Source organism: Ruditapes philippinarum, unplaced genomic scaffold (assembly GCF_026571515.1).
Source record: "Ruditapes philippinarum isolate M1 unplaced genomic scaffold, ASM2657151v2 ctg289_1_1_1_1, whole genome shotgun sequence".
Lineage (NCBI taxonomy): Eukaryota > Metazoa > Mollusca > Bivalvia > Venerida > Veneridae > Ruditapes > Ruditapes philippinarum.
In genome coordinates this window covers 11,679-300,036 of record NW_026864381.1, presented here as the reverse complement: position 1 = coordinate 300,036, position 288,358 = coordinate 11,679, and the positions used below count along the sequence as shown (strand labels likewise).

General features: G+C 32.8%; 10 protein-coding genes across 24 annotated transcripts in view; 6 read left to right on the top strand and 4 right to left on the bottom strand.

The window, feature by feature from the left end:
• Positions 1 to 3,004, bottom strand: part of LOC132725408 (hyaluronan and proteoglycan link protein 1-like) — a 6,938-nt gene extending 3,934 nt beyond the window's left edge. Inside the window, exon 1 of the mRNA XM_060710528.1 lies at positions 2,501 to 3,004. Within this exon, the coding sequence (XP_060566511.1) occupies positions 2,501 to 2,840 (340 nt within the window). The 5' untranslated portion in view covers positions 2,841 to 3,004. The remainder of the gene's footprint in view (positions 1 to 2,500) is intronic.
• Positions 3,005 to 59,560: 56,556 nt separating this feature from the next.
• LOC132725406 (rho GTPase-activating protein 21-like) lies at positions 59,561 to 128,094 on the top strand. 11 transcript variants are annotated; one of them, XM_060710518.1, is made up of 22 exons: positions 59,561 to 59,679; positions 63,315 to 63,371; positions 82,946 to 83,089; positions 102,566 to 102,602; positions 104,447 to 104,688; positions 105,841 to 107,551; positions 109,368 to 109,532; positions 110,628 to 110,741; positions 112,930 to 113,053; positions 113,738 to 113,801; positions 114,426 to 114,539; positions 116,146 to 116,235; positions 116,966 to 117,010; positions 118,860 to 119,063; positions 119,528 to 119,729; positions 120,665 to 120,831; positions 121,207 to 121,332; positions 123,071 to 123,179; positions 123,610 to 123,773; positions 124,361 to 124,486; positions 125,334 to 125,448; positions 125,898 to 128,094. In XM_060710518.1, exons 2-22 carry the CDS (start codon positions 63,360 to 63,362, stop codon positions 128,081 to 128,083), a joined length of 6,261 nt encoding a protein of 2,086 aa, XP_060566501.1. In that variant the 5' UTR covers positions 59,561 to 59,679; positions 63,315 to 63,359; the 3' UTR covers positions 128,084 to 128,094. The 11 variants fall into 11 exon arrangements, with proteins under 11 accessions (XP_060566501.1, XP_060566502.1, XP_060566499.1 ...); XM_060710519.1 differs by lacking the exons at positions 59,561 to 59,679; positions 63,315 to 63,371 and adding an exon at positions 66,200 to 66,341 and having other exon boundaries at positions 120,668 to 120,831; XM_060710516.1 differs by lacking the exons at positions 59,561 to 59,679; positions 63,315 to 63,371 and adding an exon at positions 66,200 to 66,341.
• Positions 128,095 to 137,853: 9,759 nt separating this feature from the next.
• LOC132725405 (uncharacterized) lies at positions 137,854 to 170,848 on the bottom strand. Its single transcript, XM_060710515.1, has 18 exons — positions 170,100 to 170,848; positions 168,683 to 169,305; positions 167,943 to 168,054; positions 166,091 to 166,281; positions 163,681 to 163,749; positions 159,165 to 159,189; positions 152,170 to 152,277; positions 151,482 to 151,621; positions 149,794 to 149,970; positions 149,172 to 149,253; positions 148,321 to 148,396; positions 147,007 to 147,348; positions 145,924 to 146,142; positions 144,928 to 145,161; positions 143,502 to 143,574; positions 141,245 to 141,295; positions 139,832 to 139,939; positions 137,854 to 139,111 (listed from the first exon to the last, which is right to left on the bottom strand). The coding sequence occupies exons 1-18, from the start codon at positions 170,752 to 170,754 to the stop codon at positions 138,149 to 138,151; spliced, it is 4,248 nt and encodes a 1,415-aa protein (XP_060566498.1). The 5' UTR covers positions 170,755 to 170,848; the 3' UTR covers positions 137,854 to 138,148.
• A 1,574-nt stretch (positions 170,849 to 172,422) lies between these two features.
• LOC132725404 (ribosome biogenesis protein wdr12-like) lies at positions 172,423 to 186,567 on the top strand. The gene is made up of 11 exons (XM_060710514.1): positions 172,423 to 172,544; positions 178,184 to 178,269; positions 179,041 to 179,144; positions 179,598 to 179,704; positions 180,208 to 180,323; positions 180,945 to 181,102; positions 181,407 to 181,452; positions 181,778 to 182,004; positions 184,376 to 184,481; positions 185,071 to 185,203; positions 186,360 to 186,567. Exons 1-11 carry the CDS (start codon positions 172,492 to 172,494, stop codon positions 186,508 to 186,510), a joined length of 1,287 nt encoding a protein of 428 aa, XP_060566497.1. The 5' UTR covers positions 172,423 to 172,491; the 3' UTR covers positions 186,511 to 186,567.
• A 782-nt stretch (positions 186,568 to 187,349) lies between these two features.
• LOC132725402 (inositol polyphosphate 1-phosphatase-like) lies at positions 187,350 to 206,047 on the bottom strand. Of its 4 annotated transcripts, none has more exons than XM_060710511.1 (6): positions 205,912 to 206,047; positions 201,974 to 202,184; positions 200,726 to 200,843; positions 195,971 to 196,111; positions 193,722 to 193,887; positions 187,350 to 192,813 (listed from the first exon to the last, which is right to left on the bottom strand). In XM_060710511.1, exons 2-6 carry the CDS (start codon positions 202,181 to 202,183, stop codon positions 192,318 to 192,320), a joined length of 1,131 nt encoding a protein of 376 aa, XP_060566494.1. In that variant the 5' UTR covers position 202,184; positions 205,912 to 206,047; the 3' UTR covers positions 187,350 to 192,317. The 4 variants fall into 4 exon arrangements, with proteins under 4 accessions (XP_060566494.1, XP_060566493.1, XP_060566495.1 ...); XM_060710510.1 differs by having other exon boundaries at positions 205,919 to 206,042; XM_060710512.1 differs by having other exon boundaries at positions 205,792 to 205,928.
• Positions 206,048 to 206,383: 336 nt separating this feature from the next.
• Positions 206,384 to 228,157, top strand: LOC132725401 (cyclin-dependent kinase 12-like). Its single transcript, XM_060710509.1, has 12 exons — positions 206,384 to 207,170; positions 211,895 to 212,539; positions 213,244 to 213,348; positions 213,784 to 213,945; positions 219,890 to 220,026; positions 220,867 to 221,037; positions 221,843 to 222,032; positions 222,487 to 222,648; positions 223,644 to 223,838; positions 224,171 to 224,302; positions 224,975 to 225,081; positions 226,151 to 228,157. The coding sequence occupies exons 1-12, from the start codon at positions 206,485 to 206,487 to the stop codon at positions 227,644 to 227,646; spliced, it is 4,188 nt and encodes a 1,395-aa protein (XP_060566492.1). The 5' UTR covers positions 206,384 to 206,484; the 3' UTR covers positions 227,647 to 228,157.
• A 7,765-nt stretch (positions 228,158 to 235,922) lies between these two features.
• Positions 235,923 to 238,463, top strand: LOC132725400 (beta-1,3-galactosyltransferase 1-like). The gene is made up of 2 exons (XM_060710508.1): positions 235,923 to 236,163; positions 236,726 to 238,463. The coding sequence occupies exon 2, from the start codon at positions 237,209 to 237,211 to the stop codon at positions 238,235 to 238,237; it is 1,029 nt and encodes a 342-aa protein (XP_060566491.1). The 5' UTR covers positions 235,923 to 236,163; positions 236,726 to 237,208; the 3' UTR covers positions 238,238 to 238,463.
• A 1,545-nt stretch (positions 238,464 to 240,008) lies between these two features.
• On the bottom strand, positions 240,009 to 244,335 carry LOC132725399 (slit homolog 3 protein-like). Its single transcript, XM_060710507.1, has 2 exons — positions 244,198 to 244,335; positions 240,009 to 241,661 (listed from the first exon to the last, which is right to left on the bottom strand). The coding sequence occupies exon 2, from the start codon at positions 241,654 to 241,656 to the stop codon at positions 240,706 to 240,708; it is 951 nt and encodes a 316-aa protein (XP_060566490.1). The 5' UTR covers positions 241,657 to 241,661; positions 244,198 to 244,335; the 3' UTR covers positions 240,009 to 240,705.
• A 12,256-nt stretch (positions 244,336 to 256,591) lies between these two features.
• Positions 256,592 to 263,171, top strand: LOC132725398 (uncharacterized). The gene is made up of 2 exons (XM_060710506.1): positions 256,592 to 256,731; positions 262,477 to 263,171. Exons 1-2 carry the CDS (start codon positions 256,592 to 256,594, stop codon positions 263,018 to 263,020), a joined length of 684 nt encoding a protein of 227 aa, XP_060566489.1. The 3' UTR covers positions 263,021 to 263,171.
• Positions 263,172 to 267,820: 4,649 nt separating this feature from the next.
• On the top strand, positions 267,821 to 278,065 carry LOC132725397 (uncharacterized). Of its 2 annotated transcripts, none has more exons than XM_060710504.1 (9): positions 267,821 to 268,184; positions 268,512 to 268,658; positions 270,707 to 270,875; positions 271,293 to 271,450; positions 272,142 to 272,333; positions 272,742 to 272,954; positions 275,598 to 276,101; positions 276,730 to 276,845; positions 277,310 to 278,065. In XM_060710504.1, the coding sequence occupies exons 2-9, from the start codon at positions 268,529 to 268,531 to the stop codon at positions 277,676 to 277,678; spliced, it is 1,851 nt and encodes a 616-aa protein (XP_060566487.1). In that variant the 5' UTR covers positions 267,821 to 268,184; positions 268,512 to 268,528; the 3' UTR covers positions 277,679 to 278,065. The 2 variants fall into 2 exon arrangements, with proteins under 2 accessions (XP_060566487.1, XP_060566486.1); XM_060710503.1 differs by having other exon boundaries at positions 267,822 to 268,188.
• The last annotated feature ends 10,293 nt before the right edge of the window (positions 278,066 to 288,358 follow it).

Genomic DNA, 288,358 nt, shown 5'->3' with positions numbered 1-288,358 from the left:
AACTGCAGCAATATAAATATTCAGCACTAGTAACGATATTGCACGACAGGTGCTGTTATCATATCATCGAATCGCACTCATTATCAAATTATTCAAGCGTTTTCCCCGTTTATGATATTGTAATACTGTGCTGTTACCAAGGCGGCACAATACCACGATGACCCACATGAAGCATCGTAGTTAAAGGAAATATTTCATACTTTTCAGATATACGTGAGCGTATGATGTACGTTATAGAACGATGACTTTGGTGTCCCTTACAGGTTACTCATTGGCCTATTACCTAATCAATATTTGGATTCAGTCTTTTGCTTTTGTCAGTCAGTACAGTTATAGTAATTTAGTTTTTTCTATGAGTTGAAAAATGAGAGGGTACTGTGACATAAAAATTCAAAGGAAGAGAGGTAGCGTGTGCTGCTGCAAAACTGAAAGTAGGATGTTCATTTATTTTTGATGTTATATTGCCATTTGTCCAAAGATGATATGTCAATAAATATATCAAAAATGTATGCTGTATATAATCAAGGCAAATGTTCATTTCAGCCCGAAAATATGTCGAGGTGATGGCCGAGACAAGACATCTCGATTTTTTGTAGCTTATTGTGAAGTTGCAATCCATTAAAAACGGGCACATGACAAATCAGCACATAAATGAAACATTCTAGTGTTCCGTGGTATACATCTTTCCACGTGTCATACCTCATTTCCTTATTACAAAGAACTGGATTGTTTTCCAACGCTGGTTTGTTTTTAGCAGAGAATGACATGTGCATGTGCAAGAGGGTACCGATATGGATATGCACTGTGCGAATGGACATCATCAGAGTGACAATGGAAAGACAGAAAATTTAGTTGTTTGCACCTAGAGTGCTTTTCGCGTCTTAAATAGCTTTGGTTAAATAGTAAACAATAAGTATCTTTAAAAAAAAAGATACTGGGTCGAACTAAAATTGGTTAACATGCATAACCATGTTATTTCTAAATGTTTAATACAAAAAGATACCTGCACAACAATGACATAATAATTATTTCTTGTAGGTTAGAAAATGCCCATTTTGTAAACATTGAAATTGAATAATAGCAATTGATATTGATGATTTTTTTGTTGTGTATTTCTCGAGATATATGCCTTTCGCGTTTTAATATATCTAAATGTCATATTATATAATGTTTTTTTAATTTGATCGTTCGATTAAAACAAAATGTGTAAAAAAATATCCGGAATTTAATAATCAAAATGATTTATGTAAAAGTAAGTTGTGAAGTCGCAACAATGTTTGAGGTCGCTAGTTCGTTGTTGTGTTTTCAGTTGTAAGTTTTCTCTTATTCATTAGTTAATTCCGGAAAAAATCAGTACCATAAGTGTGGTCGGTGGGTCAGTTATCAGTTAATTCGTGTTTTTTTTTGTCTTTGCTGTAACGTCTTGTTTTGTTGGTTGCTGTGTGGCAGCTGTAAAATGTTGCTACGTACTTCACTTCAGTGTTGTTATATTTTCTGGTCCTTTCGGGATTATTGATGCTAGCACTATTAATTGTTAAGAATTAAGTACCGCTTAAGCTGGTACTAGGGGTGTGAGGGATGTTGCACTTATTCATTATTCCTCATGTACAGACTCAATCAAACCGAGTCTGAAATTTTCATGTAATTTTGTTGTGATAAATGCTTCCGAAGGATCGCATTTTGTCCAGACTTTTACTTAAATATAACAAAATGGTGGCCAACATAGGTTTTCGTTTGAGGCTTAAAAACGTTATAAAAATGCCATTGAAATAGAATATGAGTAGAAATGAATACAGCAAGGAGAAATATACGTTTTGAGGAATTTTGGTGATGAAGTCACAATTTAAACTGTTTTTACATTTTTATTGTTTTATATATTTTAAGTTCCATTATGCCTCAGAAACGTTTTCATTATTATTTCTCAAAAGCTTATCATTGTTGGTGTCCTGTTATGATTTTCAACATCTTACTCACTTCTTACTCACTGGTCAATGATCTGAACCATGTTTTTTTCTGTTGCTTTTGGGCGGCTATTAGTACATAAACGTTTGAAATGTATTGTGTATTGAAGTCAAAACTACTAACATTTTGTTACTGTTATGACAAATAACGTCATATTCCGCACTTCTTACTTCAGATAATAGGTTTCTAAAATGACGTAATACAAGTTTCTTAAAAACGTCACTAAAAAGATAAAATGTCTTTGTTTCTGAAGGGATAATGTTCCTTTAGTTTAATCATATTGGTTTAAATATATTTATTTAAGCTCGATTGCGAAACAAGTTCTTGTAACTTATATAAATCACTTTCGAGTTGCTTCCTGGAACCAACCAGTGCGGATGTCATATGTAGAAACATGGTCGTGGCCCGAAAAGGGCTCGAGCCCATGATCTCTGGGCTGACAGGCAGACACCTTAACCACTAGGCCACCGCTCCCCTTTACGCACCTCCTAATGTTCCTTTAAAATGACCAATCTTTGAAAATGGTTTGGAATCTTACCTGGGTATCTAATCCGTGTCATTGTAGTCCATCCTTCTGCATACACTAATCCCCCAGGAATGCCAGGTCCACTTCCGCTGTCATCAATTGTATCGTACGACGACAACAGACAATTTCCTGCCGGTGATTTAAATGACGCCGTAATACAATCTTGCTGCATGCGACAATATATCAAACAATTAGCAAGGCTGTTTGATCTGATTTCTTCTAATATCTGCTCAGCTTTGAGTTTATAATTAATACGAGCTTTATGTTTGAAATTTTGTTCTGCTGAACATATTTGAATGATTGTTAACATCTTAAAACAAAACGTAACAATTTTATATCCGAACAGAGGCATAATTTCGAAAAGACGCTTTTCCGCGAAAACACACACGCTTTTACCAGTTAGACACTTTTTCCAGAAATGACTCTTTTCCTTTAACAAGTAACTGCGGTTAACTGCTTTTATAGACAAAGGTTATTTTATAAACACACAAATATAGGTTTTACGCAAATGAATGGAATAAAAAGGCATTCATTTATTTTTTATCAAATCATTATTAGAACCGTTGAAGTTACCAAACATGTTTATTACGTTCTCTTTACTTGAAAGTGAATAATTTTGTTCTGGACTGCTGGTCTCGTTTTGTTTTGCACAAAGAAGCTATTGTAGCAAGGAATAACTGAAATTTTACTGATCTTTAAAATGACTTATAATTAGCTAAATAATATTTACTGTGCACTAAATCAAGATTTTCCTTGCAAAACTGTTAGTTTAGGTAAAGCCGTAGGGAATTTGATTTGACTGATTAAGGCCATGACAATTTTATCGTGTGTTACTTGGATCATTTATACCATATATGATGTAGTAATGCAAAGTAATGCATAAAAATGTACCTTCTTTATTACCTGAATTTTGCATTCAAGTACCAGTACAAGTAATGCAAATTGGCATGCAGTATCATTACATTGCATTACTCTCAAGAAAAGTAATGCATTCCAACTGCATTACCATAACCAGTACCATTACCCCAAAATAGATATATACAGAATCCCCAAAGAAAGCCCAACACGGCAAAATTGAAAATGTTGCAGGCTCGGTTTGATTGAGCCTGTTCATGGACGGTACTGGAAAGTGCAAGTTACCGCCCACGCCCCCTAGCACCGGCTTAAGCATAATTCAACATTTAAACATGAAATAGTAAAATTTTGAATTTAGAAACATCCGCAGATGTGTTCATACGGCGGTTATCATGGAACCTTCAATGTAACACTTCCGTGCCATTCCATGAAAAGCGGTGTATGGTCCCCAAGTAATAAAAAGCGTGTGCCCCAGTCTGATTAAACCTTATACACATGTGAACATATCCTGGCCTTAATTTTTATCATTTTAACTGTTAAAATTAAACACTTATCGGTAAAGTATTGCATTTCACATTACACTCATTATCAGGTACAACTTTGGTAATCTGTCACCTGTCATTGTTGGAGGCCAGTACAACAAGAAATGCGAAAGTAGTATAACGTTTAACGAATTTACTTCTAAACCATTTCGTCTGATGAGACCTTTACAAAATTTACTATGAAAATATGATAGTGTGAAACATGTAAACTTGCTTGTACATAAACTATTGTATGTAAGTTCATAATATTTGGACATGTTTATCACTTGTAACCATACCATCATAATTTTTCCAGTTATTATTTAGTGATAATTAAAATCATATGGATCCAATCCCTGATGTGGAGCTCAATAACTTTGAAATATAATTAATTTAGCATTTTACAATAACGCACACTGAATAGGCATTTTCTATTCACGTCAGGTGCATGTACGGGGTAATAGCAAAAGTGGTTTGGCACTATTGTGGTGTTGTGATAGAAGAACATATTAAAAATTATACCTCTGTTCAGGTCTATTCTGTAACAGGAAATACATGTATAAGCTTGGCATTTGTCACAATAAATCATTAACTTGAAAATCAACGCAGTAAATTATCTAATTTTAAAATAAGCAGGTTCTCTATGCGCATAGAAAATTAAACAACTAAACAACTTAAATAATAAATGATGAACATTGCAAAAATGCAATGTCATACCACGGCAGGATGGTGATGGCTTAACAAGGGAAATAAGTTCAACATTAAAGAAAAATGTAACTTCATACTTTCATATTTTAAAAGTATAGAGATATAATTAGTGTTTGACTTACATTGTGGTTCTCGAAAATTTCATTTCATTTGAACATACCTTAAACTTTGGTGTTGGATTGAGGAAAAGAGAAAAGAAAATGAGGAGCAAATGAATCAGTTTTAGAATTACAACCAATCTTACTAATTCCTTTTAAGATCACCTGAGCTAGCTCAGGGTGAGCTTTTAGAATCGTTGAATGTCCGTCGTCCGTCGTCCATCGTCCGCCCACACTTGTTCGCTAACACTCTAGCGGTCACATTTTTGCCTCATTCATCATTAAACTTTGTCAGGATGCTTGTCTAGGTAATAGCTCAAATCAGATCGAACATGGGTCATTTCGAATGAAAATTAGGTCACAGAAGCTAAAAATAGAAACACATTGATAACACTCGAGTGGTCACATATTTTACTCAATCATCATCAAACTTGGTCAGGATGCTTGTCTATGTAATATCTCGAATGAGTTCGAACATGGGTCATCTCGGATAAAAATTAGGTCACAGGAGCTAAAATAGAAAAATCTTGTAAACACTCTAGTAGATACTGTCTTGATCCAAATATCCTAGAAATTGTTCTTAAATTTTGTTTTTATGATTTCTATGTCAATTTCGAATATGGGTCATCTGGTGTCAAAATCTAGGTCACACCGCGCAAATATGGAAAAAAACTAGTTAACACTCTAGTGGTCACGTGTTCGACTCAATTACCATCAAACTTGGTCAGGATGCTTGTCTAGGTAATTGCTTGGATGAGTTTGAACATGGGTCATTCGGATGAAAAACTAGGTCACAGGATCTAAAAATAAAAAAAAATCTTGTTAACACTAGAAAGTGGCTACTGTGTTGCTCCAAATATCCTTGAAATTTATCTGAAAGTATGTTTTGATGATTTCTATGTCAAGTTCGAATATGGATCACCTACGGTCAAAATATAGGTCACACTGCTCAAATACGGATAATTCCTGTTAACACTCCAGTGGTCACATTTTTGACTCGCCTGTCATGAAACTTGATCAGAATTCTTGTCTAGGTAATTGTTCGGATGAGTTTAATGGGTCAGGTAAGCGATCTAGGGCCACCTTGGCCCTCTTGTTAGTTATCATACTATTCCACAAAGGTACTCTCCGTTTAACTCATGTGATTGTTCAGTTTCAAATACAGATCAGTTTTTAGTTATCAGTCCTGAAATATTTAACTACTTAGCTGTTCTTCAAACCATTTCTTTCTCTTTTAAACAGATATTCTATTTTTAAATACTGCGGTCGACTTTACGTAGTTAAACCTATTAGAGAATCTAATCAAATTACCATGCAAAACAATGATGGTTCTTAACTTTCGCCTTTCATTACCAATTTGAAACGTCTGATTAAACGGGACATAGAATCAAGAACCAGTATTTCTTATATTTTAATTTTACACATATATGGTCAACAGAGTGTAATCTGGACGGGTGTTGCGTAATAATCACACGGCGTAACCAGGTCCATCCGTATATGAAACAACTTTTTCTGAGTAAATGTAAGACCTGCCCTCGGCGCGTGAGCGTCCAGAGACCGCACAGGATATTGGCAGCAGATTTAAAGAACTTGGGATGGCGAAAAATAAATAAAGACCAGAACTTAAACTGCGGACCAGCTGCAGGTGTTCTGACTAATGCCAAGGGGGGAGTGGTCCTACAAAGAAGGGAAGGACGACGCTGAAAGTGTGATAGGGTGCGTGAGCTCCTTGTACAAAGAGAAACGGCTTGACGACAGACCCTTTACTTGGCGCCAGTCGACCTGCTTTTCTTATCTTCTCAGGTTACTTTTCATTTAGGTCCTCATTGACCGCCATACAGTGACCTACTTTTGACCAAAGAAAATCATATCTTATTGCATGGAGGTGAATTATCACCAAATTAACCATTTAATGGCATGGTTGGTAACATGCCCGGGGTCCGTACTCGACTACATGTTGTGCTAGACACGCATGGACCCTCATTAAACATAAGTTTCAGCTGGATCAGATCCTGCGACTACCAAAAGAATATTATAAAAATCAAACTTCTTTGTATGATATAAAAAGTAATAAATATAAATAAAATCGTCGTTATCAAAGCAGATTGATGCGAGGGATAAACACCTTGAGCAACTGTGTATTTGTTTTTTTAACGTATAACGAATTCTCGACAGGCGTCTGCAAAGACTATAAACTTTTCAGTTCGCTACCTGAATCGGTAATTACTTTATTGATGTCGGTTAAAAATTTACGTACAATCGGTAGATTGCACACACTAAACGTGTGTCCGTAATATTAATATCTCTTATCGATATAATTTTACTGTAAATTTTTTTTGTGACTGGCGTTTAAGGACCAATAAGACAATGCGCTCAACAATGGTTGAACCCAGATTCCTAATAGAAATACTGATGGGCAGTCCTTTATTCAGTACACCCGTTTACATGATCCCTTACGTAACTCGATTGTTGCAATCTGCTCCATCCATATAAAGCGATGCCCTATCCCCTAACAGGATGATGTCAGTAACATAGCTGTTTGAATGACCCCGATTCATCAGACTGACTCACTGACACGCCCTTATGATCTAATGACCGAAATTATGCCATACCGACGCGATTAACATCGTTACGCAAGTGTCATGTGTTGGTACCAAGGTACCAGACACCCTCCGAAAATGATTGTTATATACTACTGGCACCCATCTTTACATCACAATTGTATGCTACAACTATATCATGCACTGTTTAATATTCAATCCCTGGCTTTCAAAAGAAATACGAACACTTAAGAGCTTTAATTAAATTATCTGATGCTTTGACGCATTTGAAAGAGTTTGTCCTAAATCAATTGAGCGCTACTAATACACGAATGTATTATTAAATTTCCATCGGGAAATGAATTTGAAACAAAAATACATGTCACAGTACGTCACAGTTCTATTACTGTTGATATTTTAGGAATGGATCAAATCAAATTAAGAAAACAAAATTTCAGACATTTGAATCTTATATTCTCTCAATAGATGGGTTTTCTACAGAAAAAGTGTAATTTGAAAAGCAACAAAGTGGTATTTTGAATTATCAATTATGTAAGATAGATGACACCTTTACAGCTAAGTTAATGGTATACTCTTCGTTCGATGAATTAAGTAGTTAACGGATGTTACTACGATGTTTTAAAAAGGGTTTGGTTTTGTTTTCATAAATGCAGAAAATTTAAAAGTAGCTCTCTATTCCACCATGTGTATTGTCATAAATGAAAGAGACGGTCGATGGGACTCCGTTACTGCCGACACAATGGTGGCTGATTTGTGTCATTCGTGTTTTCGCCCCGTGTGACCCCGCCAAGCGAAAAAGTGAGAATTAACAGGTTAAAACGGCGCGGGGTGCGGAGCGAAAACACGTTAATTAGCGCCCCCTCTAAAAAGCGTGTTTTCACTCCGCGCTCCCGCCATTTAAACTTTTTTTCATTATTGACTTTTCGCTCACGAAAACACGCTTATTTGAAAGGCGCGCGGCGAAGTTTTATTTATTTAACTTCGCTCCGCGCCCCCACTTATTATCGTATTTTCTTTCCGCGAGTCAGTCGTTTTATTTCTTAAATCTTGCTCAGCGCTCCCGCGGGGCGAAGTTTTATTTATTAAACTTCGCCCCGCGCCCTCGCTTATTAGCTTTTTCACTGCGCGCTCACTCCATTTTAACTTGTTAATTTTCGACTTTTCGCTTGGAGGGGTCGCGGGTCTAAAACACGAATGACACAAATCAACCATTATACGACACAGTTTAATTTCAAAGTAGTGACTGATACGGGAGTGACCAATCATTTTTACAGGCTTTTCGGTATCTTTATCAACTTTGTTTGAACTTAAACTACAATTCGGAATCAATACAGAAGTACATATGTGAAAAGTATTGAACACATAATTTAGGCAGTTTAATAGCCCGGCACATATTTTTACTTTTTCTGTAGGAATACACAGTAAAGTGTAAGGTCATGATAACATTTCTAAAAACAATGCAAAATAAATAAATATTGTTTCATATTATCTTATTCGTACACCATTCTTCAAGAAATGTCATTTGAGAATAATATTGTTCGCTGTTCCGTTAACATAGATATATTATTTGTTTCGCTCCATTTCAACCTGTAAAATAATGCAGAAAAAAAGGTTTTGACTACTCCATTTTTGTCACTATACACAAAGTAAAAGGAAAATCCTTCTTGGAGTCATCAAATCAGGAGATCATATGGTGCAATGTCCATTTGATTTTGTTTTTCACTTGTACAATCACATTTTTACTTACGACGAAGTGCATGTCTCACGATATCTGTGTATTTATGTTTTTTGCCGTTCTAAGGCATTCAAATATAGCCCGACTTCTGTGAAATTTAAAAATCTAATTTAATACTTTCACTGTAAAAGTGTGAAAATATTATTCCAATATCTGCTAGACAGAATGTAATAAATAATGGTAACAAGTCATAACAAGACTTAAATATTTCATTAATTGAATTTACAGTAAACATTAGCGTGAGCGTTATTGTAATATATAATGGATTCACTGAATCAGCATCCTGCTGCAAGGTACTGCACAACATAGCCATTGCTTCCATCAGACAGCCAACCTACGACACATTCGTGGTACCCCAAAGGATCGTGCTTGCAGAAGGTCAGATTGGGACGCTATTGTTGTTCCGTAGTCAACACATTGTTGTTGAGCTTGTTCAAATGTCATACTGTACACTGAGTACTGTCCAACGGCGTGAAAAACTTAATATAAAATATGTAGATAAAATCGGTATTGTAAATCATATACTGTATCATCCCTGAAAACAATAACGCTCAGCTGAACAATTAATAATTAAGTCAACTAAGCTAAGAACTGTTAACAGTTAAAAAAAAAGAATCATCTTTCATTCTTCAAAGCGTTTATATTTTTACTTAAATATTCATACTTTACATCCACTCTCTTTTGTAATTTTAATTTCCCATAGGCCACTAGAAATTTTATTTATTACTTATACAGTCTTGGCACGTGGTTTATTTTAAAATTGCCTTTTTTTGTCTCGATTCAGCCCCTTATTTCCCGGTGTTCTTCATGAATGGACATCATCAGATTGACAATGGAAAGACAGAAAATTTAGCTGTTTGCACCTGGTGTGCTTTTCGCGTCTTTAATATCTTTGGCAAAATAGTAAACAATAAGTATCTTAAAAAAAGATGCTCGGCCGAAGTAAAATTGGTTCACATGCAAAATCGTGTTATTTCTAAGTTTTAAATACAAAAAAGATACTTGCATAACAATGACATAATAATTATTTCTTGTACCCATTTTGTTAACATTGAAATTAAATAATAGCAATTGATATTGATGAATTTTTCAAAGTAGTACACGTTTCATTTTTGTGTCCCTTTTACTTGTTTACGTTTGACTTTATAAATTTTGTAATCATTTACAAATTAACTTGAAGGTTAAAGAACTATCACCATCCCTGTACATGTTATTTTAGGACTATCCTTTACATTTTATTTAATAGTGGCAAAAACTATCCCTTACATTTCATTTTAGAATGGTTAGAAATATCCTTTACATTTTTTTATAACGACCAATGGAAATTCTTTTTTATGTTCAGTCATTTCCTGTGTTAATTTTAAAGGTAGTCAAACTGATAACAGACGGACTTCGTCCGAAAAAGTAAACATAATTATTGCTCAACCCTGCTACATGTGAACTTGTTTTTGATTCATTTTCGAAAGCAAATATTCTGAATGAATTCTTTTCTACACAAGCTTCAATTAACAACCAAAACACTGACTTTCCTAGACACTAGAAATGTGTTACATATCCCCGGAAGATGTAGAAATGCTCTAAGATCTTTAAAAAAGAAACAAAGCTTCAAGACTGCGGTCACGGACTTTAATTGACAATTGTAATATAAATCCATAAAATAAGGAAACGCTTATTAATATTTAACTGCAGTCTTCATTGTTCGAAAGTATTGGTTTGAATACCACAATGTATTGACGTCAAATATTTTTTTTTGATTTATTAATCACATGCACTCTGAATGTTTAAGGATAGTTCAACCTTGACCCATTGAGTAATAACTTTATTGTCGCGTCCATCGATCAGAAAATCGTATATTTTTACATTGCTTGACAACGATGATTTTTATAGCGTGGTATAGTTATTTATTTTCTTCATATGAGAACAGGGGTTGTGGGTTAACCTTTATCCTTCAATCGTTGTGGCATAGATATATTTAAGTTTTGAATTTAGAAGAGTAGGTTTAGAGCCTGGTCAGAATGCATGGATATTGCAGGTTCTCTAGCTAATTATTTTAAACCGCTTAAGCTGTTTAACGCACAGGGAAATCTTTCATTATTTTATTAAATATATGTAAATAATATAAACAAGGGATACAAGTCGTGGCCTCGCATTACCAGCACGGGTTCGTAAAATGCATTCACACGTGTAAACTGTATAAAATATCCTCTATTCAACCAAAGTTATTGTAGAAGTTAATATATGAACGAGTTATTACCCAAGTTCTACTACAAACTCTTCATTAAAACCTGTAACATTGCAGGAAATAACTAACATTTCAATATTTACACTGGCTGTCAAGTTGTCGTCCATTTTGCAGGTGTATTTATGTTCCGAGTATTTTCATTGTCTGATGAAAAAAACGCTATTCGTCGCGGCTATACGCTGTCATTATCCGGATTATTATTATTTAATAGCCAATGAAATTGACAGTCACTAAGAGAATTAGGGTTTATGCATGGAACATACGGGCACATTCAAAATGGAAGCCGCCGATTGAAATTATCAAAACAAACAAAAATTGTTACAATAATTTGTACCAGAAGATAATGATTGCATCATTGATGGTGGTAGATGATTGATTTTTAACTGATTACATGATTCAACTTTTTCATATGAGCATAATTTGCATTAGTTTGTCGTTTTACACGTGAAATTTTTAAAAACCCCAAAATTTTACAAAAGTGTGTAAAAATAAAACCACGAGATTTTTAATTTTTTAAATAAAAATCTTGCCCTTTGGTATAAAAAGTAAACCCAATTTTTTTAAAAGAAAAATCTATTTTTGGGTATGAATTTTTTAACCCAAATAAAAGAATAAATTTGCCCGTATACTGCGTTATTTATTTTTTTCATAAAATTGAGAAATTTTTAAATTTTGAAACCCCCTTGGTATATTATATATATAGTGGAAAAAAAGACAGAATCCCCTGTGGTTTAACGATTATCTTTAGTCACCGATAAAACTTGTTACTCTTGGATTAGTATAATGTGAAATCTACACACAATAATTAAGTCAGATTAATAGAGATAATTTATAGCTAAAATAACACAGCAGATTAGAAGTGTAAATACTAAGTGTGTATCAGAGAATTTGCATTTCAGAATCTTGAAGAATTGTCCAACAAGACATTAATGTTGTGTTTGTGGTACTGTTAGTTCGTTCTATTTATTTCTTTCTACTAGGGTTGTTCCATTATTCCTTACTTGAAAACTGTATAATCAACATCATTCTGCGGCACAAAAGTGACATGTATGTGTTTTTATTCATCTATAGTATCTCGTGGCCACGACTTAACTATCTCGTAACCACGACTTAGAACCTCGTGGCCACGACATAGTACTACCCAACATTGTATCTCGTGGCCACGACTTAACTATTTCGTGCCCACGACTTAATTATCTCGTGACCATGACTAAGTAACTCGTGGCCACGACTTAACTATTTCGTAACCACGACTTAGTAACTCGTGGCCACAACATTGTATCTCGTGGCCACGACTTAACTATTTCGTGCCCACAACTTAATTATCTCGTGACAATGACTAAGTAACACGTGACCACGACTTAACTATCTCGCGACCACGACTTAGTAACTCGTGGCCACGACATAGTATCTCGTTCCCAAGGCTTAATCATATTGTGCCCATGTCTTAGTTACTCGTGGCCATAACTATTTCGTGGTCACGACAAAGTAACTCGTGGCCACGACATACTATCTCGTGCGCACAAGATAAATCAAAACACACACATGTCACATTTGTGCCACCGTAACATCATGATGTGTGGTTTGCTTTTTAGATATGTCTTTTGGCAGCTTGTATGTGACATGCAAACTTCATAACATCCGATCCCCTATAAAAAAAAATCTATTTTATTCAGTTCCCGTTTAGGACACACGCATTCTTTTACTAGGGGACCATACGCCGCTTTTCATGGAATGGCACTCACGTGTCTCATTGAAGGTATTATGATAACCGCCGTATGAACATATCTGCGGATGTTTCTAAATTCAAATATCATCATAACCTTGTTTATTTGTTGAATACTGCTTAGGCCGGTACTAAGGGCGTGAACGGTAACTTTCACTTTCCAGTATCGCCCATGAGCAGGCTCCATCAAACCGAACCTGCAGTATTTTCAATGCTGTCTTAAGGGATTCTGTTTCACTCTATTTTTTGATGAACCTGCTCAGAATTAGTTTATCTCAACTTATTGTTTAAATTATTTATTGGCAAAAATGATAAAACAATAATGGTTGTGAGAATGGACTTTAAATTGTTTATTATTTTGGAGATAGAGCAACTGTATCGATTGTGGAAAAGCGTACGCCTTTGTCTTCACTAAATATAACGTCAGATGGAAGAACAGCCTTTTCTCAGCATTTCAGTACGTTCAAAAAGCAATCACATGGAATAGTTTAAAACTTAATTATTCCATCATTTTTATCATAACAACCTTTTTTCTTAATCATTTTACAAATCCGATAGTGACGGGATTTGGAAAGACAACAAGGAAAATACAAGTTAGAAATGCAATTGTTTAACATATACAACAGACCAGTGCTCTAATAAAACAGGACACACATACAGTAAATGTTTTATTATTACCACCATAGATATATAACAACATAGAATAATAAACAATTTCAAAGTGTAATAAATTTATACTATATGACATTGTTGGCCATTTTATTGGAAATTGACAATTCTCCACTTTATTATATACCTATAAACTTTCTCCATAAAATGCACGCAAATCTTGAAGCGCAAATACGCTTCAACGGATAGAAATTTTCGTATTATGTGACAAATACGGTACCATATATGGAAGTGTCGGACTTTTTTGACGTTGGTTCCGAATTTTAGTTTTTTTATAACGTTGCATTTGGAAACGGGGACCAAAATTATTAAAGGCGAAGCCGGTTTTGCAAGGATTAATTATTCATCTGTCAGTTATGAATTTATTTCTTGACAACTTCATTTCATTTTCTTAATAAAACGTGAAAATTGTGGTTTTAGTATTTAGCTTTTGTGATAACATGTACTGCTATTGTTGCCTTATAGGTTTATTCTTTTCAACTTCTCCACTTTTTTAACTTACTTTCCTTGTTATCATTGTGATTATAAATTACTTTTTTTTTCTTTGGAAGGCCGTAGGAAAACATGTGTACACTTATATGTTACCATCTTGAAATAAAGATATTATTATTATTATTATTATTATTATTATTATTATTATTATTATTATTATTATTATTATTAACAAAGCCTTCAAAAAATTATATACCTTCAATTCAAGTCTAAAAACTTAAGTATACATGTAGTTCAATATAACCCAAATGGAAAGTTCAATATAACCCAAATGGTAATACATATTTGATCTTAATTCAACAATAGTTAAATACTCGTGAGTTATTCCAAAAAGTACAAATCAAACAAAATCTACACAAAGATTTAGATAAAGTGTAAATATCCAGTGATACAAATTAAGTCCAAATAATGTTCATATATACACCGAATTCAATTTAATCAAATAATAACATATGAATACATATATTTATAAGGAAAATTGAACGACGCTCCCGGCAACATTCAGTCTCACAGTGCCACTTGTACACTATGCCCCGAATACATACACATGTACTCAAATTAGTTAAACAAAATAATGTCAGGAGATGTTGCACTTCCGCAATCTTTCATAGAAATTTTCATTGAAATTGCTAGTAAAAAATCATCTCAGTTCCGTTCTGTGTTTCTGGTTACTAGGAATTATTGATTCCATTACTGAAAGTGCCGAATATGAAACGCCATTTATATCAATAAATAATCATCATCCTTATGCGAGTTCTGCTGATGCCGGTGTTCGGGTGTGGGAACGTGGATGTGTTCGGGTGTGGGAACGTGGACGGTAGCTTGTATACATGTACCAATAACATTTACAAACAGGCTAAATGAAATTACGTCTCCAAAATTTTGCCGTTTTAAGCGTTCTGTCGGGTTTTCATGTTACCTCTAAAATTGATTTGTCCAAACTCTTTGATGAAATAATAAAAACACAGTTACACTAATTTGCAAAATACATTAGCTCTACTGGAACCACAGTTTACAATAGTTTCGCTAATTCCACATGTTGTGTCATAGGGCTGCACAACCAAGCCGTTGGAACCATCTGACATCCAGCTACAAGCACAAAATGCATACCCCATGGATCGTGCTTGTATAACATCTATTGGGGAGACAATAGTTATTCCATAGTCAATGCATTGTTGCTTAGTTTGTTAAAAAGTCATACTGTATACATCATACTGTCCGACGGCATGAAAAACTGAAAAACATGTTTGAAATTTTGTTCTGCTTTTATAAACAAAGGCTCTTTTATAAACAAACAAATATAGGTTTTACGCAAATGAATGAAATAAAAAGGCATTTATTAATATTCAATCAAATCATTATTAGAACCGTTGAAGTTACCAAACATGCTTATTACGATCTCTTTACTTGAAAGTGAATACTTTTGTTCTGGACTGCTTGTCTCGTTTTGTTTCGCACAAAAAAGCACAGTCGTGATATAGTACTTACTTATAAAAAAAATGACATGAATATTCTCATATATAGATATAATAGATGGATTGACATTATTTTACGAATGCTCAATTTTGATTTCAGACATATTTTATATGATATGTTTTGAGCATATGAAAATAAGTTGGAGATGGGCTCATAAAAATATTACATTTTTTTTTGTTTGTCTTAAATAGCAATTATTAAATATACAAAGCTCTTCAACTTTTCATAATCAGAATAACTGCATCCAACGGACAAAACATGAAATAAATAAAAAAACAAGTGTAGTATCGGTGTAACAGTTCTGATGTGTTTCCTAGACTCTCGAGATATTTGATTTTATTATTTCTATTGTTTAAAAACATCTTTCGACATCAGACAGATCGTCTTGAAATTTGGTTTTCATTGCTTTTCCATAATTTTGAAAACAAGGGTGATTAAATCTTAAGTAATGTCGGCCATCATCATTTAATATATCTTTACCAATATGGATCAATTTAATAAAAATAAATAAAATAAGCTCGTATGAGTTGTCTCCCTTGTAATCGTATCTCTGGATCACTCGTCTCTTTGTATGGCTACGATGCCGCAGAAAAGCTATTTTTATTTGTTTGGGTCGTCAGACCAAACAAATAATGGTAGCGAAAGTTCAGATCCTGATGCTCTTATTTGCAAATTCCGAAAGAAGTCGATACTCCTCGAAGCGGTTACTTCCTTTTATATGTACACTAACGCCGAAAAATTAAGGGGAGATCACTGCTTAAAGATTGTCAAATGACAGGCGCATTAATTTTCGTAAAGAAAAAATAGTTCCCGATTGGTCGAAGATTTCTAATATTGTGTTATCCTTATCCTTATACATGCTAATATTAAACTCCATGATTATTTACAACAGGTTTACTGTGAGCAAAATATATCGAAATTATTAAGGGTTACAAACTCTAATTTAGAATAATATGGTTTTGTTCAGACGGCTATCTTAGAATTTCACCGTGGTCAAGGGGTTTACACGCTCGCTTTGGAAGCAAAAGATCTGGATTTTAAATCCCAATTAAGGCACCTAATCTCATGTTCTTTTTTCGTTTTTTAAAATTGTTTAAGCCAAATAAACATTGAATTGAATATCCGTGTCGCAATTAGTCTTTTAGTTTATTAGTCCCCTACCGGTTTACCGGAGGGGACTTTAGGTTTACCCTCCGTCCGTCTGTCCGTCCGTCAGTCCGTCCGCACTCACTGGACAGTAATTATGTGGCTAGAGGGACAATAGGTAACTGTTCTTTCTCTTTGATGTCATTCATTCCGTAATGCTTTTATGTGGCTATTTTCTTTTGTGTGGCTAAAAAGAACAATAGAGGGAACAATAGAGTAGCCACATTATTACTCTCCTGTTAGAACGTCCGTCTGTCCGTCCGTCAGTCCACAAAACTGGATCCCGTGATAACGCAAACAGTACTGAAAGTATTTTTATGAAACTTGATATATGGATAGATGGCAGTATGGAGATTATGCACGTCTTTTTCTTTTCTTCCTATGTTGAAAATTCTGGTTGCTATGGCAACAAATAGACTGAAAATATGGCAAATTTTACACATAACCTGGATCCCGCGATAACGCAAAAAGTACTGAAAATATTTTTATGAAACTTGATATATGGATAGATGTCAGTATGGAGATTATGCACGTCTTTTCTTTTTTTCCTATGCTGCAAATTATGGCTGCTTTGGCAACAAATAGACTGAATTTCAAGATTTCTGATTCTAGTTTTTAAGTTTTTTCACTATAAGTTCTTTATTTCTTAAGGTATTTTCTTCAAACTTTAAATATAAGTTGCTAGTCATCAACCACATCATATGTGACAAAGTTTACAACTCTAGCACAAAATTTATCAGAATTTCCTCCCTTGAAATTAAAATTTTCATGAAAAAAATAAAAAAATTTATAACTTCTTTTTTTCTGAATGTATCTACTTCAAACTTCATATATATGTTTCTTATTATCACTCAACATTTGTGAGAAAGTTCAATACTCTAGCAAGACTATTTCCAGAATTATGTCCCTTTTGAACTTAGACTTTTTTTCGAGAAATTGGTAATTTTTATTCCAACTTCTTCAATCATGATAGGATTTTCTTCAAACTCCCACATCATAATAATATGACAAGGTTTATAAATCTAGCATCCATATTTCCAGAATTATCTCCTCCTTAAACTTTTAATTTTTCTTATTCGTTCTTTTAACTTTCATTTACTTCAAATTCAAAATAAACATTCATTATTCATACCTTCATTACTAATTGTTCTTTGTTACACTCAAATCATGTATGACATCTTGCATCTTTATTTCAAGAGTTATCTCCTTTTTAAAAACTTTGCTTTTAAAATTGTTATATTTTGATAACAGGGATGTTTAAAAAATAACTGTAGAGTGTCCTTCAGTCCGTCTTCTGTACATAAAAACTGTTTCCTGTGATCACTTTTAAAGAACTTTTTCAACAAATTTACTTAAAATAGAAACATAAGTGAATTGCCAATGGCCCTTCAGAATGTTGCTGGGGCTCTAACCGGTAGGGGACTTATGGATTGTTTGCAATACTGTGCTAATTGCTTGTTTACTATAGTTATAACACTGGAAACATCATTGGTGACACTATACAAAAACAAATTGGTTGAGACCCAAACAAATTCAGCGCCTTCTGTGCTTTGATTACATTGCGCCATGAGTAACGTACGCAATGACAGCACGTGCTCACGTGATTCCATCTGTTAATGCGTAAATGTATATCTGCTTGCGCAATTTTTATGCAAGAATGCATGTCTGAAATCAAGAAAGAAATTATTTGTATGGTAATTATAGAGTATCCTAGAAGAATATGCATGTATGATGTTAAAGCAAGGTATGTAAGAATGCCGCCATTAAACATAGAATTTTTTCATTGAAAGGTTTAATTACCAATTCAATTTAGACACCTTTTACAAAGGTATAGAAACATAGCATAATTTATAAGCATGATTGCACAACTTAAGCCCATGGTTTTTATTCTCAGTGAAACATTGGAAAAAGGAAATTCCTTTAAGCTTTAAAGTTTACATTAATTTGTCACAGCGCACGTGCTAAAATGAGCTGCAATATAAAAAAATAACTCACTATTCAGGTTCCTCATATGTATAATATATTCGCTCTGTTTTATTGAACCTTTCGAATAATGATAGTTTTAAGTCAATAAAGTCAAATAAAATAAAATGAAATGATGGAGCTAAGGTGGCTCCATTATTTGGATGCATCCTTTTATTTATGTTAGAATTCTTATTGATTGTTTTAGAATATTTTAAAGTTATCTTGAACAGACAGAAATAATAATATACACATATTTATGCTTCACCTATAATGAAAATCATGCATTGTTATAATTAAAAGATTAGTTTAATATGACAATCAATTGGACCTCTAGAGAACATTTAAGATATTTAACTCTTATATTGCGTACGTACATACGATATAAACGTGTCTTGCATAATGAATCTTATTCTAAAGAGTTGGTGTAAGGGACAAAACTCTTGTTTACTGTTGAATTTCATAATTTTGCACAGGGAGACAAATCCGCCGGTCTTGTCTGATACTTTTCATGGGAGATTACTCTGTTGGTTGAGACTGATTTTATAATTGGATATGTGGTCAGTATTCCATGATATCAAATGATTGGTTCACATATTGTTGACTTTCAGCGATATTAATGTGTGATTTCTTGGTTGTGTCTAAGAGATGTTTTGTGGTCAAGTTCTTTATTTCTAAAGTTGGTATGTATTTATCTTGACTGCGGTCACGGACTCTAAGTAATAGAAACGAGATAGTAACGAGGATATAACACTGGCTGGGGCGACATCAAGGGATGTTTCAGCTAAAAAAAAGGTCGAGACAATTTTTTGCAGAAACATCCCAAAATGTGCGGTCATGTTGGCATATACTATGAACATATTATTCACGGTGGTGACAATATCTTATGGGCTTTATCAAGGCTATTTACAGCGATGTTAAAAACCGGTCATATACCAGCTAACATGAATAAGTGTGTTATCATTACATTGCACAAAGGTGCAAAAAAAACTGACCCAAATAATTATAGAGCAATAACTCCTACATCTACAATACAAAACTGTTTGAAAACATACTACTTTTTCGTTCAAGACCTAAAATACTTTCTAAACTCAGCAAACAACAAGGTGGATTTCAACAAAATTTTGGGTGCATAATGACGTCATTTTGCCTTAGAGAAACAGTTTTGTATGCAAAAGAAAATAATAGCAAAGTATATGTATGCTTCCTTGACTGTCGACAGGCATTTGATATAGTGTGGCATGATAGCTGGCTATATAAAGTAAACGAGTGTGATATTGACCCCATCGCTTTGCGATGCTTTATTAATGTTTACTCAAACATGAAAAGCTGTGTGCGTAACAAATCATACATGTCAGACTGGTTTGAGGTGGACCAGGGAACCAGACAGGTCGGGAAAAGTTCGCCGTTGCTGTATCTTCTTTACATCAACGACCTTATTTTAAGACTTGAACAATCAAACCTAGTATGTATAACATGAACATAAGTAGCCCTACAGTTGCAGTCCTAGTTTCTCTTTCAAAACATGGTTTAGATCAAATGATCAGTATTTGCTATCACTACTCAACATTATGGCGTTTTAAGTGCAATCCTTCTAAATGTTCTGGTTGTCTACAATGAGCCAAAAATTGAATACGAGAAAGCTATTTGTCACAGGAAGTGGACAATTGGTACAAAAACAATATGCGAGGGTATCGAATATGTACATCTTGGAATAACTTTAAACAAGTACTCATTGATCAACGATAATATTTACAATGCAAGCTGTAAATTGCGATGAATACTTTTGAGTACAGCAACTAGTGGTGTAGACTCTGGCAATGATCTCAATCCCTCAACTTATTTAAAGATATATTACTCAGTCGTACTACCTAAGGCTTTGTATGGATGTGAATTGTGGAATTATATGACACACTCAAATATACTGATTCTAGAGAGAGCCCACCGTTTTTGCGTCAAATTTATACAAAAGTTACCATTGCTTGTAAATAATGATATTGCTTTGTTTGCATTAGGAGTAAACTCTATTATTACAACAAGTTGCGATTATTTGGATTCTGTCGGCTTCCAAATCATTATTTAGCAAAACAAATTTTTGTCCATCGGTTAGTTTGGTATGTAAATTGTATAGAAAGGCAGTGTCTAGGGTTTTTACCAGATATATATAAACTTTTAGCTAAACATAATTTAACTAGTTATATGAATACCTTCTTAGAAACATCACGATTTCCAAGCAAAGGAGCATGGAAGAGTATCTTGCAGTGTAATTTATTTCAACGGGAAACTAATCTGCGGTATGAAAACTTGTGTCAAAAAATATCATTCGAACACATCTCAAATATTTTTTAACATTGGTGGTCAGTGTAAATTTTGATAAAACTTCCTGGCGGCAAGATTATACTTCTCTGTTATGACAATTTAAGCCAAGTTGTTCTCATTCAATAAGATTGTGGCATGCAAAAAGTGTAATCGTGTTGTTGAAAATTCGATACTACATTTATTAATATCCTATTCTTGTAACGAACAAATCCGTGGAAGGCAATTATATCAAATTGTGGTATAACTGTATATGAGAGACTTTATTTCAACCTCTCCATTAAATCTGGTATAAGACTTACTGGCCGGTGTGTATTTTGATGATAAAAATATCTTATTTCTTATAAAAACATTTCATAAAATGATAACGTGAAAATATGTCAAAGGGTCTTACACGTGATTTCTTCAAGATATGTCTCTCCCCTGTTTGTGTACAACACAACTAGTTTGGTTTTTTTTCTAGTATATTTGTCATACAAAATTTTGTATAATGTTGTATTTAGGAAATAGATATCAATTCTGAGTGTATTGTTGTAGAATAATGCACGGTTTGAGTTCAAATGCGTAGCAATATAATAACGAAGGCCGATAGGCCTGAGTGATTAATTACAAAGCATTTGAACGAAAAACATGCATTATTATACAATAATGCACGAAGAATTAATATCTTTTTCCATTCTAACACGTAGACAAAAAATATAATTATTAATATAAAGTTGGACTTTATGTTTGGTGGTTAAATTTGTTTTCGCCTCAGAGTTTCCTATAGAAACGTTCTTTAAAGGCTGTTCCAGTGGGTTGAAAAAAACTGTCGTTCAATTGACCGTGTGTAGAAACATTTTGATAATAAAGAATTTTGAAAACGTTGATTTTATTTATTTTATTTCACTCTATAATTTTTCAAGCGAAATACAAATTATTAAAAGTGAAATAAATGTAAAAGTTACCTCGTTTGCGACATTAAAATAGCACACTTGACTTGATTTTTTTGCACGTGCTGTTTGGCGCTACATTGTGACGTCACGTTAACAACACTTTAAACGTCTGTACAGTGTTAACGACTGAATTAAAAATATTGGTGTTCGGATTCATTTTCTTAGTTAGACCATTTTCTTTCATTCTAGATAGTTTTCACAACAAAATTCGACAAAAAAATTGATTATATTTATCAGATTTTTAAACAAAATGGCGCCCTCAATGTGAAACTACACTGGGAGATAATAAGAACGGCGAGTGCATTGTTGTAGAATAATGCACGCTTCGAGCCTTCTTTGTTTATATAAGTGTTTTTTATCATGTCATTGTGTTTATTCATTTCATAACATTGTTTGTTTTGTTTATGTGTATTTGTACTTAATGTTCTTCTGTAAATGTTGTGTATTATGCATGCTGCTTTCCTATGATGGAGGTAATAAAGAATCTATCTATATATCAATACAGTTTTCAAATGTTCATTGAAGTGTACTGAGTATAATGGGTAAGTAAGAACAAAGGAAAAGTTCCAAACCATGCGATAATTGACAATTGTAATATAAATCCGTGAAATAGGGTACAAATAAGGAAACGCTTATTAATATTTAACTGCAGTCTTCTTGTTCGAAAGTATTGACTTGAATATCACAATGTATTGACGTCAAATAATTCAAATTTGAAGGATTTATTAATCACATGCACTCTTAAAAAATGTAATGTTTAAAGATAGTTCAACTTTTACCCATTGAGTAATAACTTTATTGACGCGTCCATCGATCAGAAAATCGAATAATTTTACATTGCTTGACAACGATGATTTTTTATACCGTGGTATAGTTTTTGTATTTTCTTCACATGCGAACAGAGGTTGTGGGTTAACGTTTAACCTGCAATCGTTCAAGTTTTGAATTTGGAAGAGAACGTCTAGAGCCTTATCAGAATGCAAGGATATTGCAGGTTCTCTACAAGTTTCTAAAGCTAATTATTTTAGTCACCGATAAAACTTGTTACTCTGGTATTAGTATAATGTGAAATAAACGACACAGGTTAACAGAGATAATTCATAGCTATAATAACAAAGCCGATTTAAAATATAAATACTAAGTGTATATCAGAGTATATGCATTTTAGAACGTTGAAAAAATTATCCAACGCGACATTAATGTTGTGTATGTGGTGCTTTTAATTCGTTCTGTTTATCTCTTTCTACTTGGGTTGTTCCATTATTTCTTATTTGAAAACTGTATAATCAACATTATGATGTATGGTTCGCTTTTTAAATAGGTCTTGTGGCAGCTTATCTGTGACATGCAAGCTTTATAATACTCGATCCCCTATAAAAATATCCATTTTATTCAGTTCTCGTTTAGGACACACGCATTCTTTTACGACCATGCGCCTCTTTTCGTGAAATGGCACTCACGTGTCTCTTTATAGGTTTCATGATAATCGCCTTTTCTTAAAACAATGTACTATCAGTATTTCAGTACGTACAAGTAGTAACCATGTGGTATATTTTAGAACTTGATTGTTCATTTTCATCAAAACAGCCTTTTTTCTCATAAATAAAAGTTGAAAGTTGACGGGTTTAGAAAAGACAACACAGAAAATACAAGTTAGAAATGCAATTGTTTTACATATCAACAGACCAGTGCTCTAATAAAACAAGACACAAATGCAGTAAATGTTTTATTACAACCACCATAGATATATAACAACATAGACTAATAAACAATTTCAAAATGTAATGTATTTTTGCTATATGACATTGTTGGTCATTTAATTGGAAATGGGCAATATTTTCACTGTATTGTAAACATGTTACAAATAATGGTTCAGTAAACATATTTAAAACCATTAACTACGCGGCGCTTTTATTCAAAGCACTGAATGTTTGGGTCACAATTTTTTATATTTTTGTAAACTGACATAGCAGTATACCAGTATCTTAACCTGAGCCATTAACTCTTTTGAATTATTTTAAACATTTTTTTTTGATTTGTTAAATAACATCGTAACAAAGACACTGAGAAGGTTAAATATAAAATTGAATAAAAATAATTTGTATATTTTGTTCAATATTCTGTATACGACAAAATTGAGTAAAGAAGAATATAAACAACTCGAAATGTTCGTAACAGACAGCGTATCAGCTACTTTAAATAAACAGTCTCGTACTACAATACGGAAATATGGCATAATATTCCGTATAGAATACAATCCATTCAGTCAATACAGTCCTTCAAATATAAATATGAAAGTTTTCTGATGGATATTTTCTTATATCATTTATATTAATCATTATATTAAGTTTGTCGGACTGTCGGCCGTAGAATGTGTCGTAAGATAACTGTCAATGTATTTATTAAACCAATAGATTGACGAATAGTGGTTTTAGTATTTAGCTTTTGTAATAACATGTACTGCTGTTGAGGCTGTTTAGGTTTATTTTTACCTATCCACTTTTTTAATTTACTTTCCTTGTTATCATTATGATTATTGATTACTTTTTTTTCTTCTTTGGAATGCCCAAAGGAAAATATGTACCAGATATATTTATTTTAGTTATTTTGTTACCATCTTGAAATAAAGATATTATTATTATTATTATTATTATTATTATTATTATTATTATTATTATTAAAAAGCCTTCAAAAAATTATATACCTTCAATTCAAGTCTAAAAACTAAAGTATACATGTAGTTCAATATAACCCAAATGGTAATACATATTTGATCTTAATTCAACAATAGTTAAATACTCGTGAGTTATTCTAAAAGTACAAATCAAACAAAATCTACACAAAGATTTAGATAAAGTGTAAAGATCCAGTGATACAAATTAAGTCCAAATAATGTTCATATATACACCGAATTCAATTTAATCAAATAATAACATATGAATACATATATTTATAAGGAAAATTGAACGACGCTCCCGGCAACATTCAGTCTCACAGTGCCACTTGTACACTATGCCCCGAATACATACACATGTAATCAAATTAGTTTAAACAAAATAATGTCAGGAGATGTAGCACTTCCGCAATCTTTCATAGAAATTTTCATTGAAATTGCTAGTAAACAATCATCTCAGTTCCGTTCTGTGTTTCTGGTTACTAGGAATTATTGATTCCATTACTGAAAGCGCCGAATATGAAAACGCCATTTATATCAATAAATAATTATCATCCTTATGCGAGTTCTGCTTGATGTCGGTGTTCGGGTGTGGGAACGTGGACGGTGTTCGGGTGTGGGAACGTGGACGGTAGCTTGTATGTACCAATAACAAACAAACAGGCTAAATGAAATTACGTCTCCAACATTTTCAAATTTTGCCGTATTAAGCGTTCTGTCGGGTTTTCATGTTACCTCTAACATTGAATTGTCCGAACACTTTGATGAAATAATGAAAACACAGTTACACTAATTTGCAAAATACATTAGCTGTACTGTAACCACAGTATACAATAGTTTCGCTAATTCCACATGTTGTGTCATAGGACTGCACAACCAAGCCGTTGGTACCATCTGACATCCAGCTACAAGCACAAAATGCATACCCCATGGATCGTGCTTGTATAACTTCTGTCGGGGAGGCAATAGTTGTTCCATAATCAATGCATTGTTGCTTAGCTTGTTCAAAAGTCATACTGTATACATCATACTGACCGACGGCATGAAAAACTGAAAAACAACCAGAAAAGAATAGAGAAAAGGGATATAAGATTATAGGTGTTTAACACAATACAGTCTATATTATAACAATTAAAAATTATGCTTATTATATACACATTGACTGTAATTACATGTGATGACCATAGATCTATCTATTCCCAGCCACCTGCATGAACTGAAAAAAAATAAATAAAAATTGAAGTTGGCTGTAAATGGACAGATAAAATCTCTAAAAAAAAGCCTAAAACGGCAAAATTGAAAATGTTCCAGCCGGTATGGTTGAGTCAGTTCATGGACAGTACAGAAAAGTTCAATCAACCGTTTACACACCCTGACATCGGCTTAAGAAGTATTAAACATTTAACATGAAATGTTAAGCTGGCATGTTGTGTCTTTCTCGAGATATATGCCTGTCGCGTTTCAAAAAATCTAAATGTCATATTATAAAATGTGTTTTAATTTGATCGTTTGATAAAATACAAATATGTAAAAAAACAAAATATATCGGGAATTTCAAAATTAAAATGATCTATGTAAAAGTACTTTGTGAAGTCGCAACAATGTCTGAGGTCGCCAGTTAGTTGTTTTGTTTTGAGTTGTAAGTTTTCTTATTCATTAGTTTATTCCGCGATACAATCCGTACCAAAAGTGTTCTGTCGGTGTGTCATTTATCAGTTAATTTCGTTGCTTTTGCTGTAACGTCTTGTTTTGTTGATTGCTGTGTGGCAGCTTTGTAAAGTTGAAACGTACTTCTATTTAGTGTTGCTATATTTTTCTGGTCCTTCGGGATCATTGATGCTAGCACTATTAATTGTTGAGAATTAGGTACCGCTAAAGCCGATGCTAGGGTTGTGAGGGATGTTGCACTTATTCATTATCCCTCATGTACAGACTCAATCAAACCGAGTCTGCAATTTTCATGTAATTCTGTTGTGATTAATGCCTCCGAGGGATCGCATTGTGTCCAGACTTTTATTTTAATATAACGAAATGGTGGCCAATATAGGTTTTCGTTGAGGCTTAAAACGTTATAAAAATGCCAATGATATAGAATATGAGTGGAAATGAAAAAAGCAATGAGAAATACTAGTATTCGTTTTTAAGAATTATGGTGATGAAGTCACAATTTAAACTGTTTTTACATTTTTATTGTTTTATTTATTTTAAGTTCCATTATGCCTCAGAAAGTTTTCATTATTATTTCTCAAAAGCTTATCATTGTTTGTGTCCTGTTATGATTTTCAACATCTTACTCACTTCTTACTCACTGGCCAATGATCTGAACCATGTTTGTTTCTACTGTTGCTTTTGGGCTATTAGTACATATAAGGTTATAAAGTATTTTGTATTGAAGTCAAAACTAATGTGTTAATATTTTGCTACTTTTATGACAAATAACGTAACATTCCACACTACTTACTTCAGATAATAGGCATCTAAAATGACCTAATACAAGTATCTTTAAAACGTCACTAAAAAGATAAAATGTCTTTGTTTCTGAAGGGATAATGTTTCTTTGGTTAAAACATATTGGTTTCAATCTATTTATTTATTCTCAATTACGAAACAATTTCTTGTAACTTATATAAATCAATTTCGAGTTGCTGCCTGGAACTTACCAGTGCTGGTGTCATATGAAGAAACATGGTCGTGACCCGAATAGGGTTCGAACCAATGATCTCTGGGTTGATAGACAGACACCTTAATTACAAGGCCACCGCTCCCGTTAACGCACCTCCTAATGTTCCTTTAAAATGACCAAACTTTAAAAATGGTTTGGAATCTTTCCTGGGTATCTAATCCGTGTCATTGTAGTCCATCCATCTGCATACACTAATCCCCCAGGAATGCCAGGTCCGTTTACACTGTCATCAATTGTATCGTACGACGACAACAGACAGTTTTCTGCCGGTGATTTAAATGACGCCGTAATACAATCTTGCTGCATGTGACAGACAATATATCAAACAATTAGCAAGGCTGTTTGATCTGATTTCTTCTAATACCGGTATCTGCTCAGCTTTGAGTTTATAATTAATACGAGCTTTATGTTTGAAATTTTGTTCTGCTGAACATATTTGCATGATTGTTAACATCTTAAAACAAAACGTAACAATTTTATATCCGAACAGAGGCATAATTTCGAAAAGACGATTTTCCCCGAAAACACGCTTTTACCAGTTAGACGCTTTTTCCAGAAATGACTCTTTTCCTTTACCAAGTAACTGCGGTCAACTGCTTTTATAAACAAAGGTTCTTTTATTAACAAACAAATATAGGTTTTACGCAAAAAGGCATTCATTTATATTTAATCAAATCATTATTAGACACACATGCATATTACGTTCTCTTTACTTGAAAGTGAATAATTTTGTTCTGGGCTGCTTGTCTCGTTTTGTTTTGCACAAAGAAGCTATTGTAGAAAGGAAAAACTGATCTTTAAAAAGACTTTTAAGTAGCTAAATAATATTTACTGTGCACTAAATCAAGATTTTTCTTGCAAAACAGCTAGTTTAGGTAAAGCTGGAGGGAATTTTATTTGACTGATTAAGGCCATCACAATTTTATCGTGTGTTGTTTGGATCATTCATACCATATATGATGTTGTAGTTGTGCTGAAGTAATGCAAAGTAATGCACAGTAATGTACCTTCATTACCTAAATTTTGCATTCCAGTACCATTTCAAGTAATGCAAATTGGCATGCAGTATCATTACATTGCATTACTCTCAAGAAAAGTAATGCATTCCAACTGCATTACCATTACCAGTATCATTACCCCAAGTCTGATTAACTTATTCTGGCTTTAATTTTTATCATTTTAACTGTTAAAATTTAATACTTATCGGTAAAGTATTGCATTACACATAACACTTATTATCAGGTACAATTTGGTAATTTGTCACCTGTCATTATGGGAGGCCAGTACAACAAGAAATACGAAAGTAGTATTACGTTTTCTGAATTTACTTGTTACTTGTCTGATGAGACCTTTACAAAATTTGATAGCGTCAAACATGTAAACTTGTTTGTATATATATGCTTTTATGTTGGTTCATAATATTTGGACATGTATATCACTTGTTACCATACCATCTCCTCAACTTTTCCAATTATTATTTAGTGATGATTCTAATCACATTGATCCAATCCCTGATGTGGCGCTCAAAAAAACTTTGAAATATAATATTTTACCATAACGCACACTGAGTAAGCATTCTTTTCTATTCACGTCAGGTGCATGTACGGAGAAATAACAAAAGTGGTTTGGCACTTTTGTGGTGTTGTGATAGAAGAACATTATTATAAAAATTTAAAAAATATACCTCTGATCAGGTCTATTCTGAAACAGGAAATATAAGCTTGGCATTTGTCACAATAAATCGTTAGCTTGAACATCAACGCAGTAAATTATCTTATTTAAAATCAAACTGGCTCTCTCTGTTAAACCTATTAACGAATCTTATTAAATTATCAGGCAAAACTATGATGGTTCTTAAATTTTGGCTTTACCAATCTGGAACATCTGTTTTTAATATGATATTAAACGGGACCTAGAATCAAGTACTAGTATTTCTTATATTTTAATTTCACACATTTAAGGTCAGCAGCGTGTAATCTTGACGGGTGATGCGTAATAATCACACGGCGTAGCCAGGTCTATGGTATATAAAACAACATTTTTGGAGTAAATTTCAGACCTGCCCTCGGGGCATGCACGTCGCAGAGAAGGCACAGGACATTGGAAGCAGATTCGAAGAAATCGGGATGGCGAAAAATAAAGACCATAACTTGAACTGCGAACCAGCTGTAGGTGTCCTGACAAATGCCGAGGGCAGAGGTCCTACGAAGTAGCTTTTCTTATCTTCTTAGTTTTCTATACATTAAAGTCCTCATTGGCCGCCGTACAGCGACCAACTTTTGGCCAAAGAAAATCATATCTTATTGCATGGAGGTGAACAATCACCACTTTCTTCTTCAAAAGTAACCATTTAATGGCATGATTGGTGACATGTCCGTGGTCCGTACCCGACTTTATGCCAGACACGTATGGACCCTCATGTATAGTTTCAGCTAGAAATGACCCTGCGACTACCGAAAGGATAATAAACTACTGTCATGGCGTGAATACTCCCGCCTACCACTTTGTCAGAATCAACTGTGGCCATTTAGAGCTCAAGGACAACATCCCTGCCAAAGCTGAGGTTACTAAGCCAGTGCATTGCTAATTTATGTATTCTACATGGTTCAAATGTCAAAATCAATATACACTGAACAGGCATTCTTAAGCATTTGAACAGACAAACTTATTATAGTAAAATCCCTGTGACCTTGACATTTGACACAGTCACCTAAAAATCAATAGGGGACATCTACTAGTCATAAACAACCTCAATACCAAATATGAAGACTGTTGACCAAAGCATTCTTAAGCAATTGAGCAGAAAAGTATTTTAGTGACATTGACCCATTGAGCTCAAAATCAATAGGGGTCACCTAATGGTCATGATCAACCTCCATGCCAAATATGAAGACTATGGGTCAAAGGGTTCTTAAGTTATTGGGAGGACAAACTTTTTAAGTCAAGGCTCCTGTGACCTTGACCTTTAACATGGTGACCTTTAAATCATTAGGGGTCAGCAAACCTCCATGCCAAATATTTAGACTGTGGGTCAAAAGAATCTTAACTTAATTCGGACAAACTTTTTTTAAGTCAAGGCCTCTGTGACCTGGACCTTTGACCTGGTGACCTCAAATTCACTAGGGGTCATCTATTAATCATGACTAACATCCATGCAAAATATGAAGCCTATGGTTAAAAGGAATCTTAAGTTATTGGGCTGACAAGCTTTTTAGTCAAAGCCCCTGTGACATTGACCTTTGACCCAGTGTCCTCAAAATCAATAGGGGTCATCTACTAATAATGACTCACCTCCATGCCAAATATGAAGACTGCGGGTCAAAAGAATGTTAACTTATTGGGCGGAAATGCTTTTTTGTCAAAGCCCCATGTTACATTGACCTTTGACCTGGTGACCTTAAAGTCAATAGGGGTCATCTTCTAATCATGACTAACCTCCATGCCAACCATTTAGACTGTGGGTCAAAGGAATCTTAAGTTATTGGACGGACAAGGAAAAACTGACGAACGTCCAGACTGACGGACGTCTGGACGTTCGGACGGACAAGCTGAATCCAGTATACCCCCTTACAGCTTTGTTGTGCGGGGGTATAAAATGAAACTTCTTTATTTAATATAAACAAGAGCACCTCTAAGCGGAGCATTATATGCCCGGAAGTTTTTTTTTAGGATGAAGCATCTGTAAGACATGGAAATTAGCTGTTCATCCTATAATTTTTTACACCTGTAGGTTGATTAATACTTAAGTTATTGAGCGGAAACGGTCTCCAGTTTTTAGGTAATAGTGACCTTTACCTTTGACCTTGTGACTCCAAAATCAATAGGGGTCTTCTATCCAATATGGACAATCAGCCTAAGAAGTTTGAATATTGTGGGCCAAATGGAACTTTAGTTATGCTCCGGAAACTGTTTTCAATTTTAAGGTAATAATGACCTTCACCTTTGACCTTGTCACCCAAAACTCAATAGGAGTCTTCTATCCAATAAGTTTGAATATTGTGGGCGAAATGGAACTTGAGTTATGCTCTAGAATCTTTTTTTGTATTAAGGTAAGTAACTTTGACCTTGTGACCCCAAAATCAATAGGGGTCTTCTTCCAATATGGACACTCATCCTATGAAGTTTGAATATTGTGGGTCAAATGGAACTTAAGTTATGCTCCGGAAACTGTTTTCAGTTTTTAAAATAATAATGATCTTGACCTATGACCTTTTGACCCCAAATCAATAGGGTTCTTGACCCAATATGGACAATAACCCTATGAAGCTTGAATATTGCTTAAGGTTATGCTCCGGAAACTTTTTTCAGTATTAAGATAATAGTAACCTTGACCTTTGACCTTGTGACCCCAAATCAATAGTGGTCTCCTACCCAATATGGACAATATTATCCTATGAAGTTTGAATATTATGGGTCAAATGGAACTTAAGTTATGCTCCGGAAACTGTTTACAGTTTTAAAGTAATAGTGATATTGACCTCTGACCTTTTGACCCCAAAATCTATAGGGGTCTTGACCCAATATGGACAATAATCCTATGAAGTTTGAATATTGCTTTAGGTTATGCTCCGGAAACTTTTTTCAGTATTAAGGTAATAGTGACCTCTGACCTTGTGACCCCAAAATCAACAGGTTTTTTTAACCCTGTACGGACAATCATCCTATGAAGTTTGAACATTGTGGGTCAAATGGAACTTAAGTTATGCTCCGGAAACTGTTTACAGCTTTAAGGTAGTAGTTACCTTGGCCTTTGACCTTTTGAACCCAAAATAAATTTGGGGTTCTTCAACCTTAAATTGGGAAACAACCCATTCTATAAAATTTGAAATATTTGGGCCAATTTAAAATTTCATTTTTGGCAAAGGGAAAAAAAAAATTTGGGAACGGAGGGAGGACGTTTTTCACAAAATGGAAATTTGTACTTTTCTTTTAAACCCTTTTTGGCCCTTTTTTTAGTCACACAAGGTTTAAAAAAAGACACAAAGAAAAAAAAGGGAATAAAAAGATCAAAAAATTTTACTGTTACCCCATTTTTCTCCAAGTCAACCAAGTCCCTTCTGGGTTCTTTACGGACAGCGAGGGACAAAAAGGGGTAAAACCATAAATATTAGGACAAAATCAAGGAAATTTAAATATAAATGAAATACCCTTTAAATAAAAGAAAAAAGTAATTCATTTTTAAAGTTAAAAGTTTATGTTCGAACGTTAAAATTTTTCAGTTTTCCCCCCGGGGGTCGGAAAATTTTACTTATTGGGGTTTTTTTAAAAATTTAAACCGAAAATTGGGAAAGGAATTTAACCACTACACGTGTGTCCGTAATACTACTTATCGATATAATTTTACCGTAAAATATTATTTGTGACCAGAGCTGCATCAGTACAGAGGGTGTAGTACTTACATTTTGTAAGTACCAGTACTTGGCAAATTATGCAGTACCATTACCAGTACCAGTACTAGATTTTAGCTCGGTACTGCAGTATCAGTACTTTTTTTTGGTGAAGTAATTAAGTATCAGTACCATTACTTTTATATATTCATAAGTTTGAATAAATACAGTGTCAAACAAATATTATTCAGCAAAGAAATAAAATCATAATTAACTTTAAAGTTAACATAACATATTTACAACTTTATAGTTTTAACATACTTTTTACAAAAAATATTTACAACATATATTCATGTCATATCTAATTGTTTAGTAACCAGTCAAATGTATAAATACAATGCAAACATCTTTCATTTAAAACATACCTTTCACACCTTCACACATCTGTTCAATTCATACCAAAGTAAATAACAACTTTTTATGGTGCTAACAATATCCTTTTTTCACTTGAAAAAGGGATATTTTTAATAAAAAAAAAATTAATTAGTGTTTTATTAGTTTTTTCTAGTAAATACAAAATAAAACAAAATTTAAAAAAGGAAAATTTTTGGGGAAAGGTTATTTAATCCCGTTTTATTTGTAATTTTTAATTTTTTACTTAAAGGGCCCTTTTTGGGGCTTTTTTAAAATTTAATACTATGTTTTAAAATTTGAAGGAAAAATTGCAAGGGAAAAATTTTTTTAGATTTTTATAATATAGTTAAAGTAATTATAGCTTCAAATTTTTAAAGAAAAATTGATGTTTTTTTTAAATTTTTTATTTTAAAAAAACCCAAAAGTACTTGGGGAATTTCAAGTAGGGAAATACCGATTTTTAAAAAACAGTAATTTTCAAATAACCAGTAAGTTAGCCAAAAATTTTTTAAGAGTAAAACAGTAAACAATTTTCCATAACTTGAAAAAATCGCTGCAGTACGTACTGCAGTACCCTTACCAGTACCAGTAATTCATTTCTGTTTGTGACTGACGTTAAAAGACCCATAAGACAATGCGATCAATTATGGTTGAACCCATATTCCTAATAGAAATACTGATGGGCAGTCCTTAATGCGTTTACATGATCCCTTACCTAACTCGATTGTTGCAAACTGCTCCATCCATATAAAGCGATGCCCTATCCCCTAACAGGATGATGTCAGTAACCGTCAATGGCTGTTTGGATGGCCCCGATTCATCAGGCTGACTCATTGAAACTCCCTCCCTTATGACCTAATGACCGAAATTATACCATTAACATCATACCAGGGTACCAGACACTCTCCTAAAATGATTTTTATATTCTACTACTGGTACCCATCTTTACATTACATTAGTATGCTACAACTATATCATGCACTGTTTAATATTCAATCCCTTGCTTTCAAAAGAAATACGAACACTAAAGAGCTTTAATTAAATTATCTGATGCCTTGACGCATTTGAAAGAGTTTGTCCTAAATCATTATAGCGATATACTAATACACAAATGCATTATTAAATTTCCACCGGGAAATGAATTTGAAATAAAAATACATGTCATAGTACGTCACAGTTCTATTATTGTTGATATTTTAGGAATGGGCAAGGGAATTTTATCAAATCAACTTAAAAAAAAACAACAAAATTTCAAATATTTGAACCTTACATTCTCTAAATACGAGTAGATGGGTTTTTCATCAGAAAACGTTAAATTTGAAAAGCAACAAAGTGATATTTTGATCCATCTATTATGTAAGATAAATGACACCTTTACAGCAAAGTTAATGGGTACTCTTCGTTAGATGAATGAAGTAGTTATCGGAGGTTCCTACAATGTTTAAAAAAGGATTTGGTATTGATTTCGTAAATGCAGAAAGTTTAATATTATCTCTCTATTCCATCATGTGTATTGTCATAATTGAAACAGACGGTCGATGGGTCACTAATGTAACAACTATGTAACTTCCGACACTATGGTTGCTGATTTGTGACGTTCGTGTTTACGCCCGGCGACCCCGCCAAGCGTAAAGTCGAGAATCAACAAGTTAAAATGACGGGGGCGTGGAGCGAAAATACGCTAATTAGCGAGGGCGCGGGCGGTAGTGCGTGTTTTCGCTCCGCACTATTGTCATTTTACCTTGTTAGTTTTCGACTTTTCGTTTGACGGGGTCGCGGGACGAAAACACGCTTATCAGCAAGGGCGTGCGGCGAAGTTTTATTTATTAAAATTCGCCCTGCAACTCCGCTATTTAGCTTGTTTGTCCCGCGACCCCGCCGTTTATTTCTTAAAGCTCGCTCCGCGCCCCCGCAGGGCAAAGGTTTTTTGGTTCGCCCAGCGCCCTCGCTAATTAGCATGTTAACTGCCATCTGTATTGTTTAATATCTATATTAATGACTTAGCTTTGTTATTAAAAAATAGTAACAAAGGCATTGCCATTAATGAAGATAATGTTGCAATTCTTCTTCTTTATGCCGATGACATTGTATTGATAGCTGAAAACGAAGAAAACCTTCAATTTATGCTTGATTTATTTCTAATTGGTGTACTGTAAATGGTGTGGCTATAAATGTTGGAAAAAGTAATGTTATTCATTTTAGAAACCCTTCTACACCAATTTCAAATTTACATGTGGTGATTCTGCGTTAGAAACTGTTAACCAATTTATGTATCTAGGTCTATTGTTGAACGAATATTTGGATTACAATATCACGGCTAAACATGTAGCCCAAAGTGCAAGTCGCGCTCTTGGTCTCCTTATAGCACAATTTAAAAATTCAGGGGTTTTGCATTTTAATGTTTATACGAAACTGTATTACCAGTTATAACACATGGAGCTTCTATATGGGGTACCAAATCTTATAGTTGTATTAATAATATTCATAACAGAGCTATGAGGTATTTGCTAGGCACGGGTAAAGACACACCAAATGCTGCAGTATTGGAATCCAATTATTGTTGAACAATGGAAAGCAGTAGGTAACCACTGGCACAGAACACTTTGTCTTAGAGAAAGTAGAATTAATACGAAAATTTTCAACTGGGCTTTTAACAAAAAGGGAAAAAAGTGTAAAAACTGGTGCTACATCGTTGAAAAAACTTTATTGTCATTAGGACTTGATGTTTATTTCCCGTTTAGTCGTAAACATATGGTTGATGATTTAACTAAAGCATTGGTTGATGTTCATATCGCTCAGTGGAAAGCGGATATATCCAGGGAAAACAGTAGCAATGTTTCCGGGAGAAATAAACTTTGTACATACAGGCATTTCAAAAAAAGTATGTTACAGAGAAATATTGTTGTTTATTGTGTCAAACAGGTCAACTTCGGCTAAATTTCGTTGCGGAGTTGCACCTGTCCGTCTTGAAACTGGTCGATATGAACATTTCCCAGAACATGAAAGGATATGTCCACTTTGTCTAAACGGTATTGAAAATGAAATGCATGTAATAATGGAATGTTTAATGTATGACAACATAAGGAAACCATTATTAGATTATTCCAACTATACATGTGACTTATTTACTACAATGACAATACATGAAAAGTTTGTGTGCCCGCCAGGCATTCATATGATAAGAATGCTCGCAGAAACCTGCTGTGATATTCTTAAATATAGAAACAACATGTTGTGTAGTAAGAATACTAATTAAATTGTAACACACTACTATTGTCTGACTATACAAAAGCACATCTTTTAACAAGTTTTTTATGGTTTTAATTGTATATACAAGTACAATTTAAAGATGTTTATAAGCGAACTGTAAATTATTATTCTTAAAGAAGTATGGTTTTGTTATTAGGACTAAATTAATATTTTGGACTAATTGTACAATAATAACATTTTTACTTTATCACATGGCTTTAAGTAATTAGTATTTAACAAGCTTCATTTAGCAATATATATCATTTTTTAACTGAATTGCAACTGTATTCACATACCCATCCTCCTCCTCCATGTGATAAATATTATTTTTTACTGTTGCGTGCGTGTGTGTGTGTGTGTGTGTGTGTGCGTGCGTGCGTGCGTGCGTGCGTGCGTGTGTGTGTGTGTGTGTGTGTGTTTACTTTCTCCCACTATGTTATGCACTAATTTCAATGTTCCTATGTATGCCATTGTCATGTGATTGTAAATTTGTATCATATATTATTTGTTATAACGAAAAACTTGTAAAAGTTTAAGTTAATAAAGTATCTATCTATCTATCTTTAATTTTTTACAGGTACTTTGGAAAAACTTTTTTAACCTTTTTAGCCACTTTGTACTTGATTTTAGTAATAAGCAGATTTCTTTTTATGTGTGAACGATTTTCTTGTCTTTATTAATTCTTATATAGAATGGTTGTGTACATGTCTTATGATATTGTTTGTATGTAATTTACAATATGTACATAGATGAGACACAAATAAACAAATTTATATATGTTTTCGCTGCGCGCCCCCGCCATTTTAACTTGTTAATGTTCGACTTTTCGCTTGGAGTGGTCGCGGGGCGAAAACACGAATGACACAAATCAGCCACCATACGACAGTTTAATCTTAAAGTAGTACCTGATGCGGGAGTGATAAATCATTTTTTACAGGCTTCTCGGTATATTTTGGCTCAACTGTGTTTGAACTTAAACTACAATTCGGAATAAATACATACGTAAATGTGTAAAAAGTATTGAACACAAACTTTAGGATTGTGTTTTTATTGCAGTTTAATAGCTCCGCACATATTTTTTACACTTTCTGTACTAAGACACAGTAAAGTGTAAGGCCATGATAAAATTTCTAAAAACAATGCAAAATAAATAAATATTGTTTCATACTCTATTCGTACACCATTCTTCAAGAAATATATACTTAAGGACAATGAAAACGCACGCCCGCACTATATGCATTTTATTACATGAAAACAAAACACTAACGACTCCATTAGATATATATCATTACTTTAATACAAAACGCAAACTTAACAACTGAAAATAATTCAAAAGGTTATAAATTAAATGTACACCAGTAAATTGAAGAACCTAAGGTGAAAATCCCAAAATCACACTTTTTCATGACAGTAATGCAAACCTCACAAAGGCAAAAACCGAAATGAAAATCAAAAACAAAGTCACTCATAAATGTTTATTCGTAATGTCACCGTCGGGATCTTTAGAAACGACAATATCCTCCATCAGCGTCTCTTACAGATGTACATCGTCGCCTCATAGACCTTACGGTGCGGATAGCCGCCTGTGGAATCTGACGCCATTCGGCGAAAACGCTGGTGAAACAGAGAAATTGTAGACCGATGGACACCAAAACGGTTTGCGCTTTGTTTGTAAGATAGACAAGACTGAATATGTGCTAAATCTACCCAGCGGTTATTTCTTTGAAGATCCATTGCCAAGTCTTCAGTAGTGTTTGAAATTTAGCACCTTATACAGAGGAAAAGTGTGTATATGCAATTTCTATGTGAGCTTTTACAATTTCTAAAACTGACCATTGGCATAGTTTAATATTCATTTTCATAAAGATTTTAATTGCTCATTTGTTTCTAACATTTCTAGAAAGTTATGAAAAAAAAGTTAATAATTAACAGTTTAAAAAAATAATAATTATTTAATTTCATAAAGTAACCATAAATTGGTCCAATTTGTTTTATCACAATTAGCCAAAAGTGTTACTTTTGATTTTTCGGGTACTGTCTTTATTATGCAATAACTTCATTAAAATGCAATCATTTTTTATAACTTTGGTATCGAAATAACCGGAATGCATTCGGTTTTATGAAACTGTGAACAAATATTTAAAAGAAATTTATTTTCCTTGTTAAAATGCAATTATCCCGACCGTGCGTTTTCATTGTCCTTAAGTATATTTTAGGAATAAAATAGTTCGCTGTTATGGTAAAAATAGATATATTATTTGTTTTGCTTCACTCCAACCTGTAAAATAATGCAGAAAGAGAGGTTTTGACCACTCCTTTTTTAAACTTGATAAGTGTATATAATTATGTTTTTCACTTATACAATCACATTTTTACTTACGAAGAAGTGCATGCCTCACGATATTTCCGTGTATTTATGTTTTTGCCGTTCTAAGGCTTTGAAATATAGTCCGACTTCTGTGAAAATTAAAAATCTAATTTAAAACTTTCACTGTTAAAGTGTGAAAGTATAATTCCAATGTTTGCTAGACACAATGTTATAAATAAAGGTTAGACTTAAAGAATTCATTAGTTCAATTTACAGTAGACATTAGCGTGATCTTGACTGGAATATATAATGGATTCCCTGAATTCGCATCCTTCTGCAAGGTACTGCACAACATAGCCATTGCTTCCATCAGACAGCCAACCTACGACACATTGGTGGTACCCTAAGGCTCGTGCTTGCATAAGGTCAGATGGGGTCGCTATTGTTGTTCCATAGTCAACACATTGTTGTTGAGCTTGTTCAAACGTCATGCTGTACACTGAGTACTGTCCAACGGCGTGAAAAACTGAATATAAAATATGTAATTGTAAATCATATACTGTATCATCCTTGAAAACAATAACATTTGGCTGAACAATTAATAATTAAGTCAATTAAAGACTGTTAACAGTAAAAAAAGAATCATTTTTCATTGTTCTAAGCTTTTATAATTTTACTTAAACATTAATGCTTTATAACCACTCTCTTTTTTGTAATTTAATTTCCCATAGGCCACTTGGAGTTATTCATGCTATTAATGCAAGTGTTCCACGTCATTAAGAAATTTGTACTGTTACATAGGAAACAGTACTTATACAGTCTGGACACGTGATTTATTTTAATATGGCCGCTTTTTTTGTCTCGAATCAGCCCCTTATTTCTCGATGTTCTCCATGAATGGACAACATCAGAGTGACAATAGAAATACAGAAATTTAGTTGTTTGCACTTAGAGTGCTGTTAGCGTCTTAAATATCTTTGGCAAAATACTTAAAATAGTAAACAATAAGTATCTTTAAAAAAAGATACTCGGTCGAACTAAAATTGGTAAACATGCAAAAAAATGTTATTTCAAAGTGTTAAATACAAAAAGATACCTGCACAACAATGATATCCTAATTATTTCTTGTAGCTAAGAAAAATGCCCATTTTGTAAACATTGAAATTAAATAATAGCAATTGATATTGATGATTTTTTCCTAAAGGTTAAAGAACTATCATCATTCCTGTACATTTTATTTTAGGACTAACCTTTACATTTTATTTAATAGTGGCAAAAACTATCCCTTACATTTTATTTTAGAATAGTAAGAAATATCCTTTACATTTTCTTTAAAAATGGTTAGAACTAGCCTTTACATTTCATTTTAGAACGGAACAGTATTTCAGTCATATAGGCGGGTAGTTTCCTAACCATCGTTCCTGGAGAGTTACACCAGTACTAGACTACCTTCCTCCGTGCTATACTACCAAAGCATCTCCCGGGGATCGAACCCACGCCAGAGAGGTAACTGGATTATAAGTAATCGACTCTAATCCCTCGAACACAGAGGCGGTCTATGTTATGTAATCCATATTTATTTATGTATTAGCACTGTTCGTTGGCTTGTATAATGCCATCAAGTGTATCATGTCATCATGGGCTTATAAGCTTATATGATTGAAATAAAACTATCCATCTTTTACTAACAGTTTCGTAAGTGGTGACAATCCTATATTGGTCCGATGAATTGATTTGGAATGAATATTTCATACTATGCAATCTCTTATTTGCTTCAAGTATTTAATATACCGGTATATAAAATAACTATATTCCCATAGAAATAAGTGTAGGTTTTACCTGGGTATCTAATCCTTGTCATTGTAGTCCATCCATCTGCATACACTAATCCCCCAGGAATGCCAGGTCCGCTTACACTGTCATCAATTGTATCGTACGATGACAACAGACAGTTTTCTGCCGGTGATTTAAATGACGCCGTAATACAATCTTGCGGCATTTGACAATATATCAAACAATTAGCAAGACTGCTGGAACTGATTTCTTCTAATATCTCGTCAGCTTTGAGTTTATAATTAATACGAGCTTTATGTTTGAAATTTTGTTCTGCTGAACATATTTGTAAAATTGTAAACACCTTAAAAAGAAAACAGATACATTTTAATCCAATAAAAGACATATTTATGAAATAATGTTTGTCCTCAATGAGGTTCCGAAGTAAATGTATTCTGCTATAACTGTCTTTTATATGGTTCACAAAAGTATAAATCAATATACATGTATATAAATAGAGAAAAACAGTACTCCGTAACTTTAATTTAGACGCAATAATGAATAAAAAAAGATATACGATATATAATTTATATCTAATTAGAACCTTTTCAGAATGATTGACATTAAACTGCACATGGTTGAATAGGTTATCTCTTCAATTATATCTTTAATTATTTTCTTTTTGCATGTTATGTATATGCTTCTCGTGAGACTGCTTCGTTTTTGTTTAGCAATTATTTCGTTTGACTATGTTAGACTTAACAATTTGACTGACCGAAGTAAAAGAAAAATACATGTACATTTGTATCCCAATGCGCTCCTAATTCGTAATTCTTCTGAGGTATAAATTTAGAGACCTTCACCAAATATTATCAAAAACTTGAAAGTAACTTTCAAATAAGCTTTATTGACGAAATGAAAAAACGTACTTTAAATCGGTGTATCAAGTGACTTACGTCAATCAATTACCCTGGAACAAAAGTTTTTGATAATCCACGCATACTCACACTTCATTTACTTTATTCATTTATTCTGCGAAATCAGTACCCGTGGGTTCCGCAGTTCCGCCAGGGTAACCAAGATGATCGTTCATTTGTGTCTGGGGACATTTTTATCACGAAAAAAAATCCTAATTGTTAAAACATGGAAAGTGGAAAATGAACATTCATATTTTAAAAACAAGATAAAGTTTATTCTGAAGCTAAAGAACGTACACAACCTTAAAACATTAGAAAGTATTTCAGTGATCATTGACGTTTCTGCCATGTATTCAAACATCCCGCATGAGACGGATTTAATCGTGTTTGAAATTTTGTTTGTTTGTTTGTTTTGGGTTTTACGTCACATCGACACAGTATAGGTCATATCGCGACGTTCCCTTCCGTGCATTATTTCAGGCACGAACGGGTACCTGAGTAGAACCACCGACGTTCCGTAAGCTAGCTGCATAGTTGAAATTTTGTTCTGCTGAATATATTTGTAAAATTGTAAACATCTTGATAAGAATAGAGATACTTATAAATCTAAAATAAAAAACATATTTCTGACACTTGACAGTATCCGGCATGAACAGGCTCAATCAAACCGAGCCTGCAACATTTTCAATTTTGCCGTTTTTGACTTTGAAACGGAATTATGTCTTTTGAGCATCAAATTCATTTAACTTCAATTGCCAATAACCGCTAGCTAGGTCTAATAAATGATAATAATGGCTCTTTGCTGGGCGATCTAATTGCTGGCCAATTCTAGGAAGAGGGTATGCATAAAAAAATGTTACGGAATTTAAAGCTCGAAAATCAAAACAAAACCTTATTGTTAATTCCAGAAACCCAGTGTCGCAGTCCAAAAGATATGGAGGTTTCTGATGGACGCTATGGGTAAAAAGTACTTGGGACCTGGACAGAGGGTCAGTAAATACGCGAATTATGTGCTTTCAAATAATTTTATTATCATTCAAAAATCGCGGGTCTCACCATCAAAATCTTTCAAAATAGTGCGCATGCGTAGTGTAGTTAATCAATGAAGTGGAAAGTTAGATAATGGTGGTTAGTAGGCCTATATGATCAATATGGGGATGAATGAAAAATATAATGAAAATTAAAGCTAAAGGACAATTAATAGCACAAGCAATAACACATATTATTACATTTGTTATTATATATAGTATCAAAATTGCCTATGATTTCAACTGATTATGAGTGTCACGTGACCTATTATGAGTTTGCGGCCCGGGGCCGAAAACTAGTTATCAGCCCGCAGAACATGTGCACGTACACAAACTGAAACAATGACGTCATATTTTACGTCACCAAACAGTTAACTGTAAAAGTGAAAGTTAGGTGTCAGCACGAATCGCTTTATTTTTATTATGAGAGCTTAAGCGTACAAACACATTTTTGTTACTATTGAAATTTGAAGAAATAATACGACAAATTCTTTCCGAAAAAAAAAAAGAAATTAAAACTTGCTTTTATATTCTACTGCTTTGAACAAAAACAGTAAACATCTATGTAGCAAAAATGTAGACAAGAATTTCATCGAAAGAACTTCAAAGTATTTGGGTTTTTTTTGGGATTTTTTTTAATGCTACTAGATTTCTATTAGATCAAGTGTATTAAAGACATTAATACACGTCAGAGTAGGGCCGAAAGGTGATAATCGGCCCTGAAATGAATAATGCCCTCGGGCTGAAGCCTTCGGGGCCATTATTCATTTTGCGGGCCGATGATCACCTCCCGGCCCTACTCTGCCGTGTATTACGGTAATCTCTTATAAACATGTACGTATATGAACCTGTATTTTACAAGGACGCTCTACATCTTATATCTATCAGTTACAGTTAAGCAACATATCAATTTTCTTCCTGCAAACTCAAAACTCATATTATAAGTATGTCAACAACAAATCTATGTTTAAGTACTCCAGTTTACGAACTTCTACAATCTGGGTAATGTAAACATAGTGTTATTGTCATCCACTCAGGGGAAGATAACCACCTTTGCTTTCTTTTGTTTCGAACTGGGCGACTGGGACAAAATGGTTTGGCAAATGGATTTAGTACTGATTTCCTCCTTGCTGTTATTATGTACTTCTCTGGGGAAATATGTGAAGTAGGGATAGAAGCAGATGGAGATATTCACTCAAGGGATTACTTGACGAATCCAATGCATTCTGTTGACTGAATTTCACTTGAATCAACAGTCTGAGACTCAGAAGTATGGAGAGAAAGACCCATAAAAGGTAATAAGAGGTTTCTATGGACAGTCTTTGATTTTCGGCCATGCTCTCGTTTAACAACAAATACGGGTATGTCTGGGTTGGGTTTGAACAATATAAACATCTTTGTCCCATTTATCGGCAAGTTTGTTCTTACCCTTTAGGCCAACGTTTCTGACCAGAACTCTGTCACCTGGCTCAATTTTGGCATGTCTCACCCTAAGATCATACCGTCGCTTATGGCGGCGGGACTGCCGCTTAGACTCAGGGCTGGCTACTTTATAGGCGTAGCTCAGGCGTTTCTGCAGAACCCTGACATGATTGGAATGACTCGGGCGTTTTCAGAATCTTCAGGTTCAATTCCAATGAAGGCATAAATTGCTAGGTGTGGACGTCTACCAAACATTCGAATGTGAGGTGTTAACACGGTACTTTCATGCCTAGTCGAATTGTAAGCATGTACCAAAAGTGGTACATGAGCCTTCCAATTGGACTTCTGAGAATCCTCAAGAGTTCCCAACATTTTCAACAGGGTTTGATTGAACCGCTCCGCCATACCGTTACCTTTTGGGTGATATGGGGTGGTTCTACTCTTCTCAATGTTAACCAACTTACACAGCTCAAGTATAACAGCACTTTCAAAATTGTGACCTTGGTCAATGTGTAAGCGGCTGGGAAACCCGTAGTGACAGATGAACTGTTCAAAAAGGATATTAGCTGTTGTATAAGCTGTCTGATTCCGAGTGGCTACAGCCTGAGCATAAGGAGTGAAAAATGATCGGTAATGACCAGTATATGCTCATACCCACCGGAAGACATTTCAAGGGATAAGTAGTCCATAAAGACTAATTCTAGCGGTAAAAGTCGATTCAACAGAGACAGATGCCTTGTTGATCTTTATTCTTGTCTTTTAGAGTTCCAAGTATTAGTGAGATGTTTAGCTATATTTGTCTGACCTAATTTCCCATCAGCCCCCATGAAAACCTCAGACAGCTTAACTTGTGTATTCTGGTCCTTGCTTAATTCTTTTGAAACAGACTATATTATGTTAGTGATCTGGTGAAACATACTCTGAGCATAAGAGTTGTGAAGTGTTATTTTCATTACTTTTATAAATTTCACCCACTTGTGAGATAAAACCTAAAATTGAATCTTTTTTGTAATTTAAGAGGACATGTGTTTACATTCTTGGCTGAATGTACTGAATGTACCGTCCATGAACAGGCTCAATCAAACCGAGCCTGCAACATTTTCAATTTCGCCTTGTTGCGCTTTCTTTAGGGATTCTGTATTTATCTATTTTATGATCACATCCGTGTTATTTGTGGCGTGTGGCGGCTGTAAAAAGTCTCCCCGTACATTTAATCAATGCTGTTATATTTTCGATCCTTGAAGATCGCTCAGCACGACATTATTGTTGTGCTTGTGGTATTTTTAGTTTCAACTTTTCGGCATTTTCTAGTTGGGTGGTTCCAATATTCCTACTTGAATAATGTTGAATCACCCTTAGGATATGTTGCCTGCTTTTTAAATTTGTCTTTTGACGTCTTATCTGTGATACGCAGGCTTCATAACCTCTGATCCCCTTTCAAAATTCTATTTTATTTAGTTCCGCCCATTGTTTTCTCGTTTAGGGCACACGCTTTTTATTACTTGGGGACCATACGCCGCTTTTCATGGAATGGCACGGAAGTGTCACATTGAAGATTCCATGATAACCGCCGTATGAACACATCTGCGGATGTTTCTAATTTCAAAATTTTATTATTTCACGTTTAAATGTTGAATTCTGCTTAAGCCGGTGCTAGAGGGCGTGGACGGTAACTTGCAGTTTCCAGTACCGTCCATAAACAGGCTCAATCAAAATTCTGGAAACAAAGTGATCCCTCAGAAGCATTAATCACAACAAAATAACATAAGAATTGCAGACTCGGTTTGATTGAGTCTGTACATGAGGGATAATGAATAAGTGCAACATCCCTCACGCCCCCTAGCACCGGCTTGAGCGGTACTCAATTCTCAACACTTTATAGTGTTGGCATCAATGATCCTGAAGGACCAGAAAATATAACAACACTGAAGTGAAGTACGGGGCAACTTTACACGGCTGCCACACAGCACTTGACACCTGCTGTTGTGAAGTACAAACTTCTGGAAACAAAGTGATCCCTCAGAAGCATTAATCACAACAAAATAACATAAGAATTGCAGACTCGGTTTGATTGAGTCTGTACATGAGGGATAATGAATAAGTGCAACATCCCTCATGCCCCCTAGCACCGGCTTGAGCGGTACTCAATTCTCAACACTTTATAGTGTTGGCATCAATGATCCTGAAGGACCAGAAAATATAACAACACTGAAGTGAAGTACGGGGCAACTTTTCACGGCTGCCACACAGCACTTGACACCTGCTGTTGTGAAGTACAAAATTCTGGAAACAAAGTGATCCCTCAGAAGCATTAATCACAACAAAATAACATAAGAATTGCAGACTCGGTTTGATTGAGTCTGTACATGAGGGATAATGAATAAGTGCAACATCCCTCACGCCCCCTAGCACCGGCTTGAGCGGTACTCAATTCTCAACACTTTATAGTGTTGGCATCAATGATCCTGAAGGACCAGAAAATATAACAACACTGAAGTGAAGTACGGGGCAACTTTTCACGGCTGCCACACAGCACTCAATATGATATATAATATATGATAAACAAGATCGACAAGGAAAGGCGGCATTCAATGAACGCAGCCGAGCCTGCAACATTTTCAATTTCGCCGTGTTGGGCTTTCTTTAGGGATTCTGTATTTATCTATTTTGTGATTGTGGATATCAATCAAAGATCGAGCAGCAAAATTTCCTTGACCTAAGTGTTGATGAGTAGGAATTACGGATTGATATTTAATTATTTATGAATTTTTACTCCCCAAACATTAGTTTGTTTAGAGAAGACGTTTAGGAACTTTAAGACTAGCATTATATTCATCAATGAAGTTCATACCTAGAATACCTATAGTTTCCTCAATAACAGCAACTATAAACTCAAAACAAAATGCAGGATGTTCATTTTCCTGACCTGACCCCATTCGTTGTGGAAAGTAGGCTTATTTTCGAGTCTTTAATAACACTTGTTGGAAATGATAGCAACTAGACTTCCAGAATCAATGAGAATTCCTCTTTCCAGGCTTAAAGCAGTTTTTTTATAATAGCATGATGTTTTATTTGTTTCGCCTATATCAGAAACAATGTTTTCCTTTCCTTGGCCTTTACTTTGATTTGCTCGTCTGTGGATGTTTCTAAATTCAAAATTTTACTATTTCATGTTTAAATGTTGAATTCTGCTTAAGCCGGTGCTAGAGGGCGTGAACGGTAGTTTGCACTTGACAGTACCGTCCATGAACAGGCTCAATCAAACCGAGCCTGCGACATTTTCAATTTTGTCGTGTTGGGCTTTCTTTAGGGATTCTGTATTTATCTATTTTTTGCCCTGTCCTGTTTTTATTTGGATCCTTCTGGACTCCATTCCGTTGGTCCTGATGCTGGGTCGTGTGAGGGTTGCGTTCATTGAACGCCGCCTTTCATTGTTTCACTCTTGTCATATTTTATATCAACATAATTCTGTTGTATGGCTAAAATTCGTGTTGACTAACATTCGGGTGGAGTAATTTCCGGGATTTTCGTATTCAAAGTGTTTTGTTCATTTGTATTTGAATGTTCAGACGTTAAAGTACTTTTAGGGAACAATATTTATATTTTCGATCCTTAAAGATCGTTCAGCACGACATTATTGTTGTGCTTGTGGTATTTATAGTTTCAACTTTTCGGCATTTTCTAGTTGGGTGGTTCCAGTATTCCTCACTTGAATACTGTTGAATCACCCTTAGGATATGTGGCCTGCTTTTTAGTCCCCTACCGGTTTACCGGAGGGGACTTTAGGTTTACCCTCCGTCCGTCTGTCCGTCCGTCTGTCCGTCCGTCAGTCCGTCCGTCCACAAAACTGGATCCCGCGATAACGCAAAAAGTACTGAAAATATTTTAATGAAACTTGATATATGGATAGATGGCAGTATGGAGATTATGCACGTCTTTTTCTTTTCTTCCTATGTTAAAAATTCTGGTTGCTATGGCAACAAATAGACTGAAAATATGGCAAATTTTACACATAACCTGGATCCCGCGATAACGCAAATTACACATAACCTGGATCCCGCGATAACGCAAAAAGTACTGAAAATATTTTTATGAAACTTGATATATGGATAGATGGCAGTATGGAGATTATGCACGTCTTTTTCTTTCCTTCCTATGTTGAAAATTCTGGTTGCTATGGCAACAAATAGACTGAAAATATGGCAAATTTTACACATAACCTGGATCCAGTGATAACACAAAAAGTACTGAAAATATGTTTATGAAACTTGACATATGGGTAGATGGCGGTATAGAAATTATGCACATTCTTTTCTTATCTTCCTATGTTGAAAATTCTTGTTGCTATGGCAACAAATAGACTGAATTTCAAGATTTCTGATTCTAGTTTTTAAGTTTTTTCACTATAAGTTCTTTATTTCTTAAGGTATTTTCTTCAAACTTTAAATATAAATTGCGTGTCATCAACCACATCATATGTGACGAGGTTTACAACTCTAGCACAAAATTTTTCAGAATTACCTCCCTTGAACTTAAAATTTTCATGAAAAAAAACATTGTTTTTTTAATAACTTCTTTTTCTGAATGTATCTACTTCAAACTTCATATAAATGTTTCTTATTATCACTCAACATTTGTGAGTGTTCAATACTCTAGCAAGACTATTTCCAGAATTATGCCCCTTTTGAACTTAGACTTTTTTTGAGAAATTGGTAATTTTTACTCCAACTTCTTCAATCATGATAGGATTTTAAAAATGTTATATTTTGATAACAGGGATGTTTTAAAAATAACTTTAGAGTGTCCTTCAGTCCGTCTGTCTGTACATAAAAACTGTTTCCTGTGATCACTTTTAAAGAACTTTTTCGACAAATTTACTTAAAATAGGAACCTATGTGAATGGCCAATGGCCCTTCAGAATGTTGCTTGGGCTCTTACCGGTAGGGGACTTATGGATTGCTTGCAATACTATGATAATTGCTTGTTAAATTTGTCCTTTTGACGTCGTATCTGTGATACGCAGGCTTCATAACCTCAGATCCCCTTTCAAAATTCTATTTTATTTAGTTCCGCCCATTGTTTTCTCGTTTAGGGCACACGCATTTTTTTACATGGGGACCATATGCCGCTTTTCATGGAATGGCACTATCGTGTCACATTGAAGGTTCCATGATAACCGCCATATGAACACATCTGCGGATGTTTCAATATTCTAAATTTTACCAGCTCATGTTAAATGTTGAATTCTGCTTAAGCCGGTGCTAGGGGGCGTGGACGGTAACTTGCACTTTCCAGTACCGTCCATGAACAGACTCAATCAAACCGAGCCTGCAACATTTTCAATTTTGCCGTGTTGGGCTTTCTTTAGGGATTCTGTATTTATCTATTTTATGATCACATCCGTGTTATTTGTGCCGTGTGGCGGCTGTAAAAAGTCTCCCCGTACATTTAATCAATGATGTTATATTTTCGATCCTTAAAGATCGTTCAGCACGACATTATTGTTGTGCTTGTGGTATTTTAAGTTTCAACTTTTCGGCATTTTCTAGTTGGGTGGTTCCAGTATTCCTCACTTGAATACTGTTGAATCACCCTTAGGATGTGTGGCCTGCTTTTTAAATTTGTCCTTTTGACGTCGTATCTGTGATACGCAGGCTTCATAACCTCAGATTCCCTTTCAAAATTCCATTTTATTTAGTTCCGCCCATTGTTTTCTCGTTTAGGGCACACGCATTTTTTACATGGGGACCATATGCCGCTTTTCATGGAATGGCACTATCGTGTCACATTGAAGGTTCCATGATAACCGCCATATGAACACATCTGCGGATGTTTCAAAATTCTAAATTTTACCAGTTCATGTTAAATGTTGAATTCTGCTTAAGCCGGTGCTAGGGGGCGTGGACGGTAACTTGCACTTTCCAGTACCGTCCATGAACACACTCAATCAAACCGAGCCTGCAACATTTTCAATTTTGCCGTGTTGGGCTTTCTTTAGGGATTCTGTATTTATCTATTTTATTGTCAAATTCTGATAAACAAACATTTTTCAAAATTGTGTTTTCATCGTGTTTCACTAATTTATGAACACTGTGTGTCACATTTTGTCATAGAAATGTCACAATTCGGCCTTACATTTTTCCAAACGACTGAAGTTTTGGTCACGACCCCAGTCCGTTCCTGTTTGGGAACATTTTGTTTTAGAAAGCAACTGCTCCCAATACGGTCTTTCTTTTTGCAAAAAAAGAAAAGAAAATGTCTCTGCGCTATTTGAAAAAGCATTGACTCTCTGTATGTTCCAATTTATTACAATACGAACAGAAATATTCCTGGAATTATTTCCTACATTCCTATTTGGGGGATGATTTCGGGATCTATTCTGAATTCCTACTTATCTGCTATTGTGTGGAGATGAATCTGCACGTCAATGACTCTTAGGGCTATTTTGTCTTGATATGTTTTATTTGCTTTATAATATTATCATTAGAGTATTTGTCTCCAAGCATGGAGATTTTGTTCACCAGATAAGGTAACATTTGCTGTAAATCTTCAAGATTACAATCAGTTTTCATATTTGATGGCCTAAGGGAAAAAAACTATATCTTTCTATCAATGGAAGAGTAGTCCCCGTTACAATTTTTCATCTACGATGTTTAGTTCTTTATCAAGTGATTACCGTTACGCAGCATATTCTACGGCGGCACTTATAGCTTGCTATTACTGCCCGTTTGAATTTACTGAAGTTGGGCAGTAGGGAGTTTTATAGTACAATGCTATGGAGGGATGAAGAGTACTTATTGTAGTCGGGGGAATTATTGTAGTCGGGGGAAATCTCTAGCTCACGTGGGGATAATGGGTGCATATGTCTAGTTGACTTATGTGGGGATTACACATATGGTGAGAGATAAATTACAACTTGATTATGGTATATCTTATAAAACATGAGCAGTCTACAGTCCAGTCTATGAAAAAACAGCCCAGTTCTTTCTGCATTACTATGACACTCGTAAGAGGGAAATAATCATTTTTACGCATCGTATTGCACGTCTCCGGACCATCTCTTCTTTATAAATATTTTTCACATTCTCATTTTTGTGCCCCCACTTTTGTGTCGTACGTAGCTCAAAACTTTTTTTGACCTAGAGTCATGAAACTTTACAGGAATGTTGCTCAGCACGTGTAGTTGTGCACCTCCGTATCTGTGTGCGGATTTATATAGTATTTGTAGAGCTAATTCCTTGACTTAGTAAAACGAATTTCAACTTGTGCTTCACGTAGCTCAAAAAGTATTTGACATAGAGTCATGAAACTTTTTATGAATGTTGCTCTGCGTGTGAAATTGTGCGTCTGGTGTTTCGCTTCTGGGTGTATTCTATTTTGTCAGACTTATTGCCTTTGACTAAATAAAAATTTGCAATTTGTGGATTTATTTAGTAATAAATAAATAATAATTGCCTAGGTCATGTTGTAGTGTTGTTTGGTCTGAGAAGGAATAGATGGCTAGATTATACAGCAGAGTCATCTGCAAATAATCGTACTTGACATTTTAGTACAGAAGAAGGTAGTTTGGTGATGTAGAAAAAAAAGCAAAAGTGTTCTAGCACTAATCCTTGGCGGACCACATATGTTACTATACATATCTACTATATAGATTTGTATTTCTTAATATGTGACCTTCATGAAATAAAGCGTTTATTATATAGAGGATATTTGTTTGTTTTGCATGTAAGATTGAAATATAATTTCACTGAGTGAACACCAGATTCAATATTTTCACGAGTGGCGTAGCCACGAGTAAAAATATAATAGCTGGTGTTCACGAATGAAATATATTTCAATCTTATATGTAAAACAAATAAATTTTCTTTTTATTTCATGCTTTTTAAGTGATTTTAAGTATTTTTTACTGATTTTGCCGCGTAACGTCGCGCATTCTCCTTTGTGACGTCATCACATCATGACGTCACATCATCAATTTTGAAATATAGTTCTGTTAAATTTCTCTAATTTTGTTACATTTTTAACATGATGTATGCACACCGTATTACCGGCGGCAGTGATGGCAGATCACTGCAGTGATGGCAGATATCTGAAAATTACCGATCGATACAGGTAGGTTATAAATTTGGTTGGTTTAATTATATTACACAAATACGGCCCATGTCATTGCTATAAAACTATTGTCCATTGAATGGAGATACTGTAAGGTAATTTTGGACTCGTTTTTTCCTGTTTTCAGACTATTTTGAGCAGGTTAAACGTGAAAGCCTTAGAAAAATCCGTGACATGTCTGTTTTCTGTTCAAAATATCTCAAGTTTTAAGTAAATGGCAGGATTTGCTGTTATCAATATAGACTTTCATCCATTGGGGTCACGCAAGCCAAATATCTACCCCGTGAGTCTTTTCTTGAAAGTTTTACAGACGCTCAATCTTGTCCGGTCGAAGAAAAAATGCTGCCGTTGTAGGCAGATACATATTATAAATGCTGCCGTCGATGGCAGAATTACCATGAAAGTGGCTAACATTCTGACAGAAAATCAAGTTCAATCTTTTATCAATTCCTCTTTTCTTTGCGTCCTTTTAGTCAGAATTGAGACGTTAAACTATCATTTCTAATATTTTTCTCAAGATAGAAAAGTTATTAACCATTACCCCATGAGCATCTTGTGAAAAATGGCTGTTTTCATTGAAAGGTCTCCCGTTACAAGTTTCAAGTTGCTATAAAACTATACAAACTGCTTCAATACTAATCAAACTTGGCACAAATGTTGACTTTGCCTTTGTAACAACATGTTCAGTCTGAAATTTCCTGTTACCATAGCAACTAGGGGACAACTCAAAATTGCCAAAAATCACTATTTTGCGTTGAATTTTTCCATCAAAATTGATTTCAAAGTGCTGCCACTTCTCAATGAATTAAGAAAGAGTCAAATGCTTTTCAGCATTGGTTACACGTTACCTTATGATCGACCTGGGGCTATTTTTAGCCTCCCACAAGTCCAAAGTTTTCTTGGCGATGAGGGGGACTCAGCCCCCCCCCTTCAAACCCCCCAAACAGAAGGGGGCACATCCCCCTTCTGGCAACCCCCTGATGTATCTTTTGGATAGGGGTGGGGGCCGCGCCGAAAAAGTGGTCAATTTTTTAAACAACATTTATCAAACAAAAACAAGTGTTTGGGGGCCTAAATAAGGCATTTTTTTCACCATTTGAGAAAGCAAAAAAGGAGGGGGTGAAAAAGGCGTAGAAAGGCGTATATGTCTGGTAATGGGTTAACAGAAAATGATGGAAAAAAACGAAATTACCCAAAAACGCGTTTTTCCGTGTTAAAACATGGCCTCACATATAATTTTGAAGAAAAATTGCTGTTTTGTAGATTTTTTGATTTTTTTTCATTAATGCGGTATGTGCATCGAAAAAAAGCTTATTAGCAACATGCAGTTACAATACAAAAAGTTATGATTTAGTACCACAAAATTTCACTATAAATAGAGAAATGAACATGAAAAACTTCATTTTTCTATATTCATGCATGTGTGCTTGATCTGTTATGTCTGTCAGTTACATGCATACAATACTATATGTATCTTAAGTTTAGCAGCGCACTCCCTTTTTAAGACATAACGCCAATTGCATATTACAGGAAGTAACTTCTGTAAGTGGATATTCATTTGCTAGCATATGACATTATTTTCTCGAGGTAATAATGTTCATCGCTTTATGACAAATAAAGGCTGAAATTTACTTAATCGGCGCAGATTATAAATTATTAAATTGATGTAATAAAGGGGAGACTATTAACCTCGCAACTGGCATCAGTGTATCATAAAACAATGTATGTTAATGTAAAATGGAAATATAATATTATTGACAGTTCAAATATTTTCCTATATTATCAAGTTCTTGAAAAACACGACAACATAGATTCATTTCTTTAAATTTTCATGTTTGTAATAGCGTTGTAGTTTGCCTTTGAATTACATTTACTACGCTAAACTATTAACAACAGTTCCAACACCACGTGCTCCCATTTAACTATATATTTTTTCATTCATTTTAGTTGTAACCATGACAACTTATAAAGATGAACCTTTCGATGATTCATATCACAAGATGAAAATAAATCCTGTATTTATAGGAAAAAACTAGAATTTTTTTATTTGTTATATTCTTTTTCTCTTTTTTGACCTTTCAATTCATATGAACAGATCAAGCACACATGCATGAATATAGAAAAATGAAGTTTTTCATGTTCATTTCTCTATTTATAGTGAAATTTTGTCGTACTAAATCATCACTTTTTGTATTGTAACTGCATGTTGCTAAAAAGCTTTTTTCGATGCACACACCGCATTAATAACTTTTCTATCTTGAGAAAATATTAGAAATGATAGTTTAACGTCTCAATTCTGACTAAAAGGACGCAAAGAAAAGAGGAATTGATAAAAGATTGAACTTGATTTTCTGTCAGAATGTTAGCCACTTTCGTGGTATTTCTGCCATCGACGGCAGCATTTATAATATGTATCTGCCTACAACGGCAGCATTTTTTCTTCGACCGGACAAGATTGAGCGTCTGTAAAACTTTCAAGAAAAGACTCACGGGGTAGATATTTGGCTTGCGTGACCCAAATGGATGAACGTCTATATTGATAACAGCAAATCCTGCCATTTACTTAAAACTTGAGATATTTTGAACAGAAAACAGACATTTTCACGGATTTTTTCCAAGGCTTTCACTTTTAACCTGCTCAAAATAGTCTTAAAACAGGAAAAAAACGAGTCCAAAATTACCTTACAGTATCTCCATTCAATGGACAATAGTTTTATAGCAATGATATGGGCCGTATTTGTGTAATATAATTTAACCAACCAAATTTATAACCTACCTGTACCGATCGGTAATTTTCAGATATCTGCCATCACTGCAGTGATCTGCCATCACTGCCGCCGGTAATACGGTGTGGTATGGGGACATCGACTTTCTTTTCCTAAAGAAGCAAAATTTACGTATGACGGCATTTATTTCTGCCTGTTATTCCATTAAGTTATGATTTTCTTTTCATCCGCATTCAGATATAGTACGGCTACAGTGAAAATTATATTTTATAAATTTCACTAGTGGTTTATCAGAATACAATCATCTGATATATTACAATAAAACACTGGAAAGCATGAAATAATAATAATATTATTATTATTATTATTATTATTATTATTACTGGCACTTCAGATAAGCAGATAGTATCCACCACTTTTGTTCTTATCATCAACGAAATGAAATATCTTTATCCGACAAAAATTATTAGAAAGTTATGTACATACTCACTGTTATAGCATATGCTTTATGACATCTTATTCATTATGGTTTTTATAAACAGGTATTTGTAATCAGGTCTGAACAGTACTAGTAAAAAATAAGTAAATACATGTAAACAAGCTGTGACATACAAAAAAACAACAACATAAAAATAATAATAATCGGTGAACGAGAAGAAGAAGAAAAAGATAATAATAATAATAATGATGATAATAATAATAATAATAAAAGTTAAAGTTTATAGTGCTTTAAATAAGCTTTAAGTTTTTATTAAATAATTCTTTAGTTTACTTTTAATGTTGACAATTTACTCTGCAGTTATTTGTCAGCTGGAAATATATTCCATAAATGTGTCGCTTTGTAGGTACATTTGTAAATGTACTGCACAAGCCTGACGCAAACTTCTGTCGTAAAAGAAACTACACAAAGTAAAAAAAATATTTGGAAAAATGTGATTTTGTTAAAAAAAAACACTTTCAATATTTCAAGATTTATTTCAAGATTTATCCAATACTGTCATGGTTCATAAGAACATATAATGACATAAAATACAAATTAGTTCGTCAATCTACTTACTGTAGGTCAAATGTTTTTGGGCTACATGTGACACTAGTTGAAAACTGAAAATCTTTTACTAAGTCAAAGACAAAAACTCTACTAATACTGAATAAATCAACAAGCAAACTCCAAGGTGCATAACTGCACATGCTGACCAACATTCTTGTATACTTTCTGGACTATATTTCAAATACTTTTTTAGATATGCATGAGCAAGTCTATAATTTATACTAAGTCAAGGGCAATAACTCTAACAAAACTAAAAGAAATCAACATGCAAAACTCCAGGTGCACAGCTTCACAGTGATGTTGATCATCATTCCTGTAAAGTTAATTGATTTAAACTAAAACACTCAAGGTACACATAATACAACATTTTGAATGATTTTAAGTCAAGGGCAACAACTCTACAAATACTGAATAAAACTGCAATCAAACCCAGGTGCACAACTATATATGCCAACCAACATTTATGTTAAGTTTCATGACTCTAGGTCAAACACTTTTTGAGATGTAAACGAAACAAGTTAAAGAATACAAATTTTTGTAAAGTCAAGGGCAATAACTCAACAAATACTGAATAAATCTACAACTGAAATCCCAGGTGCACCAATACACATGCTGACCAAAATCCTGAAAAGTTTCATGATCCTAGGTCAAATACTTTTTTAAAGAACGTGCGACACAAGTTGAAAATTGCATTTTTTTACTAAATCAAGTGCAATAACTTTACAAATGTTGAATAAATTCACACACAAACACCAAAGTGCACAACTACACATGCTGACCAATATTCCTATAAAGTTTCATGACTCTATGTCAAATACTTTTTGCGACACAAAGAAGTAACGGACGAACCGATAGATAGACGGACAAAGGTAATTCTAATTGCTCCCCCCTATAGCGGGTGCACAAAAACCGGAGAATGAGTGACAATTATATTATACCCGTAAAATAAAATAAACTAAAGATATGACTAGATTCTTAATGATAACCGAAAATTATGCTTCATTAACAAAATTTTCTAGGAGACTAATAATACAATATTATTCTTATTATTTGCATGTTTTAATTATTTCTTTACAAAACAAAACAATGTTTTTTAAAATGTAATTTATTTTTACTATTCATAAGATCTTCAAATTTCAAAGTTTTAGGATACCTATTATAATACGGTTTAATAAATTTACGTCTACTTTTAACAAAAAGTGAACAATAAAAGAGATAGTGAAATTCGTCACCCAATTGGTGTGACTGACATAAAGTACTTATACGTAAGTTTCTCTCTATATTTAGGAATCTACGAATCGTAACTTTCTCAATTAGCATTTTATAATTCAAACATCTTATCCAATGAATTATGTTAAAATATTCTTCGAATACAAACTCGGATTTGTATAAACGGCAGTTGATTTATATAACGGTAGGTTAAACATTTGCATAGAGATTGGACATCACTGTTCCAACTTTGGATGAACTGTTGTGAACTGATCTCGAAGTTTGGACTAAACAAGACTTTTGAAATTAAGCAGACTAAGTACAGATTGACTTAACCAATAATTTGATAAACAAAGTTCTTAGTATCTTTAACAAAATACAGCAACGGTAATTCAGTTCTATATCTAACGTATACAATGTATAGAGAATGCAGTTCTATAAAACATATTACAAACCATATAATCTCTGCCATTCAAAAACTAACACCAGTAGTAAATAATTCTACTTTTTATTTGCAAAGATATCGGAGTAACTCCAGGATCACAATATAACATACAATTGGGAATACTTTGCTTGAGGTTAAATATAATTTTGTAAAATTTAAGCTGAAACTGATCAACACACTTTGAATTTTCTATTCCCCAAACTTCAGAGTCATAACAAGGAATAGGAATCATCATTGTATAAAACAAGGGGATCTGAAGATCTACATATAGTAACCTTTTTCTAGCTTTTTTGATCAGAGAAAGCATAGCTTTCTTCGCTTGATCAATTGAACGTTTTCTAGTTTTAGCAACTTTACCATTTACCTTATATTGATTATCTAGATAAGAAAAATCATGTACTAATTCTAAGTTTATCAAAAGAAAATTAATGCAGACACGAAGCTCACTTACATTTACTGCTAAAATGATAGTATCATCAGCATAACGGAGCAGAAAGAGTCTAAAAATACCTTTAAATACATATTACTTAATACGTTTAACACATTGATCAACTTTTTTTATCTTCATCAATAACATTTGACAAACATGAAATAGAATTAGATGAGTCAATACAAAATTCAATAGGGCGATATACATCTTAATACAGAGGATCATAATCCAGAATATCAGTGCTTTACTCTTGGAAAATTTTCACCCGATAATAAAACATAATCAATTACATTGCCAGATATGCATATGTTTGTACCAATGTAAGCATCTTCTCCACACCGACCATTAACAATAAATAAGCATGTACTCCTACAAACATCAACTTTTACCATAATTATTGGTTTGCTTATCAGTGCATCAGTAATATCATTACGTCAAAATCAGTAAAATCAAACAAAACACCACTTCTGGCATAAAAATAATCAGCAATACAAATAGATACGTTATAATATCAGATGAAATTTCTACAATAGAATTTTCTAAAGTATAAAAAATTTTCAAGCATACTATAACGTGACCGATCAGGGGGAATTCACAGAATTAAAAAAACATTATCATTTTGAACTTAAACCAAAGAAAGTTTTTACAACCCAAATCAAGAAAGCAATTAGAGTCCATTAAGATTTTTTACAACACGCCAACACTCCCAGATTTGCGCTTAGCACCAGATCTGTTTACACCCTTTAAAGAGTATATATAGTCATTAACATCGATTTCATCAAATTGATCAGAGACATAGATAACAATAAGATGTTATCTATGTCTTTGAATTGATCAAGTTTTGTTTCTGCGACACATAAAATGTCATACTTTTTCAATAAAACTGATGAAGTCAGGGTTTCTCAATTTTGTGCGTAATCCACAAACATTTATTAAATCAACTTTTTAATTTTATTATCATCAAAAAGAAAACAATAAACATGGTCATATCTGGGATGTACTATATGTTCCAGGTCATATATAAAACACTTTGATACATTCATTGGTTGAAAAACTAAGCTCAGTAGTCAAACAAGAATTAGAACTTGAGCATTACATAACTTGGCATTATTCAGTGATTAAGAAGAATAACTATCTTTAAAGCAATGAAAACAAGAAGAACAATGTTGGAACAAGAACAATCAGTGCTAGTGTCATTGCAACAATGTAACCTCTCCACCGGCAGAGTCTATAGACTCATTCTCCTCGTCCCCCCATTCCAGAGACTTTAACCTTGAAGCTATCAGGTTGTTCTCAACATTGATGTTAAGGAGGACGTCTGGGTATGAAAATTACTCTCTTCTCCTTGACATTCCTGGGTGGACTGTCATAAGTGCAGAGAATGATTCCTTTTCTTGGAAACACATTGGAGACGTTTGAAGCATTCTGCACAACAGCTTTAGGTTTCATGCCATGGAGAGTGAGGTCCTACGAAATAAACACATTCTTAAACCTGCCAGTATTCTTCATGAAATTTTTAAGCATGCACTTTAGAGCGCGACATGAAACGCACAATGACTTCGCTTTACCATTACTAGTTTTGATTGGATGGCAAGTACTAAACGCAAAACATTTTATCGGAGCAAACACAAGCAACAGATCTGGACACTATCCCATTCGCTTGAAAAGAACAAAACTGAGACATCATAAGTGGATTTGACCTACAACAAGTAGGACTCCGTAGAAAAAATCTTCGTTGGAATTAATGTCGTGTTTGGCTTTATTTAAAAATAGTCATTTTATTTTATATCTTTAGGTTCATAACAAACTGTGTATTCCATAACGTCGAATTTGATTGGTTTATCCATTTCATAACAACCAATCGAAAACTGTTATACATTTCATTATTAAACTTAATTTGCAATATCGGGGTGTAAACAAAAAATTTGAAAAAAAAAAGAACTTTACCCTTGGATGAATGATTGTGTCTTGTATGAAGAAAAAGGTGATTACACAATGAATATCTCTTTATCATTGTTAATTGCGTACAGATACATATGAAATCTTTATTATGTCCCCAACAGTTGTTGATAAATCCTTAAGTTTGGTCTCAAAAATTGAAATTTGTTAATAACTTTAAGTATAGTGGAACCTCATTGTATCGTGCTATTCATTGTATCGATCTATTTACAAATCTTAAGATTTTTTGCAAAATACGTCACCTACTGATTGTTAACATTTACAACAGTGTCACGAAAATCTTTCGCATTTATTTTTGTGCAGTAAAATGATCAAAAACATGTTTCCAGTACCGTAAGACGTTGTAGATAATAAATAGACTTATAAATAATGTGTTCTTAAGTCCCAAAATTGATGCTGAAATTTTAAAACAGACATGTATGTTTCTAATTGACTGAAAAATGTAACATAAAGATGGCTCAGGCTTCCCCAACTTTGGCTAACTGAGCGATTCTCACAATGCATCGATATAATGGCGTGACCTAATTCTTCAACCTGTTTGACATGTCTGTAAATAACCGTATATTCCAAAGCTAAAAACTATATATTAGTGATGTTTGCCATGTAAATATTATGGCAAAAGGATCAAAATAAAAGATACAAACTTAATATTCACGGAGATTTGAATTTTTTAAATGCAGTGGTGATTTATGGGTAAATAGATCGATACAACGGGGTTCCAGGCTATTATCACGATTTTAACTGCATTGAACAACTAACTGACTTTCCTAGAATATTTTGTAAATGCTATTGAAAATTTCCTGCATGTAAATATGAAAAAGGCAAAGCCTCAAAGCGAGCTCGATGTACTTTTTACGTGAAATAGTATGAAATAATCGTTCATTTTTATTTCAAATGCAGTATCTAGTGCGTGTGACGTCACACGTACTGTGTTAATTATGGCCCCGCCCATGTCGTGAAATGAATAACGAGTTTTGAAAACGTTGATAAAAATTTGTTTATTTTATTTCACTCTGTAATTTTTCAAGCGAAATAATGATTATTCAAAGTGAAATAAATATAAACTTAAAACGTTTGCGACATTAAAATAGCGTACTTGATTTGTTTGTTTTGCACGTGCTGTTTGGCGCTACATTGTGACGTCACGTAAACAATAGTTTAAACGTCTGTACAGCGTTAACGACTGAATAAAAGATATTGGTGTTCGGATTCATTTTCTTTGTTAGACCATTTTCTTTCATTCTAGATAGTTTTCACAACAAAATTCGACAAAAAATTGTTTTTATTTATCAGATTTCAAACAAAATGGCGCCTTCGAATTCATTTTTTATACACAGCTTCCGTTATTCTGGTTCCCTGTCCAATTATGGTCACATAGACGTGCGCGGGTGACCAGTCTACACATCCGTTTTCGGTCAGAATTCCTCAGTTTTTATCGTTATCTTTAAATTCGAAAGATTGCGATGTGTCCAATTCGGTACTTTGGACGAAAGTTTTCAAAACCATCACTTAGCAGGTACTCGCGTTACCGTAAAGCTCGCTTTGCGAGCAGGCCCTTTGGGCCAGCTCGTCGAGCTTGCTATTAAGTACTGTATCTTTATATATATATATCTGTTTATAAGTCAGTGAATTGACAATTGTAACCCCACCTTGAAGAGATTTCCTGTTAACCTGTGACTTGAAAAAAATAAATCTTTGCCACTTGTTATGTTCTGGGTGAGGCCTTCAATTAAGAGTTTATGTCTCAATAAATCATACATAATATACCGATATGGATAGGCACCGTGATATTGTCTGATTTACCTAGACAGAATGCGGGAATAAGCTATGCAAAACACGTGACCCGAAAATGTGTACCGCTACCTTTTCCGAATATGGTTATACACATTAAGTGTGACGTCACGCAGTGAGTTGGGCGGAAAAAAATGGGTGGAGCACTAAGCCGGTTAGAGTGCATATTTGATGTTCTTCGTAAATAAAAAAGCTACAGTCGCTTCGCAAGCTCCGCTCCTTTTTAGCTTTCTTATTTACGAAGAACACCCAATATGCACTCTAACCTATTCATAAAATATTACAATATGGACATTGCATACCCCTACTAAAATACTTACCTGTCTAGGGAAACCTGAACATTGATAATCTCCTGATATTGGTTGCAACTAGTGATGGAAATCGGATGAAATTTGTCCCAATCGATCATCGGTTCAATCGGATGGGACATAATCGATAACTTTCCGATTAAAGTCGCGTTAAAAATAAATAGGGAAGAAGCATTTTTTCCCAAGACACTTGATTATATTCAGTAACATGAACTTCATTTAGCACTTTTCAACACAGTTTTAACCCTAATTAGTTATTATTTTACGAAATAGATTTAATTTTCCAATGGATGTCAAATAATAACATTCACATCACATTATATTTCTATTGTTTACATCACGTATTGATCCTATTCAACTCCAAATTGTCTCTGAGATAATTTTTTTGTGATCGGCGAGGTGTTCCTAAAAGAAAATTACCGTCAGAATTCATTCGTTTTGATACTTTAAACATTTTTGACGACGTTGCAGAACAATTTTTTGCCAATCGATTATTGTCGCTTTACAAAACAGTAACTGATTATCAGCGACTTGCGACAATCGGAACATCACTAGTTGCAACCAATTTTTCTGTTTTATAACATTTTTCTTGCATCATATGTAAAAAATAAAAACTGAACAGAATAGAATATAATTATGTTTCATACAGAAAGAAGTATCTTTACATGAATCAAACTATACTTTCATTTAAACTTTAATTTGTAGGGGGTAAATAATTAATCCTTTATTTGATCAAAATTATTGCCGATAATTGTTAGTTGGAAGGGGCACATAGATTTACCAAAAAAGGGATTAGTGTCACCATTTGCTGTATATTGCAATGTGCTGTATGGGGATAATTGTTCATTATTAGCGTTCCAAAATAGTTAATAATAACTTGACAATAAGGTTATATAAAATTGTAAACTTTTTGGCTGCAAAGTAGATTATTTTAGACTTCTATTTTACTGGGACATATAGCATCTCCGGGACAGACACCTTATATTCGGGAGTTTCCCGGATGTCCGGGACGCTATGGCATGTAAGTTATATATAATGGGTTGAACTTACCAGAGGTTAATTGTTATAAATTGTTATAAGTTCAATGTTAGGCCAGATTTCAAAATCCTGTTAAAACTAAATTTTCAAAACTTCAAAATGTGGTTGTCTGGACCAAAACAATTGCATTCTAACAGCTACTTATTTTGCAAACCACTTATTTTGCAGAGAGATGTTTTAACACTTTGTTAGCTCTATCTATTACTATACAAAAGGAAAATGATATTTCAACAGGGTAAAACAATGCAAAAACACAAAGTGATGTCAAAGTCTGATACTGACATAAAAATCTTTGACATTGTGTTTTTGCATTTTCACCATGAAAACAGCGAAGACAACAGAATGATGTTATGCAAAGACACAGCACTAGTTTTGCTACATTGAAATTTTGACCTGAAAATCAATGATATAATGTTAAATATAGCTAAGTATCATAGATAAATGCTTAAATTGTTCATGATGTTTAGTTCAATGTTTGTGATTGATTGAATAAATCATTGATAATTTTTTCCCTCAATTTCAGATTATGCAATGTATTAACAATGGGCTGACATTACCGACATAACTGATGGAAAATAAGGTACTTAACTTACCATTATCTTTAATTCTTAATCAGCCTTGTTTGATGAATATTTGTTGTAACTCTCCATGAATATTTCCATTTATTTATCCACAATTATCATAGAATAGACATTCTTTGTTACTCTGTAATATTTTAATTGTTATGGATTTTTAAATAGGATTTAGGGGCCTCCTACAGCCAGTAGTTTATGCCACTGACTTTTAATGACTTGCCTTTACTGCTGTGAATTTGGGTCCTACCAAGGACTCTGGATTCTTTCATGTGATATTCTATTTGTGTATCAGCTTTTTCTTGACATAAAGCCTAGAGGGGTACCTGAGGTCAATGTAGGGTCTTTTGGCTCTTTTGTGTATTCTGAAGCTTTAAGCTCAGAATTGCAGTGTTTCCTCTTGTCAAGTTTTAGTTTGACTATCAAAATTGCTAGTCACAAAGATTTGTTCTAATGGCTTCTAAGTTGGAGTCAGTATTTATGTATGGAAACATGGATGCCTATCTCTGTTTTAATATGAAAGCAGTAACTGTTAATATCATTTGTGATAACAAATACATATTTACATACTGTTAAATAATAAGATTAATAACAAAAGGTTAGCACACATGAAAATGATAATATAAGCACATTAATTTTGCCAATCATTTTTAAAAGATCCATTAAGATTACGATTTTTATGCATTTATTAAGTTTGATAGCCTTAATAATATAGATGACATAATTATTTCATTTTGGTCTGTAACTTGGTTTAAGAATTCCACATTTTATCAATAAGGTTCTTTATATAGAAGCCTGTTGGATGAAACTGTTATTCTTTCCTAATTAATTTCACTTTATGGTTAGATGCCTGTTTCTATTGTGCATTGATTGTTAAAGCAGCGTGCTTCCAGATTCATATTTATTTTCATGAACATTTTGAAGATTTATTAGAAGATGAAAATTCTTGTATTGTCAAATGAATGAAGAAAGAAATTTATGCATTGCGAAAAGCGCTTTCAGTCCTTGTAAATTACAGAAATATAGTTTTTAGGTTTAAACAAATGCTACATGAAAATAAAGTTATTTCTAAAAGTTCATTAATTGCATTACCAGTGTGCTATGAATGATATTGTTTTATATATTTTAAGCATTGATTTGTAAAGGGATAAAACCATGGAGATATTGTGAATAACACTTTATATTCTAAGTTACCTCCCCTAATGTATTTCATAAGTTTGATTTGCATGAAGCATGTATTAGGTATGGAAAAATCATTACAGAATGGCATAATTTTTTCATTAAACTGTAAAATGATACACAGTATTTTTAGACTCCAACTTTTCCTGGTCCGAGTATTATACATGAAGAGATTTGTCTGAAGTCATATAAATTAGATGGGTGTGTGTGTCAGGCATTAGCAAAAAATAAATCCCCAAAACAAACAAAAAACAACACAATCCTCCAGAAAAGAATTATTTGTAGAGCATTTTATTGTTTTATTTATTATTCTTTTCATCTTTCCTAAAGGACAATTAATATATATTTATAAGTCTTTCAAACTGCTCATGTCTTTGAATAGTTAAAAACAAGTCTCAGTTAACACCATTAACTTGCTATCTGCAACTCTTTACCAGTGCCACCAGTGCAGGCCAAGATCACATCCATGCCGTAGATCTTGGTCTGCACTAGTAGGTATTCAGTGAATGTTTACCTAAAATATGATAATGGTATTGTCCACATTGAAATATAGACTAATAATATCTACTTCAATATGATATATGTTCATGGACATTAATGTCATTTCATCCATAACTATTTTCTTACAATAGCGTATGAACTTACAGCTTAATTAACAACGGCGAAATGACATCATCTTAGCACATAAATGAAGTCATTTTAACATGGTTTATTCATAGAGTGCGCTAAAATGACGTTGTTGTTTGGCACCCAACTCATCTGGTACCCCACATACGCACCATGCAGATGAAATTTCCGGCATTATAGTAAAACTCATGGAGATATTTAGGTGATAACTATGTTACTTTAACTTACTTAAACCTTTTCGTGCTACATTGTAGACAATATTTATAACCTAGACAAGCTAGTTCACACCTTGCAATTTGATGTCTGCAATAAATTTTTAACATATTTATTTTGAAAACTCTATAAGCTCACCAATAGACTCTTCCAAAATTAAAGAAAGGTCAGTCCATTACACAGAAATAGGGAATACAAAGTCAGACAATGTAGAAATTGATCGCCAGATTGTTATAGACCGTTAAATTAGTCATAGAATTACTGTCTTCATATGTGTTTATTTTGTTTAATGATCCATACGGCATGGTCAAAGGAAATAATGTCACTTATTTTTCAAATGCTTTCATAAAGTTTTAAGACCGAGTATTTACCCACTTATTGTTTGACACATTCTTTTTTTAGACTTCATATATTTGTTTGCATTATATTTTCTTTATGTTCCTTGTAAAAAAACTTTGTTTTACTGTTATATTTCTTTAATTTCCCTGAATATCAAAGAATAAAGTGAAAAATGATAAAATCTTCCTTTGTTAATGTAACTAATTTGTACATAAAAATCTTGTTTTTAAGAAAAGAAATGATGCAATTCCCTATAAATAAACAAGTTACTGTTATTTATAAATAAATTAATGTCTTTGTCATTATAGTATTGACAAAGAAGTTTATATCATTATGAAACTATTTCTCTTTTTTTTTCATTTTATTTTTTCATAACATTTGTTAAGATGAGCACTGTGTCTTTACTGGTTTAAAAAGTGGCTATTAAGTGGGGCATTGTGTGTGTGCTATACTTAGTGTGCAATATTTATAGTAAAAATAAAAAAGCTTGACATTTTAGACATTCTTTGTACATTGTTGTGTATCTAATTTCTTAGTGGATTAGATCTAGGGGGGTTGTATGTATGTTTTAACATGTGTTTGAAAGTGGTGGATAGTTTATAAACATGGATAGTGACCAGGTTTGTAACGTTGCACATACATTTAATTGCTGCTTTTGTAACTTTTAATATTGTTTCTGTAAATATTAATGCTTTTTTGTACATTTTATTGTTGTTTTTTTGTAAATTTTATTGCTGTTGTTTCTTTTTTGTGTAAAATTTTGTTACTGTTTTTGTAAGTTTTATTGTTGTTTTGGTAAATTCATTGTTGTTTTTTGAATATTTTTAATATGAATATTTAAATATTGTTGTTTCTTGTCTGGTTTAGTGTGTGCTTAACATTGTTTGAACTGGTCTCTTTTGATTTTTTAATTGAACAATGTTTATTAAAACAAACTTACTACATCAATAAACCAAAATTGAATTAACATGAAATTTCAAAAAACAGATAATGCCCTGGTTGCAGCTAAATGATGTGTGACATTTTAATTGGTAACTGAATTAATCATGGCTATAATAATAGAAGATTTTGTTCATCAGTTGATATGACTGATAGTTATATAAGACATAAAAGCACAGTTTGTCACCTTTGTGCTATAACTGGTTAAATCCTAATAAATTTAAAAGGACTTAATCCATTACTGCACTAAGGTGACAAGTCTGTTTTAAGACAAGGGACATTACTTTGAAAGCAATATTTTTTGGAGTTATGCCCCTTTATTATTTTTTTGTTATTTGATACCAACTGCGCAATATATTTACATGGGCCTGTTACAGAGTCTAAAGAAAGTTTAATATAAATATTGCATGTAGAGAGTGAGAGAGCAAATAATCATAATAGATTAGACATGCTGCCAGTGATAAGTGTGAAGATAGAAAAGATACCAACCATTGCATACTCAGTGGAGCCCTGTAGAAATGATACCAGTTCTTTATCATTCAAGATTTCAGTGAGCTGGCAGACAGCTTTTCACCTGTAGAATGTAGACACTTAAAGACATATCATTGATTTTCAACTAAAAAGCCTTTATAATCAAGCACATAAATTGATCTTTTGTAAAGATACTGGTGCTTTATACCTGCCAAGAATTTTGATCTGTTCATGTAAGAGTTGTTTTATTACCTATTTCATGAAACAGATGGTTTGTTTAAATTCTTGCTGGTTGATTTATGCAGATTACCCCTTTCTTATCCATTAGTTTTAGTGTTGTAACATGCCATCAGACATTTCACATTCTTTATTGTCATGATAATATATTGATATAGTATGCAACTTTCTTATTAAGTTATAAATATCCAGATTAACATTCTGAACTTATTTCAACCATGACTTTAATTTATATGCATGTAAGTTTAAATTTCCCTTGTTATTAAAGTGTGTTGAGGGTAAACTGTTCTTGTCAATTATTCTGTCATTCCTGGTACATTAAGAAGACTTAAATGTCTCACAAACATACCTGGTTGACATGCAGCTTGAATTGTGAACATGTAGGTTATACTTGGATATCAATATGTATTTTGATCAGTTGGTTGTGTCTGGTCATATCTATGTCAGTCATTCATGAATTCTTTTTTGATATTATTTATCAGGCACACTGAGAATATAAGAAAATGTTTGTTAATGTTTCTTAAATACCTCTTGTATCATTCTTTATGGTAACCATTCATTTATTGTAAGTCAAAGGTCATACATTGTTCCTTTATTTAACTAAGCTTCATGGGCCATTTGTCCATTTCCAATGAGCCAGATTTAAATAATTGTAACTTGAAATTATTATGCACATAATATAATTATCCATAACAATGTGAAGTTTCATAAAACTAAAAAAATGCAATATCATCAAAATGATTTTTATGTCCTTGTGTGAAGACACAACTTTAATTTTGTTCTCAACTGATTTGTCAAAAGTTCATTGTTAATTAACCTTTAAGATTGTTACATTTTAATCAATTTATTGTTTTTTGAACATCAGCAAAAGCCCTTTTAGATTATTGCATGTGTTTTCATTGAAAAATATGTTTTCATTGAAAAATATTTTACAATTGTAAAGACTTTAATTTTTAAATGTAGTTTGAAATCCATTATCTGTAAAATTCCCTTCTTTAAAGAAGTTTTTCCTCACATTTTACCCATCTCCACTGGTATTATTTATCTGGTCTTGTGAAAATTCTGTTTAAATTTATCAAGATATCTTTGAATGAGAATGTTCACAAAAAAGTGAATGTTGTTTTACCCACACATCAAGTGTTAATCATTATTCTTTCATATACTTTTTCAAAAGATCATTTATTGAATTGTGTGATTGTTAATGAAATCTTTGATGCAATTAATTTTTTAAAAGATGGGGAAAAATTCATTATGTTAGTGAATATATCTATTTGTGTATAATCTAGTCTCTTTAAAGTCTGAGTTCAGTGGAATTATCAAAGAGTTGTAGCGTTTTATCAGATATTTTACAACTGTGAACAGTTGGGTTCACTGCTCATATAGTTTCCTGTCCTGATAACAATCTTATTACTGTAGATACAGGTGCTTCTTGCGGAATATCTTCAGTTTTCCTTGCAATCCTGTTGTCAAGTAATGGGTGGGGTATGATTTAAAGCATTTTTTGCCAACTGGGCAAAGATTACTTAAGTTTAAAAGTGCTATAGTAGCATTGATTACTTGTCTGCTATCATTATAGCCAATCTATAAGTCTTTGTCCAGTCGAACCTTGCTCTTTAATTAGTATTAACTTCATCAAATACATGTATTGTTATATTTGATCCACCTGCTTATATAGCTCAATAAGGGGAGCATCGGATATGTAATGCAGGAGTTACTGGTTCAATCCTCGTGTGATGTGGTGTACTTTCTCTATGACATTTGATCTGACACATTGAGTTGTATGGTCTCTCACTGCTGATTTAGAAAATCATGTGGACTTGGTAGTTGGTCCAAAGTGAGAAATTTGTAAAAAAACTGGTAAGGAAAGCTAGTTAGGTAGATTGACTGCCAAGATATGATGCAAAATGTATATCCAATTAGCGTAAAAACCAGAAATTCATTCTGAAATCCCTTAGAATGACAGAAGACAAATTTAACAATTAAATTTAATAAAGTGAGCAGGTTATTTAAGGGTATACAGAGCAAGCAATATTTACACTAAATTGCTAATGAATTGCCAATTATCATTAAAGAAAGCAAGCGAGCAAGCACAAAAAAAATTTGATGGTGTTTTTACATGTCAATACATCATCAGTATATAATGTATCAGATTTTGTGGTTTTAAATTTTTCCTTCTACATTATGACATTCTGTTTTGAATACTGCTTCAATTATTACAATGTCAGCCTCCTTTGCTTTACATTCTTATTGTAAAATAATTACAGGGACAAACTGGTAATGAAATCTAAAACCTAATGTGATTGTCAGCAATATAAAAGGAAAACATTGACAAATTACCTGAATTTACATTATTCATTTGATACTAAAGATATCCATCATTTTCATCAAAAATATATATAGATATATAGCTTAAGTTTAAAATATCTAGGTAATACAGCGTTTCATGTTGTAAGTTGTGAACGGACTAGAGTGAGAAATACTAGTTGAGAAAAATTATATCTGGAATATTTTTCAAAGAAATTTTGATTGAATGTCATAATGCAAAGAAAGATAAAGTTTTTGTTGGCAGGTATGGAAAAATAAATTTTGATGGATTTGATGAAAAAATAATTTATCATTATTTTTTAGGGACAGGTAGATTTATTTCTTATTATGTAGATAGGAAAGCAGTTCTTGGAGATACGGAGTTAATTTTTTTATCAAAATTTATTTTTATTTATTGAGAGGGATAAATTTTATCTTATTGTGGAAAAGGCTTAATTAAGATTTTAATTAAAATTGTGTAGTAAAGCGGTTTAATTTTACATTGAAATTTCAAATATTGAGTTTATCTTTTGTAGATTATACAACTTAAAAAATCAAACTATAAATGTAAGTAGATTTATTTAAGTTAGAAGTTGCTAGTTTCTTGTCATTTTTTTTTTCTGATTTTTAAGTTATTTTTTTGTTGCTAAAGTTGATAATAAATATATAATCAGATAGTTGTTATATTTGTTTGACTTTTTTTGCTAGTTTTGAATTTTACTCTATAAAAAGTGCTTTCATTACAGTTGGAACTCCTGTATAAAAGGGAATATAAGGATTTCCAACTGATCTGCATCAGAGCCATACATTACTTTATTTGTTTCCTGTTTTACAAAGAGAAAGATCTTATTTTCTGCTTTGATGACATCTGTCTACTATCTGATCTATTTTTGTTTACTTTTCTAAGTATTTGTTTTTACAAGATTTTCCTTTTTTGAGGACTTCTAGAATCATCCAAAATGCACACAATTTAAAAGCTGCTACAGATTTTAAAGTGATAATGTCAACCAGTACAGAGCCCAGGTCAGACTTTTCGTTTTTGTTTTTTGAAATGAATATGTGCAGTATGGCCAGACACTATATACTTCTGTCTGCTAAATTGTAGTAGCTTAATCTATAAAAACTGTTAAATTGTTAACATATGTGCAGACTGATGGAAATCTTTACTGTAAGCTGGCTCACTCCATTACTTTGATAAAAAAAACAAAAACATTAAAGGCCAATTAAGCCTAAAAATGCTAGTGTTCTTATTTTTAAAAACTTTCTATTTTTGGTGTTGTGTTGGATTTTCCAGGAAGAGTTAGTCATTTAGGCAATTTAGCTGAGCTATCCTTTGCATCTTTGACATTTTGGTAATTTAGTAAGAGTACGTCACTAGGTTTACTAAGTTTAATTATTCACCAATTAATATAACAAATATAATATCATTAGATTCTCAAACTTGAAAAAAAAATGTCATAGTATCCGTAACATCTCTTTATGTATTGGTATAATGTTTATGACAAAGTCCTGTGATTGTCACGATGATGGCCTGACATTGTCCACATTTTAGTGTCACCATACTGCCTATATTGGTGAGAGAAATTATTTCTTCATTTCTTGCTGTGATAAATGGCTGACACTTATCTTATTGCGGGTCTATCACCCAGACACTTTGGGCGGTCCAATTTTCACATTGCCTTGTATTGAATGTTTATAGAGCTATTACTCATGACCTTAGTTACCTTAATACCTTCAATATTTTCAAATATTTTAAATTCTTCTAATTAGTCAGATCATCTTTACTTGTACCCAGATTTTATTCATTAAAAAATGCCCTTGTAGTTTATATGATACAATAGCTAATTGTTTATGTTATTTTATTCAGATGATTTTATTTTGTCAGGTTTTTAAGGCAATATACCAACATATTTCTTATATAAAAGCATTTTGGAAGAACACTTTTTTAAAAAAAAAATCAAATGATATATTTGCAGTAGAAATAGAGAGCAGATATTTAGCTATTTACACTTTGGTTTATACAGAATTTATTTATTTTGATTGTGCAGGAAGCTATTAGCTTATAAACGCACTTTTGAATCCGTTCCTGGAACCAACCAGTACTGAGCAATGAGTGTAAAGTTTCTTGCTCAAGGAAACAACAACTTGCCCCTGTCAGGGTTTGAACCCATGCGGCTAGCGATCATTAGATTACTTGTCCAGAGCATTAACCACTCGGCCATGCCACCACTTATTTACACTTTAATCGGTCATTAGTAGTCTGGACATGTTGGTGGTCCTTCTTGCCTGAAATAATGCACAGAAAGGCACCTGATGTCTTCCTCCATTAGTAAAGCTGCGAAGTCACTATTTGAGTGTATATGAGTTGACTGTGCTTAATCTGGTAAACTTTCTTTCTGTATCATTGTGTTATTTATCAGAAAAGTTGGAACAGTTCTTATGTTCTTATTTTAAAGACACAAAAATTTTCAGGATGCACCATGTTTATGATGCATTTCCTGTAATTAATTGTCACTTCAGTATTAATTAATGAAAGTTAAGTTTATTAATACATTGATCAATCTATATATACAATGTATATAAAAAAGAGGAAATAACTATCTGAAAATAAAGTAATAAAATATTTGAAGTTTGTATATATTTAAATTGATGGGCTATCAAATTTGACCTGATGTATATCGGTCATAATTATTTGATATTTGACGGTTTATTAGCCGTGGGTTCTTGTCAATGTAATATCCGTGGTCAGTTTGTTGATTTACCCTGTAATAGCCGCAGTAGATTATTATAATCATGTACTTGAAATTTGTAGGGAGTGTCATCTGTAGATAGTTTTATGGATTCCATTGTTTGCATTGAACTCATGGCTCAACCTTATACCCTTCCTCCCTGAAACTATATAATGGACTTAACCTGCTATGGATTTGGAACCGTCCATTTTTAGATTCAGGGTAAACAAGATCTGATTGAACTGTCAACAATACAACTTCTTGTCAGACTGCATTGACAATAAGATCTGACAACAACATAGGCCTGACAATGACTGCTGGCACTAGGAGGGTCAACAATCCCTGGAATTTAAAGTTCAACATTATTTGTGTTGTTTTCAAGGTTAAAGGAAGGCCACTGAGGTCCAAAAGCTTAAAAACATAAATTTTGAATTTCTTACGCAGATCAGCTGTGGAACTTAAAACCGTAAGATATGCAAAAGAACGAAAGAAAATATACAAATAAAATGATAATCATTCATAGCCTGATTTGAGTGAAAAGCATTGCAGTCCTTTTCAATTTTTTTGACATTTTTCACACTGGAGTGAGCTAATGATCTGAAATATTCCATACAAGTTTTTGGTCTAGACCTACATCAAAATTAACATTTATCTCAAAAACTTATTTCCGTCATGTGAAAAACCTCAGTGGAATCCCTTTAATTTAAACCTGAATTCTGTACAATGAACAGTACAGGTCATTGAGCTTTTGATGTATTACTCATGATTTACTTTGTTATGTATAAAATAGTTAAAACTAAATATGCGTGTTTAACAGGTCATAATGACTTTGAAATATAAGAGTCTGCCAGAATCATTTTTTGTATAAAATTGTAAACCATTATACAGCTATTTATCTCATACATTATTTATTTGATGTGGTATTAGATTTTTGTTGACTTGTTGAATATTTGACTAATACAAAAAGAAGAAGATATCAAGTTAAATGTTTTGGTAACTTCTGTAGTTATAATACTGTCTCCATATGTTTATATATACAGCATATGATACAGTAATTTTCCTGCTGTATAAATTACTTCTATATCAATATAAGTATTGGATTTTATTGTTATAACTTTATTCTTGTTTATGTTTATAAACTTCATTGCTATATTTTTATGGTCCTTTGTAGCATTGACTGTGATGATGAAGATGGAATACTGCTCAAACCTGTGCAAGTGGTTTGAGGGATGTTGCACGTTTTTCATTATCCCTCATGTACAGACTCTATCAAACCGAGTCTGCAATTTTCATGTAACTTTGTTGCAATAAATGCTTCCAAGAAATCATTCTTATTTCAAGAAGTTAACCACTGGCCCATGCCATGCGTCCATTGTTTCCGTTAAAAAAAAAGAGTACTTTAACATTATCAATTTCATTGTTTCATTTCCTTAACAAAAACATTAAGATTAGACACAATAAAGTTTAATGTAAACATTTTACCTGTTTATTAAGGTTAAAAAAACAATAATCTTGACATTGTGACAGTCAAGAGACTTAAGATAAAAGTTTCCAGTACGGCCAAAATAAGATGCATTTGTTTCCAGCTGACGACCTCAATTCTTTCGCTGACATATATTTTTTGTTTAGAAAAAAATATATGATATATTGTACTGAAATTAACCCTTTCGCTGCCAGAGGGTTATTGTTTTATTGTTCACCTATTTGCTAGAGGATTTTCTAAGAAATTACTATATTATTAATTAATATAATTAGTATTTTTTGTTATTAGTATTACAATAATTATATATGTTTCCAAATCTGTTAGTATAATAATAATAATTGTTGATGGTATAATTTTCTTTATATTTATTATTATTTTTATTATTATTATTATTTATTTATTATTAGCTCGACTATTCGAAGAATATGAGAGCTATTGTAGTCGCCCCGGCGTCGGCGTCAGCGTCCGCGTCGGCGTCTGCGTTGGTTAAAGTTTTTTGTAAAGTCAAATATCTCAATTATTACTTGAGATATTCAATTGAAACTTACAATACTTATTTATAGTAACAAGGCCCATCAGATTGACAAGTTGGATAACTCTGCCTACAATATTGACAGAATTATGCCCCTTTTTAACTTAGAAATTTTGGTTAAAGTTTTTTGTAAAGTCAAATATCTCAATCAATGCTTGAGATATTCAATTGAAACTTACAATACTTATTTATAGTAACAAGGTGCATCAGATTGACAAGTTGGATAACTCTGCCTACAATATTGACAGAATTATGCCCCTTTTTAACTTAGAAATTTTGGTTAAAGTTTTTTGTAAAGTCAAATATCTCAATTATTGCTTGAGATATTCAATTGAAATTTAAAATACTTTTTTATAGTAACAATGTACATCAGTTTGCAAAATTGCATAACTCTGCCTGCAATATTTGCAGAATTATTCGCCCCTTTGAAACTTAGAAATTTTGGTTAAAGATTAAAGGTCTTCAAAGATATTTACTTAAAACTTTACACATGCACTTAGGGTCATAATTGGAGGGTCATAATTGTATGTCACTGACCAAGTTCCATAACTCTATCTTGCATTAAGGCTGATTCATATCCCCTTTTCTACTTAGTCTCTTGGTTAATGTTTACTTGCAAGTTTTACATATCTCAATAACTATTAAAGATATTCATTAAAAACTTCACATATGCATTTAGGGTCATAATTGTAGGTCACTGACAAAGATCCATAATTCTATCTTGCATTTAGGCTGATTTTTCTCCCCTTTTTCAACTTAGAAATTCATGGTTAAGTTTTTCTTGTAAGTTGTTATCTCAATAAGTACTGAAGGGTTTATGCCTTTTTCTGGACAATTTTATGCATTCATAATAATAAAGCAGTGATTTACTTGATAAAACATCTTAATAACAAGCCTTTGTACCTTTTCTGTCAAATTTATTTATTCATAGGTAATTAGTATTATTATACTCAATAAAACACCCTTGTGACATTACCTTCCAAATAGTCAAGCCAATACTGTATAATTAGACTCTCTCTTAGGCCTATAACATGAATTTATAAAAAAAGATTAGCCCTTTTGTGAACTTAAAAAATTAAACAATATTAAGGCTCTTTTACTATCAAGCACTTAGAATAGTCGAGCGTGCTGTCCTACAGACAGCTCTTGTTATTACTATTATTATTATAGAAACGGCTAAAGCCGTCCTTATGGCAAATACGCCGAAAATATCAGGGACAGCTTAAGCCGTCCCTATGGCAGTGAAAGGGTTAATTTCATGAATAGAAGGCAAAGACGTTCAGACCAAAACACTAAATCTAGGGCCTGATGAGACCTACATGTTTACCACCAATTTTGAGCCAGACCAGCCTGCACATCCTTACAGTAATTGACCAGATTTTTTTAAAACAGCCGGTTGATGAAATTTTCGTATTTCCATATTGAAATACTGTACAATGTTAAGTGGACAGTTTCCAAATAAAAACAGGACAATTCAATTGAAAAAGATCATCAGAATTTAGGATGTAATTTGTAAATGGAATCCAGAAACAAGGTTTTTTGTTTATTTGACCCTGATAGCCAACTCCTCTTGGTAATCTGTTCTGGACATGAATTAACTATTAGTGTATGTATATACTACATGAAATAAATATTAATATAAAAGGGTGATTTGTGCATTCCAACATGGCAGCGGATTACATTCCATCAGTCATTTAATTGTTTGGCGTGTTTATTTAACAGAGAGAGTATAAAATAAGCCATCTCATACCGGAGCTATACTCCCTATTTGTTATCAGATCTTTAGCTCTATCATGCCTGTGTACCGTACCCTATCTTTGATCTCAAACCATGTAAAGGCCGTTTTTGTTAAGATTTCCGTCACAGATTAGCTCTTTATTGTACAAACACTTTGTACTTATGACATTTTTAAATAGGGCAAATGGTGAATATTGGAATTTCATTACAGTGGCTATATAGTTTTGCCTTCGTCTTTTTTTTTTGCAAATTGAAAAGGTTTAATTTTCGTTTATGACTATCCTACTGTCAAGTTCTGTTTGACATTTTGGAGTTTAAAAGTTTAAGTTCAATTTTATAATTGGATATTTTCGTGTACAGTAGTGGGATATTGTAAAGGTTTACAACTGCTATATTGTGTGAGAAGAAGTAAAGTAGTTTCAATTTTTTGTGTGTGAATACTTGTGGCCAGTGCATTTTGAGGTTTTGTGGCTTTTCATATTGTTTTCATGTTGAAAGAAAATAGAGGATATAAATAGGAGCTATTTGTAGTTAATTGCACTTGATTTGCATATAATTGTGTAATTACCATGTGGAGGACAGATTAGTGGAGATTAAATAGAAATTTATTTTGGACTGTTTGAGGGTTTTGATTTACTATTATTGTAAGGTGACTATTTTTTGCTGTGCAAATCAAATCACTGTGTAGGTAAGTCTGTTACTTTTATCATTAATTAGATCAATATCATTAGTGATTTTGTGATTGATAAACATACTTAAACTGAGGTTTACTTATTTAAGATAAAGACAGTAATATGTTAATGTTAAATTTGTGTTTTGATTTATTGTGGAATATGGGATGAAAATTTATATAATACATGTATGTATATCCATGTGTATTCTAATTTATAAGAATAAAATTTTGAACTTTTTTGACAGGTTAAGGAAGATTATGTTTATAATGAATTTATGCTTTATTGAACAAGTCCCAGCACTACATTGAATCTTTTAATTGATAGTTGTCATTTGATTTCAAAGGTCAGTGCCTCATACCTACAGTCATGTATTTGCATGGTTAAAAGGTGCATGAATTATACTATAAACTTTTGATAGTTGTCTGTTAGGCTGTGAAAGGTTTCCAGTTCAATTCCCAGCTAGTCTAGGCTTAACTATTTACTTGTGATTTACATAAAGAATGAATAATCTACATGACTTTGAATAATAAAAAAGATAAAAAAAATAATTATGGGAATATGTTTGGCCATGTTTTATGCAATATGTAAATGCATGAAGATTATACAGTTGTGAAAATATGGTAATTTTAGCATACCATAGACACTTTATTACATTCTATTATTTTATATTGGACCGAAAATTCACTGACTCATGAATCCCTGCATTTTATTGAATACATAAAACGTGGCATTTTAAATGATATAATCAAACCTTGTTTTGATAAAATAAGATCTTCAAATGTTGATTTTGAATTTTCAGTAAATGTTCCTGTGATAAAAATTGAAATTAGATAAGATTTAATATTGTTTATCTTGAAAACTAAAGACTAAAGGTTGCTTGTGATTTAAAGTTGTATAAACCCTGACATTCATTTAAAACATGACATTTTAGGCACTTTAAATTAAAACTTGATTCAATTTTGCATTGTTCACAGTACTGTGACTGCACATCAAATTTGCCTTACTCTAAACATCTAAACATTATAAATTACATGTATAGGGAGGTATAGGCAAAGTTTTCTTCTAAAAAATTCAGAATGACCCTTTCATAGCTTAAGTTCACTTTGATGGACATTTTAACCCTTAATAGGCCATTTTTTTTAAATACCTGATACAATTTGACCCATAAAGACTTACCTGATGTTTTGACATTTAGACTTTCTTCTAAACAATGTCTTTTCTATAGTATGTAAACTAGAAATGTAGCATCTTAACTTTCTTTTAGTTTACTGTTCATGTTATACAGAATTTATTTTTGTTATTTAGTTTGATTGTTTTTGGAAGCAAATGAAAAAGAGCACCATTCCTGGAACCAGTCTGTTATTGTAACTGATCAATGAGTGTAAAGTTCCTTTTGCTCAAGGGGCTTAATCCCTGACCAACATGTTCAGAAAAGACAGAGATGTGATTTATAAGCAATTACACAAGTACGGAATTGCACTGCAATGAAGTTGATACCAGATTTAGAAAACATAAATTTGTTCATAATCAGTATTACAACAATTAATTGACTGCCACTATATATAATCTTTAAAATAAAAGTGGGGTTATTTTTCAGAAAAGACAAATGCTCAAAAGTATACACAAAGGACAACCTTGCAAATGTCAAATGCCATGCTTGTTAAAAGTGCTCAAGTTTAAGCTGATAAAAAGCAAGTCTGATTACTTATTTTAATAGAAAAGAGGAGAGTTTAAGTTAGAATTTGTATATAGTCAGTTAAATGGATTAGTGATATACAATTGTTGGACTTTTATCAGGTTCATGTATGATAAGGTGACATTGTTTTCTTAACCCTCAAACATGTTTTGACAAAAGATTTTATGAAAGAATGTTTTGTTTTGATAATCTAGTTGATGGGGGAATAGATTATGATGTGAAAACAAGTCTTACAGACCACCTACTTGTTGGTGTTGCATGTCTATAAAATATGTAAAGTAGATTTTATCAGTTGCAAATATTTCATTTTGAATGTAAGTGGCTTTATTAGTCAGCAGTATATTTCAAAGCCAGTCCAGCTTGCTCGTTCATGCATTACGTCTGTCACCTAATTATATACCCTGTGTTGGCTTCACAAAGTTTAGACGATCACGGTCCGGTAAGCTCAATAGGTATAGCATTTCACTATGAATTGTGCGATCCTGGTTCCAAATTCCTGGACATACAAGGTCACTTTTGTTGTGATTGATCATGAAATCCTTTCTACAGTCATTCACACTGTACCTCTGCTCTGGCATGTACAGAAGTAATCAGTTCCTTGAGAAAGTGAAGGCAACTTAAGAACTGGTAAACTGCTTGACAGCCTGACCAGGAAAGATGTGGGGACTGAACTGTTTTCTGTGTTTGATCTGCTTCGATATCTCCATCTAAAATTACAGACAATATCAGTCTTTGAGTGAGATTTTTAAAATCAAGGTCTTTTGAATTGGTGCTTTACACTTTGTGCTTCAAAGAATACTTGGATGGAGTAGAACTTCGCTTTAAAAATGAAATCTTGAGTTGGCCATATTGAAAATTTCTCTGGTAGTTATATGAAGAAAAGCAGAATCTTCTTTATCCTTGATTTATTGCTTAAAAAAAGCCATGAAGTTTATGCATCTGATAAATAATATCTTTCTTGTGTCTAAATAGCAATGGTTTTCAAAATATCTTTCAAAAATTGAAAATGAGTACATCGTTTAACTGCACAGATGGCATCAGACTTTTTAAATAATTTACTTGACTTGACATTTGAATCTTGAAAATCAGGATAAAAATTTTCTATGATTTAGAGATATGATAAAAGTAAATCATTGATAAGATGTTAATTTATCTCAAATCCTGAGCATAAATTTAAGGTTGAATTTAATGGTTTGGGTTTTGTTGAAATTTAAGAAACCTGCAAGTCTTCAGTCATTAAATTATTCTATGCAAGCAGACCTATAGGTGTAATTCAAGCTTTACATAAAAAACTAGAGGCTTTGTTTAGTTATAAGTTTATTGTTTTTGTTTTTGTCAAGCTAAACTAAATTACTACTAGTATTATACTTTAATTGTCAAACTAAATTCTTTTAAACCTTGTCCGTCTTTTTTCCTGAACTGTTTATATTTGCATGGGTATATTAATTTTTTAGATGAAAAGGTGAAAGTTTTGACAACAGTGTGACAATGAGGCTCTATAATACTGCATACTCAGGCCTTAGCTTAGTGGCAAAGACTGTTGATGTATTAATTAAGATTGTTAAAGTTTTTTAGCAGACATACATGTATATAAATTGACAGTTTGAATTTTTTTTAAACTGTAGAACATGACTATAAAGTAAGCAATATTTATTTGAAGTTTGGCCCGGTCCACTGATATGCTTGAGTTATATTATTTTATAATTAAAGTAGAAATTGATATACATGTAGAAATGTTTTCCTGACAAATTTATAATATTTACCTTGTTTTCTTGAAGTTCTTTTATTGAGGAAGGAATTAAATACCAGTAAAATACAAATTGATCATTTTGATGTGCCAAAAAGTTTGTAAACTTGAAGCACATGTGTTGACTGTATGTCAGTGAGATAAAGAAATCAGGTTTGAGGAAATCAGTTTCGATAATCTGATAAGAAGTTCATTAAAACATTTAAATTATCTCGGCCTTTCACAGTTGTAAAGCACTGCACATGCAGGAGCAATGTATGTTGTTTTTTTTGTAGGGTTTAACTGCTACTGGTGTGTATAATTTAGTGCCGCAGCTGTCAGTTTATGTCAGTTTAAGATATGTCAAGCATGATGCTAGTATAACCATGTTTTGTATCAACTTTCTTACCAACATACATTACACTGTCATTATATAAATATATACAAGATTTATCTATGTGAAAACTTCACTGTTTCAAGGTCAGCTCTCCTGAGTTTTAATGTATGAAAGAAGTTTAATTCAAGGTATATCTTGTGTCACTAAACTTTTAAACAAATGTTTTTTTTATAAGTTTGAATGCTGGAAGAGGAGTGCAAACATGAGGGAGTATATCTATCTAGAGTCAACATGATTATGTTGATTTATGTATACCACAGATTAAGGTACAGAGATGACATAGCAATATAGTAAAATAGTGTTAATCATCATTTTAAAACAGTTACTGGAGTGTTAATAGTTTAAATTGACATATTTTTTGGGAACAGTGAGATAACTTAGTGAGACATAAATTGTATTACATTTTCATTTTCGGGAAACAGGTTTTGTGTAAGTATATTTTTTATTTTCTTAAAAAAAACTGGTTTGAGATATTGGGAAAAAAATATAAAAAAAAATCTTGAATTTTGAAAACTTAAAAAAATGTTTTATTGTGAAAAAAAATTTACAAGTTTTTTAATAATGGAAGTACATTTATTTAGGGTAGAAAAAAATTTTGTTGAAAAAATTACCTGCCCTAAAAATTTTTCAAAATTATTTTGGGAAAAAAAAAAGAAAAAACCCCGTCTTTTATTCAATTTGAAAAAAACCCCAATATCTTTTTAAAAGAAAAAATTTAAAAAAAATAATTACAAAGGAAAAAAATGTTTAAAAATTTATAAGGGGAGGGAAAGACCAGCGCAAAAAAAAAATAAATTATTAAAGGTCCGGTTTGTTTTTAAGGCTTTTTTCCGCCACCTGGTTACCAAATTTTGGCTTTAGGTTTTATTCAAAAACCCCCAGCATGAACAATGGTTATTTATTAAATGATATGAAATAGTTCACTAAAAAATGTAATTTTACACAAGTTTTTGTTTAATGACATTAAGTTTGAAATAATGTAGTGTCTATAAAATTACAATGTCTACAACTTCAACAAGGTATAGGTGGGCCTTATAATGCTGTCCACTAAAAGTTCAGACTTTGGAAGTTCCTGGAAGTCTAATCTGGAATGATTTGAAACACTTTTAGTAGAATTTAAGAAACATGAATTAGTACCTTATTAAAATTATTATTATATTGACCAAATTTAACTACTGTATTTTGTTTAAAAATACAAATATTGACTGTTAAGTAATGCTTATGTAAATCGTATAATTTACTAAGAAAAAAGTTTTTAACTATGATAACTTCCCATACATTATCTTTACAATATAGGGTAACATTTTGTTTATATTTGATGAAGTAAACACATGTACATCTGTTTCTTGTGGATATAACTATATATGAGTTCCAGATGAAATTTTGTATTAACATTACACTTAGAAGTTTAAATGAAAAAACAACAAATATGTTAAATTACATAGCTCATCTTAAACAGAGTGCAAATATAACATAAATTATCTCCTGTAGGCTACAAAAAGCATTCAGACATAAAAATTTGTTTTTCGATTTTAGATCAATAAGCTTGTCCCCATGGGCAAAGATCGCAGTTAAGTACCGAATTTTGTGCCCTAATTAAACCCTGTACTGGTTTGTTTGTCAAATATGTCACATTTTACGATGTAATTTGTCACAATATTTTTCTATTGATTCGAGTTAAGTTAACCCTGTTTTCACACATATAACCTAAATACCTCAGTGTGTGCGTTCTGTGTTTGAATTTGATGTTTTCTGTGTTTTTTATCTGTTAATATAAAAAAGGATATAGGTTCAGATCATTGTAGTGAGGATATATTATCAAAGGATATTTATATTAAACTTTGCCATCTGAAAAGTTTATTTCAAGGTAATTTGATTACTCGCCGCTTTAAAGGGTTAAAATATAAAACTATGCCACATGCAAAAAAAAAAAGATAAAAAAATGTTAGAAAAGTGAAATTATGTTGTGTATTACATAATCTCATGGTTGATTCTCAAAAAGTTGTAGCATAAAATGTTTCTAATTCGTATGTAAACAAAATGAAATGTTCAGTTTAGCAATGATATTTTCAATTTGTGCATGCACCATTTGCTCTTAAGGAATAAGTATATAAACATATTTCTTTCATACAGTATTTTGGAAGTAGTCCTTTCCAAAATTCAAAAAAAACATTCATATAAGAATAGTGTCCCCTATGTTTTATGAATTAGTCTCTGTTATGTAATGAGAAAAACTCATCACTGCACTTAATGAAATGTTCTGACCATTGTGTACTTATTTCGTTATTTTACCTTGCAGAGTGATGGTTGGCACTCGGCCCATGGACGTGCAACCCCATTAAAGGGTCCAAGAACTGTAAATATAACAAGAACGGACAGAGGATTTGGATTTACTCTCAGACATTTTATAGTTTATCCACCTGGAGAACCTAAAGACTTCAAGGTAAATTTTTTATTTCTGATCATAAATAAACCCTTAACTTTAGAAATTAATTTGTGTTTACAAAGGACTTGGTCTGCTTTGTGGAACCAACATTATAGAGCCGGGTCAGACTGTATTAATGTGCAGAGTAGACTGACTTTACAGTGTTGGCAGTTTTCGCTTTTAATCACTGCAGTAAGCCACATGGAATTTACCAGAGCAGAGTTCAGCCGCCACATCATTCCTGGGTAGGCTTTCAAGCAGTTTACCAGTACTTGTTGCCTTCACATTTGCAAGGAACTTCTGTACATGCCAGAGCAGAGGTACAGTGCAAATGAGCGTAGAAAAGATTTCATGAATAATGATAAGGAAAGGGACTTGTAGCGTCTGGAGAATCAAACCTAGTGGCAAAAAAGCACCTCTATTTGTTACATGTACAAGTATCTACATATCTGAACATTATATTCACGGCCAGAGTCCTTTCTGTTGGCTGCAAAAAATTCAATACTTGATAATAAAACACCTTAAAATAATAAATGGCAATGCGAAATTCACAACTGGAAAAATCAAACCTATTTGTATAAGCTTAGAAAGCAATTTAATAAGGGAGGTAACCATGACATATCTAAACCATTTAGAAGAATGCTTCATGCTCTTTAACTTTATCTGCCTTCTTCTAGCAGGCTGAGAAATATTTTTTAGACCTGATAAATTGGATAGGAAATCAAAATATGGATATGCATAATTATATAATTATATTTCTCAGTAAAATTTCATGTACCAATTGATTTCTCTTTGGGACCTAACTAACAACAACTGTGAGAGTAGTTTAGTTTCAGGCCAGCTTACATATTGTTGGAATCTATTAAAGTTCTGAGTTGTTGACTTCTTTCCAAATATCAAAGGGGCTGTTCCAATTTAAAGTCATTATAAGCAATTTTCATTATACAATATTTTTATTCAACCTGAAAAGGGTTAGAATAAGTGACCTTTATTTTCTTTATTCAAATTTTTTTTGATTTACATAATTATTATATAAAAAATCTGCTGGTATCTCCCATTCAGAACTTGATGAAATTTGTTTTTTTTTTTTTTGGTGAAATATGTTAGAATATAGTATAAGATAAATACAGGCTGTTATCTGTTTGGGTGTATGGTGCTGATATACATAGCTGATTGGTTAGTTAATGGAAGCCAATTTCCAGGGTTTTATGGCATAAATAAAACAGGTGTGTTCATCTTGACTGATAGCTTAATGAACCTGACAGTTTTCACCGGTGTTTATAGTGATTCCTGCTAACATAATTTAATCATAGATTTATATTTTCATGTTATTACTCCAGAATAATTGAATGAAAAAAGAATATTTTTTTTGTTGTTTATTTTTTTCTAAATTTAGTTATTCTGCTTTGAAACTCTGTGATGCAGTTATTTTTTTGCCTTAAGATAATTTTGTGTGATTATTTTTTTGTTGCTTAAATATTTTTTTATGAAAGTACATTTATGACTGAAGGCTCCTAGAGATGAACACAACTTTAAAATATGTTATAATAAACAAGTAAGAGTATAATTATAGCAAAATTAATGTTACATAATATATGTCTTTTGGTACCACTCATGTTTTGGTGCTATGCAAGATAATTATTTTCAATTATAACCAGTATGAGGCCAGCTTGCACAATTTGGTACATTCACTCACTGTAAATGTTGGCATATAAAATCACTTCCAAGTTCATTATATAAATGCTCATTGTACAGATTTACCATAACAAAGGTAAATTTATACCAACGATATTATAATTTTTACTTCGGAGAAAGTTTAATTGTAATTAAGCATAGAACACTTGTTTACATTACTTTTGTGAAGCTTGGTTCCCAACCTAAATGCCGGGGATTTGTTACAGAAAATAGGGACTTGGACCAGAACTTGTAAGGTTTTTGGGTACCAATATTACACCCAAAGGGGGGGGGGGAAAAAAAAAAAAATTTTTTAAATTTTTTTTTTATTGTTTACTAGAAAAAGTACGGTCTGCTAAAACAAAAAAAAAATCTGACATTGATGGAGTATATAGAAAATCTTTTATAATGTTTACCAGATGGGACTGCTGTTTATTTTATAATAATGTTTACTGTTATTTTAGGAGTTTTGCTGATTTCTCAATTCATCATAAAAGCTTTTCCTGTTTAATGTATATAAATATATTTATATTTTTGGTAATGGCAAAAGGTTAGACATGAAGTTAAGATAAAGTCTGGCCAACAGGTGGTAAATATATTTTACAGAAAAAGGTTAGTTGGACGTTTAGCAACAGGGTTTTAGGCCAGACATTAAAAAGTTATTTTGCAAGACAATGTAAAGTTTTTCTTCAATGTGTATTAATTTTGTTTGTAAACTCAGATACAGTGTTAGTGGGGTTCCTCTTCTAAGCGATTGTTTTTAGGAATCTTGCTCGGAATATTTTAAGGCCAAAATTATTTCAGAAAATTGCAGGATAGTCAGAATGAAGCAACAAACAATAATTATTTTTAGTTTAAGATCCTTATCTTTGCTGTATTCTCGGTGGGAATAGGCTTCTTTTTAACTGTGTAAGAATACAGGGTATTTTAAAAAAGAGATTAGGAAAAATCATTATGTTTTTCTTAGATGATGTTTTAAAGATTTCCTGAAGATCAAAAGACACATAAAAAATTCTGAGGATTAAAGCATAATTAGGTTGTAGACAAAATAAGATAAAATGTTGATTATTATTTCATACAAATGAGGCTGCCAAATGTTTTCAGAAGGGTTATATACAGAAAGCATGGACCATTATCCACAGAACTAGCTCTTTTAACCGTTAACCCACTAACTAAACTTAAATGACTTGTCCATCTTTCAATCTAGACAAAAACATTAAAGGTTGTTTTAAGTGAAAATTTCCAAGACTGGCCCGGCCGGTTTAAAACTATTTTGCAAAATTTACCAGTATTGGAAATTTTCCCTAAAAACAGTTTAACTTTTGAGAGATAGACAAGTAATTTAACTGATATAAGGGTGCCTAAATTTTCCAAACAGACCATACCGGAGCTTCAATTGTTATGTTGGAATAAGGCACTGAATAGGCCAGCATACACTGGTAGTGTACTTTAAAAAGATTATTGAGGGCAAATTAATATTGCCAAGAAATAATTTTTTTAATACACCCAAGTTTTTCTTCCCTTCCAGTTAAAATAAAGTTATCATTATATAAACAGCAATATATTAAAATACCCTTTTAAACTTACCTTCATTGCTGTCAGCTTGAAGTCCTATCAGATCTTTAACATGTAGAAACAAGAATTCCCAAAAGTTCTGATAAGGTTCCGTCTTCAACCCAGCAAATTACCACTTTAAGGGGAGAGGGAGGGGAGGGGAGGGACTGCAAACCTCCAGTTAGTGTGAAGCATGATTGGGTTTTTGTTTGTGTTAAATGCCCAGTTTCCAACAATATTTTGGTCATATAATTCCTAGTAGACCCTGCGTCTTGCAGAATTTGTGTAATGGAATTCCCAGCTTTGATCAGTCCATTCAAAATTTTAATGAAGATTTCCAAATATATACAAAATTGTAGTAGACCCTGGTCAGACTGCAGGGATGTTCTAGGCTGGCCTGACTGACTTTACTAGCGGCAAAGGCTTATTCACTTCCAGTTCCAGCAAGTTAAGGGTTAAGTTTGCTTATTATTTTTAATATATCTAAATTATCTATTATATTTTATTTTTCATACACACATGTACAATAATAATTGAAGCACTGTCATTAGTAATTTCGGCAGTATTTACTGACCCACTGCAGTGATTCAGAGTGCACATGCTTTTAACGAATATATTAGAAGTATATAGGAAATTACTTGTAGCATTAATAGTACAATCAAAATAATAGATCTGCTAGTAATTCTCACCTGTATTCAATTATGATGATGATGAGGAGGAAAGCATGTCTTGTCACTATATATAGAGCTTAGAATTCCGCTACCCAGGAACAGAATTTCATTATTCAGGAATAAGCGTCTATTTTTGTTCTATCACTATGCATGTCATTATGGAGAAAGAAACAATGTTTTGAGGTTAGATCAAGAGATGGTTATTGTCATAATAAATCCCCTTGCATAAATCTAGTATGTTACAATTTAAATAAATTGAAGAGTTTAAAAAAGTATTTCCTTCTAGGCATTCTTGGTCACCCCACCATTGTCAATGATAGTAATTTTATAAAGATTCAGCATTTTCTTGTTACTCCATGTCCTTGACAACAAGGTGCATGCATGTGACTGTGTAATGATTTCACCCTTACCCTCTCATAGTGTTGTGATGGACTTTTAAGTTTAATGCTTTGAATAGAAATAGTATCCGGAACTTGTCAAATGTTGGCTGTTGCATTACATTTATCAAGGAAATAGATGGGGAAAACACACCATGATTTGTCTTAGCATGCATTGGTCTAAGCATTCATTGGTAGCCTGATCATTGTCTGCACTGTTTGCAATTTGCAATAGTCATTACCGGTATATGTTTTGAAATTGTGAAATTTTTACTGGAAATGATAACTGTTTTTGTAGAGATTGAAAATTGGACACATGACCATTTAAGATATTTATCATTGTAAGGGTTAATTATACCAGTTGCACGGGCAAGGGCAAGCTGTTGCATTTAGTATGTTAATGATACTTAGAATTACAAGGTGACTGAGTTTATATCCTCCCAGTACTTCTTTTGTTTTACTTTACATTTCTCTTTGATGACACAAAGTTGGCAACATTATGTAAAACAACATGTTATGATAATATGGGTGTCTTAGTGCTTGTTTATTGCCCTGTCTAATAAAATAATATATTGGTTTATACCAGGAAGAACTGCTATTTTGTAAGAATGACATCAGACATCTATTATGCTATTGTTTCTATGACATCAGAGAAGTATTTTGTTCCATAATTATGTAAGTACTTTGTTGATTACTGGGTATATGAAAGCAACTTGTCTGTGGGATTACAGATGTTGGTAAACGTCAAAAGTAAGAAAAAAAACTTGTTTTCAGATACCAGGAACTTACAGAATAAATATGAGCCGCGTCACGACAAAACCAACATAATGGGTTTGCGACCAGCATGGATCCAGGCCAGCCTGCGCATCCGCGCAGTCTGATCAGGATCCATGCTGTTCGCTATCAGTTTCTTTACTTGTTACAGGGTATGTAAGCGAACAGCATGGATCCTGATCAGACTGCTCGGATGCGCAGGCTGGTCTGGATCCATGCTGGTCGCAAACGCATTATGTTGGTTTTGTCATGACACGGCTCATATAGTCATATGAAACATGTGTCACTGTTATATTACTTCAATAGCATGACCTTAACAGACAAAAAGTGTCTTTGTCATATCAAAGGGCATCGTTGTGATTTTTAATTTGTCTCTTTCTGCTAAAACTTCTGTGATTTTGTTTGCGGTTATAAGACTTGCTTTTTACCATTAATAAAATTAATATGAGGCAAGTCTGCACATCTGTCTAGTATAACTAGACTATTATAATTGATAATAGTTATATTAAATATGTGTTGTATCTTTTATAGTTTCTTAAAGCATATGACCCCTTTTTGCTGTGGGTAACTCTCAGACAGGGTTGTTAATTTATCCATGCTAGAATTGCAATATTAATAAGTAATGTACACCAGGTTAAGCCAAAATAAAAGACCCTAAAATTTTTAAAATTTAAGTCCATCAAATTAAGAATTTGAGCAGGGTTGTGTGGTTAATGATGATTTTCGTCATAGATCTGTGTTAAGCTAACCTGTTGACCATCCTAGTTCTCAGCTTTGATATTTAAATTTACTTAACAATCTGCCAGTTATAAGCTAATAATATTTGTTCAAGGATCATTTAAATAATATTTAACCCAATTTAAAATGAATGAAGTTAAGAATTAAGTAATGAGCTGAATTTAATCTTATTAGAATTAAAAAAAGAGGTCTGGTTGAATATTTTAGTGGGTCAGTATAAAGGTAGAGTAGAATGACCCAAGGAAATGTTTAAGAAAGAAATGTCTTAATGTTTATCATATAATTATGCTGATAGTTCACATCTTAAAATGCAGATTTTATTATTTCCAGAATAGATTATGCTTATAAAAAATGATAAGTCAAACATATTTTTGATTAACCAAATAAAATAAATAAATAAAACTTTTGATGTTTGAAATATTTATTTAGAATGCATAATTTTGGATAGACCATGTATAATATTGTCTGTTTTTTATATACAAAATGAAATATATATTTTGGTATGCAAAATCTATATTGTTTTGATAACAAATATACATTGTATATTGATTTTCCAAATTTTTATGAGCTTTGAATGTTGAATTTATTTTATGAACTCTTGAGTTTTCTTATGCTAAACATGTTATTTTGTTTCTGATATATCAAAAATCTGTTTTGATTTGCCAGAATTATAATTTTGATAAACCACATTTCTTTTTTGATATGCCAGTGTGTTGTGCTGTTTTGATAATAAAATTTCTTTTTTTGATCTGCCAGATGTGTTACATTTGAATAATCTATATTTACCTCCCTTTTTGATAGGCCAAAATAAATAATCTATTTTGGTTTGCCAATTATTATTGCTTTGATAATACCAAATATCTATTTTAGTGTACAAAATATGTTGTTTTGATAACCAAATATCAATTTTGATATATCAAATATGAATTTTAACTTTGAAACTGATGACACAAACTTAAAATACATGTAATTAAAATTGCATAATCAAGAAAAAAATGTTAAAAAAATCAGGATTTCCTGGACAAAATGATATTATGTTATAAATCATTAACATCATAATTTCAACACAGGTAATATAGTGATAGCTGGTGAATGTTATGACCTCAGCAGTGAATATAATAATGCAAGTAGTATACAGTAACACAATAATAATTGTTGCCAAGAATCCTTTGATTATTATTAGTGAGGTGGTTTTTATGCTGATCTTTTTTCTAACTGCCTCTTATTATTTTTGCGCTTATTGTTCATTGTATCCCGATGAGAAGAATTACGGGAATTATTGCGAGGGTGAATGCCGAAGGAGGCCCGTTTACAAATTTTTCTTGTGCGCTAATTATAGATGGGAACTAGTATTTTCTTGAAAAATGTTTGCTTTACCAGAATATGAAAGAATAATCAATGTTAGGAAAAATTTATAATAAACATGGCTGTTGTAAAAGGTAATGACAATTTGTGGCTTTATTAGTTATGATTTTTCCATGATGTGTTTGATGATACATGAAAATTATTCTCAGCCTGAGTGATATTCAAATCATTAGTATATATCAAGAATCTCAAAGACAAAGTTCATGAATTGGTTAGGCAATATACTCATTAGACTTAAGGAGTTTTAATTACCAATATCTTGACTAAAAATCCTTCTTGCCTTTTAAATAAGTGTTTTCCGGTGATTTTGAAATTATTGAGTACCTTTTAAAATGCTATTAGCACTAATGGTTGACATATTCTACCATTAAACAACCAGATTAGCCTTTTATTCATACAGGTTACATCTGTGTAAGGGAAATCAAAACTATCATGTATGATGCTTGATTATAAAAATTTGTTTAACAAAACTTCTTCAAACAATATTATGATGATAGTTTCAAGTTTGCTCTAATTTATAATAGATGAAGTCATTTTCCAAGATTTTGATTCATTTGGTCGAAAAAAAGAAACAATTGAGGAATGATAGAATGATAAAAGATATAAAGTTAAAATGAGGAATAACTTGTCAAAAATTTAGAAATGAATTAGGAATAATTGATAAAAAATACAGACATGAATAAGAGGAATACTTGGTTAAGAATTGCAGACATAAATGAAGAGGATAAAACTGCAGACATGAAAGAGGGGAATATTTTACTGATAAAAAATACAGACAGAAATCATGAGAATAATCAATTAAAAATAACACTATAACCAGTCTTAAATCAGAGCAGAGGAATAATTGGTTAAAAAATGCAGTCTAAGACATGATGGAGGAATATAATTGGTTAAAAATATAGTCTGTGACATGATGGAGGAATAATTGGTTAACAATGCAGATATGAAACACAGGGATGACTAGCATAAAAAATTTAGAATTAAATGGGAAATAATTAGTTAGAATTATAGAATAAGAGTATAAGAGGATTAATAATTGATTAATTTGTAAAGAATATAGAAATTAATGAAGAATAATTAGTTTTAAGATATGAAAGTGAATTGTAAATTAACAACAGCAGAACCTCCAATCAGTAAGGCAGGCTGCCAAGTTACATCATAATATATTGAGTATAGTGAGATTCCACAGTCTATGACAAACTAATAAACAAACATTTTACATAGCACATTGTCATTGAAAAACCCTCCCTATCTGCTGAAAAAAACAACATCCAAAGCATTTATTATTGGATTGTGTTATTTTCGTATGAAGTTTTTCTTTTCGTAGTGGTTATAACCACCTTGGAATTATTTCACTCGTGCATTTCGTGCTACTTTCGTGAAAGGATAAAATACTAAATATTTACTTGTGGTGTTTAGTTTGAATAATAAACTTGATAAAAGGATACTGCATAATACTTTTATGTTCACAGAATCTTATATGGAGACATGTGGCTTCTGCAAATTTTAAAGATTGATTCTTCTTTTTTTTTTTTGTACCTTGCAAGGTTAATTGGAATATTTCTAGGTGTGGAACAGGAACTATTCTGTATGGAACTGGCAACAGGATATAAAACATTTTAACAAGCTTGAACCAAACGTGTCACTATTTATATAAGTCATATGAAAAGATGTCACACTTTATTCCAGAAAATGACCTTATATATAAATATTGAATTAAGTATTCTTTGTTGCTAAGGTTACCCGATAATAACATGAATAACTGAAAAAAAATGGAAATTAGTTAAATTACAATTCCAGAGACTTTCGTAGATATCTTTGATCACGTAGATAATAAGCATATTGTGTTAGGAAAAAAGTAGTGTATACCGGATTAAATTATTTAGTCTTTGAAAAAGTAATTCAAATGAAGTAAAAAACAAGAGAAAAAGTTGGACTTATGGTTTATACCAAGCAGAATATTTGATTATTTCATACAAACTATAACCACCCGCATCAAAGGTTGCAGCTAAAAGAGGTTGAGATATGTTTAAAGCATTAAAACATTGAATATAGAACATAAATAAGCACTTAAAATTTCAGGTTAATGAAGGATGTATGCTCATAAGCCATCGTTTTAAGTGCTTTGAAGAGGTGAAGTAACAATTTCACTGGTAAATAATATATTTCTAGGAAGGTATAATTGTTGACATACAAGTGTTCACTAGTGAGGAAATTGCTCTTTTATATCTTAATGTTTAAAGAATGAAGTGTGTTCCAAAACAGATGCTCCAAAAACCAAACACTTTCTTCCAAACAAATCTTTTAATTGAAAACTTGGTATCTATCTATACAGAACTGCTTAGAATTGCTATATGCTCAGAACAAGAATGTTAACATTGTGAAATTTGCAATGTGATCATGAATGGATTGAAATGAATCAAGTCAAATAGAGTAAGAAAAGAACTAAAAAATGTGTAGTAGAATAATGCTTAATAATAATATTTAAAGCTGTTTGTACATGTGGAATAGACAGTGAAAATAAAACTATGGAAAAGAAATTGTTGAAAATCAAATTTTGCTTTAGTATAATTTGAGAAATAACGAAGTAAGAATGTACTCTGTGGATGAGTTTGATGAGACGGAGCCAGAACTTGAGATGTTGGAATGGGCAGGAATGGTGTGTATATTCATCTTAAATATGATATTATCTTTTTAGCTTGACTAAATAAAGAATAGGATCACTCCATTGTTGGCATCACACTTTTGTTAAGTTTTTGCACAGAGTTGGTATCTCAAAAACTACTGAAGGGAATGGGTTGAAACTGGCTTTCTGTGATTATCTTACATGATAAGCACAGGTGCCATAACTCTCAAGTTAACTTTTTACAGAGTTGTGCCCCTTTTTTTTTTACTGTAAATCACTAAGTAAAAGTGGAGTGCGCTGTACTCTTTCAGAATGATCTTTTTAATCTAAGAATTCATTGGATCTTTAAAAAAGAGATGTGACATGTGCTGGGGCTGATAAGTGATTAGTTACAACCATGATGAGAAACGATGGCAGCTGTGTGGTAAAGCTATGATCAGAAGTAATGGTTGTATTAAGACTAACTGTTGATTTTGTCTGAATGCTGGAAAGTGTTCATATGACTATTGCAGCATCTGTGTGTATTAAACTTGAGTAAAGTTAATAAAACTGTCACTGAAGGAAGTTGGTTGAAATTCATAACTTTTTTTTTGCTGTTTTAACATGATTGACTTCCATTAAAACAAATAAATGATTTTATAAACACTTGTTTTGGCCAAGACCAATCCTACAATTTTTGTAATAATTAACATTTTGCAAATTAAACTTATGTTTAAAACTTAGCCTTCATTTAGCCTTCCAATATTATTGAACAGTTGGATTAAAATAGTAAAACCCATGAATGATGGTTTCTTGTAGTAACAGTTACAGGCCATGCCTGTCAACTGAAGAGTGAAAAGGGACACTGACCAACCTTACATGATAAATGAGGCGAGGAGATCAATATATTTAAACTAAATAGTATCAAAATAGAGCTACCAGTTTTATAGTGGTCTCTTGTCAGATTGCACATGATTGTGTACAGGCTGCTAAATGTGTGATTATCTGTCTGTCTGTCTGCCAGCCTGCCATAGTTACTATACTTATGCTATGATCTTACTCATATCTGAACAATATGACAAAGGAAATTAAAAAGTATACTTATGCTAGGGCATGTATAACTAGACTATATGTGTATGTTATCTATGAGGAAGGGGTTACAGAGAGCACAATGTGGTAATATCATTAACACATTCCATGTGATGTAAGTAGATCACCCACAGTGTTAGCAACAGTAGCAACAAATTCATATCAAGCTAGGTCATTTCCTTCATTGTTTTCAGCATTTATGGCATATACGGTACATGCATTTAAGGAAATAACTTAATTAATATTATATAGTTAATAAGGTGCAGTGGGTGTTGATTCAATTCATATATATTGTAGTAATCAGTATGTTTTGTAATATTTGAAAGTTTGAATGTGAAAAATGGTGTTACCTCCATCTAAATTCTCTCAAATTAGTAAAGACTGTTATTAATTCTTTATCATATTATAAAATGCTACAAATAAAAGTAAACCAGCTTGATATTAGAGTCATTGGCCTAACTTCAGCACCGCTTTTGGCTGACCAACTTTTAATTTTCATCATTATATCAAATAAATTGATAATGGGAAAATCAAGAGGCTGAAGTATGTAAGGGTTAGGGTTTAAAAAATTTTTCTACAACATTCACTCAGGTTAATAAGAAATAGTTGGAGCTTTTTTTGTACTAAAGCAATGGTATGTGTATTTTCTGCATCAGTGCCATGCATATAGTTTCTGTGTGTAATTGTTTTTTCTGCAGCTTAGCTGTAACTATCTGTTTATCCATCATACAGCAGAATGATAGGTGAAAAAGATAAATGAGCTATTTCTAATATCTTGCATAGAACAGATTGAAAAGATGTATGTTAATGTATATCAGGCATTGAGGTAGCATTCTTATTGCAGAACTTCTTACCTGCTGTCTTCTGGCTAGTAGAGGTTCTTATCATGTCATTTTAGAACAAGAGTTTTATGTGACATGAATTAAGTATGTCATGTCACGGGTATTAAGAAATGTCATGTCACAATCTGAAGGAATATTAGGTAACATTGATTATGTTAAATTGATTGATATTTTTGAATTTCAAATAAGTCAGGAGACTTTCATATCATGTCACATTATTTAGGAATATTTCTAAAGAGTTAAATCATGTTGCATATTATAGTAAATGTCATGCCACATCAATGGGAAGTATTGTTAATTTGACCACTGTAAGGAGGGAGCATCATCTCACAAAATGACATGTTTTAGGAATGTCATGTCACCTAGGGTTTGTGAGAAGTGTTGTTGATAATTATAGCAAGTTAATGAGGGATTTATATGAGTATCATACAGTAAGGTGATTACACATACAAAATCCGACCATTGTTTGAGGTGACTAACACAGTAATTTTGACTTGTAAAAAAGCCTTGTTTGTTTATATATTACATTAATTGGCTGACCCATGCAATAATGTCAGTCATACCAGTGTATGAAATGTAAAGAATTTCACTGTTATATTCATACATGATATATGTTAGTTAAAAGGTCATCATTGTTTTTACTATAGTTTAATGTTTTTACCTTCTGGATGTATGGAAGATAAATTGATATAGTTAGGGCAGCTGGAGGCTTGTGGTCCAGAAGTCAGGTATAAAATTTGTTTACGAGTTTTGTCCAACAGTTTAGCCATTGGATATTACATTGACGGTTTGATTTTTCTATTTTTTTACATAATTTCTTTTCTTTAATGATTTTTTAGAATTTAATTTTATTCATGATTGGAAATGATTTATAATTATGTACAGTGTGTCTTAAGCAATATTTGACAGATTATAGATTTTATTTTATGATAAAAGTGGTACAGGGGATTTGATTTTATTAAAAGAGGACATTGTTGTTTAGGCTCAAACAGATATATAAAATAGATTTTGTGTCTGAATTTATTAATGGCAGTTGTTGATACTTTAAAAAAACTAATTATTTATTTTTTGTTGGTGAAGAATAATGACTGATTTTTGAATGCTTGGACTGAACTTCATTATCTCCAGGGATAATGTGTTTCACCTTATTGATTAAATCTGAATTATTATGAAATAATGAATATAATGAAAAAAATCATGTATGTAAAAGTGTTTTATGTACAAAATTTGCTGACCAATATATCATACAGGTAAAATTCTACCACATGTTATTTTCATGTTTGAAGAAAAGTATTTAGTCTAGTTTGTTTATTTTTTAACTTTGACCAATTAATTGATTATTTTTCACCTTTGGCAAGTTAGTCTTTGGGAAAACCAAGAAAATATGCACTTTTTATACCCCCGCACAACAAAGTTGTAAGGGGGGTATACTGGAATCAGATTGTCCGTCCGTCCGTCTGTCTGGCCGTCCGGCGTCCGGCGATTTTTTCTTGTCCGCCCAATAACTAAAGATTCCTTTGACCCACAGTCTTCATATTTGGCATGGAGGTTAGTCTTGATTAGTAGATGACCCCTATTGATTTTGAGGTCACCAGGTCAAAGGTCAAGGTCACAGGGGCCTTGACTTCAAAAAGCTTGTCCGCCCAATAACTTAAGATTCCTTTGACCCACAGTCTTCATATTTGGCATGGAGGTTAGTCATGATAAGTAGATGACCCCTATTGATTTTGAGGTCACCAGGTCAAAGGTCAAGGTCACAGGGGCCTTGACTTCAAAAAGCTTGTCCGCCCAATAACTTAAGATTCCTTTGACCCACAGTCTTCATATTTGGCATGGAGGTTAGTCATGATTAGTAGATGACCCCTATCGATTTTGAGGTCACAAGGTCAAAGGTGAAGGTCGCAGGGTCCTTGACTTCAAAAAGCTTGTCCGCCCAATAACTTATGATTCCTTTGACCCACAGTCTTCATATTTGGCATGGAGGTTAGTCATGATTAGTAGATGACCCCTATTGATTTTGAGGTCACCAGGACAAAGGTCAAGGTCGCAGGGGCCTTGACTTCAAAAAGCTTGTCCGCCCAATAACTTAAGATTCCTTTGACCAACAGTCTTCATATTTGAAATGGAGGTTAGTCATGATTAGTAGATGACCCCTATCGATTTTGAGGTCACAAGCTCAAAGGTCAAGGTCGCAGGGGCCTTGACTTTAAAAAGCTTGTCCGCCCAATAACTTAAGGTTCCTATGACCCACAGTCTTCATATTTGGCATGGAGGTTAGTCATGATTAGTAAATGATCCGTATTGATTTTGAGGTCACTGGGTCAAAGGTCAAAGTCACAGGACCCTTGTCAAAATAAAGCTTTTCCACTCAATTGCTTCAGAATGCCTGTCCAGAGTGTATTGATTTTGACATTTTCACATTTGAAGCATGTAGAATACATAACTTAGCAATGCACTGGCTTATTAACCTCTGATTTGGCAGGGAGGTTGTCCTTGAGTTCTAAATGGCCACTGTTGATTCTGACAAAGTGGTATGGGGGGGGGGGGTATTCACGCCATGATAGTGGCAGTTCTAGTTAGTTTCAGATATAAATTTCATCTATGACTTGTACACCAGGTTAATTGCACTTTTGATACAGTAAATCATTGTAGAAAGTGGAAGGGGGGGATTTATTTATACAGGTGGGGAAACGAAAATAGCCTATATGTTATTCAGTTGTTAATTTATTGGTACTGAAACATAAACAATTTGACAGAGGCTCTGTACTGCGTCAAGTGTGTGCCAAATTGTATTATAAATATGTGTTACCACTGTTCGAACTGTAGATTTTATAGGCACCTCCAAACTGTAGATTTTGAAGGCACGTCCAAACTGTAGATTTAAAGGCATGTCCAAACTGTAGATTTTAAAGGCACATTTGAACTGTAGATTTTCAAGGCAAGTTCAAACTGTAGATTTTAAAGGCACATTCAAACTGTAGATTTTAAAGGCACATGGACACATCATGATATAAAAAAAACTTATGATTATAATTTCTGCTCAAGTTTAATATGTCATTTGCTATATATGATGAAACTGGCCATAAGTGTGTGAGTAGCTACATGTAGATCAAGCTAGGTTACATAGGACTCAGGTGTTGTAGGCTTGCATAACCCGATAACAATGTGCCTTTAAACCCAACCCCAAAGAAAGCTGGAAACTCTTTTAATGATATGTGTTTAAAAAGCTTCTGCCATGTAACAAAAATTACCTTTATAACAATGTGTTTTTATAAGTCCCTGATTTTATGTAGTTGACCCCAATTATAATCTCTGAATGGTTCATACCTTGTAAGGGACATTTTTATAAGATTCACAGGTCTCAAATAAGTATAATCCTAAGTGCCTTGTGGTACCAGTGAGTAAGGGACCTTAAAACTTAAAAGTCCTTATTAATCCATAACAGTTCTTATTTATGACCCAACAAATCCAAAAATCTCATTTCAGGATATTTATTGGTAGCTATTGTATATAAAATATTACAAAACTAATGAATCAGTTTTTGATGTTTTGGGTGTTTATAAAACCACAAGCAAATGGATTTGTTTTACTTATTTTTAGACATTTTTGTTTTTTTATACCTCACAACAATTACTCTTTATTATGTAAATAAAACCAGTGCATTATTGGTGTTTAAACTAATGGGTGAAAAAAAAGGTAAAATACAATGATATTAGGATAATAAGCATCATATTTCAGATGAATGTTAAAAATGTTGAATAGCACTGCAGTTTCATTGTGAATGACTGTGGTTTGAAAATGGGATAGGTATAATAGTTGAACTGATGGGGGATGTCGGAAAAAAATGTGAAATAAATAATAATGAAACAGGTAGAGTTGTATAGGTAAAACAGGTACATACAGATGTAATGTGTAATCATTAGTTCATGTTTTCAAATTTGGCTGCCTTCATACAGGAGGGATAAAGATTCATTTACATTACATGTGTAGGTTTGGGTAGATTGGAATTTGTATGGAACTGTTTTCCCAGTGTTGAATGCTATGAATTGATTTTTAAAAATAAATTTTGGTGTACTGTTATTTATAGGGTGGATTTTGGGGATATATCTTGTGGATTTGAGTGATACATGAGTGTTTATGATGCATGTTGATAAATACAATTTCTGTGAAAATATTATTATGAAAATTGTGGAATTAGAAGTGTTTCGTTGAATAAATTTTCTATTAAGATTCTTTCTCTTGGAATAACCAAAATAATGGTAAGTTTGTTAGATTAGACAATGAAAAGTGTTCAAAAATTTAATAGAATTGAAATTATTACGAAATTTTCTTTAATATGGTACAATACCTGAATTTTTAATTTTAAGCTAACATTCTGTATATAATTAATTGACAATTTTATATTTGTTTATTACTGAGTTGTCCTGGTATCTAATAGCTTTTATTTTATAGCCCCTAAATAAGTCTGCCCTGTCTTAGATTTATTGATAGGTCTGTAAGGGTGCCCTGTCTCAGAGTTTATGATTCAACTTGCTGTAAGATTTTCCAGTCTTAGATTTGTTGATAGCCCTATACGACTGTCCTGTCTTAGATTTATTGATAGGTATGTAGGTTACAGTGCACTGTCTTAGATTTGATGATATTGATAGACCTGTAAGAGTGTTCTCTCTCAGATTTATCTAACTTCCTATAATTTTATACCTGTCCTGTCTTAGATTTGTAGAAAAGCCCATATAAGGGTTGTTCAAGATTTATTACTGTCCTGTCATTGTTCTATAACTTAGAATTGTAACTTGTCTGACCTTTCTTAGATTTTATTGACTGTGAGTAACCTAAAGGTGTTCCATTATCTTAGATTAATTGATAAGACTCCAATAACTTGCATATTTAAGATTTATTGTATGATATGCTAATGTATATAAAGTTGACTTCTCTAAGATTTATTATAGGCTTTGCTCTTTTAATAGTTTTGTATAACAATAAAAGGTTGCAAACATACAAGGTATATAAGCCATTAAGACACTCAATATTCCTTTTATGAAATGATTCACATTGAAAATAACAAATTGTTTGAAAAAAAGTGTATACAATTAATGTATTCAAATTAAAGCATCAAAGAGATTTCAGGTCAAAACATTCACAATGGTACAATGCTTTCCATTATCATTTTAACTTTTATACAAACCCTATTTAGAAATTGTATAACATTACAACAGAACTTAACAATTAAAGGTGTCATGTAGGTGTAATAATTTGCCATGTTTATAGCTTGATATTACATATTTGAGCCGCGTCACGACAAAACCAACATAATGGGTTTGCAACCAGCATGGATCCAGACCAGCCTGCGCATCCGCGCAGTCTGATCAGGATCCATGCTGTTCGCTTACCAACTCTATTACAAGTAGAGAAACTGATAGCGAACCGCATGGATCCTGATCAGACTTTACCAACTCTATTACAAGTAGAGAAACTGATAGCGAACAGCATGGATCCTGATCAGACTGCGCGGATGCGCAGGCTGGTCTGGATCCATGCTGGTCGCAAACCCATTATGTTGGTTTTGGCGTGACACGGCTCATTTTAATTCTGCAGTTTTATCTCCTCATTTACATAGGTTATTTATCCACACTGATTGATAACTTTGAACCTTGAGTTTAAGTGTTAAAGGTAAAATATTGAATTGGAAATTATATTTTATTTTAAGTAGATGATTTACAGATATTATATAAATTTATTTGTGTCAGGTACATGTTTAATAACTCAAACAATCTGAATGGTGTGGCAATATTGATCATTTATAAAAATTAAGAGTTTTAAATGGGATCATGCCAATTATTCTCTGTTTATACTTAATTGATTGATTGATAAATTAATTGATTTGTTGTCTTAATGCATAAGTCAGTGTCAAAATACTTCTAAATAAACCAATAATTAGGGTTAATAGGTAAGATTTTCTTTTTTTGTAAATAAATTTAACTGTTTTATGTTATTGGTAATATTAATGGACATCTAGTACATTTAATTTACATATGTAAGTAAGTTTATGGTAATATGAAACACTCTATCCTGTATATAAATGAATATAAAATGTATATAAATGATTTTTTAGCTCGACTTTTCTATGAAAAGGGGAGCTATCCTACTCGCCCCGGCGTCGGCGTCGGCGTTAGCGTTGGCGTCACACCTTGGTTAAGTTTTTCGTACCACCCCACTTTATTTCAGAAGTATTACAAGTATGGCTTTGAAACTTACCATACTTGTTCACCATCATAACCTCCATCTACAGACAAGAGTACATAACTCTGTCAAGGTTTTTGACAGAATTATGGCCCTTTTTTGACTTAGAAAGTGTATTGAGCTAGGTTAAGTTTTTTGTACCACCTCACTTTATTTCAAAACCATTGGAGGTATTGCTTTGAAACTGACCATACTTGTTTACCATCACGACCTTCATCAACAGACAAGAGGACATAACTCTGTCAAGGTTTTTGACAGAATTATGCCCCTTTTTGACTTAGAAAATACATTGAATATGGGTAAAATCCACTTATTGCCTTAACCCTTTGAGATATTGCTTTGAAACTTTTAATGCTATTTCACATCATTACCCCCATCTGTACGCAAGAGAAGGTAACTCTGTCAAGGATTTGTTTTAAAAATTAAGGCCTTTTATCGACTTAGAATCTTGGTTAAGTTTTTTAGTACCAGTCCACTTTTTGACTGAACTGTTTGAGATATTAATTTGAAAGTTGGAATACTTGTTTACCATCATGGTCCCAAAACATGGGCAGGAGAAGGTAATTCTGTTAAGGATTTTATTTGAATTATGGCCCTTTTTGACTTAGAAACTCAGTTAAGATTTTCATTCTTGTCCACTTGTTGACTTAACCATTTGAGATATTACTTTGGAAGTTGGAGTTCTTATGTGCCATCATGAGACCTATCTGTAAGCAAGAGAAGATAACTCTGTGAAAATGTTTCTTGATTTGTACTTAGAAATTCCTAGTTAAAGTCTTGTGTGCCCTTAACTGTCAAAGTTTTGTTTTATAGGCAAGCACTAAAAAAGTCGAGCGCGCTGTCCTTCTGACAGCTCTTGTTCTTTATCATATTCTTTATATTTGTCACAGTACATTTTGTTCAGTTGTATTTTGCCTCATGTCTAGGAATCAGTAGTTTAGTCATGGTGGCGACCAATTCTACCCAAGTAAACTGGTGCAAACCAAAATCAGCCAGTACATCTGTGCTGCACTGCTTCCAATTCAGTACATATTTTGGAATTTTTTCTAAAAACATTTAATGGTTTGTCTAGATTGGATTAGATGGACAAGTCCATTCATTAAGATACATTTGTATTTTAAAACACTGCTTCCAATTCAGTACATATTTTGGAATTTTTTCTAAAAACATTTAATGGTTTGTCTAGATTGGATTAGATGGACAAGTCCATTCATTAAGATACATTTGTATTTTAAAACATTGGAAGGCTTAATGTCTTATGAAGATCAAATACTGATAATACTGTAATGCTGGCTACTAAGATTCTGGCTTGCTAAAATTAGATACACATTAAATTCATCAGCTAAATTGAGCACCTTTGGCTATAGATAATGTTATGGCTATTCAGAATTTAAGAATTTCTTCAGATGTTGAGTAAATGAAGTAGATAACTGTGCCAAATCTGAAACAATTGTGATGGATTTATTGCCCTAATTTTCACTAATTGATTTCAGTTTTTGTTTTTGTTCTGTAAAATTTTTGTTTGAAACTGTGTTATTAACAAGTTGTTTTTGTTTTCATTTCAGGAAAGAGAATATGCTAGTGATGATGAAGAAACTGAAGGTTTGTTCTTAATACTTATGTTAATTTTTGTATGGCCATTGTGTTAGACAGCCATTGATTCCATTCATATATTATATCTAAAAGGTTATTTAGGCAGTTACTTAAGTTAACTGATTTCTCTTGCAGTTCTCAGAACCCTCATTAAATGGGAACAAAGGCACTTAGAATTCAAACACTTTATTTTGTGAGATGTGGATATTGTGTGACTTGTTTTCTTTTCTTTTTGTCTGATGTAGTAAAAATAAATTTGAATTAAATTGTTAAGACTTACTTTGTTCAGGGGCTTATATAGGGTACCTGTAATTAAAGCCTTTTTATTAGACAACTTTTATCTGTTTGCCTTTTGTAATTTAGTGACATAATTTTTAGTTTTACAAGAAGAATATGGGAAGTATCATTGTTCTGATATGTCAATAAATCATAAGTTTATGAATTTATAAATCTATAAATCATATATTTTAAATCATAAGATAAGAATAATAAACAGCTGTTTACTTGAGTTCAGTGCATTGTTAGGGCATAATTTGTAAATTAATCAAAGGATTATTACTGAAACATGCCCTCTTTATGGCAGTAATTTGTCATATTTCATATCTTTAAATGATTTATGAAAATAACTGGATTTACATCGGAGGTCAAAGCTCATTTTATATAGATACATATTAATATATAAAGACCTTGATATATTGATTTGTTGAAAAAAACTTCTTGGAAAAGTTTAGTAATGTGGTGTGGATTTAAGGCTGCAGGGCCTAAGTAAATGAAGTTTATTTACACATAAGAAAACTGGTTAATAATGCATTGATGCAAAAGGGATTTATAAGACATGGTTAAGTTGCATGACAACCTGGGGAAGATATAAAGCGTAACAAAAATAAGGATTGTACGACCATGTGGAAGAAATCTGGATCGTGATGAATCAAATGTCCTTGAAAATAAGTCTCCTCATCTAGACTGGTTGATTGAATTGTTTTGTGTCTAAACTGAAAAGAATGCTGTCTTTTCATGCACTATTACATAGCAGGCTTGACGTGGAAAAACATTTTCCTGTTTCGAATAACATAGTTTTCTTGCCTGGCGTTTCATGTTGGCCTGTCACTGTACATGTATGGGTATTGTCGTGTATGCAGATAGTTCGGTGTCTAATATATATCTATCAAAGGCTATAAAATAGGTAGGACAGGTGATAAAAAAACGATAAGATAGCGTAATTTGTCACTGTGTGAAACATCGACAATCGTTACATTACATCAGTACAATTGTTGGTTATCAAAATACATTAACTGATAATAAATCATGTTAACACTTTAATGTTGAATATAAAACGGAGTTTACAAAATAACACTATGTAAGTGACAATATGTTTATTTTATTAATTTCCGTTTTTAAGGAAATGATTTTTATGACCCGAGAGGACATTATGGGGAATAAAGTTGAATCATAAATTTCAGCATTATTTGTTAGGTTTATAGAATATAATAAGAGCTATACATTAGCTTGATTTTATGAGGATATACATAGATTTAAAGTGGGGGTGAAATATTTGAGGTGACATTATGCTAATTTTTTTCACTGTTGAGTTGAATTAAAGGTTGAGTGTTAATATAATGATGATTGTCCAAAAATTGATCCTTACAAATGTTTCGGATAAGATATTATAAAAACTGACTAAAATATAAAAAGACTTCCCCATTTCTTATCAATTGAGGAATACGATTTAAAAATTTCGAAGGTTATTTATAGGTATTTATATGAGCTATTGATAAATCAGGTGATGCAAATTATAAGATTAAAAACAAATATTACAGATCTTAAAATAATACATAATTTATTTGTATTTTCAGAACTCTACTTTCAACGAGTCCAGCAAGGCAACTTACAACCCCTTGATACTATTTTCGTAAAAAATGTCAAGGAAGGTGGCCCTGCCCAAAAGGCAGGCTTGAATGCCGGTGACAGGATTATATCAGTAAACGGGGAACCAGTAACTGGCAAATCTTACGGACAAGTGATTAACCTGATTCAACAAACCACCAAAGATCTTAGTATTCTAGTTGTACCAAAAGAAGAAGATATTTTACAATTGGTAAGTCCACAAATGCCTGGTAGAGTACAGATGATTGAGAATTTACTTACATGTCTGAAATAATGCATGGGGGACCACTTGAGGTATTCATTTGTCAAGAAATCTATCTGGAAAGTTGCCACATGACCATGACATTGTCTGTGAAATGACGGTGGTCCTACTCAAGTGCCTGCTCGTGCACAGAGGGGCACCTGTTGTGTTCCTGTGTTAATAAAACTGTAAAACTGCCATATGACCTTCACAGTGTCAAGTCACTTGAAACTCAACAAAATATTTTTTGTAGAAAGTGGAGAAGAAATTTGATATGCACACTTACATAATAATGATGATAGTGAAAACTGTAATATGGGTCAATTTTCAGTTGAAACATTTTACTATCTTTTAACATGATACAGTACTTAAAGGTTTAAACTGATTGATGTTTATGACATACTAGATATATGAGAATGGTTCAATGTTCTCCATGTATGTTTGGAATTTTGAGATAACTTCATTATACACAACACACAAGACCTACCAGGTTTTTATTGATGTTTTTTGGGGTTTTTTTTTTCTCTGAAATATTTTATTTGACACATCAGAAAATGTGAATATTTGAAGGATAGAATGGCTATAAGGATAGTGTTATTAATTACTTATTATTATTCTTTTATGTATTGGAGTTTTAAAGAAGCAATTTTGATGCTGTTGTGATATTGATAATCTGAATTCTTTGATGAATTTAAACATTAACACTTAATCTTGTTAGTCGTTGAAATTGTGCAATGTTGTCGTCTTTTTGAAAGCAGAACCGTCCATTACAGATTTTAGGAAGTTATGTGTAAGAATACTTCAATAAAGCAGTTAACTGTATAGAGTCTGTTCAGGCTGGATGGACACGCTCTATATTGGTTTGGACACACAGGCTGGCCAGGCTCTATACTGGTTGTATAAACAAGTCATTATATTCTCAGTAGGGTGAACATTCATACTATATGTACAGGGCTTGTAAGTATATGAGCTCAATTTTGTTATATGGCTATCATTTGTGTATTTGTAATTTTGCTTGCCATATTTATAAGCTAAATATTTTTCATGGTCACATATTTAAGCCTTATACTGATCTTTGTAGGTGGTAATTAATTATTATTAAATTATTTTTATATATTTCAGGCATATCAGACCTCCTCCCAGTCTTATGACACTGACTTTGGCGATGGAAACTCGTTAAAGGACTCCAGAAATTTGTATAGCCGTCAGTCGTCGATGGACAGTGATTCTTACATATCATCCAGTAGTAGAAATCGTGATAGAAAAGTTCTCTCTACAAGCAACCTTGACTCTAATTATTTTGACGGAACTGAATCATTCCCACATTATGATCATGAACCTTTACAGCGTCGACAGTTAAAATCTTCAACTTCTTACACGTCTGGTTTAAGTGTGTATCGTGACTTACAACAGCCAGAAGATAACATGAATAAAAATGTGTTTTTAGATCGACGGAGGGAGTTCGAGACTCGTGCGGCTCAGGAAAATGTGAATCCTAATACAAAGAAAACATATTCATTTGGTCTGTACTTTCCGAAAAAAGAAAGTCATGTAAATAGTGCTGAGAATTTATCAAGATCGGTTGTGATCCGGAGATCTAAAGAAAGTATTCTTCAACCAACAGATTCACAGGAAAATATTTCAAAGTTACAGTCTTCCAGAACTCGAAATGTGCCTATTGAATATAGGCACAGTGGCAGCCCTGATCAGAAACCGGAATTATTCCGCTCACAGGAAGTGTTAACGCGGGATCATGAGGGACGATCATCGAGTCAGTATGGTTCAGGTAGCAGTATTAGGCATAGCTTTCCTGACTCTGGCGTTCAGATGTGGTCACCTACTAGAAAAACAAGTGAAACAAACAGTCCATATGGGTTTGATCATGGTACACCAACACCTGATAGCTCCACGAGCAAAAGAGATAGTTATACTAGTAGTTCATCCAGACAATATGTTCCTGTAATAAATGAGTCACCAATTTCTAAAAGTCAAAAAATATCAGGAAGTGTAGACAGTATAGATCCTAGATCAAATGTTTATCATACAGAACATCATCTGAGAACATCATATAGTAATAACTCACACCCTTCTGAGCAACAAAATCAAATGCAACCTTCTAGTAGGACTTTTATAGTTAAAATAGGTGATAACCATGAAAGGAGTAGCACTCCAAATATAAATCAAAACCAGGCTGGGAACCATTCATATGGAGCGGCTTTTGCTCTGACACGGTCCCCGGCTCCCACTGAGATTGAAATCAGACAGAAACGGGAACCAAGGATTTTAGTGTCTCACAGAAAGAAACAGTTCGAAGAACGAAAAGATGTCACCCCACCACCAACCACCCCTACTGGTTTAAATAGCAGCAGATTTAAAACTGAGATTGAAAAAATAACAACTTTTAGAAAATTTGATGGCATACAAGCAAGGTTGGCAACATATGAGAAAAATACCAGTAATGTGGATAATAGTGTGAGATCTAGATCTCAAACGCCAGTTTCTGCTCAACCAATCAGCAAAGCTAGGCCAATGTCACAGGAACGTGTGAGGTCACCAGAACCTCATTCAAACTCTAATACTCAGTATTCTCAGGGAGGCAGCCAATCAAATTTCCCAGATTCTGTACCAATCAGAATCTATGTATCTCAAGGAAATTCGAACACCTCAGGGTCCCCGATTGTTGAAATTGTACATGAAATTGGGGAGTCTCGGAATCAAAGTCAGTATGTTGGGCAAACAGATTCTCCTCGAGAGCAGCCAGAGTCCGAGTCTGGTCAAAAGCCGGTGAGGAAAGCCTCGTTCTTGTCAGCTGTCAATGCCCCTTACAGCAGATGTAAGTTTTAATTTTGTAACAGTCAAAAATTTCAACATAATTAATTTTAAATGATTGTTTTGGAGTTCTATTTTTATTTGGCATAGTTACCTCCTTTTGTTTTCTTGAAATGGGAGGTAATATTAGGCAATTAAAGTTGACTTGAACCATTGGTTTTATGATGTCTGATAAATTGAGAAGTCATTTTATTTTGTTTTACAAATATTTTAACTTTAATTTAATAAGCATCCTATAATATTAAACTGCTGCACTAACTGAACTTTCAATGTTTTTAGATAGTTTTTGTCTACATATAAGAATGCAGTCCTGTTCTTAACTTATAATGACTGTACTTACTATTGAATAAATTAGAACACAAAAAGGTCACTGTGTAAATGAGCCGTTAACAAGAAAGCTTGTCATAATTGATGTTTTACAATGTACAAGACAGAACAATCTTCAACACTGTACTTACCTGAGAGTTATAACTAAATTACAGGAACTACTCTGTACCTAACTTATCAAGGCATGTGTATAGAAGATAAGACTGTTGGCTACAGGTTGTGATGTGGGAGATAAAACCATGCTTCAAATGTAGACAAAATCTAAAAAAAAATGTTTATCAAGTGTTATTTACATGTAGTTATATAATGATTTTTTTTCATCCATTGACCTGTTGAATTTTTATATAGGTTAAGGATTGGCCCAACATTAGTACAGTCCTTACAATGTTTAAGTGATATTAATATTAAAATACAAAAATTAAGATACTATTAGTATGGAGCCTGGCCAGACTTCACAGAAGTGGACATTTGCCTTGCTAAATTATTGTGGTCGCAAAGGCTTGTCACTTTCAGTTTCGACAGGTTATTATATATGGAGAGGTTGCCGCCTTTAATTACAAGTATGAAAAACATTGTCTTTTAAATTGATGAAAACGGAGTAGACAATTTGCACTTACATTTTTACATTTGAAACTGACTTTTGCATGATTGTTTTGACTAGAAATTGAGAAAAAGAGTTTTTATTTATAAGTGGGAAAATGACTCAGTGTTGATGATAAAATTAGCCAAAAGTATATGAGCCGCACCATGACAAAACCAACATAATGGGTTTGCCACCAGCATGGATCCAGACCAGCCTGCACATCCGCGCAGTCTGATCAAGATCCATGCTGTTCGCTATCAGTTTCTCTACTTGTAATAGGGTTTGTAAGTGAACAGCATGGATCCTGATCAGACTGAGCGGATGCACAGACTGGTCTGGATCCATGCTGGTCGCAAACGCACTATGTTGGTTTTGTCATGATGCGGCTCATATATAGTTATTTGTTTTCTTAGTACATATTTTATTAGGTTATATCATTTCATCTATACACTTTGTTGTTGTAAATCTGTTTTGAAATATTGTTATTGTGGGTGTTGTAGATTCTGGCCCTTGGGCTCATCACTAACAAAAGAAAAATGTCATTAATATATGATGTATGTCCTGATATAGGCTATATATCAAATACAAAACATCACAGGTTCAAACAATTATCTAAACCCCTGGTTCTAATTTTTCACAAACCCATTTTCATTCTCCTTTGTTCTTTTGAAAACTTGAGGCAATAAAGCTTAAACCGAAAAAAAACCCCAACAAGATAGCGTCTTAAAAAGTCAAATATCAAAAGAAAAAATTAAAAGGTGAAGAAATTAAAACACGATCAATAGATTGAGTATTCTGATATATGTTAGAAATAGAAGGTTTGGTGATTTTGTTAGAATAGTAGGCTTTTTATTTTACTAGTTAGTGTTGTTGTCCAGTGTTCTTGATGTGAACTTGATGTTGTTTTTAGACTTGCCACAATCAGGGTATGAAAATGAGACGCCAGACGCTGATGTCACACCAAAGTCGTCACGCACTTTCACGCCCAAACATATTGTGACTCGAGATATTCGGGATGGAAAGACAACTCCTACTAACGTCCAGTGGTCTGGTAGGAGTCCAAGCCCAGCACGCGGTATATGTTGTTTCTATTTGCATGATTGTTGTTACATGTTGTAAATGGTGGACAAGTGGTCCTTCCCATTTGTTCATTATGCTTACAAAAAATTGTTTATCTATTTATTTATTTATTTATTTTGAAAGATTTAGATTTATTTTTTATTCTTTTGGACAATGACTTTGTCATATCTGTTCTTTTCCCTTTTCTGATATATTTATAAGGTTACTGAAAGTTCATATAGGAGTAATTTTTAAATTTATGTCTTTTTAATGTAAAAGCAAAACCTTAAAACAATTATTTATATGTCATTTATACACAACTGTCCGCCAGCTAAGTTCTATAGGGAAAAGATCGGATTACTAATCTAGAGGTTGCTGGTTAGATCCTAGGGCATGGCATAATTGTGTCTAATGTTCATTTGAGCCGCATCACGACAAAACCAACATATTGGGTTTGCGACCAGCTTGGATCCAGACCAGCCTGCGCATCCGCGCAGTCAGATCAAGATCCATGCTGTTCGCTATCAGTTTCTCTACTTGTAATAGGGTTTGTAAGCGAACAGCATGGATCCTGATCAGACTGCGAGGCTGGTCTGGATCCATGCTGGTAGCAAAAGCATTATGTTGGTTTTGTCATGATGCAGCTCATTTGTCTCTAATCACTGATTCAGAAATCATATGAGATTAGTAGCTGGTCACTTGTAGAAAAATTGGTATATATGGTGAGTTATCCAGGAAAGCCAGTTTGAATTGACTGCCTAGTGCTGAGATATGATTAAAATATGTGTAAAATATATCAAAACAATCAAACGAACAGAAGTCAAAGTTACTTGTGTTAAAATAGAAGAGATTGAAATGACCTGTATTTAGCTAGTAGCTTTTACTTTTTTTTATGTTTTTGAGTTTGCCTGTTTCTTTCTTTGATTCATATGCATGCCATAAATTACATTGAATAAGCGTACTAAACTGCAGAAATGGAGATAAAAGCAACAACATGGGTTGTTCTGACATTGCATGTTATTGTGACAAAAACATTATCAGGTTTAATAAGGTTAAGCAATAATTAAATTTCTAATAGTAAATACAATATTGAAGTTATATATTTTTACAGCAATGTCACCGAGCAATACAAGTGCCTTAAATAGTGGTGTTAGTATTTCTGCCTCCTCTATAACTGTGTCTCCCATAACAACATCAACTGTCAGGCTTCGCAGCAAACCAAACAGTAAGTTCTTCCTTCTAAAACAGTATAATTATCTTAACAAAATTACCTCCCTTCATACATGGTTTTTCAAATTACCTCCCTTGGTTTTCAGATTACTTTCATTTTTACAAGTATAATAAAATAACTTCCCAGTATGCATGTGAATGGTAAAATAAAAACCACCTCTTATATTATATAATTTACATTGTAAAATTACCTCCCTTTATATGTCAGTACAAAATTACCCCTCTCATATTGTACAACTTTACACTCATTTGTGATGGTCTGAATAAAGTTTCTGTTAGCAAGAGATACAGAAAATAAGTATCTTCACTGAAATCGCTTAAACATTCAAATAACTAGTAAATTACCTCCCTTGATAATGCTTTTAGAAGTAGCATATTAGGAGAGTGCTGGACAATGTTATCAATACTAAAACGAGTTGTTTGTTACTTAGTGACACAATAGGAAATAATCCAGTAAGCTTAGATTAGACTAGTTTTTTTCTCTATGCTGATCTTTCTAAACCATATCATTAAAATCATTTTAAACTTTTAGTTTTATATTTAGTTATTTTCCCCACATTTCCTTAAGATATTACCTCCCTCTCTTAAATTAAACATCATTTTAATATTTTGATAAAAAATTAACCACAATCAGTCCTGCCGTAAGGATACCATTGTAATTTGTTTTTAGCTCGACTATTCGAAGAATATGAGAGCTATTGTAGTCGCCCCGGCGTCGGCGTCGGCGTCAGCGTCCGCGTCCGCGTCTGCGTTGGTTAAAGTTTTTTGTAAAGTCAAATATCTCAATTATTACTTGAGATATTCAATTGAAACTTACAATACTTATTTATAGTAACAAGGTACATCAGATTGACAAGTTGGATAACTCTACCTACAATATTGACAGAATTATGCCCCTTTTTAACTTAGAAATTTTGGTTAAAGTTTTTTGTAAAGTCAAATATCTCAATTAATGCTTGAGATATTCAATTGAAACTTACAATACTTATTTATAGTAACAAGGTACATCAGATTGACAAGTTGGATAACTCTGCCTACAATATTGACAGAATTATGCCCCTTTTTAACTTAGAAATTTTGGTTATAGTTTTTTGTAAAGTCAAATATCTCAATTATTGCTTGAGATATTCAATTGAAACTTACAATACTTATTTATAGTAACAAGGTTCATCAGATTGACAAGTTGGATAACTCTGCCTACAATATTGACAGAATTATGCCCCTTTGGAACTTAGAAATTTTGGTTAAAGTTTTTTTGTAAAGTCAAATATCTCAATTATTGCTCGAGATATTCAATTGAAATTTAAAATACTTTTTTATAGTAACAATGTACATCAGTTTGCAAAATTGCATATCTCTGTCTGCAATATTTGCAGAATTATTTGCCCCTTTGAAACTTAGAAATTTTGGTTAAAGGTTAAAGGTCTTTAAAGATATTTACTTGAAACTTGACACATGCACTTATTGGAGGGTCATAATTGTATGTCACTGACCAAGTTCCACTCTATCTTGCGTTAAGGCTGATTCATATCCCCTTTTCTACTTAGTCTCTTGGTTAATGTTTTACATATCTCAAAATTATTAAAGATATTTATTTAAAACTTCACATAATTATGCATTTAGGGTCATAATTATAGGTCACTGACTAAGATCCATAATTCTATCTTGCATTTAGGCTGATTTTTCTCCCCTTTTTCAACTTAGAAATTCATGGTAAAGTTTTGCTTGTAAGCTGTTATCTCAATAACTACTGAAGGGTTTGTGCCTTTTTTGGGACAGTTTTATGCATTCATAATAATAAAGCAGTTATTTACTTGATAAAACATCTTGATAACAAGCCTTTTATGTATTCATAGGTTATTAGTATTATTATACTAGTACTCAATAAAACACCCTTGTGACAATACCTTCCGAATAGTCAAGCCAATACTGTATAATAAGACTCTCTCTAAGGCCTAAAACATGAATTTATAAAAAAAAATTAGCCCTTTTGTAAACTTAAAAAATTTAACATTATCAAGGCTCTTTTACTATCAAGCACTTAGAATAGTCGAGCATGCTGTCCTACCGACAGCTCTTGTTAATATTTCTAATCGTTCTAGCCCATTTTCATGGCAACTAACATGTCAATTTTTCTGTTGATGTATTGACAATAGATATTTATGCTGGAATGATAATTTAAGTTTCAGCAGAGGATTTTGAGACAAAATTACATCGTAGAACATCGTATCTGATGGCAACAGCTCCGGACAGATCAGCATCAAGCCTTAAAATGTCTCCAACAGTCTCTGTACCTCTAGATCCAAAGTAAGATTTACAATAATTTTTATGTTCTTTTGAAAACCTTATAGTGTCATTTATTACAGTAATTACTGGAGACTAGTGAAGGTGGAGAGCATGGGACTATGTAAGTTCTGTGAACATTAGACTATGTATGTTCTTTGGTTTGAATCCCATCTAATGGAGAGATCCTCTTTTATGATGGTGTGATTACTGGTAAAGACATAGAGGAAAGCAGTCTTCTCATGACTTTCAAGCACTATATCAAGGTCCCCACAAGAAAGAGTATTTGATATTAATGGAGAAATTAATAAAAAAAGTTCAAGTTTGAAATAATGCCTTGAGAAGCAACTAGGTTCTTTATTCTGTAAGTGGAAATTAGAAAGTCAACCTTGAACCTAAATAGTAAAAGCATTCCATATAAAAAAAAACAAGCTTGACATCACCAATTTATGTAAAGTTTAAGTAAATGCTGTTAAAGTCATATTTCTTGACTCAGATGTCAATATTGGGAACATGCATAAAAAACTGCATGGTAGCTTTCTATAATGATGATGAAAAATAATATAAACACCACTATTGTCCAATGAAAATCATTGTTACAAACATGACTTACTATAATAAAACAATAACTGTAATATCCACTTTGTCCTCCTTGTATGTTGTTGACATTATCTTCCTTTAATTATTATATTCTATTTAACCTTTCAGTACCCCTGCCACACTTAGTAAACACAAAAGTATGAGGAAGCTGAAAGATTTCTTTGGAGAAAAGGTCAGTTTTATATAAATCAGTACAATGATTTTACTGTTATTTAAAGCTATATGATATTGAATTTATTTTATGTTGCAATCATGAAGAAAGTTTGATATTGATGGTTTCTATCCACTTGGATGTCTGTAAATTGTTACTTGATTTGAACAAAAATCAACAGTGTAATGCATGTATTTGTATTTAATGTGGAGTGATTTGCTCATTATCAGTGTGCCTAATGATCAGAGCAATGGACTAGCCAATTAGTATTATTGATTTTTTTTCTGAGGAATTCTTTTGTATATACAACCATTCTTCAATGCTTATTAAATGATTAAACATATTCATTTAAACTTGATTGTGAAACATATATATGTAACTTATATAAATCATAAGCTAGACCGCTTCCTGGAGCTGACATGTAATTTGGTGTCGTATCAGAAATCATGGTGGTGACACAAGTAAGGTTCAAACTCACAATCCATGGGTTGAGAAGCCCTACATTGTTGAATAATTAATAAATTATAGTAAGGAGTAAGGCACATATTTCAGAATAACTGCACTGACATGTAGACATTTTCAGTTTTTTTGATATTTTGGGGGAACTATATACATGAATAAACATTGTTTTGTTTATATATTAAGACACCAAAGATTGTTGAAGCAACAGAGAGACGTATACCTGATCCTGCCAGCCCTATACAGCAAGTTACAAAAGAGGGAAGTTTGGGTGTAAAAGTTGATATGTTGGATGGCAAGGTAAGATATTTCAACAATATCTCACAGATCAAAGTGAATTAATGTTGTTTCAGCTATCACAAGTCAGTGGTTTAACCCAGGCCCCGTGTTCACAAAGAAAAGATCAGGATCAGGATAAGATGATCCTGATTTTATTTTCATTGTTTTATCAAACTAAAACTGATCCTATTATGCTAGAATTAAATGGTACATATTTAAAATATAAATAATTGCTTATTTGCAAAGAAACCAACCTATTATGGGATAAAATCTACAAATAACAAAACAAATACAAAAATAATCGGATCAAAATGAGGATCAATAATAGGATCAAGATCAAAATTTGGATCAACTGTAAAATGCCCATATCTTGTAAAAATAACAATAAATTTACTCTAAAATTTTTATAAACATGCTATTTCAAGTCCAGTTTTTACCAAGTTGATACTGAATATTTAATATATGAGGATCATAATGCAGAATATTTGAGTTTTTAAATTTGATCCTGATCTTGATCCTGATCCTTAAATCTTTGTGAACACGAGGCCAGGTGCCAGCACTGTGTATCTCTCACACATAGACTATTAATAAAAGTTAATAAATAAGTATATGGAAACATGCATATAAGGCCTACATATTGGCAATGATTTTATTGTTTTTACCTGGCTCACTCATACTCAAGTAGTTTACATCAAGGCAATCTTTCTTTTTGTGTTGTGCTTTGTTGTGCCACAGTGGAAAGTCTGCTCCTGGTTTCTTCTTCTAATATAAGTTTGATACATATCCCCTTTCCTAACAAAAGATAATGTCTTCTAATATTTTATTAAATCATAAAGGTTATTATTTATTTATTATCCTCCATAATACATGAAGATTTGAACGACAATTACACAACCAGTTTTTAAATAACTACAGACAAAACAAGTATACAAATGTGATATATACATTACAAGACAGAATATAGATAAACAAATGCAAGTACATCTAATCTATAAAATGTATACATTGGACAGCACAATTATATGATTTGCCCCTAACTGAAAAGTATAGCACTGAATAAGAATTAAGCCGGGGAAAAAATGCTTGTATATGATTTAGACTTCCCTCTAACCCTAGTACTAAAACGAAACACTAGGAAATAGAGAGCAGGGAAACAAATCTACAAGTTTTAATTCAATGACATTTTTATGAAAACCTAGCCCAGTTCACTAGATAATCGAAATGTCATTTTCATAAACAATATAAACGGTAACTGTTATGAAATTCATATTTATTGATTAAAATTCTTTGCATTTACCCTTATCAATGCTAATATCTTAGCATGACTTGTCCCTCTGTCAGTCTGGGCACAGATGTGCAAGCTAATCTAGGGCATGGGTATAATCTGTTGCTGAAAGCAATCTATGAGTAAATATAAAAAATATCCATGCAATGTTTATGCTTAAAATATTAAAGATTTAACACACACCTTTATTCATTTTTGTCAATAATAAAATTAATTTTCAACACAGATTTTTATAAAATTTTGAGGGTACTGCTAGAAGGAATTGCTATGTCTTAGAATATTTTGAGAAGTATTTAGATGGTGTTCCCATGATGTCATTAAACTCTAAAATTTGTATTACAGAGAGCCAGTGACAGGTCTTGGCGCCCGGTCTGGGCTGTATTACGAGGACATGCCTTATATCTGTGTAAGGAGAGACGGGATCCAGCAAATGTAAGCGTTCATTTAAAATCTCATTTCAAAATAATAATTGTGGGTGCAAAATTTGATTGAAGAACATTTTAGGTTTTTTTTATATTTTAAAGTGCAACATCCTTTGTTGATCAGAATTAAAAAAGCAAAAATACAATTTCACATAACTTAAGAATTTTAATGAGAAAGTATATTTTTTAAAAATTTTACTATGATTTATTTATACTACTGTCATTCAGAAATAATTTTAAACACTTTCATATGGTTTTAGACTTTGATTTTAGTACCAAAAATTTTTTTGTTTTTTTTCCCAGAGTCTTTTTCAAACTTAAAATTATTTTGACAGTCTTGCATCAAATTTTGCAGATTTTTCTATAAATATATAATATATATATTGTGTGGTGGTACTTACCTAGTCTTACTATTCACAGTATTAATGTTGTACTTGACACTTCTTATATAGTTAACAAGTTCAAATTGTCATAATATTATGGGTGTTGTTGTTTTATTTTATTTCCTCTTCTTTTTGTCATTTCAATAATAAAGTCAGTAACTGATCTTTAATTTCCAGGAAAAGGAATAGTAAAAAGTTTCTGTCTATTGTCTATGAAAATTAAAAAAAAAAACAAATACCTTCATTTTCTCTACTCGATGAAATACAAAATAAGGATAGATGTAACATATAAGTTATTAAAAAAACCCAAAACAAACAAAAATAGTAACTTTTATTTCAATATTAATCTTTTTACAGTTTGTTGCGCATGCACTCTCTGTCAAAGTGCGTGCTGGCTCTCAGGTGTGTATAGTAAACAAGAGTGATGTCCCTTTTTTGCAGAGTTGTGACCCTTGATTTCGGAGCTTTTTTTTTTTTTTTACATTTTTTCTGCTTTTCTACTTCTCTTTTTGCTTGCATTTTTGCAGATGATGCTGTTATAATTTTTAAGATGAAATATACAAAGATTAAAGCAGAACTTATCCTGACCCTCTTGAATTTATATAATGGACTTGACCGACTTTGAATTTGGAACAGTCCATTTGTTGATAAAGGGATTTCAGTATCAAAGTAATTAAATTATCATGTCTGACAGCATACATGTTTAGACTGGTCTGGCACTATACGAGGGCATAAAGTCTGTTGTTAAAGCCCCTTGAAGTTGATGGCAAAAAATGAGACTTTCTTTTGGAGAAAAATAGTAGATTGCTAGATCATGTGTCTTTGTTTTTGCTTATTTGCTTTTTATTGCCTAGAAACATATAGAACTATTTATTAATGTAGGATTAACTATTTATAGATTCTCATACTGTCACTGATTACGTACTTCTGAGTAAAGATAATTATTATATGTTGGTAAAATTTAAAAAAGTTTATAGTTTTTATGTCCTGCATTTAGGGGTGGGTGAGCATTTGGTTCTTCTATCTCACTGTTTGTCTGTGGACTGACTAAACAGTGGAATGTAGGGGCATTCATGTCCTATGGACAACTTTCTAATACATTTTTGTATATACACATGTTAACTCAAATATTATAAGCCAATTGCTGTTAATCAGTTGTGTATGAAATTTTGGCTTGTGAATTTGTGTTCTTTTAGACAATTTTGCAATTTTGCGAGATGGTTTTAATTTTCCTGCGTTTGTTTTGGGAAGGGGTGAGAGAGGGGGAATTTATACACAAGCACTATTCCAGTGTGGGGAAATTCATTTTACTCTGTGTACTGTTTAACTGATTTATAATTTACATTCCATACAGTTTCATACTATATATCAGTATAGCCTGCCATTCAATACATCTGTCTATATCATATATCAGACAAATAAAAACAGTATCTTTTTTGGGTTCATTTAAATAAGCATGTTTTATATTTTATTGCTATCAACTTTGAGAGTATGCTTCCTAGATATACTCAGCTCTTTACCCTGGTTTTCTTAAATGGACTTGCTCAACTTCCAGTTTTTAGGACTCTCCAGTATCGGTTATATTACTATACTGGTGGCTAAGGCTTATCACTCCTGTTTCCAGCTGGTTTAACAGTTAAACCAAATAGGGATTTAATTAATAATTAAAGAAAAACTTATAAGACATTGTATTTGAATGTAAACTGGTGATGGAAAAATAAAATTCTTGCTTTATTTGTCATGAGGGTTTCCATAGCCCTCATGTAACTATAATTCTGATGCTTGCTTATATTGGCTTACAGGGAAATTGCAGAAAATTGTGTGCGTATGATGGGTCAAAATCAAGTTATTATATGTTTAATGTTTACTATATTACAATTTGATAATAGAAATATAGTATGATATATTGAATTATTTAGTATAGAATTTTTTATACAGTGTAATATAGTATTTTACAGTAATAATCTTACATAATTATTCAAAATGATCAAAATATATTTGAAACTATTGCATACGTGGTATTACCAGTAAATGAAAATTGAATAAATTTGAAAAGTTAATAATTTTCTAATTGAATTCTCATTATTAAAGAGAGAATTAAAATTAAAACACCCTTTATAACCATTGTATAAAAAATTAAATAAATTTTAAAATTAAATGATATACTAATCAAGGTCTGATTACCGGTATTAAAGAATTGTTGAAAATAGAAATTTGAAAACTTCTTCATTCATGTTATGTTTTCTTCCAGCAGACGAACATATTCTCTTATGATGAGCAGCCAATTTCAATCAAATCTTGTATCGTGGATATAGCACACAGTTACACAAAACGTAAGAACGTGTTTCGAATGAAGACGTACAACGGGTCGGAATATTTGTTTCAGGCAGAAGACCATGACGAGATGATCTCGTGGATCAAGGAAATCAAGTGTAACAATAACCCAGATGCCGATGTGAGTATTAGAATTAATATTAAAGCATCGCTCAGTGAATGACCTTAAAAACCTAACCTTTATAATCGATGACTTCTAATCCAATTACCTCTCTGGCGTGGGTTCGATCCCCGGGAGATGCTTTGGTAGTTTAGCGCGGAGGAAGGTAGTCTAGTACTGGTGTAACTCTCCAGGAATGATGGTTAGGAAACTACCCACCGATATGACTGAAATACTGTTGGAAAAAGGCGTAAAATGAAACAAACAAACAAGTTAAAAGTCTCTTATGTAAAGTCAATTTCCTGTCTCTAGTATTGGAATACCTCCAGACACTTCAACAGTATTAAGGAATTTAACAATATTGGTGTGACTAGATAAAAAATGAAAAGGACATACAAAATGAAAAGAACATGAATGTTGAAAATTGCATCAATGATAACATTTGTACATTTCAATTGATGAATATTTTATTTATAATATTACAGTTCAGCGGGGTGACAAGCTCCGAGCTGATCATACGCAATAGTATAAGAAAAAGTCAAGAGCTTGTGGAGTCGTCGGTCACTACGAAAACCTCTCCTCCGCAAACACAAAAAATGGGCAAAAAACTTTCAATATCGTCAATAAAACAGAAAATGCCTCACTCACCTAGTCTGAAACGAAGAAAAACTACCTCCGGAGAAAAAGGTATACGTTTGATAATGGAAATAATTTCTTTGGAACAACTAATTGATTTCTGCTTTTCATACAAAATGATCATTGATAGAAAGTTATTTTAGTTTTTTTGATAATATTTTTTTTTGTGAACATGGTTTCTTTAAGGTATTTTAAAGTGGTTTATAATATTGTTTTCCCTTGAAAGAATTCAGTTTTTGAAATTAAATTGATAACAAACACAGTTTTCAGTATCATATGCAAATGAGAACCTAAAATCTTAATTGTAGCAAAATTTAAAAGTGCAGTTTATTTAAGAATTCACATTTTGTTCAGTTGTTCATTGCTCTGGCTTGTTTTGATGTCTCAGTAATAGCTCAATGATTAAAGTCTTAACTGTGCAAGCTTTGTATTTTATTTTATCACACACCCGTGCCGATTTTGCGACTCCGTAAATATGGTATTGCACGGCTGTGCATATATTTTAACGTGACGTCATTAGCGTTATACAAACATAGTGTAAAGATGCGCTAAATGTTAGCGTTATACTATAGGTGCGTCAATGAAAAATGACTCTTATTTCACTTAAATCAGTCTTTATTTTGGGTATGTGATAAATAGAATGTTAAATTCATGTATGTTCAATACTGAATTTATTGCACTTGTTGAATAAAAAGTATTATGCTCGCCAGAGGCTCGCATAAAATGTTATTCAACTTGTGCAATAAATTCAGTATTGAACTTACACTCATTCAATATCCTCTATTTATTGAAATACCTTTATGTATATCTGAGGGTTTGTACATTGAGTTATTATAGGTATCATAAAGTCATATATGTAGTAATTACCTGAGAGTTCATGTAATTATCTCTTGATTAGTTATAGCTTTACATCAAGGTTAGTTGATGCATTGAACTCTCCAACTTTCATTTATCATTTATTCTTATCTCATATTTTATATCAACAGTAGATGAGTCAGGGAAGCCAAAGACATGGAAGGGCAAGTTGGGTAAAAGTTTCAAGAAACAGTTTGGTTCGAGCCCGTCTAACGTAGACAGAATAACACCGGTACCCGAGTCAGTTGGCATGTTCGGATCTTCCCTTGATGATTGTACTCCATCCCCAAACAACGAAGTATGTACTGTTACCATAGTTTTATATGTTAACTCTTTATCTTATATATTTCTTACTTTTTAACCCTTACCATGGTAGATTTCTTTGAATTAAGAATTTCTATGGTAAGTTGGAGAGATTTACAGTATAGTCAAGTTCATAAATTATTAATTAGTTTTGAAAAAGTTTTACTATTATCAAAATTTGATACACTCAGTTGTTTGGTATTTGAAGGAGATTTTAATGTGAATTTCTGCTTTATATCTCGTCTTTGGACACGATATAAACTGTAATATTACATTAAATCACTTTAGTTATCAAAGTTTTTAATAGTAAATCTTTCACTGAATTTTGCAAAATTTTCGGTTCAGTTATTTAATTATTTATCTTCCGCAGTTTGTTCCCCTTGTTGTTGACCTATGTACTCAGTTAGTTGAGGCTAGAGGTCTAGAAATGATTGGTGTATACCGTATCCCAGGTAACAAGGCAGCTGTCACTCTTCTACAAGATGAATTCAACAAGGTAACTATTATTGTCATTAACTTTTATTTGTTGTTTTTTTACTCAGATTTCAGCTTATTTTTGGTCATTTCTTGGCTGTCAGTTCACCTAACTGGCTTTCCTATCTTGGCTGTAAGTTCACCTAACTGGCTTTCCTATCTTGGCTGTAAGTTCACCTAACTGGCTTTCCTATCTTGGCTGTCAGTTCACCTAACTGGCTTTCCTATCTTGGCTGTAAGTTCACCTAACTGGCTTTCCTATCTTGACTGTAAGTTTACCTAACTGGCTTTCCTATCTTGGCTGTAAGTTTACCTAACTGGCTTTCCTATCTTGGCTGTAAGTTCACCTAACTGGCTTTCCTATCTTGGCTGTAAGTTCACCTAACTGGCTTTCCTATCTTGGCTGTAAGTTTACCTAACTGGCTTTCCTATCTTGGCTGTAAGTTCACCTAACTGGCTTTCCTATCTTGACTGTAAGTTTACCTAACTGGCTTTCCTATCTTGGCTGTAAGTTCACCTAACTGGCTTTCCTATCTTGGCTGTAAGTTCACCTAACTGGCTTTCCTATCTTGACTGTAAGTTCACCTAACTGGCTTTCCTATCTTGACTGTCAGTTCACCTAACTGGCTTTCCTATCTTGGCTGTAAGTTCACCTAACTGGCTTTCCTATCTTGGCTGTAAGTTTACCTAACTGGCTTTCCTATCTTGGCTGTAAGTTCACCTAACTGGCTTTCCTATCTTGGCTGTAAGTTCACCTAACTGGCTTTCCTATCTTGGCTGTCAGTTCACCTAACTGGCTTTCCTATCTTGGCTGTAAGTTCACCTAACTGGCTTTCCTATCTTGGCTGTCAGTTCACCTAACTGGCTTTCCTATCTTGGCTGTCAGTTCACCTAACTGGCTTTCCTATCTTGACTGTAAGTTTACCTAACTGGCTTTCCTATCTTGGCTGTAAGTTCACCTAACTGGCTTTCCTATCTTGACTGTAAGTTCACCTAACTGGCTTTCCTATCTTGGCTGTCAGTTCACCTAACTGGCTTTCCTATCTTGGCTGTAAGTTTACCTAACTGGCTTTCCTATCTTGGCTGTAAGTTCAACTAACTGGCTTTCCTATCTTGGCTGTAAGTTCACCTAACTGGCTTTCCTATATTGGCTGTAAGTTCACCTAACTGGCTTTCCTATCTTGGCTGTAAGTTCACCGAACTGGCTTCCTATCTTGGCTGCCAGTTCATCTAACTGGCTTTCCTATCTTGGCTGTAAGTTCACCTAACTGGCTTTCCTATCTTGGCTGTAAGTTCATCTAACCGGCTTTCCTATCTTGGCTGTCAGTTCTGTAACTGGCTTTCTTGGATAACCAGTACCATTGTTACAAAAAGCTGAATAGGGAGAGTTGAAAGACTGGAATTGAATTTCTTCCTGTGAGGAAGCTATCAAAATATCTGAGGGAACGTCAGTGGTTCTACTTTGGTGTACGCTTATACCCGACTGTCTGCCTCAAATAGTAAAGTATGACCTTTACAGTGCCAATATGACCTAAAACCTGTTTAATTTAATCTAAATTAATATGTTGGAAAATTTTAGTTTATAGCTGTTTTATCTGATTCAGAAAATGAGAAAGCCTTTGTCATCAGTTGAACAGGCTGTGTGTTATTGGATGCTTAAATTTAGTATTTTGTATTAAAAACTTTACATTAACATAGGACAGTTCAATATTGACAGCAGGACAAGTTCATGAGAATAAATGTGATATTTTATATTACAGGGTATAGATGCTATGAATCTGGATCATGAAAAGTGGTCAGATGTAAATGTAATCAGTAGTTTACTGAAATCTTTCTTCAGACAACTACCAGAACCACTTATACCTGATGGTAAGTCATTTTAACTTCATTTAAAATCTGCTATGACTTTTAATCTGGTTGAAATGCAAGTGATAAGCTTTTGCCAACAGTATAGAGCTAGGCCAATCTGCACTTTCTTACAGTCTGACCAGGGTTTATACTGTTGGAAATAAGTATTGAAATCCCTTACCGGTATATTTGGGGGGGGGGGGGGCGTCCAAGGCAGAATGGTGAAGGGTCATTGACTTCAAACCACTTGCCCCTCACCACTGTTGGTTCAAATCCTGTGAGAGACTTTGAATTCTTTCATGTGTGGAAGCTATCCAAGATTCTCAATTTTAGCGCAAAGTCCTTGAACTTCTAATGGACTGTTTCCAAAGTCATAACAGATCATGTTCATAACTTTTAGTATAGTTACGGTGATAGAAAATGTGTTAATTTTAAATATTTAATTTTTCAGATTTGTACCAACCATTTATTGATGCTAACAGAATAGAGGATCCAGAAAGGAGAATGTTAAAGTTAAAACGTCTCATACATGAACTACCAGAACATCATTTTGAAACATTTAAACATCTAGCTAAACATCTTAACAAAGTAGCTCAATATGGAGATATTAACAGAGTAAGTGTGCAACTAATTTTTATATGGTATTGAAATATCACCTGAAGTGTGATTGACTCTTGAAGTAAGATGTTATTTCATTGTACATGTACAATTCTATAGATAAATCTGTAGATTTTATAGTACTACTTTACTACTTAAACTACTTGATAAATATATCAGTAAGTTGTAGATATAAATTTGGACTTCCATGGCCTTGCCTCTCACCACTGTGGCTTCATATCTGTAGAAACATAAAAGATGCAAATGAATAGTTGTGCAGACATCTAAAATAAAAAGGTCATTTTTGCCTCAAAATAGTTAGAATTGCTACAAAGCTTCTGTGAAAATAAACATTGAAAACTTAACGAGACATTGCTGTATCAGTTAAGCTGGAAATTGACTTTATAACCTCTATAGTGTTTGATGTAACTTTATCTTAATAAGAAGATTTCTTGTTGATCATATAATTGTCAAAAGTTGAAAGCATATAGAGAACTGACTTATTTCTATGAAACATAATCAGATTTTTGTTTCTTATGTAAGATTAAATACTATGGAAATATATGTTTGTATAATTAATATAGCCATTGTTGTAACTTTTACAGATGGAAGCCAAGAATCTTGCCATAGTTTTTGGACCTACCTTAATTAGGAAATCTGATGATAATATGGTATCCATGGTAACTGATATGTCTGATCATTGTAAGATTATAGAGAGCATAGTACTTCATGTAAGTATACATATACGTTAATATATCTCTGAAATAGTCTAAAATTATGTTTATGATTTATTCAAAGATAATGTTTCTTTTCTAAATAAATTCATTAAATAGCTCCTTAGCCATTTATTTGAGATTTTGACACCCGCTTGTCCATTTCTTTTCTCTTCTTGTTTTCTTTCTTCAAAGCAAAATTATGGTTTGCTATTAAGACTTGATCATTAACTGTAATGAAGGACTGACCATATGACAGATGTTCCTTCTTCATTTTGATTTTCTTTCGTCAGGGCATCCTATCTAACAAGTTTATTTTCTGAAATGATATGTTTACATGCTCTGTCATTAATTGGGATAAATCTGTGTTAAATATGTGTCAAAGTAAAATATTCAATTCTCCAGAAAAAAAATACATGAACTTGTAAAAAATAATATTCTATTTTCTTGCTTTATATTTGAAAAGGCAAAGTTTGTGTTAAGAGCATCTATTGTTATTTTTATGCTCTTGAAATAGATGGTTCTAGGAAAATGTGTTCATAAAATCTCATCTATAAGCTGCAGCCTTCCGACTTAGACTCAAATACCTCAGGTCAAGGACATTATTTTAATGAAATATGACATTGACTCTTAAATGACCTTGATTTATTTCTTTAATCAGATTTATTTATCATAACTTTATAGCTATTTGTTGACATATTTTAGATTGGGAAAATTAATATGTTATGAAAACATCTTGTAAATTAATTACTTTTATTTCAATAGATATCTATGAAATCTTGTAAGTTTTGCTTTAAAGGTATTTTTGGTTTATTTTCATTATTCCTAACATTATACATGTATGTATATGTATTGACTATTTCAGTATGAATGGTTCTTCGGATCCTGGGAGAATGACAATTATGTACCAACAGATGATGATGCTACAGAATGTGTGTCATTAATCTCTGGTGTAACATCTAGTACCAGGGATGATCCAGGTAATTTATACCTTAATTTCATCTTTATGGGTCCTCTATGACTTAATGGTAATGGTCCTTTACCCAAGCTCACTTACTGCTTTCTTGACTTTCTGCTATTTTTCCCAATAAGAATACTTATTTTAGAAAAACAGAGCGAGTGATTTTGCACACTCATTATTGGGCTAGACCTTCATCTAATGGAACATTAATCTTTATTCCTGTCATGTCAAAAAAAATCAGCGGAGTCCCTTTAAACAGTTTTCTGTAGGATATTTTGGGCTGATAGATTTTTTATATGTAAAAACGTGACCAATAAGGACTTGTTATTTAAATCAGTTTCAATATGTGGGACTTAAGGCTTTGTTGTTGAGATAAAATGTGTTGCACATAAATTTAAAAAAAAAAAAATGAAAAAAAAATGTACATGTTTTGATTATATTTTCTGGAGAATTATGTTTTACTTTCAGAAGTGAATCCACAGGAAATAGTGAGCAGTATAGTTGAAGCAGCTAACAGGAAGTTGAGAGGAGAGCTGCCACCTGCAGTTGAGAAACGTAGTGTGTCTGTATCCGAGGTACCTCAAGCCTTCAACGAAAGAAATATAGATCAGGAAATACTTCTTCGTACCAGAAAAATAGACAATACATCAAGAAGTAGTCCAAATCTGGCTGCAATGCAGCGATCAACAGAAGTCATTAAACAGTCCACTACTGAAGTTGTTACAGACCGACGTATGGCCAAGTCTCAGGAGTTCTGTGACAGGGAATTCAAGGATTTTGATTTTATCGATTCAGATAAGGAAAGTTCTTATTTAAATCCAACAACCAGGTATTTTTCTGATGAACTGTTAGACAGAAATGATGAATTAGAGTTGTCACACAGTACGTTAAGTGGCAGTTACAGTAGATTAAGTAAGGAAACTATTGATAGTTTAAAGAGGATAGAAATGGAAGCACGGGCATTAAGGGAGAGGGAAGAGAGAAGGCAGAGGGACCTGGAGAAAAGAAAGTTGGAAAAACAAAGAATTGAACAGGATATTCTACAAACACAACAAGAGTTAGAAATTGAAGACAGACATAGTGTTGAAGATCTGTTAAATGCACAAGATTATGGGAAAATGGGAATAAATAAAGATTTTTTAAATAAGCGTAAGATCACTTCTAATGACTACAGGAATACTCGTGATGTAAATCAGTCAAGTGGCAGTAGACAACAAGGTGGAGGTAAATACTTCGTCGTGAAAGGAAACACTTCAAGCTCAAGGTCGTCTCGACCTCCCAAACAAACAAGTGTAGAATCTTTAGTAGCACAATCTAAGCGTACAGGTTCACTTGAAAACATGGCAAATGGACAGAAAAAAAGTCCAAGCAGACCTTTAGCTCAAGTTAGAGCCAGAAAAGGTGAAGACCGCTCTAAAAGAGATTCTGCAGAAATAAAACGTAGAAGTGTAGGACTTGCTAGAAGTAATTCTGTGCGTAGAGGATCCTTAGACTCTTTGATAGATCTTATTGAAAAAAGAGATAGCAGAATGTCATGGGCATCAACAGATTCAGAAGAAGGACTTGATTTATTAACAACTCTTACCTCAACATTTGATCAGAAACTACAGACATTATCTAGTCCAAAACTTTCCCAGTCTGTATCTATAGCCCCACCACCTCCAAGGAGAGTGCCAAATTATTCTAGTAATTCAAGTTTAAGTACAAACACAACTACTTCTGAGTCCGGGGAATCACAATCCGCCCAGCATAGGTTACCACCACAGGTTCCTCTGTCTTCTGTTATGAGTCGACAAAACAATTCTTCAGATTTCCCATCAAAACAGTTCCGAGATCCGAGTCTACACAGGACTCCCCCAAAGTCGGATACTAAAATAGGTTTCGCAACGCGATTCGAACGATCCACAACTCATAATCCTATGTATGAGGGAAATAGTGAACCAAACTTGAATGCTTTGTCAAGGAGTGGTAATAGTTATGGAGTAAGTTTACAAAGTGATGTAACATATTCAGTTGATAGTGCTATATTAAGTGGAAGTAACAGAGGATTAGAGAGGCAAGATACTGACTCTAGAGTGTCTTCTGTAATGGTTGTAATTTCGAGTCCATCAGTAATGTCTGCCGACAGCAGACACAGTGCTGGATATTCTACTCCTCAGTTTGTCTCTAAACCTGTAATGTCGTCTCAGTCGAACGCTCTTCCCAAGTGGGAAACTTATATACCTAATTCTCCAAGTAGAACAGAGTATAGACCCATATCAAAGTCAGAGAAAACTGAGGTTAATGTTAAACTGTCTCAGAACGTTGTAGATAAAAACAAAAATTCTAATAATACTGACATTCCTACAAGTTCAAAATCTAGGTCGGCTTCCCCGCCCCCAACTAATCGTAAAAGAAGTGAGAAAAGGAAGCGTAGACGGCACACAGTCGGCGGTACAAGTGACGGTGAGCATATGAAAGCTATCTCTAATGCTCTTCCTAAAGAAGAGCAGAGATTGTCCGCGTGGGAGCAACTGAGGCCAAACATTAGTCAGAATAGTAATATTGGACCAAATAGCAGTATGTTAACGTGGCTGAGAAATGAACGTATTCGTGGCAGCTCCCCAGATCTGTCTATGACACGTAGAGACAAAACTAATGGCAACCAATATTAAAATATCATATATTTATAACATTTACCAATATTATTAAAAATTTGTGTTGTTTTTTATTAGTTTTTTCTTGTCTTTTTAATTTTTTTAAAGTACATACCTTTTTGTTTTAATAAGGTGACAGTTATATAACATAAGATTATATACAATTTTGTTTGTGTCTTAATTCACCGTCATGTTTCTAAAATTGTCATCATTTTATAACCAAATGCTGATTATTTTGACATCATATTTTATACTAAGATTCATGTAAGTTGACAATCAAATTATTAAAACCACCTTGTTTACACATATTTGTATGCATAAACCATTTTTGATCTTGACTAGATGTAGAAACTTTGTTTGAAAATTTGACGGCTGTTTGATACTTGCCTTTGCATAAAGAAGGAATCAGTTTTTAAGCAAATGTCAAAAATTTTCTTGCTTCAAATTGTATGAAAAATTCAAAATGTAATTCAAGTATTATATACCAGACCAGGTATCTTGTGACATTTAAGATATATCACCCGTTTTGATATTATAACCATTTCATTTATATAAATAAACATACATATGTATATGTCCAGACAGAAATTATAAACTGCTAGTGTTGAAATGAGTACAGTTTATTTCTTTCATTTACATATCTTATACCAGTTTAATGGCTTTTTTGTATTGACATTTTTAACTTTAAATTTGTTTATAAGATTCAAAAGTAGTCCTGCAAACAGCTATTATTAATAGTTTTTTTAGTACATGTAAATAAATTCATTTCTTATGATACCAAATTTCATTGCTTTCTTCATTACTTAAAATAAGTGTTGCAATTAATTATACCACACCTCCGAGATTATTTTTAGGTCTTTTTAAATACTGATCATTTTAGAACAAAGTTAAATTTGTATGATAGCTTAGATTAATTTTTTTAGAGTAACATTTAACTTCATATTATAGCACGACTCATTCACTAATTCAGTGCTGTTGAATATAAGACAGCCAATATCTTAAGATACTTTAATGCATCATTCTCATTTCAACGTCATTAAAACCAGTAAGTACTATGCACACAAAGTCATTTGTATTTCCATCAAGACTGTTAATCAAGAAAACAGAGAAGAAATATTTTTTCATAGAATTCAATCATAGAATAAGAGGGTCAGGGACACACAGGTCGGTGAATGACCTAGACGAACTAACCATGGTGTTTATTTATCATCAATCAGACATTTATACATGTATAGCAAATATTACTGTTATGTTTTAATGCCATTTTTAAAACCATTTCTTTCGTCCTTTCGCTTAGTTTTTTAAGGATAGTTCACTTTTATTGCAACTGTTGAATTGTTTAATTTGAAGTTTAAGTTTATTCTCACATCTTTCATTAATGCAAATAAGGAAAGAGTTTGTATACATTGACTAATATCTTTTTAATTAAAGATATATTTTGTGACATCCTTTTAGCATTGGATGATATTTTTAATTTGTTGAAAATGAGTGTAATAATTACAACAAGAGAAAAATAAGTGATTTTTTTCACAATTTCTCCAGAGAAATGAAAGATAGTAAATTAAGATGTGTATTAAAATAATGATTTTGTTACACATTTTGGTAATTTTTTTTCAAACTTTTGGTAGATATCTTGTCTCTTTAGTTGTTTTAGTTATATCTAGTCTTACTACTAAAATCTTTCGTACAGCTTTTTATTGCAGCACTTGACTGATTTGAAGCAAATTTTATATTTTTCGTGATGGTAGTAAGACTAGGTTTATCATAACTTTACATCTTCACAACATAGAATCTTCTTTAACTATCCACATGCTTTGTCTTTAAACAGTGTGTCACTAGTCCTACAGGCTACACACATTTTAAACAGTGGTACAACATCTTGATGTGTCCACAAACACAATTTTCATTGTACAAAAGTATATATAAACACACATTTTACAAGTTGTACATTGCACAGTATGATAATTATCTGACAGGTAGTGTTGGTATTATACTGGAAATCAGATATAGTTAACAATAAATCAAAATTTACCCGAGATATGACAATATTGAAATTTCTTTTTTCTTTTTTTTTTTGTATTTTTGAAAATTTGGAGTATGAACTTTACCTGATGAGCTAGCCAAACATAAATTTTGAAGCAGTTCATTATTTATATTACAGATATTTTGATGAGCTAAGAAGTTTGAGAGCTAACATTGTAGAATCTGGTTATAAATGTGCAGGCTAGCTTATTTCTATAATGGCTAGGCTTTGAAGTTTGTTAACAGACTTCAACTTAGCAGAAAAGAAAGGGTTAAATATTTGCTGTTTAATGAAAAGTATAATTTATCTTATTTAATTCAACTTGGTTTCTGAAACTTACCATGTAAATATTTTAGGTTTGCTTATTTATAAAGCAAACTATTTTAATATATATATAAATGCCAAATGTTTGCAAAACCGTTAATATAGTAATTTTTGTATGTCTTAACTTAATTTTAATTAATGCTAACATTGGGCTATGTTTGTGTATATATACATCAGAAATTTGACATTTTATTATGAAATATTAGAAGAAAATATATCAAATATTTCATAAAAGTTAGGAGTCTATGATATTTTAGTATTTTTATATGCATGAATGTTATTTTATTCTCAATTATTTAATGTTAACAGCTGGAGTATTAAAAGTTAGTTTTAGATTTTGTTATATAATCTAAAAACACCTCTGAAATGCCTGTCTGAGATTGATTTAAACATAAGTTTTTGTTACAAGTAACGGCTCCATATCAGAACATTCACTAAGGTTGTTTTCTCAAATCCACATCTCGGTCAATAATAATTTCTTTCAGTATACATGTATATCATATTCACTAGCTAAAAAGTCTATATTTATATCATACATACTACTCTATATGAAATATGAAACACGTTAATAATGTTGGAAATTATTGTGTAAGATATTTGTGGCAGTTGAAATGAAATTCTGCTTATTTAAATCAAGTTACCTCAAGTTGGTTTTAACTCTCATATCATAAAATTTATGTACAGGATTTTGCTGTTTTAAATTTGGAGCTTTCTGTTGAATATTTTCAAAAGGTGAAAAATTACAAGTCAACAGGATAAACTTTGACTAGTCAAACTTTAGAGATAGCCAGGCTTACCTTGATCTATACTTGTCAATAATGGCAGAGTTAAATTTGTTGTTTTAAGTCACAGAGATACTGTAAAGATCTCCAGAGTTAAAAATGCTTATTGCATGGATTTGCAATTTATTTTGCTTCTGACAAAAAATAAGAAATAAAGTGTAAAAAAAAAAATCCAATTAAAGTTGTAGCATAGATAGCTAACTTTGGATAGTCCAGTTGTTAGTTTAAATTATTAATATCATGGTTTATTTGCTTGAACAGTTTATATTTATAGTTTTAATTTCAGGTTGAATAGTTTTAATCAGTTGTGAACTGACATTGTCATGTTTTAGTCACTAGTTTTAAATTTAGCCAGTGATAGTGTTGTTTTAACAATATGATTTTAAACTTATTACCTGTCTTTAAAATATTCAAAAACAAGTTCAGCAAATATTCCTTTATGAATTTTGAGATCTTCTGTAACATTTGTTTTAGACAGTTTTAATCAATTTTTATGTGTTAGTTTGATTAAAAGATAAATCTAAATTGGTTGCAAGTTATAAAACTTTCAACTTCATATACTTACGGTACATGCTTACCAGTGGGAGAAAAAAATGATAAATGGTCCTACCATTCTTCTGTTATATCAGATATTGAATAGATAGATATTTTTTATGAGAATCAGAAATGATTGTTATAGTAGATCTTAAATTCATCCATCAAGAATATTTTATAGTGTATTGTTATTGATGGTACTTGAATGTACTAATACATGTGGAATAAAAACACTTACAACTGTTCTATTTGTTTGTATTTTCTTTAATTTACTTTTACGATATCTTTCTACTCAATGGTTACCATTATGAAGGTAGGTTTTCCCACCTATATGAGAAGATCTGCAAAATCATGGCAAAATAAAACTGAACACACCTTAATTATTGATTCCTCTACATTTTATTCAAAATGAAAATAAGGTATCTTACCAGATTTTGTTCTGTTTTGTTTTTTTTTTATCCCTCACCGAAAGGTGGCGGGGGATAAAGAAATAGTCTCCGTCCGTCCTTCTGTCCGTCAGACATTATTGTCCGGAGTATTTGAGGTATCGACTTTAAACTTCATAGGTGGATAGATCATATTGAGGAGGAGTGCAGTGCACAAGAATGATAACTCTACCCTGCATAATTTTTCAGTTATTGCCCTTTGTTATTTTTCATGCTTAATTTTTGTCCAGAGCATAACTATAAAAGCCTTTGAGATATCAACTTGAAACTTCATAGGTGGATAGATCTCATTGAGGAGGAGTGCAGCACACAAGAATGATAACTTACCCTGCATTATTTTTCAGTTATTGCCCTTTGTTATTTTCAGCCATCAGTATTCACATAGGTTTCAAATCTGTAATCACTTCAGCCATCAGTTTTCATTACCAAAAGACCTCTTAAAATTGAATTATTCTGCTCTACTACATATATATTCTTCCAATGAGCAAACACATTCGGCGAGGGATGGCCATGTTGACATGGCTCTTGTTATTTAATGGGGGGGGGGGGGTTTACGTCACATCAATGCAGTATAGGTCATATTGTGACGTCCCAAGGAAGACCTCAGGTGCCCTTCCGTGCATTATTTCAGGCACGAACAAGCACCTAAGTAGAACCACCGACGTTCCATAAGCTAGCTGGATAGCTTCCTCACATGAAAAAATCCAAAGTCCCTGTCGGGATTCGAACCCACAGCGGTGAGGGGTAAGTGGTTTGAAGTCAACGACCTTAACCACTTGGCCACCGACGCCCCGTTCTGGTATTTAATACAGATAAATCAAATGATTGTTGAATGGTTACCACCTTATACATTACCACAGCCATGTTTTAAATATCTTAGCTCTAGCTCTTTGAGTTCTTTAAAAGAAGATTTTTTAAGTTTTTACTATATGCATATAGGGAAAATCAATGACCCCCTGGGGCAGGGCCAATTTTGACCCCAGGGCTTTTATTTAAACAAACTTGGTAGATACTCATTAGAAGATGTTTCATGCTAAATATCTTAGCTCTAGCTCTTTGGGTTCTTTAAAAGAAGATTTTTTAAGTTTTTACTATATGCATATAGGGAAAATCTATGACCCCCTGGGGCGGGGTCAATTTTGACCCCAGGGCTTTTATTTGAACAAACTTGGTAGACATTCACTAGAAGATGTTTCATGCCAAATATCTAAGCTCTAGCTCTTATGGTTCTTTAAAAGAAGATTTTTTAAGTTTTTACTATACGCATATAGGGAAAATCAATGACCCCCGGGGCGGGGCCAATTTTGACCCCAGGGCTTTAATTTGAACAAACTTGGTAGACACTCACTAGAAGATGTTTCATGCTTAATATCTTAGCTCTAGCTCTTTGGGTTCTTTAAAAGAAGATTTTTAAGTTTTTACTATATGCATATAGGGAAAATCAATGACCCCCTGGGGCGGGGCCAATTTTGACCCCAGGGCTTTTATTTGAACAAACTTGGTAGACATTCACTAGAAGATGTTTCATGCCAAATATCTAAGCTCTAGCTCTTACGGTTCTTTAAAAGAAGATTTTTTAAGTTTTTACTATATGCATATAGGGAAAATCAATGACCCCCAGGGGCGGGGCCAATTTTGACCCCAGGGCTTTTATTTGAACAAACTTGGTAGACACCCATTAGAACATGTTTCATGCTAAATATCTTAGCTCTAGCTCTTTGGGTTCTTTAAAAGAAGATTTTTTTAAGTTTTTACTATTGGTTGCCATGGCAACCAGAGTTCTGCATGGAATTAAATTCTTTGAACAATTTTTAAAGGTGACCACCAAAGGAACATTCCTGTGAAGTTTGGATGAAATTGGCACAGTGGTTTATGAGGAGATGTCATTTAAAGCAAAAGTTTACGGACGGACGGACGACGGACGAAAAGCGATCACAAAAGCTCACCCTGTCACTTTGTGACAGGTGAGCTAAAAAGGCCTCTAACGTTGAATGAAAATCATAAGAAACTAAACACAATAAATTTAGTCTTAACATTTTAATTCACATCTGAAAACATCATAATTTTTATTACATAAGAATATTACACATTTAACCCTACAGTACAAGAGATAAAGCAGATGACAGATCCATGGACATTTGATACCCAATTTTTCCTTACTGTGTTTTAATCAACATCTTGGAGACAAATTAGCCAGGTTAAAATTTTCCCAAGTTTCTACTTTTATCAGATACATTCATAAAATATATAGCAAACATTTGTTTCCACAAAAATCTTTAATTTGTGAGTTTTAATCCCTTGCTAAATTTCTGATTTTACAGTTAACTGTCAAACTTTCTCATAATTCTAAGAAATATACAGTAGAATTATCACTTGCCTTTCAATGTACATATATAATGTTTTTGAATTAAACAAAATATTAACATAAAACAGTTAGTAATAACTCAGGAACATCCTGACCCACCTTTCTGATATTAATCCTCACTGTGTTGAATATTTTAAAGGGAATTGCCCATCTTTCAATCCACCAATTTAGTGCCCGGTTGATGTCATGAATATTAAAGCTTTATCATTTGCATACAATGTCCTAGCAAACATTTTAATGGATAGGATGTGATATCAGAGCTGCATATATGACATGGGGCGTCAAATGTCCATGTTTGTACATTATGATACAAATAGAACAAAACAACCTTAATAAGTATAATCCTCTCTCTATGTTCTATAAATAGTGGCACACAATCAATGAGGCAATATCGTACTTACAAATTGAAAGAATATTTTATATTGTAAAACATATGTTGACTATCAAAATAATAAACTCAAGCAACTTGTACAATATTAATTTTGTACATTCTGTATATCTGTAGGTTAAACTAGTTTTGAAAAATACCTATATTTTACAGGTTCAAAACATAAACAAAATTCATTATAAAAACATTAATGTAAGAACACTATGCCTAAAACATTTAACATTCTTGTATAGAATATAGATAATTGCACCTTTACATGCATGATGACAGTGATAAAATGGAACAATTATATTGCAAGAAGATACCATTTGGAATAAAGAAGATAACAGTAAAACAATAACAATTTTCAAGTAAATTCCGAGTTCAAAAAGGAAATATGAACCTTACCACATATGATGTGAGTGATGATGAGGATCATAATTATTTATGTATTTTTCATTTTAAAGTAAATCTCTCATAAGAAATAATGATGTTAAGACTAAACGATAAAAACTCTTAATTCTGTAGGGGAGATAAAACTTGAAATATTGGTGCTGGAGATACCAACCATAACATTATACAGTGTAACTTCCGAAAACCGAACACCCATGGGACTTGTCAAAAAGTTCGGATTTCAGAGGTTTCCGGAATTCAGAGGTTTATGATAATGTGGACAAGACTTAATATCACTAAATGTTAAGGACGATGTGGCCATTACTGTAATATCATATCAGTTTGTAAAAATGTTGTTAATTGCATAAACTTACATATCGTCCGATGCTAGTTAATTAATTATTACATCAAATGCAATAAAATCCCTAAAGACGTTTGATGCATACATTGTCCCATTAATTGTCATTTAATCCGCTAATAAACACTTCAAATTAACTGACCGCCGTAAATTACTTTGACTAACCGCATCACTTGAAACATACCATTTTAGTTTGTGATTTTAACGCGTGTCAAATTACACGATCACCGCTAATTAGTAAACAATCGATAGGGAGATTAAATCTTCCTGCAGGGTTTCCAATGTATTTCACACCTTTGGATATTTCCGGTATTTGGAGGTAAAATTGCCTTGATTTGACTCTAATTTTTCGAAAATATCGTCCGGAATTCAGAATTTAGAAGTTCCGGAATTCAGAAGTATTATATTAATAGAAAATAGAAGGGAAAAATCGGGACCGAAAAAATTGTTCGGTTTTTAGAAGTTTCCGGATTTCAGAAGTTCCGGAATTCGGAAGTTACACTGTAATGAGGAACATGTATTTAAAGTAAATCACTGAAGAAATGAAAAAATTAAGAGAAAACAAAATTTTAAAGTAAAATGTACATTATAGGGGGAGATAATTCTGATATTATTGGTGTTAGATTTATGAACCTTAACACATATAACATGGGTGGTGATAAGAAATATAATTTGAAATTTGAAGTAAACATTTTGAAAAATAAAGAAGTTATAGTAAAAGCACAAAAAACTTTCATCCGAAATATTACTTATATCAATCACTGTGTATAAATTTGTCCCTCGCTGCATTAAAAAAAATTATCAAGAAAAAATTATCATTTGATTATTACTTATATCACTCACTGTGATAAATCAGAGTTCAACCATGAAATAATACCTGTATCATTCATAACAAAACTTGTAAAAAAAACAACAGTGTAAATATTAAGTAGTTCAGACATATTACATATTACAGATTTCAAATCAAACTAAAGTAGTTAACAATTTTCAAAAAATGTTAAAACACCAAAAAATAAATTTATTTTATATTTAAAATATTTAACAATACTTTAAAATGTTGTGATTTTCTAGAAATGTTAGCAGCAGCATTGGCGATTTCTGTCATGAATAATAGTTTACAATGTCGTAAGAACACAGAATGCGAGAATCAAAATATTGTAATATTTATGCTTCATGCATGTAAATTATGTAATTATTTCTCCCTACTACAGTCATGTCCGGTGATCTTGCGCGGCCGGTGATCTTGCGCACTTGGAATTTCCTTTCGTTTGGTTGTTTGTTTATGCTGTCGCTAGAATTTTTCAGCCAAAATTTGTGACTTGGACTTACTTTGAGTTATAACAAGGTAAGAAAGTTAAAAAAATATCTGTCAAACATGTTTGTTTACATTATTTCGTCATCCTAATTATTTATTCATAAACACGCCCACTGACCTATTTTCCCATTATATTCCTGTCTATTCAATCAGTTCCAAAATTTTACGTCCAGCAAGAATGACAATCAATATCACACATTTTAAAACAGTATTGAACCGATAAAACGTTGTAAATTTCCTTTTTTTTCCCTTTGCAAATAAAGGTGTGCAGTTGTTATCTCCTGCCGATTCCCGCCATCTTGTCACAATGGAAAGCCCCTCCCGCGCTTTTCATTTTTTTTACGGAAGCGTAAAAGGGTCTACACAAGAGCATTTAATTTGTTAACTGGGGGTGTGTAGTCAATGCATCTGAAATTATGTACGGAAATTGAGACATTGACTGGTAGTGATGATTTCAGGTGTCCCAGGTGTAGATCTAGTAGTGAACAGTAAAATAACAAACCCTTGATGTAAATAAGTTTGTGTTACAGTTTTGTTTGAACAGTTTAAATTAACTTTTCATTAATTGGGCTCACAAAATTTATATTGATAGTACTACTTGGACACCATACTTTAAAAACAAGCTACCAATACGTCATTCATAATACATGCGCAAGATCACCGGACAATTGAATGTTGGGATTAAACATGGTGGTAAGTGTTTACATTGTTGCAAGTCTGCAGTTAATTGAGTTATTTCCAAAAAATATTTGTGTCATTATATGTCTTTATGATTTTTGCAAATAGGAAAATAATTTTGATTATTTTGTATTTATTTGAATTGTAGTAAATTAGCCGATAAGTGTTTAGGTGCGCAAGATTACCGGACAGCATCGTATATAAAGAATAACAGTCAATATTCACAAAAAGGTATATACAAAATGAACTCTTTTGATAGTTAAAAATATAAATCTAAATATATATATATATATATAACTCTCAAGATATTTATTACTTTACTAAGACTTAAAAATGATAAGTATGATCATGTTTTGTTTTCAGTCTTAGAATGAAATTTACACCTTTTTCTTCTATCACTGACAGTTCCATCTGCCCTGAATTATTTTAATAACAGTATCATAAACAATATTAAATTGTTTTATGGATATTTACACTGAACAGTGATGATGCCATACTTTATCTGTAGTGTTTCCGTCTCAAAGGTGGGAGGTCATTTGTTGGAAGCGGTGGGGCAGGTTCAGTGGGTAAAGGTGGCTGAACCTGAGGAACAGGCACCGGAGGCTGCACCTGAGACACAGTCTGAGGTGCTGCATTTGGTGGAGCCGAGTGATAGTTATATTGATAATATTGAGAGCTGTACTGACTTGCTGGTACTGGATTGGCTGATGAAGTCACATGACCAGAATGTGAGCCAGACTGACTGGCTGATGAAGTCACATGACCTGCCAATGAAGTAGCCTGACTGGCTGATGATGTAGCATAATTTGTATATGGATTAGGATAAAAGGAGGTACTAGTTGATGCAGGTACATGTTGATCCGTACTTTGAACATTGACTGAAGAACGACTAGCTTGACTGACAGTTGCTGCCTGAATTTTCTTCTTTAACAGTTCTGTCTGTTGTCTAATTGATTCTAATAACAGTTTCTGTGGTTGATCAATATTTGCTGTATTCGGCACAGGTTTCTTCTGACTTTGACCAGCTGTTAATACATGTGGAGGGGCAGGAACACCAACTGGGGCTGACGATATACTTGACGTTGCTCTGTTAGATACTGCTGAAACAGATGCATAACTTGCTGCAGGGTAAGATTGAAGACCTGTGTTTGATGTGACAGGTTGTGAAGTGCCTGTATAAGAAGTGTATTGTTGATGCTGCGATGCAGTAGGATAACTTTGCTGCTGGGAATAAGGTAGATTACTACTTGTGTTTGGTACAGTTGCTGACACTGAAGCCTGGTATACAGGTGTATTACTGTTGGACGCCACTTGTAATGGACTTCTGACACTATCTGTAGAAGAACGCAAGAACGACGGAACACTACTTGATGTTGTACTTGAACCACCAAGACCAGGAATGCTTTGCTCAGCCGGTCTCTGCTCTAACATTGGCTCAAATGCCTCTTTCAAGGATGCCATCTGTAATTAATTAAATTATAATTATGATTATAAGTATTCCTCATGTAAAAGTAGCATTTAAAAAGATGTACCTGTCTTAAATAATAATTTTCTGTTTGAAGTATTTTTTTGTTTAATATCTAACTTTCTATTATATATATATATACATATGATTATCAAGACACCATTACTCTGTTACTTTGTGTTCAGATGATTAATATATATAAATCACTGTTTACGTATTAAACTGTGTGAATACTTAGAGAGCAAACTCTTAATAAAAATCTTTTATATAACAGACAAATCATTATCACTACAAGCACAGTATTATCAACAGATAAAAAAAACTGCCTCCTTGTTATTAATTAATACAAGAACAGGTCAACCTTCTAATACATTCAGTTACTACACTCAGCAATAGGGCCTACAATTTCTTTAAATTATAAAAAGAATTAAAATACCCAGGAGTAAAAAAATTTTTTTAAAGATTGCATAAATTTTTATAGTTTTATCCCAACCCCATAGGCCCCAGGGGGGACAGGGGCCATGGATTTCACAATTTTTGTTTCCCTTCACCCATAGATGCTTTATGCTGAATTTGGTTGAAACTGGTTCAGTGGTTCCAGAGAAGCTTAAAATGTTAAATAGAATGTTAACTCAGGACACACAACACACGACGACGGACAAAAGCAGATAGCAATAGGGCAAATTAAAATAATAGACCTAAAAATATATACTTACTGATTTAGGAACATTCTGTAGCCTGTATTTCAAAAGTGCCTGAGTAAGAGCATTTGATACTTGTAGAGCCATGGCAGCATCATCCTCTGTTGCTATCATTGATGATGACTGGAAATATATAATCATATGATGTTCTTAATATGTCTATTTAATATGAATTATAAATAAATATACTGTTTTTAGTTTTTAATAAATAGATATACTGTTTTTAGTTTTAACATTATTTAATTGATTAGTTGTACAGTTATAACATTTTCTTTTTATATCAAAGCAAGACTGGATATATCATTACCTCTCCAATTAAGGTAAATTTTCAAAAATGAGAAACAAAGAAGTTGCTGTTAATTCTGTATTCATAATACATATTTCTATATATAAAACAAATTTATTGTATATAATATATCTATTTACATTAGATTATTATTCAGTGTTCTGTACAATATAGAAATATATTTGGATAAAGACTCGAATGATGATTCTGGCAAAGAAGACAATCCTTGTGGAATCTTCAACCTTTAACCCTAACCACAATAAATCATTCATCATTGTTAGCGACAATTTCCAAATATTGCACTGACTATATAGCAAACAGTGCAGACCCCTGATCAGACTACATGGATGTGCCAGCTGAACTTTGTCTGCACTGGTAACATGGGTAGAGTCGATTGCCACCAGCAAGTTAAAGGTTAACCCTTTCGCTGCCAGAGGGTTATTGTTTTATTGTTCACCTATTTGCCAGAGGATTTTCTAAGAAATTACTATATTATTAATTAATATAATTATTATCATTTGTTATTAGTATTATAATAATAATTATATATGTTTCCAATTCTGTTAGTATAATAATAATTATTGTCGATGGTATAATTTTCTTTATATTTATTATTATTTTATTATTATTATTATTAATTTATTATTATTACTATTATTATTATAGAAACGGCTTAAGCCGTCCCTATGGCAGTGAAAGGGTTAAAGCCAGCTTGGTACTGTCACATTATGATAGAGTTTGAACTCTATGTCAGTGGCTGGATCTCAGAGGTGACAATGGTGAGAGACAAGAGAATCAATATAAGGAAACTTTACAACTCAATCATGGAAGTTCCAAATGTTTTTTTTTTATAAGAAATCAATTTTTGATTGAACAGATGAGCCGCGTCTTGACAAAACCAACATAGTGGGTTTGCGACCAGCATGGATCCAGACCAGCCTGCGCATCCGAGCAGTCTGATCAGGATCAATGCTGTTCGCTATCAGTTGCTCTACTTGTAATAGGGTTTGTAAGCGAAGAGCATGGATCCTGATCAGACTGCGCGGATGCGCAGGCTGGTCTGGATCCATGCTGGTCGCAAACCCATTATGTTGGTTTTGTCGTGACACGGCTCGGATATATTGTAAAAGAAAATGTCTTACCAGATTAGTCATAATTTCTGCAATATTCACATGGGGATTTTTAGCAGCTTCCTGCAAAAATATAAGATACATGTTAAAATCTTGTTCAAATGTGTTTGCAAACCTTCATATTGTCACCTTAATGCAGTAAATGGTTTACTTTAATCAAATATATAAGGACTTACCCTGTTACTGCACTAAATCACATCTTTCCATTGAAGAAATGATGCATCTAGATCAATGTTTCTGTATTAAACACTATATTACTTTCAAGTCATAACTTCAAGAGTATACTTATAAGTTATATTTACAGATAGATAGATATTTATTTAGGTTAAAACACACATATACATAATACAAACACTAACGCATTTGTATTTAAAAAGGTATTAAAACAAAATTGTAATAAAATATTTCGGAAGTTTGTCAAACATTACTATCACAGGAGGGTCATTAGATAATAAGAAAATATAATAAAAAACTGAAAATTACACAATTTGCAATTGAGACAAGACCAAAAATGTATCTCCCTTTTGCTTGACTACATATTTATTTACAAATTATAGAGAATGTCAATATGTAAGATGCTTATTTTTCCAGGGGAAAAATCCTTGGCTTTTTTTTGTGCTTTTTTTTTAAGATTTAATTAATTTTCTGCATTTGTAGTCATTCATGTAGACTTGCAATCCTGATTTACAGAAATTCCTGGAAATTAATTAGCACTGGGAATTACTTCTTTTTTTTATCATCTCTTTGTTGGGTGTAAGTCACACTGTTACGGTAAAGGTCATATGGTGATTTTCCAGCTATACTAGCGGAGGAAGACCTCTGATTCCCCTCAGTGTACTATTTCAGGCATGAGTGGAAATCAAAAGTAGAACCACCAACATTCTGTAAGGTAGCTGGATTGTTTCCTAACATGAACAAGCAAATTCGTTGAATTTATATCCCCCGCCGAGTACAGGTTATTACTAACACAACAACTGAAGACATAAAGCTTTATTTATACATGGCATAAACAGTAATATTCTTTGAACTTGATAAATATTCAGGGCAATAATAGAGCCATAACTCTGTGTTAAATAGTAATTTCTGGAAATGCCAATGAGATGTATGCATACTGCATAACTAATCCAGGGCCATAAATTTGAGTTATAAGTATCTGACCGGAACAAGGCGACTATATGCACATCTCCTCTTCGTATCCCATAAAGTTTCATTGAATTCCAGCCAGTAGTTACAGAGAAGTAGCATGGAAACGATTATTGCTCTGGTTGTATATTGCATAAGTTATCAAGGGCCATAACTCTAAGTTAAAATGTCTGACCCGAACAAGGCGACGATATGCCCATCTCCTCTTGGTATTGAAGGTTCCAATAAAGTTTCATTGAATTCCAGCCAGTAGTTGCAGAGAAGTAGCGCAGAAACGAATATTTTTCTATAAGCGTAACTAATCAAGGGCCATAACTCTGAGTTAAAATGTCTGACCCCAACAAGGCAATGATATGCGCATCTTCTCTTGGTATTGAAGGTTCCCATAAAGTTTTGTTGAATTCCAGCCAGTAGTTGCAGAGAAGTAGCGCGGAAACAATTTTTGCTCTATATGCATACTGCATAACTAATCAAGGGCCATAACTCTAAGTTAAAGTGTCTGACCTTAACAAGGCAACGATATGCTCATCTCCTCTTGGTATTGAAGGTTCCCATAAAGTTACGTTGAATTCCAGCCAGTAGTTGCAGAGAAGTAGCGCGAAAACGATTTTTACTCTATATGCATACTGCATAACTAATCAAGGGCCATAACTCTAAGTTAAAGTGTCGGACCGGAACAAGTCGACGATATGCGCATCCCCTCTAGATATTAAAGGTTCCCATAAAGTTTTGTGGGCAGAGTAGTTGCCAGTAGTTGCAGAGAAGTAGCGCGGAAACGATTTTTACTCTATATGCATACTACATAACTAATCAAGGGCCATAACTCTGAGTTAAAGGGTCTGATTGGAACAAGCCGACGATATGCGCATCTCCTCTTGATATTGATGATTCCCATAAAGTTTCGTTGAATTCCAGCCAGTAGTTGCAGAGAACTAGTCCGGAAGCGAAATTCGGATGGACGGACGGACGGAAGGACGGACGGACAACGCCAAAACTATATCCCCCTCCTGATTCCATCGGCGGGGGATAATAAATAGGATTTGAACCTACAGTGGTGCGGGGCAAATGGTTTGAAATAAACAACTTTAACCGCTAGGCCATGCACTGAAAAGTTTTATAAACAAACCTGTTTGAGAGCCTCAGCAGCCTGTTCTTGTCTAGCTGCTATGTTAGGATTACTGCTCTTATGTTCCGATAATCTGAAATATAACACAGTTACAAATCATGCTGAACTTTGTTAATCAATGCACATTCCGAAACCAACAACTGAGTACTTTAGGAAATCACTTGACTATTCTGGTTCTAAAATATGGAATGACATCCCAATTTATATTCGAAATTCAGATACTTTGAAGAAATTTCAAGCCACATATATTAAGTGGCAATTTTCTAATTGAATGAGTGTACATTTTGTTGTTATGATAATGCCCCACAAGAATAGAATGTATAATGTTTTGTTTTTACAATATTGTTCTAATCCTACTTGTAAAATAATGTATTTTTCATGCCCAGGTTAAGAAAATTTGGTTTCTTGATGTTGTTTTTGTTTGTATTTTTTTGTGTTTTTTTCTATTTGTGTATATATGTTATTCAAAATGTGTAATGTATATATTGTTATGTATATGCTATGTATATGCTGAGGCCCGCATGGAAGATCGGGAAACCAAATGTGTTAGCCTCATTAAATAAAGTCGTTACTTACTTACTACCCTACTACTTTACCTTACTGATATTTCTATGATTTTCATTGACTGTCAATGATATCAAGGTTAATTTTTAAAAATTCCATGACAAATTTGAATATGCATGTATATATACATGATATTTTCATGAGAATTTTGAATCTTTGCAATTCCATGATATTTTCAAGTGTAAGAGAACTCTGATAAAGTAAATTCTAGTCAGTCTGTTAACCCATTACGCGATATACACTCCTTTTTCACCCCCCCCCCTTTTTTTGTTGTCTCTAATGGTGAAAAAATGCCTTATTTAGGCCCCCAACACTTGTTTTTGTTTGAGAAATGTTGTTAAAAAAAGTGACCAGTTTTTCGGCGCGGCCCCCCAATCAAAAGATACTTCAGGGGTTTGCTAGAAGGGGGATGTGCCCCCTCATCGCCAAGAAAATTTTGGACTTGTGAGAGGCTATAAATGACCCCAGATTGATCATAAGGTAACATGTAACCAACGCTGAAAAGCATTTGACTCTATCTCAATCCATTGAGAAGTTGCAGCACTTTGAAATCAATTTTGATGGAAAAAATCAACGCAAAATAGTGATTTTTGGCAATTTTGAGATGTCCCCTCGTTGCCATGGTAACAGAAAATTTAAGCCTGAGCATGTTGTTTCAAGGGCAATGGTCCAGTCAACATTTGTGCCAAGTTTGATTAGTGTTGAAGCAGTTTTTATAGTATTATAGCAATTTGAACTTGTAACAGGAGACTTTTCAATGAAAACAGCCATTTTTCACAAAATGCTCATGAAGTAATGGGTTAACTGTATGTCAAGATAAAAATTCTTGCCATTAATTCTAAAATTATATCAACATTCATACTTGTCTTGTATAGCTTGGATAACCGGTTGTTGAGTAGCTGGTATCACATTAGCAGGTACTGTGTAAGCTGGCACAGTGTTAGCTGGCCTGATGTTAGCTGGCCTGATGTTAGCTGGCACAGTGTTAGCCGGGGCTACGTTAGCGTGTAGAGCTTCTCTACGTGCCAGCTGACTATCTAATCTTGACTTCTCTTCCGTACTCAGACTTGGACTACTACTGGCTGGAGCAGCTTCCCTAAAACAAGGATAAATGTGTGCTTTTAATAGAACTACTTCATTCCAGTTGATAAAAACCCAAAGAACAATAAGTACAGCAATCAATGACTGCCATATCATTCTACAGCCTATATAACAATATTCTTAGAGAATCATATCTGAAAATGGACATCACAAAAATAGACTGTCCACACACATGCTTTACTTATATTCAGTAGGATTAATAGATGAAAATACCTCAAGCTGTCTCTTAGACAGAAAATACATGTATAACTCAGTACAGTAGAATACATTTTTATTTTGTTCAGTTTCAGTTCACATCAAAATTGCAAATGTCAAAATGGTGATGTTACAAATAAGACATAGCCAAAAAGGCATGCTTGACAATTTTTGATACTTTGATATATGATAATACAATGTACATATGAAATGATATCAATCCATCTTATTCGTAATTATTTTTTAATTGTAAATAAAACAAATCAATTTGTTTTCATTAGTACTTACTTACCCTTTGTTACTTGTTACAGTGTGTTACATGTCACGGTATCTCACAAATAAAGACAGCTTATTGTAGGTCAGTGGTTCTACAGAAGAGCTTGCCTGTAGGACCTTACTAAACCAATAGAGCTAAAGATTGCCTTACAACTCAACTAGTCTCCAGATAAACTCAATCAAATGTAAATGAAAGACAACAGATGTGTTTTTTTGTCCTATAAACCAAAATCTCATGACAATCTTGATGAATTATTAGGAAAGAAAAATTTAACTGGAAACACACCTGCCCATAAACCTTTGAAGTCTAAGGAAGTCAACATCAGTTTCCTGTAAGCGTTTTCTTCTTTCTAGAATATCTGTCACTCGAGACTTTTCAAGTTCATCAAGGTATCGTCTTCGTTCTAGGATGTCATCTATCCTGCGTCGCTCTGCATACGGGTCATCTAGCCGATGTCTCTCTCCCATCAAACCATCAAGACGTCTACGTTCATCTAACATTCTCCTATAATTAATATAGAAAATCTCACACTTTAAAACAACTATCACATTAACGACTTTCAATAATTCCTATTGTAATGTTGTTGATTTCAAAACCAGTCAGTATTCTAAAGTCATTTTAGAAAGCTTGCTTAAAGAAAGTTTATACTTCGTTCCTAGCCTATTATGCTTGAAATAATGCATAAAAGGATGTTGGAGGTCTTCCTTTACCTATTAAATCTGTCATATTATCTCCATACTGGTTGTGGTAATTAAAATCCAATATTAGTGGTATAATCAATAACCCTATAATGGTCCCAATACTGGTGGTATAAATGACAATCTTATATTAGTGGTAATAGAAAGAGCATCGGAACACGAGGGTATCTGATTTGTACGAGGGGGTGTAGTCCCCGAGCATAAATCAGATTGCTGAGTGTTTTATTTGTAATATAAAACATAACCCAGTATGAGTGATATAATATGGGGGAGGGGGTTGTAAATTTAAACCAAACAATTTGGAGCATAAAATATAACCCAATGTAAATTATCATCTAACATTGGTGGTATGACACTGCAACCCCGTTACAATGCTCATGTTGGGGTTCAAGGTCTTAACACTGCGTTATAACCCGGTGCTGATATATAACCTTCATTGCAAAATTACTGCATTGACTGTCATATTGAACAAGTGTTATAGCAGATACAGTGCAAAAAAAAATACACATGAAAAAAAATAATGACAGGTGAACAATATGATTTTTTGGGACCCAAGGCCTATGAGTGTTATATTGAGTTTAGCGTTATAACGGGGCGCATTATAAGAGGGTGGCTGCTTATAAACATAACATACCAAATCAGCATAAAACAAATAAAACATGTTTCTAACCTTTCATACATGGGATCATCAACACCATATGGATCAAATCTGTCCCGGTATGAGGCCCTGAAATCATCCGGATATCTCCTCCTATAGTACGGGTCTCTAGAATCATCATATGGCGGTCGCCGTGAATCCATATAAGATGGCCGACGTGGGTCATCGTATGGTGGTCGACGTGCATCATCATATGCTTGCCGTCGTGCCTCATCGTATGGTGGCCGCCGTGCATCATCATATTGAGGTCGTCTTCTGTCATCATATGGTTGCCGTCGTGCTTCATCATAGGCAGGTCGTCTATTATAGTCATAGGGATCTTCTCTGTTTCGCTCATGGCTTTCCCGCATTGACCTTGACCAGACAACATGACACATTTATTACTACTTCAAGTCAAATAAGAACAGTCATATAAACTATTATGTACCTTGTTATTTGAAGCTAAAATAAAAGCTGTACAAATAGATTTAAATTAATGTTTTCCAATGTGGAAGGGCTTTTGTTTGCAATTAAATTTAATAGGATGGCTTTTGAAAAATTAATTGGAGCTATTGTCCCTCCCAAAGTTTTTTTTCAGTTTTAGGGGAATGGTGCAAGGGCCAAATGGGATGGGAAAAGTGTGTCACTGAGGGGGAAAAAGAAAAATCTGGAAACAGATAAAACAATTCTTTTTCTGTTAAATTGTGATGCAATACCATTTTTGTTTCAAACTACATGGCCCCCCTATGTCCAACTCATGATAAAATGTATCTTTTTTTTAAAGGGTAACTTTTTCAGAAATAGGGAAAAAATATATGCTATTTTGGAAAAAGGAATGGGGCAAAATTTTGGTTCTAAATTGACCCTAAAAAGAAATGCTCCCTGCTAGATGGGAAGGTATGAGGGTTTTTGTCTTACACTCTAGTAATGTGGTGAGGTGATTATACGTAACAAATACTTTCTTAAATTTTAAGTAATATGTATAAATTCAAACAGTAAATGTATTTTCCGTAGAAAAGTATTAGTACTAAAATATAAGTATTAAAATTTAGCAACAGTATCAAACTTAATCCAATCAAACTCTCTAATTACAATGTCCAATGTTGTCCTCAGCTTAAATGTTAAAATTTATTTTTTGAAGTCATTTTTGAAACTTAATATTAGAGATGTATTACAGAATTTTTACATGTACAGAATTACATCATATTAACATACATGTATTATTTCAGAAAATAAAATGAATTATTAAGATCATTCTAAAAGACATTCTTAAACTTCTGATCAAATATATTGACTAAAGAAAGCTACAGAAAATTGGCTGTTATAGAAAAGTATAGATCTTTCTACCTTCCCTCTGGAATATTTTCTGCCATCTTTGCCTTCTTATACGGGGGTTCTTTCACTTTTGACATTGATGGTAATTCTGAAATAAAAAGAAATATAAGATACATATTAGAAAACATTCTGAAAATCCTACATTTACAGCAATTTTGTTTATAATTTCATGCAGAAAGTGAACCCTTTAACAAGTCTAAGATTCACAATCAAAAATACTGCAAAATCATCATTATTCAATGAGCACCATTTTTTTTTGTGATTTTTGAGTGAATAGGTCTATCCACAAATTTAAGATCTAATGAAATTTTCTTTCATTTGCTGTTATGATTATTTCCATAAAATTATGTGCTTCCATCTTTTCTTGTTCGCAAAAACAGACAAAAACGGACAGTCCTCGAAATTGAGAACCCAAGAAAATGTCTTTTTTTTTGGACAAAAATACAAATTTCATGCCCACAAAACTAAGTGAATTCACAGTTATCATGAAAACTCAACCAAATCTTTCAAATCTGATAACATTAATAATATCAAAGATGAAACATCTGTGTTGCTGCAGTACTTAAATGTAAATAACAAATGACTACATGGTACTTCAGACTTTATCACTCAAATGTGCAGATATCTAATTCTGATGACAAAATCTCAAACTTACCGTAATGAAAACATTTGTACCTGTCATGCTTTGAATTCGAAAAACTGACCATTGGTAGTTACATCAGGAATCTCATTACCATAATAAATAAAAACTCAAAAGTGGGTTCTGACAACACTGCTTAAATGTAACAGGTAAGACTCCTTTCATCAGGGTAAACACCTATAATTATCACTTCTGAACTTGACAATGTTACCTCTAAACTTACCTTCATCAAATGTATCAGTGACACCTTCTTCTAACTCCTTAACTTTAACAGCCAATGCTTTTGAATGTCTTATCATTGTTTCCTGTTGGAAATACAGTATAATAATTAACATAATCATCTCAGGGACATGTTGATATTCCTTGCTTGACAGAGATGTATTTTTATCCCATTCCCTCCCCATCAACTTTTATATAGCAGATATTTCCATGTGATATTACTTCAATCTTTGTCAAACTTTGTATTAAAATGCAGCAATCATGTTTAAGGTTTTCAGACATGACAGTACAAGAAATATCTTTTCTGAGAGTTTTCAACTTTTTGATGTAGGTCTATAACAATAACTTGTGAGCAAAATTTCTTATTATTCACATACTTGAATTTTTTTTTTAAATTATTGCCTAAAATTACCAAAAATAGAAAGTTGTTTAAACCCTTTTAACACAAATTAGACTAAATATTGTTTTTTTTTTCAATTTACCTCACAGTATAATTCTTTATCATCTTTTCGTATTTTACCATTTTAAGAGTGCCGGTTGATCTTGATTTTCAAATGTCAATTTTTTTTAGACTTTTGGACCTTAGTGCAGCTTTTTTTTTCTCTAAAAATCTAACAATTACCAACCTTCAATTCATCTTCATCATCAAAGTTTTCAAGTTCAACTTTTATCTTGACTTCAGAACGCCCTAATTCTTTCTCAATCTGGATGGCAAAATCTTCAAGGTTTGCATTCATCTCCGATTTCTTTTTCTTTGAATTAAACTTTGTCATATGCTCGTACATCTGTGGATTCTTTATTTGCTGAAACAAAAATTACACCTCACCTATTAATGCAAAATGATAACCCTTAAAAACAAACTAGAATGAGATAAGTAAATAATTATGTAGGTGGGATATTTGTGTCAATTCTTCAAAAACAAAGGTACTCAACCATTACAATGCTAAATATCTTAAATACACTAATTCATCTGTCCATCTTGATGAAACAATTCAGCATGGGTTTTTCATATTTTGTTTGGTTTAACAGCCCACAAACACAATTTAGGTCATATGGCGCTGAAACAGGAAAAATAATTTTGGCTAACATCGGGTGTTACAAACAATTCAAAACCATTAATTAATTTTAGGTCAACTTTCAAAATAAGAAATGACCAAAGAGAGACCAGTGCAGACCATGAAAAATTGATGTAGGCTGATATAAAGTAATTTCATTTTATAGTCTAAGTTTCATGCTTACGCACGTTCACCGACTTTACAGCTATTACCCCTGGTCATCGGGCTACTGGTATCTATCTATCAATCTCCCTGGGGAATCTTTTAACTCCGCTTAGTGCAGCCGACACTTTGGCGCAACAGAATTATACCACCCTCGCAGGTACCCATTTACACCTTGGTGAAGTGAAGCAATCGCAGGTAAATTTCTTGCTCAAGGAAATTAGCAGTGCCCCTGGTTGGGTTTTGAACCCAGGACCTCTCGATCCCTAAGCACGCGTCCTACCACTGGACTACTGCTCCTACATATAAGTCTGCACTACTGGCATGGGTAGGATTACTACAGGATTAACTTAAATGTATACCTTTATTTTTGTTCAATGGACTAGGCCTGTATTGAAGGTGAAACTGCTGAATGCTCATATTGGAATTTTAACCTTTAACCTGTTGAAACTGAAAGTGATTAGCCTAAGCAACCAGTATAGAGCTTGGCAACACTGCATTTTGTTGATAGCTCAATTCTTGTATTCTAATATTGAAATCCTTAAACATAGATTGGAGTGTTCTAAATTCAAAGGTGGGTAAATCTATTAGACAGAATCAACAGGTTAAGAGTTTGAAATGTGTAAGTAAATCTACTGCTAACAATTTAACATCTGGTTAAACTTAATGGATACGCAGGAAAGCCCATTATAATGTATGTACATCTGGTTAGACATCATGGAAATGCAGGAAAGCCTATTCTTAGAATGTATGTATTTTAAGAAATTAGGGAAAAGTCTGTAGGAATCAATACCAAGATACTGAATTATGCAGTCTATCGCAGTTTATCTTTATAGATATATTTAACAAGCAATGAACTGTTTTGTCCTTTTCTAAATTTTCCCTAATTTCCCCTCTGTGACACATTTTCCTCAGCTTTGTGCCCTACACCAATTCCTCTAAAGGTGAAAGAAGCTCTGAATTGAAATGAAGACTGACTTCACTTTGATGGCTTACTTTTGTCAATTATATAGACTAAGTAAACTTTTCAAGGAGGCAGAACCCAAAAACTATGCCAGACATACAAAATACATATCAATAAAGTAGAAAATATTTACCATGTATTTAAGCCTATGTCTGAGCCCAATAACATGTGGAATAATTGTTGAACCGTCACATTTTGACTCGCACATATTACATACGTATCTTGCTGGGGACTTTATGTCAGTCTTCTGGAACTCTGTCACATACTCTAGACCTGAATATCAAATAAATGTACAAATTTTGTCATCTACTCTAGACAGACCTGAATATCAAATATAAATTTTGTCACATACCCCCAACCTGAATATAAAATTTTAATTTTTACAAATACTCCAGGATACCTGAATAAAAAAAAAATGCATTACTTTATATTCATGAAAGAAGGAGCCTAAATGGAGAATATCACTTTCCTTTAACAAATTTAGCTCTAATTAATGATTCATGCTAGTGACATTGCTTTAAAGCTATCCAACTATCCTATGTAAGCTCAATGGTCCTACACAGGTGCTTGCTTGTGTCTAATATTTACAACTCCAACCACCCAAAAAATTGTATTTGTATTATAAGACTTTGAACTTAACTTGTAACAACTAATTGTATGCCATTTCCAACAACTGTGTTGCTCTTGTGTTTCCCATTTAGCAACATGACTAAAGTGTTGTCATACTTCTGATGATTCTCAGAATGATTTAACAATGAAGCAAGGATAGTAAAAATAATGTTAGTGATTAAATCACAAGACATAATATCAACAATTCTCACCCAGTAAGGGTGCTGGGTTGTCTTTTACCATATCAGCAAACTTTGATGGTCGGTCTGTTGTTTGTACCATGACACCACTTGATGCTTGCTTTTTCTTCTTGATCTTTGCTGTAAAAAATCAATTTAATTATAATAAAAATTCTTCAGCTTTATGGACAAAAATCCACTGAGTAGTAACCCTACCTGAAGACCTAGCTTTACTCAGCATTAACTCTGCATTCTGCATACATTCCTGGCCCTGACTGAAGTACAAATTGTTTCATTCAGCAAGAAACTGCCAACTTCTTCACTTTAAACAATAAATGTTTCTGGGGTGAAGGTTGAATGGTTTTTGACATGTTTTCTTTACTGAAACTTTAATATCAAGGCTGTGCCTTTGCTTAAACCTAACATATCATGTTCAAAAACTCTTCTCATGGACTTATTTATATATATAATATCATATTTGTATTTCCATACTTGTGAAAATAAACATAGTTCTTGTATCTCAGTTATTGAAAATAGATTGTTTCAAAACTGAAGTTGGACAAGTCCAACCAGTTTTAGAAAATCCTGTAGGGTAATCAGGCCTAAAATAAAACATATTGCAGTTCTGATTGTATACATAACTGTAAGATGATCGCTAATCTGTTTGATATATATATATAGTTTATTACCGAGTATCAATACAAATGAAAACTCTGTTCCTCAAAACATTATCTCATAGTCTATTGGTCAGGTTCAACATATTCAAAACTATATAGCAACATATTTTTGAATAATATATTAATCATATATAATCATTTAAAAAAAAAAGCTTGAAGAAAGAGTATCCTAAGCAGTATTTAAATTTTCAAACATTTAATCATAAATTTTTTATAAATTCTATGTGTTATTATTAATTACATTGCTCATTAGCAATAGGAGAGGCTCTCCTAAAGTCAATGCACTTTTTTTTTTAATGTAAATGATTATTATTGTAACAGACTCAATTCAACTATCTCTTTATTCTGTACTGTGAATCTTTCTTCTGTCTGACATTTTTCATGTCTGCATATACAATATTTCATTTTATTTATCTTGATAGAATCATGTGTATTTTCTAAAAAAAAATAATTAAATAATGGTACAGAGAAATACAATAAGAGACACAATTGTATTTTCCACAACTTTTTTTTAAGGATGGTATTAAGTTCGATCAATTTAACATGATAATATTTTTTCAATTAACAATCAAATTATAAATAAATGCATTCTAAGCATCCTTATGCATTAACAAGTGAGTACAATATCTTTATATACTAGGATGAAAAAGAAACGCCGGGTACATAAAATATGCAACACATATTTTATTGCTTGGCCTAAAATAATGAAAATCGGTCAGATTTATATAATGCCCCATGTCACCAGAGTTTGCCAGCAATTTCTTGCCAACAGTAACATACACCCACTCGATTGGCCAGCATTCAGTCCAGATTTGTCCCCAATTGAACATTTGTGGGACGAACTGGATAGGAGGGTAAGGAGACGTCCAAATGCCCCCACTAATCATGTCCAGCTCACACATGCCTTGCATGAAGAATGGAATAACATCCCCATGGCCATGATTAACACCCTTGTGAATTCCATGCATAGACGGATCAGGGCTGCCACAGCTGCGCATGGAGGACACACAAGATACTGATATGTCCGGCCGTGTTTCGCAAAACAAGAAGGGTCATCGTTAAAAGGGGGTATTTTTTCACATAATCAGCATCGGAAATCGATTGAAACTTCAACAGCTGGTTCCATACAGATGACATTTCATACAAAAATGAATATAATAATCCAATAATACAATTTATCCCTTAAAACAATCATTATAGGTTACCCGGCGTTTCTTTTTCGTCCTAGTATATATATTTTTTGTTCATTTTGATTCACATGTATGTTAAGCTACATATTTTAAAAGTGATCTGTATCATAATCTTATAGTATTTGAAAATTATTATTATAATAGTCACTTCATGCTTTTAAATAATTTTTTTAAAAAAGAGCTAAATATTAGTTTTCTTTCATTTTCATATATTTTACTTTAGAACAAAATAAGGACTAAATTACAGAGTAAGACTAAATAAAGTGTTCACTGTTAGAGCACCACACTAAAATTAATACTGTATTCCAGTACATACCATACAAGGCGCTTGAATGATTAAATGCTAAAATCTTGGCTTTTCATCCAATGAACTGAACTTTAAAACAGCTAATTCCTTACTTAACACTGGTTTATAAATGATAACGTATGAAAAATGTAAGAATCAGTGAAACAAGAGCTGTCAGAAGGACAGCGCGCTCGACTTTTTTAGTGCTTGCCTATAAAACAAAACTTTGACAGTTAAGGGCACACAAGACTTTAACTAGGAATTTCTAAGTACAAATCAAGAAACATTTTCACAGAGTTATCTTCTCTTGCTTACAGATAGGTCTCATGATGGCACATAAGAACTCCAACTTCCAAAGTAATATCTCAAATGGTTAGGTCAACAAGTGGACAAGAATGAAAATTTTAACTGAGTTTCTAAGTCAAAAAGGGCCATAATTCAAATAAAATCCTTAACAGAATTACCTTCTCCTGCCCATGTTTGGGACCATGATGGTAAACAAGTATTCCAACTTTCAATTTAATATCTCAACCAGTTCAGTCAAAAAGTTGACTGGTACAAAAAACTTAACCAAGATTCTAAGTCGATAAAAGGCCTTAATTTTTAAAACAAATCCCTGACAGAGTTACCTTCTCTTGCGTACAGATGGGGGTAATGATGTGAAATAGCATTAAAAGTTTCAAAGCAATATCTCAAAGGGTTAAGGCAATAAGTGGATTTTACCCATATTCAATGTATTTTCTAAGTCAAAAAGGGGCATAATTCTGTCAAAAACCTTGACAGAGTTATGTCCTCTTGTCTGTTGATGAAGGTCGTGATGGTAAACAAGTATGGTCAGTTTCAAAGCAATACCTCCAATGGTTTTGAAATAAAGTGAGGTGGTACAAAAAACTTAACCAAGCTCAATACACTTTCTAAGTCAAAAAAGGGCCATAATTCTGTCAAAAACCTTGACAGAGTTATGTACTCTTGTCTGTAGATGGAGGTTATGATGGTGAACAAGTATGGTAAGTTTCAAAGCCATACTTGTAATACTTCTGAAATAAAGTGGGGTGGTACGAAAAACTTAACCAAGGTGTGACGCCGACGCCGACGCCGGGGCGAGTAGGATAGCTCCCCTTTTCATAGAAAAGCAAGCTAAAAAGCGATATTTTCAGTTACAGAAGTATATTAATGTTAACTCTTCAATTGCTGATTTTGTATTATAAATTTGTCCTGCACTGAATTTGGAACAGTTCACTTGTTTGTTTTCATTGTGTTTTACATCACATATGGCGACGTTCCAGCTTTACTGGTGGAGGAAGACCTCAGATGCCCTTCCGTGCATTATTTCAGGCACAAATGGGCACCAGAGTAGAACTATCCACGTTCCGTAAGGTAGCTGGATAGCTTCCTTACATGAAATAACCCCAAATTGGTGAGGGGCAAGTGGTTTGTGGTTTGAAGTCAACGACCTTAACCACTCGGCCACAGACGCCCTCCAACAGTCCATTTGACTGAGGGGGTAACAGTACAGAGCCTGGTCAGACATCACCAATGTGCAGGATGACCTATTGTAGCAAAGGCTAAATTACTTGAACGGTAAATGTATTACAAACTGCATGTTGCCTTGATTGGACAATGTAATAATGGGCACAATAACCATGTGGATCAGTAGATCTGTAGTACTAAGTTACTATCTACAATTTGCTATTAATACTTAGCCTGCTAACAGCCAGTGTTAATAATGTAACCAATGAGACAAGTGCAAGATCAGCTGGCACATCCGTGTTGTCTGATCATGGTCTCAACTACTCAATATTCAGTCAACACATAATTTATAGTTTTCCCATAAAATTGATAAAAGGTCTTGTCCAGAATGTGAAATATGGACAAGTCCATTTAATATATTTATTTAGCATGGTAAAGATTAAGCTACCTTTCGTAGCATCAGTCTAAGTTACAATCAAACTAGCATTCACACATGAAATTATGCATTAAAGAGAGATTATCTTCGTCTTCTTTATTTGTTTTCCTGTATCTGGATCAAACACATTGTTATTGCAACTTTGACATTTTATATGTCAGATCATATCTAAAGAATGGCATAAATAGAGAATATTGAACGAGTGTAGGATCAATACTGAATATATTGAACAAGTTGAATAAAATTATATTTTATGCAAGCCTATGGCGGTCAAAATATTTTTTTATTCAACAAGTTCTTTAATTTAGAAATGAAGCTACACACACAAAAAAAATTCTCTATGTATCACATACCAAAAATTAGACCCGTTTACAGTAAAAGACATCACTATTTCATTGAAGGGCATTTCAATTAATGCTGACAATAAGCAGGTCTTTATATTATATTTGTATAATGCAAATGATGTCATGCCCAAATATATGCACAGCTGTGCAATACCATCTTTGTAAAAGCAGCACAGTATGTGATAATTTGTGTATTGAATACAATATTCTATTTATCACAATTTTTCATTGACATGCCTATAGTGTAATGCCAACAATAGCACGTTTTATTGCTACGTTTTTATATATTGAAAATGATATCACATCAAAGAGTTATTACTGTTTTTATTAAATGGGTTTGTTTATTACACTCCAGCTGTTGTTGAAAGATAAAATTCCCCTATTTTCTTCAAAACAATGCAGAATTCTCCTACCTGAAGGCCCCAGTCCCTTTTATCAAGCAGTTAGGTCCATGACTGTACAAAGTCAATACAAAGGTGTGAAATCATTTAAGAGTAATAAACTTATCTGAATATTGTAAACCAAATATGAGATCAGGTTTTTTTTAAATCCCTTGCCCCACATCATTACAACTGTGTTGTAAATACAACTTTATCTTAAACAGTGAATTCACATCTGATTTCATCTCAACATTCAACTGATTTTCTCTGATAAACTGCATCCTCCAGAATATAAACATTTTGTAAATTCTTCTTTTCATTATAAAGTTTTGGCTTCTTGGCTTCTCCTGAATATGTATCAACTTCTGGTGTTAACTCTAAAACACTGTTGGCTTCCATAAGTCTCTAAACAAAACATTTCAGCTTTGGTGTATTCTTTGACAGTTTTTTCATTTGCAATAAGACATGTCTCTTGTAAGTCTCTGCTGACAGTTTCTTTATATAATCATTCTCCTCTGATTCAACTCTCAAAAACTTGAGATCACCAACATTGATGTTTTCATCAAAATACCATGTGACAATACTAATTCATCTGTTCCGCAAAACTTCTATACAAGTTGTTTTTTTTCAACCTATATTCCTGTTGCTTTTTTCTCTCAATCTTCTTATAAATTCCTGTACAAATACTTCTTAAACGATAAACAAACTGCAGTGTAGCATATAATACTTACATTCTTACATATGAATATATTTGAGCCGCGTCACTACAAAAGCAACATAATCTATGCTGGTCACAAACGCACTATCTTGGTTTTGTCGTGACACGGCTCATTTCCTGAATAAGAATACAGCATGTCCAACAGAAGGCCTTAATATGCTGATTGCAGTCATTTTCAAGTAGTAGAACTAAGCCAAAAACTGTCAAATATGTAAAATACTAGACTTCATAATTAATGAGTTGTGATATGTCAAAGGGAATCCAGTATTTTGCTTATTGAACTGTTTAAGGCTTATATCTAACTTAAATTACTGCTTTGAATATCAAATTTCATATTATTTTTTCTCATGTAACTATCAATTCCTACACATGTATATCAGTTAGAACAGGGAGATGTAGGACAAATGTCACACTGTTGACAACTAGAGCTGTCATCGATATCGACAATATCGATGTATCATTGATATTTTTTTGCCGATCAATAATCGATACACATTCTAAAAAATCGATACTTTTGACTAATAAATTAAATGTCTAGAAATTATAAAATTCACCCAAAATATATACAGAAGCAGTTATTTATATCTAATGTTATGCTTTTGTTATATAGTGGAATTATTTCATAGCAATGGTGACAAAAAATATTTTCTAGAAAAAAATCATGCAGTGGACAAGACACTGTACAGAACATGTTTTTGACTGAAATCATTGAAACAGGTATGAAAGTGAATGACAGACAAGTGAGTATAGGATATTATCGATATATCGGTGTATCGTTGATTTTAGTCACTTGATATCGATATATTGTTGATATGCTTTGCACTGAATCAATGACAGCTCTATTGACAACAAAATTGCCACGGAAAAACCTTGTGCGTCTAATAGGGGATTTACACATGAGAAACCATCATGTTCTTGACACAAGTCATATAAAACGAATGTGGAAGAAGAAAAGATTGTAATATGATGTATTAAACAAAATCGTTGAAATTATGGACTGTCAAATTTTTTAGACAGTGACTTCAAAAGGATTTATTTTGAAGGAAATATTCAATTACAAATCAAATCAAAACACTAAATTTGATTCTTATAAGGGAAGTAACCAATTAAATGTTTGCTTTTCTTTACTGCAAAGGCAGAAAAATCAACTGCCAGTATTGCCCAGATTGTCACACAGTCTATCGAACATGTGAAATTTTACCTAAATTGACTTTATCATACAGACAAGTAAAGAAAGTTGAATTAAGAATGAAGTATGTCAAAATTTTGCCGGTTCTAATTCCGCTACATTAATCTTTTTTACATTTTTTGTTTTTTTGTTTTTTTGTTATTTTTTTTTTTGTTATTTGATATCTCCTTTTTTGATTCAACCATGTCTTAATACTGGCATGAAATTTCAATCATGACTGAATTATAAAATTACATTTAATCCTTAATATACCATTTTTTAAATTTTTAATTTGTTTTTTTTAAATCTTATACAAATTTAAAGAATGATTTGGTAAAGTAAATTATCATTTCACTCACCACCCTGTTTAGCAGCCTCTATGTTCTGAAACAGAAAAGAAAAAACTTGTTTAATACAAAGTCATTAAAAACATAAAGTTACAAAGCTTTTAGCCTACCACTTTTAAAGAATCACTTAAACTTTTATTTAAATAAAAAAAAAGTTTTGTATTTTTTTTCTCATTTAAAGGATAAGAAATTTTCATTTATAAAGAAAATGAAAAATATAAACAAATGGCATTATAAAGTAACCCTTCTTAATTAACAAAAACAATATGATAGTGTATGGATATTGTGCCTAGGATTCTATACATACCATTCTCACCACTGAAATATGCCCTGCATTCTTAAAAACCCTATGATCAACTTATGTTACAAATCAAAGGAATGACAAAACTTGCCTTTCATTTTTTTAAGGGGGTTGACTACAACACAGGTGTTCTCCTAAAATTTTTTAATTTTTCTAAAAAGAAAGTTTGCATATGTACAAAGGGTTTTCAGCAAGGTTTAAATTTCCCCTTTTTGGAATCTTTTTATCCTTGCATTTAAAAACTGTACCCATTGTAAAACCAATTGGGATAACAATAAAATCAACAAAGAGCTTTTCATAGTTGTTGGGAAAAGCAAAAGCCCCGACTATTCTTTAAGTTTTATAGTGTTTTTAGAGCCCAGATAAAGTTAAAAAATTACAAGAGGAAAAATTTCAAAACAAGACGGAAAAAAACCAAAAATGCTCGACTATTCTCAAGGGTTTATAGTGGGTTTTTCATTAAAAAACAGGAAACTTGAAAAATTTTTCCCAGAAAGGGCATTAAGTGACAAAAAATTTATCCCCAAAAACCATGCCAAGTTATTTCTTTTTGGAAATGACTTTTCCCAAATATAATTTTGATATATCATTTAGAATATACCATCAGCAAGTACCTTTAACCAGGAATTTTTTAAGTTCATTAAAGGCCAGTAATCACTCAAAGTTCATGTCAGAGTTATGGGCCTTGGACAGTGACCTTAATCATGATCCTGGTCTTCTGCTGCAGAAAAGTTTAATAGTTTAGAAGATTGAAATTGAATCAGAAACATTAACAAGAAAATTTATTAAGTTTACAAATAAACTAAAATTCATTCAAAATCCATGACAAAAGTTGGTCTTGCACAAAGATTTCTGAAGGCATGTTTTAAGTTACAAGTGAATAAACTTTCAGTAGTTTTGAAGACTGATCTTTCATGTAAAACTAGGAATTTTCTATTTCAAAAAGTCCATAATTCAATTAAAATGCATGTCTGCATTTTATTCCTTGGATAGTAACTTTAGATTATGACCTCAAAGACATGGGGTAGAGTTAAAAGAAAATATTTTTAGAAGTTGACATGATATGAGTATGTATGCAAAACTTTAAACCAGAGTGCTAAGCCAATGATCACACCCATTATTCTGAATAATACAGCCCCATTATTCTTCAAATAGTATAGCTTAAATTGAGTGTTATGAGCAAATAACTCCATGGCTATTTTTTTTTATAATTTCTTTATTCTAATTTCTATAATAATGAAGTTTATTATGCAAACACGAAACATACATGTATAATATGCATTATATTCTAAAAGAGTTTGTACAAGGTTATCCATTGCCTAAGTCTATGTATATATTTATCAAGCTTATTTTTTTCAAAAGAGTGCCAGAACAAGAAAATTAAATATAAAAGAGTTTTCTCATTTCAATAAGTTACTGACTATCGGTAGATTTTATAAAAACATTTAGGGGGAAAATTTAAATTTCAAAAAAATCTTTAGTAAATTTTTGAAGATAAGGGAAAAAACCCCCTGGAAATCTTTTAAATTTTTCAAAACCATGTCAGGGTTTTTCGTGAATGGATAGTGACCTCCAATTTATCATTTTAAAGGGCCAAAAATTTAGGACCAAATGGAACATAAATTAATTTCATGGGAATAATTTTTATACCCCAAAATTCTTTGACAAAATTTAAAAAAAATTTTTGTTAATTTTAAAATCGTAAAAATTTTATTCTTTAAATTTTAAAACCCAAAAAAGTTTCCCTTTAAATGAAAAAAAATTGTTTTAAATTTTTACCCGGAAAATATCTCCGAAAACCAACCGTCTTTCATTAAAAATTTGATAATTTTAAATTTTAAACAAAAAGAATTTTTGATTCATTTCACAATATTTTGATTTTGCTGCTATAGGCAAACAAACAGAATTCATAAAAAAAACTTAGAAAAATAAATACACACTCTTTAAAAATTCCCGGACCATGATGTAATTTTTTAACAGATTTACAGCAAAGGTTTGTGACATGTTACTGTTGTATAAACATAACCCTTGCATTAAACCTGATTCTCCTTAAATCCTTTATAACTGTCCTTCGAGATTTGAGTGTTTCAATCCATGCCAAGAAGAAACTTTTAAGAAGTAATTCCTTAAACTGTTTCATAAGCATGAATTGAAAAGTTTTTTTTCCGCGCTCGCTTCAATAATTGGCTAAAATTCGCCACAGAGTCAAACATCAAAATACCTGTACACAGAATCAAGTACTGGTAGTGACGCAACACTGTTCTTTTTATTTCAAATAAATTTTGTTAATCTTACTACTATGCTATTTAAGCCAATTTCTGGTTGCAGAAAAAGCTTAAATATTGCAAAAATCATTATTATTTGTGGGGCACTTATTTTCCTGGTTTTTGTGGATAGGTCAATCTACAATTTTAAGATCCATCTCCACTGTAAGATTATTTTGCATTACATTATTGACATTTAACCTTCTCGAAAAATTTAACACCCCAAAAATTTTTAAATCCCCACAAAAAAATTTTTTTTTACAAACCAAAATTTATGTCCATAAAAATTAAAGGGAAATTACAAAACAAATAATTTTAGTCTAAAATTTCAATATTTTTACCTATTATAGACATTAAAGAAAAAAACAACAAAAAATTTCAAGAAAACTATCAAAAAATCAGGGGGTTTACTATTTTCATGCTTAATTAACCAAGTCGCTTTTTTTGCCCCCAAAATTTTTTTCATTCATAAAGGGGAAAAATTTAAATTCAATAAAAATTCTATGCCAGAGTTATGAAACTTGGTCTTTGATCTAAATTAAGGACCACAAATGCTTTGTGATAAAGGTGAATCCACATATTAAGCTTCAATGTACCAGTGATAGCATTGTTAGTATTGAAGATATTGACCATAAAAACAGACAACTTTTATGTATCAGTATTACATCCTTTGTAACAACTTGTGAGATTTTAAAATACATTTGATATAGATTTCTGAAATTCTATTTTAATCAATTATTTAATAACAAGAAAACAAATTGCTTTTCTTGTCATTTTATCATCAAAAACATTTCTTTCAATTTGCTTCTTTTCATTCCTTCAGGTATTACATCTACCAATAGCTTATAATGCATGTGGCAAACTTAATCATTTTTTTTTTATTAGGAAACTTCAAAAGATTTTCTACGCAAGCAATTAATGCTTGACAATTTCATCACTGTATATAGGAAATTATTCAGAAAGCTTTTTGCTATCAATTATCTACTGTATAAGTGGTAAAGTAAGTGACATGGAAATATTAGCATTTTATGTAAGTTTATGAAAATAGCGAAAAATATCAGCCAGTAAGAATTTCCCATGTCTTTCAGTAACTTGGTAGATATTAGAACAATTGCTAACTTTCAATCTTATAATCATTCTACCAATGAATCATTGATAAACCTGACTGACATTACCAGTGTGACATCACCCAGGTATTCAAACAGTAGTCTGTGCTTAGTAACATAAATAGATTTCAGTTTTCACACACATGATGAAATTGGGAGTAATATTCATTCAACCAATACGAAATATTGAAGGTATTACTGAAGATTTTATTCTTAAAAATAGTAATTTGGGATTCACAAATGTTTCCACATGTGAAATATCTTAAAACTCTGAAATAATGAATGCTGGGAACTTTTTGATGTGTGAAAATATCAATTTATACAGTATTCATATTGCATACCAGTGTGTCAAAGTGTAAAACACATTTAAATATGCTTGTTAAATGACACTATTTTATCATCTAACAAAATGCATGTGCATGTACAAATATATACAAATGTACAAGTATTAATAATATAAGAACGGAAAATGATAAACCAATGCTTTTTAAATCACAAAATGAGAATGTTTTTTTTGTCTTTCTTTTTCATATCAAAACTAATCCACAAATTAACTTGAACTGATCTCCTAAAATTTCTCCATTTGACTTATTAATGTAACTAATGATTCATACCATTTTAACAATATCAATTTACAATGTTTAACAAACTACAAATTTATTATATAAAAGCTTGTTTTTATTAATAATACTGTTGTACAAGAAAGTTGTAAAAATCATGAAATTATTTCAGAGACTTTTTATCACAAATATTGAAATTTAATAAGATTACTAAAGATAAATATCTTAATGTAAGAAAATAACTGATTTCTGAAAGGAGATCATATTATGCAAAGATATAAAATATTTTAAACTTACACTTTTATGTTGCCTGCCTTCAATATGCATCTTGAAAGCACTTGCTCCTGTACATTTCACGTTACACAACTAAAATAAACAAAACAAATAAACATAGGTTGCAAAACTAGTTCTGAAACATTTAAGCCTCTTCTGAAATTGCATATATCTTTCAAAGAACTGTGAGAAATTTAGGAATGTTTAAGTAATCTAGGATAACTGTTAAATGATATAGAGACTTTGAAGACAGGAATTACAATGAATATTTAGTTGTCCTTTTTTCAACACTAAGAAAATGCTACCAACACCAAGTTGTGAAAAATGCCTCGTAAGAAAAAAAAGGAATTTTTTAATTACTGTTGATTGCATAATGTCTGCTTTCTATAGACTTTGTATCTATACTTCCTGTATAAGTAATGAAAAGTTCCCTTGTTTTATAGAAATACGTTTAAAAACAAGAAGCGCCGCAATGCGACAAAAACCAGGTTTTCAACGATCAAGTTTTGATGTGACAGCAATCAATAGGTCAAAGTGCACTGAAGCTATTGAGTAGAAGCTGAACATTCTATTGTAAGCAAATGACCTTGAACTTGCTCCCAGATATCTAAGTGGCAAATCCACTGCCACTCAGCAAACTTGGTGTCAAAAGGTCAAAGCAAACTCAAGTTATAAAATGAAAACTAAATACATTAACCTTGATCACAGACACCTGGGTAACAATCCCAAGCTGCCTCTTGATATAAGCTATCCATTCATCAAGTTTGGTGTCAATAGGCCAAAGCAAACTCAAGTTATTGAGCAGAAACTGAATTTCTATTTTTAGTAACAGTGACCTTGGCCTTGATAGCAGACACCTGGGTGGCAATCCAAAGCTGCCTCTTGATATAAGCTATCCATACACCAAGTTTGGTGTCAATAGGCCAAAGCAAACTCAAGTTATTGAGCAGAAACTGAATTTCTATTTTTAGTAACAGTGACCTTGACCTTGATAACAGACACCTGGATAGCAATCCCAAGCTGCCTCTTGATATAAGCTATCCATACACCAAGTTTGGTGTTAATAAGCCAAAGAAAACTCAAGTTATTGAGCAGAAACTGAATTTCTATTTTTAGTAACAGTGACCTTGACCTTGATCACAGACACCTGGGTGGCAATCCAAAGCTGCCTCTTAATATAAGCTATCCATACACCAAGTTTAGTGTCAATAGGCCAAAGCAAACTCAAGTTATTGAGCAGAAACTGAATTTCTATTTTTAGTAACAGTGACCTTGACCTTGATCACAGACACCTGGGTAGCAATCCAAAGCTGCCTCTTGATATAAACTATCCATACACCAAGTTTGGTGTCAATAGGCCATAGCAAACTCAAGTTATTGAGCAGAAACTGAATTTCTATTTTTAGTAACAGTGACCTTGACCTTGATTACAGATATCTGGGTAGCAATCCCAAGCTACCTCTTGATATAAGCTATCCATACACCAAGTTTGGTGTCAATAGGCCAAAGCAAACTCAAGTTACTGAGCGGAAACTGAATTTCTATTTTAGTAACAGTGACCTTGACCTTGATCACAGACACCTGGGTAGCAATCCCAAGCTGCCTCTTGATATAAGCTACCTACACACCAAGTTTGGTGTCAATAGGCCAAAGCAAACTAAAGTTATTCAGCGAAAACCAAAAGTTGACGCCCGCCCGCCGACTTCGGCATTACAATAACCCGGTTTTCGTTGAAAACCTGGTTAAAAAAATTAACAACAACATCAATACATATTGACAAATGGGAAATAAATTTAAACTTCTCATTTAGGGAAAAAACATATGTTTTGGCATGTACTGGTAGTAATTATATAAGGGGGAAAAGGCCAGCTAAGCATACAGATTGTTTTGAATCAACACTAAGTGTTTCTAACACAATGAGATTTACCTATACACAGACCAGTATACAAGTTATGATTTCTCCTGAAATTGGCTACAGGCAACAGCTAATGTTCGTCAATTTTAAAAGTACAAACATAAATTTAAATATTTTATGTGAATGTTGGTTTACATATGCCATAAAATTATATACAATCTTTAAGGGCATACAATTTTATGATGTTTTTTCATATTGTTGAGCAGTATGCATAGATCCCTGACCTATATAATTCTAATTATCAGATTAGTGGATAAAATAAGAATTTTGTCACAACATATTTGTTAACAAAAGAGCACATGTTAATGCTTATGGTTAAATCTTTTGTTATTCAAATAAAAGGTGAGAGTAGGGATATATCAATTATCAATACCTATACCTTCAGTTAGGTATAACTATAACAAAAAGCAAGACTTAGATACATGTATAATAACACCTACGCCATTTTATAATAGGTACCATAAATTATAAATTATCAGTTAAATACAATGCCATCTAGGAACAGAATATTTTACTTACTGGACATACAAAGTCATCTGGCAAAGGACATCTGCCGATTTCATTAGGGTTAAGATCTCTACTGTCTGGGTTTTTGTTGTCTTGCATGTATTTTAAAACATCTTCATCAAGATTCATCCAGTTCTCCTCGTAGTCATACTCTGGCTCATCTGGTACTGGTGCTGGTTTCTTAGGTTCAGGAATGTTTACCTCTAATAAAGAGAAAATAATTAATGAGCCGCACCATGACAAAACCAACATAGTGCGTTTGCGACCAGCATGGATCCAGACCAGCCTGTGCATCCATTCAGTCTGATCAGGATCCATGCTGTTCGCTATCAGTTTCTCTACTTGTTATAGGGTTTGTAAGCGAACAGCATGGATCCTGATCAGACTGATTGGATGCGCAGGCTGGTCTGGATCCATGCTGGTCGCAAACACATAATGTTGGTTTTGTTATGGTGTGGCTCATTTTAAGAGCTAAACATTAACCTTTAAAGAACACTTTTATCAGTAGCTTTAACCCAGGAAGCAAACATCAGCTTCCATAAAACAGCGGGCTTGACTATTCTCAGTGCCTGACAGTAAGAGAAGATGCATAAATAGGTAACTAGGAGTTTTCGGACCTGTGCCCATCACCATAGATAATCACAGAAAACAAGTGTGTGAAGTTTCAACCCATTCTCATCAGCAGTTTTGGAGATGCCAACTTGCAAAAACTTAATCAAAATATGACTTTGATAATGAGTTGAAATCAATACATGTAGCTTTTCCTTTTCTTCCAATAGTCAAGTTAAAAATGCCCTGTGTATTTGACACAAGTTAACATGTAAACTCAGTCAAGCCTGAACATCTGTGCGGGGGTAGATTAGGCTCTATATTGTAAGCTGGTCAATCTTTAATATTTTGATATTAAAATCTCATTAATTACTTAATTTATTGTTTTGTTGTAGATCCAAAGCAGGACAAGCATGATACACAATGCCAGCTGGGTACCGGTTAATACACAATCCAGGTACCGGTTAATAAAATACAACTACACTTAATATTATGACAAATCAGCAATTACTGGTTTTATATTGACCTCCATAGGCATGTGGTTAAGGTCAATGATTATCAAGGCCATTACAGGCCTATATCCAAATCCCAAAAGTGACATTTAAGTCAAGTTAGTACATTGATCCACAGCATAAAATTTTTTTGCCTGAATTAACTCTTACAGTAAAATATTGGCTATTCAACAGCTTCTAACTTAGTAGAGCCTGATATTCATTTAATCATCTTAAAGCTCCATGCCTCCAGATGAGTCAAAATATTTCAATAAAATCAAACTAAAGAAAAATGTAATAAATTTTTAGGAAAGTAAAAAGATTCAAGATTCAAGTAATATTTTACATGTTCTTTGTGATAAATGATTTTTCAGTATTTACAACTATATTTCTACTGTGTTACTAACACATTAAGGGCTATTTATGCATATTTTGACAACTTCTTTGTAATTTACTTGGTTTGTAAGTGCCATTGATAATGTAAATTGCTTCCTTTTGGTTACTTCACAATATTAAAGATTCAGATACATTTTCAAAATTTTCATGAAAATTAGCATGAATCTGGAGGTGTGCTGCTTTAACCTTAATACCTTTAAAAAAATGTTTACCAAAACATATATCAATAAGAAATATTAACAAAAATTGATATAAAAAAATTCTCTTTCCATCTACTTTACATATATCCCCATTGAAATCAATTCAGTTTAAATTTATAACTTAACAATAAATTATAAAACATTTCTTTCTAGTTTTTTTAAGCAGGTGCAGTGTGATAATAAAGTATCTTTAAAACTGGAAGAAAATTTAAAATCATTTTTTCTCACCTAGTACACTGGGCTCTACCTTTTCTTTCTGGAATCTGGCATCTCCTTTCTCTGCTTTAGCCTGCATAACTAGAGTTGTATGTTGTAACCCACGTGTATGGGCATGATACGCCTGTAAAAAACATTCAACCATCTCAGTGACAAATACAGGCTATTTCTAACATCTTCATGATGGCAGCTTAACAATAACATAACATTAAGAGAAATTAAGGAACCTCTTATTCCATAAATGCATATTGTCCTCCTAAACACTTTTTATATATACAAAAAAAAATATGTCTATATCAACTGTATTAATTCACAGCAGTAATGTGTGGTTAAAGCAAGTGATGCTATGATTCATCTACAATTTTGAACAGGTTTGTTCAGATAAAGATTTATTCCATATAGTATACCAGGCTCGTTGCTAAGATTTTATTCCAGATATTCTTAACATGATAATCATCTAAGTAATGTAAAGACTAAAGTATTACAACTTGATGAGAAGCTGACATAGAATACAATGTATCAAGTAGTTAACTTTTAACATACTGATACCATGGAACCAGTGCAGACCAAGATCAGCTGGCACATACGTGCAGGCAATGTTCCCCTTTCATATTAAAAGATGGACAGGTCCATTTAAGATATTTAGTATTATAAAAAAAAATTTTTTTGGCTCCTTATATTTGGACATAACAAAATAATCTAAAGTAAAAATTTGTTGTGCTGTATGAATCTTCTATTGGAGCTTAATTTACCTTTGGTGTGCTGAAATTCAACTTGCAGTATATACAGAAATCAGTATCTTCATCAGATGAATCACTTTCATTATCCTCATTTGATCCTTCTTTTGTCTCTTCTGTGGTTTCCTTCTCATCCTTTGGCAGTTCCTCTTTCTTTTGCTGTTCTACTTTTCCAGACAATTCTTCTTTCTTTTGCTGTTCTACTTTTCCAGGCAATTCCTCTTTCTTTTGCTGTTTTTCATTTCTTTGTGATTCCTCTTTCTTAGATAATTCTCCTACTTTATCTGCTTCCTCTTTATTAGGTAATTTGTTTTCTTGAAGTTCTCCCATTGGTTTTTCTTTATCCTTTCCTTCCTTGGCATCCAACACTACTTTCTCATCTGACTTCTTTTCTTGAGGCTGTCCTAACTTGACTGTCTTTTCAACTCCAGTTTTGTTTTCCAAATGAAATTTTGTTTGAATGTTTGTATTTCCAGTATTACCTGATACTCTATTAAACTGTCCTTTTCCAGAACTATTAAGGTTAACATTTTGTTCAGGTTTCATTGACTCACCAAACTGTCCAAAGCTATGTGCTCCTCTCTGCTTTTGAAATGGTCTCCTAGCAGAATTAGATTTCAATTGTCCTCTACCTCGAGCTGAAAAATAACAAGATAAACTACATGTAATTTATAAATATTCAAAGATTCTTTCAGAAATACAATTACAATGTACAATTACAAAGTAAATCTGCCAAAGTTTTGAGTGTAGAATAGTTTTTTTACAGGTTATTCAGTGACCAATTCATTCCTAGAGGCTGTAGTTGAACCACAATCTCCGGAAACTGCATCCCTTGAAATGCTTCTACAGTAATAAAGAAAATTGAAGGAAAAATATAGATCTCTCGCTTTAGGACCAAAACTGTCCATCTATTAAAAGAATTATTACCATACATTCATGATGTAAAACTTTCACCTAGCCTCCACTTTCTTTGGTCATGCATTTGTTAAAGAATAAAGACCTTACACAAGTTTATAAAAAAAATAAATCAAGCGGCTTATTTACTATTTACTAATTTTCTATTTACTGTATTACCAAAGATAAAGTGAGTCATGTGGTTTAGGCACAGTGTGACTGTTCTTCCTCAATTTTGGGAAGACCAGTCAGTTTAAGTTCAAACTGTGACTCACCTTTCACGCTTATGAACATATCAACTTTTTGATGTTTTATGAACAGGAATATAGAATTTATGATTTTAATTAATCAAATGATAGTATCCAAAAAAAAAATTCAATAAACACCCTATGGAATCTCCAGCTAAAAATCTCCTGGATCCCTCACAATCATTTCAGATCCATGGGATCTGGATGCCTTGTTTCACCCATAATTTTCCTTTACATTTATAACTTAGTACCTGAAAATGAAATGAGTAGAAATGGATTATTTAGACTACCTGGAAAACCTGATTGTCCAGACATTTGTGTACTACTATTTGGCTGTCTATTTTGCAGTGGGTTATTAGTTTGCATTCTGTTTCCAAACTGGCCCATTCCTCTTGGACCACCTCTAAATGAGGGTTTATTTGTAAAATTTGAATATCCAGACCATTGTGTTGTATTATGACTATTATCTATATTTGATGATTGAGTGTAACCTCCTGGCTCTTGTTGTTCATATTCATAGCCATCATAATTGGTAGTCGAAGGATCATAACCATCATTATACCCAGCAGTATTATCATATCCAGTCCCAGCATCATAACCTATCCCTGTATCGTAACCTGATGTTTGATCATAACCTGCCGTTTCATCATATGCTGTTTGATCATAATCAGCACCTTCACTGTAGCCCTCAGAATACTCAGCATTGCCGTTGTTAGCATAATCAATGTTGCCTGTAGTGTAATCTGTGCTAGTTTCGTAACTCTGATTTTCATAGTAAGTGGCTTCTGGGTAACCTTCCGAGTTGTAACCGTACGCATCGTTTGCAGCATAGCCGTCATTACCATACGTGTTGCTGTAGTTGTTTCCACCTTGAAAATTGGCATTTTGTGGGCCTTGATTATAATTTCTGTTAAAAGGCCGACCTCGATTTATAAATCTGCTCATATTCTTTAATATTGTAACTCGCAGAATTATGAGAAATAAGACATCAATTTTAGATTATTGATCTAAATTTTCATCATTCACAAATGTTAACAAGACGCTTGCACCTACACTAAATTCTGTCCATGGGGACGTTTTGAAATACCGGTACCACTAAAATACGCAACGGATATTTTTTGGCGCAACGGGCGCAACGGAGTGCAAAATTTAAACTGAGACAATAAAATACGATTAGCAATGCATTTTTGAATTTATATTAGTATGTGTTGAACAAAATAATATTTTGAATTCACGGAAATCATCTAAAAAACAATATTTTCTTTATTACCAGCATTGTATTGTTGTAATACCACACATATTTCCATTCCGCAAAAATTCATCATTGTTATATTTTTTCTTCTTTATGTTTCAATATTATATTATGATATAATTGCATTGATGAGTACAATACTGAATTGATACTTAGAATTACAAAGCTGTTAGACCTAAACAATACTGGTTGCAGACACTAAATCACATTTTTTTTGCAATTATTTATTTATCATTTTGTATATTTAAGATATTAACTCATCTAAACAAAATTCGGTTAAAAGAATTTAAGTTACACAAAAAGAATTATTAATGGAAATAGAAACTGGCGCTTTTTCAAGGTCCTGATTGAGGTATCCAAAACATGGTATTTTAAAGAAAACATTTAATTTTTTGTATCAAATATAGCAGGAATGTCAACAGCAATCATTTATTTTTACATATTATATGTTTGATACATGTATCTTTGTTGATATTTCACCTGTTTTTCAAATCTGTTTCCAATGTCTGTGGAGAGGACTATTCTAACTACAACTGGGAATGTACCTTAGGGTAGATCAGTAACAAGAATGTTTTGCGGCAGTTTCTGCTAACAAAAAAATAATGTTGTTGGACACACATGAAAAAGTTTACAAAATTTAAAAATATCATCACAGTCATTCTGTCCTACTCCTATATTACTAGGCGACAATGTGCTTGTTTCTTTAATAACAACCTTCAAACAAAAATAGTTATTAACTGTTGGGGTCATAGAGTATTAGATCTATGCATCGGAGTTACCTCAGTAAAGTTCAGTTTGTAAAAAATGTAAAAAGACACACTACTTACATATAATACATATTTCAATATAGATGTAAGTCGTATGCATAAATCAAATATTTTTATATACACGTTTAAGGCTAATCAACGGGGAAAACATGTATACGTAAAATATAATTTGCATGTGACTATTATTTCACATATATTATACATGTATCTCAAACAAATACCAAGAAACTGTCTAATCTATATAAAAAGTTAACAGTTATTGGCCAGAATTCAAAAATCGTATTCAAATACTCAGTCAAGAATTATAAATAGGGTTCACAAACTTTCAGCTGGAGAATTATGGACTCATGTCAAATCTGCAATTGAAACTGTAATCCAATTAATCCAATTAATTGTTCCAATTAAAAGAATTGGATAATTTAAAAATCTCTTCCCTAGATAACAACAGTAATTAAAAAAAACTTGTGACAAAAAGAGACCATCTATATCAAAAACGTTTTCCGCCCTGTCATTTTCATGGGATGGCTTTTGTCCGCCGGGATAGCTTTTGTCCGGGGCGCTTTTGTCCTATACTCTCTTGTTTACTACGTGAAACACTTACGTGTTTTTTAAAACAGAGTTTATTCACGACCTTGGCAAGCGTTTTCCTATCACGATTTCAAAATGGAGACCGATGTCCCGCATGTCCAAGTAAAATTTTATACAAAACAGTCCAGGTGATTTATTTTTGAATATTTAGAATTTTTCTTTTGTCCAAATGTTTTATCGCAAAAGAATGTATATTTTCCTACCCGTTTGAGCAGAAACTACATCATAAATGTAACATTGTCTTCAATTAAAGTGTTCAACCAGTCGATTAGGTTGCACAACACTAACTTACATATCAATACTATGTTTGTGGGCACTGGTATTACAGTCACATAGGCATTAGCAATGATATGTGATGATAATTTATGCTGTTTCAGGAAATAATTACTGAGGAATTATGGTGGTTTCGTCGAACTACCGGTTCGGCTAACTTAATTTATGAAGAGGTGCGAAAGTGGTTTCGTCTAACTGATGTTATATAGTAATTAAAGGCAAAGTAGACGTGGTTCATATATATAGTGTTTTTATCATCAATATTTTGTTATAATTAAATTATGACGCAAATATCATTAATGAATATAATATTCATGTTGCTTTTACTTTCGTATATACGTATATATATTTATTAATTTATGTATATGTAAATATAATAAAAACGTTTAAATCATAGTTAAGTTTTATATCTATTGAGTGGTGAATAAAGAATTAAAACAGATTGTGGTTTATTACATAGAAATCATGATGTATTCTTTTGAATAATATGCATACCTCATTTGTTTATATAGAGAAAAATAAAGTATTTAAAAAATATGTGTTGTTTATAATAATTACTTACGTGGATTTTTTTATGTATTTATGCATTGTTAATTCTTTCTCTTTCAAGCTTTATTTTTTTAGTATGTATGTCGATCTTATTCCAATTAAAAGCATTTTTTTCAGCTTTAACTATTTGTATATATTGTTTGAAATATATATGTCAAACTATATATAATATATTTCCACCGGTTAAGTGAAGCGAATTAGGCGGTAAATAATTTCCTTTGGATTGGATAGATCTTTTGAATGTACCAATCAGAAGTTGTTTTGTTTAATTACGTATGCACGAGTTACTGTGCATTATGAATTGTAATTGAAAGTCATTCAGCTTTGGGTATCGATACTTTACAGTCGCAGTAATTTATAACATGGATTTAACTTGTTGATTAACAAAAGTTCGGGGAAAATATGTTGACTAGTAACAATACGAATGTTTACTTATATGGTCACCCTATTATTTTTTAAACAGAATCAAGTAATATGAAAAAAGGGAAATCCTCAAAGTGAGCTTGATTTTATTTTAAATTAATTGTTTGAAATAATCGTTCATTTTTATTTTACATTTTCAGTTTTAAAATTGTCATTCGATATTTTATACACTGCTTCCGTTTATTCTTGTTCCTCTTTTCTATTATGGTTCCCATATAAGTGCGCAGGACACCAGTCTAGTCGCTTCTGTTTTCAATCAGAGTACATCGGCTTTTATTGTTATCTTGTAATTATACCCTCACAAACGAAGTTAACGGGGTATATAGGAGTCAGCTTGTCGGTTATTCAGTGCGTCATTTGTGAATGATGAAAATTTAGGTAGATCAGACAATAACTAGAGTTTGGAGTGAGGTATTGTAATCAAACTTGGTATATAGCAACCTAATGTGGAAACCCTGGTTGGTATTGCATTTGGACCCCATGATCATCTTATTTGTTTATATACATTCACTGTTTCTCCCACTCTAAAAGTCCAACAAAAATACAATATGAGTATGAATTATGCGATGTTTACCTAAATACAATTTGCTGATTAAAGACAGGAAGTATCCTGTCTGCAATAATGGCTGAAAAGGAGTCGTGCCAATATAGAATTACACCAGCAAAATTTACTGCCAAATTCAGAAATACGTTGGTATTTCTATTGAAAATGAGAAAATTTGCAGTTTTGTTTGAAGAAAAATAAACATGTTTTCAGAATTGGGACTGTCCCCGAAATAAGGTGCCTGCTCCGCAGGCATCCCGGAGATGATTTATGCCCCAGTAAAAATGAAAATGTAAAATAATCTACTTTGCAGCCAGAAATTTCACATTGTTTTATGAAATCTTATTGTCAAGTTATTATCAATTATTATAGAATGCTTAAAATGGATGGATTATCCCCATACAGCATTGTAATATGCAGTAAGGCCTAAAAAAAATTGTTTTGAATTGTTTTGTTAGGATAACCCTACCCTACCTAAATATATGCCCGACCCTACCATTTTTATAGGTCTGTCAAATAAAAAAAATATTGCAAAAGTTGAGTGTATAGAAATCATGTTCTTCAGCCATTGGGGATATTATCATAGGTTAAATTATTAAGGTATTATTCAATATAATGAATAGTAAATTAGGCTTACTCAGCAGAAGTCTACCCTTGTGCCAGTTTAGACATACCCCACCAATCACTACCATACAAATCAGGGCATGAACATTTTCTCTGGATTAAGATGTTCAGAACTGAGCATGATTCAAAAAAAAAAAAAAATCCTACCTACCCTACCTATTCTTGGAGAGCATGTTACCCTTACAACCCAATTTATTAGTCCCATACCGGTTTACCGGCGGGGACTTTAGGTTTATCATCCGTCTGTCTGTCCGCACTCACAGGACAGTAATTATGTGGCTAGAGGGACAATAGGTAACTGTTCTTTCTCTTTGATGTCATTCATTCCATAATGCTTTTATGTTGCTATTTTCTTTTGTGTGGCTTAAAAGATCAATATGAGAACAATAGAGTAGCCACTTAAATACTCTCCTGTTAGAAAGTCCGTCATGTTGAAAATTCTGGTTGTTATGGCAACATATAGACTGAAAATATGGCAAATTTTACACATAAACTGAATCCAGTGATAACTCAAAAAGTACTGGAAATATTTTTATGAAACTTGACATATGGGTAGATGGCAGTCTGGAGATTATGCATGTCTTTATCTTTTCTTCCTATTTTGAAAAATTTGTTGCCATGGCAACATATAGGCTTAAAACATGGCAAATATAACAATATAAGTAAAAAATAGCTGAAAATGTTTATGAAATTGCATCTTTATTCAAAATTTATCTCCTATTTAAGAATTTTGCTTTTAAAAATGTTATATTTTGGTAACAGGGATGTTTCAAATATTATTTTTAGAGTGTTCCTTAATCCGTCTGGCTGTCTGTTCATAAAAAACTGTTTCCTGTGATCAGTTTTAAAGAACTTTTCCAACAATGGCCCTTCAGAATGTTGCTGGGGTTCTAACCAGTAGGGGACTTATGGATTGCTTGCAATACTGATAATTGCTTGTTTTTTTCAGGCCTGAATAGTGTCACTAATCCTTTGCTTGGTAAATCAATGTGCCTCTTTCAACTAACAGTTATCAGCAAATATTTTGATCATTTAAAAGATTAATTGTTTACCCCCTGTTGCTTCCTGAGTGAAGGTGTCATAAACTATAATTAACAACTGGCCAGCATAAATTGAATCTGCCAGCAGGCAATTATTAGTGCTCAAATTACTGCTAAATATGAGGTGATGAAGTCTATAGGATTCAACAAATGTTTTGAGGTATTTTACCAAAGGACATGTCTAATTGTCCTAACTTAACATAGCTTATTCTATTCTGTGACTGATTGAATTTACGAAGCCTTAATACTTTAAAAAGATTGAAAAACTGTTATTTAATAGTTATAGACATTTTTGTGTCGCCTCTACGGAGTAGACTTGTCAACAAACAGTGTTTTTTTTCACTAAAATATTCGGCGAAATTCGGGCTCCATTCCCCCCCCTGAAAAATAGTATGTTTTTTTTCCCCCTCAGAGCCTAACTTTCCCCCTATATGGCAGCCCAAATTTGCCTGAAATAAAATATAATTTTTTTTTTGCAACTAACTGCCGAAAAATGTTTTATTAAATGCCTGTAAGAGTTACTGTTAAGCAAGGTTGTTTACAAAACCTTCTCTGGTAGGTAGCTACTCCCGTGTCCCAACAAGTTTAGCATGCGACACATCGTTACTTTAGATCCTTATATTAAGAAAAAGAGAGACGTATTTTAAACTTGTGTTGCAAGAGTTGCTCCCCTTTTCCACTGCAAAGAAAAACAATATAAAATAAGTAAACAAATAAAATTCCCCTCCTATTGCATTTTTCCCCCTCCAAAGGACACCTACCCCCCCCCCCAAAAGTGTAAAAAAACACTGACACATCTTATAAACTCCTGGTGCAATGTAATTCAAACTTTAAAGGAATGATCATTACAAAGTCTAGATTTACATATCGTCAGCATTTTCCAGTTCAATAATTTTTGTCAAAGTTTGTCTAGACTACTCCTCTTATAGCACAAATACAATTTCAATGAAACTTTACAGGATTGATCTGTAGCTCAAGTCCTTTGGGCATATTGCAATCGGGTTTTTCGTTGAATGATTTTTGGTCCAGTTATGGCCCTTTATGAAAAAGGTGGTTTTTCTTGTGTGTTTGCCAGATCCACAAAAGCTTGTCCGGACTACTTCTCAAAAACAACTGGTGCAATTTCATCCAAACTTTACAGGAATGATCAGTACCAAGTTTAGTTGTGCATATTATTGGCTTTTAATGGTTCAATGAATTTTGTTGGAGTTATGGCCCTTTAATTAATTTTTAAAGGGCTGTTAATAAAATTTGTCAGGACTACCCTTATATGCATAATACACAAGTTTTTTGCTTGAATAATTTTCTGCTGAGTTATTGCCCTTGAATAAAAATAGTGTTTTGCCCTGTTAATGATTTTTGGGTCTCCTGCTACACAGAAGCTGTAACATGCGATTGGCTATTATGAGGCGACACATGCCATTACTGATGGCCCTTATGTCTTTGTTTATTGTTGTCATTTAATTTGCAAGTTGTAAATACTGGTAATATAGGTTGAAACTGCCACTTATGTAAATTTAGAAACAATGTGGTTGCTGAGCTATGCCCCCCCTCCAACACTAAATGAAATTTTTTTGGGAAATTATGGCATGTATGTTTAAACCTTAAAATTGATCTCCAATAAGAATTACCTTTACATGTATGAAAATTTTTTCTATTTTAAAAGGTTAATGAAATTTGGGGTCAGTTGAATTGTGTTTTAGTAGCTTTTAGCTTTATATAATATGGTCATTTAGAATATTATTGTTTTCCCATTTTTAGCTCACCTATCATAAAGTGACATGGTGAGCTTTTGTGGTCGCTTTTTGTCCAGCATTGATCTGTTCGGCGTCCAGCCATAAACTTTTACTTTATACAATATTTCCTCATAAACTGCGAAGCCAATTTCATCCAAATTTCACAGGAATGTTCCTTTGGTTGTCATCTTTAATTTTTTTTAAGAATTTAATTCCATGCAGACCTCTTGTTGCCATGCCAACCAAAAGAAAAAAAATCTTCTTTTAAAAAAACCTAATCGACAAGAGCTTAGATAATTGGCATGAAACATTTTCTAATGAGTGTCTACCAAGGTGCTATTCAGGTGAGCGATTTTGGGTATCATGACTCTCTTGTTGAATATTGTATTGAAATTTTTCATGAACTGGATATTTAATTATCTAACTGCGCTTTTTCTTTGTCAAAAGGAGGGAGTGTTCATTTAGGGAGGGGCATATATTATTTGAGAATAAAAAGAATGAGAAGAATCTTAAAGTTTAACATCTCAAAACTCAAAAACAATTTCAATATTCAGTACTTTGTATATTTTTATCTTCAGATATTCTGTGCCGGATACACCATTTTCAGTACCAGCTACAGTTCAAACAGATGATCTTAGCTCTCTTATCAATGGACTCATCTCTGGTAACTTCCTTTTATAAAATAATCTGACATATAGTGTGTATGTAAAATCTTCTGTAATACAATATTATTTAATATTCTTTTCTAATTTGTTTAAAACTATTAATTTTTTACATTTTTAATGAAGATGTAGTAAGGAATAACATTTTAAAAGCAATAAAAAGGCAGTTTAAATAACAAGATTTGATTACATGTACAAGTATTAATTTAAAAAAAATTGGCTACATGGCAGACTTGAGTATATATTATATAAAACTCTGATCATGGTACTAAAGTTGTAGCAGTACCATACTTTATACCTCTAATCTACAGGTGCGCTCTCTATCTGTAAATAAGTAAAGCAGACAAATTGTTTTCCAATCTTCTATTTTAAGAACAAATGTCACTGGCGCCCTATAAATTGCTCTCAGGGGTGGGGGGATGACGCTGTTTTTGAAGAAGACCTAGCAATGATATGATCTACTTTTCCAAGATAAAATTACTTAAATACTAATAAGTTTGAAACAATACAGAATTGTTTTTTCCGTCAATAAATAAAAGCTGAAGGCCCTTTAATGGGAGAAGGGATGTTTTGTGATAAGGTCACTCATATGTTTTCACAGATTCTTCAGTCTTTACTGTTTAAATTGGTAGTAGTAAACATTTAAAACATTATCTTTGGCAGGGTTTATTTACTTTACTTCTGAGACAACTTAAGCATTTTATTTGAATTACATGTACATGTATAAGTAAAACAGAACAATTTAAGTAAATTTGTTGTTATCTCTCTTACAGAACCTCTTGAGACTGAGACAAATTTAGAGTTTGATTTTCTTGTGGAAGGAGAATTTCTACGAATTTCTTTAGAAAAACATCTTGAGCAGAAAAATATATCCACAGTAAGTTTTCTTTGTTATAATTTAACCATAAAGATACTGGCAGAGTCAATGTATCAGTAGTATAGATTTAGGCCAGTCTACAATATCTAAATCTAAATTTAAAATCTTTTTGGTTCAATGTGCAGTTAACATATGATTTAATAATAAATGCAATTAACATGTTATGTTTAGATACTGTGTATTGCTTTGAGGATCCCACAATTACACAAAGAACAATTTTTCCTACTTTCTACAATTGGCCTCAAATCTCTCAAATAATTCACTACAAATGTAATTAGATTTAGGATTATCTATTTCCTGTTCCATTAAAGCTAGAAAAAAAAACTTTAGTTTCCAATAACCTTTAAAAAAATAGACTAACTTTCTTATATGTGTGACTTGAATCAAAGCAAATTGAAAAAAGACAAGTATGAAATACTGTTGTATATACATGATGTATTAACAATTCAACAGGAAAGTGTAGTAGAGATAGAGTATGTAGAGAGACATCCAGCACCAAGACCAGAAGATTCACTGAACCATGATGACTGGGTCAGCTGTGTACACTCCACAGGAAATAAGTAAATATGCACATACTATTACAGGTTCATCCTTGCTCAACTTAATGGAGAACAAGGGTTTGTCAATCTATATCTGGCTTCAGCATAGCTCTTGGTTTAGGTTTAGCATCAAGCCTCTTGTTTACATAGAAAAAAGGGAGAGGATATAGATTTTACTTATCACAGTCGGTTTTTACATTGAATGTCATATTCATGTATCAGTCAGTCATAATGGAATAATGATCCTGAGAATTAGGATGCAAATGAATTAATCTTAAAATGAACTTGTGCATTTTGAAACAGTCCATTACTAGTATTATTTTATAGAAATAGGGCTGAGAATTTCAATGGTTGATTGGTGTAACTGTTTAGTGTGTGATCTTGAAGACTGACATGGCTCTATATCTGTGACAAAAATGTTGTTGTTATGGTTTCAGTATTATAGTGGTTAAGGAAATTGAGCTTAAAAGAAATGTCATGACTCTTTTGTTGCTAAGTTTTACCCACTATTGTGTATATTTTAGGATACTTACAGGTTGCTATGACAACACACTACGGCTTTGGACAACTAAGGGAGATTCTATATTAACAATTCCTGGTCATACTCAACCTGTTAAATGTGTGTCCTGGATTAAGAATGGTAATTATACATATTAAACTAAAGTTTCTTGTTTTATTTTACTACAAACTAAAGTTTCTTGTTTTATTTTACTTACAAAATATCATTATGTAATGGACATGTCAATGCTTGCTGAGCTCATTATGGAGAATGTCAGATTTTTAATCAAGGGTTTTTTTTGTGACAATTGATCTCAGACATTGAGTGAAATGGTAATTTGTGTCTCACCATTAATTCAGAAATAATGTGGGATAAGAAGTTGAAAAGAAATTGATCATTACTGGTTAGTTATCTAGGAAAACCGGTTAGGTGCTCAAACTCCGAGGCCTTGTTATATGACAACTATCAATTTAAATCTTAAAGGTGAAATTTAACTGATTTTGGATATTGAGGCTAATGTTCGTTTGTCTCACACTACTGAGTCAGAAATCATACAGGATTTGTTGTCAATCACTTGTAGAAAAATTTAGTTATTAAGGAAACAGCTGAGATATGACCAAAAATGAGTTTGAAAAATAAATGTAAAAAATCAGACAAACAAATAATGATTAAAGAGGAAAGGTTTGTTAGAACTACATAATAATGCCTCATGCCTGCCTGTTTAAGTAACAAATATGTTAAGGTAAACACATTTTTTTTCAGATTCCAGTGATAAACAAAGTTTTATGTCTGGGTCACATGACCAGACTGTGTTGCTATGGCAATGGGATGAGAAGAGTAATGAGGTAGACTGTGTACACTCATGTCGTGGTCATGCAGGTAGTGTTGATTGTGTGGCGGTAGACCAGTCTGGACAAAGGGTTAGTGATTATATTACCATAACCTGGACAGAAAGATACAGATATAAGTGGTTCCTTCTTCCTTAACTGTTAATTATTTTTAAAAAAAGGATTTTTGGAAAAATGAGTCTGTTTTAACTGTTATTGTGCAATGTGTAGAGCAACAGGTTAATGTACAACTTTTATATAGTTGTGAATTAAAAATAATCTAAACGCAGGGATAGCGTAATGTGAAATCAGAAGTGAAAACATTATCTAATTTGAAATGAAATGCAGTTTGTATTAATTAATGATTTTTTAACAAAAGTTTATGTTTTTATTTTAGTTTTGTAGTGGATCGTGGGATAAAATGTTAAAACTTTGGTCAGCAGGTATGTATCATGTATTTTAATAGCAGTGTTAAATAAAAAAACATTGGGCTAATATCCCTCTTGAAATAGCTTCCTCCCCCATCCCCCCCCCCCCCCCCTTTGACAAAATTTCTTCTTCAAAAAATGTAAAAAAAGACAGTGAAACCTGTCAATAAAGATGAGAGACAGATCATTACCATAAGAATGAAAATTTACATGGAAGTACATTGTTTTATGGACATTTAAAGAAGTAAATATAAACATATTATTTGTTTGATAATTTACAATTAACATTTTAGTTGTTTCAAATAAAGGTGGATAATATAAAGCAAATAATTTTTAACAGTGATAAATCACGATGAAGAAGGCCCTGAGGAAGAGGAAAACCCAAAGAAGAAAAAGAAAACAAGTGGACAGAAGGTTCAAACACGTGTACCTATGTTAACATTGTCTGGACATTCGGAGGGTGTGTCAGCTGTAGCTTGGTTAGAGGAACAGGAAGTGTGCACGGCATCATGGGATCACACCATACGACTGTGGGATCTCGAGAAAGCAGCTCAAAAATCATCTTTAGTATGTTGATAAATAACAAATTCTTGCTTTTTACTGAAAAAAAAAGATATTAAAAAAACAACAATGGGAACATATAGTTAGCTGTTAGTGTGCCCACTTTTTAGCTCACCTGTCACAAAGTGACAGGGTGAGCTTTTGTGATCGCTTTTCGTCCGGCGTCCGTCCGTCCGTCCGTCCGTCGTCCGTCCGTCGTCCGTCCGTCCGTAAACTTTTACTTTAAATGATATCTCCTCATAAACCACTAAGCCAATTTCATCCAAACTTCACAGGAATGTTCCTTTGGTGGTCACCTTTAAAAATTGTTCAAAGAATTTAATTCCATGCAAAACTCTGGTTGCCATGGCAACCGAAAGAAAAAACTTTAAATATCTTCTTTTAAAAAACCATAAGAGCTAGAGCTTAGATATTTGGCATGAAACATCTTCTAGTGAGTGTCTACCAAGTTTGTTCAAATAAAAGCCCTGGGGTCAAAATTGGCCCCGCCCCGGGGGGTCATTGATTTTCCCTATATGCATATAGTAAAAACTTAAAAAATCTTCTTTTAAAGAACCCAAAGAGCTAGAGTTAAGATATTTAGCATGAAACATGTTCTAATGGGTGTCTACCAAGTTTGTTCAAATAAAAGCCCTGGGGTGAAAATTGGCCCCGCCCCGGGGGGTCATTGATTTTCCCTATTTGCATATAGTAAAAACTTTAAAAATCTTCTTTTAAAGAACTCAAAGAGCTATAGCTTAGATATTTGGCATGCAACATCTTCTAGTGAGTGTCTACCAAGTTTGTTCAAATTAAAGCCATGGGGTCAAAATTGGCCCCGCCCCGGGGGGTCATTGATTTTCCCTATATACATATAGTAAAAACTTAAAAAATCTTCTTTTAAAGAACCCAAAAAGCTAGAGCTAAGATATTTAGCATGAAACATGTTCTAATGGGTGTCTACCAAGTTTGTTCAAATAAAAGCCCTGGGGTGAAAATTGGCCCCGCCCCGGGGGTCATTGATTTTCCCTATATGCATATAGTAAAAACTTAAAAATCTTCTTTTAAAGAACTCAAAGAGCTAGAGCTTAGATATTTGGCATGAAACATCTTCTAGTGTGTGTCTACCAAGTTTGTTCAAATAAAAGCCCTGGGGTCAAAATTGGCCCCGCCCGGGGGGTCATTGATTTTCCCAATATGCATATAGTAAAAACTTAAAAAATCTTCTTTTAAAGAACTCAAAGAGCTAGAGCTTAGATATTTGGCATGAAACATCTTTTAGTGAGTGTCTACCAAGTTTGTTCAAATAAAAGCCCTGGGGTCAAAATTGGCCCCGCCCCGGGGGTCATTGATTTTCCCTATATGCATATAGTAAAAACTTTAAATCTTCTTTGAAAAAACCCAAATAGCTAGAGTTTAGATATTAAGCATGAAACATCTTCTAGTAAGTGTCTACAAAGTTTGTTCAAATAAAAGCCCTGGGGTCAAAACTGGCCCCGCCCCAGGGGTGTCATTGTTTTTAACTATATGTGTATAGTAAAAACTTTAAAAAAAACTTCTTTTAAAAAGCCCAATGAGCTAGAGCTTAAATGTTTAGCATGAAACATCTTCTTATGGGTGTCTACCAAGTTTGTGCAAATAAAAGCCCTGGGTTAAATTGGCTCTGCAACGTTGGGGGGCGTGGGGGTTGGGGGGGCCTTTATACAGGTGAGCGACCTCAGGGCCATCATGGCCCTCTTGTTTCAGTTTTGACCAATATTCAAGATTTTTTATATCATTTGAAAAAAGAGGTCTTCCTTGGTGAATTTTTAATGTCCCTGAGGCATGGATGGTTGGTTCTTATTCTGGTTGGTTAGAATGAAATCTTTATAGTGTATTGGTCTATATTGGAAGTTCAGTAATACAATAATTGATAATACATTGATAGTATTTAGTACCAGACATTATCACGTAGCAACAAACCATGAAAGATTTATATGTGGATGTTGTTGGCAAGTGTTAGATAGAGTTATCTCCTCCTGTCTGCATGTTGGGGGCATAACCGTGAACAAGCGTTCAAAGTTTCAAAGCCATCTGTCTATGGACTTTAAAAATATTTAAGGTGGTACACAAACATCAACATAAGTGGTTACACTGAAGCTCGGGTGACTAGTACTTATTCTTATTGTATAGTTAAAAATTAACAACACTTAATTAGTTTATACATTTAACACAACTTTGATGTTAACAATGTTTTGAACATCAGAATTCCTTAACAACATAATTTAAAGTAGATTTTAACAATCTTGTTTATTTACAATAATTTCATTGTTAAATATGTAACAAAAGTTTTGAACAACTGGGCCCATATTTATATAGAAATGTTGTGATTATGATGTTACTTTATTTTATATTACAGCAAGGGAACAAAGTATTTTTGGACATGTCATACTCACCCATGAATAGATTGTTGGTTACAGGATCTTCTGATAGACATGTACGACTCTGGGATCCTAGATCCTCAGGTAAAAAAATATTCTTGCATATCAGATAGGAGTTTCTAATGTGTACACCATTGTTTTGAAAAATTATGTCTTACACTTTTCTTATTTCACCCATCTTGGTGTAAGGTGTATTGCAAGTTTTAAATGATGTCCTTATGTCACCTTTATTAGTGAGTTGATGCATTTCCACAGTTTTAAATAATATTTTATTTTTTTTTTTTAAAAAAAAAAAAGAGTAAAGGTCATGTTATAGTCCTGGCATAAAAATATTGTCTTCATACTTGGTCACAATAACCCTTGGGACATGTCTTCATACTTGGTCACAATAACCCTTGGGACAAAACCTTTCAGTAGACCTCACTAACCTTGACCTTCATAATATAAATTTGTACTATATATGATGTATTTGCCAAGGAAAACAGATGAATGGTCTTTTTCCCTATACCTTTATTTTTATGGAAGAAAATGAGTTGAGAAAAGAAAAGAGATGTTTATTCCATCCTTAATCCACAACTACATGTTTGGTATAATACCAAGAATTATCAAAAATGAAATCATTTCATATTCCAGTGACAGAAATTATAAAATTATCCTATATTAACTTTTACAGATGGAGCAATAGTAAAATGTAGCTACACCTCACACAGTGGCTGGGTGTCCAGTGTAGCTTGGTCAGCTTCAAATGAACATCAATTTATATCTGGTTCCTACGATAATCTGATGAAACTCTGGGATAAAAGAAGGTAATGTAATAATAGTTTGAAAAGTCCTACTGTATATCAAGTCATTTTTTACGCTTGAATGACTTAATAAATAAAAACAAATTTATCGAATAAGGATAATTATTTAATACAAAAAGTCCAAACATAAATTTTCAGCGTAGAATTACTCTTTAAATACAGGTTAGTGTATATAAGTAAGCATTTACAAAATTAAATTGGTAAAGAACGGCCAAGCAGTGCGACCAATATACTGTAGTAAATGTTTACAAATAAACACTGAAATTATTTTTTTTAAACTGTTAATTTACTAGACTTATTAAATTTAGCTGATTTACCAAATAAGTATGTTATGATTCATTTGAAATACTGCTACTTAATTGGACAAAAAATAATTTCAAACACTAAATTCATGAATAAGTCACAATTATGTCGTAAGACATCATTCAAGTATTCATTAAAAAAAAATATCAGTCCAAGCAGTGTTTATTGACTAACACCAGTCTTGATGTGTAGGAATTAACAACTAAGGGCATAGGATAGTGCAAGTTTATTTTTTACAACAAAATGACGAATACATGCTGAAAAGCTGATAAACACTGATGTTAGATGTTATTATTTTGATTATAATGTAAAAGTTACATTAATAATATCTGTCATATGTTGCAGCTCGGATTGGAATATCGGTCCGAGGGGCCTCCTCTCATTGGGCGGTAACGAGGCTTACCGAGTTATCACCCATGGACGGGTTTCCAAGCGTCTGATAGGCTGATCCTTAACTTTTTTCTTACAATAGCATATAAATTTACAACTTTAATAACAACAGCGAAATGATGTCATCCTAAGCACACAGTTCCCTTCTAAAATGACGTCATTTTATCACGGTTCATTCATTAAATGCTCTAAAATGACTTTGTATGGCATGCAACTCATCTGGCACTGCATGTATGATGAAATTTCCGGCATGGCAATGCCAGTCTGCTATGCAAGAAAGTTCAGTAATGCTGTTTTTTTATGCTAAGATTGTCAATGACAATAGTATTCACCATTCTTAGTTGAGACAGTTACCAAAGATATTTTCATATTTCCTCAAGCATTGGTGGTGTTCACAATAAATTGAAAAATAGCCCTACTGGTACATTTTACTAGTAAATTTTAACATTTTACTTTTTATTTTCAGTCCAAAAGCACCATTATTCAATCTGGTTGGACACACAGATAAGATACTGGCTGTTGATTGGTCAATTCCTACCTTAATGATGTCAGGAGGTGCAGACAATCAGTTGAGGCTCTTTCAATATGATGAATTAAAAACATCACCAGGATCTTGACCATTTTTGTTTGTTGCATTTTTAAATTGATAATAATAAAAGAGATGATCAGTAAAATCTGTTTTTGTTTGTCTGTTGAAGATGGAAAGGGAATAATGTTAAGTTCCCATTTCTTTTTTGTCTTCATTATAATCTTACAATCAAATTTATGAATTTTTCAATTCTAATTTTTGATCTTTATCTGAGCTTCTGATGCAGCATGATGCCTGATTTTCCATTATCACAAATTTCTTAAAACAATATCTCCTAAATCACAGAGTTGATTTTTGCATAACTTTACAGGAATGATCCTTGGGGACCGTTAACAAAAGTTATATAAATGTTTATAGTCCAATGCTTAAGTGTAATGGGTAATTATGAATGTTTGAAAGTTAAAATAATGTAGAATTGATCGAGTCTTTTCATGAGATAAATGGAACGTGTAACATCTTTCACACTTCCGAGCACCAGCATAAGCAATATTCAATCTTTGTCATTATAAAGTATGCAATCAATGATCCTAAAGAAAAACAAGTACATGTATAGCAATTCTGAATTAAAGAGTAACTTTACAGCACTTGACATCTTTTGTTGTGAAGTATAAAAATTTGGAAAAGGGGATATCCCTTGAGAGGGGGGTCTGTTCTCTCAGTGCCTGAAAGTGCAGATGGGCCCACAATAAGCCTAGAATACCCACAAACACACAGATCCCTTGATAAAGTTTTAAAAAGTCAATATTTTGCAGATTCAGTCTGTGCATGACTGCAACATCTTGAGCCCTTTTGTTCTGTCTTTAATAATATTCAATCTTCTTTACAATAAGATACATGTATTGGGCATAAGAAATGATAACCAATTTATATAGTACAACAACTTTACTCAGTAAAGAATACAAAGATGAAATATAAACAATAACATAACAACACAATTATACAAATGCATTGGCAGTATCACTATAGTAAATTTGATCTCTTACCTGAAGGACAAAAACACGGTTTACATTTGATGCAATTTCAAGTGATTTGTTTAATGCAACATACAAGATTTGAGAACAAATATAATGCAAAACAATAAATTATTCAAGGTATGTAGCTTTAGTCTATATTTCATTTAGAATTTTTCATTTTCGGTGCAATTTTCTAATTAAGAGATCCTTGTCAAAATAAAAAAAAAAATTGTGGGCTTTGTGTGAAAATATTACATTCTTTGTGTAACAACCATTTCACACCAAACACTAATTATTCTTCTGACTAAATACAGCTAAATTTTTCAAGTAATACACAGAACATTTTTTCTTGATTATAAAATAAAACAACAAGCTATATGCAATAACAAGACTAGAGTGTAACATCTACTAACAAAGCAGTAACATGTAATAAATGATTTCAACAATAACATAAACATATCCTACAAGTTCAATGTGCAAAATTTCCAATTAAACTATATATCAATAAAAGTACACAATAGAAAACTACACAAGAAATGCATTACTAAAATGAACAATATGCTTTTCACATTAATTAACTCCCCTATGTCACTAACTCGCCTATGTCACCATTTTAGGTCATTCCCAATATACATACTATAGCATCATTGGTTATGTACAGTATAATACGTACATACTACATCACGGTACATACATATAACCAATGATGCTTAAAATTAGATAAAAGAATCTCTCACAATTCTCTCATCATCATGCTACCTGGAATTTGACAATCCCTAGAAATATTTTGTCATAAAAATATATTGCATTATGACCCTATGACCCTCAAAAAATGGCAGCCACTTTTGCATTGTGAAACAATCTATGATAATACACATAAACAGACATTGATTGAATGGACAACACAATGATGGGACAAAACACTGAAATATTTAACTAGTTACTGTGGTAAGAAAATTATATACAATTTTCTATATATACATGTTCTGCATCATATCAAGCCTCATGTCATGTCATAATTGTGTTTAAACCCTTAACATGCTGCATTTTAAAAAACAAGACTTCCATTTAAAAAGTTTCCATTTTCAGAACTGTCCATTATCAATATTTGGGTTATCAAGATAAAAATACAGGTATGATGTTGGTCAGAAAAGTGTATCGTCTACACAAATGTACAAGGTGACCTGACTATACTGGTGGCAAAGACTTATCACTTTCTGTTCCTGCAGATTAAGTGTTAGTCTTCATATACACGGAAATTTAAACATGAAGGTTCAAATTGTCTTAGCATCTACTGAGATCTACTCAAATCAAATAAAAATTGTGATTGGCATGGGAATTGAGTTGTATGTTAAATAATACTAATGTAAATAAAGTGTCTGAAAAATTTAACATAATTATATGAAAAATGTTTTTGGGGTTATGTTTCAGACCTACAGTTTAGATCATATACATTTATACAAAAGCAGAGAGGGCACATTAAGCATTTACATGAAGTGGTATTTTAAAAACAAAGTACAATACATTATGTATGCAGAGAAATTATACCATTATAAGTGTTAAAATTCACATTAAAATATAAAGATAGAATATATACAAACAGAGAGTTTTACTATTTATCCATAGCTAACTCAAAGGGGCTGAATGATAATTTTTACTGTGCTATTATTTTTATATATTTCTTTTGGTTTAAAAATGAAAAGTTTCAATACAACTTAAACTTGTAAAAATGAGATCTTGTCAACAGACTGATTTAATACTTTATCAGAAGTTTAGATGTATAACACAAATTGATAAGATCTACAATTGTCAAAGCAATAAAACACTTGCGTTCAGACCAATCCTATATTAATTTACATAAATCATTATGTTTCCCTCCTTGACATTTCCCATCAAATGAACCCCTTGAAGAACTGAGAATTATTACTGGTATATATGTACATGTTATAATTGTTAGTGAGTTTGTTTAAGAGGTAGACAATAGGTTAGGCCATGGATAACAAGAAGGGAGCATTTAGAAAATTATTACCATGTACAACTGGAATAACTAAGTCCCTTAATAAAGCCTGTTCTGTGTTCTGGTCTTATTATATAGTGAAAAATGACAAATGATCCAAACAAGGAAATTCTTCTATATTTTTTATCTTCTCAGTTTTTATCCTTTTTTGAGTAAATTGGCATTCAAACATCGAACAAAATGGCTCCCAATGACTTTTTCTACATCCTTTTTTTGCAACCTCAATTCACTCTTTTTACAGTTAAACCATAACTGTTCTGGAATTTCAATCATTACACACATTGGGGGATAATTTGGAAGTCTATTACTTGTCAATGTGGGAGACCTGTACATATATTGCAAAAGAAAAACGTGTCCTATCCTGTAAATCTAGTCACTCAATCTTCTATTCAGTTTCACAAATTCAAAAACTAATGACCTTCACACATTACAATTTGCTTGTTTATGTCCTGTTAACTCTATCTAGCCCAACGAGCTATTGAGGCCTTTAGTAATCATTACCTTTTTGATATGTAAAGTCAGGAACATAGAACTTATATACATCATATCCTTGTTTAACAATAACACTGGACAATCAAATCTGCATCAAAAACAACAATAAAAACAAATAACAAAACAATAATAATACTTAGACCAGACTCGTGTACAAAACAACATGACACAGAATGTCTGCAAAGTTCCTTTACCAACAATTCTCTCTCAGCTAAAAAATGTATAATGAATATACCATGCTTTTAATTCTGAATAGTCCACTGACATTTAAATCATTGATTGCTTGTCCTTAAAAAAGTAAATTGGAAGGAACCTATATCTCTTGATCTCTTCAAATTAAGATGTGTAGCACACATGAATAATTAAATACATACCCAACTATCTTGTATATCGATAAAATATTTCACATACTAAAAAAATGTTTTATGACATTGGGACTTAACTACGCTCCAGCATCCTATAGTAGATTTCAATATCGAAATATTGAAACATAGTACTTACAGTTATAAACCTAAGTTACAGACCGACAGCTTCATATCTGCATTACAGGAATGTTATTCCAGTGTATAGCATTCAAAAGTGTTTAAGTAATTAAAATATATATATATTTTTCGAGACAAAAATGAAATGAATTAAAGGGACTCCACTGATGTGTTTTTGACAATACAGGTCTGGAAATAATTTTTCCAGATTAATGTTCCATTTGATTTAGTTCTAGATCAATAAATACTTGTGCGCAAAATTTCAAATCTTTTGTCCACTTCGATTTTTTTTTTAAAGAGAAATTATTCTAATTGTGAAAATTACCCAAAACTGAAAAGTGTTGCAATGCCTTTAACTCAAATTAAGCGAAGAATAGCACACAAATATGATTTTCAATTTATTTCTGAGAATATGTCTTAATTATCTTTAGAATATCTTTCTGTTTTAGGTGCCCTAGCTGATCTATGTAAGAAATTAAAATTTTATGTTTTTAGGCATTTTGGACCTTAGTGGAGCTCCTTAAATAGTGCTGTACGTTTGTTTTTAAGGAAGGCATAATTTTATGAATGAATCAAAAGTAAACACAAAATATGCTAGTGTACAGAATTGGTCAATGTAAAAATATGAATAATATTTTAAGAAAAAGAATGAACTTCTACCGTGTATAACTCAATGTATACAAATTGCAACTTTAACAAAAAGTAAAATTTTGGTTGATTGCACCCTGTAGCATAAATAAATTCTATAATTACATGAATGAAATACAATTACTATGGCATATTTCAATTCATTATCAACAAATTGACAGAAACAAGAGAATTACCTTTTCCACAGTTTAATTAAAACATAGATACGATTTTTTTTCAAACATTGTAATTTCTTTCTTTTTTTCTCTTTTTAATTTGTTTTCATTGCAAAGATGCAATTCTTTTCATGATGTATCTATACTTCTTGTTAAATATATACGGTATGTAAAATATATAGAAATTTTAATCTCCCCAACATCCCTCTACAAAAGATTGGTGTTATGTTAACTGGTAGGTCTAAGTATTTTTTTCTGTATAGATAAGGGTTAATTATTGATTTCACCTTTTAGCTGAACTGAATAAAAACACAACATTTATGGCATTTCCTTTTCAAATTGACTTTTAAATTTTTAAAACTTATTTGAAAATTTATGCACATGATAAAATGAAATTTGAGCTTGAATTTAACATTTTAGGTACTTGCACAGTTATGTGAACACATGGAATCACAACTCACAAAAAAATAACCCTGGCTCTGGATTAATATCCTATTAAATTCCTTTGCTTATTTAGTTCAATGTTGGATTTATTGAAAAATATCTATTAAACCATTTAGCTATCTCAGTATTTGTAAGATGTTACAATGTACAAAAAAACTTAGTGTACTAGCAATTTTCAATTTTTACTAGCAATGTGTTAATTTGTGTAAAATTTAGGTAAAGAAAGTCTTTTCATTTATAAGAACAGGAAGTCTTGCAAGGCTATTATATAATAATACTAAAGGCACTGAGATAATTTATTATATGCATGTATACAAGATTCATGCTATTTTTTAATATTGAAAAATATTTTTTTTTTTTGTATTTTTTCTTATTTACATTAACAAGCTAATATAAAGGGTCCACTAGAGAACAATTCAAATAACAATCTTACCTCTGTATGTTTATATATTTTCAGGACAATCCAAAACAATTACATAAATCCTCAACAATAAAATTTTTGTTATTTAGTCCAAGTATAAAACTTAAAATAGCTACCTGGTATGAGAACATTCTAATTCCTACCAATCCCCAGATATCTACAGAAACTAATAGCTCTCTGCTGTGTTACATGTATTTGAAATCACTATGGTAACAAGAACAAATCACATTTCTCCAACAGCTTCTGCAATTCTTTTGAGTATTTGAGAAGTCCTATAGGCAATGATCCCTCCTTGGTTACACCATTTCTGTGCTCCGGAACTACTAGCATCATCCGGTACATGGTACTTAACTTGTTCAATTCCTCTGAAATCATTCTGTCCAGATTTAACATGGTTATAAAAATCAGAATACTTGATGATCCCGCCATCAAGTGATAGTAAGATAGCATGAGGTCCACAACAGTCCCACTTGTAATTACTACTTTTTGTAAGAAGATAAGCTTCTGCCCTACCCTGACAAACACCGAGTAATTTGTAACCGGCACCAGATATGTCTCGTAGAGTGACACATTTACCGAGTTTATCCTTCACCTCATCCGACTCACTCGAGCTTATCAGAACAGTTTTCTCAGATTCATTTTCGCTAGTGCTAGATTCCTCTAGTGAATTGATCTTTGTGTCACCAATACAAACTCCCCATGTGATATTACTGCTCCATCTAGCATGTAAAAAAATGATAAAGTTTATAACATTTCAACTGATTAATAGTACAAACCATCACATTTTAATTAAATGGATCTATCCAACAATTGTAAATCATTAACAATTAAATGTTGTGTCTTTTGTTTAAATGAATATTTTAGTTAAACAAGAGCTGTCCGCTCAACTATTCTCTGTGCTTGACATCAAGAAAATAGGGTATAAAAGGTAATTCAGAGTTATGGAACCTGTGCCCATCATTTTTGCTAAGTTTCAACCCATTCCTTCCACTATTTTTGGGATGAAAACAACTTAACCAAAGTGAGGCCAACAACACAGACAGCAAGAAAAGAACAATAGCTATCCATATTCTTCAAATGTTCAAGATAAAAATCATCCTCGTACTTACGAGGTATATCATAGTTTGACTTCTTAACTTAACTTCATTTATTTTTGGTTGTGTTTTACGTAATACCAGCATTGTAAAGGTCATATGGGGAACTTTCCAACTACATAGTAAATATCATATGGCGAAATGGAGGAAGAGAACATGCCCTTCAGTGCATTGTTTAAGGCATAAACAGGCACCTGGGTAGAACCATTGACATTCTGCAAGCTAGCTGAATTCCTTCCTCATATGAAAGTATTTAAAGTTCCTGTTGGAATTTGAAGAATGAAACATTCCTTACAATGAAGAATGAAACATTCCTGACTAAAGAGCCACAACCATATGACTTGTATTCAGTGAGACAAAACTAATAACATTGTAACAACTTACCAATGTTTACCGGTATCTTATTTTATCACAAGCATTTCACTAGGATGTGTTTCAGATGTAGCCCCCTTCCCCCTCAAAAAAAAAGTGAGAAAAAAAAACAGATTTTAAAGCAAAATATAAATTATGATAACAAAGTTTTCATACTATACCTCGAGTCTTGTAACTTATAGAAGGGTTGATTAGTGACACCTATAAGGGGCAGTCCAGTACTTTTATGATATACACCAATCAGGACAGCTACACACTGTAATCCTTCATTGACTAGACCATCTACTTCATTTCCTACATCACCTTGAATATACTGGGCAGTCGAATCTGTTAATTTAAAAAAAAAAAAATATGATGTCCAAAATGTTGAATATTAGTTCTCGGAAATAAGCACTTTAGAGATGAATGCTTTGATAACATGTAGACATATACCCATAAGCAGAATGTAAACTACACATGTATATAAAATTATTTAAACTATGTGTTTAAGAATATAAGTTGAATATAACAGAAATTTGTCAAGCAGAAAAGGTTGGATGTTGCTATAACAGAAATTTGTCAAGCAGAAAAGGTTGGATGTTGCCAATTTTGCTTATTTGAAAGCAGATAACTTTTATTTACTCAAAACTGGGGGTGTCTGTGGCCAAATGAATGAGGTTGCTGACTTCAAACTACTTGCCCTTCACAGCTGTTGGTTCAAATCCCTAGATGTGTATGACAGCTCTCCCTTTCTTTTGAATAGTCAAGCTTAACATGGCATAGCTTTAGGTGGAGAAAAGAAAACAAACTACTCTTTACCAATTCTCAAACTTTTAAACACTCACTCAAAAGGATGTTAGCTATATCAAAATAATAACTAAGTCCTTGCAAACCTTGATTGTAAATTATCTGCCCTTCAAATAATGAGGAATTTTCAACATCAATGGCAGATAACTCTTAAATGATCATAGTTACCCTAAATTGTTTTCGCTTGGAATATTTTTTTTATTATATTCTAAGATCATGGACTTTTCATTCTGCCTGTATGTCTATAATTATTTAATTTTTACTAGCATAAACCTTTTAAATTTAACAAGTTTGTTGGTAGGACAGCACACTCCAGTATTCTTAATGCTTGATAGTTAAAGAGCCTTGAAAATGTAAAATTTTCTTAGTTAACAAAAGGGCCAAATTTTTTCTTTAAATCTATGTTATTAAAGTTATAGGCCTTGAAGAGTGTCCTATTATGCTCTCAAAGAAGTGTATAACTTGTTTACAAGCCAGATGTCAATAGAATATGAAAATATTTGAGGTGGTGCGCAAACTTTAACATAAATTCTAAGTCGTAAAAGGGGCATAATTCTGTCAAAATGCTTTATAGAGTTACCTCCTCCTGTCTACAGGTTAGGGGCATGATGGTGAACAAGTGTGCAAAGTTTTAAAGCCATATGTCAATGGACCTTGAAAATATTTGAGGTGGTACAAAAACTTTAATATAAGTAGTTATGCCGACGCTCAGGTGACTAGGATACCTCCAGTTATTCTTATTGAATAGCCGAGCTAATAAATATAGTCATGATGATAGACAATGTCACTGTGGTCAGTTACATGTATGCCATGATTTTTTATATGCTCTCATACCAGATTATGTTTTCACTTTCAATACCTTTGCTGATTTTGACCAGCTAAAGCAGAATGTCCTTAATTTACAGAATATCACTATTAAAAACAAATTTTTATGGCTTAAACAGATCACCTGATACCATCTTTTCTCTTCATTTATATTGGTATGGTACTGGTTGGGGACCACCGAAACCGGACAACCACCAAACCCGGACGGCCCTGAAAATGCTTAATGTTCAGTGGTTGTCAGTCACTTTTTTATCAACAATAAGTGCATGTTTCTTTTAAAATTAAGTAAATAAATTTATTTTAACGTACGTAAATGGTAATATTTTAATGTCTATTTCAAGAATGTTGACGTTGAAATTCGGGGGTCAAGAAAGCAATGCCTGACTTCACATAAAATAATAGAATAACCAAAACTTCAGCATTTGTTGCTGATATATTGTATATCATGTTACAAATCAAAAATCAAAACACCCAAGCTTTTATCTGAATTAAATCACATCATGAACATATCTGTCCGAACACATGGTACTGTAGTGTACACTTTAGGTAATTTTGATACCCTCCTTGTCGAGCCTCAGATATAAGTATCAATACAATCAGAAATAAACAAACTAGTTTGTTAGTTAGGAGAAGATCCTAGCTGAACTGTGTCAAATGTTTTGGTCTCTAGGTTAAAAATTATGAAATCTGTACAGAAAAATGTTCCAAAAGTGTCCGGTTGATGGTCTCCGACCAGCACACAACACATTTCTTTCATGATGAATACTGAACTCATCCAAATTTACTGTCAATATCTTACCTATAGGATCAATCCAAACTCCTATATTTTCTATAGCCAGGTCAATATCAGGAACTTTACTAGTGTTTGACACTGCCACATCCTGATGTATCACCTTGGACAAAATATGTGCTGCCTTTTCATTATCATCCAATACCTTCCCTGTAAAATATATTATACATGTATCCATAAACTGAAAATATCTTCCCTGTTAGATGTATAATTGTATCCATAAATCTGAAAATCCCTTCCAGGTCTTTCCTTATAAAATAAAGATTTCAAGGAGGTACTGGGGCATAAATCTAAAGAATTTATGTTAAAGATGTCACTGAACTATTTTAACTATTAGCACATGCAATACATAGATCCCTGGTCTGTCCAGTTCTAATTATCAGATTAGTGGATACAATTAGAATTTCTTCACAACATATTTGTTAACAAAAGAGCACAATCATGTTAATGTTTGTGTTATTCAAATAAAGGGTCAGAGAGTTAATATCTATTTACATGTACATCATGGAATTATTTTAAGTTCTTAAAATAACTAATTAGGACACTGAAACTTGTTATTATATTATTCGGATGACTTCGGACTTTTGTCGGATTCAGCCGAAGAATTTTCGTAGTTCTATTTTTAACTACGGTTACCAAGCATTGATCACAACATCATAACAACTTGTCATTGGTCATAGGAGTTTGTATTCCTACGCTTCTAGTACTTATACTGATTACTTACCATTTATCATTGCTATTAGTATTTTTCGTGTCGCTTTGAAGTTTCAAATGGGAGATTGGAAATCTGACGCTTACAAAAAATATATTGAATATTCTTTTCAAGATAAGTTAAGAGTTTCCAAATTTATTTGTAATAATTTAAGCAAGGATTGAGTGGCTCTATATTTTAAGGTCTCTGATACAGCCTGAAGTTTACACGAGGTTGGCAGAGTACATCTCTTATTTATGTCCTAGCGTGCCTTTCTTAGCCTTACTTAATTTGTGTGATGAGTGTATCAATATTTTAAGGTCTCTGGTTACAGCCTGAGGTTTTCACGAGGTTGGCAGAGGATATATCTTATTTATCTGATAGTGTGCCTTATTTATTATCTGGTGTGGGTGACTCAATATTTTAGGGTCTCTGATTACAGCCTGAGGTGTTCACGAGGTTGGCAGAGAATATCTTTTTTCATAGTGTGCTTATTTCATATGACTGTGTTTTAAAGTTTTTGTGAAGGAACTGTCTACAGACCGATAAATACAATATAATAGATTATGACAGAGTATTGAATATGGAAATATTCTAGTGTTTAAGAGTAATTACTTGTGTTTAAAATTTCGTATGTGGCTTCATATTAGTTTTGAAGTTTCTGGTTACAATCTGATGTTTGCACAGGTTGACAAGAATTTCACATACAGAAATTTGTTCTGTTTTTTCTCTTTATTAGTTTTTTCATGTCATAATTTTGCTATATGTTTTTTCTGTCATTTGTCAAAATTGCATTTGTGAGGTTTATCTGCCTTATTATTGGATAAATTTGTATTTAATTTATCTTGGATTTGACAAAATTTCAAAGTGGAAATTTATACTGTTTTTCAATTTTGTTTGTAATCATGTGTGTGGCTTCATTTAATTCATGAAGTCTCAGATTACAGCTTGATGTGTACACAAGTTGACTGAGTTTTACATACAAAATATATAATGTTAAATATTGTATTTAATAGTGTAATTTTAAAGTTTTCTTATATGTCTATACTTTAATTATTAGTTTGACAATTCATATATTCTTATATTTATATATGTTAGCGTCATGTTTTGTATTCTAGGGTGCCTTCAATTTGTTCTGCTTTATTTGAATACATTATTATTTGTTGTAATTTAGTATCTGAAGGTCAATTTTTTCCAGAATTCAGGAAGGTTGTCATTGTGGGGGATTCCATGATTAAGAATCTGCCACCGATTGAGGGTGTTGAAGTGAAGGCTGTCAGAGGCGCAACGATTGGTAAAATTAACTTTCTTATCGAGAAAGGACAATTATCTCTTGGTTCAAATAATTATGTCATTGTGCATGCAGGTACCAATAATATTGCCAATGGGAATTCTTGTGGTTACATTTTATCGGGTTTAGCTAATCTAGTTGCCACGATTCGTAGGGTGAATCCCAACATTCATATTATTATATCTTCAATTCTCCCTCGACCGGTGGATAAGGTTGAAACGGAATCTGTTATTAAAGAAGTAAATAGTCGCCTAGAGAAAGAAATGTCCAAGGATTTGAATTTCAAATTTGTGAAATCTTTTCGTCCGTTTTTATATAAGGGACAAATTAATAGATACTTATTTGCCAATTTGGATGGTGGTCTTCATTTGAATTCAGAGGGTTCTAATCGATTGGGTCATTTATTTCTTCGGGTCATTTCTACACTAAATTATTGATTTTGTCATGGATTTCTTTTTGATTAAGAAATGCAGTCTACAGTTGGATGGTTTAACCTTCTGGATTGTAATCATGACATATTATGTTTGTAATTTAGTGTAATATGTCACTGGTTTGATCAGTTTAATGCAATTTTGTTCTTTCCATAAGTTTACTTGCTTAATTTTATTTGGATTGAATTTTCGATTCAATTTGTGTGTATAAGGTTGTTTTTGTTGGCTTGTTTTATGTTTGGGCTTAGGGATGGCGGATATTTGAATATCTTTGCAGTCATTTGATGATATTTAATTACTAGATATAATTGAGTTTACTTACTTCTTGTTTGCGACACTCAGGACAATAAATTTATTCTATTTAATATGTTTTGTTGTTATTTCAAAGGAGTAATTGAATTATTTTAAGTTCTTAAAATAACTAATTAGGACACTGAAACTTGTTATTATATTATTCGGATGACTTCGGACTTTTGTCGGATTCAGCCGAAGAATTTTCGTAGTTCTATTTTTAACTACGGTTACCAAGCATTGATCACAACATCATAACAACTTTTCATTGGTCATAGGAGTTTGTATTCCTACGCTTCTAGTACTTATACTGATTACTTACCATTTATCATTGCTATTAGTATTTTTCGTGTCGCTTTGAAGTTTCAAATTTCCCGCCCTCCCACCGCTCTTTGTGTGAATTGATATTTTAGTTCATACCTGTATTTTTTGTATGACGTTTCTATAGTTCGAGTTGATGTAATTTGTGTAGTACATGCGGATATTTGAATATCTTTGCAGTCATTTGATGATATTTAATTACTAGATATAATTGAGTTTACTTACTTCTTGTTTGCGACACTCAGGACAATTTCTTGACCTGAGAGAAATAAAGATATTTGTATTTGTATTTAGGGACCTACCAATATGCTAGTCTAACAGTAAAAATATTGAGACAGTTGTAGCAAAAGGAAAACTAACAGTTGTAAGGTAACAGAATATTAGCATTTGAAACATTTGAATGTGTGACAAACATTTCTTTTCATGAAATATGTCTTTATATATCTTTTCTGCAGCAAGATAATTGGTAAATTTAATGGGCACCTCTTCACTTTTTCTTTTATAGATAAACAGCCAAGTTATCAATTAGGGACATGAAACAGACTTTAAAGTTTTAAACATGAACTATGTAATGATGTAAGGGAGATGACTTAAGGAAAACTTTATTCCCAGTCAAACTTCGCAAGATGTAACTTCGCATTAAACCAAGATGTAACTTCGCATTAAACCAAGATGTAACTTCGCATTAAACCAAGTTTCCAGAGAATATTTAAATGCACTTGAAGACACAAAACTTTAATGTTTGAATGAAGAATTGTTCTTTTTTTTAAGTTTTAACATATTTCAATATTTTTTATATTTTTTTTTATGAAGAACTATGAAAATAGGTCCTGAAAGAACATTTAAACAAATTCAAGACTGTTTACAGGAACAAACCAGTATTGATGTCAGATGATAAAAAAGTAACAACTTGAGTAGGGCTTAAACTCATGATCCTCGCCTGGGGAATTTTAGGTCACTGCTAACATTCTCAGCTTTTTTCAACCAAAGCAGTAAAATGGTGGCACGATAGCTCAGGTGTTTCACCACAGACTGTCACTCCTGAGGTCCCAGGTTTGATCATGGGTAACACCCTTGGGATTTTGCAGACACACTTTCAGTGATTCCCACCAACCTAGAGGTGTACTGGTAAGAAATCCAGGTAATCCTCGCATGTATCAGTGCCATACACTGGGCATGTAAAAGAACCAAGGGGTCTATTAAAAAAGACCTAGGGACTGGTTCCCGGATTCCCTTGTATCTCATAGCTGTCTCTGAAGTCTAGAGTCATGTCTACGTCCCCGCGAGGGGTTTGACATTAAAGCAGCACGCCTCCAGATTCATGCTAATTATCATGAACATTTGAAAATGGAGTTAACAGTAAAATATTGTAAAGTTACCAAAAGAATGCAATGTACACATTATCAATGGCACTTACAACCTATGTAAATTACTATAATGAGGTCAAAATATGCAGAAATAGCCCTTACTGCGTTACTAACGCAGTAGAAATATAATTATAAATACTGAAAAATTCGTCATTAATCGCACAGAACATGTAAATTTTTACTAGAATTTTGAATCTTTATACATGTACCTTTCCTAAAATCTTAGTACAGTTTTCTCAGGTTTGATTCTATCGAAATAGTTTTGCTCATCTGGAGGCGTGCAGCTTTAATGGAAGATAGATATATATCAATAAAAAGAGAATCTTACAAATACTTCACATCACAACAGAATAGAAAAGTGATAAACCTCACTGAGTAAATTCCTAGTTTCCTCTGGAGTGTCTTGTATTTCTACAACAACACTATCTCCTAGAGTATTAGTAAACTTGTTACTCTCTTCTCCATATATACTTTCCTTGATGCCTGGAAACTGAAATATATAATGATTCAAATTTTTATCTTTTTCTTTATTTTTTGCAACATAACATATCTGACCAACTATAATCATAGATGAGCTAATATGGGCAATGTGTTCCCCTACAAAAGTGAGATTCTTACACAGAATGTAATTATCTCAGTAACTTAAGTACTAGTATCTCTAAATCTACTCAATATGTCAAATAACTTTGAATGACAAAACAAGAGTACAATGGTTCTTATTTCATATTTAAACAAAGAACTGTTTGATTTTTGCAATTTGATTTAACAAATATGAAAGAGAGCATATCATTACGATTTATAACAAGAGCCGTAAGTAGGACTGCATGCTCAACTATTCTCAGTGATTGATAGTAATAGGGGCATAACATTGTAAAATAAGCTTGATACAGTGCCCTCTTCCTGTATACAGGTTAAGCTTATGATTGTGAATAGTGTGCTAAGTCTCAAAGCCATATCTCTATGGATTATCTGAGATGGTTCGAAAACTTAAACATAAATTTTAAGTCGAAAAAGGGGAATAATTCTGTCAAAATGCTTGATAGAGTTATTTCCTCATGTGTACAGGTTGAAGGCATGATGGTGAACAAGTGTAAAGAGTTTTAAAGCCAGATATCAATAGAATTTAAAAATATTTGAGTGGTACATGTACACAAGGTTTAATGTAAATTCTAAGTTGAAAAAGAGGCATAGTACATTGTAATTCTGTCAAAATGCTTGATACATGTACAGATTGGGGGCATGATGGTGAACAAGTGAGCAAAGTTTCAAAGCCATATGTTGATCGACTTTGAAAATATGCAAACTTTAACATACGTGGTTTCGTCAAAACACTGGGGACTAGGATAGCTCTCCTTATTCTTCTAATAGACAAGCTAAAAATAAACCACATCAATTATTTCTCTGAAGAATGTTGTTAGCTTATTACAATTATCTAATGTCAGGATTACTAGAAACATATCCATCCAACAGCGACTTGTAGTTTTACTGTGACTTTAAGTACCCATCTGTGCATTGTGTCACGCCCAAGCAAGCACACATGTAGATCCACCAACCTGTAAGCTAGCTTAATAGCTTCCTCATATAAAATAATCCAAAGTCTCTACAGAAATATGATCTCACCTTGTTTTTAAGGTCATATCTTACAACTTCTTGGACCAATACATCTGCAAGCGTCTTAAAATCTTTTAAGAATCTATCATTTTTTTGTTCGCCCTTCTTTTCTTCAACTAGAAGTTCAAGAAGTGAAGATTCTGAGCGTATTATTCTAGCTATATTTGCTCCCTTTTCTGCAACATTTATCAAAGCTTCCAATAAAATGCTTACTTTCATCCTGAAATATAATAAATGTACAATATATGTAGATATTTTTTTGGGGGGTAGGTTGGGGTGTGAGGGGGGTTTACATTTCACCAACACAGTATACAAGGTAGCAAGCAATAAGACTATTCAGCAGCATCATTTTCAGGTGTATTTTATTGAACTGCACATCCCCCAAAACCATGCTTGACCAGCACCAGTTTATATGAAAGATATATACTAATATATTATTCTTTTCAACAACATGATTTCTCTGCACTTAACTAACATTTTCTAACACCTAAATGTTTATTCTTTCAACAAATGTATATATTTACGGGAACAAGGGTTGTCCTCCCTCAACTTTTTCAAATGAAATATTGATTTTATATATGTAATAGGTACCTCCCTTCGGTTTCCAGTATTGATGTAAACAAACAAGCAGACTTATAATTTACACATTTGAGAATGTCCATGCATACAGATGTAGGATTTTCATGCACATGTCTCTATACTCTCTAAAATGCACGAGATCTTACAAAAAAATTGTGGGAATCAGGCATCCTAGAATAGACACTGGAGCTACAAACCTGGGTCTTGCAAGCAACACATGATCTTAACAATGCACTGGATTATGTGCCAGATATAACTTTAAAATTCATCAATTTTAAATGTAAAGTTATGAACCAGACCAAAAGCAGTTCTGAAGACGATTAAAATACTATTCATGCCACTAATTACTTAAGACTTCAACCTGAAACTTAAATCAATGCCATATTTTATTATTAATTCATTTTAAGGGAATAGGAGATATTATCAATCATTCTTATTAGATTTATACTCAAACTCTGTGTTATCTGTTACCAAGGTCTTTGACTTCAAACCACTTGCCCCTCACCACTGTGGGTTCGAATCCCGACAGGGACTTAATGGATTCTTTCATGTGAGGAAGCTATCCAGCTAGCTTATGGAACGTCGGTGGTTCTACTCAGGTGCCCGTTCATGCCTGAAATAATGCACGGAAGGGCACCTGAGGTCTTTCTCAACCAGTAAAGCTGGAACGTCGCGATATGACCTATACTGTGTCAATGTGACGTAAAACCCAAAACAAACAAACCTGTAACCAACAGCATGAACAAGTTCAAAATATATTTTGTATTTGTAATGTGGGGTCATGTGTATGTTAAACTTAAAAATCTTTCACCTATCTATCTGTCTCTGAATAATACCAACCCCTCTCGCGAGTGTTATAGGTAGGAATTAAGTGCAAGCCAGATTGTAAGAAAAAGATGAAAGAAAAGCAAAAATTTAATAGTCCAAGCCATTATAAATATGCTAGGAAGGTGAGACTGGAATTTCCTGTCTGGAAATGCATTCTAGTCATGGTTAAAATGTTAATAGTAAAAGAAGAAGATGAAGGATAAATTAGTTAACCTAGTTAGATAAAAAAAACTGTTAACACAGGGGTGCGGAATTACTATGCCCGACTTGGTACTTTTTGCAGGCAGACAAGTAGATTTTTACATAGCGGTAGTCTGCGAACAAGTGCATTTCTGAGTCAGAAAAAAAGCAAAATGCCGAAATTCTAACAGTACTTGATTGTGTAATTTTTCACGATGTTGATTAATCAGTGTTTACAAATAAATTTTATTTGTACACCATCTCCAATAGCACAAATAAATCAATATTATACGATGCTATTTCACCCCGTATGAGGCCTCTCACTTCTATTGGAAAACAAACTTGGCGATTGTTTGTATCAAGGCAACCAGTGCCTTACTCTTAGTATATAATGCCCAGCATCATATATTCATTGTTTTGTTGTAAATTGTTTTGATACATAATGCACAAATTTTTGGTTAGGTCTAATAAGAACCTGAAAAACATAAATCAAAAATACAGAGAGACAAAGAATATGACCGCAAACACATTTGTGTGTTTAAATATAGCTGGTTAACCAATTTTACTCTGCTCCAAAAAGACAATAATTTGGACAAACTTTATTGTCATGTTTGCGAATGTTACCGCGATCTCGGCTCTTTACTAAGAAAAATAATTAATATTTAAAGAAAGGACACTCTTACATCACATCAAATGTCATTCAACCGTGTCATGTGTGTCCTAATACCAGTTTTAGCAGTAGATCCAGTTCTCAAACCTCTAAGCATTCAAGAGGTCTTTTAGTATTGTAACAGGACGGACAAACGGACAAAAAGTGATCACAATTAACGTCCTAGTTATTTACCCAGGTTCATTGAAGATTAAATTGAAAATTCAAATATGAAGAACATAGGCATTTCAGAGTTCAACAATTTTATTGCAAAATAGATTTAAGATAATATGTTTCTATGTCAAAGTATTAAATTGATTTCCTAAAATGTCACGAAATGAAAAATATTAGTTACAAAAAAAAAAACATCATAGGGAAAATAGAGAGAAATGACCAAGTCAGGCGATAATAGGCATACGCTACCTTTTGCATCTGTAGACAAGGCCATGAAATGACCGAAAATACTGGCTTATATAGCCACTTCTCTCTGCAATCACACAATTCATGAAAAATGCAAGACTTGAAAATAAATAACAAAAAGAGGAATGTTACAAAATATTGAGTAAACAATATCAAGAATCAATATTCTGCTTTAAAATGTATTGAAGTGTATTAAGTTAATTTTAATGAACAACCCTCTATTGGATAAAACCCTTACATAAGATATGAATAGCATGAATATCATGAAATAATGCATTAAGTTATGCTTACTGTTACTATAGATAGAAAAAATAGTGCCAGCTGAATGATTTTGAAAAGATACTAAATGTATAAATAAGGCTAAGGAAAAATATTCATTGTTTATATATTATTCTGAAAATAAGATTATATCAGTAAAATGTAATGATAGGCATTCCTGCTACAGTATAAATAAAAATAATCTTTATAAAAAATCTTTACATATGTACACTTTAATCTTTATGTAACATTTCTGTAAAATTTGACTGAAATTCAACAATTAAAAAAGCTCTATTTCTATCTTGGAAAAACACAACCCTCTTTTTTAAAACTGACATGGCCTCTTAAAATAAAGAACCTATTCTCAAACCCCTTTAAGTATCTCTGAAATTCTGTTGCTTAGTTTAGCCAATGAAGTGATTGTTATATGACTACAACATGACAAAGAAGTTCCCTACAGGATGCAGGTACCTGCTTTAAGATATTTTTGTCTCTAATATTCATTTTCACAAATAGTTAATGGTGTAATTACAGGACTTAAAAAGGTAATAGCAATTTGTATGAAATTACGCTAAGTAATAAAATATGTAATGTAAATATTTGTTCCTATGCACTGTTTACATTTGACATCAGCAGACATGTCTGTCAGAAACTAAGCTTTTAAGCACACAAGTTCAGGACATCAAAGTCACAATACGATAAAATCAAGTTCAGCACAGACAAAAAGAGAAATTATGAACATTGCTACTGCAGAGTGTAAGTCTCTAAATTACGGAAATATTTGAGTGTCTTAAGTAAATCTAGGATTTTATTTACTAACATGAAATTGTGGCATACCTGGGAAAAGTGTTTGGCCAAGTGCCTATTATGACATAGGTCGCGAAATCTAACGAAATTATAAAAATTTGCGTACAAAGAATAACCTGTGAACACAGTCACACAAAAAAGTATAGAAAAATATCAAACACTTTTATCATATTATCAAATAAAGTCATTGGTTTATCATAGTCACAAAAAAGACAATGTTTCTAACTTTTAACCTTTGCGTTTCTCAATTTCCGTACTACGCCTTGCATACTACGTCATCAGTTTTTGCGTAGATAATAGTAGCTCGAATTTTTGACAAACGTATCTATTAATGGTCACAAAAATATCGTCAATAATCTTACAGATCAATTAATAAATATTGAAATTTAGTAATAAAATTTGATAAACAAATGTCTCTTCTTCAATCTTCATATAATATTTCATTCGCCGACAAAGCAGATTAATGATAAATTTGTCTCAATCTTGTTGAATCTGTCGAAACTAAAACCCGGCTACTTCCTTTTTCAAAACAAACAAATTTGACGATTTGTGACCATAACAGCGGAATTTGACGAGATATTCTGTTTGGATTTGAATTGAATATCATTATTTAATTGTGACTTGGATGTTTGTTGAATTCTATTGCTGGATACAGTGTTTTTTCTTGAAATATGTCCAATTAACTTTATGGCGACATCTAATGGAGGAAAAATTCTTTCAGGGAAAGGTAACTCGATTAAACTTGACTGTCATGTGGCATAGAAGTTATTAATTTTGTGCTTTTATTATTCGTGATAACATGCCAAGACAGAGAGATCATGCAGTATTTGACGAGTTTGATGCACGGGCATACTCACATCTGGTGCCTGGGCAAAATTCCCAGCCACAGCAAAGTCAGCAGTACAGTAGAAAGCATGAAAAGAGAAAGAAGTCTAAACACAAGTCTCATAAAAGATCTAGAGACAAAAGTGATAAAGAGCGAAGCAAAGGTAGAGCTTCTTCACAAAATCCTCCAGTTGAAGTGCTAGGACGTACAAGTATTGTGGATTATGAGGATGTTAGTTCGGAGTCTGCAGGGTCATTATCTGATGTATCAGGGACCCCAAGTAGTTCTATACCAGCTGGGACAAGTCGCATGGACTCTGCTCATGGTAAAAGAGACCAGTCACCAGCTTCTGCTATACGATCTTACATGAATGAAAGAAGCCATAGTAATTCACCTGTGATACGTGAATCTAGTCCACAACGAACTGAAAGAAATGCTAGAAAATCAAAGAAAAGACATAGGTCTCCGGAAATTATTAAAGAACCAGAGTTAAAAGCAAAAGCTTATGCAGAACCTCCTAAGGCATATGCAACTCCTAGGGCGTATGCAGAACCAATGTCAAAAAATGCATACAGGAATAATAGTCCAACAAGTGTAAAAAAGAGGCACAGGTCAAGATCTCCAACTAGTCCATACAGCAGAAAGAGAAGTCGAAGCAGGTAATAATCAGTATTTTCTATTCTTTTGATTAATGAATTAAGGCAATGTAGGTACTTACTTTACCCATTGCTGATGGCTGATTGCTGATTGATTGATGGGTTCAAATCTTGCCAGGGATGTTGAATTCTTTGAGATAAATCCAGCCGGTCTTGGAATTTAAGGCAGTCCGAGTCTTAATTTTGTCGGAATATGACATGTTTGAACAGACTAAAATTTTTGTTACTTTGTATGAGAAACTTGAAATTCAGCTTTAATTTCTATTTTTGTTGAAATTATCCATGGCAATAAGGAAAGACCATTTTTTGCTTTATATAAATTAATGCAGTACATACGTTACTTAAAAACTCACAAAAAAATTTATTGTTACTGATCAATATCCGGCTTTCACACAAATCCTGGAAATATCTTTATTTATGTTTTTAGTACAGAATAACCTTTCGTTATGATAATGAAGTGTGATATGGGGTACAAAATAACCTTGTACATGTATGTATTAACATGAAAAATACAGGTCTGCTTTTGTTTGTTTGTAACCCCAAATTAGCTGGAAAAAAACTTAATATACTTACCGTAAGTCTTTTGGACAGTGGGCTTCCATAGGAAACTACTTTCAATAACTGAATGATTATAAAAATTGTATTTATAATAAAAATGTTGTTAAAATTGATTGAAATGATATCAATTCTGAAAATTTGTATTTTTTTAATGTAATAAAAAACAAATTGCTAACAAAATTAATTAGTGAAAATCTAATATTTAATAGCTACAAAAACTAGTAATGTTATTAAAGTTTTTTGTTTGTTTGTTTTGGGTTTTACGTCACATCGACACAATATAGGTCGTATCGCGACGTTCCAGCTTTACTGGTGGATTATTTCCCGCAAGAACGGCACCTGAGTAGAACCACCGACGTTCTGTAAGCTAGCTGGATAGCTTCCTCACATGAAAGAATCCATAGTCCCAGTCGGGATTCGAACCCACAGCCGTGAGGGGCAAGTGATTTGAAGTCAACGACCTTAACCACACGGCCACGGACGCCCCATTATTTTAACTAATTGACTTTAAGTTGACAGAGAATGTAAACATCAGTAGAAGTTTTTGATGTCGACAGTTAAAAAACCTAATGTTAAAGTAAGCAGATTGAAACCATACTGTGGGACAAATATTACTTTTTGACCAGACAATAATTGAACATTTTTTACCAGGAAATTTCATTTTTTAAAATACGCCTGTTTGAAAAACAAGTCATATTGTAGTTCCCCCCCGGGCGGGTGGCGTCCAATTTTTTTTGGAGCATGACTGTCTCCTACACGTATGGAGGAATTTTAATGAAACTTCATAGAAACTGTCACCACTATGAGAGGCTGTGTGGCGTGCATGAACCAGGTCTCTAGGTCAGTGGTCAAGGTCACGCTTAGAGGTCATTGAAAAAGCTTGCCTGGGGCAAAACTTCTGCATGCATTGAGGGATTTCAATATTTTTTTTGCACAAATGTTTATCATTTTTGACGTGGAGTGTCACATGCTAAATTTAGGTCCCTGCGGTCAAGGGTCAAAGTATAGATAGAAATATGAAAATGTGTATTTGGACTATTTAGTCATCATTAATTAAAGATTGAAACACAAATAGTCACAGAGCTCCAGATAATTTTTTTGGACAAGGGGTTTTTACCCCTCAAAATCTAGAGTGAGGGGTAAAATGCAAATTCTGAAAAACTTACCATGTAAGGGGTAAAATCTGTCAAAAAAAGTATTATACATTTTTTATAAACAAATTAAACTTATAACTTTACAAATAAGATACTGATTCAATGTGAAACAATACAAAACATGCTCTGTAAAGTCAGACTTCCAGAGTATACTGGAACTCAAGTTTTAAGGATGCACAGCAAAGTTATTAGGGCTTCCATTTTCAAAATTTGGAAGCCAGACTTCAAAATCTCTGATATTGGAAGTCACATTTTATAGGTAAAGAAGGAAAAGTATTAGATTTTGGAGGTCTCAAGCCAAAATGAAGGAGTGAATGACTCCCAAACTTCCACTAGTGGAAGCCCTGAAATTATTTTATATTCTAGGAGTCATTATTTTCTTTCTTTATTTCTGTTGGCATGTACCTTATCATGTACTCCAGTTTGAATAATTATAGTTAAAATTAGAATTAAAGAAAATTAAACAAAATCCTTTCACGCTTAAATTTTGACATACAAGCATATTTTCATTTTGTTGTGCGTAACTTTGACGTACGGATTTTAAAAGTGATGCGTATTTTAGATTTTATCTATCTGGAGCTCTGTAGTCACAAATAGTCATTTACTCATTATTATGACTACTGGTGTTAAACATGTGATTTATATTAATATATGCATAAGGTCACTAAAGATGATGGTCAAGGCCACTAAAAATGATAAAATATAGATTTTTTCTAGAGCATATCTCTTACACATATGGAGGGATTCTAATGAAACTTCATACAAATGTTCATCATTATGAAAATTTGTATCCAGCTTTATTTGTCATCCAATGAAAAGGCTGTATTTCTTAAAAATTGTGTGTGTTAATATTCATAGAAGAACAAAGTCGATTCCATTCATAGTCCCCGTCTATTTTTCATAGTATTTCATAGAAGGGCGTAGTGACATAACCAAGTTAATTATTATGAGGCCACACTAAATATGTTAGTATTCATAGATCTGTAGCTGTTCTACAGACCTGTCGCTATCGATTATCGCTCCCGTCAAAGTTTCTAATTTCTGTAGAACAACACGGATGAACACTAACATATAATAAGAGTCATTAGCACGATCAGGGGTGCGGAATTACTATGCCCGACTTGCCCGACTCGGGACTTTTTGCCGGCGGACAAGTAGATTTTCACGTAGCGGTTGTCCGCGGGCAAGTGAATTTCTGAGCCAGAAAATTAAAGCAAAATGCCAAAATTCTTACATAAAATTGATAACGAACATTAATTTTTATCCCAATAATGTTTAATCCGTATTTAATATGCGTAAAATTAAATTATAAACTACCTCCCGCAGCATGAATAAATCGATGTAAATAAATGCTATTTTCCCCCGTATGAGGCCTCTCGCTATTCTTGGAATAGGTCGTATCGAGGCAACCAACCGGTGCTTTAGTAAATAATGCCCATTGTGAAGGTCGCGTTGTAAAGTTATTTTGGTACGAAATGGACAAATTTGTCGTTCGTTCTGGTGGTGCAAAGCTGCCTGAAACACCCAAAGAACCAGAAAAGCGTAAATCTAAAGCCCAAAGAGACAAGGAATATGACCGTAAACGCATGCGTGTGTTTAAAGATAGCTGGTTTTAACGATTTTTCTTGGCTAAGAAAGGAAGATCATTCGGACAAACTTTTTTTGTCATATTTGTAGAATGTACCCATGATTCTATTGACAATATGTTCACATACACAATAAAACAGTTCTGTTTAAATAATGTTTGCTTTCAACTCTTGTATAATTGTTCATTTATAACTGTACAAACATGGTAGTAGTTATGAAAATGTTTAGAAAAAATGTTTGTCTAATAAAGCCATTGAAATAAACCTGTTTTTCACTGTTTATTTGGGCAAGTCAACTTCAGCTGCGGACAAGTAGAAATTTCAGTCCAACTTGTCCGTGGGCAAGTGGAAAAAAATCAAATTTCCACACCCCTGATGATATAGGTGTCTGGGTCAAAGGTCAAGGTCACACTTAGAGATCATTGAAAAATGCTTGTCTGGAGCAAAACTTCTACATGCATAGAGGGATTTAAGTATAACTTGGCACAAATGTTAAATATTGTGAGGCGGAGTATTGCATGCAAAATTTAGGTCCCTGCGACCAAGGTCAAGGTCACACATAGGGGTCAAATTTCAAATAAAGATATGAAAATGTGTATTCGGACAATTCAGTCATCATTTATTGAGGGATTTAAACACAAATGGTCATTATCATAACTACTGGTGTGAAACATGTTATTTAGACTAATATATATTAAAGGTCAAGGTCACTGAAGATGGTAAAATATGGAAATATTGTCCAGAGCATATCTCCTCCAGGCATAGTAGGATTCTAATGAAACTTCATAGAAATTTCACCACTATGAAAAGCAGTGTCCTGGCATGAACCAGGTCTCTAGGTTAAAATAAAAGGTCACACTTGGAGGTCAATGAAATATGCTAGTTTGGAGCTGAAATTCTACATTCATTGGGATTTTAATGTAGCTTGGCACAAATGTTCACCATTGTGAGCTTAATTGCGCACATAATGCAGGTCCCTGCTACCAAAGTCAAAGTCACATAGAGAGGTCAAAGTTTGTGCATGGGGACCATTTAGTCATCATTTATTGATGGATTGTAACACCAATGAGAACTGTCATGACTACAAGCGTGACACATGTAATTTAGGTCAATATTTGCAAGGTCAAGGTCACTAGAGATGATGAAATATCTAGATATTTTTCTGAAAATTGCCCAGAGCATATCTCCCATAGTGCCCACATCTCTGTCAAAAGCTTTTGTGACGGGCGTATTTTGTGACAATGTTGACCTTGTTGACAAATGTGTTGTGTTTTTCAGAATGTTTGTAAACAACTTAATTTTTTTTTCATAATGGAGCTTGAATGTAATGCCTATTCAGTTTTTCTCTAGTATAGTACATACACGATTTTGAAATTTCCTGTTGAGAATAATTTGAAGTAAAAAAAACAACATGTTTTTCTATTTGCAGGTCTCGACTTAGAGTTAAAGGGGCACGTCGGTCAAGAAGTCGGAGTCCTCCAAATTGGTCTAGAAGGAGTAGATCGAGATCTCGCAGCCATTCCAGGCAGTTAAAGCGCAGACTTACACCTCCCGCTAGTCCAACTGCTAGATCATCACATCGTTCTTCTAGCAGTAAAGTAAAGTATGCGCCAACAAGTTTAGCATCAGAACTCAGTAAGCACAGAAAAGCCCGTGAAATGCGGGATTTACGTGATGCTCAAATAGCAGCTAACTTGAGAAAATCTGTTAGTGACCTGCCATTAGAAAGTAAAAAGGAAGTGAAAATTAAAAAAGAACGGACACCTGAACGTAAAAGTTTAGAACCATTACGTAAAGAGCCAGAATATTCCCGTAAAGAAAGACTGCAAGATGCTAGGGAAGCAAACATTGTTGTTAAAGTAGAAAATGTTCAGCATAATCATGGAACTATGTCTGAAAGTAGACAAATGGAGCCAGTGTATTCTCCCAAGAGACAGGCTCCTGAAAGAGTGCATGAAATGGATGTATTAGCAGGCAAAGTGGGAAGAATTGAGGAAAAGCCAAATTTTGCTCCACCAAAGGATTCTCCTGGCTATGAAAATGTTAGTGATATAGAGCCTAGTCCAGCTCAAAGGTATGTAAATGGTGGAAGTTTCTTAAAAACTCTTCTATATATATATATATCTCTTATAAAAGATTAGTTAGCTTACCGATCACCATGTGTCAAACATTAACATTTGTTATAAACAAAGGCCTCTTTAAAAATGCTCAAATAGCTCCAGTCTGCTGAACAAGATGGCAGCTAGAGCTAAAAATAGAAAAAAACTTTATAACTCATGTCATCTCATCCTCAATGGCAAGGTAGGTTCGAGTCCCGGTCAGGCTACATAATTTTTTTGCAACCTGTGACAATGGGGGACTGTGAATGAATATAGCTCAGGGTTTAATTTACATTGCTTTATAACTCTGTGAAATTCAAGGACGAATTTCAATATAGCAGGGGAGTATGTCACGGTTCAGAACTGCACTATTTATGGTAGGTGATGTGTAAGCGGCCGGATAGCTCAGTCAGTAGAGCCGTGGTACAGTATTTCGGGGGGTTCTGGGTTCGAGTCTCGGTTAGGCTTCACATTTTTCTCACCCTGTGACATTTAACCCATGGATAAACATGTATTAATATAATTTATTGCAATAACTGCTTTGTTACTGTTGTTAATCTTGCAATTCACATTGTTAAATATTTACCCCATAACTTGCACAATTTTAGTGAGAATTTTAATTTAACCCCACTTTATATTAAACATGTAACAGTATATATTCTTAATGTTGTATTTGCAGTGTTCAGCCCGCCCAGCACAAGGCCACTCCTCCACCTTCAACGAAACACAGAATTTCAGATCTACCCATGCCACCCACAGTAGATTATCCAAAATCCAAACCCAGGTAAAAATTTCCTCCCTCTTATTGTATCTATTTACCCTATTCAAACCTTGATACTGGATTTTTTTTGGTCCAGATTTATAGTATTACTTGTAATCCTTTAATTCATTCTGTCAGAATGCTTTTTCCAGAGAAATTTGTAGGCAGCCATTGCCAATTGTAGAATTACCATGTCTTGTTGTTGGGCTAAGTGCAAATTTTGATGACTGATATCCTCTTCAAATTTGTAAAATCGTATTTTCATTAAAGAATGCAGTTGTGTTTTAAAGCTTTTGACAATGTGTATGTCCATATATAAAAAGCTGAATGCTGTATAATTGTTGTTTAGTGGCTTGGGTCATATAAGGTTACACCTATATAATCTGTCAGAAATCTATAACCAGAAATATAAAAATCATATTTATATAAGTATACAACATTCATATTATATATTTACAGAGAGCAGAGACCGACTAGTCCCCAAAGACAGCGTAGGATTACTGACCTGCCCATGCCCCCTGTGATAGATGAACCTGATGTAGAACAAGATTATGAGAATTCTCCAGTTGACTTTAGAGATTCAGAATCGGAAAAGAAAGAAGGCAAACCGAAACGTCCTAAGTATGTTCTTACCCTATTTTTGGATTATTCGATAGAATTATGAAAAAATTTTATGCAAACAGGCATTTTCTTACTTAGAATCATATGGATTTGTGATTATTTATCCTTGAATAAAAGTACACTTCTTCACATAAAGACATTAATATACCCCTTTGGGAGTTACTAGGATTCTTCAATGCCTGTTCATTTAACAAACCATTTCCTGGTTTAATACTATATTATACCCCTTTTAAACATAAAAAATATGAAGTTTTCTCTTCATAACCTCTGAAGGTGTTAATTTGAAAGATCTAACTTGACTTAGGGTCATAAAGCACTCTCCAAGACCCATATCAAATACATGGATTTCACGTCAATTATTCCTCACTTTAAAACATTTATTTTCCATCTGCAAGGTTGAATAATTCCTGCATGACTTTTTAGCTCACCTGAGCTTGCTCAGGGTGAGCTTTTAGGATCGATGAATGTCCGTCGTCCGTCGTCCGTCCGGCCGTCCACAATTGCTTGTGAACACTCTAGCGGTCGCATTTTTGCCTCAATCATCATCAAACTTGGTCAGGATGCTTATCTAGTTGAAAGCTCGGATGAGTTCGAATATGGGTCATCTCAGATGAAAAACTAGGTCACAAGAGCTAAAAATAGAAAAACCTTGTGAACACTCTAGAGGTCACATTTTTGACCCAATCATCATCAAACTTGGTCAGGATGTTTGTCTAGGTGATAGCTCGGATGAGTTCGAACATGGGTCATCTCGGATGAAAAAGTAGGTCACAGGAGCTATAAATAGAAAAAACCTTGTGAAACACTCTAGTGGTCACATTTTTGAACCAATCATCATCAAACTTGGTCAGAATGCTTGTCTAGTCAATTGCTTGGATGAGTTCGAACATGGGTCATCTCTGATGAAAAACTAGGTCACAGGAGCTAAAAAATAGAAAAACCTTGTGACCACTCTAGTGGTCACATTTTGACCCAATCATCATCAAAACTTTGTCAGGATGCTTGTTTAGATAATAGCTCGGATGAGTTCGAATATGGGTCATCTCGGATGAAAAAGTAGGTCACCGGAGCTATAAATAGAAAAACCTTGTTAACACTCTAGGCGGTCACATTTTTTGCATCAATCATCATCAAACTTGGTCAGGATGCTTATCTAGTTGATAGCTTGGATGAGTTCGAACATGGGTCATCTCGGATGAAAAAGTAGGTCACCGGAGCTAAAAAATAGAAAAACCTTGTTAACACTTTAGCGGTCACATTTTTGCATCAATCATCATCAAACTTGATCAAGATGCTTGTCTAGGTAATAACTCCGATGAGTTCGAACATGGGTCATCTCGGGATGAAAAACTAGGTCACAGGAGCTAAAAATAGAAAAACCTTGTTAACACTCTAGTGGTCACAATTTTGACTCAATTGTCATCAAACTTGGTCAGGAAACTTGTCTAGGTCATTGCTGGGAATAAATCGAACATGGGACATCTCGGATGAAAAACTAGGTCACAGGGAGCTAAAAATAGAAAAAATCTTGTTAACACTCTAGTGGCTACTGTTGTGATCCAAATATTCCTGTTAATTGGTTTCTGAAAAGTTTGTTTTGATGATTTCTAAGTCAAGATCGAACATGGGTCATCTTGGATGAAAAACTAAGGTCACACCCGCCCAAATATGGAAAAACCTTGTTAACATTCTAGTGGTCACATTTTTCGACTCCATTATCATCAAACTTGGTCAGAATGCTTGTCTAGGTAATTGCTTGGATGAGTTCGAAATCGCATGTGAAACTAGGTCACCGGAGCTAAAAATAGAAAAATCTTGTTAACACTCTAGTTGCTACTGTTTTGATCCAAGTATCCTGGAAATTGGTCTGAAAGTTTTGTTTTGATGATTTCTAGGTCAAGTTTGAATATGTGTCACCTGGGTAAAAAACTAAGGTCGCACTTGCTCAAATATGGATAATCCTTGTTAACACTGTAGTGGTCACATTTTTGACTCACCTGTCATGAGACTTGGTCAGAATGCTTGTCTAGGTAATTGTTTGGATGAGTTTGATAATTCAGGTGAGCGATCTAGGGCCATCATGGCCCTCTTGTTTTTAGCTCACCTATCACAAAGTGACAGGGTGAGCTTTTGTGATCGCTTTTCGTCCGGCGTTCGTCTGTCGTCCGTAAACTTTTACTTTAAATGACATCGCCTCATAAACCACCAAGCCAATTTCACCCAAACTTCACAGGAATGTTCCTTTGGTGGTCACCTTTGAAAATTGTTCAAAGAATTTAATTCCATGCAGCAACCATGGCAACCAAAAGAAAAAAACTTTAAATATCTTCTTCTAAAAAACTCAAAGAGCTAGAGCTTAGATATTTAGCATGAAACATCTTCTAGTGAGTGTCTACCAAGTTTGTTCAAATAAAAGCCCTGGGGTCAATATTGGCCCCGCCCCAGAAGGTCATTGATTTTCCCTATATGCATATAGTAAAAACTTAAAAAAATCTTCTTTTAAAGAACCCAAAGAGCTAGAGCTAAGATATTTAGCATAAAACATCTTCTAATGGGTGTCTACCAATTTTGTTCAAATAAAAGCCCTGGGGTCTAAATTGGCCCGCCCCAGGGGGTCATTGATTTTCCCCTATATGCATATAGTTAAAACTTAAAAAACTTCTTTTAAAGAACCCAAAAGCTATTGCTAAGATATTTAGCATGAAAACATGTTTCTAATGGATGTCTAACTAAGTTTGTGTTCAAATAAAAGCCCTGGGGTCAAAAATTGGCCCTGCCCCAGGGGTCATTGATTTTCCTTATTTGTATATATACGTGTTAGTAAAAAAAAACTTTTAAAAATCTTCTTTAAAAAAAAAAAAACGGAAATAGCTAGCAGCTGAATATTAAGCATGAACATCTTCTAGTGGGTGTTTAGCAAGTTTGTTCAAATAAAAGCCCTGAGATAAAAATTGGCCCAGCCCCAGGGAGTCATTGATTTTCCTTATTTGTATATAGTAAAAACTATAAAAAATCTTCTTTTAAAGAACCCAAAGAGCTAGAGCTAAGATATTAAGCATGGACCATCTTCTAATGGGTGTCTACCAATTTTGTTCAAATAAAAGCCCTGGGGTCTAAATTGGCCCCGCCCCAGGGGGTCATTGATTTTCCCTATATGCATATAGTTAAAACTTAAAAAACTTCTTTTAAAGAACCCAAAAAGCTATTGCTAAGATATTTAGCATGAAACATGTTCTAATGGATGTCTACTAAGTTTGTTCAAATAAAAGCCCTGGGGTCAAAATTGGCCCTGCCCCAGGGGTCATTGATTTTCCTTATTTGTATATACGTGTAGTAAAAACTTTAAAAATCTTCTTTAAAAAAAAAAACGGAAATAGCTAGAGCTGAGATATTAAGCATGAACATCTTCTAGTGGGTGTTTAGCAAGTTTGTTCAAATAAAAGCCCTGAGATAAAAATTGGCCCAGCCCCAGGGAGTCATTGATTTTCCTTATTTGTATATAGTAAAAACTATAAAAAATCTTCTTTTAAAGAACCCAAATAGCTAGAGTTTAGATATTAAGCATGGACCATCTTCTAGTGGGTGTCTACCATGTTTGTTCCAATTAATTGATTTTCCTTATATACGAATAGCAAAAACTTAAAAAATCTTTTTTGAAAAAACTCAAATAGCTAAGGTATAGATACTAAGCATGAAACATCTTCTAGTGAGTGTCTACCAAGTTTGTTCAAATAAAAGCCCTGGGGTCAAAATTGGCCCGTCCCGGGGGTCATTCATTTTCCTTATATGTGTATAACAAAAAATTAAAAAATCTTCTTTGAAAAACCCAAATAGCTAGAGTTTAGATATAAAGCATGAAACATTTGCTAGTAAGTGTCTACAAAGATTGTTCAAATAAAAGCCCTGGGGTCAAAACTGGCCCTGCCCCAGGTGTGTCATTGTTTTTAACTATATGTGTAAAGAAAAAACTTGAAAAAATCTTCTTTTAAAAAACCCAACGAGCTAGACCTTAGATGTTTAGCATGAAACATCTTCTAATGGGTGTCTACCAAGTTTGTTCAAATAAAAGCCCTGGGGTTTAAACTGGCCCGCTCCGGGGGCCTATATACAGGTGAGCGACTTCAGGGCCATCATGGCCCTCTTGTTAGCTCACCTGAGCTTGCTCAGGGTGAGCTTTTAGGATCGATGAATGTCCGTCGTCCGTCCGGCCGTCCACAATTGCTTGTGAACACTCTAGCGGTCGCATTTTTGCCTCAATCATCATCAAACTTGGTCAGGATGCTTATCTAGTTGAAAGCTCGGATGAGTTCGAATATGGGTCATCTCAGATGAAAAACTAGGTCACAAGAGCTAAAAATAGAAAAACCTTGTGAACACTCTAGAGGTCACATTTTTGACCCAATCATCATCAAACTTGGTCAGGATGTTTGTCTAGGTGATAGCTCGGATGAGTTCGAACATGGGTCATCTCGGGATGAAAAAGTAGGTCACAGGAGCTATAAATAGAAAAACCTTGTGAACACTCTAGTGGTCACATTTTTGAACCAATCATCATCAAACTGGTCAGAATGCTTGTCTAGTCAATTGCTTGGATGAGTTCGAACATGGGTCATCTCTGATGAAAAACTAGGTCACAGGAGCTAAAAATAGAAAAACCTTGTGACCACTCTAGTGGTCACATTTTTGACCCAATCATCATCAAACTTTGTCAGGATGCTTGTTTAGATAATAGCTCGGATGAGTTCGAATATGGGTCATCTCGGATGAAAAAAAGTAGGTCACCGGAGCTATAAAATAGAAAAAACCTTGTTAACACTCTAGCGGTCACATTTTTGCATCAATCATCATCAAACTTGGTCAGGATGCTTATCTAGTTGATAGCTTGGATGAGTTCGAACATGGGTCATCTCGGATGAAAAAGTAGGTCACCGGAGCTAAAAATAGAAAAACCTTGTTAACCACTTTAGCGGTCACATTTTTGCATCAATCATCATCAAACTTGATCAAGATGCTTGTCTAGGTAATAACTCCGATGAGTTCGAACATGGGTCATCTCGGATGAAAAAACTAGGTCACAGGAGCTAAAAATAGAAAAACCTTGTTAACACTCTAGTGGGTCACAATTTTGACTCAATTGTCATCAAACTTGGTCAGGAAACTTGTCTAGGTCATTGCTGGGAATAAATCGAACATGGGACATCTCGGATGAAAAACTAGGTCACAGGAGCTAAAAATAGAAAAATCTTTGTTAACACTCTAGTGGCTACTGTTGTGATCCAAATATTCTGTTAATTGGTCTGAAAGTTTGTTTTGATGATTTCTAAGTCAAGATCGAACATGGGTCATCTTGGATGAAAAACTAGGTCACACCGCCCAAATATGGAAAAACCCTTGTTTAACATTCTAGTGGTCACATTTTTCGACTCCATTATCATCAAACTTGGTCAGAATGCTTGTCTAGGTAATTGCTTGGATGAGTTCGAAATCGCATGTGAAACTAGGTCACCGGAGCTAAAAATAGAAAAATCTTGTTAACACTCTAGTTGCTACTGTTTTGATCCAAGTATCCTGGAAATTGGTCTGAAAGTTTGTTTTGATGATTTCTAGGTCAAGTTTGAATATGTGTCACCTGGGTAAAAAACTAGGTCGCACTGCTCAAATATGGATAATCCTTGTTAACACTGTAGTGGTCACATTTTTGACTCACCTGTCATGAGACTTGGTCAGAATGCTTGTCTAGGTAATTGTTTGGATGAGTTTGATAATTCAGGTGAGCGATCTAGGGCCATCATGGCCCTCTTGTTTTATTACTTCGCACTTGGAACATTTTAAAATTCTGTCTATTTGACAGCTGTTGTTAATTACTACATATTGTACAAATCAAGTTTAACTAATTATGTTAAAAATATGGACTAAAAGTTTTAATTCCAATCAATAATTTCAGGTTATGTCAGCAGAGACGTCACAATGAAAGAATTAAAGGAGCATGGGGTGAACGCTGTGTTGACTTGTTTGACATAATAGAGATTATTGGAGAGGGAACATATGGTCAAGTGTATAAAGCTAAAGATAGTCTAACAGGTAATTATCCTAGAAATTAAATTAGATAGCAATGAAGGTATCACAGCTAGCAAGGCAAAACGGAGGGAAATTATTTCTCTCTTTTAGGCGAAAAATAGTGAGATTTATTTAATTTTACCCAGGAAATATGGTGCTATATCAGTCAAATATATTTCATATTTTTTAAAAATAAATATGAAATATAAATATGAAAGTGGGCGGAGTCAAAACTCATATTTATTTTCGCCGTTTTGTTTGAAAAATCTGATAAATACAAAACAACTTTTTCTTGAATTTTGTTTTGAAAACTATCCAGCATGATAGAAAATGGTCTAACTAAGAAAATTAATCCGAACACCAATATCTTTAATTCAGTAATTAACGCTGTACAGACATTTAAAGACTTGTTTACATGACGTCACAATGTAGCGCCAAACAGCGCGTGCTTACGCATAAATTACTGCGTGCTGTACAATTGCAGTTGGTAGCAAGCAAGGGGATTCGTTACCATTTTCTTTGATAATGGAATTAAATAAAAAGGTTATTTTTTCGTTTTTCGTGAAATATGGTATATATTTTCACTCAACATGATAAAATGCCACATATTTTCACTCGTACCGGCTCGTGAAAATATGTGGCATTTTATCATGTTTCGTGAAAATATATTCCATATTTCACGCAAACGAAAAAATATCCTCTTAATATTTCCACAGGACAGCGAGAAAATTGTTTTTTATTTGTCTCAATATCTTAAATTTTGAATAAAAATTAAATCCTATGTTGAATATAGATGATATATCAATAAAGCTATATTAAATGACATCCATACTATGTAAGACAAGCGATTTCTGTGTATTATAGGTGAGCTGGTTGCCCTGAAGAAAGTTCGGCTAGAGAACGAGAAAGAAGGTTTTCCTATAACAGCTGTGAGAGAGATCAAGATTCTGAGACAACTAAATCACACCAGTATTGTTAACTTGAAGGAGATTGTCACAGATAAACAAGAAGCTGTCGATTTTAGAAAAGACAAAGGTACGGTACATTTAACAATATTGGACACTTGTTGTAACAGTTGATATGCTGTCATCCAATAAAATATGAATATTAAAAGAAAGAACAATGGGATAGCAGTTTGGTATTAGTGTTGCTATAATTTTTCCAGTTAAGTCTGTATTTGAAAACCTACTGGATATGGGAGGCTTTCTTATCAAAATTATAAAAGTTACTTAATAAAATAACATTTAAAAAAAAAAACATGTGGATTCAATATATTTACTGTAATGTATTTCAATATAAATATAGCTGCCTAAATTGACTCACTTTTGGAGAATGATAGGTCTATGAAACTTGATTTCCTGAGTTTTAGTGTGGACCAAGGCACACTTTACTTTCTTGTAGTTTTTGATTGATGGTCAACATCATTTGTTCACAGCCATTTTAAATTGATTTTGTTAAAAAAATTGGCAGTAACTTGTGGAATAACAGTACTGGTTTGTATTCCAGAAACGTGATCCAATGATCTGCTTGCTGGTATAATATTGTTTATGTAAAAGCTGATTCAAAACTGATCTCTATGAATGCTTTACAAGTGCTTACCAGTTTTTCTGCATGTCAACACAATTTAACAAATTTAATAGGTGTATTATTAAGCTTTATTGTCATAGAAAAATACGTTTTGACCTGGGTTCACGGCTATTCTTACATCATACTGCTATTGCGTCAACAATTGGATTGCATCAGTATGAAGCCCAGGATATGGATTATATTCATGTAGATCTCATTGTTCTGTTATATATTATATTTATTCGCATAATAACTCGTGTTTTTCACATTTCAGGGGCATTTTACCTTGTATTTGAGTATATGGACCATGATTTAATGGGAATCTTAGAGTCTGGCATGGTAAACTTCTCAGAGATACATATAGCATCTTTCATGAAACAACTTCTACAGGGCCTCGAATATTGTCACACTAAAAATTTTCTTCACAGAGATATTAAGTGTTCAAATATACTCTTAAATAACAAGTAAGTTCATTTTGTGTTTCGATTTGTAATTTTGTTGTAAACTACAGTACTTTTTGTAAAGTCAATGTTTCTGTTTAAGTAGTAAGTAACCATTGCTAAAGCAGGTTAATAATACTTAAGCCTAAAAACGTTTTGAAAACTAATAGAAGGCCTTTAAAAGACATTTAAAAGTTAAATCTTACAATTGAGGCCTTAAATTAAATTTTTAACATATAACTTATGTCTGTCTAAATAATGATTGACCATAGCCATTAGGATAGAGCAGATGTCGATTAATTTATATGTCTATAGCAACAGTAATAAAGCCCATGACAATTTTACTACATGTCTCTTGACAGTTATAAAATCTTGATGAAATTTAGAAGCCTTTTGTTTTTCTTTATCCTTCAGACTTTTTAGGCAGTATACTGAAAAATTGTTGATCCTAATAAATTGTATTTGTTTGTTATTATAGGGGTCAGATAAAGTTAGGTGATTGGGGTTTAGCACGTTTGTATGATGCCGAGGACAAGGATAGATTGTACACAAATAAAGTGATAACACTTTGGTATAGACCTCCAGAACTTCTTCTTGGTGAGGAAAGATACGGCCCTTCAATAGATATATGGAGTATAGGGTAGGTGTTGACACTTACTTCAAACCTCTTTCTTTGTTTACTCTAAGTAGTACATTTGTTATGAATTGCTCACAAAACGTTATGGTTTTCAATCAAAACACACTTTGAGTTCTTTTGTTTTGGAAAGACAAGATGGCCTAGTGGTTAAGGTGTCTGCCTCTCAGTTCTGGAATCATGATATTTGTTACTTTGGTAACAGTCATGTTTCCTCATAAGATACCAGTACTTGTTTGATTCAGGACGTAGATTTGAGACAGGTTTAAATAAGCTCTAAATCAATCTGGGGGTAAACAATTCGACCCATGCAGTTAGTGCAGACCTTGATCAGTTGGCACTTCCATGCCGTCTGCTTCAGTTGGTACATATTTTGAAATTTTCCCAAAAATGATAAATGGTTTTGTCCATATTGAAAGATGGACCAGTAGATATAAGATATTTAATTGGACAGCGTTAAATATGTTTTTACTAAAACTGTCAGGCTAAGTAAGGGAAAACTAGTGATTCTAGATAGATACTTGAACCTTAAATAATTCATAGATATGTGAAATATATGAAATATTTCATAGATATGTAATAGGGGTCATTGCAAACCTGTCATAATATTAGTACAAGAGTAAACGTGATCTGAAACCCATTTTGGAGCCTCCAGGGCCAAGTGGTTCAGATCACTGACTTCAGATTACTTGCCCCTTATAGTTGTAAGTTTGAATCCCTTCCCTTTATTGAGCAAGCTATCTAGCTACCTTACCTTGGTGCAGATTAACTGTTTATGCACACCTGAGGTCTTTCTCTGTCATTGATAAACTAGAAAGCTTTCATATGACTTCAACAGATTCAGTGCTAAGATTTTACATTGAAATTGTTTCATTCTAAAAAATTAAGCAATATATTTACGAAATGAAACATTTATTGTTTCTATCAAAATACAGTATAGTCATGTTGTAAACATTTAAACTTATAAGTGCTTGTATCAAGTATTTCTTCCTTTGTTTCAGATGTATATTAGGAGAACTGTTCACTAGGAAACCAATATTTCAAGCACAGCAGGAGCTAGCCCAGTTAGAGTTGATCAGTAAGACGTGTGGTTCTCCATGCCCAGCTGTATGGCCAGATGTTATCAAGCTCCCACTGTTTCATACATTTAAACCTAAGAAATTGTACAGACGAAAACTCAGGGAAGAATTCTCATTGTAAGAGCTTCTTTGGCATTTAAGTTATATTTATAACAGAAAAAATAACCTTCTGGTAGCTTTTGTTGTGATTTTCTTTTGCTTCGAAAATTCTTTGATGAAATACCTTGTCTAAACACAAAGAAGCTTGTTATTTCAAAAAGCTGTTTATTTTTGCAATGTTCAAGTTGTTTTCATCCAATATTTTCATACTTGTAATCCAACTGGGCAACCATCCTATGTCACATAGGCTATGTGTAAATTTCTTCTAAACCTACAAATTTTAAAGGAAACAATCATGTTTCCAAAATGTTTAGAAAAACAAGCTCAGTTATGACATTATATTTTTACAGCCTACCAAAAATGGCTCTAGACTTAATGGACAACATGTTGGAGTTGGATCCTGCCAAGCGCTGCAGTGCAGAAGAGGCTCTGGTCTCACCTTGGCTAAAATATGTTGACCAGAAGATTGTCTCTCCACCAGAGTGAGTACTCATTTAGCTCAATAATATGTTAACTTAAATGGTTAAATGTTAACCCTTAACCTCCTGAATTTGTGTAATTCATTTGCCCTGCTTTGAATTTGGAACAGTCCATTCAAAGATTAAGGAATTTCAGTATCAAAATACAAAATTTTAGCTACCAACAATATAAAGCATAGTAAGTGTACAGATTGGCCTGGATCTATATTGGTGACAAAGGCTTATAACTTCAAATTCCAGTGGGAAGCTAGTCAGTTAGTAATTCTCATTTCATGTTTCTTTGAATATATTTAGTTCATACAAACTGAAACAATCTGGATGTGTAAGAGATTGATAACATGTTTATTAGAGGACAGAGATGAATATTGTGTTTCAAAATGGAAATCTGCCGGTTTAGATGGTTATATGTCCATTGTTGTATTTTTACTGGTAAATGTTTTCTAGGAGTTGATTGGTCCTCATAGCACACTTATGTGCAGTCTAGTCATGGTGTATACTGTCTTTGCTTGAATTTAGTATTTTAATATATTGAAATTTCTCACACCAAGTTTAGAGACTTGTAGAGACTTGTATATTTAGAACAGCACATGACAAGAGTTTCAGATGTACAATTTGTAGGACAATATAATATACTTGTTCTGTTCTATTAATACATGTATTTGTTTATATATTTAGTCTACCAAAGGATCAGGACTGTCATGAGATGTGGTGTAAGAATCGTAAAAAAATCTTGAAGGAGATGAAGAATAGAGGGGAGGACCCTAGCAAATTACCTGACCAGGGTAAGGTTTTACGTTATATGTAAGTTTGTAAACCTTTTCTTGTATATATTTATTAATTATGTAGATGTATTGATAGTCTAAAATCTTGCTTTAACACAAAGTACTCAGAAGTAAGATTTTTTAATAGCATAATGGTTGTTGTCCATCATCAACAAATTTTTTAATTAATTCACAAGAATTATCTTAAGATGGCCTTAAAAAGTTTGTATAAATAGTTATAGTCTTATACACAAGTTGATCATAAAATAAGACTTAGAAAGTGAAATATTAAAATGTTTCATCAGAAACTACTAGAAGTATGCACAGATACTTTTCCTGTAGCGCCAGCTTGTGGTTCTCTGCAAACTGTAGACAATTAACAATTAATGCCTTATGGGTCATATTATCCCTGTCCATGGCAGTCACATAGATTACATAAATTTGTATTGAAAACACAATATATAGATCTTGTCAGAAACTCCACTGCCCAGAGTTTAGATAATTGTGTACTCATTTAGCTCAGTAGTATGTGACTTAGATATTTGACATGTAGTATTACCTAATTGTGCTAATACAAGTTAGCATAAATCATGCCTGCATAAAATTGGCCCAACCCAAGGGATGATATTTATAAACTCAGTTGTAAGATATTTGGTGCATTAGTATCTTTAATAGACCTCTACCATTTCACTTGGTTGTCATTGAGACAGAGAGAAAAAAAATCATTTTAATAAGACCATGTGTTTGCTTTGTTTAAACAACTTCAGGAGCATCTATATATTTACTGGAAAATGTGCCTCTTAAGCTTACTAAGACTTAATTAATACTATTAATTGCTATTTGAATATACATGTATACAAATGTACAGACCAGGTGAATTTTTACTTGTGTTCTTGTTTGAGTTCAAGTAATATAGATTATCAACCATTCTTTTAGTGTTTGACCAGTCTTCAACCAGTTGTCATAAACTTTTATCTAATTGATTATTTAATGAATAGTTTGAAGGTATATGGATAATTGATCAATTTAATATGTTCACAAGAATTGTAATTCATATAAAATGTATATCTGTTGTTTTCATGTATTGCAGTAAAGCCAGGAAGTAGGGAGGGCAGTCGGGACCGAGGCCCATCAGTTCCACAAAAACCTGTACCTTCTAAAGATGTAACAGATAAAAATAAAAGAAATAATTTACCAAGCAGTCATAAAGATAAAGTATCTGGACCTGAATTAAGAGACAGAAATAATAAAATAGACAATGGAAGTGTTCCTTTACCATCTGGTGGTTCATTAAGTAGCATAGCAAGTCAGAAACCCAGTGCATCAGGTCATATATCAAAGTCTATGTCCATTAGTGCATTGCCAGGTCAGCTAGAACCGATAAAGCCTTTAAACGTCCCTAAGCCGCGTTCACCTACTCCCCCAGAAGATCCAACATTGCCAACAAGATACCTCGATATAACACAGTTCAAGGCACCTGAAGATTTGGAGGGAGATGATGAACATCATGCGGGTCCTGTTGCGAATCCAAATCCTGACATGAATCACCTGACTCATATGTTACAACAAGGCATGAGTATTGCCGAGGTTGCTAAAAGTATGAATATAAAACTAGATGAGCAAACAAATGAGCTACTCACTACCTTAAAACAACAGCTTGATTTAGCTACGGCATTGGCAAAGCAGTCTGCTGTGAATCAGGGTCCAGGTTCGGTACCTTCCGAGCAAGGGGAAGTCGGTAAAACCTACGATTATAGTAATGTAAACTACGCTGCAAATGAAAATAGTTCGGGTACAAACAATATGAATCCGGCATCTAGTGATAATAGTGGTGTCCAGATGGTCCTCAATCAAATGTTGACAAAACAACAGGGTTCGGTAATTGACTATCGTACTCAAGATCCTGCTTATTCACAGGCGCGGGATTCTGGTGATGGATATTATAACAATTCTCGTGATCCTTATTCTCAAGTAGACAATAGACCATTAGATACCTCGGGAGGTGACTTGTCTGATACTTCTCTAACGGATAAAAGTTTAGGGGCCGAAGGTTATAGCTTGTATAGAGGTGATTCACAAACTAGGTCAGATATACAAGCCCCTGTGACTTATGGTGAGTATAATCGGGATTCTAACATATCAAGTGGTGTGAATTCAGACATACATTCAACAGGATATAATAGATACAGTAACTCAGACTCTAGATCCGGAAGTGTTCAAAAACAGTATTCATATGGTTCTGATTACAGTGAAAATGAAGGTGCTCAAATAACTTCTCACAGAAACTCTAGTTCCTCTAGTTACACTGCTGGTGGTGGGGCAACTGGTCCAGCAAGTTTGCTAGGATCTCCCCCGTTTAGAAATACTGGAGAAAATCAATCTGGATCTAGTTCCTTGAGTAATCCTGGATTTGGAAGGCAACTGTCTGATGAAGGGAAATTCACTAGGGGCCATGGACCTTATGGTAACACCCCTCAAAGTTATAAAGGAGGGCAGCAATTTAATAGAAGTGCTCCCCGACCCCTGATGTCCTTTGACACGGGGAGGGGTCGAGGAGGAAGGGGTGGTTATAGAGAGAAATGGTAATTGGTTATATGTGTGGTGTGATAAAACTTTTGTTGAGCAGTTATCCAATCAAGGTGAATTATATATAAGTTGTCATAGTGATTAATTTAAGTGTCTTACAAGTGACATTGTAGAAAGTGCTGACATTTTTGATAAGGAATCAAGTTTAGAAGTTCATAATAAAGCCATAGTGACAAGGTTCAAGACAGAAGGATTTATACAGAGCAAAGTGTGATGTATATTAATACTGTTGAAGGAAGAAGTTTGGGGAAGAAGAAGAAAAAAGAAATACTTAATATTTTAGTTCACTTATAATTGTACAGCAGAAATTTTTCTGATATATTATATTGGAGTAATTGTATGTTGAATAAATGCATGTTGAATATGGTGTCGTTTGAGACAATAACTTTAGGAAACAGTTGTTATATGAATATTCCATTGCATCATAATGTGTCATTTCTGCTTGTAAGGTTAATTTTTTAAGACTGAATGACAGTAATAAATGTAAGATTTGTTTTCTTTGATGAGGCCCCCCCAAAAAAAGGAATTCTGTTTCAAGTCTACCTGTCCAACTTTTTTAGTTGCCATCCCTTGTCTTTTTATTAGCTTTTACAGCACAATGTATTCTTTATAATGAATATCAAGTTATGTGTAAAAAATGTATGATACATATAAAGAAGAAAAAATAACTACCTAACTTAACCATTTTGAGGAATGGAGAGGGGGACCTGAAACAGAATGATTGTTGTTGGGTTTTTTTTGGCCTGAAAAAAGTTGTGGCATCATATGAAATATAAGATTACTGCAGCTATGTCTAGATATAGTAATTATAATTGTCACACTCCAAAAGCAAGGAAGTATGTTGTAAATTGGTCAGTGTGAAAGTGTATATATAATGAATGTGTTTTGAGTGTTTGGTTTTAATATTTGAATTGCCTATATTTGCCCAGTGGTCAATGGACGGCGTGATCTATGCCATTAGTATAGAATCAGGCCAGCCTACTCCTACATGCTGTCTTATATGATACTGTTGTCTGTACAGCTCTGATATTTTAATAATGAAATCCTTAAACAAATATGATTGACATTTTTTTTTCAAAGCAGGACAATATTGTTACATACAATACATGTAGAAAATAATAGAGTGATGTTGAAAGGTTGTATTTATTATAATTAGTAATATTGTGGTCTTCCAGTTCTCTCTTTTATACAGAAACAAAATCACAGATGGGTTTATAATACATGATGGGGATAAATTCATTGTATCGCCAAACATTTTTCTTAAATATGAACTAGCTGAAATTAGGCTTCTCTGGATTATATGGGCGTAAAAAATTTAAATTGTATTTTGATGTTGTTATCCCTTAAATTTATGAGTGGACACATCCAAAATCAAGCCAGAAAAGTGATTAATATAAAATTGCAAGAACTTGTTTTGGAATCAAGCTTATATAAATATGTTGAAACTAAAGCATGACATGTCCACTACATACTTCATATAGCATGATTATGGTTAGAATAAAAAATATTACAGTGAAACTTTCCGTCATCAAAATAAGTAGGGATACTTCTTTCAGTTTCTGGTAAATTTAATTGATGTTTGGTAATTCTGGTTGTCAGACATGTTTTATTTTCCCAATATATAATTAGCACACAGCATTGATAATTTACGTACAATAATGTAGTATGATTTGATTTCCTGCTCTTAATTTATGACGGATCTTTGAAAACATTCCACATATAATAGGTTTCCTTTTTATATCTGGAGTATTGATTGTACATTGATATTATTTATCAGTTGAGCTAGGGAATGTTCGTGAGCCATATCAAACAGTTGTGGTCTTATTCCTCGGTACATTCTAAGATTTATTCTTTGGTAAAATCATTTTATTTAACGGTTTTAGCTACACTAAAGTAAAAGCATCATAGCAAACTACTGGTAATATTGGAATGAATTTAGATGGTTAGATATTTAAATTATGACATCATTTCATTGACATGTTTTGTACTTCCACAAAGTTCCATGGACACAGCTCATTTGTGTGTACATGTTATGTACAATGTATGTAAAATGTACTTGTATACATGTATTTGGATTGATTTTTAGCTTTTCATAACTGACTAAATGTTCAACATGCTTAAAAAGTATGTTGTAGTTTTTTTTATTGTGTGTATTCAACAAAACTGTGCTAGAAAAATATAATATTTTTGTAAAATGCATTTGTAAGATGAGAATATATGAAAATTGTGTGTAAGTGTGTGGCAGAGATTTGTTCACCATGTGATTTTGTTATTGTTTCTTTATATCATATGATGACTTATGTCTTATTATATGTAATGATTTGAATTCTATGCTAAAGCAGGTGATTTTAATTATGAAACATCCAGTTAACATTTCTTTGTTCATTTTTTTATTGCAATATTTTATTAGGTTTTCATGTTAATCTGTGACTTTATTGTGAAAAGTTTAGTTGTATTGTTTGTTCATTTTTCAACCCTATGAGAGTTTCTATTCTTTCAGTGTACAAATAAAAAAAAGTGTCGTTTTTTGCTAATTTGTCCGACAGGTACAATATGCAACTTTAGAGGAAAATTATAAATCACTGTTCATAACTAATTGAATGAAAAGATGGAAAAAAAATTCCATAACACTAGATATATGCAGCTTCTTTCAATTATATTTAGATGAATGACATAATTTACAAAAATCAGTGTATACAAAGGTAACTGATATTTATTGTTGTTCTTTTTTCTTTTCTTTTTCAAATTATAATGTACTAAAATTGTTTCTATTTTGGATTTATGAACTGTTCTTAATTCAGTGATAGCTAAATGTTTGAGCATTATAAGCTATCTGTATTGTATTTTTCTGCTAAACACATTCTTATTTGAGCATTTTGAAACATGCAGGAAATCAAAAATTGAGAGTTGGTCATTCATGTTTTTATTATTTTACTTTTTTTTCTCTCAGAAATCATGTAATGATACAAGTGGATGTATTCTAGAATAAATTGTCTTGCTTTATCAGAAATGTGTTGATTATTTCTGGCCATATAAATGTCACTGTGGTCCGTGACCAAGTGAAGGTTGCCGACTTGTTCCTTATTACTGAAGGTTTGAATCTTGCCACGGACTCGGGATTCTTTTAAACGAGGGAGTTATCCACCTAGCTATAGTAATGTGGGTGGTTCTACTTGTGCCTGAAATAATGCACGTTGGAGCATTTGAGGTGTTTCCTCCTCCAGTAAAACCCCAAGAACTAAAGCATAATTATATATTTGATATGTCAAGGTACAGCTTGTACAGTGAATACATAATGCAAGATCCAAGACTGTCATTTATGGATGGATTTTGAAGTAACTGCATATAAAAAATTTACATGTTGAGCTTAGCGTTATGTGTCTTGCACAAAACAGAAACAAAAAACTAGGCTAATAGCTCAAACTAAGTCACACTTGATCGCTTTTCGTCGGTGTCCATCCATAAGCTTTTACTTTAAATGACATCTCCTCATAAAAACGGCTAAGCCAATTTCATTCAAACTTCACAGGAATGTCCCTTTGGTAGTCAACTTTAAAAATTGTTCAAAGAATTTAATTCCAAGCACAACTCGGGTTACCATGGCAACCGAAACAAAAAACTTAAAAAATATCTTCTTTTAGAAAACCAAAAAAGCTAGAGCTTAGATATTTGGTATGAAACATCATCTAGTCAGTGTCTACTAAGATTGGGGTCAAAATTGGCTACGCCCGGGGGGGGTCATTGATTTTCCTTATTTGTATATAGTAAAAACTAGAGCTGTCATCGATAGAGACAATATCGATGTATCGTTGATATTTTTTTGCTGATCAATAATCGATACACATTTTAAAAAATCGATACTTTTGACTAATTTATTAAATGTCTAGAAATTATGAAAATTCACCTAAAACATATACAGAAGCAGTAATTCATGTGACACATTATGCTTTTATTATACAGTGGAAATATTTCATAGCAATGGTGACAAAAAATATTGTCTGGAAAAAAATCATGCAGTGGACAAGACACTGTAATGTACAGAACATTTTATTAACAGAAATCATTTAAACAGATATGAAAGTGAATGACAGATAAGTAATTATAAGTTAGTATCGATATATCAGTGTATCGTTGATTTTAGTAATCTGATATCGATATATATCGTTGATATGCTTTGCACTGAATCAATGACAGCTCTAGAAAAAAACTTAAAAAATCTTCTTTTAAAAATCGAAAAATAACTAGAGCTTAGATATTAAGCATGAAACATCTTCTAGAAGGTGTCTACTAAGTTTGTTCAAATAAATGCCCTAGGGTCAAAATTGGCCCCTCCCCAGGGGGTCATTGATTTTCCTTATTTGTTTATATTAAAAACTTTAAAAAATCTTCTTTTAAAGAACCCAAATAGCTAGAATTTAGATATTAAGCATGAAACATCTTCTAGTGGGTGTCTACCAAGTTTGTTCAAATAAAAGCCCTGAGATAAAAATTGGCCCCGCCCCAGGGGGTCATTGATTTTCCATATTTGTATATAGTAAAAACTTTAAAAAATCTTCTTTAAAAAAAAAAAAAAAAATAGCTAGAGCTTAGATATTAAGCATGAACATCTTCTAGTGGGTGTTTACCAAGTTTGTTCAAATAAAAGCCCTGAGATAAAAATTGGCCCAGCCCCAGGGGGTCATTGATTTTCCTTATTTGTATATAGTAAAAACTTTAAAAAAATCTTCTTTTAAAAAACCCAAATAGCTAGAGTTTAGATATTAAGCATGAACCATCTTCTAGTAGGTGTCTACCATGTTTGTTCCAGCTAAAAATTGGCCCATCCCCGGGGGGGGGGGGGGGTCATTGTTGTTCCGCTATATGTATATAGTAAAAAACTTTAATTAATTTTCATTTAAAAACCCAGAAGAGCTAGAAGTAAGATATTTAGCATGAAACCTCTTCTAATGTGTGTCTACCATGTTTGTTGGTTAGAGATTGAAATATCTTCTTCTGAGTGTCTACTTAGTTTGTTCAAATAAAAGCCCCTGGTTTAAAATTGGCCTTGGCCCAAGTGTCTATATACAGGTGAGCGATTTCAGGGCAATCATGGCCCTCTTGTTCATTTAAGTACATTTATGTTAGTGTTTGGTCAATAATCCTGTCACTTATGATTGGATTTTGAAATGTTTTTGCATAAATGTGTTGTGGTAAAGCCAATGTTTCAGGTGCAGCCAGTTAGTCTCGAGGTCAAATGTCAATATCAAGCTTGTATGTCAAGTCATGATTGTGAATAGATTGCCGTGTTTTGTGCATATAGCTTGGTACTAGGATTCATTGACACCAGAAGGTAATGGTTATGGTTGGATAGTCAAAAAAGTACATTTATTTATCATATCTTTGTTATTCATTCATGGATGAAATTATCACACTAAGAATACGAGAATGTTTTTTGGTGTTTTCTTTAGTATTTATAGGTAGTAATCACGCCTGTGTTAGTAGTTATGGCTCCTTTACTGAGCCCAGTCTTGTTTTGATGCCATCTGTTCGTTCAGTAGACCTTACTTCCATATTTGTCTGAGTCGTTGACCCTCACCGCCCGTGATAGCCTTTAAACTCTTTCATGTGAGCTGTCCTGGTAGCTGACGTAAAGTGCCTGCTTGTGGCTTAGATATTGTATGAAGTGGCAACCGAGGTTTTTCTTACAAGTAAAGCTGGAATTTGGCTGTATCTCCTTTACAGTATCGGTGTGTGTTCAAGGGAGGTAACCAGTATTGGTGAAAATTTTATTCTAAACAGATTTACTTCCCTGAAACAGCCACTATCTGTGTTAGGGACAGTCTGAAAATTTCATATCTGAAGAGTTGTCAGGGCTGTCTGAAGATCTCACTTATCTACAAAAAAGTATGAAAATCTCACTCCTGAGTACTGAGTATGTTTCTGAAGATAGCTTTAGCAATTGCCTGAAATCTCACTTGTGAAGTTTATTTTGGGTGCTGATTATATGATCTCACCTCTGAGAGCTCACAACTTAATATACAGATGTGCACGGATGAAATGTATTTAGGTGTTGATCATATGAAAATTAGTTGTATATAAACACAGGCTTGTTAATAACACACACTTCTCATTTTTGTTTTATGTTTTACATATCATGTGCCGACTTCCTATCTTTACTGGTGAAGGAAGACCTTCAATGCATATTTCAGGCACAAACTGGCGCTTGAGTAGAACCACCGACGTTGGATAGCATCTTCGCTGGTCAAAATCAAAAGTCGCTGTCGGAATTCGAACACACAGCGGTGAGGGGCAATTGGACGTTTTATACACACTATATATACACACGTCCAAACGTACCAAATATACATTAAGGGTGTTTTTGTAGAGTGATTCAAATAGAATAAATACGACATTGAAAGACAGCTATGTTTGTTTGTAATCTATGCTAAATGGAGACCATCTGTCCGTTAAGACACAAAAGCAGCTTTCATTACTGAATACAGACCACGGACATGTCACCAGTCATACCACATAGCTTTTGCAGAAGTGTTGGATCCATGGCAGCGGCGTAAAAAATGCCATTTGCTGTTGTCAGTAAGTTTATGACTGAATTTTGTTTTATGATTCAATGTTTTATGGAAAACATCTAGTGAGACTTGAGTCCATATATGTAGTCTTCCTAACTATTACACGCACGCGATGTAATGCATTGCCATTTATGAATACACTTCTGTACAGTTTGACGAGGGGTCGCCACTTTTGAAACACATTTGTACAAAACGACACCTAAATACACCGGCATCACATCGTATGGATGACACTCACACAAAACAGCCATATTTTGGATTTTTTTTTTTTGAGATTGTTATTGCCTGTTTATAAAAGAATTGACAAAAGATGATTACAACGCAGACGGCGGTGGATTCGTACCATTAATGTCTGTTTTGAGGGTTTAACTTGTTATAACACACTTTCAATTGAGTACAATCCTTTCCTTACTTTGACATGAGAGAAACGTGTTTATTTGGTGATTAAAACAATATAATTATACATACAAGTGATATATATATAGATGTCAGAGTTCCGCTTCCATTTTCCTTCAATTGAAAACTAATTTGGCCGGTATTATCATGGGATAGACCACGTTCAACCTGATACTTTAATAGACCGTAAGTTCCAGGTTCAACACTGGTTTTGTCATACAAACTTAAAAGACATACTCATCGATATTAACAGAACAAGCTTCTTGAATAAGAAGAGAACAATCTCAGTTTTGAATGTCATTGTGTTATATTATGATACTGAGAACACTAATTTGTATACATGTAAATATTATTTGTTGTTTTTTTTAGGAAAAGGTTTCTATCTATTCCTTTTATGATAACACATTCGCGTGATATGGCTTTTTCCCCTTCTTTTTCTTCGTATTCAAGAAGCATGTTCTGTTAACCTTGCTAACGAGTATCTCTTTTATGTATCATCTGCTTCTGTGAAAGCTATGGCCAGTGTGTTATATAGGAGCTGAGTCATGTACCTACTGTTTCTGTTGAGAACGAATGAAATGACAATGTTTTGTTCGTCGTGGTGTCTTCGATCTTCTTTGGGTTAAAAAATTGTTTTAATCCATTTTTTTTCTTTCAGTTTACATAAATGTTATAGGCAAAGTACTATGTCATCAAACTACATTTATACAACAAAAACAGATTTCCGTCGATAAACATTTATCAATAAAAACTGATTTGTCTAATAAAGAGTCATTGATTCATGAGATTTAGAACCCAGTAATCCTGAATAGAATGTCCGTACACAATTAACTTTTAATTTGTAAAATTATGTATTTGAAATTTTATGTTGTTATGGGGATGAGACTCAAATAAAGATTATATAAATATTAAATCAATCATGTCACTGTTTTTGGTACTAAATACACTCTTTTATATATTACATGTCTGTTTCTACCTTACAAACGGGGTTTTTTAAATATAAAATTGAAATACCATATAACTTAAGTATGATTTCTATAAAAGATCTAAGTATGATTTCTATAAAAGATCTGATTGAACAATAAAAATCAACATTTGACAAAACAAACAATCAATAAGAGAACTTTTTTTCTAATCCGCAAAAATGGTATTCAATAATTGAAATTCGATTTAGAATACAATGTTATCATTTTGAAATGCCAGATTTAACAATAAAGTAATAAGTGAAGCATAACAATGGAACTGTGATTACCATGTTGCATTGTGAATATGTAATGGGAGATATTCCCTCCATAACATCGTCCTTGGATAAGGTACCGGAACATGAATTGCGCGACGATAATAATAATAAAACGACAATACACGTAATTACCTTTAAAATGACAACTTTACAACATGAATAGGGACATTGGATCGAATTCCACCGTTTATAACATTGTAATGCACCCATAATTCTTACAGTACTGACATTTTGGAGTAGTTTAAAACATGCAATTTATGTTTGTTTAAAAATACACACACAAAAACAACATTTCTCATTGGATTTTGAATGATCGTAAGTAAATCTTATTTGTGTTTACATATTTATTTAGCATTTCATTATATGAAGATAGTTTTGAAGTTAGTTCTGTATTTTATATTTAAATGATAAACTAATTACAATTTCGTATGTGTGAAAAAAAATCGTACTTTAGGAGAAAAGGTTATATCTGGAATTAAACTTGTATGCGCCTTATTTAGTACGATGTTCCGGGGGTTGTTTGTTTGTTGTTTTGTTTTGGGGATTTTTTTGTGCAGAGGTGCCTTGCAAAGGCAGTAATGATATATTTTCATCATTATAAGAAAGTTTGTATTTATATTTATTTTGAAAGATTTTAAAAACCCTCGTTAAGATCTATGAATTCGACTTTTAACTTTTAATATATGGTTCTAATACATGTACATCATAAACTATAATTTAATTGAACTGACATATGCATGAAGGTAACCAGGATAACACAATATGGTGCTATCCATTTAACTTTCAAGTTCTGTATTTATTTTAAAGTTTATTATTAAGATTTGAATTATTTCAATGTGTCAATGTTATATGTTTGTTTACACTTATATTATTTAAGCTCCTTGCACTGCACAGAGCTGGTGCCATGTGGGGTATCAATGCTTATTGCCGAACTAAGAATCTTTTGGTCGACATCTTCACCACCAGGCTACCACATAACATCGTTATACAGAGCTTGAACTGAAAATCTCTCGCCACTAGGCTATCATCACTGTACTGAGAATGTAGAGGAGGTCAGGTGATTTAACGAAGTCCTTATAGCAATTTGGAATCCTTATTCTGTCAATGTGATTATCATCATCACAAATACATGTCGGTACACACGGACACTTATCAAGATACGTAAATCTTTAATTAATATTTGATGGTAAGTAATTGTCAGATACCAAACTAACATTTATATCTCAAACGGACACATTGCCAGATATCTGCAAAATATCAGCAGTTGAAATGGAATATGGTGTGTAATATAAGAAGCAACAAATCAGTTCATGGAAGATGATATAATATGACGCTGTGATTTCAATGAAGTTTTCTTATAATGGATCCTAAGAAATCATTTTTCATATTTAACGTTTTAGTGGTCGTTTTCGTTATTTTTGTTGGTCTATCTTCATACAATATCATTGACATTGATCGCGCCATCTTCGCTAGAAATGAAACGGCAGAAAATAAAATCAGACATCAACATGGCGTCACTATGAAAATACGTTATTTGCTAGAAAAGCCCGAGTTATGCACGTCAGTTCCCAATCTATCTGTGGTAATTATCGTGCACACGGCACCAAAAAATCGCGAGCGCCGCCAAACTATAAGAGAAACATGGGCAAATAACTCTTATTATACTCATCTTGGAACGGTCAGGATATTGTTTCTATTAGGTGCGGTGAAAAATACAAGTTTACAAGCGGAAATTGTTAAAGAGTTTAAAGAGAATGAGGACATGTTACAGGGAGACTTTATAGATGACTATCATAACTTGACATACAAAGGTGTAATGGCGTACAGATGGCTAACAGAAAAATGCAGAAACGCCAAAATCGTTCTCAAAGTTGATGATGACGTCATTGTGAATATGTTCAAATTTTTCACTAGCTCAACGTTTATGCCTTCATTCTTGAAAAAGACAAAATTTATGGCCTGTCGTCGATTTCATAGAAATATAATTGTGAGAAACCGCAAATCTAAATGGTTTGTCAATAAGACAATTTTAGTAAATCAAACTAGATATCCGGATTATTGTCAAGGTTTTGTTGTCATCTTTACGAACGATCTTATTCCAGCGCTTTACCAATCAGCATTAGAAACGCCGTTTCTATGGATCGATGATGTATACTTGTATGGAATGGTTCCCGGCAATATAGCAGGTATACAATACAGACATTTACGGTACGGGAAGGAAGTCATATTTGGAGATAAACAAACTCTTCAATGTCATCAAACTCAAAAACAAAAATGTTCGTACTTGGTGTCGATGTTTCGATCCAATGTTGTCAGTACTATAAGAGAATCTTGGAGACTGATTGTAGAGAATTACAGAAACGCTTCATTGCATCATCAAATAAGTTGATATTTAAATACATTTGACCTGCATAGAATTAGAACCTGCGACTTCAAAAGTGTAACAAAAAAACCATAGAAGACCAGAGTCACAAACTAGCACCTGATATGTCATTGATCTGTTTATAGTCTGAACATGGTTATGATCACTCCTATAACTTTAAAATCTTATATGTCATGCATTTATTTCATATGTGTTAAAATGATAACAAAAGAAAAAAGAAAACAAAAGAATCTATGCCCAGTTGTTCATCTTTTTGTCAACATCATTTATTCGACATACACTTGCCCTTAAAGCTATGACGTTAATTATTTATCCTGATATACCGTTAAAAGAGTCAGAAGAAAACCTTGGCGGTAACCATGCACCAATGAAATATGTCGCCTAAAAGTAGCCATAACATGCCATAAGCTCCCTCCCTCGCCCTGATAATGTTAGAAATAAATGCGTCCGCAACATTCAACCGAAGCACGCGATAATCATATACGCCAGTATTTCTCTTCTGCTATTGAATATGCTCGTAAATACGAACCCATGGAACCATTCTTTAGATATCACTCTTCTATTATGTCTAATATTATAATAGTGAATCGGAACCTGGCATTCCTAATAAAGTAATTCTAAATAATAATGATCACTTTTCAGTCAAATTAGTAATACATGTTGTTTAAAAACTTACGTAGTTATTTTTATTTTTGTGTTGTTGTTGTTGCTGCTGCTGCTGCTACTGCTGCTGTTAGTTTTTTAATCTACGGTAATATTTGACTTGATTATTAAGTTGGTTAGATATTATTGATATCATTTACAATGGTTGCATAAAGATCTTCGTGAAGACTGAACTATTGTTTATTTAAAACATAAAATGTTCCACTTTTAGATAAAAAAAAAAATGTTTTATACATGTTTCAATTGCTCTACACGTTCGTGTGAACATTTGATTTTCATCAATATTTTAGTTGAACGTAAGTTGCAGCAGCGGCTGGCCTTTCATTCCTTTCATCAGGTTCCAGTAAACACTTCTAAACGTCATTTAATTCAATGACTGCCACTCAAATTTACACATACGACCAGTGAAGACCAAGTCAGTCCAGTGAAGACCAAATCAGTATTTATTTTGAAGTTTTTCCTAAAGATTTTTTTTTTCAAATTGAAAGATGGACACGTCCGTTTTGGATATTTAGCGTAGTAAGAATAATTTATAGAATAATATGACATTTGGTGTGTTGAGACTACATATCCTGCTGTGAGATCTTTGGTGGTTCAGGTAAAATTCACCGTTATTTAAATTGTATTTTTTTTAATTTTCTGAAAGCGCGATTAACTTTTAGTTGAGCAAAGTTAAGCAGGTTGAAATTATGTCCGGGTTCGTAAACACTCGTTTTTATCTGTTTAAGTTCATAAAAAAGTAAACTTTTACTGCACATTAAAAAAAACACTACCGTTTGGCGAACGAAGGCCAAGTATAGATTAATGTTCATTAGTACGTATTTACAAAATTAAATTGGTCAGGCGCGGCACAATATCTGGAGAAAAATAATCTCTAAAATTGTAAGCTATCATAATTATATGAAAGCATATAGGACCGCGTGATTTACTCTCATTTGTGTACCTTCGGGTGATTTGAAGCCAAATAACAGTACTCCACAGTTTTTCCACAGTATACATCGCGGAAATATGGTTGAATGTAACTAGCTGGGATATTCAAAGTGCAATTGGAACTCCTCGGCTATTATTCATAATAATCTTATTCGAAGTTTGATAGAAAGGGCCGAGAAGATGATATTATAATACAAAAATAACATACATGTACAATATACTTTTGTTTATATAGATCTAATTTTTTTTACAAAAAAGCTCATAGAAAAGGTTATTTTACACGATAATGTCTAATTATGATGTTCCTTTTTTGAAAGTAATATTTAATTTGGCATAACCAGAGCAAACGATTCCCAGACGGTGTAGGTTACTTTCGTTGTGATTGATCATGAAATCATTTCTACGGTCATTCGCACTGTACCTATGCTCTGGTATGTACAAAAGTTTCAATTCCTTGCGAAAGTGAAGGCAACTAATACTGATAAACTGCTTGTCAGCTTGCCCAGGAGTGGTGCGGTGGCTGAACTGTGCTTTGGTAAAATCAATGAAAGCTAACTGCTGTGACCCGGAGTGAAAACTACCAATACCACCACAGCAAACATGTCAGCAGTTATGGAATCCTGTTTGAATTAATGTTTTTGTTTTAGAATAGTTTACATACATCTGGACATTTTGTATGGTATTTTATACTTGCGATCCTGTATATCTGCCAGGGTATAGAAACATACCCAATATGGATTAAATGACGTCATAGATCTAATACGAACAAAAACATGCATTATTCCTATTTAGATACTAGAAAGCTAGTCACTAGGGACGCACATAAGATCGTGACTGTAATTATTGCAGACGATACACCATTTCCGGCATCTCCATCTTCCTCATTCATGTCCGTTTGGACTATTAGGTCTTCGTTTGCTAGGATCACATGTTGGATTCAAATTTTTTATTTTAATCGCATCACATTGTAGCGGCTCATCTTTCTTTATAGTCTTGCAGTTAAGGTCACTGAAGTTAACTTCTGCTAGATTTGCGGTTTCATTCATTCTACCTGGTCCATGACAGATATTGTCAGGCAGAATTTCCGCGTACTTCTGTCTTCCTGAAGTACTAAGCATCCAGTGTACGGAACAGTTACAATAGAAAGTGTTGCTTGAAAATGAGAAAGTTCTTGCCGACTGGAACATGACGTCGAGCACACCACAGTGCATGTTCCAGAGAGAGTTAGATGATACTCTTAAAGTGCCTACCTTTACATCTCTAAACGCATCTGTCACTATATCACTCATGTTGTTACTAGTGAGTGTCAGTGTGCTTATATTATGTAACCCGTATACTGCATTGGAGTAAAAGTAAAGAAAGTTAGTCTCAAGTAAGTTGAGTTTTTCTATGTAAGATAATTCATAAAAAGCAAACGATTTAAATCTTCCAATTCTGCTTTTAAGAAACTCAATCCGTTTCATTTTTGACAGTCCGTTAAATGCATAGCTTTCTATATTTCCAATAACTGTTTTGTCAAACACGAGTTCTTGTAAAGAATATATGTTTTCAAAAGCACATCCAGCAATGATACCAATATTTGACTGTTCTATTTCGATTAAAGTAACATTTGAAAGGTAACTGAACGCGTGCTTGGGAATTTCTCCAATGTTCATGTGTGATAACCGGATACGTTGAGTATCACGTAACAAGTCCAGCGGAAAGTCCATCAAAGATTGGCAATCGACAAACTTGTTATTACAATAACAACCATCCGGGCATTTCCCCTGTTGTGCATATGAGCGTGCGCAGTAAACGACAGCGAGTAACAGAACTAAACATTTGCTTTCCATAATGCCTGTAAAAATAAAAAATAAATAAATAACAGAACAGAACAGAACATGAATTTTATTTTAGATTTGAGCATTTCGCTCCTCATCCACAACATAATTATACATTATTATGTCAAAGTCAAACAATATAATGATATAATACAATATTGAAATTGACAATATCTGTGGTACATATGACAAAATAAGGTATAGAATATATATCAGTATCATTTAACGTGTAATTCTTAACGTACATGACAATAAATTGAGCATTTATTTATTTATTATATATTTATTAATTATGTATTGTAATAGATTATGCCTAATTCTTAATGTACAATTTAGGAAACAAACTAAATTATTCAACAACTGGGTAAGTTTAAACATAGATGGTCTTTCATAATGATATTTATCAATGTAACGTTTTCTTATAAGTCTGTAGCAGGGGCACACGCAAATCATATGGAATTCATCCTCAATGTCTCTAGATTGACAAATATTGCATGTTCTTTCACCTCTTTCAATTCTATTCTGACCATATCGTCCGGTTTCAATCCTAAGGCAATGTGCAGATATCCTAAATTTGGTAATAACAATATACTATAAAAATATTTTTAAGGCTAAAAATAACTGCTAAATACTCAGTCATAATTCAAGTATAAGTGTCATTTATAATGTTTAATATAAAATGTCCTCTAAATAACGACAAAATCTAAACAATTAGAGGAGACATTGGGAAAAATATTTACCACGCGCGAACGTGTCAACTACCAGAGTGATACATAAAAAAGTTCCGATGTCCCTTTTATGCCACCGTGGACAGAAAAAAGGGTTCATTAATTAGAGAATTCTACTATTTGAAATATTTTATTATTTTCTTTGACCAAGATTTAACACATTATTTCAGAAATATAATATTTGGAAAATGTTTTATTCAGAAATAATTTATTCAACTGATCAATAAACTAACTAACAGTCCAACACCGTGGGTAATGAGGCATAAAATAGATGATACATTGTGTAATAACACAATAAACTTAACATTCCTTTGTCAGGTAACAATTTACTGACAACTTATGAGTCAGTTTTCTTGATATTAAATATTTACAAACAGGATATATATACAACTATATATATAATTTTTTGTATACATTTAAAAAAAAATAACGTGAAAAGAACACCGATAAACATACAGTTGTGATGTGTAAAATTTCACTTTGTATATTACAAATATAAAAAATGCAGTTTCGTCAACAACAACTCATAATCTTGCTGATGCTTTTATATTTTGTTCCATGTTCGTAACGTCAATTTACATTTGGTTAATCGAGGTGTTTACTGTTATTATACACGGCGTCTGTTAATATTTCAACTTTTTTTTTCTTCATAGAAAGGAACTGCGTGTGCAGTAAATCATAAATTCTTTCGGGGACATTTAAAAGGTTATATTATACCTCATTTGCATACGCCCTTCTATATTTAATATGAAGTCATCCAGTCCATAAACCGCATACAGACCGGCTATCAAATATGGACTGGATGACGTCATTTTGAATATAGAAGGGCGTATGCAAATGATGTGTATAATATTTTATTATGTTGTTAAATAATTCTTTTTACTGAATTTATTGTTATGTTTCACATAAATTTATTACATGTTGATCAAAAGTCATGATTTGTCTTTAATTTATAAATCTTATTTATACAGTTTGTGAAATTCTTAAAGTGCGGGTTTTTTGCCTAGTTACATTAAATATTTAATTTGATTAACAAAAATGGAATATTTAAAAGAGAGCGTGTTTTTTTGCTGCATCGCTTGAAAATAATAATACAAAAAATCGAGTAGGGTTTGAGATATTTCACACACTGAACAAATAAAATTATTATTTGAAAACAAATTATAGTAAATATGACAGCAAAAAAGGGACGAAAGGATTTAGATTCGGGCCATATACCTTCCGAGGTCTGACCAACCAGTCTGTAAACTTGCATATTGCATTTAAGGCCATATTTTATTTGGTAAATATAGTCCACTGAAAACAGTTATAAGCTTAAATTACCCTAGTCACGTAGTCGTTGATTATATGGCAAACATACGTAAAACCTGGCAATAACCTACAAAACATCTTAAAATTTTTAACTGCGTAATTGTTTTTTTTTTAAAGAAAACGTTCAGTATCAGGTATACGAACTAACGTGCGGCTTTAATAAAATCACACCACCCTTAACGATCAAGAAATGATGAAAATTACGTAGCAAACTATGTCTAATAATCTACACAAAATAAACAGTAATCGGTGAAAAATAAACAGGCTATACCTACGAGTTTATTTGTTTTAATGTAAAGAAGTATTATGAGTTTTATTTTTTTCTTCATAATTTTCCTAAATACGAGTATATAACGCGCACGCGCTTTCAAAAATCAACGTAATTGAGGAGGTTACAAAGTATCTACATGTATACAAACATCGATAAATGATAACCGTTGACACGATGTCCATATAAATATTCAACTAAATGAAACAAAACAGCAATAATGTGATATTAATATAATATAATTACCTTTTAATTAACCTTTTGAAAAATATAACTGCTCACTGTTACACCATGCTTGATTTTAAAATAAAACCTGTTTTTCCATAAACTATATGAATACATAAAACAATATTTAAATTAACATAAACTATGCAGATATAGCCCGAGGGCTTCTTAATGACAATACTTATTGTCTTATCTTAAGATGCTCATTCGCTGTATCGGTTTAACTAGACGTACGGTGTTCCGTTCGGGACTTCGATGACTCGCATTTCGAAGTATTAGTTGAGAACAGCAAAATGACGATGAATCGATAAGGAAGTGCGAAGACACAAAACATTATACAAGATAAGGAGATAAATTTAGTACTTTCGCACAGGGTTTTCGCGTTTTGGAATTGTCTTTCGCCCTCCCGAAGTAAAACGATGGCCCTAACGGTATACTGAGGTGTCCTGTTCAGGCCATCTAGACACACAAACAACTCGAATCAACGAAAGCATGAAATTACAGCGATGAACAGTTGAAATAACGAAGCAACGATGGTCAAAACTATATATTATCGTGTTTTCACCATCGTATTTTAGATATTTCACTATCGTGATTTTGTTGTTTCGTTATTTCGACATTTTACCATCATACTTTCGACATTTTATCATCGTATTTTCGACTTTTCATCATCGTATTTTCGACTTTTCATCATCTAGGTTTTGTTATTTCGACTTTTCATCATCGTAATTTCGTGTTTTCGTTGTTTCGAGTTATTTCTGTGTCGCAAAGGCCCAAACGGGACACCGTAGTATCCAATATATTATACCTGTCTAACAATGACTGATCATGACAAAATATTTTGTTCTTGTTACATAAAGACTGACTTTCTATACACTGCTTGACTTAAATATTAAAGACTCGGCGTGACGTGTTGTTTGATTAACATTTATGTTACAGACCCACTTTGACTAACCAGTTCTTACTATGTGAAAGACCCACTACAACAATGTATATACAAATGTAATGGCAAAAAGACATAACCTGATATACATATTGACTTTTATACATGATAAAGACTTGACCCGATCAATTCGTTTTAATGACCACACAAACCATTGATTGTCGATTCTGTTTTGAATTTGAAACAGTCAAGGTTAAAATATCAAATTACAAACATTGAACTATCATCAGTATAGAGCCTGGTCATACTGCATGAATGTTCGGGTGCTCCTGTCTCTTTACTATACTGGTGACACAGGATAATCTCATGATAATTTAATGCCCGAAAACGGTATAACCTTTACACATATTGAGAAATATGCACATAAGTCTGACTTAATCAGCCCAAGACTCATTGTAGATATTTTTTTATTTATAAATGCCACTAAATATTTTCTTTACATATTTAATTTCTTTAGATAAAATTTCATTTCACTGAAAAAAAGATAAGAACGTTAGCTATTCGGACCAGTTTCAGTGATACCTACTTTAAAGATAGGGTAAGCAAGAATTTAATCATGTTTAAATTATAATTTTAGAGCATGTTAAATACGTATTACATAAAGAAAGTAGCACTGAATTTCATGAAAGTAGCAAATATAAACAAGGCAGTATTTGACTTCCATACAATATACTAAATCACTATACGTTGTATTCCAGAAAGCAACAGAAGCCAGATATGATTCAGGTAATGGGGAAATCATTAAATCTTTGGAAACTATAACAAGGCACCAGAAACTTGTGGGAAATGGAAATAAAAGCATTCTTGGGCATCACAAGCCTTTAAAATATTTTCGTTACTAAGAACATTTGAAACGATTGTTAGCATCATTTAGTTAGATGTGTGAAGTTGGCGGCCTAGCGGCCTGGCGGCGTGAAGTTGGCGGCCTAGCGGCCTAGAAAAGTGATTTTTTCTTTACATATATCATTTAAATAACAATAATTATCTTTAAAACTTCATTAAATGCCGTTTTATTGTTAAAAAAACATTTTTACAACATTAAAATTTTTGGCCGCTAGGCCGCCAACTTCACGCCGCTAGGCCGCCAGGCCGCTAACTTCACGCCGCTGGGCCGCCAGGCCGCTAGGCCGCCAACTTCACACCGCTAGGCCGCCAACTTCACGCCGCCAGGCCGCTAGGCCGCTAGGCCGCCAACTTCACACATCTCATTTAGTTACATAACACAACACACAAGTTCTACTGAGAAAATCTTTTTAGGTTATGAATTATTTCTTAAAACAAAAGCGCGCTATTTCAATATCATTTGAACATATTATATTTGCAACCGTGACAAATCTGGAAAGAGGAGATCCCTCGAGAACAATGGAAATAAAAGTGAAAAAGTGAAATTATTCATGAGAAAGAATGAAACATATCTCATGGTCCCTTGCCTAACAAAAGGAATATTCAATGAAATTGGTTCGCTGGCCTAAACGCCCATACTAAGTGGAAATTCATCCATGTTTCTTACGCCTTGCAATGCCATAAAGTTGATATTCGAACCTAGTGCACTGGCTAATATGCAGTGAAATCGGAACAAAGGATTAGTCACCGTGACCTCCAGAAAAAGGATTAACTTTACGAAATTTCGTCAGTTAAATAGAGAATGAACAAGTTCTCCTTATTGGAAAACGCCAAAGCAGTGCAGACAATTGACGGTCATGTTTGTTTTGGCTAGCATCCTTCGTAAAAAGCGTCGTACGCTGAAACGCCAATGCCATGTCATTTGACGGTCACGTGATTATTGCCGTAAAGTGATTAAATCGGCTAACTGATAATCAAATCAGAAAATGAATAAGTGATGGAATTTTTTTTTTATATTTTTTGTTTGTTTTATTTCGTACTTTATACAAAGAAAAAAAAACCAACATCGCAAGACTTGGAAATGAAATGACACGCGGTAATTTAGGGGCCATGTTTCTTAGGCTAGCGCTATGTGTCTAATATTGTCTTACAGATGAGCTTCCAAGTCATTGCATAAAGTAATCAGCTACGAAAGCATATGGTAGGTCATTGCATGGAGGATGATATGTGCAAGTATTTGTTTATAACGTACTAGTACTTAAACTCTACGTAGTTTCGTGAAATGCATCCTTCCCTAGAGACAATTGTTACCTATCCATTAATTCCGTTGCTGATGGATTAGTTGCCAGTGCAATAGCTCGGAGTCTCATGTTCGTAAACCGATTGGTGATGATGGACTTATACATTATAACTCATTCGATAATATGTGCTATTATCGATGTATTCTAAAGTCGGGGACGTATACTACCAAAAAGCTTCCGAATACTTTAAATGTTACGCAGGTATACAAGATCAGGGGACGTAATTAGTACGATCATGTTTAATTTGTGTGTAAATGAGTTGCCTCCCATTATAATAAGGAATTTACTGAACTTCAGTCCCATTTAAGTTCATTTTAATGCTGGCATGTCTATAGATAAAAATAAAACTAAAGGTCATGACATACTTCGTGATGGCCGGTATGACCACGTAAAAACCTCATCTCAAAAAGTGATAGATTTATGCTCTATTTGAGGTCTATGTGCTTAGAAAACTGATTCACAATGTCAACCTGAGAAATATGACTTTTTGGTGAAATATTTTGAAATATTGTGAAATTGATCTTAGCTTATCACATGAATTTCGTGCAAAATGTTAAGACTATGACCTCCCACGCTAAATATTTTCGACAGTATACTTATCGGAAAAAAAGTTTGTATCATATAAAATGAGTGAAGCGAACAAACTACACCCACAAACAGGGACTACAATGACATTGTCAAATGCGATATAAAAGCGATAGTTGAGGCTGTGAAAAGCAACTTTGATTGCTGATAATAAATCTGATCTAACTGTGCAAAGCCGGATTAGACGTTTGACAAATGACAACAATACAGTCGTCAAAACAGTATCAGTGCCAGTGGAGTGCCAGAAGAAGGTATATGCACGCGATTCCCGATGGTATAAACGTGTCCGATGAAGTTAAGCACCAAAAGCACTTCCTGTACCGACGATGAGTCCTATGAATCTGGAGAAAATGTTTCAGTATCTCCCATGGCAATTACAGACAGTATGGATACTTAATTCTCGATCTCACAACTTCGCATGGCATTAATATATCTTTTTCGGATATAGATCGGTGTCATCGAATTCGTCTGACAAACCCCGACAAACCCAGGGATATAATACATGTAGTAAAACTATCATCTTATCGGTCAAGGAACTTATTCTACAGGTCAACGGAGTACCTCGTATACGAAATTACAGACACATGACGCTAGCAAAGGAAACAAGGACGCCAGATGCCCGGGTAGCTTAGGCATAAGCCGGAGCAGATTTGGTTACTCTGTAAAACTTTTTGTGACCTACCACATTGTCTGATTTCGTTGCTGCTTGTCCAGTGCAGTATATTTCCAAGCATCACCTTTACGACAATATTTCGACAAGAAACATGGCGGTCACCCAAGAAACATAGCCTTCAGATTCCTGCTTTGCACTGGTGATAAATTGTTCATTCTGTACACAAATTGTACGGATATTAACTGATTTAACGGAATAGTATTAAATAATTATTTGGTGCTGATTAAATGTATTAAATTTATCAAAGAAATGGAAAAAAAAAAAGTTTGCTTGCACAAAATATAGTTTGGACCATTAAATAGTAAATAGTGCGTTTTTAGTTACATGTAGCCTATACATGTATGTTTATGTCAGATGCAGCTTAGATCTGGGTAGAAAAAATGAAGTACTATTTTGAATCTAAACACATTCATGGCGAGTGAAAAGAACGACAGCATAAAATCTATAAAGAGTAATATTTAAATAAAAAACAATCATTTATGTATACATAAATAACCAATATATATGTCTAACACATAATAAAAACGTAACGCTAATCACAGGTGGCCAGGGTTCGATTTCCGGTCAATGCAAACATCTTTAAATGTATACAAATATATTTCAAGGTTGTCTGATTTATAACTGTAATTTAAAAAAGGCAATGAAGTTGATGAAGTTGTTTATTTTGATTTGACCTTTACAAAACGTCTTTTCATTAGTTTAAATTTATTTATGCATCAAATTGACATAACAATTTTTCATTGGTCGTTTCTATCACTGGCGGTAAAATATTTTCTTTCTTTTCTCCTTGACAATATTTGTCATTCTGTATAAGTTGACCATTTGGATCACATGTTGGTTAAAATTTAAATTTCCGACCCTACCCACCCATTCCCAGCTTGCCACAATCAACATAAAACTGTGTACGTTCAATTATTGACTGTTCGGTCAATGCAGTGTTTGATGGTCCTTAGAAGTTAGTTCGTTCTATTTCTTTTTTATGTAGCCGGTTTCCAATAAAGGCATATGAGTAACTGAAGTATTTATTGAGCTTTGTGGTTGGTTGGTGCAATATTTGTTATCCGGAACTCGGAAAATGTTTTTTTTTAGATTGATACCGAAATTCTAGGCCTGAAAAGTGCAAACCATTGTGTTACACACACGCTAGCACGCACGCACGCATACCTAACAACGGGAACAAATATAAGCAATACTCTTGCGCTGGCGCATGCGCGGGATAAGAGAAAATAATCAAACACTAATTATCTTTAAAATACACCTTTCAAAAAGTTAGTATTATTTTTCAGGAAATGGACACTTTTATAACAATACTTATCCGTTACGAAACGAAAGAAATACCAGTGTTTGTTTAAACTTACACAATGTGTTGCTACGAATTTGATTTTAATTTACATGTATCAGATTTGACATAGAAACATCAAAGAAACAACAAAAATTAATATTACGACCTTAAATTGAACGAAACAGGCAATTGTTATTTAGAAAGGTAACCATACAGTATCATTATTTTCCTACAGAGATATTTATAGTAACATGTAATGTACAAATATATTAACTAAATGATACAAATATCGCTTTTTCTATCCAACAGTTTTTAACGTATTTTTTCTATCTTACGGTACTTGTACTGACATAAGCAACTAGTCGCGCGCAAGTTCTCAACGAATAATTTGTCCTGTTGCTTTCAACATTTGCGAAATAGTTTCTCCTAGTTTGTTGTGACCAATGCATTTATTACTATACCGTATAATAGTATCCCCTTTTACGTTCTCTAAAGGTCTTAGATACAATTCTACGTCCTTAGACTTTTATTTGCTCCTGGGCGATGTGAAGTGAAACGTACTTTCCAAACAAATTAACGATACATCTTTCAACATTTTCATATGCAACGACGACTTCGGTTTAAGCTCCCTATGATTGAGGACTGTCTGGTTGGTTTTATGAGTAGTCCTCGGTATACGAAATATAACGCTCGTTTTCATCCCCCCCCCCCCACACACACACATTTAGCTGAAAAGTTGGACAAAACTTTTAATTCCTATCCTTGGCCACCCCTTTGAGCGTAGTTTAATCCTATCAAATATGACACTAAAGTAACAAGTTTTTTGCCAGAACTGGATTTTGCCATTCATGAAATGTGCATAAAACTTTGAAACAGAATGTTCTTGGTCTTCAGAAATTTAGCCCATTCAAGGTAAATTTTCTTATTGTTATCATTTTTATTTTTGTTTAAAATAGTCTTTAAAACATAGAACTGGAAGTGTACTTGCTAATGGCTCATCGTCTACAATGTGAGCTTTGTTGTTATATGAATTTTGGCCTACTTCACTTTGGAAACAAACATGGCTGACAAAGCGGAATCACCTTAACACTAGCGATTTAAAAGAAAGACATGTTTTTATTTTGTTATCCAACAAATTACAACGCAATCAAAGTTTAAAAGTAGCGTTAGCTTATAGAATTGTCAATAAGTACACAATCACAAATTACGCGGATGAATATGATTTTAATAAATGAAAATGCTATTTTTAGCGATGTCGATTACTAACAAATCTGACTGTCCAGTAGTGGAATATATACATGTCGGACTGTTTTGACGAGAAGATTTTCGCTAAATTATTTGAATCAATGTTAAGCAACAGGTTTATCGTGAACAAAATACCTCGAAATTAATAAGGATTACAAACCCGAAATTGAAATTCTAAATTTAGAATTATTTGATTTTATTCAGGCTTTCTTCGTCAAACTTCGTCGTGGTGAAGGGGTTACGCGCTCGTCTAGGGTGTGATAGGTATGTGGTTCAAATCCCAGTCAAGGCAACTATTTTTTAAAGTGTCGTTTTTAAGGAAGTAGTCACGATATGCAAAGATAAAGTGTGGCTGTCATAAAAAATGAACATAAATGATTTTTGATGCAACTCTAGTCATGCAAAATTCCGTATGTATCAAACTCAAACTGTCATAGTAAAAAATCTAAACGCAGTCGCTGCATCTCGGTGCCCTGCAAGATGAATTGTAGTATATAAAAATAAACTTATACAGGAAAATACAAACAGATATACAGTACGATTCAGAAAATACCACTGAGCTTGCAGCCTTTTGATTCTAATATTATGACTGGTGCACTATTTTAGGCCAGTGTAAGTGTGATAATAGATGCAAGATTCAAGATTTTATTAAGGCAAATTGCCATTAATTATAATGACGTGTATACATACTTATAAACATATAAACAATTACATAAACATTAAAAAACGAGAAGAGTAATATTATATATATCACAGTCATGAAATAAGTAATAGGATTTGGGCCACAAAAAATGTTCGTCGACCATGCATTTCAAAGTGATTGACAAGTATCAAGAAAGTTTTTTAATTACCCACGGAATTGTTGTCCAAATTCCTTTTCTAGAGGTAGTTCTGTCACACCCAAAATATCACAGAGACGTCGTGCTGAGAAAAATTGAATAACACTTTAATAAAGTGCCATGAAGGGCATGAAAGACCTGTATATACTGCTTGACAACGTTCCTGCACATAAAGGAGATGCTGTAATTGATTTCATTCATTTCGAGAAAAACGAGTTACTTTCTAAAAAATCGTACACCAAATTCTCCAGACTCGGCACACTATGACCTTTTCCTCTTTCCAAGACTGAAAAAAACATCTTGCAGGTTATTGCTACAAGTTATTGAAAGGTATACTTAAGGAGGACTGTGTCGTAATCATGGTTTTAAGTATCGAAAACATACTATTGTAAGTAAACAATTGTGAATCATAAAAAATTCCGGAATCTTTCAAATTAATCAATCTCAGAATAAATTTAGACGTATGATACGAATGTAAGACAAAAAAGGAAACGGAAAGAACGAGGTCAGTATTTGTTTCTTATAAAAGTCACCTATGTTTCATTATTGTTTTGAACATCATAAATCAATCTTTTTGGTTTATTTATATTGCCCTCTATTTCCTAATCGGGATATTTTGGATTTCTGTGTTGACATTTTGGCCAAAAATGCAAAAAAGGGACCCCTCATTATGGTCATTCACTTTCACTTATTAACGCTCCACCTGTCGTATTTGTCATTTAGCAAAATATAAAAACTGCATAAAAATCTGATTGTTGATATACACCGTCTTGCGAGGTATTTATCATTTACGTGAGTCGTTAATTACGCCCGACTGTAACACGAAAGCCTTGAGGTGTACGATTTACAATAAAACAAAACGAAAACATGCCAACGTTTTACTTTGCAAAGAATGTATTTCTCATATATGCATTGTTTGAAGGTGTAAACTAGTACATTTGACCAAACTATTTTTTTGTCCGCTTAGACTGCATAATTAATTTGGCAGCCAAATGTTGTTAAAAGCCCATCGAGTAAAAAACAGAGAGATAGGACCATAAGAAGTTTCTATAACAATGATTGGAGTATAAAAAACGCGCTAATTTAGAACACTTCTATTAAAATATTTGGCGGTGACAGTTATATACAGAGTTGCAACATTCCGAACACCTCGCCGATTTGTCATAATTATCCCGGAACAAAGAGTGTAATCATTTTATAATGAGTAACAAATGTATTAATTTGACAGCTATCGAAAAATAAAATACAGTTTATTCCGCATATATTTTGAAACAAAAATGTGTCCGACAACAAGAAATCTAGAAATCTAATCTTTACTAATTTACTAATTTTAGTCGACTATTACACAATATAATGAAATAAACTAAGTCAACAAATCATAGCTTTGACTTAATATATGTTTTCATGTTTAAATCTGTAGCGTAGATGAGACCGAAAAACCGTATCCCTATCTTACTATTGTCCATCTGATCTCCTCGACTTTGCAATGCCTCTTGGAAGAGCAGGTATCTTACTATTGTTACTATCGTGCCATGAGGCCACTATATCAGAAAGGGTCGCGATGTTGTGATTAGAGTTGCAACAGATTGTGTGCACTTAATTAGAAATTATTTGAACTATCTTTAGCAAATTATTTTTCATAGCAAAAATGTATAAATTGCACGATGGTTTATATCTTATTGAGATTTGATAATTATCAGAATTGTGTTTACTGTAAACAATTAAAGATGAAGCTTATGATACAATAATTTAATCTGTTAAACAAGTTGTACGTTGTTGGTTTTTACCATGTTATGTTATTTTATTATATCGTTTTAAAGGTCAACTTAAATCAAGTTAATTTAAAGTTATAAAAGTAAAACGTACACTTTTTGCTAATTACACTGTATTATGTTTTTACAAACAGTCTGCACCGAGAACTTACCTGTTGGCAATATTTCGGATTTGTCAAAGGGTATTCTATACTCGACCTGGTTTTTTTTAACATGACAGATTACCTATCCATTTGTTTATATGAAAAGCCCTGTGGATGAACTGCTTTCATTTCCAAGATCGTCGAAGTGTTTAAATGGCACTGGTTTAATACGAATTGCTTCGGAACTTCTTTAAAAATCCAAAGGTTCATACTATCTACATATACTTTTTGATAACTTTTGTGCACTTGTAACATACTAACGTTATTAGATTATTTTTAATAATTATAGGTCTTGCATTGTGTGTAAAACATTCAAATATACTCTTTACTCCAATATTGAGGAAGCAAACATGAATTTTATGGTATAACTTAAAGCAACACGCCTCCAGATACGGTAATTTTCATGAAAATTTAGAAAATGTATTTGAATGTGTAATATTGTGAAGTTACCAAAAGGAATCAATTTACACATTAACAATGGCACTTACAAAGCACGTAAATTACCAAAAAGTGGTCAAAATATGCGTAAATAGCCTGTACTGCGTTAGTAACGCAGTAGAAATATAGTTGTAAATACTGAAAAATCAGTCATTAATCGCACATAATAATAATAAAATGTTACTTGAATCTTGAAACTTTAAACTTTCCTTACATCTTAGTACATTTTTCTCAAGTTTGATTTTATTAAAATAGTTTGACTCATCTGGAGGCATGTAGCTTTAAAGCAGTATGCTTCTAGATTCGAGCTTAATTTCATGACAATTTTGAAAATGTACATGTATTTTAAGTAAAATATTGTACATTAAACAATGAAAGTCATTTACACATTTCAAACTGCACTTAAAATCCAAAAATCTGAGCCCTTACTGCGTTAGTCATGCAGTAGAAATATGGAGAAAAGTAAGGCCAATCAGTTAGTAATCGCACCTATAACCTTTTATTTTCCTAACATTTCAGAACATTTTTTTCAAGTTTGTTTATCTTGAAATATTTTGGCCTTACTGAGCTAGGAGGTATGCCGCTTTGAAGCTGGTCATATTTTAGATAAGATAAGTAATATGTGTCATTTCAACTGTTCTGATTTAGAAGCTAAGGAAAATTAAGTGCAAAAAAGGATTATGAAGTATATTTACAAATTACACGGATTCACGGGTCAAGTGCAGTTGACGCGATGCTGATGAATTGATATACATATAAAATTTGTTATACGGCGTTACTTGTCAGTGTAAATACAAAACACATTTAAATAACCCAAAATTATAGTAAACAACTTTCGCTTGATAAATATAAAACTTTGACAGTGAATGCATCAAAAACATAGATTTAAACAATCTAGGTTAAATCCATAAAAAATGCTTTACACAAAAATTCTAGTATAGATGAAAACTATATAATTTCCCTGTGTTTCATAGTATGTATGTATGTATGTATGTATGTATGTATGTATGTATGTATGTACGTACATACGTACGGGCTGAAGGACGGACGTAAGTTCTAAGCCACACAAATGAAAATAGCCATATAAAATCTATTGTCCCTCTAGCCACATTATTATTGTCCCGTGAGAGCGGACGGATGGACGGACAGACGGATGGATGGATGTAGTTTTGTGTTTAAGTGACTTTATGATACAAACAAATTGGCAAAGTTCTTTGCAGCTGTATGGATAGCAAAAGTTTCATTTAGAAACTATGGAATTATTCGTTCGTTAGTTTGCCAAATAAATTTGCAACTTGTTATATAGAGGATGAATACCACTTTGTTTTAAATTGTACTATTTACTTTGACCAATGAAAAGTATTATTTTTTCATTACTCTAGTTAGTTATTTAGTTATTGCTAGATGCATCATAGAACGTTTGAATTTATTGATTTTTTAAAATCATTGACAGGCAATCTGATCTCCTCGGCTATTATGCTTCGCAATAGCCGGGAACAATAAAAAACACCACTATGTTAGATTGAAGGGAAGTAAGGTTTGACAGTATTTTGTTCTGTGTAAGAACATTAAATATTCCAGACAATTGGACATAGAATAAGCTTACATGTACATAATAATATATGACTAAAGTCCATATGGCTGATTTTACTCCGGAGAGTCGGAAGTGACATAAATTGCTCCAGATATCGGAAGCTTAATATGTTTATTCAGATATACCCAATTAAAATTAAATTTTAAAAAGAGACAATGTATTGACAAATGCTCTGACAAATGATAGATATGGTATCTAAAAATATGTATGCGGGAATAAACTCTGGGTATCGGAAGCTTATAAATTTTGTTTCTGAAGTATACGGGAAGAAGCGTTGTTTTACGATTGCGTCAGCAAGATGGTGCTTGAACTCGAAAGATCTCTTTTTACATTCAAAGTGATAATGCATCATAATACCTATTATAACTAACATATAAACGAAATTCAATTCATAAACAAACATTAACGAAGATAAATTTATATTTTCTTCTGACTTTTCAATGTATAACAAACAATAATACTACAAAATATTCAAAAATTAAGACAAAAACTTAACAAATGGACTGCAACACTTTTTGAGTTTCTTGTTTACTAATCTTTATTTTATTAAGTGTGTTAAAAGAAAAATAAATTGCTAATATTCACAAAGCAAGGAAATTTACGTATCGTGTGCAATATATAGAAGTCAAGGTGACATTGAACCTCTGTTGCCAAAATCTTTACATTATTACTTTGCTTGTTCAATATGACATTAAGAATACATTTGCTTATGTTTTACCATCACGATTGGTTTTTGCATTATAAATAAACCATAAAAATGCGTGTCTTGTCAACGCCTTTTGCATGTAACAGCTCTGATTGGCGCGCGCTTGCTGATAAATTGCCGCGCGTGCCTGTGGACAAACATTTAGCAGACGGTGTTTATTTGAAAGTTCTACCGTATAAACGCAAGAAGCGGTAAGACCTTTTTTATTCTACTTTATTAATTCTGTATACTAAATTCTTTTTAACTTTTTACAAAAAAATCTTATTTTAACTCATGTTTGAGTATTTTGATTTAATTATTTATCAAATGTTATTAAATATAACAACTTTAAAAGTTGCATTATGTTATGCACTCAAAATTGTAAAAATAAGTATTCCTTTTATTCGGACATGCATAATATTTTTAAAAAATGCTTAAAAGGTTAATTATTTTAGAAAATCTAGCTAAAAAAACATTAATGCCACCAATTTGAAAAAGCAGTAAGTGAAAATTAATTGATAAATTGTAAGTGGAATATTTTGGTTTCATCTTCAATATTATATTTATATTCAAAATTATTGTTATTTGTAAAACATCACACCGATTACCCATGTGGCTAATGGAATTTTTTTTAGTAGAATCATATATTATACATATATTTGATTTATTTTATATTTAATTATTCGTGTTTTTCGGTATTTTATATGTATACATTTTATGATTTAGCGACTATTTTTCTATCTCTGAAACGTAGATATTAATTATTTATATAATAAAATAATGATTTTTGTCGGATAAATGATATTTTCTGTGCCTGGTAGCTATTTCATAAATATTCGATATAACTATTTTATTGTTTATTGTATTATGTGTTTTATTTTATCTGATTGTATGTATTTTCGTGTGTTTTGTGTTCATTCTTAATTTGAGCCGCGTCACGACAAAACCAACATAATGGGTTTGCGACCAGCATGGATCAAGACCAGCTGCGCATCCGCGCAGTCTGATCAGGATTCATGCTGTTCGCTCACAAACCCTATTACAAGTAGAGAAACTGATAGCGAACAGCATGGATCCTGATCAGACTGATCTGGATCCATGCTGGTTGCAAACACGTTATGTTGGTTTTGTCAGGACACGGCTCATTTTATCAACTAAATGATATTTTTCATAATGATTAAATAGCAACATACATCGCGTGTCTACTGCATGAAGCATATTCCTTAATACATGATTCTGTTTCTTTATTATTGTAGAACTTGACTATTATCATAGTATTGTAATAATCGACTTGTTATGAAAATAAAATCAGTTTGGTTATTTGTACCCTGGACACTGTTTATTCCGTAAGTGTAAACCAATTCTTTTCCCTTTCTACCTACAGGGGTTAATTTATATACATTTCTTTCATTCGAGAACAAATACATTTTAGTGTTATTTTAGTGTTACAAATTGATTATTTATGTCGCAATGGGCTATAAAACAGCCATTTTGATTATAAGATGTGCATTAACATATAAAACAAAGACAACAGTAATAATTAGTCACAGGTGTAGGTGTATAATTATATAAATATGTAAATATAATAACCATTTGTTCGCGTTAACATAATCATCATACTTATAAGGGTCATTTCTTTGCGACAGCATAATTTATTTATGATGATCACTTATTCTTGTTTCTATATATGAGTTATGGAACCATGTAATGTGATGTAAGTGATATACTATTCTGTGACAACATAAGTTAGTGGCAAAGATCACTGGTACATGTCAAATTATGTATTCATTTTATTTTGTTTATTTCAATCTCATACCATTTTATTCATATGTATATAACCATCATTATCTATATAAACACTACAGTAGACTGATACATATACAGCCATTTCAAATTGTACGTAAATCCTCTGAACAAATTAAACGCACAAATAACATAAATTCTTGATAACAACTTTCATGTTGGGATGTAATAGATTTCATTTCATTAATTTCACAGCTAAAGGTTTAAATTTCGAAGCAGCTTTTGGTGCATGCTCTAATTAATGTCTTGTTTGTAAACAAAACTTTCAGTTTAGCGTTTTATAAAATAATGTTCTCCTTATATCCTCATGCATAAGACAATGTAATAAATTATGCATCACTGTTTCTATTACATCACAAAACGGACACTTTAAGAAAACGGACACTTTAAGAAAATGTTTTAAGAAAACGGACACTGTAACAAAACGGACGCTTTAACAAAACGGACATTTTAACAAAACGGACAACATTGATAGCATATAGATCTAAATATCGGCAGTTCGCTGTAACATAGTTTAACCCATTTCCTAATTTACCCCAAATTCTGACTACCCTTAGTTTTACATCTGATGAAATGTATCATTGTGAACATCGCATTCTCACGTTCCCGTGCAATTTCGGGTTTCTTTTGTAGTCACAAAAGCCATCTGACAGGTTTCCGGTCTATATGTGATTCTACCAACTTATCCGTCCATGTAGACATATAAATTCATTTCGCTGCAAATTGCTAAAAACTGGATTTCTAGGGATATAAAATAAACATGTGTCTTATACATGATGTAAAGTTTTTTTTTATTAAAATGCCAATTGGTGTATACCAAGTACAGTTAACATTAAAAGTCAACTTAACTATAAAGGAATAAACATAATTTGTATAACATTTGTAACCTTACGCAATTAAGATTCTTGGTGGGGGCGTCTTTTATTACCTCGTACACACGAACATAGGTTGACAGGGGTCAAGGACAAAATTGCACGCATGCGCAATTATGTCCATAACTTTTATTCTAGGTATTTTATAGCGTTATTGACTCGTTCAACAGGACGATTTTTTTTACAATAATTGTAGTAGACTTGAGTGAAATGACACTGGCAGTTAAGAGATGAACTTTCAATTTATTTGATATCTGTTTAAAACATGTTAAGATAATAGATGAGTTTTCCATTTTTTGTTACTACATGACGTGTTTGATTGACAAAATATGTTTGCCGACGACACTAATTAGTTCTGCTGTACTGTAAATGGTTTAGTTACGGGCCTTTTTTTACTTATTTTTACAGTGAAGAGGAATTCTTAAAGGGAACACATCAAGTTGTTATGAGCAGGGTCTTTGAAATAAAATAGTGAGGAAACGGGCCGATTTTACTAAAATCGATGTCTGGGCTGAGTCATGTTATTAAGTTATCTACTGACCGAGATCTGGCATAGTGCATCACCGTTCAAAAATCAAATTATAAGAAAATGTTTTGTTAAATCGATCAAAAAATACAATCAAAGCACAGAAGGCGCTGAGTTTGTTTGGGTCTCAGAATGTCAGAAAGGTGAAGGTTGTGAGATTATTAACCAATTTGTTTTTGTTTAGTGCCACCAATGCTGTTAACAGTGTTATAACTGTAGTAAATTGGCTATAAGGCTAATTGCAACACTGATATTCAATATAATGTTTATTTGGCTTAACCAATTAAAAAAAGATGCCTAAACTGGGATTTGAACTCCAGACCTCTCGCTTACAAACCGAGCGTCTAACCCCTCGACCACGGTGAAGTTTTAAGATACTAATCTGAAGAAAACCACACTATTCTAAATAAGGGTTTGTAACCCTTACTAATTTCACGGTTAACCTGTTGTTTAACACTGATGTAAATAATCATGAAGCTTAATATAACCATGTTTATCTGTAAATAATAACACAATTTTAGAAATCTTCGACCAATCGTGGACTATTTTTTCTTTCCCGAGAATTAATGCGCCTGTCATTTGACAATCTTTACGCAGTGATTTTCCCTTATTTTTTGGCCATAGTGTACTTATAAAGGGAAGTAATCGCTTCGAGGAGTTTGGACTACTTTCGGTATTTGCAAATAAGCACACCAGGGTCTGAAATTTCGCTACCATTATTTGTTTGGTCTGACGACCCAAACAAATAAAAACCCTAATCATTGCTACATTATCTTATTCTATTTGAAAGGTCTTGATTTGAGCTAGAATTCCTCCTTTTGTAATAAAAAATGAAAATGTACATTATGTATACCAATAACAAAAAGTCCTTTTTATTTTCAAACTTATTGTAATTATATTTTATCTATGCCCGAAAATATCTTGTTAAAGAGGAGTTACAAAGTATCAAAGTTAGGCGAATAGAAAATACTAGTATCTTATACACTGGGTTTGGTAATTTTGTCTTGCTTAAAGTGAAAGCTTTTTTGTACTGACAATTAAATCTACTTATTATACAACTCTTTTTGATGATTTCATTAAGAAATATTTATAAGGTTGTCGGGGACACATAAACATCATGTATAAATGACAGGTAATTTAAAACTCAGTCGCTAACTGCAACTCTCGATATGTCACGGTGTCTGCATACCTTAAAAACGAGAAATATCTATTTCACGGTTGTCATCTTTGCTTCCTTTTTTAGTCTTTTGATTAATATCATCTTCTTTTGTTTCATTTTTTTTCAGGGAATGTTTATCAAAAGTCAGACAAAAAATTGTCACTTTCATCAACATATTACGTAAACATTTGCATTAATAAAAATATGTCCCACAGCGGACTATACATTAGCAGAAAACTCTCAATTTAGTTAATCTTGTATTATTTTATCTAAACAAAAATAAAATAAAGTACACATAAATATTTTAGGAATTCTGAATAGAAGAATAGACAGAAAAGAAAAAGAAAATATACAAATAAACGTTGATAAAATATGCATCTGTATAAAACTGATCAACATAAAATCTTGTCCACTAAACGCTCAGTAAATAGAGTTGGAAAATCTCATCTTTGACTAAGTACCGTAATAAATGTAAAATAAAAGGAACGCAGACTTATATTACAAGTATAGGTTAGAGTGCATATTGGGTGTTCTTCGTAAATAAGAAAGCTAAAAAGGAGCGGAGCTTGCGAAGCGACTGTAGCTTTCTTATTTACGAAGGACATCCAATATATGCACTCTAACCGGCTTAGTGCTCCGCCCACTTGCGTTTTATAATATAAAACGTAAAGTTTATATAAAATCTGTTCTATTAAGATTTGAAACCTGAAAATTTGAAAAATCCTCGTCGGTGATTGGCGAGCACTAACCTTTGATAAGTCTATATATATATTGTAAGAAACAAAATTCCCAAATAAATTTTCCCACAGAATTTAATGTTAATGAGGAAGGTTAATTTAAGTTCACATATAAATTTTAATTTCTAATTATAGATATGATTCTAATAATAGATAAAGGGATGACCGATAAAAAATGCTAGACACACTCATAAAATGTACAATAACGTATAAAACTGTATAATGCCGCTTGATGTATAGATAATGATGACTGTTTAACGTAATAAAAAACGACCAACGTGGTTATTTTAGGAGACAAAGACAAGTTGATTTATGTATTATTTGGGCTACCATTAGCTGACCATTGATTAACAAAAACAAAAACAAAACACAATAAATCGGTTAACCTTTCCACCTTGTAAATGCTATTTCAATCGCACCGTTAATTAAGAAATAGTTGATGTAGACGATTTTAATTAAATGTCTATCCAGTTGATTTGTTAATTTTTAGATTTTTAACGAAACAAAGTCCACTTAAGTAATGAAAGACCATTATAAATATCTTAAGAGTTTCCATTTTCATTGTGTTTTTTTAGCATCAAATATAAATACATGTAGTTACTTGTATAATTACCACAAAAAGGAAAGTTACGTTTTCTTTTCTGATCAGTTTTGTAACTATACCATCAGTAAAATTTAATACTATCATATCTATCCATATCAGGTGACATGCGCACTTCTTTACTTTTTCCTGGCTGCAAGATAACATCCCGTTCCCACGAGATAGTTTATCCCGTCTGCAAGCATATTTAACTAACGTCAATACTCAATGTTTGTTAATATTTTTTTATTGTGTACCGTACGTTGATGTATATTTTCAGGCAGAAGTTCAAAATGAAACTACAAATTTGTTTGTTACTACTAGGTCTCGTCCTTACTCAGGCACAACGGCCAAAAACGCAAACAAAGAAAGGGCCCCCACCAGTAAGAGCTGTACCGCGCAGGAATGACATAAAAGATGTCCCGGACAACGCAGGTCGTGCCCCACCCCCGCCAGTGGCACCGGCAGCTCCTGCCCCACCCCCGCCAGCGGCCCCTCCAGCACGCCGACTTCCTCCAGCACGTGTAGCAGCCCCATCTCCAGTTAGGCGTGGACCACCATCTCCAGTTAGGCGTGGACCACCACCTCCAAGAGTGCGACCGGCACCACCAGCTCCTTTCGTCCATCCAGCTCCCTTGGCTAGACCAAACCCACCAATTACAAGAACCAGAACAATAGGATTCCTAGGTGGACCAGACAGGTTCGTAGCTTATGACCCACTTCCACCAACAACTTACCCACCAACTCCACCTGTTACACGGTATTACCCAACTTACGAACCACGTGAAGTCAAGAAAGAGGAAGAAGAGGAAAGCTCATCTTAAAGTATTTTCTCATTTTAGAATTGCAACATTCATCAAAAACTGATTACGTTAACTTTGATATTTTACAATCTCACAAGAAAAGAAGCAACACGCAAAATTGTAATTTTGTGTTTAGTGTAAGAAAACTAAAAATGAAGAGATTAATATATGTTTTGAAGAGTTGTTGTTTCTTTTGACTATGTTAGCAAAAACAAGTGTTAAAAATTAACACATTATCTTACATGTTAGCAAAACATATTTGTATCTTGATTATCTAAAAGTATTAGCAAATGTATTTACAACCGGAGTGATTTTGTATGGTTATCAAAGTGCGAAAATATTAGCATACCATGTGAATTGCGCTGGCAAATTACCCTTTCCGAACCTCCTTCCGGTAAAATATCCTTGATGCAAGTAGCTGTGATTGAACACAATGCCCGCACTTTACATATTAAAAAAACACCCTCAGTTAAACTGAGATTACAAACAAAACTTATGGGAATACATTAACAATAAAATAGCTAAAAATCACCATATTTCGCAACATTCTACGTTAATAAGCATTCGAATAACTACGAGTATCACATCAGCCTACGGAATATCACGAAGTTTTACGATATTTGAAAGCTGTATCTTTAAAGTACAATCGGCAGTTAATAAGAAGTATCTTTTAAAAAGACACTCAGACGAAGTAAAAATACTTTTACTTGCATATGTTGTTTCGGAGTTTTGTCATAGCAATTAATGTTGTGATCTATGAAACACTGCAAGATATGTTTCTAATTGACACTGTCGTGTTCCGGTAACTTATGTACTCATGTACGTATACATTGATCAATGCTTTAAACGAGTAAATATGAAAAAAATATAAAGCAGTTTTGAAATCTATATCAATAGAAAAAGTCAATAATCACATAATATCATGAACACTGATAATAGTCTTCAGAGAGCACCAGAAAACTTCTTCCTTTTTATTTGCTGTGGTCCTGTATGCCCATGAGTTTCTGGATCGTGAGCGTTATTGGGTCGTTATTTTGGACAAAACTTGTAAAAAGTCAATTATAACTAAAAGTCTTCTTATGTTTGAGAAAAAAAAAATGAAATTTTAACAGCAGTGTAAAATAATGGGAGGAAGCACGTTTCACTTACAAGAAAGTTTGTATCCGATACTCCTTTACAAGATTGAATGATTTTGACGTGTTTACGTTTCAGAAATACCCTTTATATTGTTATATTAATTCAAAAATGGCCAATGAAAACCTTACTTATATTCAGTTCTTCCCTGTAAATTTTACAGGAAGTCAAGACGGACTTTGTCTGGCAAAAAAGGTGATAGATGGTTCTTAAACAGATAACCACTTTGACTTGATTTTCTTTGCGTTAAGGCTAGATTCAATGTTGAATAACAGCTTTAAACATGCGATATTTAACATATTTTGAAATTCAGCTTTGACCTATTTATAGTAATTTATAAAAATGTATTTTTGTCTTAAACGTTAATTTATTCATTTTGAATGGTTGTAAAACATATCAAATAATCCCTTAAAGCAGATATGCATTTGATTTTTATTTTTAAAATTTATTAACAGTAAAATGATGTTATTTTCATCATCTTATGGTGATAGTCTTCAAAGACTTGAAAAATAAAATATTCCGGAACAATATATATGCTGTAATTTTAAGTAGGTCAGCAATGATTTTGTGCGCACGCCATTCGCTCCTGAGGAGATACATAAACATATCAATTTCATATTTTTTGTAAGATTAAAATAATAATAATAAATGTTATATATTAACACAGCAGATATATAGCTTTATACACTTAAAGAACTCTGAAAACTGCAAATTTAAATATATGTATACCACAGCAGTACTAGTGTTGGTTTGATTCTGTTTATGGACGATAATAGTTTCAGGGAAGTGTGAGCAACGGTACACGCCCCTTAGCACCGGCTTAAGTAGTTTTCATCATTTATCAATGGCAACGGTGAAATTTGAAAAATAAAAATATCGCAGGTATGTTAATACGGCGGTTACCATGGAACCTTCAGCGTGACACATTCTAGTCCATGAAAAGCGACGTTTGGTCCCAAAAGATTGTTTGTGCAAATAAAATAAGTATTTCTATTTCCTCCATATTTGGGGAGCAGGGGGAGCTAGAGTGACTGTAAAATAATATTGTCCAAGAGACAATGTGCACTTTAGTTTATACTTTACATAGGACTATATTTTTAAAAATATAAAGATGCTGAACAATTCTTATGAAGAGAAGAAGAAGAAGAAGAAGAAGAAAATAAAAAAACTATATTTACATGATTTATTTCATAAAGCTTTTTTCCACCGACTTTCATATTAAAAAAAGAATGAATATGTACACTGTATACTAACACCGCAAACAAAAACCAAATCAAATACATGTACCATGGAAACATGTTAGTATTTTGAAGGTCTGTTAAAAATACGAACAATTTTCCATCAAGGTCGATTTGATTGCTAATAAATGTTCACAATTTTAAGTAATACATTATTCGAACGTCAAATATGTATTCGCTTTAATTTGTTTTGCTACATGTTCGGATATAGAAGTTTAAATTTGATATCCATGTAATATATAAATAACAAACAAACAACAAATAGTCACACCTGTAGTCAGTTAACAAGGTTATTATTTAGACATATTTACTCACTTGGTATAATATTTGACTGACATTTGTGTCTTTTTTTTATATACACATTCACTTTCGTATATCGTTAAATAACTCATGTTTAAATAGTATAAAGTGAATTCTGAAAAATACCGTCACTCATTTTATTTCTTGAGGTACATTTTATTTCTTGAGGAATTTATTTGAACTTCAAGTCATAACCATCGCAGAAATACTACCAGAATTATCTGCTACGGACGTTAGAATTTTTCTTAATATTTTTTATACTCTTACTCCTTAAGTATAGGGATTAACTTTTAACTTCCAATACATGGAATCAGAAATACGGATTGAATATGCACTAAGGTTCATAACTCGAGCAGCTATATTTCCATAGATATTTACATTAAATTTAAAATATTGAACTTTTCTTAAAAATGCTTTTTTACTCTTACTTCTTTATTGCTTGAAGGACTCATTTGAAACTTCCAATATTATTATAGCTGAATACAGGTTTTCGTAGAATTCACTCTTTATTTCACACCACCATTCAAAATGAACAGTGCTTTTGTATTCTATTAAAGATAAAGTTATTGTAAGTACAATATAGATTAGATATAGAATTTTTGAACTCGGATAATGAAACTGAGGCTAGACAGAGTACAATATAGACTACCTATCGGACACAGGCAAGATTGAGACAGATATGTATACGTATTTGATACGGTTTTTGAGAGATGGCAAATGAAAACGATTCTACATTAATAAGATTGGATTCAATAATGATTTTTCGTGGAACATCACGTGGTGTAAACGCTGGAAGATCATAGGCTACATGTCTATACTAAACGTTTCATATAATAAACTACATCATATGTGATATAGTTATGAACCATAGACAATAATTTCACGCTTTTACTATAGAAACTCGTCGTAAAATATTTTTTCACAAATCATAAACCATATTTTCACAAATCATAAATGCTGTAATTATAAATGAAACTATTGAACAAACTTCAAATATCCAAACCATTTCTGGGCGAATATTTCTATTTTCTATCGTGTTAAGGGTTTAAAGCTATATCTTATGAAATATATTTTATAAAACTTCTCAACTGAAAAATTAGTGTTTCCAAAATCTTATAGTCGATTATCGAAAGAGTTGTAACATAGAATGTCTCTGTTATTAAACACACATGAATATTTTACGTTAATAGAATAAATTTTCCGGAACAAAATATTTTGCTGCGATTTTAAGTTAGGAGTTAACCAATAACCAATGACTTCGTGCATTCGCTTAAAAATTAAGGAAATTTACCTGCCTAATACTTCCATAAAAGTATTTTTGAAGATTTTTTTTTATAATTTAAACGATAAGTTCTCCAGCAAATTTATAACTTTATACACTTTAAGGAGCAATAACTCCTGCAACTTGCGCGCGCTGCTATTGTGCGCACGTCACATACGTGTTTATTGTTTTTGATGTCGCAATTCAAATATAAATACTTACATATGTTACATTGCTTAATACTTAACTCTTAACTATTATGTGAATGTCTTTGAATACTTCAACTAACCGTTGTGTATGATAATGCCATGAACTGTGTTATTGTAAATTATTATAACTGGGAGAGGACATTCATAAGCTTTATAGCTTTCTGCCCAATCCCAAAATGTACTTTGTAAATATGGTTCACTTGTTAAATTTTTTGTTGAATAGATATGTTTAAACAAAATATAAATATAATGTTAATAGAAACCACCAAATTCTGTTGCCGTTTTGAATTATTTTGATATAATCTTTAAAACCCCAAGCTTAATAATCAATGTTCAGCTTTAATTTACGTTTGTAGAGTTCACTTTTTATTTTCTTCAAAATATTATTTATAGACGGAAGTCAGTAGCTGGATCCACTGTTTTCACTTTCACATACGCCAACATCTTTAACAAACCTATTTATGAAGAAACGGAAGTACAGGTTTTGTGCATTGACTAATTCGATACTTTGTTTATGATAAATATTGACTCATTTAATATATAACAAGAAATGATCACTGATACAACGAGTAAGACCGTAACTTTTATACTAATAATTGGCCTTTTACGGCGTTTTTGCACATAGTTGTCAAATATTTATGTCCTTTTTCTTGCTCTGTGCAATTGGTTTAAAATAATGTGCGATTCTTCCGGGCCCCTAGGGAGTCCAAGTGACGTTAACGTTATTTCTCTACGTAATTATTTAATTAAAAACTTTTATCTAAATACTTACGACTTGACAAGCGAGAATTTAATGTTATTTACGTTTTATCTGAAAATTGAATTTTAAAACACTGGGATCTAGTTATTGCATAAAGTGAAAAATATTATTTTCGGATAGTAAATATTCGGATATTTCTTCTAGTCTCGTAGCTGAGCCCGTAAAATTACGTTGAAAACAATTACAGTACAAGGATTAAAGTTAATTACATAAAGCTGATTTTTTTTTAAAAATAATAATACTCATGAATTGCTAAAACAAACTCCTTTATTTGTAATCAAAGGTAGGTAAGTACATAATTTTTTCAATCATAAAGTTTCAATTTTTTATATCTTATTTCATATACGTACAGTCATTTTATTTGTATACTAATATATGTACTCTCTTAGATAATAAATAATAGTGTCGGACCAAAGTTATTTCTTCATTTAAAGTATATTAAGTTGTTATCAAATGAAATTCTCTTTCCTAATCATTGTAGTGGAACATTAGACAATAGTAAGGAAGCGTGTGTTAATGAGATAGATTTATTATATTTATATTATTATGTACTTATTGCATTTATAATTTAAACTATATTTTGAACAATGTAAAAATCTTTTATCAACAGATAAAAACAGATCTACGATGCTGCCTAAAAGTTTATTGGCAGCCATATTGTTCTGTCATAGTATTTACTTAGCGCATGCGCAGTCAACGCCAACTCCCAGCACTATACCTGGACGGGTTTACGAGATGGAAAAAGATGATCTTATACGTACGTTTTTCTTGTAACTTTTATTTATTATCTGTTTTTACTTTCCTCAGACACCTTTATTACTCGACACATAAGTTATACTATATATAACTATTTATTCAAACATTACAACTTGGGAATAAAAGAAAAGAGAAATCAGTCTAAAAAACGTACTGGTATTTATTAACAAAAACGTGTTGGCATGAAAAAGGCCATGGCTGGATATAAGCATTTTAATTATCTAACCTATTGAAATGTCTATGTGTTTCGATTTAAGACTACTAAATGTCTTTACTATAACTGTTTTTGCCCCGGCAACGGTTGCAAAAACGTGGTAGCACATGCTTCTACTCAAGGTACACAGGTACAGATGATGAAATCACTTTACATGTCTGTTTTACAAATTGATCAGCTCCGATAACGGTCGCTGAGAATTATAAGCATGCTCCTTTTTCTATATCTTTCTGTTCCAGCCATGACGTGCTAATATAGTGTTATCTGAAAATATAAAGGGAAAAAAGCAAAAGCAAAGAAAAACAATGAAATTGAACGGGTGGGTTTGTGGTGGGATTCAAGATTTGAAATGTAAATTTTAGATTTTTTAAACGAAGATAAACTAGTCTACCTCTTCTATGGTGAGCCACGATTGAAAGACCGTTCCCAGAATTTGCTCTGCCTTATATATGGCATATTCAAGTGTAAGTTGTCTCCCCTGACAACTCTTTTTGAGGCCCTACTGGGGTGTTATAATAAAAAATGTTAAGTTGTAAGATTTGAATAAAAGATTTAATCCTCTAGCGATAAATCGAATAATATATTCTTTATTTGAGTCTCATCCATACATAACAACATAAAACAATTCAATGACATAATTTTACAAAGTAAAAGTTATTTATGTACGGCCATTCTTATCAGAATTACAAGAGACTATAAAATTTTAATCTAATGGAAGGGAGGCAACTCTGCAAAATGTCCAATGTCACTTACAGAGTACCTCTCTTCTCATTCCATATTCATATGCATATTACAATTTAAAATTGCTAAAATAAGAAACTATTGCTAATCTTGTTCTAAAATACTTAAAGTGTTTCTGGTATTATTGCTTTACAGTAAAAATCCTTAAAATGTTCTCTTCCTTAAACCCGTAAAATTTACACTGATAGCAATAGATTCTTAAACTATAAAATCATGTGAATAAAATTATTTTTCGCATCATTGGAAAGAATAAAAACCTATACTAGTAAAATAAAAACATTATTCACATTTAAGTGACTGTACAAATAATGTCTTTGCCTAAAAATAAAATAAAACGATCAGTTACTAATTATTAACTATGAGTATGTTTACCATTTCAAGAGACCTCGAGAGTTTACAATTACCCTTGTCTAATGATTAAAAGTAATAAAATATTACTAACCATAAAATCAGGCTTATAAATACACTGACTAGTACAATTTCTCAATAATATAATGTAAGACTCTCAGTTTGTTGGATAAAAAGTTTAGCAATTTACAATAACATTATAAGAGACAGTTCTCAGGAATATAACCAGTTAGTTCTACTTTTAAGAATATTGAAACAGGATTTTGCAGCACACTTTACAATTTCAGTATTGGAAAAAATGAACGACAATTTATTGTCATCAGACAGCCTTAAAAATTGATCATTTACATTTTCTGCTTTGGCAAATAAATCTTTCCTAATATCCTCATACCTTGGACAATATAAAATAACATGTTTCTCATCTTCAGTTAGTATGAAAGCCGGTTCCTAGCTACTAACATATCAAAACATCAATTCAAGGTTTCAAAATTTATTGGCAATGCCATAGGCAATATTAACATAAACGTTTATAGCAATGACAAAAATATACATGTCATTCATTAATAACTATATACAAATATATATATAAACACCATGATATGATTTCAGGTATCTTAATTATTAAATACAATTTAATTTTGCTACCCGCAAGTTTAAATAATTCCCTTTGTTATGCGAATCGTCTTCTTAAGCTATTAAAATGAAAAGGCGCCAAAAATTATAACTCATATTATTTTACCATTCAGTATTGAACGTGGCGGCAAAAGGGCGGGTTGTGGAACTGTTAGCAGATGAGCTTGCACGGACGGAAATAATCCGGGCACTTCTTGTTGAGTATGGCCGGGAATGTGTGGAGAATGTGACGTTACTTGAGAAACATTGCCTTGATTGTATGATGGATAGATGCAGCAACAGGTATCTATTTGATGTCACTAAACTTTATTAGCATTTAGTGGTGCTCTAGTGGTAAAAGTGTTTACCTCTCAACTTATAGCATCGTATGTTCCAGCCCTACTCGGGCCACAGGCATTAAATTCTCATTTGGCATATGACACCAGTACTGGTTACTTCTAGGAAGAGGACTGTTAAGAAAAAAAAGAAGCTTTTTATAATCTAGCTTAAATAAATATGTCTAAACTTAACTAAATTTGTGTTACATTTCTGTTTTGTCTATATGGAAACTTTGAACAACATAAGAAAATTAATTAAAAATTAAATCTTGATTATTTAATACACATGTAGAAGATATGTACTCGTATACAATAAAGTGGTAGCAATGTATTTTCATTTCAGTCATATTTGTTCCTATAAATACTGTTTTACATATTACAGGATGTCAGAGTGTCATATAGATGGCCCACCATTATCAGAGGTTATAAACCACAGTCCAAGTCCCATCCAGGGCCTCCAGTTCTTGTCAAATTCGCCTCGAGTTGTAAACGAGGGAATGAAAAAATTTGCCAAAAGAGCTCGAACGGACATCTTAAAAGGTAATGCTAAGTCTTGTGAATAAAATTAATGTTAGTGATGTACAAATGAGTTTCCGTAATGTATACAATCTTAAGTGGTTTTGACTGAGTAACGGGAATATGAAAAGTGCTAAAATAAGTACAACCAGATTTATTGAATTGGCGTTCAAGACTGCGATTTAAAACTTATGTTACCTCAGGATATACCGTAAATCATTTAATGCTAGACATTTTAGATAACCCAGCGTTTTATACATTTCTATTCCTGACGAACATTGACTCTTGTGTAAAAAGTGATATTGCAAAATTTGAAGAAAAAAAAAATAGAATAATTAAATACTAGTATATCGTGCATGCCTACTGGACGTGAGTGGTTATTCAGATAATGTCCGCAGACTTTCTACAAAAAGAGCTACAACAAATACTTTCCTGTTGATTTATTTCGGGATGTTGAATGTTTATAACTGCACAATTAAACGTGCAATTCTAACTTTGCATTGAGCGACTCTAAAGTTCCTTTATTTTACTATTACAAAAGAAAAATAACAATGATATATTAATATTGCTGTCTGATATACTTTCTGATCACCTTTTTAAAGGACAAATAAAATTCATTTTTAAGCGTGTTGATGTCTTCGTTTTCTAAATCTGATCGGATTTTCGATATTTTAACCATTTCTTTTTCAATCAATGGTCTGTGTATATTGTTCAGATGTACCTGAAACTTTACGAGAAGAGGGGGAAGCTATCATGCATGCAGAAGTAGACCAAAGTTTACAAGATCTAAAAGAAAACATGCAAACGGAAAAGGCTTTACAAAAGCTCAGTTTGCACGTGCAAAAGGCAGCAGATAATGTGAAAAACCTACCAGACGTTGGTGATAAACTTGGCACAATTATTGTAGGTAAGAAATCTGTTAGACTACTTAAAAGTGAGGTAAAGTGTAAAACTTTTGATATTTTAAACAGAGGCAAAATATGTAAAGGTAAACTCCATCTGCTCAAACTTTGGCATTTTCAATATTTATAGCCTACATGTTTTACCTATACAGGATGGCAGTAATATTTAAAACGTAAATTCAGGTATAAAATGTATGTATAATAATATAAAATAGATTTATGTGAAAACTGTATAAAAAATATACATATCTAATAAAACAAGTTTAGAAAAAATATTGATAGATTTTTAAGTAATGCATTGATTCTTTTTGTTGTTTATATCCAGAATAAACATGCTTATGTTTGACACTAAAATGACTTTATAGCAGACATAAAGTATAATATAAAGTATTATTTCTGTTTTTCTATGTCAGAAAATGAAGATCACGCCATTAATCTGGCCGAGCTTCTCGCTAGACGCCTGAAGAGTTCTCGCCCCTTCTTGGAATCAATCAATCACAATGGTGCACGTGTTATAGAACAAATGCCGTCAGTTCTCGACAAAGTTGGGGAGCGTGTCAAAGTATTCAAGGAGAAGGTTTCTGGTGTCTTCAACAAAGTTCTCGACACTTTCCATACAGTCATCAGTATGTATTTGTGCTTGTAAAACATATGTAAACTGATATGTAAACTGATATGTTGATTTATCATTAATCATTAACCCGTTTAGAGCGACCATTTCAGCTTGGTACCAGACTAGACGTGAAACACTTCTCTTGTACTTAGCAGTTTGATCACCCTTTTTTAGCTCACCTGTCACTTGGTGACAGGGTGAGCTTTTGTGATCGCTTTTCGTCCGGCGTCCGTCCGTCCGTCCGTCGTCCGTCCGTCCGTAAACTTTTACTTTAAATGACATCTCCTCATAAACCACTAAGCCAATTTCATCCAAACTTCACAGGAATGTTCCTTTGGTGGTCAACTTTAAATATTGTTCAAAGAATTTAATTCCATGCAGAACTCTGGTTGCCATGGCAACCGAAAGAAAAAACTTTAAATATCTTCTTTTAAAAAACCCAAAGAGCTAGAGCTTAGATATTTGGCATGAAACATCTTCTAGCGATTGTCTACAAAAGTTATTCAAATAAAAGCCCTGGGGTCAAAATTGGCCCCGCCCTAGGGGGTCATTGATTTTCCCTATATGCATATTATAAAAACTTAAAAAATCTTCTTTTAAAGAACCAAAAGAGCTAGAGCTTAGATATTTGGCATGAAACATCTTCTAATAAGTGTCTATCAAGTTTGTTCAAATAAAAGCCCTGGGGTCAAAATTGGCCCCGCCCCACGGGGTCATTGATTTTCCCTATATGCATATAGTAAAAACTTAAAAAATCTTCTTTTAAAGAACTCAAAAAGCTAGAGCTAAGATATTTAGCATGAAACATGTTCTAGTAAGTGTCTACCAGGTTTGTTCAAATAAAAGCCCTGGGGTCAAAATTGGCCCCGCCATGGGGGTCATTGATTTTCCTTATATATGTGTATAGCAAAAACTTAAAAAATCTTCTTTGGAAAAACCTAAATAGCTAGAGTTTAGATATCAAGCATGAAACATCTTCTAGTGAGTGTCTACAAAGTTTGTTCAGATAAAAGCCCTGGGGTCAAAATTGGCCCTGCCCCGGGGGTCATTGATTTTCCTTATGTGTATAGCAAAAACTTAAAAAACCTTCTTTGAAAAAAACCCAAATAACTAGAGTTTAGATATTAAGCATGAAACATGTTCTAGTAAGTGTCTACAAAGTTTGTTAAAATAAAAGCCCTGGGGTCAAAACTGGCCCCGCCCCAGGGATTTCAATGTTTTAAACTGTATTTGTATAGTAAAAACTTAAAAAAATCTTCTTTTAAAAAACCCAATGAGATACAGCTTAGATGTTTAGCATGAAACATCTTCTTATGGGTGTCTACCAAGTTTGTTCAAATAAAAGCCCTTGGGTTAAAATTGGCCCTGCCAGGGGTGTGGGGGGGCAGATCATTGTTTTTCATTATATGTGTGTAGTAAAAACTTAACATCATGAAACATCTTCTTATGGGTGTCTTCCAAGTTTGTTCAAATAAAAGCCCTGGGGTCAAAATTGGCCCTGCCCCGGGGGTCATTGATTTTCCTTATGTGTATAGCAAAAACTTAAAAAACCTTCTTTGAAAAAAACCCAAATAACTAGAGTTTAGATATTAAGCATGAAACATGTTCTAGTAAGTGTCTACAAAGTTTGTTAAAATAAAAGCCCTGGGGTCAAAACTGGCCCCGCCCCAGGGATTTCAATGTTTTAAACTGTATTTGTATAGTAAAAACTTAAAAAAATCTTCTTTTAAAAAACCCAATGAGATACAGCTTAGATGTTTAGCATGAAACATCTTCTTATGGGTGTCTACCAAGTTTGTTCAAATAAAAGCCCTTGGGTTAAAATTGGCCCTGCCAGGGGTGTGGGGGGGCAGATCATTGTTTTTCATTATATGTGTGTAGTAAAAACTTAACATCATGAAACATCTTCTTATGGGTGTCTTCCAAGTTTGTTCAAATAAAAGCCCTGGGGTTTAAACTGGCCCCGCACCGGCGTCCTATATACAGGTGAGCGACCTCAGGGCCATCATGGCCCTCTTGTTTCTTTTTTTTATTTATTGTTTTGTCCATTTCGAATAAATCTTATAATTTTAAGAAAATAACTGATGACACTTCAGTAAATGACAATATTCCCAGCATGCATAAATAAAAATGAAGACTGATTTTTCTGTTCCTTGATGTTCATGTGGATAAACAAATTTATCACATACCGTGCTGCTTTTGCGACTCCGTAAAAAATGTATTGCACAAACATAGTGTAAAGACGCGCTAAATATTAGCGTTAAAATAAAGGCGTTTCAATGAAAAATAGCTCTTTTTTACTTTAAAAAGTCTTAATTTTTGATATGTGGAAAATAGAATATTAAATTCGAGTAAGTTCATTACTAAATTTATTGAATTGAACTTAAACTCATCCCTTTATGTTTAAACGGCACGTATGTGAACATAAATGTCTTCTCCAAAGATATCATGAAATAAAGCTATATGCATAATTTTATTCCATAGGGAAAATCTACTCATGTTAATTATTTTAATGCAAATTATAATATCTTTTTTAAATATTGGAAAACATTGAATAAATGTACAATTGTATTTTTTAAACAAATAGTCATTTTGAAAACAACCACTATATAAATATGTACATATTTAAATTTGCGTTAATTTACTTTTTTTGCAGACGATCCTGAGACTCCTGTGATGAATGGAAATCTTCAGCAGCAAAACGTCATGAGTCAAAATCAAAACCCAAATCAACAAATAGGTGGTATACAGTTCCAAAGTCAACAGGGCATTTTTAGAGGAATGTCATCGCCTAGACATCAACAGTTCAATCCACAGCAATTCCGCCAACCACAGGGTGGTCAATGGCCAGCAGTTTTAAATAACCCTGCACAATTCAATCAAGGTCAGACGGCACCTAATCAACAATTCAATCAAATACGGCTCCCCCCTCCTCCACAGAACATGAATCCTGCATTTAACCCCAACCTTCCGCAACATCGTCAGGTTAATCAAATACCAGGAAGTACTGTGCCTAGTCCGGGTCACGTGCAAGCAGGCAGGCGTCGGAGACACACAGATCCCGACTGCAAGCGCCTGAAAGATGATCCAGATACGTACTGTCGAACTTACGAATCACTTTGTCATAACTGTACATTAGAGAAAAGGCTCAGATTTGAAGGTAAGAAAGAAACAAAGATATTTATAAGAGGCTATGGTTGAAATAAATTTAATCAAAATGCTCTTTTACTTTAAGTCAAAATCGTCAAATTTTTTGTTTTATTTACAAAATAAAAATTAAAATGATAAAAATTTACTAAATATAATTAAAACTTTTTATTTAAACGAGAGGAACGTCTTTGAACAAAATATAATTTTAATATGCCTAACAAGGGGAAAAACTACTCAATGTTAAAAATTTATTTTAACAAATTAAAATATCTTAAATGTTAAAACTTTAAGAATTATCAATTTGTATAACAAATGTCTTTTGAAAACAACCTCAATTAATATGCCCAGGAGGCCATGGTCCAAATCAAAAACCAGCCTCGTTTCCGATTTACTTGGAGTGTCAAGCGAATAGATGTCCACTCGTTTCCGAAAGATTTACTAAATTATGCAACAGATTAATCAGAGATGTTGGTAAAAATATATGAACATTGTAAAAACATTTTAAACGTTACAGGTATACACGCCCTCGTTTCCGATTTACTTCTGTTACGTTATGAAATATCATTTGATTTTTTTATTATTAGTTTAATATTCGGTTATTCGTATTATTCATATATTTCTTTGGTTATATTTTTCAGTGTGTGGTGATGGTGTAGAAAAAGCACGTGATGAAATCAAGAGAATGGACAAATCTGTTGAGAACTACCTTAAAGCTTACGAAGACTACATTGCTGGTGATAATCTGGTCTTTAAGGTAAAATGCCCTTTATATTTTATATCATACTAGTATGCACATTCTCACAAATGTGTTGATTTTCTTATTTAATATACGTCTATGTAAATGAATAACCAACCGGTTTGAATCTCGGATATACATAAAATAAGCACTTTGGTTTTCTTTCTTCTTCTATCAAATTGTTACAATAAACTTGCCTTTTTATGCCACTAATACACAGTTTACATATGTTCTGCATGTCGATCAACGTCGATATCCTATCACTTTAAAATAATTCTGCAAAAAATATTGTTATGGTGTAATCTTCGTAAAAACAGAAAAACCATGTAAGCAAAATTAAAATTTTGCCAACAAATTGGCTTATAGCTTCCAACACAATCGAACTAAAATAATTTTGTATAAACTAAACTAAACTAAACTAATTGGAAACAAACATTTTATACATGTAGAATACTTGAAGTAAATGCTTGATACTTTTTCAGGTTGAATTAAACACCACAAATCGTCTTCATAAGACAAATTCGTTTTTCGATGCGTTTGTAACAGCTAAAATCGGACCGTCAATATTTCGTTATACCACCAAAATGATACTAAATATTGACGATATTCGCTCAACTGGTCTCCAAATCGGTGATGAACTGTGGGAAAAACTTTGGGAAAATAACGTATTTGAAGAAGCCAGAAAACCGGAAATTGTCCCTCAAACTTTTCACATTATGGGACAAGTTCACATAAAGGATGTTCATCAGGCGCATGCTCATAGTCAGGAGACCGGAAGTGCGTCATTGCCGCGTGTTGGGTGGACGAGTTTCATATCCGTGTTATTTGCACTCGTCTTCATCTTCGTGTAACTTAAGTTGTGCATATTTTTGCAATTTATTTATTTTGCAAATCAAAAAGTGTATTTTCAATACCACATAATGTTCCATTTTATTTCAAATATACTTTCTTTATTTATAACAAAATCTTTGGAACGCACAAAGGTATATTTTAAAGGTGAAACGTCTGCTCACGTACATTGCCTTCTCCCAGAAATCATTGTAAATATTTCCGTTCTGTTTCTCCAACACAATTTTTGTGTAAGCTTGAAATTATATTTATTATATTGTCATTTTTGCATTTTTATGATGTTTTTTTAATTGATAACCTTGTTTGATATAACTTAATGAATAATTATTTATATAACGTTGTTTAATAAATCTGTATTGTACATGGTTATATTTTATTTCAAATAAAAGGTGTAGAAATTAGTATTTATTGCAATTCTTATTTTACATCCTGAATGGATACATTAGAGAACGCCCAAAACGCTAAAACTGAAAAAAAAAAACTGTTGAAAAAAAAAACTGTTGCCGGTAAGGGTCTACTGAGGCTGTTCATAGACGGTAAGTGGTGAACGCAAGCTACCATCCACAGGACCCTATATTATCGAGTATTTCAACATGAACACGGTGAATGTTTTAATTCTGAGACATTCGCACATGTATTCAAACGGCGGTTTTCATAGAAACTTCAATGTGACTTTGTTCACTGTCCTAAAAGAGAAAAATATTTTGGCGGAAATAAATAAAAGCACATTTTGATTATGAAACCGGCCTATCACAAACAGACGTCAGAAAACAAATATGTAAAATAAGCATTATATACGTACTAAACATATAACATGAGCACCACAATGTTTATCCCGTTATGCAACAATGTGAAAACAACGTGGCAATTGTGCAAGTTGACGCCGAAAAAGTGCAATTATGGCTTGATAGAGTAAGTATTAAACAGTCAGGTCGCCATTCCTACAAAATAATAATCTTGAAAGCTAAAAATATTCCTGAAATATTTGTATTGAAGGTTAAGATATGCTGTTATAAAAGCAGTATACGTTAGTTCATTCGTTTCAAGTTTATTTACTTTAAAACTTTGTTCTGTTTTCTTACCGTGTAACTCGTTTCATCCATAGATATGCATGCTTCCAACTCCTTCGCAACTCCTAGTACATTTCTTCGTTACGGGATATATGCGGAGTACACCCAGCAATGATATCAAAAACACTTTATCTCGGGCAGAAGATCAACATTTACAGACAAAATATAACAAGGGATAACAATGTTATGCCTGTATTGTTAAAGAAACACATTTATCTCCATTTTCTTGCCGAGCTGTTAAAATGTTTTCTTCCTATCAATCAGGATATGAGGTCGATAAAAATGATAAATGATCATCCTAGATATTTAATGCTGATCAAAACGAACGTGCAGTTCGTCTGTTCTTCTGTTGACTTTTATCTAAGGAGAAAACAGACGATAACTTGTTAACTATTATCTTTATAAAAGGAGAGTGAGATTTTCAATTAAAGTTTTCAATCGCGGTTGTCCAAGTATTGTCCTATGCTTTAGAAAAATAACAACAGCATCTAATCACCAGTGAAATATCGAAATCGTTTGTATAATTGTTCCTTGTAACGGATGTTTTTCTTCCTCACATCTCTATCGTTATCCTATCTTTAGCCTGCTGGCAGAAACAGATTCTACCGCAGAATTGTGTTGTGGTGGTGGTGTTGGTAGTTTTCACTCCGGATCACGACAGTAAGCCTGGGACATTGCACAGTTCAACCACCGCATCGTGTTGTAATAGTAAATTGCTTATTTCTATACCAACATACGAAAGGCACGTTAAAAATCTTAATATAAGCTGCTTTGAAAAAACTCTTACTTCACCATCTATAATAATTATTATAGATAATATGAACTATTTATAAAACAGCTTATATTAAGATTTTTTGACAAATATGTGCTGACAAATATGCATTTTTTCTGGATTTTAAGGCGTTTGGAGCTTCACACCCCCAAGTGTCTATGATGAAAGGGACGCAACTACATTACATTAATTTAATTGACATATAACAGTTATCTTTCCTATGGCATTTATAAGAACCAATTAAAGTGGGTTTCTACAATTGGCTAATTCAGTATTTTATGTTAATAAAAATAATAGAAATCCATCATTTCGATAGTTTTAGAAAAAAATATTGCTTGAAAATTAAAGCTCTAAGTGAATAAATATAAACATTTATATGATGAATAATAAAATGTGTTTCTAGAACAATATATTATCTGCTATATGTAATATGTCTGATAATAAATAGTATCAATATAATTATTAATTGCATTACATACCTTTTTTTTAATTATAGACCAATTTATTTTAAATGTATGATTTGAATTTTGCAACGATCGGTTTGAAAATAAAGAGATTTAAATATAGAAAATATGAAGAAAAAGAGTCACTAATTGTCTTGTCATGTCCAAGCTTACCTTATATGGTAAAAGCTATCCACGTTCGGTAAATGGGAGAATGACTAAAATAAGGCAAAAATTAGAATAACAAGCAAATCTCGTGTCTTCATTTTGTTGAATATTATATTACATAAATTCTTTAAGTAATATTTGAACATTTTTCGTTCACATAGTGGCGTACCGCATAGTTTTCAAGTATTACATAAGCAGTTTTAGAAATAAAACGGTCAACGACAAACCCCAGGACTAGTTATCGAAAAAAAAACACACCCTGTTATAATGTATTTGTATAGTGAAAAGTAAATATTGAATCAATTTATTCTATTTAAAATACTCCCGGAAATAATTGATAACTTGTGTGGGTGTGCTACGTTTCTGTTTGTATTTTGAGCATATTTTGTCCCCTCTCGTGAACAAATATAGGTATAACAATGTAAATAAAACAATTAGCTTAACCGTATTACGTCAAATGAAGTGTATTACGTAAAGAGACATATGGTTTTATATAACTTTTATTTGAAAAAAACTGTTCTTTTAATATCTTTATAGCCTTTTCCTTTTATTGAATGCTGTTTTATTAATTTACATTAAAACAATGTTTGTGATATATCACAATATAGAAATTCTAAGTATACATAAGAAAACAGTCTGTTATGAAAATGTCAATATTATTAGACAAGAAAATAAAAAAATGGATAAAATTAAAAAGACAATAATGGTTGCCATGACAGCATCTGAAATATTAAAAAAAGAAAGAAAAAAAAGAAAGAAATTGAAATATGATAATGTTAGCACTACTTAATGTTAACATTATCATATTTTGCCATCAGTACCATTTCCAATGCGGGTAATCTCACACATTAAGTCGTTGTTATAATAATGCCATAATATTAATTGAAATTAATTTCAATTAATATTATGACATTATTATAACAACGACTTAATTTGTCAAATTACCCGCATTGGAAATGGTACTGATGGCAAAATAAAACCCACTGAACTTGCCAGAAACGGTCGTGATTTTAGTCTTTCTCACCAGCAAAGAGCCAGAAATGTCTGCACATAGGTGCAGTCTGACCAGGATCGATCTAATGGTAGCCCACTTCATTTGATCTAAAAAAAAATGCAAAAAAAATTCCGTAAAATACACATTTAAAACACATTACAGCTTTTATTATTTTTGCATCTATAGATAGATAAAATTAGATAAATTGTTTATTACAGTGTTATGTGTTACAACGTACAATATTCACTTTTTCGAAATATAATAAATCAGTTAACACCCTAAGTCAGCTCAAAGTCTATGAAAGCTATATCTAAGAATAATGTTGTTCCCTTAAAAAACAGACTAAATTAAACACGTGTGCATGTTTGTTTTAAAGAAATTAAATGGAATTATTAAACGATCAAATGGAACGTGTATAAAACAAACATAGAATGAAAAATATAAATAATGAGCCGCGTCACGACAAAACCAATATAATGGGTTTGCGACCAGCATGGATCCAGACCAGCCTGCGCATCCGCGCAGTCTGATCAGGATCCATGCTGTTCGCTTACAGACCCTATAACAAGTAAAGAAACTGGTAGCGAACAGCATGGATCCTGATCAGAATGCGCGGATGCGCAGACTGGTCTGGATCCATGCTGGTCGCAAACCCACTATGTTGGTTTTGTCGTGACGTGGCTCATATGTAGATCTACATGTATACATAGCATCTATAAGTCAAGGTCTGTTTTTAAAAACGGACATTTTATTCAAGTTTACGTACATTTGATAATTAAAACTACACGTGAATTATAAGCTGAAATATCTTTTTCATTACTAAATAAAATCTTCAAATTATAAATTTAGCTGTTCAAGCATACTGCAAATATTGACTCAAAATGAATAAATAGTTTATTTTAAGAAAGCCACATAGTTAATTAACTCGACTTTCAAAAGAAGAATATTAAAAATTCAATAAATTTTTCTTTTTTTTAATGTATAAATAAACATCTTGAGAATTTATCATAACAACCCAGCAGGTGTCAAATAAATACAGTCCAATAATCCATTTCAGTATTGCTACCGGAAGTTTGTTGATCATATTGTATCTTGAGATAGTATATCTTCAACTTGTATTGCCATGTACCTTGGGAGGAAATAAAAAGATCAATCATGTTCTGTTCTGTTATATTTTGGTGGTCCTTCTTGAGGATCGACTTCCGTTTATTAAGACGGTGCTAGGGTGCGTGAGAGACAATGCACTTTTACACTATATCTCATTAACAGACTCAACAAAACGGATACTGCTTTAACGATTTTCAACGATTTGTTTATTTTATAGATCTAACTAGTCTACATTTTGACAATTTAGTGACTAACATGTACGTCAACAGAAACAATTAAATTTTCCAGCTCAGGTTTTACTATACTTGTATCATTCAGTGTACTTGTAAACTTTTTGAACAATTATTCGCTATAATTCAGTTGAAATTTGATTGAGATGAAAATGAGGACTAGTAAGCATTGTTAGATAAGCAGTTAACCGTCAATTTTATTATTAGCTCTTGTTTGTTATTTATCTGTTTTGTTTTTACACTGATTTTAACACGTTTTGCTTTTGATGAAATAGAGAAAAACAGAATCCCTAAAGAAAGTCCAACACAACAAAATTGAAAATGTTGCAGGCTCGGTTTGATTGAGCCTGTTCATGGACGGTACTGTAAAGTGCAAGTTATATCGTCCACGCCCCCTAGCACCGGCTTAAGCAGAATTCAACATTTAACATGAAAATGGTGAAATTTTGAATTTAGGACATCCGCAGATGTGTTCATACGACGGTTATCATGGAACCTTCAACGTGACACAGTAGTGCCATTCCATGAAAAGCGGCGTATGGTCCCCAAGTAAAAGAATGTTTTTGCCCTAAACGAGATAACAATGGGCGGAACTAAATAAAATGGAATTTTGAAAGGGGATCTGAGGTTATGAAGCCTGCATATCACAGATAAGACGTCAAAAGACAATTTTAAAAAGCAGGCAACATATCCTAAGGGTGATTATGCAGTATTCAAATAGGGATACCTAAGTTGAAAATAGCCACATAGAAGAAACTAAAAGTACCACATAACATGTATACACAACAATTATGTCGTGCTGAACGATCTTCGAGGATCGAAAATATAACATCATTGATCAAATTGTCCGGGGAGACTTTTTACAGCCGCCACACGGCACAAATAACACGGATGTGACAATAAAATAGAAAAAAACAGAATCCCTAAAGAAAGTCCAACACAACAAAATTGAAAATGTTGCAGGCTCGGTTTGAACGAGCCTGTTCATGGACGGTACTATAAAGTGCAAGTTACCGACCACGCCCCCTAGCACCGGCTTAAGCAGAATTCAACATTTAACACGAAAATGGTGAAATTTTGAATTTAGAAACATCCGCAGATGTGTTCATACGACGGTTATCATGGAACCTTCAATGTGACACTGTAGTGCCATTCTATGAAAAGCGGCGTATTGTCCCCAAGTAAAAGACGATGATGGTGGAGATGATGGTGTAGTTCTGGCATCCAAATCTTTGTAAGCCGCTTTTTAACATTTTTGTTATCTGATGAGGCATTAGTTTAAGACTTGTCACATTATATAAATGGGTACGCTGAACCTTAAGCTAGTGGTGGCATTGTTCATGTTGACGAAGAGTAAGTAGATGATGTTGGTGAAGATAATGATGACGTTGATGATGATGATAATGATGATGTTAATGATGAGGAGAAGGAACATATCAAAGTCTTATAATTTTTTCATTTCGACAATAATTACAAAACAATGCTTTGCATCCTACACCATTTATCTATTTAATTAAAGTCTAAGGGATGACAGATATAATCAGTTTTAGTGAAGGTCGATCAATCCCTCCACCTACTACTGTCTTGATGTCTGACAAGTAAAACTTCTTTCAGTTTTAAATTAATAATTACATCTTACGCTACTTGATTCAGTATGTGTGTACGTAGTGGAAACTGAGATAATGATTGGTGCTTAATTTGATATAATTGATGATTGTGACGTATTTATGTACGTACGTTAACATTTCACAAATTAATTTAAATTTAAATAGAGCGCAACAATTTTAAAAACATACTGTTGAGGTTATAGTGGATCTTATAAGAGAGTTTTTTTTTGATAATATAACCTGCATGTTAATCCAATAAATTTACTGGACGATGGTCAGAAAAAAATCACTTCATCATAAAGTATTTTTTACATAACTATAACCATTACCAAATTTAATCAATTTAAGTTTCATGATTGCGAAACTCTTGGCTGATAAAAATATCATGATTAAAAAAAACAAAATTAAACAAATGATGACAATGGAAATAATACGATAAAGAACATAGTAACATAGTCCTTAAAAATAAAAGTTAATAATTTTTAAATCAACCACAAATGTACCTTATTTGTAAATTATTTGTACCTTATTTACATAGTCACCGCCTCCGTCGTCGAAGGTTAGAGTCGATGACTTCTAATCCAGTTACCTCTCTGGCGTGGGTTCGATCCCCGGGATATGCTTTGGTAGTTTAGCGCGGAGGAAGGTAGTCTAGTACTGGTGTAACTCACCAGGAACGGTGGCTAAGAAACTATCCCCTTATATGACTGAAATATTGCTGGAAAAAGGCGTAAAATGAAACAAACAAACAAACAAACATTTACATTGTCCGGCTATTGAAAATCTGTTAGCATATATTCTCACAAACTGTCTAAGATTGTTACTTGGAAGGTCTCCCTATCTCATGTCACGTTGAGCAAAAACTATTACTTATATCTCTATGAATTCGGTGTTATTCTTGTTGATATACATGTATGTAGCATTACCGTGATATTGAGTTGTGCAGGCCATAACTTTTTCAGTACAATGTTGTATGACCTGACTCGACCTTTTTAAGCCCAGATTTTCGGTGCCCATCTCAATACTTTTCCTTACTGTTAATTACATGTGACATCATACCAATCTCTGGATTTTTTTTTTCAAATTAGATCAGCTGAGTTTTTGATGGTCTACATGATTGGTGTATGTGTTGAAATTTATAAAAAAATGTAAACATTCGGGACAGTTTTCTGTAACAGCGAAAATAATAGTAAATAACGTCACTTAATGCGAAGTAGACTATCATAACATTTCAAATTAAGGCATTTTCATTGGACGAAAAAGTAGAGTTATATCATTATTTGCAGCTATTATTAGTGAGTCCAGTGTTAAAATAGATACGTCAAATCATGACGTATGACACATACTGTATGAAAGGGGATATACCGTACATATCATGACGTTAAACAAGCTATTATTTACAAATTTAACTCATTAATTAAAAAGATGGTTATTGATGTTTTATCTATTCATAAAGCTTGCGTTCGTAAACTGAAAACATAACTTCCTTCTTAAAACATACGTCAGTCAATCATTTAAATACGTTGACAAATAAAAAAGCCACAAACAATTGTGTTAAAACGACGAATCCGATCATAGCTTTGACTTTTCATGATTTGTTGTTTTATCATTATTCAATAAGAAAAAAAAGAACACCGAACAATTGTGTTTTTTTCCTGAATTTATTTAAATTAAGAAAAGAACAGAAATTGTGAGTGCCAGACAATCGCATAAAATGAAATTGCACTGCAGTTGGCAGTACAAACCGCGGACCCGAGCTATGTCCTCACTTTATAAATAAAAAGCCATTGAAATGAAAAATATCAAATCAGGATAATCGATATAGATTATTGATAATGATTATTGATATTGATTATTGATATTGATTTTAGAAACTGTCAATAATCGGAATGTTTTATATTTACAGGTAGAATAAGTTCTTTGTAATAATGACACGGGATATACGAGCTTAAGTTGCATAGTAAATGAATTTAGAGAATTTCTGTACAACATTCTGTTGCTGGTTATTCATTAACGTCTTTAGCTTTTGTACATTTGGCCAGGAGCATTAGTATTTCGATTGATATTCTTTTCGTCAATCAATGTAATACGGACAAGGAAATAAACAATGTTATTCAGTTTCCACTACAATTGAATTGTATTTTAAACAAAATCGTTGAATTCTATCAATATTTCTAAATCTTCCTTCTTCAATCTTAACTTATGAGCAGAACGTGTAAAGATGAGTTAGTTTACTTCAAAGGTATGAACAAATTTTGTTTTAAAATTATCACAAAGTTACTTACATAACATAACATAACATAACATAACATAACATGCATAATCATGAAATTATGCAGTGCTCCTATATGAACAGAAACCCGACTAATTAATATATTTATGTGCCATTTTTCACTCTGTTCATACGTATGAACAAAATTGTATGAACAAAATTAAAGCGGCTAATTTATGTAATATTTTTCTCTCTACTAATTACTTTAGTTCAGACGTATGAATACAATTTGTTTCAAAATAATTACAAAAATATTACTGAATTATGCAATGTTCATACGAATGAACAAAAACCAGACAACTTAAACAAAAAATTATTCATACGTATGGACAAAGTCGAAGCGGCAAATTAATGTATTATTTTTAATTCTGTGAGTTAGTTTTGTCCAGACGTATAAACAAAATTTGTTAAAAAAATGAAAATTTTCTGTTTTTGTCTTTTTATGCCACTATAACTGAATTTTAAGAATTTTCTTTCTTAGTTTCCAGATAATAAAAATGTGACAGAAAAACAGTTAAGGTCATATTAAATTAGCAACTTTCCAGCTTTACCGGCGGAAGAAATTTTTAGTGCTTTACCATGCACGAACGAGAACCGATGTTCCATAAACTTCCGTTAGAATTGCTTCCTCACATGAAAGAATCCTAAGCACCTGGAGGGAGTTGAACCTACAGCGGTGAGGGGCAATTAGATGGACAATAATCCAGTTATAAATTCGCAATTGTAACACTTAAAAGATGAATATTATATGCACCTAACATGTATCTGAGTTACATACTATACTTTAATGAATGTTTTGACATTTTAATTGCAAACAAAAAATGACATTTAAAGTGCATTGGTCTATGATGGAAAGTTAGCACTACCACAGTTGTTTATGTTGATAGTATTAAGTATCATGTGTGATAACAAAACATAAAAGAATTAAGATTAATTATGTGGATGTTGATAATGGAATGTTCCAGAACAAAATATTAGTAATTTATCATAAACATGTATATACCATGTTGAATCATAAAAAACTAGATCAACATTTTTTTTTGTTCAAGAAATATTTTGTAAGAATATCCAAATGATTTGTTTCTATTGTTTTTATCAATATTCAAAATAGTTCTTGAAAATGTGCCCATTGTAGACAAATCCACTTTAAAAAGCATGTTTCATCTTGAGTCAGCAGATGGATTGGGACATTCCTTTATAAATATATACAAACATTTACATAATATTAATTGCAATTCAATACAACCCGCTAACTTAATTTTATCATGAATATACATCATGCGAAATTTAACGTTATCATTGCGAGATGTAACGGTAGAAGATTTGCGACATTTAGCGGCGGTTGCGACATTAATAAGCGGCAATGGTGCGACATTTAGCGGCAAATGCGACATTTAGCGACAAGTGCGACATTTAGCTGCGTTGCAACATATAACGGCACAACAAACAGTAATAAAAATAGATAGAGGAATGTTAATAATTGAACATGATATAGAATTATACACTTGCAGAATCATTAGATGTCAGAGAATATGTGGAACGAATATTAAATGGCAATGAGTTCCCTGTCATCATTGCAATGAATAATTGTTTCTTACCAATATCTTATGCGGTGTTTGGGCATAACAATGTCATTTTTGAGAAGCAGATCATAAAATGTGAATTTCATTGCTGGAAAAAGTCGACATTTCAGATTTACTCTATAATTATGCTCTCCTATAAGTAAGGTTTTAGTTTAATAAATATAGTACATATATGAAAATAACATCCTTTTATTGAGTGCCATCCAGTTTGAACGTCAACATTTGAAATATAAATGTAGCCAGTTTGTTCTTAGTAATTACAAAAATTTATGTATATTTTTGTTCGTATAATGGTTGATATATTTTATCATGTATTTGGCCTTGAAACATCGTATAGATTTAAAAGGTAATATTATATTCCGATGACTAACAGTGATGTGATAATATTAACATGAAAAAGAAACACATGGGGATATGCTGATAACGCATGCACCAC

Excerpts from the sequence above, each read along its gene's own strand:
- LOC132725406 (XM_060710516.1), top strand. Across the intron at positions 120,832-121,206 it reads CTCCATCCCCAAACAACGAA|TTTGTTCCCCTTGTTGTTGA; the intron begins GTATGTACTGTT and ends TATCTTCCGCAG. Across the intron at positions 123,180-123,609 it reads AGAACCACTTATACCTGATG|ATTTGTACCAACCATTTATT; the intron begins GTAAGTCATTTT and ends TTAATTTTTCAG.
- LOC132725405 (XM_060710515.1), bottom strand. The coding sequence starts at position 170,754 with ATGAGCAGATTTATAAATCGAGGTCGGCCTTTTAACAGAAATTATAAT. Across the intron at positions 169,306-170,099 it reads TGGACAATCAGGTTTTCCAG|CTCGAGGTAGAGGACAATTG; the intron begins GTAGTCTAAATA and ends GTTATTTTTCAG. Across the intron at positions 159,190-163,680 it reads AAGGCAGGCAACATAAAAGT|AACATAGAGGCTGCTAAACA; the intron begins GTAAGTTTAAAA and ends TTTCTGTTTCAG.
- LOC132725404 (XM_060710514.1), top strand. The coding sequence starts at position 172,492 with ATGGAGACCGATGTCCCGCATGTCCAAGTAAAATTTTATACAAAACAG. Across the intron at positions 180,324-180,944 it reads TGTGTCCTGGATTAAGAATG|ATTCCAGTGATAAACAAAGT; the intron begins GTAATTATACAT and ends ATTTTTTTTCAG. Across the intron at positions 184,482-185,070 it reads CTGGGATCCTAGATCCTCAG|ATGGAGCAATAGTAAAATGT; the intron begins GTAAAAAAATAT and ends TAACTTTTACAG.
- LOC132725402 (XM_060710511.1), bottom strand. The coding sequence starts at position 202,183 with ATGAAAGTAAGCATTTTATTGGAAGCTTTGATAAATGTTGCAGAAAAG. Across the intron at positions 196,112-200,725 it reads GGAAACTAGGAATTTACTCA|GGAAGGTATTGGATGATAAT; the intron begins GTGAGGTTTATC and ends TATATTTTACAG. Across the intron at positions 192,814-193,721 it reads TATAAGTTACAAGACTCGAG|ATGGAGCAGTAATATCACAT; the intron begins GTATAGTATGAA and ends TTTACATGCTAG.
- LOC132725401 (XM_060710509.1), top strand. The coding sequence starts at position 206,485 with ATGCCAAGACAGAGAGATCATGCAGTATTTGACGAGTTTGATGCACGG. Across the intron at positions 220,027-220,866 it reads AGCTAAAGATAGTCTAACAG|GTGAGCTGGTTGCCCTGAAG; the intron begins GTAATTATCCTA and ends TGTGTATTATAG. Across the intron at positions 225,082-226,150 it reads TAGCAAATTACCTGACCAGG|TAAAGCCAGGAAGTAGGGAG; the intron begins GTAAGGTTTTAC and ends CATGTATTGCAG.
- LOC132725400 (XM_060710508.1), top strand. The coding sequence starts at position 237,209 with ATGGATCCTAAGAAATCATTTTTCATATTTAACGTTTTAGTGGTCGTT.
- LOC132725399 (XM_060710507.1), bottom strand. The coding sequence starts at position 241,656 with ATGGAAAGCAAATGTTTAGTTCTGTTACTCGCTGTCGTTTACTGCGCA.
- LOC132725398 (XM_060710506.1), top strand. The coding sequence starts at position 256,592 with ATGCGTGTCTTGTCAACGCCTTTTGCATGTAACAGCTCTGATTGGCGC. Across the intron at positions 256,732-262,476 it reads CCGTATAAACGCAAGAAGCG|GCAGAAGTTCAAAATGAAAC; the intron begins GTAAGACCTTTT and ends GTATATTTTCAG.
- LOC132725397 (XM_060710504.1), top strand. The coding sequence starts at position 268,529 with ATGCTGCCTAAAAGTTTATTGGCAGCCATATTGTTCTGTCATAGTATT. Across the intron at positions 272,955-275,597 it reads CACTTTCCATACAGTCATCA|ACGATCCTGAGACTCCTGTG; the intron begins GTATGTATTTGT and ends CTTTTTTTGCAG. Across the intron at positions 276,846-277,309 it reads GTGATAATCTGGTCTTTAAG|GTTGAATTAAACACCACAAA; the intron begins GTAAAATGCCCT and ends ATACTTTTTCAG.